At 44.4% G+C, this 288358-nt stretch overlaps 2 protein-coding genes across 3 annotated transcripts; one reads left to right on the top strand and one right to left on the bottom strand.

The window, feature by feature from the left end:
- Window positions 1–99375: 99375 nt before the first annotated feature.
- Window positions 99376–105813, top strand: LOC306764591 (actin, cytoplasmic 3-like; the record flags this gene model as incomplete). Its single annotated transcript, XM_079251765.1, has 8 exons — window positions 99376–99498; window positions 99572–99700; window positions 102000–102110; window positions 102262–102346; window positions 102460–102621; window positions 103607–103798; window positions 104296–104477; window positions 104884–105813. The coding sequence occupies 8 exons, from the start codon at window positions 99376–99378 to the stop codon at window positions 105025–105027; spliced, it is 1128 nt and encodes a 375-aa protein (XP_079107891.1). The 3' UTR covers window positions 105028–105813.
- Window positions 105814–141735: 35922 nt separating this feature from the next.
- On the bottom strand, window positions 141736–242728 carry LOC306764801 (actin, cytoplasmic 1-like). 2 transcript variants are annotated; one of them, XM_079252061.1, is made up of 10 exons: window positions 242600–242690; window positions 155573–155704; window positions 150311–150435; window positions 150109–150237; window positions 147260–147370; window positions 147024–147108; window positions 146749–146910; window positions 145570–145761; window positions 145006–145187; window positions 141736–142066 (listed from the first exon to the last, which is right to left on the bottom strand). In XM_079252061.1, the coding sequence occupies exons 2-10, from the start codon at window positions 155676–155678 to the stop codon at window positions 141923–141925; spliced, it is 1236 nt and encodes a 411-aa protein (XP_079108187.1). In that variant the 5' UTR covers window positions 155679–155704; window positions 242600–242690; the 3' UTR covers window positions 141736–141922. The 2 variants fall into 2 exon arrangements, with proteins under 2 accessions (XP_079108187.1, XP_079108188.1); XM_079252062.1 differs by lacking the exon at window positions 155573–155704 and having other exon boundaries at window positions 242600–242728.
- Window positions 242729–288358: the final 45630 nt, after the last annotated feature.

Below are 288358 nucleotides of genomic sequence, written 5' to 3'. Positions count from 1 at the left end.
TAACAGACATGTACTACAGTAATACTACTAACAGTCATGTACTACAGTAGTACTACTAACAGTCATGTACTACAGCAGTACTACTAGCATTCATGTACTACAGTAATACTACTAACAGACATGTACTACAGTAATACTACTAACAGTCATTTACTACAGCAGGACTACTAACAGTCATTTACTACAGTAATACTACTAACAGTCATGTACTACAGTAGTACTACTAACAGTCATTTACTACAGTAGTACAACTAACAGTCATGTACTACAGAAGTACTACTAACAGTCATGTACTACAGTAATACTACTAACAGAAAAGTACTACAGTAATACTACTAACAGTCATTTACTACAGCATTACTACTAACAGTCATGTACTACAGTAGTACTGCTAACAGTCATGTACTACAGTAGTACTACTATCAGACATGTACTACAGTAATACTACTAACAGACATCTACTACAGTAATACTACTAACAGTCATGTATTGCAGTAGTACTGCTAACAGTCATGTACTACAGTAATACTACTAACAGACATGTACTACAGTAGTACTACTAACAGTCATGTACTACAGTAGTACTACTAACAGTCATGTACTACAGTAATACTTCTAGCAGACATGTACTACAGTAGTACTACTAACAGTCATGTACTACAGTAGTACTACTAACAGGAATGTACTACAGTAGTACTACTAACAGGAATGTACTACAGTAGTACTACTAACAGTCATGTACTACAGTAGTACTACTAACAGTCACGTACTACAGTGGTACCACTAACAGACATGTACTACAGTAGTATTACTAACAGTCATGTACTACAGCAGTACTACTAACAGTCATGTACTACAGTAGTACTACTAACAGTCATGTACTACAGTAGTACTACTAACAGTCATTTACTACAGTAATACTACTAACAGTCATGTACCACAGTAGTACTACTAACAGTCATTTACTACAGTAGTACTACTAACAGTCATGTAATACAGCAGGGCTACTAACAGTCATGTACTACAGTAATACTGCTAACAGTCATGTACTACAGTAATACTACTAACAGGAATGTACTACAGTAGTACTACTAACAGTCATGTACTACAGTAGTACTACTAACAGTCATGTACTACAGTAGTACTACTAACAGGAATGTACTACAGTAGTACTACTAACAGTCATGTACTACAGTAGTACTACTAACAGTCATGTACTACAGTAGTACTACTAACAGACATGTACTACAGTAGTACTACTAACAGTCATGTACTACAGTAGTACTACTAACAGTCATGTACTACAGTAATACTACTAACAGACATGTACTACAGTAATACTACTAACAGGAATGTACTACAGTAATACTACTAACAGTCATGTATTGCAGTAGTACTGCTAACAGTCATGTACTACAGTAATACTACTAACAGACATGTACTACAGTAATACTACTAACAGTCATGTACTACAGTAGTACTACTAACAGTCATGTACTACAGTATTACTACTAACAGTCATGTACTACAGTGATACTACTAACAGTCATGTACTACAGCAGTACTACTAACAGTCATGTACTACAGTAATACTGCTAACAGTCATGTACTACAGTAGTACTACTAACAGTCATGTACTACAGAAATACTACTAACAGTCATGTACTACAGTAGTACTACTAACAGACATGTACTACAGTAGTACTACTAACAGTCATGTACTACAGTAGTACTACTAACAGTCATGTACTACCGTAATACTACTAACAGACATGTACTACAGTAGTACTACTAACAGTAATGTACTACAGTAGTACTACTAACAGTCATGTACTACAGTAATACTACTAACAGTCATGTACTACAGTAGTACTACTAACAGTCATGTACTACAGCAGTACTACTAACAGTCATGTACTACAGTAATACTACTAACAGACATGTACTACAGTAGTACTACTAACAGTCATGTACTACAGCAGTACTACTAACAGTCATGTACTACAGTAATACTACTAACAGTCATGTACTACAGTAGTACTACTAACAGACATGTACTACAGTACTACTACTAACCGTCATTTACTACAGCAGTACTACTAACAGTCATTTACTACAGTAGTACTACTAACAGTCATGTACTACAGCAGTACTACTAACATTCATGTACTACAGTAATACTACTAACAGACATGTACTACAGTAATACTACTAACAGTCATTTACTACAGTAGTACTACTATCAGACATGTACTACAGTAATACTACTAACAGACATGTACTACAGTAATACTACTAACAGTCATGTATTGCAGTAGTACTGCTAACAGTCATGTACTACAGTAATACTACTAACAGACATGTACTACAGTAATACTACTAACAGTCATGTACTACAGTAGTACTACTAACAGTCATGTACTACAGTAGTACTACTAACAGTCATGTACTACAGTAATACTACTAACAGTCATGTACTACAGAAGTACTACTAACAGTCATGTACTACAGTAATACTGCTAACAGTCATGTACTACAGTAGTACTACTAACAGTCATGTACTACAGTAATACTACTAACAGTCATGTACTACAGTAGTACTACTATCAGACATGTACTACAGTAATACTACTAACAGACATGTACTACAGTAATACTACTAACAGTCATGTATTGCAGTAGTACTGCTAACAGTCATGTACTACAGTAATACTACTAACAGACATGTACTACAGTAATACTACTAACAGTCATGTACTACAGTAGTACTACTAACAGTCATGTACTACAGTAATACTACTAACAGTCATGTACTACAGCAGTACTACTAACAGTCATGTACTACAGTAGTACTACTAACAGTCATGTACTACAGTAATACTACTAACAGTCATGTACTTCAGCAGTACTACTAACAGTCATGTACTACAGTAATACTGCTAACAGTCATGTACTACAGTAGTACTACTAACAGTCATGTACTACAGTAATACTACTAACAGTCATGTACTACAGTAGTACTACTATCAGATATGTACTACAGTAATACTACTAACAGACATGTACTACAGTAATACTACTAACAGTCATGTATTGCAGTAGTACTGCTAACAGTCATGTACTACAGTAATACTACTAACAGACATGTACTACAGTAATACTACTAACAGTCATGTACTACAGTAGTACTACTAACAGTCATGTACTACAGTAGTACTACTAACAGTCATGTACTACAGCAGTACTACTAACAGGAATGTACTACAGTAGTACTACTAACAGTCATGTACTACAGTAGTACTACTAACAGACATGTACTACAGTTCTACTACTAACCGTCATTTACTACAGCAGTACTACTAACAGTCATTTACTACAGTAGTACTACTAACAGTCATGTACTACAGCAGTACTACTAACATTCATGTACTACAGTAATACTACTAACAGACATGTACTACAGTAATACTACTAACAGTCATTTACTACAGTAGTACTACTATCAGACATGTACTACAGTAATACTACTAACAGACATGTACTACAGTAATACTACTAACAGTCATGTATTGCAGTAGTACTGCTAACAGTCTTGTACTACAGTAATACTACTAACAGACATGTACTACAGTAATACTACTAACAGTCATGTATTGCAGTAGTACTGCTAACAGTCTTGTACTACAGTAATACTACTAACAGACATGTACTACAGTAATACTACTAACAGTCATGTACTACAGTAGTACTACTAACAGTCATGTACTACAGTAGTACTACTAACAGTCATGTACTACAGTAATACTACTAACAGTCATGTACTACAGCAGTACGACTAACAGTCATGTACTACAGTAATACTGCTAACAGTCATGTACTACAGTAGTACTACTAACAGTCATGTACTACAGTAATACTACTAACAGTCATGTACTACAGTAGTACTACTATCAGACATGTACTACAATAATACTACTAACAGACATGTACTACAGTAGTACTGCTAACAGTCATGTACTACAGTAATACTACTAACAGTCATGTACTACAGCAGTACTACTAACAGTCATGTACTACAGTAATACTGCTAACAGTCATGTACTACAGTAATACTACTAACAGACATGTACTACAGTAATACTACTAACAGTCATGTACTACAGTAGTACTACTAACAGTCATGTACTACAGTAATACTACTAACAGACATGTACTACAGTAATACTACTAACAGTCATGTACTACAGTAGTACTACTAACAGTCATGTACTACAGTAATACTGCTAACAGTCATGTACTACAGTAGTACTACTAACAGTCATGTACTACAGTAATACTACTAACAGTCATGTACTACAGTAGTACTACTAACAGTCATGTACTACAGTAGTACTACTAACAGTCATGTACTACAGTAATACTACTAACAGTCATGTACTACAGCAGTACGACTAACAGTCATGTACTACAGTAATACTGCTAACAGTCATGTACTACAGTAGTACTACTAACAGTCATGTACTACAGTAATACTACTAACAGTCATGTACTACAGTAGTACTACTATCAGACATGTACTACAATAATACTACTAACAGACATGTACTACAGTAGTACTGCTAACAGTCATGTACTACAGTAATACTACTAACAGTCATGTACTACAGCAGTACTACTAACAGTCATGTACTACAGTAATACTGCTAACAGTCATGTACTACAGTAATACTACTAACAGACATGTACTACAGTAATACTACTAACAGTCATGTACTACAGTAGTACTACTAACAGTCATGTACTACAGTAGTACTACTAACAGTCATGTACTACAGTAATACTACTAACAGTCATGTACTACAGAAGTACTACTAACAGTCATGTACTACAGTAATACTGCTAACAGTCATGTACTACAGTAGTACTACTAACAGTCATGTACTACAGTAATACTACTAACAGTCATGTACTACAGTAGTACTACTATCAGACATGTACTACAGTAATACTACTAACAGACATGTACTACAGTAATACTACTAACAGTCATGTATTGCAGTAGTACTGCTAACAGTCATGTACTACAGTAATACTACTAACAGACATGTACTACAGTAATACTACTAACAGTCATGTACTACAGTAGTACTACTAACAGTCATGTACTACAGTAATACTACTAACAGTCATGTACTACAGCAGTACTACTAACAGTCATGTACTACAGTAGTACTACTAACAGTCATGTACTACAGTAATACTACTAACAGTCATGTACTTCAGCAGTACTACTAACAGTCATGTACTACAGTAATACTGCTAACAGTCATGTACTACAGTAGTACTACTAACAGTCATGTACTACAGTAATACTACTAACAGTCATGTACTACAGTAGTACTACTATCAGATATGTACTACAGTAATACTACTAACAGACATGTACTACAGTAATACTACTAACAGTCATGTATTGCAGTAGTACTGCTAACAGTCATGTACTACAGTAATACTACTAACAGACATGTACTACAGTAATACTACTAACAGTCATGTACTACAGTAGTACTACTAACAGTCATGTACTACAGTAGTACTACTAACAGTCATGTACTACAGCAGTACTACTAACAGGAATGTACTACAGTAGTACTACTAACAGTCATGTACTACAGTAGTACTACTAACAGACATGTACTACAGTTCTACTACTAACCGTCATTTACTACAGCAGTACTACTAACAGTCATTTACTACAGTAGTACTACTAACAGTCATGTACTACAGCAGTACTACTAACATTCATGTACTACAGTAATACTACTAACAGACATGTACTACAGTAATACTACTAACAGTCATTTACTACAGTAGTACTACTATCAGACATGTACTACAGTAATACTACTAACAGACATGTACTACAGTAATACTACTAACAGTCATGTATTGCAGTAGTACTGCTAACAGTCTTGTACTACAGTAATACTACTAACAGACATGTACTACAGTAATACTACTAACAGTCATGTATTGCAGTAGTACTGCTAACAGTCTTGTACTACAGTAATACTACTAACAGACATGTACTACAGTAATACTACTAACAGTCATGTACTACAGTAGTACTACTAACAGTCATGTACTACAGTAGTACTACTAACAGTCATGTACTACAGTAATACTACTAACAGTCATGTACTACAGCAGTACGACTAACAGTCATGTACTACAGTAATACTGCTAACAGTCATGTACTACAGTAGTACTACTAACAGTCATGTACTACAGTAATACTACTAACAGTCATGTACTACAGTAGTACTACTATCAGACATGTACTACAATAATACTACTAACAGACATGTACTACAGTAGTACTGCTAACAGTCATGTACTACAGTAATACTACTAACAGTCATGTACTACAGCAGTACTACTAACAGTCATGTACTACAGTAATACTGCTAACAGTCATGTACTACAGTAATACTACTAACAGACATGTACTACAGTAATACTACTAACAGTCATGTACTACAGTAGTACTACTAACAGTCATGTACTACAGTAGTACTACTAACAGTCATGTACTACAGTAATACTACTAACAGACATGTACTACAGTAGTACTACTAACAGTCATGTACTACAGTAATACTACTAACAGACATGTACTACAGTAGTACTACTAACAGTAATGTACTACAGTAGTACTACTAACAGTCATGTACTACAGTAATACTACTAACAGTCATGTACTACAGTAGTACTACTAACAGTAATGTACTACAGTAATACTACTAACAGGAATGTACTACAGTAGTACTACTAACAGTCATGTACTACAGCAGTACTACTAATAGTCATGTACTACAGTAGTACTACTAACAGTCATGTACTACAGTAGTACTACTAACAGTCATTTACAACAGTAATACTACTAACAGTCATTTACTACAGCAGTACTACTAACAGTCATTTACTACGGTAGTACTACTTAACAGTCATTTACTACGGTAGTACTACTAACAGTCATTTACTACAGTAATACTACTAACAGTCATGTACCACAGTAGTACTACTAACAGTCATTTACTACAGTAGTACTACTAACCGTCATTTACTACAGCAGTACTACTAACAGTCATTTACTACAGTAGTACTACTAACAGTCATGTACTACAGCAGTACTACTAACAGTCATTTACTACGGTAGTACTACTTATCAGTCATTTACTACGGTAGTACTACTAACAGTCATTTACTACAGTAATACTACTAACAGTCATGTACCACAGTAGTACTACTAACAGTCATTTACAACAGTAGTACTACTAACCGTCATTTACTACAGCAGTACTACTAAGAGTCATTTACTACAGTAGTACTACTAACAGTCATGTTCTACAGCAGTACTACTAACATTCATGTACTACAGTAATACTACTAACAGACATGTACTATAGTAATACTACTAACAGTCATTTACTACAGCAGGACTACTAACAGACATGTACTACAGTAATACTACTAACAGTCATGTACTACAGTAGTACTACTATCAGACATGTACTACAGTAATACTACTAACAGACATGTACTACAGTAATACTACTAACAGTCATGTATTGCTGTAGTACTGCTAATAGTCATGTACTACAGTAATACTACCAACAGACATGTACTACAGTAATACTACTAACAGACATGTACTACAGTAATACTACTAACAGTCATGTACTACATATGTACTACCAACAGTAATGTACTACAGTAATACTACTAACAGGAATGTACTACAGTAGTACTACTAACAGTCATGTACTACAGTAGTACTACTAACAGGAATGTACTACAGTAGTACTACTAACAGTCATGTACTACAGTAGTACTACTAACAGTCATGTACTACAGTAGTACTACTAACGGTCATGTACTACAGTAGTACTACTAACAGTCATTTACAACAGTAATACTACTTAACAGTCATTTACTAAAGCAGTACTACTAACAGTCATTTACTACGGTAGTACTACTTAACAGTCATTTACTACGGTAGTACTACTAACAGTCATTTACTACAGTAATACTACTAACAGTCATGTACCACAGTAGTACTACTAACAGTCATTTACTACAGTAGTACTACTAACCGTCATTTACTACAGTAATACTACTAACAGTCATTTACTACAGTAGTACTACTAACAGTCATGTACTACAGCAGTACTACTAACAGTCATGTACTACAGTAATACTACTAACAGTCATGTACTACAGCAGTACTACTAACAGTCATGTACTACAGTAATACTGCTAACAGTCATGTACTAATGTAGTACTACTAACAGTCATGTACTACAGTAATACTACTAACAGTCATGTACTACAGTAGTACTACTATCAGACATGTACTACAGTAATACTACTAACAGACATGTACTACAGTAATACTACTAACAGTCATGTATTGCAGTAGTACTGCTAACAGTCATGTACTACAGTAATACTACTAACAGACATGTACTACAGTAATACTACTAACAGACATGTACTACAGTAATACTACTAACAGTCATTTACTACAGTAGTACTACTATCAGACATGTACTACAGTAATACTACTAACAGACATGTACTACAGTAATACTACTAACAGTCATGTATTGCAGTAGTATTGCTAACAGTCTTGTACTACAGTAATACTACTAACAGACATGTACTACAGTAGTACTACTAACAGTCATGTACTACAGTAATACTACTAACAGTCATGTACTACAGCAGTACTACTAACAGTCATGTACTACAGTAATACTGCTAAGAGTCATGTACTACAGTAGTACTACTAACAGTCATGTACTACAGTAATACTACTAACAGTCATGTACTACAGTAGTACTACTAACAGACATGTACTACAGTAGTACTACTAACAGTCATGTACTACAGTAATACTACTAACAGACATGTACTACAGTAGTACTACTAACAGTCATGTACTACAGTAGTACTACTAACAGTAATGTACTACAGTAATACTACTAACAGGAATGTACTACAGTAGTACTACTAACAGTCATGTACTACAGCAGTACTACTAACAGTCATTTACTACAGTAGTACTACTAACAGTCATGTACTACAGAAGTACTACTAACAGTCATTTACAACAGTAATACTACTTACAGTCATTTACTACAGCAGTACTACTAACAGTCATTTACTAAAGTAGTACTACTTAACAGTCATTTACTAAGGTAGTACTACTAACAGTCATTTACTACAGTAATACTACTAACAGTCATGTACCACAGTAGTACTACTAACAGTCATTTACTACAGTAGTACTACTAACCGTCATTTACTACAGCAGTACTACTAACAGTCATTTACTACAGTAGTACTACTAACCGTCATTTACTACAGCAGTACTACTAACAGTCATTTACTACAGTAGTACTACTAACAGTCATGTTCTACAGCAGTACTACTAACATTCATGTACTACAGTAATACTACTAACAGACATGTACTATAGTAATACTACTAACAGTCATTTACTACAGCAGGACTACTAACAGTCATTTAATACAGTAATACTACTAGCAGTCATGTACTACAATAGTACTACTAACAGTCATGTACTACAGTAATACTACTAACAGACATGTACTACAGTAATACTACTAACAGTCATGTACTACAGTAGTACTACTATCAGACATGTACTACAGTAATACTACTAACAGACATGTACTACAGTAATACTACTAACAGTCATGTATTGCAGTAGTACTGCTAACAGTCATGTACTACAGTAATACTACTAACAGACATGTACTACAGTAGTACTACTAACAGTCATGTACTACAGTAGTACTACTAACAGTCATGTACTACAGTAGTACTACCAACAGTAATGTACTACAGTAATACTACTAACAGGAATGTACTACAGTAGTACTACTAACAGTCATGTACTACAGTAGTACTACTAACAGTCATGTACTACAGTAGTACTACTAACAGGAATGTACTACAGTAGTACTACTAACAGTCATGTACTACAGTAGTACTACTAACAGTCATGTACTACAGTAGTACTACTAACAGTCATGTACTACAGCAGTACTACTAACAGTCATTTACTACGGTAGTACTACTTATCAGTCATTTACTACGGTAGTACTACTAACAGTCATTTACTACAGTAATACTACTAACAGTCATGTACCACAGTAGTACTACTAACAGTCATTTACAACAGTAGTACTACTAACCGTCATTTACTACAGCAGTACTACTAACAGTCATTTACTACAGTAGTACTACTAACAGTCATGTTCTACAGCAGTACTACTAACATTCATGTACTACAGTAATACTACTAACAGACATGTACTATAGTAATACTACTAACAGTCATTTACTACAGCAGGACTACTAACAGACATGTACTACAGTAATACTACTAACAGTCATGTACTACAGTAGTACTACTATCAGACATGTAGTACAGTAATACTACTAACAGACATGTACTACAGTAATACTACTAACAGTCATGTATTGCAGTAGTACTGCTAATAGTCATGTACTACAGTAATACTACCAACAGACATGTACTACAGTAGTACTACTAACAGTCATGTACTACAGTAGTACTACTAACAGTCATGTACTACAGTAGTACTACCAACAGTAATGTACTACAGTAATACTACTAACAGGAATGTACTACAGTAGTACTACTAACAGTCATGTACTACAGTAGTACTACTAACAGTCATGTACTACAGTAGTACTACTAACAGGAATGTACTACAGTAGTACTACTAACAGTCATGTACTACAGTAGTACTACTAACAGTCATGTACTACAGTAGTACTACTAACGGTCATGTACTACAGTAGTACTACTAACAGTCATTTACAACAGTAATACTACTTAACAGTCATTTACTAAAGCAGTACTACTAACAGTCATTTACTACGGTAGTACTACTTAACAGTCATTTACTACGGTAGTACTACTAACAGTCATTTACTACAGTAATACTACTAACAGTCATGTACTACAGTAGTACTACTAACAGTCTTTTACTACAGTAGTACTACTAACCGTCATTTACTACAGCAGTACTACTAACAGTCATTTACTACAGTAGTACTACTAACAGTCATGTACTACAGCAGTACTACTAACAGTCATGTACTACAGTAATACTACTAACAGTCATGTACTACAGCAGTACTACTAACAGTCATGTACTACAGTAATACTGCTAACAGTCATGTACTACAGTAGTACTACTAACAGTCATGTACTACAGTAATACTACTAACAGTCATGTACTACAGTAGTACTACTATCAGACATGTACTACAGTAATACTACTAACAGACATGTACTACAGTAATACTACTAACAGTCATGTATTGCAGTAGTACTGCTAACAGTCATGTACTACAGTAATACTACTAACAGACATGTACTACAGTAATACTACTAACAGACATGTACTACAGTAATACTACTAACAGTCATTTACTACAGTAGTACTACTATCAGACATGTACTACAGTAATACTACTAACAGACATGTACTACAGTAATACTACTAACAGTCATGTATTGCAGTAGTATTGCTAACAGTCTTGTACTACAGTAATACTACTAACAGACATGTACTACAGTAATACTACTAACAGTCATGTACTACAGTAGTACTACTAACAGTCATGTACTACAGTAGTACTACTAACAGTCATGTACTACAGTAATACTACTAACAGTCATGTACTACAGCAGTACTACTAACAGTCATGTACTACAGTAATACTGCTAACAGTCATGTACTACAGTAGTACTACTAACAGTCATGTACTACAGTAATACTACTAACAGTCATGTACTACAGTAGTACTACTATCAGACATGTACTACAGTAATACTACTAACAGACATGTACTACAGTAATACTACTAACAGTCATGTATTGCAGTAGTACTGCTAACAGTCAGGTACTAAAGTAATACTACTAACAGACATGTACTACAGTAATACTACTAACAGTCATGTACTACAGTAGTACTACTAACAGTCATGTACTACAGTAGTACTACTAAAGTCATGTACTACAGTAATACTACTAACAGTCATGTACTACAGCAGTACTACTAACAGTCATGTACTACAGTAATACTGCTAACAGTCATGTACTACAGTAGTACTACTAACAGTCATGTACTACAGTAATACTACTAACAGTCATGTACTACAGTAGTACTACTAACAGACATGTACTACAGTAGTACTACTAACAGTCATGTACTACAGTAATACTACTAACAGACATGTACTACAGTAGTACTACTAACAGTAATGTACTACAGTAGTACTACTAACAGTCATGTACTACAGTAATACTACTAACAGTCATGTACTACAGTAGTACTACTAACAGTAATGTACTACAGTAATACTACTAACAGGAATGTACTACAGTAGTACTACTAACAGTCATGTACTACAGCAGTACTACTAACAGTCATTTACTACAGTAGTACTACTAACAGTCATGTACTACAGAAGTACTACTAACAGTCATTTACAACAGTAATACTACTTACAGTCATTTACTACAGCAGTACTACTAACAGTCATTTACTAAAGTAGTACTACTTAACAGTCATTTACTACAGTAGTACTACTAACAGTCATTTACTACAGTAATACTACTAACAGTCATGTACCACAGTAGTACTACTAACAGTCATTTACTACAGTAGTACTACTAACCGTCATTTACTACAGCAGTACTACTAACAGTCATTTACTACAGTAGTACTACTAACAGTCATGTACTACAGCAGTACTACTAACAGTCATTTACTACGGTAGTACTACTTATCAGCCATTTACTACGGCAGTACTACTAACAGTCATTTACTACAGTAATACTACTAACAGTCATGTACCACAGTAGTACTACTAACAGTCATTTACTACAGTAGTACTACTAACCGTCATTTACTACAGCAGTACTACTAACAGTCATTTACTACAGTAGTACTACTAACAGTCATGTTCTACAGCAGTACTACTAACATTCATGTACTACAGTAATACTACTAACAGACATGTACTATAGTAATACTACTAACAGTCATTTACTACAGCAGGACTACTAACAGTCATTTAATACAGTAATACTACTAGCAGTCATGTACTACAATAGTACTACTAACAGTCATGTACTACAGTAGTACTACTAACAGACATGTACTACAGTAATACTACTAACAGTCATGTACTACAGTAGTACTACTATCAGACATGTACTACAGTAATACTACTAACAGACATGTACTACAGTAATACTACTAACAGTCATGTATTGCAGTAGTACTGCTAACAGTCATGTACTACAGTAATACTACTAACAGACATGTACTACAGTAGTACTACTAACAGTCATGTACTACAGTAGTACTACTAACAGTCATGTACTACAGTAGTACTACCAACAGTAATGTACTACAGTAATACTACTAACAGGAATGTACTACAGTAGTACTACTAACAGTCATGTACTACAGTAGTACTACTAACAGTCATGTACTACAGTAGTACTACTAACAGGAATGTACTACAGTAGTACTACTAACTGTCATGTACTACAGTAGTACTACTAACAGTCATGTACTACAGTAGTACTACTAACAGTCATGTACTACAGTAGTACTACTAACAGTCATTTACAACAGTAATACTACTTAACAGTCATTTACTAAAGCAGTACTACTAACAGTCATTTACTACGGTAGTACTACTTAACAGTCATTTACTACGTAGTACTACTAACAGTCATTTACTACAGTAATACTACTAACTGTCATGTACCACAGTAGTACTACTAACAGTCATTTACTACAGTAGTACTACTAACCGTCATTTACTACAGCAGTACTACTAACAGTCATTTACTACAGTAGTACTACTAACAGTCATGTACTACAGCAGTACTACTAACAGTCATTTACTACGGTAGTACTACTTATCAGTCATTTACTACGGTAGTACTACTAACAGTCATTTACTACAGTAATACTACTAACAGTCATGTACCACAGTAGTACTACTAACAGTCATTTGCTACAGTAGTACTACTAACCGTCATTTACTACAGCAGTACTACTAACAGTCATTTACTACAGTAGTACTACTAACAGTCATGTTCTACAGCAGTACTACTAACATTCATGTACTACAGTAATACTACTAACAGACATGTACTATAGTAGTACTACTAACAGTCATGTACTACAGTAATACCACTAACAGTCATGTATTGCAGTAGTACTACTAACAGACATGTACTACAGTAATACTACTAACAGACATGTACTACAGTAGTACTACTAAAAGTCATGTACTACAGTAGTACTACTAACAATCATGTACTACAGCAGTACTACTAACAGTCATGTACTACAGCAGTACTACTAACAGTCATGTACTACAGTAGTACTACTAACAGTCATGTACTACAGTAGTACTACTAACAGACATGTACTACAGTACTACTACTAACAGTCATTGACTACAGCAGTACTACTAACAGTCATTTACTACAATAGTACTACTAACAGTCATGTACTACAGCATTACTACTAACATTCATGTACTACAGTAATACTACTAACAGACATGTACTACAGTAATACTACTAACAGTCATTTACTACAGTAGTACTACTATCAGACATGTACTACAGTAATACTACTAACAGACATGTACTACAGTAATACTACTAACAGTCATGTATTGCAGTTGTACTGCTAACAGTCATGTACTACAGTAATACTACTAACAGACATGTACTACAGTAATACTACTAACAGTCATGTACTACAGTAGTACTACTAACAGTCATGTACTACAGTAGTACTACTAACAGTCATGTACTACAGTAATACTACTAACAGTCATGTACTACAGCAGTACTACTAACAGTCATGTACTACAGTAACACTGCTAACAGTCATGTACTACAGTAGTACTACTAACAGTCATGTACTACAGTAATACTACTAACAGTCATGTACTACAGTAGTACTACCAACAGTAATGTACTACAGTAATACTACTAACAGTCATGTACTACAGTAGTACTACCAACAGTAATGTACTACAGTAATACTACTAACAGGAATGTACTACAGTAGTACTACTAACAGTCATGTACTACAGTAGTACTACTAACAGTCATGTACTACAGTAGTACTACTAACAGGAATGTACTACAGTAGTACTACTAACAGTCATGTACTACAGTAGTACTACTAACAGTCATGTACTACAGTAGTACTACTAACAGACATGTACTACAGTAGTACTACTAACAGTAATGTACTACAGTAGTACTAATAACAGTTATGTACTACAGTAGTACTACTAACAGTCATGTACTACAGTAATACCACTAACAGTCATGTATTGCAGTAGTACTACTAACAGACATGTACTACAGTAATACTACTAACAGACATGTACTACAGTAGTACTACTAAAAGTCATGTACTACAGTAGTACTACTAACAATCATGTACTACAGCAGTACTACTAACAGTCATGTACTACAGTAGTACTACTAACAGTCATGTACTACAGCAGTACTACTAACAGTCATGTACTACAGTAATACTACTAACAGACATGTACTACAGTAGTACTACTAACAGTCATGTACTACAGCAGTACTACTAACAGTCATGTACTACAGTAGTACTACTAACAGTCATGTACTACAGTAGTACTACTAACAGACATGTACTACAGTACTACTACTAACCGTCATTTACTACAGCAGTACTACTAACAGTCATTTACTACAGTAGTACTACTAACAGTCATGTACTACAGCAGTACTACTAACAGTCATTTACTACAGTAGTACTACTTATCAGTCATTTACTACGGTAGTACGACTAACAGTCATTTACTACAGTAATCCTACTAACAGTCATGTACCACAGTAGTACTACTAACAGTCATTTACTACAGTTGTACTACTAACCGTCATTTACTACAGCAGTACTACTAACAGTCATTTACTACAGTAGTACTACTAACAGTCATGTTCTACAGCAGTACTACTAACATTCATGTACTACAGTAATACTACTAACAGACATGTACTATAGTAATACTACTAACAGTCATTTACTACAGCAGGACTACTAACAGTCATTTAATACAGTAATACTACTAGCAGTCATGTACTACAATAGTACTACTAACAGTCATGTACTACAGTAGTACTACTAACAGACATGTACTACAGTAATACTACTAACAGTCATGTACTACAGTAATACTACTATCAGACATGTACTACAGTAATACTACTAACAGACATGTACTACAGTAATACTACTAACAGTCATGTATTGCAGTAGTACTGCTAACAGTCATGTACTACAGTAATACTACTAACAGACATGTACTACAGTAGTACTACTAACAGTCATGTACTACAGTAGTACTACTAACAGTCATGTACTACAGTAGTACTACCAACAGTAATGTACTACAGTAATACTACAAAAAGGAATGTACTACAGTAGTACTACTAACAGTCATGTACTACAGTAGTACTACTAACAGTCATGTACTACAGTAGTACTACTAACAGTCATGTACTACAGTAGTACTACTAACAGTCATTTACAACAGTAATACTACTTAACAGTCATTTACTAAAGCAGTACTACTAACAGTCATTTACTACGGTAGTACTACTTAACAGTCATTTACTACGGTAGTACTACTAACCGTCATTTACTACAGTAATACTACTAACAGTCATGTACTACAGTAGTACTACTAACAGACATGTACTACAGTAGTACTACTAACAGTAATGTACTACAGTAGTACTGCTAACAGTTATGTACTACAGTAGTACTACTAACAGTCATGTACTACAGTAATACCACTAACAGTCATGTATTGCAGTAGTACTACTAACAGACATGTACTACAGTAATACTACTAACAGACATGTACTACAGTAGTACTACTAAAAGTCATGTACTACAGTAGTACTACTAACAATCATGTACTACAGCAGTACTACTAACAGTCATGTACTACAGTAGTACTACTAACAGTCATGTACTACAGCAGTACTACTAACAGTCATGTTCTACAGTAATACTACTAACAGACATGTACTACAGTAGTACTACTAACAGTCATGTACTACAGCAATACTACTAACAGTCATGTACTACAGTAGTACTACTAACAGTCATGTACTACAGTAGTACTACTAACAGACATGTACTACAGTACTACTACTAACCGTCATTTACTACAGCAGTACTACTAACAATCATGTACTACAGCAGTACTACTAACAGTCATGTACTACAGTAGTACTACTAACAGTCATGTACTACAGCAGTACTACTAACAGTCATGTACTACAGTAATACTACTAACAGACATGTACTACAGTAGTACTACTAACAGTCATGTACTACAGCAGTACTACTAACAGTCATGTACTACAGTAGTACTACTAACAGTCATGTACTACAGTAGTACTACTAACAGACATGTACTACAGTAGTACTACTAACAGACATGTACTACAGTACTAATACTAACAGTCATTGACTACAGCAGTACTACTAACAGTCATTTACTACAATAGTACTACTAACAGTCATGTACTACAGCATTACTACTAACATTCATGTACTACAGTAATACTACTAACAGACATGTACTACAGTAGTACTACTAAAAGTCATGTACTACAGTAGTACTACTAACAGTCATGTACTACAGTAGTACTACTAACAGGAATGTACTACAGTAGTACTACTAACAGTCATGTACTACAGTAGTACTACTAACAGTCATGTACTACAGTAGTACTACTAACAGACATGTACTACAGTAGTACTACTAACAGTAATGTACTACAGTAGTACTACTAACAGTTATGTACTACAGTACTACTACTAACAGTCATGTACTACAGTAATACCACTAACAGTCATGTATTGCAGTAGTACTACTAACAGACATGTACTACAGTAATACTACTAACAGACATGTACTACAGTAGTACTACTAAAAGTCATGTACTACAGTAGTACTACTAACAATCATGTACTACAGCAGTACTACTAACAGTCATGTACTACAGTAGTACTACTAACAGTCATGTACTACAGCAGTACTACTAACAGTCATGTACTACAGTAATACTACTAACAGACATGTACTACAGTAGTACTACTAACAGTAATGTACTACAGTAATACTACTAACAGGAATGTACTACAGTAGTACTACTAACAGTCATGTACTACAGCAGTACTACTAACAGTCATTTACTACAGTAGTACTACTAACAGTCATGTACTACAGAAGTACTACTAACAGTCATTTACAACAGTAATACTACTTACAGTCATTTACTACAGCAGTACTACTAACAGTCATTTACTAAAGTAGTACTACTTAACAGTCATTTACTACAGTAGTACTACTAACAGTCATTTACTACAGTAATACTACTAACAGTCATGTACCACAGTAGTACTACTAACAGTCATTTACTACAGTAGTACTACTAACCGTCATTTACTACAGCAGTACTACTAACAGTCATTTACTACAGTAGTACTACTAACAGTCATGTACTACAGCAGTACTACTAACAGTCATTTACTACGGTAGTACTACTTATCAGCCATTTACTACGGCAGTACTACTAACAGTCATTTACTACAGTAATACTACTAACAGTCATGTACCACAGTAGTACTACTAACAGTCATTTACTACAGTAGTACTACTAACCGTCATTTACTACAGCAGTACTACTAACAGTCATTTACTACAGTAGTACTACTAACAGTCATGTTCTACAGCAGTACTACTAACATTCATGTACTACAGTAATACTACTAACAGACATGTACTATAGTAATACTACTAACAGTCATTTACTACAGCAGGACTACTAACAGTCATTTAATACAGTAATACTACTAGCAGTCATGTACTACAATAGTACTACTAACAGTCATGTACTACAGTAGTACTACTAACAGACATGTACTACAGTAATACTACTAACAGTCATGTACTACAGTAGTACTACTATCAGACATGTACTACAGTAATACTACTAACAGACATGTACTACAGTAATACTACTAACAGTCATGTATTGCAGTAGTACTGCTAACAGTCATGTACTACAGTAATACTACTAACAGACATGTACTACAGTAGTACTACTAACAGTCATGTACTACAGTAGTACTACTAACAGTCATGTACTACAGTAGTACTACCAACAGTAATGTACTACAGTAATACTACTAACAGGAATGTACTACAGTAGTACTACTAACAGTCATGTACTACAGTAGTACTACTAACAGTCATGTACTACAGTAGTACTACTAACAGGAATGTACTACAGTAGTACTACTAACTGTCATGTACTACAGTAGTACTACTAACAGTCATGTACTACAGTAGTACTACTAACAGTCATGTACTACAGTAGTACTACTAACAGTCATTTACAACAGTAATACTACTTAACAGTCATTTACTAAAGCAGTACTACTAACAGTCATTTACTACGGTAGTACTACTTAACAGTCATTTACTACGTAGTACTACTAACAGTCATTTACTACAGTAATACTACTAACTGTCATGTACCACAGTAGTACTACTAACAGTCATTTACTACAGTAGTACTACTAACCGTCATTTACTACAGCAGTACTATTAACAGTCATTTACTACAGTAGTACTACTAACAGTCATGTACTACAGCAGTACTACTAACAGTCATTTACTACGGTAGTACTACTTATCAGTCATTTACTACGGTAGTACTACTAACAGTCATTTACTACAGTAATACTACTAACAGTCATGTACCACAGTAGTACTACTAACAGTCATTTGCTACAGTAGTACTACTAACCGTCATTTACTACAGCAGTACTACTAACAGTCATTTACTACAGTAGTACTACTAACAGTCATGTTCTACAGCAGTACTACTAACATTCATGTACTACAGTAATACTACTAACAGACATGTACTATAGTAGTACTACTAACAGTCATGTACTACAGTAATACCACTAACAGTCATGTATTGCAGTAGTACTACTAACAGACATGTACTACAGTAATACTACTAACAGACATGTACTACAGTAGTACTACTAAAAGTCATGTACTACAGTAGTACTACTAACAATCATGTACTACAGCAGTACTACTAACAGTCATGTACTACAGCAGTACTACTAACAGTCATGTACTACAGTAGTACTACTAACAGTCATGTACTACAGTAGTACTACTAACAGACATGTACTACAGTACTACTACTAACAGTCATTGACTACAGCAGTACTACTAACAGTCATTTACTACAATAGTACTACTAACAGTCATGTACTACAGCATTACTACTAACATTCATGTACTACAGTAATACTACTAACAGACATGTACTACAGTAATACTACTAACAGTCATTTACTACAGTAGTACTACTATCAGACATGTACTACAGTAATACTACTAACAGACATGTACTACAGTAATACTACTAACAGTCATGTATTGCAGTTGTACTGCTAACAGTCATGTACTACAGTAATACTACTAACAGACATGTACTACAGTAATACTACTAACAGTCATGTACTACAGTAGTACTACTAACAGTCATGTACTACAGTAGTACTACTAACAGTCATGTACTACAGTAATACTACTAACAGTCATGTACTACAGCAGTACTACTAACAGTCATGTACTACAGTAACACTGCTAACAGTCATGTACTACAGTAGTACTACTAACAGTCATGTACTACAGTAATACTACTAACAGTCATGTACTACAGTAGTACTACCAACAGTAATGTACTACAGTAATACTACTAACAGGAATGTACTACAGTAGTACTACTAACAGTCATGTACTACAGTAGTACTACTAACAGTCATGTACTACAGTAGTACTACTAACAGGAATGTACTACAGTAGTACTACTAACAGTCATGTACTACAGTAGTACTACTAACAGTCATGTACTACAGTAGTACTACTAACAGACATGTACTACAGTAGTACTACTAACAGTAATGTACTACAGTAGTACTAATAACAGTTATGTACTACAGTAGTACTACTAACAGTCATGTACTACAGTAATACCACTAACAGTCATGTATTGCAGTAGTACTACTAACAGACATGTACTACAGTAATACTACTAACAGACATGTACTACAGTAGTACTACTAAAAGTCATGTACTACAGTAGTACTACTAACAATCATGTACTACAGCAGTACTACTAACAGTCATGTACTACAGTAGTACTACTAACAGTCATGTACTACAGCAGTACTACTAACAGTCATGTACTACAGTAATACTACTAACAGACATGTACTACAGTAGTACTACTAACAGTCATGTACTACAGCAGTACTACTAACAGTCATGTACTACAGTAGTACTACTAACAGTCATGTACTACAGTAGTACTACTAACAGACATGTACTACAGTACTACTACTAACCGTCATTTACTACAGCAGTACTACTAACAGTCATTTACTACAGTAGTACTACTAACAGTCATGTACTACAGCAGTACTACTAACAGTCATTTACTACAGTAGTACTACTTATCAGTCATTTACTACGGTAGTACGACTAACAGTCATTTACTACAGTAATCCTACTAACAGTCATGTACCACAGTAGTACTACTAACAGTCATTTACTACAGTTGTACTACTAACCGTCATTTACTACAGCAGTACTACTAACAGTCATTTACTACAGTAGTACTACTAACAGTCATGTTCTACAGCAGTACTACTAACATTCATGTACTACAGTAATACTACTAACAGACATGTACTATAGTAATACTACTAACAGTCATTTACTACAGCAGGACTACTAACAGTCATTTAATACAGTAATACTACTAGCAGTCATGTACTACAATAGTACTACTAACAGTCATGTACTACAGTAGTACTACTAACAGACATGTACTACAGTAATACTACTAACAGTCATGTACTACAGTAATACTACTATCAGACATGTACTACAGTAATACTACTAACAGACATGTACTACAGTAATACTACTAACAGTCATGTATTGCAGTAGTACTGCTAACAGTCATGTACTACAGTAATACTACTAACAGACATGTACTACAGTAGTACTACTAACAGTCATGTACTACAGTAGTACTACTAACAGTCATGTACTACAGTAGTACTACCAACAGTAATGTACTACAGTAATACTACTAACAGGAATGTACTACAGTAGTACTACTAACAGTCATGTACTACAGTAGTACTACTAACAGTCATGTACTACAGTAGTACTACTAACAGTCATGTACTACAGTAGTACTACTAACAGTCATTTACAACAGTAATACTACTTAACAGTCATTTACTAAAGCAGTACTACTAACAGTCATTTACTACGGTAGTACTACTTAACAGTCATTTACTACGGTAGTACTACTAACCGTCATTTACTACAGTAATACTACTAACAGTCATGTACTACAGTAGTACTACTAACAGACATGTACTACAGTAGTACTACTAACAGTAATGTACTACAGTAGTACTGCTAACAGTTATGTACTACAGTAGTACTACTAACAGTCATGTACTACAGTAATACCACTAACAGTCATGTATTGCAGTAGTACTACTAACAGACATGTACTACAGTAATACTACTAACAGACATGTACTACAGTAGTACTACTAAAAGTCATGTACTACAGTAGTACTACTAACAATCATGTACTACAGCAGTACTACTAACAGTCATGTACTACAGTAGTACTACTAACAGTCATGTACTACAGCAGTACTACTAACAGTCATGTACTACAGTAATACTACTAACAGACATGTACTACAGTAGTACTACTAACAGTCATGTACTACAGCAATACTACTAACAGTCATGTACTACAGTAGTACTACTAACAGTCATGTACTACAGTAGTACTACTAACAGACATGTACTACAGTACTACTACTAACCGTCATTTACTACAGCAGTACTACTAACAATCATGTACTACAGCAGTACTACTAACAGTCATGTACTACAGTAGTACTACTAACAGTCATGTACTACAGCAGTACTACTAACAGTCATGTACTACAGTAATACTACTAACAGACATGTACTACAGTAGTACTACTAACAGTCATGTACTACAGCAGTACTACTAACAGTCATGTACTACAGTAGTACTACTAACAGTCATGTACTACAGTAGTACTACTAACAGACATGTACTACAGTAGTACTACTAACAGACATGTACTACAGTACTAATACTAACAGTCATTGACTACAGCAGTACTACTAACAGTCATTTACTACAATAGTACTACTAACAGTCATGTACTACAGCATTACTACTAACATTCATGTACTACAGTAATACTACTAACAGACATGTACTACAGTAGTACTACTAAAAGTCATGTACTACAGTAGTACTACTAACAGTCATGTACTACAGTAGTACTACTAACAGGAATGTACTACAGTAGTACTACTAACAGTCATGTACTACAGTAGTACTACTAACAGTCATGTACTACAGTAGTACTACTAACAGACATGTACTACAGTAGTACTACTAACAGTAATGTACTACAGTAGTACTACTAACAGTTATGTACTACAGTACTACTACTAACAGTCATGTACTACAGTAATACCACTAACAGTCATGTATTGCAGTAGTACTACTAACAGACATGTACTACAGTAATACTACTAACAGACATGTACTACAGTAGTACTACTAAAAGTCATGTACTACAGTAGTACTACTAACAATCATGTACTACAGCAGTACTACTAACAGTCATGTACTACAGTAGTACTACTAACAGTCATGTACTACAGCAGTACTACTAACAGTCATGTACTACAGTAATACTACTAACAGACATGTACTACAGTAGTACTACTAACAGTCATGTACTACAGCAGTACTACTAACAGTCATGTACTACAGTAGTACTACTAACAGTCATGTACTACAGTAGTACTACTAACAGACATGTACTACAGTACTACTACTAACCGTCATTTACTACAGCAGTACTACTAACAGTCATTTACTACAGTAGTACTACTAACAGTCATGTACTACAGCAGTACTACTAACATTCATGTACTACAGTAATACTACTAACAGACATGTACTACAGTAATACTACTAACAGTCATTTACTACAGTAGTACTACTATCAGACATGTACTACAGTAATACTACTAACAGACATGTACTACAGTAATACTACTAACAGTCATGTATTGCAGTAGTACTACTAACAGTCATGTACTACAGTAATACTACTAACAGACATGTACTACAGTAATACTACTAACAGTCATGTACTACAGTAGTACTACTAACAGTCATGTACTACAGTAGTACTACTAACAGTCATGTACTACAGTAATACTACTAACAGTCATGTACTACAGCAGTACTACTAACAGTCATGTACTACAGTAATACTACTAACATTCATGTACTACAGTAATACTACTAACAGACATGTACTATAGTAATACTACTAACAGTCATTTACTACAGCAGGACTACTAACAGTCATTTAATACAGTAATACTACTAGCAGTCATGTACTACAATAGTACTACTAACAGTCATGTACTACAGTAGTACTACTAACAGACATGTACTACAGTAATACTACTAACAGTCATGTACTACAGTAATACTACTATCAGACATGTACTACAGTAATACTACTAACAGACATGTACTACAGTAATACTACTAACAGTCATGTATTGCAGTAGTACTGCTAACAGTCATGTACTACAGTAATACTACTAACAGACATGTACTACAGTAGTACTACTAACAGTCATGTACTACAGTAGTACTACTAACAGTCATGTACTACAGTAGTACTACCAACAGTAATGTACTACAGTAATACTACTAACAGGAATGTACTACAGTAGTACTACTAACAGTCATTTACTACAGTAGTACTACTAACAGTCATGTTCTACAGCAGTACTACTAACATTCATGTACTACAGTAATACTACTAACAGACATGTACTATAGTAATACTACTAACAGTCATTTACTACAGCAGGACTACTAACAGACATGTACTACAGTAATACTACTAACAGTCATGTACTACAGTAGTACTACTATCAGACATGTACTACAGTAATACTACTAACAGACATGTACTACAGTAATACTACTAACAGTCATGTATTGCAGTAGTACTGCTAATAGTCATGTACTACAGTAATACTACCAACAGACATGTACTACAGTAGTACTACTAACAGTCATGTACTACAGTAGTACTACTAACAGTCATGTACTACAGTAGTACTACCAACAGTAATGTACTACAGTAATACTACTAACAGGAATGTACTACAGTAGTACTACTAACAGTCATGTACTACAGTAGTACTACTAACAGTCATGTACTACAGTAGTACTACTAACAGGAATGTACTACAGTAGTACTACTAACAGTCATGTACTACAGTAGTACTACTAACAGTCATGTACTACAGTAGTACTACTAACGGTCATGTACTACAGTAGTACTACTAACAGTCATTTACAACAGTAATACTACTTAACAGTCATTTACTAAAGCAGTACTACTAACAGTCATTTACTACGGTAGTACTACTTAACAGTCATTTACTACGGTAGTACTACTAACAGTCATTTACTACAGTAATACTACTAACAGTCATGTACCACAGTAGTACTACTAACAGTCATTTACTACAGTAGTACTACTAACCGTCATTTACTACAGCAGTACTACTAACAGTCATTTACTACAGTAGTACTACTAACAGTCATGTACTACAGCAGTACTACTAACAGTCATGTACTACAGTAATACTACTAACAGTCATGTACTACAGCAGTACTACTAACAGTCATGTACTACAGTAATACTGCTAACAGTCATGTACTACAGTAGTACTACTAACAGTCATGTACTACAGTAATACTACTAACAGTCATGTACTACAGTAGTACTACTATCAGACATGTACTACAGTAATACTACTAACAGACATGTACTACAGTAATACTACTAACAGTCATGTATTGCAGTAGTACTGCTAACAGTCATGTACTACAGTAATACTACTAACAGACATGTACTACAGTAATACTACTAACAGACATGTACTACAGTAATACTACTAACAGTCATTTACTACAGTAGTACTACTATCAGACATGTACTACAGTAATACTACTAACAGACATGTACTACAGTAATACTACTAACAGTCATGTATTGCAGTAGTATTGCTAACAGTCTTGTACTACAGTAATACTACTAACAGACATGTACTACAGTAATACTACTAACAGTCATGTACTACAGTAGTACTACTAACAGTCATGTACTACAGTAGTACTACTAACAGTCATGTACTACAGTAGTACTACTAACAGTCATGTACTACAGTAGTACTACTAACAGACATGTACTACAGCAGTACTACTAACAGTCATGTACTACAGTAATACTGCTAACAGTCATGTACTACAGTAGTACTACTAACAGTCATGTACTACAGTAATACTACTAACAGTCATGTACTACAGTAGTACTACTATCAGACATGTACTACAGTAATACTACTAACAGACATGTACTACAGTAATACTACTAACAGTCATGTATTGCAGTAGTACTGCTAACAGTCATGTACTAAAGTAATACTACTAACAGACATGTACTACAGTAATACTACTAACAGTCATGTACTACAGTAGTACTACTAACAGTCATGTACTACAGTAGTACTACTAACAGTCATGTACTACAGTAATACTACTAACAGTCATGTACTACAGCAGTACTACTAACAGTCATGTACTACAGTAATACTGCTAACAGTCATGTACTACAGTAGTACTACTAACAGTCATGTACTACAGTAATACTACTAACAGTCATGTACTACAGTAGTACTACTAACAGACATGTACTACAGTAGTACTACTAACAGTCATGTACTACAGTAATACTACTAACAGACATGTACTACAGTAGTACTACTAACAGTAATGTACTACAGTAGTACTACTAACAGTCATGTACTACAGTAATACTACTAACAGTCATGTACTACAGTAGTACTACTAACAGTAATGTACTACAGTAATACTACTAACAGGAATGTACTACAGTAGTACTACTAACAGTCATGTACTACAGCAGTACTACTAACAGTCATTTACTACAGTAGTACTACTAACAGTCATGTACTACAGTAGTACTACTAACAGTCATTTACAACAGTAATACTACTTACAGTCATTTACTACAGCAGTACTACTAACAGTCATTTACTACAGTAATACTACTAACTGTCATGTACCACAGTAGTACTACTAACAGTCATTTACTACAGTAGTACTACTAACCGTCATTTACTACAGCAGTACTACTAACAGTCATTTACTACAGTAGTACTACTAACAGTCATGTACTAAAGCAGTACTACTAACAGTCATTTACTACGGTAGTACTACTTATCAGTCATTTACTACGGTAGTACTACTAACAGTCATTTACTACAGTAATACTACTAACAGTCATGTACCACAGTAGTACTACTAACAGTCATTTACTACAGTAGTACTACTAACCGTCATTTACTACAGCAGTACTACTAACAGTCATTTACTACAGTAGTACTACTAACAGTCATGTTCTACAGCAGTACTACTAACATTCATGTACTACAGTAATACTACTAACAGACATGTACTATAGTAATACTACTAACAGTCATTTACTACAGCAGGACTACTAACAGTCATTTAATACAGTAATACTACTAGCAGTCATGTACTACAATAGTACTACTAACAGTCATGTACTACAGTAGTACTACTAACAGACATGTACTACAGTAGTACTACTATCAGGCATGTACTACAGTAATACTACTAACAGACATGTACTACAGTAATACTACTAACAGTCATGTATTGCAGTAGTACTGCTAACAGTCATGTACTACAGTAATAATACTAACAGACATGTACTACAGTAGTACTACTAACAGTCATGTACTACAGTAGTACTACTAACAATCATGTACTACAGTAGTACTACCAACAGTAATGTACTACAGTAATACTACTAACAGGAATGTACTACAGTAGTACTACTAACAGTCATGTACTACAGTAGTACTACTAACAGTCATGTACTACAGTAGTACTACTAACAGGAATGTACTACAGTAGTACTACTAACAGTCATGTACTACAGTAGTACTACTAACAGTCATTTACAACAGTAATACTACTTAACAGTCATTTACTAAAGCAGTACTACTAACAGTCATTTACTACGGTAGTACTACTTAACAGTCATTTACTACGGTAGTACTACTAACAGTCATTTACTACAGTAATACTACTAACAGTCATGTACTACAGTAGTACTACTAACAGACATGTACTACAGTAGTACTACTAACATTAATGTACTACAGTAGTACTGCTAACAGTTATGTACTACAGTAGTACTACTAACAGTCATGTACTACAGTAATACCACTAACAGTCATGTATTGCAGTAGTACTACTAACAGACATGTACTACAGTAATACTACTAACAGACATGTACTACAGTAGTACTACTAAAAGTCATGTACTACAGTAGTACTACTAACAATCATGTACTACAGCAGTACTACTAACAGTCATGTACTACAGCAGTACTACTAACAGTCATGTACTACAGTAGTACTACTAACAGTCATGTACTACAGTAGTACTACTAACAGACATGTACTACAGTACTACTACTAACAGTCATTGACTACAGTAGTACTACTAACAGTCATTTACTACAATAGTACTACTAACAGTCATGTACTACAGCATTACTACTAACATTCATGTACTACAGTAATACTACTAACAGACATGTACTACAGTAATACTACTAAAAGTCATTTACTACAGTAGTACTACTATCAGACATGTACTACAGTAATACTACTAACAGACATGTACTACAGTAATACTACTAACAGTCATGTATTGCAGTTGTACTGCTAACAGTCATGTACTACAGTAATACTACTAACAGACATGTACTACAGTAATACTACTAACAGTCATGTACTACAGTAGTACTACTAACAGTCATGTACTACAGTAGTACTACTAACAGTCATGTACTACAGTAATACTACTAACAGTCATGTACTACAGCAGTACTACTAACAGTCATGTACTACAGTAACACTGCTAACAGTCATGTACTACAGTAGTACTACTAACAGTCATGTACTACAGTAATACTACTAACAGTCATGTACTACAGTAGTACTACCAACAGTAATGTACTACAGTAATACTACTAACAGGAATGTACTACAGTAGTACTACTAACAGTCATGTACTACAGTAGTACTACTAACAGTCATGTACTACAGTAGTACTACTAACAGGAATGTACTACAGTAGTACTACTAACAGTCATGTACTACAGTAATACCACTAACAGTCATGTATTGCAGTAGTACTACTAACAGACATGTACTACAGTAATACTACTAACAGACATGTACTACAGTAGTACTACTAAAAGTCATGTACTACAGTAGTACTACTAACAATCATGTACTACAGCAGTACTACTAACAGTCATGTACTACAGTAGTACTACTAACAGTCATGTACTACAGCAGTACTACTAACAGTCATGTACTACAGTAATACTACTAACAGACATGTACTACAGTAGTACTACTAACAGTCATGTACTACAGCAGTACTACTAACAGTCATGTACTACAGTAGTACTACTAACAGTCATGTACTACAGTAGTACTACTAACAGACATGTACTACAGTACTACTACTAACCGTCATTTACTACAGCAGTACTACTAACAGTCATTTACTACAGTAGTACTACTAACAGTCATGTACTACAGCAGTACTACTAACAGTCATTTACTACAGTAGTACTACTTATCAGTCATTTACTACGGTAGTACTACTAACAGTCATTTACTACAGTAATCCTACTAACAGTCATTTACTACAGTAGTACTACTAACAGTCATGTACTAAAGCAGTACTACTAACAGTCATTTACTACGGTAGTACTACTTATCAGTCATTTACTACGGTAGTACTACTAACAGTCATTTACTACAGTAATACTACTAACAGTCATGTACCACAGTAGTACTACTAACAGTCATTTACTACAGTAGTACTACTAACCGTCATTTACTACAGCAGTACTACTAACAGTCATTTACTACAGTAGTACTACTAACAGTCATGTTCTACAGCAGTACTACTAACATTCATGTACTACAGTAATACTACTAACAGACATGTACTATAGTAATACTACTAACAGTCATTTACTACAGCAGGACTACTAACAGTCATTTAATACAGTAATACTACTAGCAGTCATGTACTACAATAGTACTACTAACAGTCATGTACTACAGTAGTACTACTAACAGACATGTACTACAGTAATACTACTAACAGTCATGTACTACAGTAGTACTACTATCAGGCATGTACTACAGTAATACTACTAACAGACATGTACTACAGTAATACTACTAACAGTCATGTATTGCAGTAGTACTGCTAACAGTCATGTACTACAGTAATAATACTAACAGACATGTACTACAGTAGTACTACTAACAGTCATGTACTACAGTAGTACTACTAACAATCATGTACTACAGTAGTACTACCAACAGTAATGTACTACAGTAATACTACTAACAGGAATGTACTACAGTAGTACTACTAACAGTCATGTACTACAGTAGTACTACTAACAGTCATGTACTACAGTAGTACTACTAACAGGAATGTACTACAGTAGTACTACTAACAGTCATGTACTACAGTAGTACTACTAACAGTCATTTACAACAGTAATACTACTTAACAGTCATTTACTAAAGCAGTACTACTAACAGTCATTTACTACGGTAGTACTACTTAACAGTCATTTACTACGGTAGTACTACTAACAGTCATTTACTACAGTAATACTACTAACAGTCATGTACTACAGTAGTACTACTAACAGACATGTACTACAGTAGTACTACTAACAGTAATGTACTACAGTAGTACTGCTAACAGTTATGTACTACAGTAGTACTACTAACAGTCATGTACTACAGTAATACCACTAACAGTCATGTATTGCAGTAGTACTACTAACAGACATGTACTACAGTAATACTACTAACAGACATGTACTACAGTAGTACTACTAAAAGTCATGTACTACAGTAGTACTACTAACAATCATGTACTACAGCAGTACTACTAACAGTCATGTACTACAGCAGTACTACTAACAGTCATGTACTACAGTAGTACTACTAACAGTCATGTACTACAGTAGTACTACTAACAGACATGTACTACAGTACTACTACTAACAGTCATTGACTACAGCAGTACTACTAACAGTCATTTACTACAATAGTACTACTAACAGTCATGTACTACAGCATTACTACTAACATTCATGTACTACAGTAATACTACTAACAGACATGTACTACAGTAATACTACTAAAAGTCATTTACTACAGTAGTACTACTATCAGACATGTACTACAGTAATACTACTAACAGACATGTACTACAGTAATACTACTAACAGTCATGTATTGCAGTTGTACTGCTAACAGTCATGTACTACAGTAATACTACTAACAGACATGTACTACAGTAATACTACTAACAGTCATGTACTACAGTAGTACTACTAACAGTCATGTACTACAGTAGTACTACTAACAGTCATGTACTACAGTAATACTACTAACAGTCATGTACTACAGCAGTACTACTAACAGTCATGTACTACAGTAACACTGCTAACAGTCATGTACTACAGTAGTACTACTAACAGTCATGTACTACAGTAATACTACTAACAGTCATGTACTACAGTAGTACTACCAACAGTAATGTACTACAGTAATACTACTAACAGGAATGTACTACAGTAGTACTACTAACAGTCATGTACTACAGTAGTACTACTAACAGTCATGTACTACAGTAGTACTACTAACAGTCATGTACTACAGTAATACCACTAACAGTCATGTATTGCAGTAGTACTACTAACAGACATGTACTACAGTAATACTACTAACAGACATGTACTACAGTAGTACTACTAAAAGTCATGTACTACAGTAGTACTACTAACAATCATGTACTACAGCAGTACTACTAACAGTCATGTACTACAGTAGTACTACTAACAGTCATGTACTACAGCAGTACTACTAACAGTCATGTACTACAGTAATACTACTAACAGACATGTACTACAGTAGTACTACTAACAGTCATGTACTACAGCAGTACTACTAACAGTCATGTACTACAGTAGTACTACTAACAGTCATGTACTACAGTAGTACTACTAACAGACATGTACTACAGTACTACTACTAACCGTCATTTACTACAGCAGTACTACTAACAGTCATTTACTACAGTAGTACTACTAACAGTCATGTACTACAGCAGTACTACTAACAGTCATTTACTACAGTAGTACTACTTATCAGTCATTTACTACGGTAGTACTACTAACAGTCATTTACTACAGTAATCCTACTAACAGTCATGTACCACAGTAGTACTACTAACAGTCATTTACTACAGTAGTACTACTAACCGTCATTTACTACAGCAGTACTACTAACAGTCATTTACTACAGTAGTACTACTAACAGTCATGTTCTACAGCAGTACTACTAACATTCATGTACTACAGTAATACTACTAACAGACATGTACTATAGTAATACTACTAACAGTCATTTACTACAGCAGGACTACTAACAGTCATTTAATACAGTAATACTACTAGCAGTCATGTACTACAATAGTACTACTAACAGTCATGTACTACAGTAGTACTACTAACAGACATGTACTACAGTAATACTACTAACAGTCATGTACTACAGTAATACTACTATCAGACATGTACTACAGTAATACTACTAACAGTCATGTATTGCAGTAGTACTGCTAACAGTCATGTACTACAGTAATACTACTAACAGACATGTACTACAGTAGTACTACTAACAGTCATGTACTACAGTAGTACTACTAACAGTCATGTACTACAGTAGTACTACCAACAGTAATGTACTACAGTAATACTACTAACAGGAATGTACTACAGTAGTACTACTAACAGTCATGTACTACAGTAGTACTACTAACAGTCATGTACTACAGTAGTACTACTAACAGTCATGTACTACAGTAGTACTACTAACAGTCATTTACAACAGTAATACTACTTAACAGTCATTTACTAAAGCAGTACTACTAACAGTCATTTACTACGGTAGTACTACTTAACAGTCATTTACTACGGTAGTACTACTAACAGTCATTTACTACAGTAATACTACTAACAGTCATGTACTACAGTAGTACTACTAACAGACATGTACTACAGTAGTACTACTAACAGTCATGTACTACAGTAGTACTGCTAACAGTTATGTACTACAGTAGTACTACTAACAGTCATGTACTACAGTAATACCACTAACAGTCATGTATTGCAGTAGTACTACTAACAGACATGTACTACAGTAATACTACTAACAGACATGTACTACAGTAGTACTACTAAAAGTCATGTACTACAGTAGTACTACTAACAATCATGTACTACAGCAGTACTACTAACAGTCATGTACTACAGTAGTACTACTAACAGTCATGTACTACAGCAGTACTACTAACAGTCATGTACTACAGTAATACTACTAACAGACATGTACTACAGTAGTACTACTAACAGTCATGTACTACAGCAGTACTACTAACAGTCATGTACTACAGTAGTACTACTAACAGTCATGTACTACAGTAGTACTACAAACAGACATGTACTACAGTACTACTACTAACCGTCATTTACTACAGCAGTACTACTAACAATAATGTACTACAGCAGTACTACTAACAGTCATGTACTACAGTAGTACTACTAACAGTCATGTACTACAGCAGTACTACTAACAGTCATGTACTACAGTAATACTACTAACAGACATGTACTACAGTAGTACTACTAACAGTCATGTACTACAGCAGTACTACTAACAGTCATGTACTACAGTAGTACTACTAACAGTCATGTACTACAGTAGTACTACTAACAGACATGTACTACAGTACTACTACTAACAGTCATTGACTACAGCAGTACTACTAACAGTCATTTACTACAATAGTACTACTAACAGTCATGTACTATAGCATTACTACTAACATTCATGTACTACAGTAATACTACTAACAGACATGTACTACAGTAGTACTACTAAAAGTCATGTACTACAGTAGTACTACTAACAGTCATGTACTACAGTAGTACTACTAACAGTCATGTACTACAGTAGTACTACTAACAGTCATGTACTACAGTAGTACTACTAACAGTCATGTACTACAGTAGTACTACTAACAGTAATGTACTACAGTAGTACTACTAACAGTTATGTACTACAGTAGTACTACTAACAGTCATGTACTACAGTAATACCACTAACAGTCATGTATTGCAGTAGTACTACTAACAGACATGTACTACAGTAATACTACTAACAGACATGTACTACAGTAGTACTACTAAAAGTCATGTACTACAGCAGTACTACTAACAATCATGTACTACAGCAGTACTACTAACAGTCATGTACTACAGCAGTACTACTAACAGTCATGTACTACAGCAGTACTACTAACAGTCATGTACTACAGTAATACTACTAACAGACATGTACTACAGTAGTACTACTAACAGTCATGTACTACAGCAGTTCTACTAACAGTCATGTACTACAGTAGTACTACTAACAGTCATGTACTACAGTAGTACTACTAACAGACATGTACTACAGTACTACTACTAACCGTCATTTACTACAGCAGTACTACTAACAGTCATTTACTACAGTAGTACTACTAACAGTCATGTACTACAGCAGTACTACTAACATTCATGTACTACAGTAATACTACTAACAGACATGTACTACAGTAATACTACTAACAGTCATTTACTACAGTAGTACTACTATCAGACATGTACTACAGTAATACTACTAACAGACATGTACTACAGTAATACTACTAACAGTCATGTATTGCAGTAGTACTACTAACAGTCATGTACTACAGTAATACTACTAACAGACATGTACTACAGTAATACTACTAACAGTCATGTACTACAGTAGTACTACTAACAGTCATGTACTACAGTAGTACTACTAACAGTCATGTACTACAGTAATACTACTAACAGTCATGTACTACAGCAGTACTACTAACAGTCATGTACTACAGTAATACTACTAACATTCATGTACTACAGTAATACTACTAACAGACATGTACTATAGTAATACTACTAACAGTCATTTACTACAGCAGGACTACTAACAGTCATTTAATACAGTAATACTACTAGCAGTCATGTACTACAATAGTACTACTAACAGTCATGTACTACAGTAGTACTACTAACAGACATGTACTACAGTAATACTACTAACAGTCATGTACTACAGTAATACTACTATCAGACATGTACTACAGTAATACTACTAACAGACATGTACTACAGTAATACTACTAACAGTCATGTATTGCAGTAGTACTGCTAACAGTCATGTACTACAGTAATACTACTAACAGACATGTACTACAGTAGTACTACTAACAGTCATGTACTACAGTAGTACTACTAACAGTCATGTACTACAGTAGTACTACCAACAGTAATGTACTACAGTAATACTACTAACAGGAATGTACTACAGTAGTACTACTAACAGTCATGTACTACAGTAGTACTACTAACAGTCATGTACTACAGTAGTACTACTAACAGTCATGTACTACAGTAGTACTACTAACAGTCATTTACAACAGTAATACTACTTAACAGTCATTTACTAAAGCAGTACTACTAACAGTCATTTACTACGGTAGTACTACTTAACAGTCATTTACTACGGTAGTACTACTAACAGTCATTTACTACAGTAATACTACTAACAGTCATGTACTACAGTAGTACTACTAACAGACATGTACTACAGTAGTACTACTAACAGTAATGTACTACAGTAATACTACTAACAGACATGTACTACAGTAGTACTACTAAAAGTCATGTACTACAGTAGTACTACTAACAATCATGTACTACAGCAGTACTACTAACAGTCATGTACTACAGTAGTACTACTAACAGTCATGTACTACAGCAGTACTACTAACAGTCATGTACTACAGTAATACTACTAACAGACATGTACTACAGTAGTACTACTAACAGTCATGTACTACAGCAGTACTACTAACAGTCATGTACTACAGTAGTACTACTAACAGTCATGTACTACAGTAGTACTACTAACAGACATGTACTACAGTACTACTACTAACCGTCATTTACTACAGCAGTACTACTAACAATCATGTACTACAGCAGTACTACTAACAGTCATGTACTACAGTAGTACTACTAACAGTCATGTACTACAGCAGTACTACTTACAGTCATGTACTACAGTAATACTACTAACAGACATGTACTACAGTAGTACTACTAACAGTCATGTACTACAGCAGTACTACTAACAGTCATGTACTACAGTAGTACTACTAACAGACATGTACTACAGTACTACTACTAACAGTCATTGACTACAGCAGTACTACTAACAGTCATTTACTACAATAGTACTACTAACAGTCATGTACTACAGCATTACTACTAACATTCATGTACTACAGTAATACCACTAACAGACATGTACTACAGTAGTACTACTAAAAGTCATGTACTACAGTAGTACTACTAACAGTCATGTACTACAGTAGTACTACTAACAGTCATGTACTACAGTAGTACTACTAACAGGTATGTACTACAGTAGTACTACTAACAGTCATGTACTACAGTAGTACTACTAACAGTCATGTACTACAGTAGTACTACTAACAGTCATGTACTACAGTAGTACTACTGACAGACATGTACTACAGTAGTACTACTAACAGTAATGTACTACAGTAGTACTACTAACAGTTATGTACTACAGTAGTACTACTAACAGTCATGTACTACAGTAATACCACTAACAGTCATGTATTGCAGTAGTACTACTAACAGACATGTACTACAGTAATACTACTAACAGACATGTACTACAGTAGTACTACTAAAAGTCATGTACTACAGTAGTACTACTAACAATCATGTACTACAGCAGTACTACTAACAGTCATGTACTACAGTAATACTACTAACAGACATGTACTACAGTAGTACTACTAACAGTCATGTACTACAGCAGTACTACTAACAGTCATGTACTACAGTAGTACTACTAACAGTCATGTACTACAGTAGTACTACTAACAGACATGTACTACAGTACTACTACTAACCGTCATTTACTACAGCAGTACTACTAACAGTCATTTACTACAGTAGTACTACTAACAGTCATGTACTACAGCAGTACTACTAACATTCATGTACTACAGTAATACTACTAACAGACATGTACTACAGTAATACTACTAACAGTCATTTACTACAGTAGTACTACTATCAGACATGTACTACAGTAATACTACTAACAGACATGTACTACAGTAATACTACTAACAGTCATGTATTGCAGTAGTACTACTAACAGTCATGTACTACAGTAATACTACTAACAGACATGTACTACAGTAATACTACTAACAGTCATGTACTACAGTAGTACTACTAACAGTCATGTACTACAGTAGTACTACTAACAGTCATGTACTACAGTAATACTACTAACAGTCATGTACTACAGCAGTACTACTAACAGTCATGTACTACAGTAATACTGCTAACAGTCATGTACTACAGTAGTACTACTAACAGTCATGTACTACAGTAATACTACTAACAGTCATGTACTACAGTAGTACTACTAACAGACATGTACTACAGTAGTACTACTAACAGTCATGTACTACAGTAGTACTACTAACAGTCATGTACTACAGTAATACTACTAACAGACATGTACTACAGTAGTACTACTAACAGTCATGTACTACAGCAGTACTACTAACAGTCATGTACTACAGTAGTACTACTAACAGTCATGTACTACAGTAGTACTACTAACAGACATGTACTACAGTACTACTACTAACCGTCATTTACTACAGCAGTACTACTAACAGTCATTTACTACAGTAGTACTACTAACAGTCATGTACTACAGCAGTACTACTAACATTCATGTACTACAGTAATACTACTAACAGACATGTACTACAGTAATACTACTAACAGTCATTTACTACAGTAGTACTACTATCAGACATGTACTACAGTAATACTACTAACAGACATGTACTACAGTAATACTACTAACAGTCATGTATTGCAGTAGTACTACTAACAGTCATGTACTACAGTAATACTACTAACAGACATGTACTACAGTAATACTACTAACAGTCATGTACTACAGTAGTACTACTAACAGTCATGTACTACAGTAGTACTACTAACAGTCATGTACTACAGTAATACTACTAACAGTCATGTACTACAGCAGTACTACTAACAGTCATGTACTACAGTAATACTGCTAACAGTCATGTACTACAGTAGTACTACTAACAGTCATGTACTACAGTAATACTACTAACAGTCATGTACTACAGTAGTACTACTAACAGACATGTACTACAGTAGTACTACTAACAGTCATGTACTACAGTAGTACTACTAACAGTCATGTACTACAGTAGTACTACTAACAGTCATTTACAACAGTAATACTAATTAACAGTCATTTACTACAGCAGTACTACTAACAGTCATTTACTACGGTAGTACTACTTAACAGTCATTTACTATGGTAGTACTACTAACAGTCATGTACTAAAGTAGTACTACTAACAGTCATGTACTACAGTAGTACTACTAACAGTCATGTACTACAGTAGTACTACTAACAGTCATTTACAACAGTAATACTAATTAACAGTCATTTACTACAGCAGTACTACTAACAGTCATTTACTACGGTAGTACTACTAACAGTCATTTACTACGGTAGTACTACTAACAGTCATTTACTACAGTAGTACTACTAACAGTCATGTACTAAAGCAGTACTACTAACAGTCATTTACTACGGTAGTACTACTTAACAGTCATTTACTACGGTAGTACTACTAACAGTCATTTACTACAGTAATACTACTAACAGTCATGTACCACAGTAGTACTACTAACAGTCATTTACTACAGTAGTACTACTAACCGTCATTTACTACAGCAGTACTACTAACAGTCATTTACTACAGTAGTACTACTAACAGTCATGTACTACAGCAGTACTACTAACATTCATGTACTACAGTAATACTACTAACAGACATGTACTATAGTAATACTACTAACAGTCATTTACTACAGCAGGACTACTAACAGTCATTTAATACAGTAATACTACTAGCAGTCATGTACTACAATAGTACTACTAACAGTCATGTACTACAGTAGTACTACTAACAGTCATTTACAACAGTAATACTACTTAACAGTCATTTACTAAAGCAGTACTACTAACAGTCATTTACTACGGTAGTACTACTTAACAGTCATTTACTACGGTAGTACTACTAACAGTCATTTACTACAGTAATACTACTAACAGTCATGTACTACAGTAGTACTACTAACAGACATGTACTACAGTAGTACTACTAACAGTAATGTACTACAGTAGTACTACTAACAGTTATGTACTACAGTAGTACTACTAACAGTCATGTACTACAGTAATACCACTAACAGTCATGTATTGCAGTAGTACTACTAACAGACATGTACTACAGTAATACTACTAACAGACATGTACTACAGTAGTACTACTAAAAGTCATGTACTACAGTAGTACTACTAACAATCATGTACTACAGCAGTACTACTAACAGTCATGTACTACAGTAGTACTACTAACAGTCATGTACTACAGCAGTACTACTAACAGTCATGTACTACAGTAATACTACTAACAGACATGTACTACAGTAGTACTACTAACAGTCATGTACTACAGCAGTACTACTAACAGTCATGTACTACAGTAGTACTACTAACAGTCATGTACTACAGTAGTACTACTAAAAGACATGTACTACAGTACTACTACTAACCGTCATTTACTACAGCAGTACTACTAACAGTCATTTACTACAGTAGTACTACTAACAGTCATGTACTACAGCAGTACTACTAACATTCATGTACTACAGTAATACTACTAACAGACATGTACTACAGTAATACTACTAACAGTCATTTACTACAGTAGTACTACTATCAGACATGTACTACAGTAATACTACTAACAGACATGTACTACAGTAATACTACTAACAGTCATGTATTGCAGTAGTACTGCTAACAGTCATGTACTACAGTAATACTACTAACAGTCATGTACTACAGTAATACTACTAACAGTCATGTACTACAGCAGTACTACTAACAGTCATGTACTACAGTAATACTGCTAACAGTCATGTACTACAGTAGTACTACTACCAGTCATGTACTACAGTAATACTACTAACAGTCATGTACTACAGTAGTACTACTAACAGACATGTACTACAGTAGTACTACTAACAGTCATGTACTACAGTAGTACTACTAACAGTCATGTACTACAGTAATACTACTAACAGACATGTTCTACAGTAGTACTACTAACAGTAATGTACTACAGTAGTACTACTAACAGTCATGTACTACAGTAATACTACTAACAGTCATGTACTACAGTAGTACTACTAACAGTAATGTACTACAGTAATACTACTAACAGGAATGTACTACAGTAGTACTACTAACAGTCATGTACTACAGTAGTACTACTAACAGTCATGTACTACAGTAGTACTACTAACAGTCATTTACAACAGTAATACTAATTAACAGTCATTTACTACAGCAGTACTACTTAACAGTCATTTACTATGGTAGTACTACTAACAGTCATGTACTAAAGTAGTACTACTAACAGTCATGTACTACAGTAGTACTACTAACAGTCATGTACTACAGTAGTACTACTAACAGTCATGTACGACAGTAGTACTACTAACAGACATGTACTACAGTAGTACTACTAACAGTTATGTACTACAGTAGTACTACTAACAGTCATGTACTACAGTAATACCACTAACAGTCATGTATTGCAGTAGTACTACTAACAGACATGTACTACAGTAATACTACTAACAGACATGTACTACAGTAGTACTACTAAAAGTCATGTACTACAGTAGTACTACTAACAATCATGTACTACAGTAGTACTACTAACAGTCATGTACTACAGTAGTACTACTAACAGTCATGTACTACAGCAGTACTACTAACAGTCATGTACTACAGTAATACTACTAACAGACATGTACTACAGTAGTACTACTAACAGTCATGTACTACAGCAGTACTACTAACAGTCATGTACTACAGTAGTACTACTAACAGTCATGTACTACAGTAGTACTACTAACAGACATGTACTACAGTACTACTACTAACCGTCATTTACTACAGCAGTACTACTAACAGTCATTTACTACAATAGTACTACTAACAGTCATGTACTACAGCATTACTACTAACATTCATGTACTACAGTAATACTACTAACAGACATGTACTACAGTAATACTACTAACAGTCATTTACTACAGTAGTACTACTATCAGACATGTACTACAGTAATACTACTAACAGACATGTACTACAGTAATACTACTAACAGTCATGTATTGCAGTTGTACTGCTAACAGTCATGTACTACAGTAATACTACTAACAGACATGTACTACAGTAATACTACTAACAGTCATGTACAACAGTAGTACTACTAACAGTCATGTACTACAGTAGTACTACTAACAGTCATGTACTACAGTAATACTACTAACAGTCATGTACTACAGCAGTACTACTAACAGTCATGTACTACAGTAATACTGCTAACAGTCATGTACTACAGTAGTACTACTAACAGTCATGTACTACAGTAATACTACTAACAGTCATGTACTACAGTAGTACTACCAACAGTAATGTACTACAGTAATACTACTAACAGGAATGTACTACAGTAGTACTACTAACAGTCATGTACTACAGTAGTACTACTAACAGTCATGTACTACAGTAGTACTACTAACAGTCATGTACTACAGTAGTACTACTAACAGACATGTACTACAGTAGTACTACTAACAGTAATGTACTACAGTAGTACTACTAACAGTTATGTACTACAGTAGTACTACTAACAGTCATTTACTACAGTAATACCACTAACAGTCATGTATTGCAGTAGTACTACTAACAGACATGTACTACAGTAATACTACTAACAGACATGTACTACAGTAGTACTACTAAAAGTCATGTATTACAGTAGTACTACTAACAATCATGTACTACAGCAGTACTACTAACAGTCATGTACTACAGTAGTACTACTAACAGTCATGTACTACAGCAGTACTACTAACAGTCATGTACTACAGTAATACTACTAACAGACATGTACTACAGTAGTACTACTAACAGTCATGTACTACAGCAGTACTACTAACAGTCATGTACTACAGTAGTACTACTAACAGTCATGTACTACAGTAGTACTACTAACAGACATGTACTACAGTACTACTACTAACCGTCATTTACTACAGCAGTACTACTAACAGTCATTTACTACAGTAGTACTACTAACAGTCATGTACTACAGCAGTACTACTAACATTCATGTACTACAGTAATACTACTAACAGACATGTACTACAGTAATACTACTAACAGTCATTTACTACAGTAGTACTACTATCAGACATGTACTACAGTAATACTACTAACAGACATGTACTACAGTAATACTACTAACAGTCATGTATTGCAGTAGTACTACTAACAGTCATGTACTACAGTAATACTACTAACAGACATGTACTACAGTAATACTACTAACAGTCATGTACTACAGTAGTACTACTAACAGTCATGTACTACAGTAGTACTACTAACAGTCATGTACTACAGTAATACTACTAACAGTCATGTACTACAGCAGTACTACTAACAGTCATGTACTACAGTAATACTGCTAACAGTCATGTACTACAGTAGTACTACTAACAGTCATGTACTACAGTAATACTACTAACAGTCATGTACTACAGTAGTACTACTAACAGACATGTACTACAGTAGTACTACTAACAGTCATGTACTACAGTAGTACTACTAACAGTCATGTACTACAGTAATACTACTAACAGACATGTACTACAGTAGTACTACTAACAGTCATGTACTACAGCAGTACTACTAACAGTCATGTACCACAGTAGTACTACTAACAGTCATGTACTACAGTAGTACTACTAACAGACATGTACTACAGTACTACTACTAACCGTCATTTACTACAGCAGTACTACTAACAGTCATTTACTACAGTAGTACTACTAACAGTCATGTACTACAGCAGTACTACTAACATTCATGTACTACAGTAATACTACTAACAGACATGTACTACAGTAATACTACTAACAGTCATTTACTACAGTAGTACTACTATCAGACATGTACTACAGTAATACTACTAACAGACATGTACTACAGTAATACTACTAACAGTCATGTATTGCAGTAGTACTACTAACAGTCATGTACTACAGTAATACTACTAACAGACATGTACTACAGTAATACTACTAACAGTCATGTACTACAGTAGTACTACTAACAGTCATGTACTACAGTAGTACTACTAACAGTCATGTACTACAGTAATACTACTAACAGTCATGTACTACAGCAGTACTACTAACAGTCATGTACTACAGTAATACTGCTAACAGTCATGTACTACAGTAATACTACTAACAGTCATGTACTACAGTAGTACTACTAACAGACATGTACTACAGTAGTACTACTAACAGTCATGTACTACAGTAGTACTACTAACAGTCATGTACTACAGTAATACTACTAACAGACATGTACTACAGTAGTACTACTAACAGTAATGTACTACAGTAGTACTACTAACAGTCATGTACTACAGTAATACTACTAACAGTCATGTACTACAGTAGTACTACTAACAGTAATGTACTACAGTAATACTACTAACAGTCATGTACTACAGTAGTACTACTAACAGTCATGTACTACAGTAGTACTACTAACAGTCATTTACAACAGTAATACTAATTAACAGTCATTTACTACAGCAGTACTACTAACAGTCATTTACTACGGTAGTACTACTTAACAGTCATTTACTACGGTAGTACTACTAACAGTCATTTACTACAGTAAGACTACTAACAGTCATGTACCACAGTAGTACTACTAACAGTCATGTACTACAGTAGTACTACTAACAGTCATGTACTACAGTAGTACTACTAACAGTCATGTACTACAGCAGTACTACTAACAGTCATTTACTACGGTAGTACTACTTAACAGTCATTTACTACGGTAGTACTACTAACAGTCATTTACTACAGTAATACTACTAACAGTCATGTACCACAGTAGTACTACTAACAGTCATTTACTACAGTAGTACTACTAACCGTCATTTACTACAGCAGTACTACTAACAGTCATTTACTACAGTAGTACTACTAACAGTCATGTACTACAGCAGTACTACTAACATTCATGTACTACAGTAATACTACTAACAGACATGTACTATAGTAATACTACTAACAGTCATTTACTACAGCAGGACTACTAACAGTCATTTAATACAGTAATACTACTAGCAGTCATGTACTACAATAGTACTACTAACAGTCATGTACTACAGTAGTACTACTAACAGTCATTTACAACAGTAATACTACATAACAGTCATTTACTAAAGCAGTACTACTAACAGTCATTTACTACGGTAGTACTACTTAACAGTCATTTACTACGGTAGTACTACTAACAGTCATTTACTACAGTAATACTACTAACAGTCATGTACTACAGTAGTACTACTAACAGACATGTACTACAGTAGTACTACTAACAGTAATGTACTACAGTAGTACTACTAACAGTTATGTACTACAGTAGTACTACTAACAGTCATGTACTACAGTAATACCACTAACAGTCATGTATTGCAGTAGTACTACTAACAGACATGTACTACAGTAATACTACTAACAGACATGTACTACAGTAGTACTACTAAAAGTCATGTACTACAGTAGTACTACTAACAATCATGTACTACAGCAGTACTACTAACAGTCATGTACTACAGTAGTACTACTAACAGTCATGTACTACAGCAGTACTACTAACAGTCATGTACTACAGTAGTACTACTAACAGTTATGTACTACAGTAGTACTACTAACAGTCATGTACTACAGCAGTACTACTAACAGTCATGTACTACAGTAGTACTACTAACAGTCATGTACTACAGTAGTACTACTAACAGTCATGTACTACAGTAATACTACTAAAAGACATGTACTACAGTAGTACTACTAACAGTCATGTACTACAGCAGTACTACTAACAGTCATGTACTACAGTAGTACTACTAACAGTCATGTACTACAGTAGTACTACTAACAGACATGTACTACAGTACTACTACTAACCGTCATTTACTACAGCAGTACTACTAACAGTCATTTACTACAGTAGTACTACTAACAGTCATGTACTACAGCAGTACTACTAACATTCATGTACTACAGTAATACTACTAACAGACATGTACTACAGTAATACTACTAACAGTCATTTACTACAGTAGTACTACTATCAGACATGTACTACAGTAATACTACTAACAGACATGTACTACAGTAATACTACTAACAGTCATGTATTGCAGTAGTACTACTAACAGTCATGTACTACAGTAATACTACTAACAGACATGTACTACAGTAATACTACTAACAGTCATGTACTACAGTAGTACTACTAACAGTCATGTACTACAGTAGTACTACTAACAGTCATGTACTACAGTAATACTACTAACAGACATGTACTACAGTAGTACTACTAACAGTCATGTACTACAGTAGTACTACTAACAGTCATGTACTACAGTAATACTACTAACAGACATGTACTACAGTAGTACTACTAACAGTAATGTACTACAGTAGTACTACTAACAGTCATGTACTACAGTAATACTACTAACAGTCATGTACTACAGTAGTACTACTAACAGTAATGTACTACAGTAAAACTACTAACAGGAATGTACTACAGTAGTACTACTAACAGTCATGTACTACAGTAGTACTACTAACAGTCATTTACAACAGTAATACTAATTAACAGTCATTTACTACAGCAGTACTACTAACAGTCATTTATTACGGTAGTACTACTTAACAGTCATTTACTACGGTAGTACTACTAACAGTCATTTACTACAGTAAGACTACTAACAGTCATGTACTACAGTAGTACTACTAACAGTCATGTACTACAGTAGTACTACTAACAGTCATGTACTACAGCAGTACTACTAACAGTCATTTACTACGGTAGTACTACTTAACAGTCATTTACTACGGTAGTACTACTAACAGTCATTTACTACAGTAATACTACTAACAGTCATGTACCACAGTAGTACTACTAACAGTCATTTACTACAGTAGTACTACTAACCATCATTTACTACAGCAGTACTACTAACAGTCATTTACTACAGTAGTACTACTAACAGTCATGTACTACAGCAGTACTACTAACATTCATGTACTACAGTAATACTACTAACAGACATGTACTATAGTAATACTACTAACAGTCATTTACTACAGCAGGACTACTAACAGTCATTTAATACAGTAATACTACTAGCAGTCATGTACTACAATAGTACTACTAACAGTCATGTACTACAGTAGTACTACTAACAGTCATTTACAACAGTAATACTACTTAACAGTCATTTACTAAAGCAGTACTACTAACAGTCATTTACTACGGTAGTACTACTTAACAGTCATTTACTACGGTAGTACTACTAACAGTCATTTACTACAGTAATACTACTAACAGTCATGTACTACAGTAGTACTACTAACAGACATGTACTACAGTAGTACTACTAACAGTAATGTACTACAGTAGTACTACTAACAGTTATGTACTACAGTAGTACTACTAACAGTCATGTACTACAGTAATACCACTAACAGTCATGTATTGCAGTAGTACTACTAACAGACATGTACTACAGTAATACTACTAACAGACATGTACTACAGTAGTACTACTAAAAGTCATGTACTACAGTAGTACTACTAACAATCATGTACTACAGCAGTACTACTAACAGTCATGTACTACAGTAGTACTACTAACAGTCATGTACTACAGCAGTACTACTAACAGTCATGTACTACAGTAATACTACTAACAGACATGTACTACAGTAGTACTACTAACAGTCATGTACTACAGCAGTACTACTAACAGTCATGTACTACAGTAGTACTACTAACAGTCATGTACTACAGTAGTACTACTAAAAGACATGTGCTACAGTACTACTACTAACCGTCATTTACTACAGCAGTACTACTAACAGTCATTTACTACAGTAGTACTACTAACAGTCATGTACTACAGCAGTACTACTAACATTCATGTACTACAGTAATACTACTAACAGACATGTACTACAGTAATACTACTAACAGTCATTTACTACAGTAGTACTACTATCAGACATGTACTACAGTAATACTACTAACAGACATGTACTACAGTAATACTACTAACAGTCATGTATTGCAGTAGTACTGCTAACAGTCATGTACTACAGTAATACTACTAACAGTCATGTACTACAGTAATACTACTAACAGTCATGTACTACAGCAGTACTACTAACAGTCATGTACTACAGTAATACTGCTAACAGGAATGTACTACAGTAGTACTACTAACAGTCATGTACTACAGTAATACTACTAACAGTCATGTACTACAGTAGTACTACTAACAGACATGTACTACAGTAGTACTACTAACAGTCATGTACTACAGTAGTACTACTAACAGTCATGTACTACAGTAATACTACTAACAGACATGTACTACAGTAGTACTACTAACAGTAATGTACTACCGTAGTACTACTAACAGTCATGTCCTACAGTAATACTACTAACAGTCATGTACTACAGTAGTACTACTAACAGTAATGTACTACAGTAGTACTACTAACAGGAATGTACTACAGTAGTACTACTAACAGTCATGTACTACAGTAGTACTACTAACAGTCATGTACTACAGTAGTACTACTAACAGTCATTTACAACAGTAATACTAATTAACAGTCATTTACTACAGCAGTACTACTAACAGTCATTTACTACGGTAGTACTACTTAACAGTCATTTACTATGGTAACACTACTAACAGTCATGTATTGCAGTAGTACTGCTAACAGTCATGTACTACAGTAATACTACTAACAGACATGTACTACAGTAATACTACTAAAAGACATGTACTACAGTAATACTACTAACAGTCATTTACTACAGTAGTACTACTATCAGACATGTACTACAGTAATACTACTAACAGACATGTACTACAGTAATACTACTAACAGTCATGTACTACAGTAGTACTACTAACAGTCATGTACTACAGTAATACTACTAACAGTCATGTACTACAGCAGTACTACTCACAGACATGTACTACAGTAATACTACTAACAGACATGTACTACAGTAATACTACTAACAGTCATGTATTGCAGTAGTACTGCTAACAGTCATGTACTACAGTAATACTACTAACAGACATGTACTACAGTAATACTACTAACAGTCATGTACTACAGTAGTACTACTAACAGTCATGTACTACAGTAGTACTACTAACAGACATGTACTACAGTAATACTACTAACAGTCATGTACTACAGTAGTACTACTAACAGTCATGTACTACAGTAATACTACTAACAGTCATGTACTACAGCAGTACTACTCACAGACATGTACTACAGTAATACTACTAACAGACATGTACTACAGTAATACTACTAACAGTCATGTATTGCAGTAGTACTGCTAACAGTCATGTACTACAGTAATACTACTAACAGTCATGTACTACAGCAGTACTACTAACAGTCATGTACTACAGTAGTACTACTAACAGTCATGTACTACAGTAGTACTACTAAAAGACATGTACTACAGTACTACTACTAACCGTCATTTACTACAGCAGTACTACTAACAGTCATTTACTACAGTAGTACTACTAACAGTCATGTACTACAGCAGTACTACTAACAGTAATGTACTACAGTAATACTACTAACAGACATGTACTACAGTAATACTACTAACAGTCATTTACTACAGTAGTACTACTATCAGACATGTACTACAGTAATACTACTAACAGACATGTACTACAGTAATACTACTAACAGTCATGTATTGCAGTAGTACTGCTAACAGTCATGTACTACAGTAATACTACTAACAGTCATGTACTACAGTAATACTACTAACAGTCATGTACTACAGCAGTACTACTAACAGTCATGTACTACAGTAATACTGCTAACAGTCATGTACTACAGTAGTACTACTAACAGTCATGTACTACAGTAATACTACTAACAGTCATGTACTACAGTAGTACTGCTAACAGACATGTACTACAGTAGTACTACTAACAGTCATGTACTACAGTAATACTACTAACAGACATGTACTACAGTAGTACTACTAACAGTAATGTACTACCGTAGTACTACTAACAGTCATGTACTACAGTAATACTACTAACAGTCATGTACTACAGTAGTACTACTAACAGTAATGTACTACAGTAATACTACTAACAGGAATGTACTACAGTAGTACTACTAACAGTCATGTACTACAGTAGTACTACTAACAGTCATGTACTACAGTAGTACTACTAACAGTCATTTACAACAGTAATACTAATTAACAGTCATTTACTACAGCAGTACTACTAACAGTCATTTACTACGGTAGTACTACTTAACAGTCATTTACTATGGTAATACTACTAACAGTCATGTATTGCAGTAGTACTGCTAACAGTCATGTACTACAGTAATACTACTAACAGACATGTACTACAGTAATACTACTAAAAGACATGTACTACAGTAATACTACTAACAGTCATTTACTACAGTAGTACTACTATCAGACATGTACTACAGTAATACTACTAACAGACATGTACTACAGTAATACTACTAACAGTCATGTACTACAGTAGTACTACTAACAGTCATGTACTACAGTAATACTACTAACAGTCATGTACTACAGCAGTACTACTCACAGACATGTACTACAGTAATACTACTAACAGACATGTACTACAGTAATACTACTAACAGTCATGTATTGCAGTAGTACTGCTAACAGTCATGTACTACAGTAATACTACTAACAGACATGTACTACAGTAATACTACTAACAGTCATGTACTACAGTAGTACTACTAACAGTCATGTACTACAGTAGTACTACTAACAGTCATGTACTACAGTAATACTACTAACAGTCATGTACTACAGCAGTACTACTAACAGTCATGTACTACAGTAATACTGCTAACAGTCATGTACTACAGTAGTACTACTAACAGACATGTACTACAGTAATACTACTAACAGTCATGTAATACAGCAGTACTACTAACAGTCATGTACTACAGTAGTACTACTAACAGTCATGTACTACAGTAGTACTACTAAAAGACATGTACTACAGTACTACTACTAACCGTCATTTACTACAGCAGTACTACTAACAGTCATTTACTACAGTAGTACTACTAACAGTCATGTACTACAGCAGTACTACTAACATTCATGTACTACAGTAATACTACTAACAGACATGTACTACAGTAATACTACTAACAGTCATTTACTACAGTAGTACTACTATCAGACATGTACTACAGTAATACTACTAACAGACATGTACTACAGTAATACTACTAACAGTCATGTATTGCAGTAGTACTGCTAACAGTCATGTACTACAGTAATACTACTAACAGTCATGTACTACAGTAATACTACTAACAGTCATGTACTACAGCAGTACTACTAACAGTCATGTACTACAGTAATACTGCTAACAGTCATGTACTACAGTAGTACTACTAACAGTCATGTACTACAGTAATACTACTAACAGTCATGTACTACAGTAGTACTACTAACAGACATGTACTACAGTAGTACTACTAACAGTCATGTACTACAGTAGTACTACTAACAGTCATGTACTACAGTAATACTACTAACAGACATGTACTACAGTAGTACTACTAACAGTAATGTACTACCGTAGTACTACTAACAGTCATGTACTACAGTAATACTACTAACAGTCATGTACTACAGTAGTACTACTAACAGTAATGTACTACAGTAATACTACTAACAGGAATGTACTACAGTAGTACTACTAACAGTCATGTACTACAGTAGTACTACTAACAGTCATGTACTACAGTAGTACTACTAACAGTCATTTACAACAGTAATACTAATTAACAGTCATTTACTACAGCAGTACTACTAACAGTCATTTACTACGGTAGTACTACTTAACAGTCATTTACTATGGTAATACTACTAACAGTCATGTATTGCAGTAGTACTGCTAACAGTCATGTACTACAGTAATACTACTAACAGACATGTACTACAGTAATACTACTAAAAGACATGTACTACAGTAATACTACTAACAGTCATTTACTACAGTAGTACTACTATCAGACATGTACTACAGTAATACTACTAACAGACATGTACTACAGTAATACTACTAACAGTCATGTACTACAGTAGTACTACTAACAGTCATGTACTACAGTAATACTACTAACAGTCATGTACTACAGCAGTACTACTCACAGACATGTACTACAGTAATACTACTAACAGACATGTACTACAGTAATACTACTAACAGTCATGTATTGCAGTAGTACTGCTAACAGTCATGTACTACAGTAATACTACTAACAGACATGTACTACAGTAATACTACTAACAGTCATGTACTACAGTAGTACTACTAACAGTCATGTACTACAGTAGTACTACTAACAGTCATGTACTACAGTAATACTACTAACAGTCATGTACTACAGTAGTACTACTAACAGTCATGTACTACAGTAATACTACTAACAGTCATGTACTACAGTAGTACTACTAACAGTCATGTACTACAGTAATACTACTAACAGTCATGTACTACAGCAGTACTACTAACAGTCATGTACTACAGTAATACTGCTAACAGTTATGTACTACAGTAGTACTACTAACAGTCATGTACTACAGTAATACTACTAACAGTCATGTACTACAGTAGTACTACTAACAGACATGTACTACAGTAGTACTACTAACAGTCATGTACTACAGTAGTACTACTAACAGTCATGTACTACAGTAATACTACTAACAGACATGTACTACAGTAGTACTACTAACAGTAATGTACTACAGTAGTACTACTAACAGTCATGTACTACAGTAATACTACTAACAGTCATGTACTACAGTAGTACTACTAACAGTAATGTACTACAGTAATACTACTAACAGGAATGTACTACAGTAGTACTACTAACAGTCATGTACTACAGCAGTACTACTAACAGTCATGTACTACAGTAGTACTACTAACAGTCATGTACTACAGTAGTACTACTAACAGTCATTTACAACAGTAATACTACTTACAGTCATTTACTACAGCGGTACTACTAACAGTCATTTACTACGGTAGTACTACTTAACAGTCATTTACTACGGTAGTACTACTAACAGTCATTTACTACAGTAATACTACTAACAGTCATGTACCACAGTAGTACTATTAACAGTCATTTACTACAGTAGTACTACTAACCGTCATGTACTACAGCAGTACCACTAACAGTCATTTACTACAGTAGTACTACTAAGTCATGTACTACAGCAGTACTACTAACATTCATGTACTACAGTAATACTACTAACAGACATGTACTATAGTAATACTACTAACAGTCATTTACTACAGCAGGACTACTAACAGTCATTTAATACAGTAATACTACTAACAGTCATGTACTACAATAGTACTACTAACAGTCATGTACTACAGTAGTACTACTAACAGACATGTACTACAGTAATACTACTAACAGTCATGTATTGCAGTAGTACTGCTAACAGTCTTGTACTACAGTAATACTACTAACAGACATGTACTACAGTAATACTACTAACAGTAATGTACTACAGTAGTACTACTAACAGTCATGTACTACAGTAATACTACTAACAGTCATGTACTACAGCAGTACTACTAACAGACATGTACTACAGTAATACTACTAACAGACATGTACTACAGTAATACTACTAACAGTCATGTATTGCAGTAGTACTGCTAACAGTCATGTACTACAGTAATACTACTAACAGACATGTACTACAGTAATACTACTAACAGTCATGTACTACAGTAGTACTACTAACAGTCATGTACTACAGTAGTACTACTAACAGTCATGTACTACAGTAATACTACTAACAGTCATGTACTACAGCAGTACTACTAACAGTCATGTACTACAGTAATACTGCTAACAGTCATGTACTACAGTAGTACTACTAACAGTCATGTACTACAGTAATACTGCTAACAGTCATGTACTACAGTAGTACTACTAACAGTCATGTACTACAGTAATACTACTAACAGTCATGTACTACAGTAGTACTACTAACAGTCATGTACTACAGTAGTACTACTAACAGTCATTTACAACAGTAATACTACTTACAGTCATTTACTACAGCGGTACTACTAACAGTCATTTACTACGGTAGTACTACTTAACAGTCATTTACTACGGTAGTACTACTAACAGTCATTTACTACAGTAATACTACTAACAGTCATGTACCACAGTAGTACTACTAACAGTCATTTACTACAGTAGTACTACTAACCGTCATTTACTACAGCAGTACTACTAACAGTCATTTACTACAGTAGTACTACTAACAGTAATGTACTACAGTAGTACTACTAACAGTTATGTACTACAGTAGTACTACTAACAGTCATGTACTACAGTAATACTACTAACAGACATGTACTACAGTAGTACTACTAACAGTAATGTACTACAGTAGTAATACTAACAGTCATGTACTACAGTAATACTACTAACAGTCATGTAATACAGTAGTACTACTAACAGTAATGTACTACAGTAATACTACTAACAGGAATGTACTACAGTAGTACTACTAACAGTCATGTACTACAGTAGTACTACTAACAGTCATGTACTACAGTAGTACTACTAACAGTCATTTACAACAGTAATATTACTTAACAGTCATTTACTACAGCAGTACTACTAACAGTCATTTACTACGGTAGTACTACTTAACAGTTATGTACCACAGTAGTACTACTAACAGTCATGTACTACAGTAGTACTACTAACCGTCATTTACTACAGCAGTACTACTAACAGTCATTTACTACAGTAGTACTACTAACAGTCATGTACTACAGCAGTACTACTAACAGTCATGTACTACAGTAATACTGCTAACAGACATGTACTACAGTAGTACTACTAACAGACATGTACTACAGTAATACTACTAACAGTCATGTACTACAGTAGTACTACTATCAGACATGTACTACAGTAATACTACTAACAGACATGTACTACAGTAATACTACTAACAGTCATGTATTGCAGTAGTACTGCTAACAGTCATGTACTACAGTAATACTACTAACAGACATGTACTACAGTAGTACTACTAACAGTCATGTACTACAGTAGTACTACTAACAGTCATGTACTACAGTAATACTACTAACAGTCATGTACTACAGTAGTACTACCAACAGTAATGTACTACAGTAATACTACTAACAGGAATGTACTACAGTAGTACTACTAACAGTCATGTACTACAGTAGTACTACTAACAGGAATGTACTACAGTAGTACTACTAACAGTCATGTACTACAGTAGTACTACTAACAGTCATTTACAACAGTAATACTACTTAACAGTCATTTACTACAGCAGTACTACTAACAGTCATTTACTACGGTAGTACTACTTAACAGTCATTTACTACGGTAGTACTACTAACAGTCATTTACTACAGTAATACTACTAACAGTCATGTACCACAGTAGTACTACTAACAGTCATGTACTACAGTAGTACTACTAACCGTCATTTACTACAGCAGTACTACTAACAGTCATTTACTACAGTAGTACTAATAACAGTCATGTACTACAGCAGTACTACTAACAGTCATGTACTACAGTAATACTGCTAACAGACATGTACTACAGTAATACTACTAACAGTCATTTACTACAGCAGGACTACTAACAGTCATTTACTACAGTAATACTACTAACAGTCATGTACTACAGTAGTACTACTAACAGTCATGTACTACAGTAGTACTACTAACAGTCATGTACTACAGCAGTACTACTAACAGTCATGTACTACAGTAGTACTGCTAACAGTCATGTACTACAGTACTACTTCTAACGGTCATGTACTACAGTAGTACTGCTAACAGTACTACTGTTTACTACATTTACTACAGTAATACTACTAACAGTCATGTACTACAGTAGTACTACTAACAGTCATTTACTACAGTAATACTACTAACAGTCATGTACCACAGTAGTACTATTAACAGTCATTTACTACAGTAGTACTACTAACCGTCATGTACTACAGCAGTACCACTAACAGTCATTTACTACAGTAGTACTACTAAGTCATGTACTACAGCAGTACTACTAACATTCATGTACTACAGTAATACTACTAACAGACATGTACTATAGTAATACTACTAACAGTCATTTACTACAGCAGGACTACTAACAGTCATTTAATACAGTAATACTACTAACAGTCATGTACTACAATAGTACTACTAACAGTCATGTACTACAGTAGTACTACTAACAGACATGTACTACAGTAATACTACTAACAGTCATGTATTGCAGTAGTACTGCTAACAGTCTTGTACTACAGTAATACTACTAACAGACATGTACTACAGTAATACTACTAACAGTCATGTACTACAGTAGTACTACTAACAGTCATGTACTACAGTAATACTACTAACAGTCATGTACTACAGCAGTACTACTAACAGACATGTACTACAGTAATACTACTAACAGACATGTACTACAGTAATACTACTAACAGTCATGTATTGCAGTAGTACTGCTAACAGTCATGTACTACAGTAATACTACTAACAGACATGTACTACAGTAATACTACTAACAGTCATGTACTACAGTAGTACTACTAACAGTCATGTACTACAGTAGTACTACTAACAGTCATGTACTACAGTAATACTACTAACAGTCATGTACTACAGCAGTACTACTAACAGTCATGTACTACAGTAATACTGCTAACAGTCATGTACTACAGTAGTACTACTAACAGTCATGTACTACAGTAATACTGCTAACAGTCATGTACTACAGTAGTACTACTAACAGTCATGTACTACAGTAATACTACTAACAGTCATGTACTACAGTAGTACTACTAACAGTCATGTACTACAGTAGTACTACTAACAGTCATTTACAACAGTAATACTACTTACAGTCATTTACTACAGCGGTACTACTAACAGTCATTTACTACGGTAGTACTACTTAACAGTCATTTACTACGGTAGTACTACTAACAGTCATTTACTACAGTAATACTACTAACAGTCATGTACCACAGTAGTACTACTAACAGTCATTTACTACAGTAGTACTACTAACCGTCATTTACTACAGCAGTACTACTAACAGTCATTTACTACAGTAGTACTACTAACAGTAATGTACTACAGTAGTACTACTAACAGTTATGTACTACAGTAGTACTACTAACAGTCATGTACTACAGTAATACTACTAACAGACATGTACTACAGTAGTACTACTAACAGTAATGTACTACAGTAGTAATACTAACAGTCATGTACTACAGTAATACTACTAACAGTCATGTAATACAGTAGTACTACTAACAGTAATGTACTACAGTAATACTACTAACAGGAATGTACTACAGTAGTACTACTAACAGTCATGTACTACAGTAGTACTACTAACAGTCATGTACTACAGTAGTACTACTAACAGTCATTTACAACAGTAATATTACTTAACAGTCATTTACTACAGCAGTACTACTAACAGTCATTTACTACGGTAGTACTACTTAACAGTTATGTACCACAGTAGTACTACTAACAGTCATGTACTACAGTAGTACTACTAACCGTCATTTACTACAGCAGTACTACTAACAGTCATTTACTACAGTAGTACTACTAACAGTCATGTACTACAGCAGTACTACTAACAGTCATGTACTACAGTAATACTGCTAACAGACATGTACTACAGTAGTACTACTAACAGACATGTACTACAGTAATACTACTAACAGTCATGTACTACAGTAGTACTACTATCAGACATGTACTAAGGTAATACTACTAACAGACATGTACTACAGTAATACTACTAACAGTCATGTATTGCAGTAGTACTGCTAACAGTCATGTACTACAGTAATACTACTAACAGACATGTACTACAGTAGTACTACTAACAGTCATGTACTACAGTAGTACTACTAACAGTCATGTACTACAGTAATACTACTAACAGTCATGTACTACAGTAGTACTACCAACAGTAATGTACTACAGTAATACTACTAACAGGAATGTACTACAGTAGTACTACTAACAGTCATGTACTACAGTAGTACTACTAACAGGAATGTACTACAGTAGTACTACTAACAGTCATGTACTACAGTAGTACTACTAACAGTCATGTACTACAGTAGTACTACTAACAGTCATTTACAACAGTAATACTACTTAACAGTCATTTACTACAGCAGTACTACTAACAGTCATTTACTACGGTAGTACTACTTAACAGTCATTTACTACGGTAGTACTACTAACAGTCATTTACTACAGTAATACTACTAACAGTCATGTACCACAGTAGTACTACTAACAGTCATGTACTACAGTAGTACTACTAACCGTCATTTACTACAGCAGTACTACTAACAGTCATTTACTACAGTAGTACTAATAACAGTCATGTACTACAGCAGTACTACTAACAGTCATGTACTACAGTAATACTGCTAACAGACATGTACTACAGTAATACTACTAACAGTCATTTACTACAGCAGGACTACTAACAGTCATTTACTACAGTAATACTACTAACAGTCATGTACTACAGTAGTACTACTAACAGTCATGTACTACAGTAGTACTACTAACAGTCATGTACTACAGCAGTACTACTAACAGTCATGTACTACAGTAGTACTGCTAACAGTCATGTACTACAGTACTACTTCTAACGGTCATGTACTACAGTAGTACTGCTAACAGTACTACTGTTTACTACATTTACTACAGTAATACTACTAACAGTCATGTACTACAGTAGTACTACTAACAGTCATGTACTACAGTAGTACTACTAACAGTCATGTACTACAGCAGTACTACTAACAGTCATGTACTACAGTAGTACTGCTAACAGTCATGTACTACAGTAGTACTTCTAACGGTCATGTACTACAGTAGTACTGCTAACAGTCATGTACTACAGTAGTACTACTAACAGTCATGTACTACAGCAGTACTACTAACAGACATGTACTACAGTAGTACTACTAACAGTCATGTACTACAGTAGTACAACTAACAGTCATGTACTACAGTAGTACTACTAACAGTAATGTACTACAGTAATACTACTAATAGGAATGTACTACAGTAGCACTACTAACAGTCATGTACTACAGTAGTACTACTAACAGTCATTTACTACAGTAGTACTACTAACAGTCATGTACTACAGTAGTACAACAAACAGTCATGTACTACAGTAGTACTACTAACAGTAATGTACTACAGTAATACTACTAACAGGAATGTACTACAGTAGTACTACTAACAGTCATGTACTACAGTAGTACTACTAACAGTCATGTACGACAGTAGTACTACTAACAGTCATGTACTACAGTAGTACTACTAACCGTCATTTACTACAGCAGTACTACTAACAGTCATTTACTACAGTAGTACTACTAACAGTCATGTACTACAGCAGTACTACTAACAGTCATGTACTACAGTAATACTGCTAACAGACATGTACTACAGTAATACTACTAACAGTCATTTACTACAGCAGGACTACTAACAGTCATTTACTACAGTAATAATACTAACAGTCATGTACTACAGTAGTACTACTAACAGTCATGTACTACAGTAGTACTACTAACAGTCATGTACTACAGCAGTACTACTAACAGTCATGTACTACAGTAGTACTACTAACAGACATGTACTACAGTAATACTACTAACAGTCATTTACTACAGTAGTACTACTAACAGTCATGTACTACAGTAGTAATACTAACAGACATGTACTACAGTAGTACTACTAACAGTAATGTACTACAGTAGTACTACTAACAGTCATGTACTACAGTAGTACTACTAACAGTCATGTACTACAGTAGTACTACTAACAGTCATGTACGACAGTAGTACTACTAACAGACATGTACTACAGTAATTCTACTAACAGACATGTACTACAGTAGTACTACTAACAGTTATGTACTACAGTAGTACTACTAACAGTCATGTACTACAGTAATACTACTAACAGTCATGTATTGCAGTAGTACTACTAACAGACATGTACTACAGTAATACTACTAACAGACATGTACTACAGTAGTACTACTAAAAGTCATGTACTACAGTAGTACTACTAACAATCATGTACTACAGCAGTACTACTAACAGTCATGTACTACAGTAGTACTACTAACAGTCATGTACTACAGCAGTACTACTAACAGTCATGTACTACAGTAATACTACTAAAAGACATGTACTACAGTAGTACTACTAACAGTCATGTACTACAGCAGTACTACTAACAGTCATGTACTACAGTAGTACTACTAACAGTCATGTACTACAGTACTACTACTAACCGTCATTTACTACAGCAGGACTACTAACAGTCATTTACTACAGTAGTACTACTAACAGTCATGTACTACAGCAGTACTACTAACATTCATGTACTACAGTAATACTACTAACAGACATGTACTACAGTAATACTACTAACAGTCATTTACTACAGTAGTACTACTATCAGACATGTACTACAGTAATACTACTAACAGACATGTACTACAGTAATACTACTAACAGTCATGTATTGCAGTAGTACTGCTAACAGTCATGTACTACAGTAATACTACTAACAGACATGTACTACAGTAATACTACTAACAGTCATGTACTACAGCAGTACTACTAACAGTCATGTACTACAGTAATACTGCTAACAGTCATGTACTACAGTAGTACTACTAACAGTCATGTACTACAGTAATACTACTAACAGTCATGTACTACAGTAGTACTACTAACAGTCATGTACTACAGTAGTACTACTAACAGTCATTTACAACAGTAATACTACTTAACAGTCATTTACTACAGCAGTACTACTAACAGTCATTTACTACGGTAGTACTACTTAACAGTCATTTACTACGGTAGTACTACTAACAGTCATTTACTACAGTAATACTACTAACAGTCATGTACCACAGTAGTACTACTAACAGTCATGTACTACAGTAGTACTACTAACCGTCATTTACTACAGCAGTACTACTAACAGTCATTTACTACAGTAGTACTAATAACAGTCATGTACTACAGCAGTACTACTAACAGTCATGTACTACAGCAGTACTACTAACAGTCATGTACTACAGTAATACTGCTAACAGACATGTACTACAGTAATACTACTAACAGTCATTTACTACAGCAGGACTACTAACAGTCATTTACTACAGTAATACTACTAACAGTCATGTACTACAGTAGTACTACTAACAGTCATGTACTACAGTAGTACTACTAACAGTCATGTACTACAGCAGTACTACTAACAGTCATGTACTACAGTAGTACTGCTAACAGTCATGTCCTACAGTAGTACTTCTAACGGTCATGTACTACAGTAGTACTGCTAACAGTCATGTACTACAGTAGTACTACTAACAGTCATGTACTACAGTAGTACTACTAACAGACATGTACTACAGTAGTACTACTAACAGTCATGTACTACAGTAGCACAACTAACAGTCATGTACTACAGTAGTACTACTAACAGTAATGTACTACAGTAATACTATTAATAGGAATGTACTACAGTAGTACTACTAACAGTCATGTACTACAGTAGTACTACTAACAGTCATGTACGACAGTAGTACTACTAACAGACATGTACTACAGTAGTACTACTAACAGTCATGTACTACAGTAGTAATACTAACAGACATGTACTACAGTAGTACTACTAACAGTAATGTACTACAGTAGTACTACTAACAGTCATGTACTACAGTAGTACTACTAACAGTCATGTACTACAGTAGTACAACTAACAGTCATGTACGACAGTAGTACTACTAACAGACATGTACTACAGTAATACTACTAACAGACATGTACTACAGTAGTACTACTAACAGTTATGTACTACAGTAGTACTACTAACAGTCATGTACTACAGTAATACTACTAACAGTCATGTATTGCAGTAGTACTACTAACAGACATGTACTACAGTAGTACTACTAACAGACATGTACTACAGTAGTACTACTAAAAGTCATGTACTACAGTAGTACTACTAACAATCATGTACTACAGCAGTACTACTAACAGTCATGTACTACAGTAGTACTACTAACAGTCATGTACTACAGCAGTACTACTAACAGTCAAGGACTACAGTAATACTACTAACAGACATGTACTACAGCAGTACAACTAACAGTCATGTACTACAGCAGTACTACTAACAGTCATGTACTACAGTAGTACTACTAACAGTCATGTACTACAGTACTACTACTAACCGTCATTTATTACAGCAGGACTACTAACAGTCATTTACTACAGTAGTACTACTAACAGTCATGTACTACAGCAGTACTACTAACATTCATGTACTACAGTAATACTACTAACAGTCATGTACTACAGTAGTACTACTAACAGACATGTACTACAGTAATACTACTAACAGACATGTAGTACAGTAGTACTACTAACAGACATGTACTACAGTAGTACTACTAACAGTAATGTACTACAGTAGTACTACTAACAGTCATGTACTACAGTAGTACTACTAAATGACATGTACTACAGTAATACTACTAACAGACATGTACTACAGTAGTACTACTAACAGACATGTACTACAGTAGTACTACTAACAGTAATGTACTACAGTAGTACTACTAACAGTCATGTACTACAGTAGTACTACTAACAGTCATGTACTACAGTAATACTACTAACAGACATGTACTACAGTAGTACTACTAACAGACATGTACTACAGTAGTACTACTAACAGTAATGTACTACAGTAGTACTACTAACAGTCATGTACTACAGTAGTACTGCTAACACACATGTACTACAGCAGTACAACTAACAGTCATGTACTACAGCAGTACTACTAACAGTCATGTACTACAGCAGTACTACTAACAGTCATGTACTACAGCAGTACTACTAACAGTCATGTGCTACAGTAATACTGCTAACAGACATGTACTACAGTAATACTACTAACAGTCATTTACTACAGCAGGACTACTAACAGTCATTTACTACAGTAATACTACTAACAGTCATGTACTACAGTAGTACTACTAACAGTCATGTACTACAGTAGTACTACTAACAGTCATGTACTACAGCAGTACTACTAACAGTCATGTACTACAGTAGTACTGCTAACAGTCATGTACTACAGTAGTACTTCTAACGGTCATGTACTACAGTAGTACTGCTAACAGTCATGTACTACAGTAGTACTACTAACAGTCATGTACTACAGTAGTACTACTAACAGACATGTACTACAGTAGTACTACTAACAGTCATGTACTACAGTAGCACAACTAACAGTCATGTACTACAGTAGTACTACTAACAGTAATGTACTACAGTAATACTATTAATAGGAATGTACTACAGTAGTACTACTAACAGTCATGTACTACAGTAGTACTACTAACAGTCATGTACGACAGTAGTACTACTAACAGACATGTACTACAGTAGTACTACTAACAGTCATGTACTACAGTAGTAATACTAACAGACATGTACTACAGTAGTACTACTAACAGTAATGTACTACAGTAGTACTACTAACAGTCATGTACTACAGTAGTACTACTAACAGTCATGTACTACAGTAGTACAACTAACAGTCATGTACGACAGTAGTACTACTAACAGACATGTACTACAGTAATACTACTAACAGACATGTACTACAGTAGAACTACTAACAGTTATGTACTACAGTAGTACTACTAACAGTCATGTACTACAGTAATACTACTAACAGTCATGTATTGCAGTAGTACTACTAACAGACATGTACTACAGTAGTACTACTAACAGACATGTACTACAGTAGTACTACTAAAAGTCATGTACTACAGTAGTACTACTAACAATCATGTACTACAGCAGTACTACTAACAGTCATGTACTACAGTAGTACTACTAACAGTCATGTACTACAGCAGTACTACTAACAGTCATGGACTACAGTAATACTACTAACAGACATGTACTACAGCAGTACAACTAACAGTCATGTACTACAGCAGTACTACTAACAGTCATGTACTACAGTAGTACTACTAACAGTCATGTACTACAGTACTACTACTAACCGTCATTTATTACAGCAGGACTACTAACAGTCATTTACTACAGCAGTACTACTAACAGTCATGTACTACAGCAGTACTACTAACATTCATGTACTACAGTAATACTACTAACAGTCATGTACTACAGTAGTACTACTAACAGACATGTACTACAGTAATACGACTAACAGACATGTAGTACAGTAGTACTACTAACAGACATGTACTACAGTAGTACTACTAACAGTAATGTACTACAGTAGTACTACTAACAGTCATGTACTACAGTAGTACTACTAAATGACATGTACTACAGTAATACTACTAACAGACATGTACTACAGTAGTACTACTAACAGACATGTACTACAGTAGTACTACTAACAGTAATGTACTACAGTAGTACTACTAACAGTCATGTACTACAGTAGTACTACTAACAGTCATGTACTACAGTAATACTACTAACAGACATGTACTACAGTAGTACTACTAACAGACATGTACTACAGTAGTACTACTAACAGTAATGTACTACAGTAGTACTACTAACAGTCATGTACTACAGTAGTACTACTAACACACATGTACTACAGTAATACTACTAACAGACATGTACTACAGTAGTACTACTAACAGACATGTACTACAGTAGTACTACTAACAGTCATGTACTACAGTAGTACTACTAACAGTCATGTACTACAATAGTACTACTAACAGACATGTACTACAGTAGTACTACTAACAGTCATTTACTACAGTAGTACTACTAACAGTCATTTACTACGGTAGTACTACTTAACAGTCATTTACTACGGTAGTACTACTAACAGGCATTTACTACAGTAATACTACTAACAGACATGTACTACAGTAGTACTACTAACAGTCATGTCCTACAGTACGACTACTAACAGACATGTACTACAGTAGTACTACTAACAGTCATGTACTACAGTAGTACTACTAACAGACATGTACTACAGTAGTACTATTAATAGTAATGTACTACAGTAGTACTACTAACAGTCATGTACTACAGTAGTACTACTAACAGTCATGTACTACAGTAATACTACTAACAGGAATGTACTACAGTAGTACTACTAACAGTCATGTACTACAGTAGTACTACTAACAGACATGTACTACAGTAGTACTACTAACAGTCATGTACTACAGTAGTACTACTAACAGTCATGTACTACAGTAGTACTACTAACAGTCATTTACAACAGTAATACTACTTAACAGTCATGTACTACAGCAGTACTACTAACAGTCATTTATTACAGTAGTACTACTAACCGTCATTTACTACAGCAGTACTACTAACAGTCATTTACTACGGTAGTACTACTAACAGTCATTTATTACAGTAATACTACTAACAGTCATGTACCACAGTAGTACTACTAACAGTCATTTACTACAGTAGTACTACTAACCGTCATTTACTACAGCAGTACTACTAACAGTCATTTACTACAGTAGTACTACTAACAGTCATGTACTACAGCAGTGCTACTAACAGTCATGTACTACAGTAGTACTACTAACAGTCATGTACTACAGCAGTACTACTAACAGTTATGTACTACAGTAGTACTACTAACAGTCATGTACTACAGTAATACTACTAACAGTCATGTATTGCAGTAGTACTACTAACAGACATGTACTACAGTAGTACTACTAACAGACATGTACTACAGTAGTACTACTAAAAGTCATGTACTACAGTAGTACTACTAACAATCATGTACTACAGCAGTACTACTAACAGTCATGTACTACAGTAGTACTACTAACAGTCATGTACTACAGCAGTACTACTAACAGTCATGGACTACAGTAATACTACTAACAGACATGTACTACAGCAGTACAACTAACAGTCATGTACTACAGCAGTACTACTAACAGTCATGTACTACAGTAGTACTACTAACAGTCATGTACTACAGTACTACTACTAACCGTCATTTATTACAGCAGGACTACTAACAGTCATTTACTACAGTAGTACTACTAACAGTCATGTACTACAGCAGTACTACTAACATTCATGTACTACAGTAATACTACTAACAGTCATATACTACAGTAGTACTACTAACAGACATGTACTACAGTAATACTACTAACAGACATGTACTACAGTAGTACTACTAACAGACATGTACTACAGTAGTACTACTAACAGTAATGTACTACAGTAGTACTACTAACAGTCATGTACTACAGTAGTACTACTAAATGACATGTACTACAGTAATACTACTAACAGACATGTACTACAGTAGTACTACTAACAGACATGTACTACAGTAGTACTACTAACAGTAATGTACTACAGTAGTACTACTAACAGTCATGTACTACAGTAGTACTACTAACAGTCATGTACTACAGTAGTACTACTAACAGACATGTACTACAGTAGTACTACTAACAGTCATTTACTACAGTAGTACTACTAACAGTCATTTACTACGGTAGTACTACTTAACAGTCATTTACTACGGTAGTACTACTAACAGTCATTTACTACAGTAATACTACTAACAGACATGTACTACAGTAGTACTACTAACAGTCATGTCCTACAGTACGACTACTAACAGACATGTACTACAGTAGTACTACTAACAGTCATGTACTATAGTAGTACTACTAACAGTCATGTACTACAGTAGTACTACTAACAGTCATGTACTACAGTAGTACTACTAATAGTAATGTACTACAGTAGTACTACTAACAGTCATGTACTACAGTAGTACTACTAACAGTCATGTACTACAGTAATACTACTAACAGGAATGTACTACAGTAGTACTACTAACAGTCATGTACTACAGTAGTACTACTAACAGACATGTACTACAGTAGTACTACTAACAGTCATGTACTACAGCAGTACTACTAACAGTCATGTACTACAGTAGTACTACTAACAGTCATGTACTACAGTAGTACTACTAACAGTCATTTACAACAGTAATACTACTTAACAGTCATGTACTACAGCAGTACTACTAACAGTCATTTACTACGGTAGTACTACTAACAGTCATTTATTACAGTAATACTACTAACAGTCATGTACCACAGTAGTACTACTAACAGTCATTTACTACAGTAGTACTACTAACCGTCATTTACTACAGCAGTCCTACTAACATTCATTTACTACGGTAGTACTACTAACAGTCATTTATTACAGTAATACTACTAACAGTCATGTACCACAGTAGTACTACTAACAGTCATTTACTACAGTAGTACTACTAACCGTCATTTACTACAGCAGTACTACTAACAGTCATTTACTACAGTAGTACTACTAACAGTCATGTACTACAGCAGTGCTACTAATAGTCATGTACTACAGTAATACTGCTAACAGTCATGTACTACAGTAATACTACTAACAGACATGTACTACAGTAATACTACTAACAGTCATGTACTACAGTAGTACTACTAACAGTCATGTACTACAGTAATACTACTAACAGTCATGTACTACAGTGATACTACTAAGAGTCATGTACTACAGCATTACTACTAACAGTCATGTACTACAGTAATACTGCTAACAGTCATGTACTACAGTAGTACTACTAACAGCCATGTACTACAGTAATACTACTAACAGTCATGTACTACAGTAGTACCACTATCAGACATGTACTACAGTAATACTACTAACAGACATGTACTACAGTAATACTACTAACAGTCATGTATTGCAGTAGTACTGCTAACAGTCATGTACTACAGTAATACTACTAACAGTCATGTACTACAGCAGTACTACTAACAGTCATGTACTACAGTAATACTACTAACAGTCATGTACTACAGTAGTACTACTAACAGACATGTACTACAGTAGTACTACTAACAGTAATGTACTACAGTAGTACTACTAACAGTCATGTACTACAGTAGTACTACTAAATGACATGTACTACAGTAATACTACTAACAGACATGTACTACAGTAGTACTACTAACAGACATGTACTACAGTAGTACTACTAACAGTAATGTACTACAGTAGTACTACTAACAGTCATGTACTACAGTAGTACTACTAACAGTCATGTACTACAGTAATACTACTAACAGACATGTACTACAGTAGTACTACTAACAGACATGTACTACAGTAGTACTACTAACAGTAATGTACTACAGTAGTACTACTAAAAGTCATGTACTACAGTAGTACTACTAACACACATGTACTACAGTAGTACTACTAACAGACATGTACTACAGTAGTACTACTAACAGTCATTTACTACAGTAGTACTACTAACAGTCATTTACTACGGTAGTACTACTTAACAGTAATTTACTACGGTAGTACTACTAACAGTCATTTACTACAGTAATACTACTAACAGACATGTACTACAGTAATACTACTAACAGTCATGTACTACAGTAGTACTACTAACAGACATGTACTACAGTAATACTACTAACAGACATGTACTACAGTAGTACTACTAACAGACATTTACTACAGTAGTACTACTAACAGTAATGTACTACAGTAGTACTACTAACAGACATGTACTACAGTAGTACTACTAACAGACATGTACTACAGTAGTACTACTAACAGACATGTACTACAGTAGTACTACTAACAGTAATGTACTACAGTAGTACTACTAACAGTCATGTACTACAGTAGTACTACTAAATGACATGTACTACAGTAATACTACTAACAGACATGTACTACAGTAATACTACTAACAGTCATGTATTGCAGTAGTACTGCTAACAGTCATGTACTACAGTAATACTACTAACAGACATGTACTACAGTAATACTACTAACAGTCATGTACTACAGTAGTACTACTAAAAGTCATGTACTACAGTAGTACTACTAACAGTCATGTACTACAGTAATACTACTAACAGTCATGTACTACAGCAGTACTACTAACAGTCATGTACTACAGTAATACTACTAACAGTCATGTACTACAGTAGTACTACTAACAGACATGTACTACAGTAGTACTACTAACAGTAATGTACTACAGTAGTACTACTAACAGTCATGTACTACAGTAGTACTACTAAATGACATGTACTACAGTAATACTACTAACAGACATGTACTACAGTAGTACTACTAACAGACATGTACTACAGTAGTACTACTAACAGTAATGTACTACAGTAGTACTACTAACAGTCATGTACTACAGTAGTACTACTAACAGTCATGTACTACAGTAATACTACTAACAGACATGTACTACAGTAGTACTACTAACAGACATGTACTACAGTAGTACTACTAACAGTAATGTACTACAGTAGTACTACTAACAGTCATGTACTACAGTAGTACTACTAACACACATGTACTACAGTAATACTACTAACAGACATGTACTACAGTAGTACTTCTAACAGACATGTACTACAGTAGTACTACTAACAGTCATGTACTACAGTAGTACTACTAACAGTCATGTACTACAGTAGTACTACTAACAGACATGTACTACAGTAGTACTACTAACAGTCATTTACTACAGTAGTACTACTAACAGTCATTTACTACGGTAGTACTACTTAACAGTAATTTACTACGGTAGTACTACTAACAGTCATTTACTACAGTAATACTACTAACAGACATGTACTACAGTAATACTACTAACAGTCATGTACTACAGTAGTACTACTAACAGACATGTACTACAGTAATACTACTAACAGACATGTACTACAGTAGTACTACTAACAGACATGTACTACAGTAGTACTACTAACAGTAATGTACTACAGTAGTACTACTAACAGTCATGTACTACAGTAGTACTACTAAATGACATGTACTACAGTAATACTACTAACAGACATGTACTACAGTAGTACTACTAACAGACATGTACTACAGTAGTACTACTAACAGTCATGTACTACAGTAGTACTACTAACAGTCATGTACTACAGTAGTACTACTAACAGTCATGTACTACAGTAGTACTACTAACAGACATGTACTACAGTAGTACTACTAACAGTCATGTACTACAGTAGTACTACTAACAGTCATGTACTACAGTAGTACTACTAACAGACATGTACTACAGCAGTACTACTAACAGTCATGTACTACGGTAGTACTACTAACAGTCATTTACTACAGTAATACTACTAACAGACATGTACTACAGTAGTACTACTAACAGTCATGTCCTACAGTACGACTACTAACAGACATGTACTACAGTAGTACTACTAACAGTCATGTACTATAGTAGTACTACTAACAGTCATGTACTACAGTAGTACTACTAACAGTCATGTACTACAGTAGTACTACTAATAGTAATGTACTACAGTAGTACTACTAACAGTCATGTACTACAGTAGTACTACTAACAGTCATGTACTACAGTAATACTACTAACAGGAATGTACTACAGTAGTACTACTAACAGTCATGTACTACAGTAGTACTACTAACAGACATGTACTACAGTAGTACTACTAACAGTCATGTACTACAGCAGTACTACTAACAGTCATGTACTACAGTAGTACTACTAACAGTCATGTACTACAGTAGTACTACTAACAGTCATTTACAACAGTAATACTACTTAACAGTCATGTACTACAGCAGTACTACTAACAGTCATTTACTACGGTAGTACTACTAACAGTCATTTATTACAGTAATACTACTAACAGTCATGTACCACAGTAGTACTACTAATAGTCATTTACTACAGTAGTACTACTAACCGTCATTTACTACAGCAGTACTACTAACAGTCATTTACTACGGTAGTACTACTAACAGTCATTTATTACAGTAATACTACTAACAGTCATGTACCACAGTAGTACTACTAACAGTCATTTACTAAAGTAGTACTACTAACCGTCATTTACTACAGCAGTACTACTAACAGTCATTTACTACAGTAGTACTACTAACAGTCATGTACTACAGCAGTGCTACTAACAGTCATGTACTACAGTAATACTGCTAACAGTCATGTACTACAGTAATACTACTAACAGACATGTACTACAGTAATACTACTAACAGTCATGTACTACAGTAGTACTACTAACAGTCATGTACTACAGTAATACTACTAACAGTCATGTACTACAGTGATACTACTAAGAGTCATGTACTACAGCATTACTACTAACAGTCATGTACTACAGTAATACTGTTAACAGTCATGTACTACAGTAGTACTACTAACAGCCATGTACTACATTAATACTACTAACAGTCATGTACTACAGTAGTACTACTATCAGACATGTACTACAGTAATACTACTAACAGACATGTACTACAGTAATACTACTAACAGTCATGTATTGCAGTAGTACTGCTAACAGTCATGTACTACAGTAATACTACTAACAGACATGTACTACAGTAATACTACTAACAGTCATGTACTACAGTAGTACTACTAACAGTCATGTACTACAGTAATACTACTAACAGTCATGTACTACAGCAGTACTACTAACAGTCATGTACTACAGTAATACTACTAACAGTCATGTACTACAGTAGTACTACTAACAGACATGTACTACAGTAGTACTACTAACAGTAATGTACTACAGTAGTACTACTAACAGTCATGTACTACAGTAGTACTACTAAATGACATGTACTACAGTAATACTACTAACAGACATGTACTACAGTAGTACTACTAACAGACATGTGCTACAGTAATACTACTAACAGTCATGTACTACAGTAGTACTACTAACAGTCATGTACTACAGTAGTACTACTAACAGTCATGTACTACAGTAATACTACTAACAGACATGTACTACAGTAGTACTACTAACAGACATGTACTACAGTAGTACTACTAACAGTAATGTACTACAGTAGTACTACTAACAGTCATGTTCTACAGTAGTACTACTAACACACATGTACTACAGTAATACTACTAACAGACATGTACTACAGTAGTACTACTAACAGACATGTACTACAGTAGTACTACTAACAGTCATGTACTACAGTAGTACTACTAACAGTCATGTACTACAGTAGTACTACTAACAGACATGTACTACAGTAGTACTACTAACAGTCATTTACTACAGTAGTACTACTAACAGTCATTTACTACGGTAGTACTACTTAACAGTCATTTACTACGGTAGTACTACTAACAGTCATTTACTACAGTAATACTACTAACAGACATGTACTACAGTAATACTACTAACAGTCATGTACTACAGTAGTACTACTAACAGACATGTACTACAGTAATACTACTAACAGACATGTACTACAGTAGTACTACTAACAGACATGTACTACAGTAGTACTACTAACAGTAATGTACTACAGTAGTACTACTAACAGTCATGTACTACAGTAGTACTACTAAATGACATGTACTACAGTAATACTACTAACAGACATGTACTACAGTAGTACTACTAACAGACATGTACTACAGTAGTACTACTAACAGTCATGTACTACAGTAGTACTACTAACAGTCATGTACTACAGTAATACTACTAACAGACATGTACTACAGTAGTACTACTAACAGACATGTACTACAGTAGTACTACTAACAGTAATGTACTACAGTAGTACTACTAACAGTCATGTACTACAGTAGTACTACTAACACACATGTACTACAGTAATACTACTAACAGACATGTACTACAGTAGTACTACTAACAGACATGTACTACAGTAGTACTACTAACAGTCATGTACTACAGTAGTACTACTAACAGTCATGTACTACAGTAGTACTACTAACAGACATGTACTACAGTAGTACTACTAACAGTCATTTAGTACAGTAGTACTACTAACAGTCATTTACTACGGTAGTACTACTTAACAGTCATTTACTACGGTAGTACTACTAACAGTCATTTACTACAGTAATACTACTAACAGTCATGTACTACAGTAATACTATTAACAGTCATGTACTACAGTAGTACTACTAACAGTCATGTACTACAGTAGTACTACTAACAGACATGTACTACAGAAATACTACTAACAGACATGTACTACAGTAGTACTACTAACAGACATGTACTACAGTAGTACTACTAACAGTAATGTACTACAGTAGTACTACTAACAGTCATGTACTACAGTAGTACTACTAAATGACATGTACTACAGTAATACTACTAACAGACATGTACTACAGTAGTACTACTAACAGACATGTACTACAGTAGTACTACTAACAGTAATGTACTACAGTAGTACTACTAACAGTCATGTACTACAGTAGTACTACTAACAGTCATGTACTACAGTAATACTACTAACAGACATGTACTACAGTAGTACTACTAACAGACATGTACTACAGTAGTACTACTAACAGTAATGTACTACAGTAGTACTACTAACAGTCATGTACTACAGTAGTACTACTAACACACATGTACTACAGTAATACTACTAACAGACATGTACTACAGTAGTACTACTAACAGACATGTACTACAGTAGTACTACTAACAGTCATGTACTACAGTAGTACTACTAACAGTCATGTACTACAGTAGTACTACTAACAGACATGTACTACAGTAGTACTACTAACAGTCATTTACTACAGTAGTACTACTAACAGTCATTTACTACGGTAGTACTACTTAACAGTCATTTACTACGGTAGTACTACTAACAGTCATTTACTACAGTAATACTACTAACAGACATGTACTACAGTAGTACTACTAACAGTCATGTCCTACAGTACGACTACTAACAGACATGTACTACAGTAGTACTACTAACAGTCATGTACTATAGTAGTACTACTAACAGTCATGTACTACAGTAGTACTACTAACAGACATGTACTACAGTAGTACTACTAATAGTAATGTACTACAGTAGTACTACTAACAGTCATGTACTACAGTAGTACTACTAACAGTCATGTACTACAGTAATACTACTAACAGGAATGTACTACAGTAGTACTACTAACAGTCATGTACTACAGTAGTACTACTAACAGACATGTACTACAGTAGTACTACTAACAGTCATGTACTACAGCAGTACTACTAACAGTCATGTACTACAGTAGTACTACTAACAGTCATGTACTACAGTAGTACTAATAACAGTCATTTACAACAGTAATACTACTTAACAGTCATGTACTACAGCAGTACTACTAACAGTCATTTACTACGGTAGTACTACTAACAGTCATTTATTACAGTAATACTACTAACAGTCATGTACCACAGTAGTACTACTAACAGTCATTTACTACAGTAGTACTACTAACCGTCATTTACTACAGCAGTACTACTAACAGTCATTTACTACGGTAGTACTACTAACAGTCATTTATTACAGTAATACTACTAACAGTCATGTACCACAGTAGTACTACTAACAGTCATTTACTACGGTAGTACTACTAACCGTCATTTACTACAGCAGTACTGCTAGCAGTCATTTACTACAGTAGTACTACTAACAGTCATGTACTACAGCAGTGCTACTAACAGTCATGTACTACAGTAATACTGCTAACAGTCATGTACTACAGTAATACTACTAACAGACATGTACTACAGTAATACTACTAACAGTCATGTACTACAGTAGTACTACTAACAGTCATGTACTACAGTAGTACTACTAACAGTCATGTACTACAGTGATACTACTAAGAGTCATGTACTACAGCATTACTACTAACAGTCATGTACTACAGTAATACTGCTAACAGTCATGTACTACAGTAGTACTACTAACAGTCATGTACTACAGTAATACTACTAACAGTCATGTACTACAGTAGTACTACTATCAGACATGTACTACAGTAATACTACTAACAGACATGTACTACAGTAATACTACTAACAGTCATGTATTGCAGTAGTACTGCTAACAGTCATGTACTACAGTAATACTACTAACAGACATGTACTACAGTAATACTACTAACAGTCATGTATTGCAGTAGTACTGCTAACAGTCATGTACTACAGTAATACTACTAACAGACATGTACTACAGTAATACTACTAACAATCATGTACTACAGTAGTACTACTAACAGTCATGTACTACAGTAGTACTACTAACAGTCATGTACTACAGTAATACTACTAACAGTCATGTACTACAGCAGTACTACTAACAGTCATGTACTACAGTAATACTACTAACAGTCATGTACTACAGTAGTACTACTAACAGACATGTACTACAGTAGTACTACTAACAGTAATGTACTACAGTAGTACTACTAACAGTCATGTACTACAGTAGTACTACTAAATGACATGTACTACAGTAATACTACTAACAGACATGTACTACAGTAGTACTACTAACAGACATGTACTACAGTAGTACTACTAACAGTAATGTACTACAGTAGTACTACTAACAGTCATGTACTACAGTAGTACTACTAACAGTCATGTACTACAGTAATACTACTAACAGACATGTACTACAGTAGTACTACTAACAGACATGTACTACAGTAGTACTACTAACAGTAATGTACTACAGTAGTACTACTAACAGTCATGTACTACAGTAGTACTACTAACACACATGTACTACAGTAATACTACTAACAGACATGTACTACAGTAGTACTACTAACAGACATGTACTACAGTAGTACTACTAACAGTCATGTACTACAGTAGTACTACTAACAGTCATGTACTACAGTAGTACTACTAACAGACATGTACTACAGTAGTACTACTAACAGTCATTTACTACAGTAATACTACTAACAGACATGTACTACAGTAATACTACTAACAGTCATTTACTACGGTAGTACTACTTAACAGTCATTTACTACGGTAGTACTACTAACAGTCATTTACTACAGTAATACTACTAACAGACATGTACTACAGTAGTACTACTAACAGTCATGTCCTACAGTACGACTACTAACAGACATGTACTACAGTAGTACTACTAACAGTCATGTACTATAGTAGTACTACTAACAGTCATGTACTACAGTAGTACTACTAACAGACATGTACTACAGTAGTACTACTAATAGTAATGTACTACAGTAGTACTACTAACAGTCATGTACTACAGTAGTACTACTAACAGTCATGTACTACAGTAATACTACTAACAGGAATGTACTACAATAGTACTACTAACAGTCATGTACTACAGTAGTACTACTAACAGACATGTACTACAGTAGTACTACTAACAGTCATGTACTACAGCAGTACTACTAACAGTCATGTACTACAGTAGTACTACTAACAGTCATGTACTACAGTAGTACTAATAACAGTCATTTACAACAGTAATACTACTTAACAGTCATGTACTACAGCAGTACTACTAACAGTCATTTACTACGGTAGTACTACTAACAGTCATTTATTACAGTAATACTACTAACAGTCATGTACCACAGTAGTACTACTAACAGTCATTTACTACAGTAGTACTACTAACCGTCATTTACTACAGCAGTACTACTAACAGTCATTTACTACGGTAGTACTACTAACAGTCATTTATTACAGTAATACTACTAACAGTCATGTACCACAGTAGTACTACTAACAGTCATTTACTACAGTAGTACTACTAACCGTCATTTACTACAGCAGTACTACTAACAGTCATTTACTACGGTAGTACTACTTAACAGTCATTTACTACGGTAGTACTACTAACAGTCATTTACTACAGTAATACTACTAACAGACATGTACTACAGTAGTACTACTAACAGTCATGTACTACAGTAGTACTACTAACAGACATGTACTACAGTAGTACTACTAACAGTCATGTACTATAGTAGTACTACTAACAGTCATGTACTACAGTAGTACTACTAACAGACATGTACTACAGTAGTACTACTAATAGTAATGTACTACAGTAGTACTACTAACAGTCATGTACTACAGTAGTACTACTAACAGTCATGTACTACAGTAATACTACTAACAGGAATGTACTACAGGAGTACTACTAACAGTCATGTACTACAGTAGTACTACTAACAGTAATGTACTACAGTAGTACTACTAACAGTAATGTACTACACCAGACAGTGAAGGTCAGATAATGCAGAGTAAGTGCACGGCTGGTCAGTATTTTGAGTTTTTGAAGAATACTTTTCCGGTAAAGATAAGATCATATTGCTAAGTGGAACTTTTTTTGTTTTTAACCCTTTCCTGTGACCCCTAATGGACACCTATTTGTAAGCTTTTTTTCTTGCATATTCATGAATGAGGAAGGTATTTAAAGTTTTTCTTATTTAAATTTTTCTTATTTAAAATCCATGTTCCCAGCATCGACATGAGCGCCACCATCCCGCTGAACCACACTACATTCACCAGAACCAGAAACAGTGGATGCAGTGGATACTGGCCTAGTTAGTATATTTTTACATTTGACTAAGGATTTGTGTTTTAAAAAGTTATGTAGCAGATTTTGAGGATTCACACTGGAAACTGATTTCAAAGTCTAGTGTTTTTAGTCCCCTAAAACTCCGGTTCTGCAGGCCTGCTGTGGTCTTTGGGGGATCCCAGATGGCAAACTGGAGTTAATTTAAATAATAAATACATTATATTTTTTCTTCTCGTGACTCTTATCTTTACACACACTGCAGTAATTATTTCAGTGTTTTATTGGAGACACTCTGTCTTGTCCTGTGCATGTAATGTGATGTACAGGTAAAACAGCAGTCAGCTCTTATCTGGATTCAGAAGTTTTGAAGCACAGATTCAGACACACCCAGACCTTTTGTTGGATGTGCAAACAGAGATGATAGGACCAACTTGCTTAGAGAAAAACTGGTCATCAGTCATGACAGAGTTATTGATCATACTTTTTGGTTGATGGGACCAGTTTCAGGACCACCAGTTACACTCACCTGTAACTTGGTTCGGAAAGGATGTTGAATCCATAAACCGTTCACAGCTTACATGTTGTCCTTTGTTCAACTTCACAATTTCCTCCAAAGAGTCCACCAGCTCCGACAGTTCAGTGTTCTTTCTCCAGGAAATCTGACTTCTGCAGTTGCTGACCATTTCTTGTAATGGTTCCCAGTTTATGTAGTTTTCACTGAAACCTGAGCTCTCCTCTCTTGCTGGTTTTGTAACAACCAGTGAATGATCCAGGCATTGATTATTAAAATACTCCAGCACTCCACAGAGCCTGACTCTGTGCTCTTCAGTGAAGTTTTCAGGCTGTAGGACCAGAAGGAACACATGAGGTCCTGGAGCAGAGAGTCTTGCACTGTCTTCTATATGTTGGGTGAGTTTGTAGTGGGAGATGTTGGGGAGGAAAAGATCTGGAGTGTTAATGAGGGTTATTTCTTTATCTTTGATCTGTCCTCTGGCAATCGTACAACTGTCTGGTTCTTTATCCTTGAATTTCGCCTCTCCCAGTATAAAGTTTCCAATAAAACTCCTCGCAGACCAGTTGTTCCCAATGAGAACAACCCTCAGCTCAGACACTGTAAGGAAATTATGAAATAAATTTTGAATGGTTGATCCAGCTGTAACCTTAAACACAAGTTCATTCCTTAGATCTACCATCCTGAAACTTTTAGATGCAACCATTGTCCGACACAGTGATTCAAACTCCTGAATGCTCTCCTCCAAATGTCATCAAGCTCTGCAGTGGTAACAAGACATTCAAGTATTTTGGACAAGGGTTGCATCTAAACGTTTCAGAATGGTAGATCTTGAGGACCGACCTTGGGCACCCCTGCCTGAAAGTCTGCAGCAGAGAGGCAGAACCAGGTCACATTCTGATCTTTTGAAATATTCCAACAAGACTCACTTTTAGGTCGGATTAGATCATTGCTGTTCCGGCGGATCCAAGGCTGCACATCATCTTTCGCTGTGTACATAGAAAGACATGATCAATGTAATCACCAAATATTTCCTGATAGGACCCTGATTGCACTTCCAGGAATTATTAAAACCAACACAACTTGAAAATTTAGTTTTAGATGGATGGAAATTAATTTTTATCAAAGTAACTCCTCATTTGTTGACACACTGTGGCTGAAGCAGCCCTAATCCCCCATCCCCCACCCGCTTATGTTGCTGTATGTTGTCATTGCACTGCAACATTTTGGCCGACATGTTGTCAGCAATCCCATGGGTCACAGGATTCCTGCGGGATTCCCACAGGATGGAAGTACATTTTACTATTTATCACAAGATCGGGATAGTTCAGGATAAAAAGTTAACGGAAACCAAAAAACAGGTGCTGTCATTTCAGCTCTCATGAAAACAAAATTACATTTTGAAAACTAATTCACAATTTAAAAAACTAATTTTAATTCAGAAAAAACAAGTTTAAATTTAAGAAAAATTTAAATAAAAAAACAAACAAATTTTCACTTTAGGAAACAAATGTACATTTTAAAAACAAATTCATATTTCAAGAAACATTTTTACATTTTTAGGAAACAAATATACATTTTAGAAAAAATAAAATTAAGGGAACAAATTCCTGTTTGAGGACACAAATTTATATTTCAGGAAACACTTGTAAGGGAACCAAGACAATCTGCAATGGCAGAACACTTTTACAAATCCAGAAAAAAACAACAAAAGGCAGCTTTACTCAGAAAGGGATGGGCTTTAAAACCGGAAGTGGCACAATGTAATGTCATCTTGTAGTACAAACTAACTTTGGTAGTCCAACTACACGCGGGAAGTCAGCAGCGATTGTTTAAAGAAAAAACATGGTACATGTTTTTTTTTATTACCTATTTCCTTTATTAATGAGCAGTAACTCGTGACCAGTGGTAGTGTGGTGGTTAAAGGAAAGGCTGCGGTGCAGACAGACTGTATATAACAGATGGGCGGATTCTCTGTGACGTCACCCGTAGGTTTCTGAAGAGCTGAATCGAAGCTCGGTGGGCGGTTCCTACCATCACCATCTTGGCAGAGACATCCGTGTCGTCTCGCCCAGAAAATACAAATATGGGCAAAGAGGTGGAACGGAAAGGGGCGCTGTGAGCATCATGGCAGATGATTGACATCTAGCGAACTCCTCGCTGCCTGTAGCTAAGAGCTAACTGAGCTAACCTGGAGATAACAGGAGCTAACCAGCTAACGGACAAGTTATCCGGCTAAAAACCACGGTTCTACGTTCTTACTTGAAGCGGGAGATCAGGTACCTGTCAATCAAAAGGACATGCCCCTGAATATGCCAAGTTTTTAAATTAAATTACTTTTAAACTGGGGAGTTAGAAAATTCCACTCCCCCCACAGTTGTCATGAAGGTAAACCTGACCTATTAAACAGGTTTTTGTACCAGGCTGTAAACATGTTTATTTCTGCTGTAAACATGTTTATTTCTGCTGTAAACATGTTTATTTCTGCTGTGAAGTTGGTCTTTTTAACATGGAGTCCATGAGGATTTGCTCCGTTTTGGAGCTCCTGGTGGATGAAGGGGGAACTGCAGTTTTATGCACTTCACTTTTAACCGCTGGAGGTTGGCACTTGTGTGCAGATGTTTATGGGTTTAACTCCTGATGGTGTGTTTTTCCAAATCATGTAGATTTTTTCTAACTCGCCCGTTTAAAAGTAATTTAATCTCGAAATACTGTATATTTAGGGGCGTGTCCTTTTGATTGACAGGTACCCGATCTCCCGCTTCCAGTAAGAAGAACGTAGAACAACCGCGGTTTTTAGCCGGTTAACAACGTGACTTAGCTTTAGCCCGCTTACCTCTGTTAGCTGGTTAGCTCCTGTTATCCGGGTTAGCTCGGTTAGCTCTTAGCTACAGAAAGCTCGGAGTTCGCTAGATGTCAATCATCCACCATGACGCTCACAGCCCCCTTCTCTCTAATTGTTCGAATTTACAATATTAGTCTCCTTTTCTATAATTTGATTTGATCATCTCCCTGCTTTCTGGGACAAATTTCATTATGTGATTAAAATGCAATTAATCAAGATTAATTTGTTACAAAGCCTGTAATAAATTAGATTAATTTTTTTCATAGATGCCCACCCTTAATGATACTTTTTTTTTTTTTTTTGCAACACCGCTGGCTACATGTTGGTTACATATAATGCATACCAAGGACAAAGTCTCCACTTGCTTTCAGCTGCAGATTATCTGAAGTTGATATGAACTCTGAGTGAGTTCAGAAGTGGTGCTGGGGCTGTGTGGTGAAATTTGGCCAGTATGGGACCAGTTTATACATTTTGCTCATTTAAAGTCTGACTGGACTCACCAGATGCTTCAGCCATCATGTTAGGCACATAGGAGACACTCAGGTCAACAGGTTGCAAGCTGTTAAACACACACAACAAGGTTTGCATCAGAGCAGAGCAGAAAGGAACAATAGAGAAACAAACTAATTTCAGCTGACAATCCCTGGTAATTAAAACTGAATTAAAAAGACATTTAAAAGTAAAAGTAGTGTGTCTCCATAATAATTAGTATCTTCCTTGTGTTCCAGTTGTCTGAGGTTCTCAGAAAAAAGAAAACTTTTTTGACACTGGGATTTCTGGACTTTTCAAAGTCTGTTAAGATACCTGATGTAAATAAAACCTGTTTTTCTGTCCTCACCATCTCACCCATCTCACAGGCAATAACGCCATGCTAATAATAATTCATTAACACAGATGTTGTTCACCACCTGCAGATAATAAATCCCTTCTAAACATTGACTTCTCACCTACAATACATTTTCAGTCTGGTTTTGTGACCTTTAGAGCCTGAATATTGAGCAATAGCTGAAATGAAATGTTATTGTCTGGTTTTATTTGTTTATTTGTTTATTTTTATACTAGCTGATAATGTCTGTCATTTCTCAGCCATGATAAAAACAACTCAGGCTCATAAACTTGTCAAGTTTGAGGCCACCTGTTTAGAGAACATGAAGTTTAATAAGCTTTTCAAATATACAGAGAAATGTGACATTTCAGAACTAACTGAACTTGGCTTCTTTATCTTCGAAGTCACGCTGCAACCGCTTTCTTCCTTAAATGTTGGAGTTCAAAACAATGTTTTCGTTTCTTATTAAAGCAGCTCTATGATCCTATTTCTACTTTTATGAGCTTTCTACAGTGTTTTAGTATTGAGTACTCAGCAGACATATGAACAGTATTGTTTTTTTTTTATCACCTAAACTCATGCTGGAGTTTCCCAGCACTCTCTATGTTCAGTTTCCATGGCGACGGAAACGCTTGGTTTTAGAGTTTTTTCTACTTTGAAATTTTAGTGACATCCCAGGGAGGGACTCAGGGATTGGTCATCTTCTCCAGGTTGTGCACATTCACAAGAAGAAAGCCCCGCCCACCTTCACTGCTCAGTATAAGTACTCCTAGCAGATGACCAATCAGACGCAGCCTGCAGGACGGAGGGCGGAGCTTTCTCTGTTGGCGCGTTTCTGGCCGATCTGAGAGGATCAATACAAGATGAATGAAGGGGTTTGTGGAAAATGCTGGATTATTTCTGCCCTTCTGAGCTTCCAAATGAAAATAAATTAGACTGAAATGTGCATCAGGGAGACACTTTAACAACTATTTCTCTGTAGTTGGTATAAATATTTTATCAGCACCGGTTTAACTTCTGTTTACACAAATATCTAATCAGCCGAACACAGGTTCATATAAGAATTAAGTATTATTCTGTATTTTTAAATTGGTCTGTTGCTGAATTTACATATTTATGTTGGACCTGACCGGGAGGGGTGGGGTTATTTGGTCAGTTTGTATCTGGAAGTCCCACAGTCCCACTTAGCCCTTTCATTTTCCACCATTTGGGAGGTGTCTCCCATTGGGATTCAGGGGTCTCCATTCCATTCTATAATCTGCAGAGATGTTTCTGTACACTATGTGGCAACTTGGTTATGGTGTTCCTGCTGTGAGGTGCTGGATATATATATATATATATATATATATATATATATATATATATATATATATATATATATATATATATATATATATATATATATATATATATGTGTGTGTGTGTGTGTGTGTGTGTGTGTGTGTGTGTGTGTGTGTGTGTAAAATGTATGTGTGTGTCCGATTTTTACTGGATAAAGCTGTCAGTTAAAGGGATTTATCTTCTAATGTTCCTGTGTTATTTTATGTCTGTATCAGACTGTCAGTTTTATCATCAGATCATAAACACTCAGATTTTTTTCTTATCACTACAGTTATTCTTTTTTGGACCCTTGATACTGTTAGAGACATTTATAGACATATTGACTGAGTTTTAAGTCAGAAAAAGCCCTAACATTACATTTGATTTTTTTCTAAATTAAAGTCTGATCCTTTTTTTTTTCAACTAAAAACAACCTTCTGTGTTTAATGCGTCAAGCATTTTTTCACATGTATGAAGATGTTGCGTGTACCTGAGGCCGGCGCTGTCATGTCAAACTTTCATCCACACCGTGAAGCCATGGTGGCAGGTCCATCTTGTTTCCAGGCCCAGAAGGTCAAAGCACAAACAAGGACTGTTTACACAAGCATCACAGAGTTCATGTGTAAAATCAGAGCTAATGTTCTTCATCTCAATAAAAACTGCATGTCGGAGAGGGAAGGCTTACACAGACTTTTTACCATCTTCTCTGCAAACATCACTGTCTATACATAATTCTAAGGTCTGGCTAAGCTAACCTGGAAAAACTGCAGCTTCATTTTGTCCTCCAAGTTCCTCTGCAGAGTTCCTGACAGGTGAGTGAACACTCACAAGGAGCAGGGGGTGTGTCAAAGCAGGAATCTGAGTGGAAACATTAACGTCATGCCAGTAAAGATATCTGTCCCACACGCTGACAAAGGTTGCGGGAAGTGGTCCATAAAAAGAAATCATCTGTGACTGTCAGAGTCCAGCTACAATAAAAAAAATCAGCCTTTATGGATGTTTCATAGCTGCAGTCAGTTCTGCACCTTATGCCCATCCATAATGGGTGGTTAGCTTCGCAGCCTCGCACCACAACACACATACAAGATGGCACAAACATCTCAGTTTAAGACTTCTGGACATCAGGAGTTAAAGTTGAAAGGTTCCTGGGAAAAGAAAGACCGACGGTATCCCTGCATGGCCCAGACTTTATATGAAGGAGAAAGATGACTTAACCTCTTCTCAGTCAGGCCAGTTTTTTTTCTTTTACTGTATTTTACTAGATAATATATATTCTCAACTACAACGGCTGTGAAATGAACACACAGGGTGTCGCTGGCCTCCGGGCAGGTCTTCTATAAATGAGGAAGTGGCAGTCCGCCAGGATGTACCAGTTTCCTGCTGGGTAACCACCATGGCACCAGACGTTCAGACGGTCACTCAAGGTTGTGACTAGGGGAGCAGAGGCAGCTACAGACCATCACCTCCTGACTGGCTCAAGTTGAAGACGAAGAGAGCTGAAACACAGCCAACAGGCAGGGTGAAATACAACCTGAGTAATTTAGTCTCCTTTTTTGACCTAGTTGTTTTGTTTTAGGTTATTCCGCTCCAGTTGTTTCTGTGATAAATGTTCAATTTTTGGGTTTTTTTTTCCTTTTTTTGTTTTCTCTTTGTTGGTCTCTTCCTCTTAAAAAGAATTTGTTCTACGTGGTTCTCAGCAGTGGTTTGTCCAATCCCGACTGTGTCCATGCTGTCGTAGACTCGTGGTGTGTAGTGGGTTGCAATGCAACTCAAGATATCCTAAGTGTGTAATTTATGCCGTGTACTTGAAGGGATGGTCCGTCTCCTGGTGTGCAGGTTTTCCGAGGGTTGAACTAATGCTGCGCCACACGGTTTATGGAGTAAAATGGAGCGATTGATGGTATATAATGATTAAACGTCATCCATACTCTTAATCCTTTATTTGCTATTTCCCATATAATTTACTCCAGTTACAAGGGTCAGAATAGAAATGGGTTCTTTTTTCCTCAGTAAAATAACCTGGAACACAGCAGGCATGTAAATATTATCTCCTCCTAAAGAAACCACATGACTTTCAGAAAACTGCAGCCCAGTTCCTCCAGGACTAAGTAAAGTCATGTCTCACAGTACACAACAAGCGTACAATGCTGCTGAAAGAAAAGAAATGGATCACCAGCTTCTTTTAAAAATAATAAAAATCAATAAAACAAAATAAATCAATGAGTGCAGTGGAATCTTGTCTCCAGTTGGCCTGACCAGTAAAATGACCCCATATCTCTCTCTCTCTCTCTCTCTCTCTCTCTATACATGTGTGTATATATATATATATATATATATATATATATATATATATATATATATATATATATATATATATATATATATATATATATATATATATATATATATACATATATATATATATATATATACATATATATATATATATATATATATATATATATATATATATATATATATATATACATATATATATATATATATATATATATATATATATATATATATATATATATATATATATATATATATATATGTCATCTATGTTGTGACTTATTTGAAGAATGATAGAAGTGTTAATGACCATTCTTAATTCATGGGTTAATTAATAGAGGTTTAGATTAAATGTTTGACTGAAATAATTTGATGATTTAATAGTTAGGAAAAATGAATCTGTTCCAGAGCTTGGACATAGGTTAGTGCGCCCAGATTTGCTTTTGAGAACTTCATTACCCACAAGGCATATGGGTCAGGAACGCTTTTGTTTTTATGGTTTCTTTTTGGCGCGAACAGGAAGTAGTGATGAATATAACAAGGTAAAGTGGAGTCGAAGATTTTTCTCTGTAACTGTGCTCTAAGAGTTCACTAAACAAACATTCAACCACAAGCCAGAGTCTCGTCTCATCCTTTTTTTTTTTTTTTTTGATGCCGTTCGCTTGCAGTTTGCTAAGTCAGGAACTAACTAACTCAGGCTAACTAATTACAGGACTAAGTCAGGAACTCAGGCTAACTAACTCAGGCTAACTAACTCAGGCTAACTAATTGCAGGACTAAGTCAGGAACTCAGGCTAACTAACTCAGGCTAACTAATTACAGGACTAAGTCAGGAACTCAGGCTAACTAACTCAGGCTAACTAACTCAGGCTAACTAATTACAGGACTAAGTCAGGAACTCAGGCTAACTAACTCAGGCTAACTAATTACAGGACTAAGTCAGGAACTCAGGCTAACTAACTCAGGCTAACTAATTACAGGACTAAGTCAGGAACTCAGGCTAACTAACTCAGGCTAACTAATTACAGGACTAAGTCAGGAACTCAGGCTAACTAACTCAGGCTAACTAATTGCAGGACTAAGTCAGGAACTCAGGCTAACTAATTGCTGGACTAAGTCAGGAACTCAGGCTAACTAATTGCTGGACTAACACCAAAGAAATGCAAGGAAACAGACAACTCTCCAGTTATTTTTTATGTGGTCATAAGTGGTAAAAGTACAAAACTATCAGTCGTTAGTTTTTTGTTGTAGTTGCTTTTTTTATGAAAGGGCAAAATAAAGCTTTAAGATTCAAAGAATTGAGCTTTTCATCCCATTTTTCAGACTGGAATTTAAAGGGTTTAAGATTGTCTTTTGATCATCACAAATTGACATTATTGGAGATGTTATAAAAAAAAAAAACTGGAAAATGTTTGTTTTAATTTAAAGCAATGTCAAGTTAAAAGGAAATTAATAACGTAAAAAATAAACGTAATAGGAAGCGGCAGAAGATGGATGGATAGATGGATAGATGGATGGATGGATGGATGAACTTCATATGTAGCTTCTCTGAACATTTCAAACTGCAATCCAGCATCAAGTTTTCCTTTAGGTTTAATCCTACCGTGTGTTTGGTTGAGCACAAACACAGAATATCCAGAAACATGCAGAGTTTTTATTCATAATGTCGTCAATTCTGATTAAGGGATCTATTTGTTTTTCTGAATCTTCTGCAGGACACGTGTAGGTGCAGGAGGAAACACAGACACAGATATGCGTTCAAAAGGCTCGTTAAAGTCCTTCACTGGACATGAGAAACCATTTTTGGTTGCATTTGGTTGTGGTCTAGAGCGCTGTAGGCAACAGGTTTTCACCGTTTTGAGACTGACCTCCTAATTTACAATCTGCACGACCAGTGTGGGTCGCTGTGTGAGAAGAAAACAGAGGGAGCTATGTTTGACATCTAAAGAGCTGGATATTAAGTTTACAGCAACGATATAGCATTTCATCACAAACTGGAACACGTTTGGAGAGTAACTAGCAAGGAAATGATTGGTCGTGAGCAAACCTGCACCTGTTTGTTTTTGTAAACAGCCCACTGAGGAGCAGCGTGCTCATGAGGTCTGGCTTTGGCCGTTTCAGCCATAGACATCATATATACATAGTATTACGCTGCCTTTACGGGCTGACGTCTCATCGCACCGCCATCTTGGATGGGTCTTCCATGCTTCTCCAGTGCATTAATCTGTAAAGTGCAGGCCCAACCACAACGATAACTTCACCAGTTTTTACCTGATTTTTCTCACAGTTTAGTTTGTTACAAAGAACAGAGATATTGTTATCATACAGATCACTGTAAAACATTAAAAACAACAAGCTTTTATGCTAAAATATTTTTATAATGCTATTTAATAAAGACATAGGGTAGCTACAGTATAAATAAATGTATAAATGAATTTGATACTAACATGTTTGATTGTTTATTGATGCATTTGGATTCATCTATTTTTATCTGGTCAAATAAATTATTATTCAACCTTGTGAAATGTAATTCCACACGATTTGCTTTTAATATTTCGCTGGTTATTCCAACCATATGCTGAACAAAATACGGGAATAATTGCTGCTTTCTCTTTACTGCAGCTGACTTTTTCTTTTTTACATTTATTAATTTATCAATATAGAGATACAGTTGTACAAAGTCTGAACATAAAGTATTGTATCAAAACTGTGAAATTCAGAAGTTACCCAGAAAAACACTCGGAGAGCATAAACCTCAGCTAAGGCCTCTTAAAAGTTCCTGGATCCAAACGGTGATCCGGATCACCACCAAAATTAAACCAGTTCTTCCTTTTTATGTTTCCAACAAGTCCTGATCATTTCATGAAAATCTGTCCATAACTTTTTAAGTTATCTTGAACACAAACAGATAAGCTGGTAAAAACATGACCTCCTTGGTGGAGGTAATTATGCTACCATGTAAAACTCTCTGTGTGAAACATCAATATCATGTTTTTCCATAAACACCTCATAGGAGTAAAATTTATCATTTAGTAGATTATTCACTGTGTTAACATTATTTATAAACCAGTTATGTAGAAAAGTGTTTAGTATGTGTGTAATATATACGCGTTGTTCCACAGAAAACAGTTATGTGGGGAAACTACGTTGATCTGCAGCAAGACTCGAAAGCAGAGACCCATCCAATATGGCGGCGACCCCATCCAATATGGAGGAGACCCCATCCAATATGGCGGCGACCCATCCAATATGGAGGAGACCCCATCCAATATGGCGGCGACCCCATCCAATATGGAGGAGACCCCATCCAATATGGCGGCGACCCCATCCAATATGGCGGCGACCCATCCAATATGGAGGAGACCCCAACCAATATGGCGGAGACCCCAGCCAATATGGCGGCGACCCCATCCAATATGGCGGCGACGCTGGTTCAGTGTGGGGGCTATGGGATGTCTATGGTTTTAGCAGCAACAGACCAGGACGTAGCAGCGGTTTCTGCAGGATGAGCAGATGCTGTTGTGTCGATGTCCAGCTGTTTCCCATTTGTCCATCTCTACGTCTTTGTTTTCCTGATTCTTGTCATGGCATTCTTTGCTGCAATCAAAGCAAATTGTTGTCAAGTACAAATAGTTAGTTCTGGTGAGTCTGTGTGAATTGTAGCCTCAGTTTCCTGTTCTTACTGACAGGAGGGAACCCGCTGTGGTCTTCTGCTGCTGGAGACCATCTGCTTCCAGGCTGGATGTTCTGCAGGTCTGTGTTGTTAGAGGTGGTCCAGGCTAGTGTTGTGCCCTGGGTGGACCACCCATCGACAAACCCAAACACAACACAAGGATATTATAGTATTTATGTTATTTTATTAAATATATTTTTAAATATAAAAGTTAACAAGAACAAATAACACAGATAAATGAAAGAATGTAAATGCCAATATAAATTGCTTAAATCCTTTATCACACAAATATGTATGAATAAAAATAGTTAATAATGAACATAATCTGAATTTAGTACTTAGACTGGAGCAGATTTTTCTGCCAGGGTCTCACATTGTTCATACCTGGCATTAAAATGGGTTTAAAGTGATTGGATTTCTGAAAGAAATCCTGATTTTATCATGAAATCATCATACAAAATCTGTTGTGCAGTGTTATGGTTGATGGTGATGATGGAAAGTCCAGAGAGACACTCTGCCCCTGAATTTACTATTAAGAAACAATATGTGTAAATTACACCACTATTAACATGTATCGGTTACACAATTAAAATAAACCGTAATAATGCACAAATTATCCTTTGTTTGTTAACATCCTTTTAACTAAACATAACACACTACAAATGATTTAAAAAGCATCACATAAAGCTTAACGTGTTCTGACATCACATGTATGTTGTATGTTATGTAGGTTAGCATGGACCAACGTACAGCATTAAAGCAGTCCAGGTACGGCTGTTTACCAAGTTTCCAGACTAACATGTGAACTTGTTGTGTTGCAAACACAAACCAGCCTGTTGGTGAAATGAGCTGCAGGACTTCATGCCTCAAACTTTAAGAGTTGCTTCATCAAAGCTAAAAACCAAATCCAGGCGTCTTCTGAGGCGAAGCAGCAACATGTCAGCAGGAGGATAAGAAATAATGTGCAGACTGCTGTTTCAGAGACCTGCAGACCTTCCTCCTCTTCTTCTTTCCTTCTCTATCTGAACTGGACTCCTGCTGGTTTCACTGGTCTTTTGTCCTCGGTCCACACCTGACTCGACTTCACGTCATCACCTTTCTGTTTGTCAGACACCCAGAGGGAAGACTGATGTCAGGCGATGAGAACAAATTCACCATGATGCACATTTCTGCTTTATTGGTCTCTCTTTAAAAAAAAAAAACCTTTTCACACCTTTTATACATATGTGTTAATTTTATGAATGAAATATATCATTTATTTGGAAACAGCAGTGTGTGTTGTGTGTGTCGGATGATTAGAAGTCAGTCTATCCCTCCTTCAGACAAACCTGCTCACAAGCTCTGCAGTAGCAATTTCATCCCCTCCTGTCTCCCCTCTCCTTCCTCCCCTCTCCTGTCTCCCCTCTCCTTCCTCCCCTCTCCTGTCTCCCCTCTCCTTCCTCCCCTCTCCTGTCTCCCCTCTCCTTCCTCCCCTCTCCTGTCTCCCCTCTCCTTTCTCCCCCCTGTCTCCCCCTGCCTTTTCTACTGACACACACAACCTGTATGCATGACTGCCAGCAGCAGCTTCCAGTAACTTGACATGGAAATGAGCGGTATTAGTCTGCAGAGCTGCAGATTTATCTATTTTTCTAAAGGGGGGCTCGTGCGCCCTGGGCGGTCCCCCATAGCAAAGATCGTCCCTGTTGGTTGGAAACAGTGCTTTTCAGACTAATCATCTCCAACCAGTCTGTCCATTCTCCTCTGACATCAACCAGACATTCTGATCCAGACAACTTCTGCTGATTCGACATTTTCTCTTCTTCAGACCTGCTCTGAAAACACTGAAGATGGTGATGTGGAAAATCATGGTAAATACACAAACCAACAAACCTGCCATGTTCAATGAGAGCCCAAAAATGAAATGTATATCCGACAATGTCTGGACAAGTCTGAGGGTGTATATTTGTTGTTGTAGTTACAACCTGTGACCACACAGAGGCAGCATCCTGGTTCTAACTGTGGAAACGACCCCAACCTGAGTTTGATATGAGCAGAAAACGACTTCACAAGAAATGATCAGCTTGTTGGCACACATGCTAAGTCCGGTAACTTCTTTTCTGAGGCATTTTTGTGACATCAAGAAAAGGAAAAGAAAAGATCTTTCTGCTGAATCCTTGTATTGCCCATTAGCTTCTTAGCTAACCTGGGAAATATTGTTCTTGTAATTTCATCATTTGTCCACAAGAGGGCGACCAGAACAGTCTGCCTGCTGGAAACCCCCTGAGATGCGACAGTATGTCTTCCTGGTGGTAAATGATGTGACTCTTTTCACTCAGTAGAGTTTACACGAGTCACTCATCAGTTCAGTTGCTCAGAGTGTGCACAAATATCTAAATACACGCACACACACAAGCTTCACCTGCTCTCTTTTCTAAATGATTCATGCAGCTGAAATGGATGCAGGAAGATAATCAACGGTCAACGAAAAAGACTTCAGATCAACAGATCTCAAAGGGGTAAACCTAAAAAAAAAAAAAACCACAAGATTTTATTTTTGATCATTAAGATTTATTCCCCAATATGTCAAAAAATATATTTTAACCCAGTTATTAAATTAATTCCAACTGGTTTGCACTGATCTCCAGCCCGTCATTATATTATTAACATCAGCCCAGAAAGTAACCAAAGTTATTGTTTATCTTCAGAATAAACAGCGGAGAAACAGATTAGATATACCTTTTCTTTATTCTCCTTATTATCTTTGCTAGGCAAACACCCTGCAGACTGTTTTATTTCCAGTGGCGTCACTCAGACTGCCGAAGCAAAGCAACAGAACTTCAGCTGTAACTATTAAATAAAACAAAACCACCTGGTCAGGTGAGGAAGCGGCTCTTCCAGTGGTAAGACAGCTGGAGTCACTGCAGCGAAGAGCTGTGATGAGTCCAGCCAAGCTCCAAACGGTCAGCTAACACAGCGGTTTGTACTGCGAGCTGCCGCCATTCTCAGTCGAGCTTGGCCTTTAATGCCTGTGTGGCTGTTTGATGCACAGCTGCTTAAAGACATTTTTTAAGGAGATTGAGTTGACTTTAGCTGAACATTTTGCTGACGCAGTCTGCAAACACCACCTCACTGCCTCCCTTTCAGATCAGGGATGATCACCTTTCCCATGTTGACAAGTCTCTCTCCTTCACATAAACCGAACTTTGGTCACAACTCAAAGTGCTGAAGCGTTCCCTGTTAACTTCAGATGCATCAGAACCACGCCAAATAAAACCTGTGTTTGTCATGCTGTTGTTATTTAATCATTAACATAGGTAAATATCACATGACATTTAGACCATTTTCTGAAAACCAATGTCAGTGTTTGTTACCTTATATGGTCATATTTGAGCTTCAGGTGGGTTGTAACGTTTTAGATGATATCCTTGTGATTTTATTAGAGGTTGTGTTCCAGAGCTGATATTCTAGTTTATCACACCTCACACACCTTCTCCAGAGGTGTGGGGGACTTCTGGTCAGAGGTCGGGTTTATTGCAGTGTTACTGTGAGCTGTTGCCAAGTACGGGTTAATCATCCTCATAGACAGTGATCTCTGCAGGACATGGAGGCATGTGTAGAGCAGGTTGGATGGTGCACGACATGCTCCATTTTCAGCCATTTACATGGAACAAGATCTGTTAGTTGGGTTAGAAAAGAACCATGTTTGGGCTAAAACGGCACCTCCTGATAAGCAGCGGTACGAGACTGTCCTCCCTAAACATCACAGACAAAAGCAAGTTTGAGAAAACTGCACAGGTCTCATATAAAACATAAACCAGGAAACAAGGTTCTGTTCATTATTCTAATTAACACGGATGGAAGAGCTTTCAGGGTGTCCATGAGTCTACTAACTTGGAGTGAGGAAGATGAGATCCTGGTCCCTGTCTGATTAAATGGGTTGAAAATGGATCCAACCCAGACTGGTAAATTCTGTGATGAGAGTTTGCTTTATTTGCCAGTCGGGGTGGAGGCTGCAGAGAGCTTCCTCTGGTCTGGTTGTGAGTGAGATTCTTCAGCTTAATGAAAACAGTTTGTCAGATTACAAAGACCGTTCTTCTCCTTCTAACCCCAGACAGACTGAGGTTGTTGTCAATGGACCTGAGGACCTCTGGAAGACTAGCTATGTACTCCAGGTGGTTCCACTTTGGTCTCCAGGTGGTTCCACCTTGGTCTCCAGGTGTTCCACCTTGGTCTCCAGGTGGTTCCACTTTGGTCTCCAGGTGGTTCCACTTTGGTCTCCAGTTCTACAGTGAGGAACATTGGAGTTATTCTGGACCAGGATCTGCCTTTTGACCTTCAAATAAAACAGGTTTTAAAAAGCTCTCAGTGACCAAGCTCTAGATTCTGCCAACAGAATCTCTCCTGCATCTCAGACTGCAGGTTTACTGCTGGTTCCTAGAGGTTCTACAAGTAGAACAGGAGTTCAGTTATCAGACCTCTCTGTGGAACCAGATCCCAGTCTGGCTTCAGGGAGCAGAACCAGATCCCAGTCTGGTTTCAGGGAGCAGAACCAGATCCCAGTCTGGCTTCAGGGAGCAGAACCAGATCCCAGTCTGGTTTCAGGGAGCAGAACCAGATCCCAGTCTGGCTTCAGGGAGCAGAACCAGATCCCAGTCTGGTTTCAGGGAGCAGAACCAGATCCCAGTCTGGTTTCAGGGAGCAGAACCAGATCCCAGTCTGGCTTCAGGGAGCAGAACCAGATCCCAGTCTGGCTTCAGGGAGCAGAACCAGATCCCAGTCTGGTTTCAGGGAGCAGAACCAGATCCCAGTCTGGTTTCAGGGAGCAGAACCAGATCCCAGTCTGGTTTCAGGGAGCAGAACCAGATCCCAGTCTGGTTTCAGGGAGCAGACCTCCCTACCTTCCAGATGAGTCTTTATCAGGTCTGGTGTAGTGACCTTGTTTCATCCCTTTAGTCCTGCTGCTAAAAGTCTGTTGGGAGATGTCCCATGTTGCACTGGGCTTCTCTGTCCTTCCTCTATCTCCTGGTTCTGTTTCTGGTGGAGTTTTCTGTTTTTTATCTTCGTAGTTCTGGTGAAGGATTTCCTTCTTGGTTCTGGTTCTGATGGAGGTTTTCCTTTCATGTTCTGGTCTGATGGAGGTTTTCCTTCCTGGGTCTGGTTCTGATGGAGGTTTTCCTTCCTGGTTTTGGTTCTGATGGAGGTTTTCCTTCCTGGTTTTGGTTCTGATGGAGGTTATCCTTCCTGGTTCTGGTTCTGATGGAGGATTTCCTTCCTGGTTCTGGTTCTGATGGAGGTTTTCCTTCCTGGTTCTGGTTCTGATGGAGGTTTTCCTTCCTGGTTCTAGTTCTGATGGAGGTTTTCCTTCCTGGTTCTGGTTCTGATGGAGGTTTTCCTTTCATGTTCTGGTCTGATGGAGGTTTTCCTTCCTGGTTTTGGTTCTGATGGAGGTTTTCCTTCCTGGTTTTGGTTCTGATGGAGGTTTTCCTTCCTGGTTTTGGTGCTGATGGAGGTTTTCGACGTACAGATTGAGGATAGTGTTAGAAAGTGAACGCTCTGAGAATGTTGTGAGAAATAAAGCATCTTAACTGTGTAAAGCTGGTAGATTTTTTAATGAAACACTGTAATTTGCCCATCTGCAGCTGTAGGAAAAGTATTGATTGGATTCTGTCTCAGAGGATAAAATCTGTGCTCTGGATCAATATAAAAGGGTTTCATGACACATCTTTGATGAGCTACAACACCGCAAAGCTGCTTGAGAGGACAGGCAAGACAAGCAATAAATCTTTAACTGTTCCAAAGTCAAACGTCTTTATGATTAAGAAGAGATGAGTCATACGTGAAACCAAAGTTCCTCCTGCTGACACGAGCAGCTCTTAAAGACATCTGTATTCCTCTTTTCTACTTTTCATTTTTCAGTCTCCTGTTTTCATGTTGTAATGCTGCTTCTCTTCCAAATATACTGTCCTGCTGTCAGCAAAGCACAGTATCGTTACATCCACTCACCCATCCATTCATCCATCCATTCATCCATCCATCCATCCATCCATCCATCCATCCATCCATTCATCCATCCATTCATCCATCCATCCATCCACTCACCCATCCATCCATCCATCCATTCATCCACTCACCCATCCATCCATCCATCCATTCATCCATCCATCCATCCATTCATCCATCCATCCATCCATTCATCCATCCATCCATTCATCCATCCATTCATCCATCCATCCATCCATCCATTCATCCATCCATCCATCCATCCATCCATCCATCCATCCACTCACCCATCCATCCATTCATCCACCCATCCATCCATTCATCCATCAATTCTGTCCATCTTCTGGTCTGGACCCTTGTCTATATTCTGGACTCCACTCTGATCTGGTCTCAAGTCTAGACTCTGGTCTGGACTGCGCTCTGGTCTCTAGTCTAAACTGTGGTCTGGACTCAGGTCTAGACTCTGGTCTGAACTATGGTCAGGACTCTTGCCTAGACTCTAGCCTGGTCTATGGCCTGGTCTCTTTTCTGGACTATTACCTCAACTCTGATGGTCTGTTCTTTGGTTTAAACTTTAGTCTGCTCTCTGGACTGGTCTCTGGTGTGGGCTCTAGTTTAGACTCTAGCCTGGATTCTGGTCTAGACTCTGGTCTGGTCTCTGGTCTGGACTATTGTCTGGACTCTAGTCTAGGCTATGATCTGGTCTCTGGTCTGGACTCTACTCGAGACTCTGATCTGGTCACAGGATTGAGCTCTAGTGTAGACTCTGGCCTGAAATGTGGTCTGGACTCCGGTCTGGTCTGTAGTTTAGACTCTGGTCTGGACTTTTGTCAGGACTGCGTCTGAACTCTGGTCTGGTCTCTGGCATAGATTATAGTCTAATCTTGGTTTGAAATTTAGTCTATACTCTGATCTGGTCTCTGGTCTTGACTCTAATTTAGACTCTGGCGTGGATTTGGCTCTGGATTTTGGTCTGGTTTCTAGTTTTGTGTCTGGTCAAGACTCTGGCTTGGTCTTGGGTCTGGACTCTCGTCTAGATTCTGGACTGCACTCTGGTCTGGACTCTAGTCTAGACTTTGGTCTGGAATGCAATCTGGTCTGTGGTCTGCTCTCTAGTCTAAACTGTGATCTGGACTCAAGCATAGACTCTAGTCTGGTCTCTGGTTTGGTCTCTGTTCTGGTCTCTTTTCTGGACTATTACCTTGACTCTAGCTAGACTATGGTCTGGTATTTGGTTTAAACTTTAGTCAGAACTCTGGACTGGTCTCTGGTCTGGGCTCTTATGTTGAGTTTGGCCTGGATTCTGGTTTGGACTCTGGTCTTGTCTCTGGTCTTGACTATTGTCTGGACTTTAGTCTAGACTGTGGTTTGGTCACTGGTCTGGACTCTGGCCTGATCTTTGGATAGGACTCTAGTCTAGACTCTGGCCTGGAATCTGGTCTGGACTCTGGTCTGTTGTCTGGTCTGGTCTGCGGTCTGGACTTTTGTCTGGACTCTTTTCTGGTCTCTGGTGTAGTCTGGTTTGGTTTCTGGTCTGATCTCTTGTCTGGATGTTATACTCTACTCTGGCCTGGACTCTGTTTTGGATTCTGGTGTAGACTCTTATCTGGACTCTGTTTTGATCTCATATCTGGACTCTAGCCTGGACAGTGGTTTGGTGTGTGTGGTCTACACTCTAGTCTAGACTCTGGTCTGGGCTCTGGTCTCGTCTTTGATTTGAACTTGAGTCTAGACCAGGGGTTTCCCCGGTACAACACACCTGATTCAAATCAGTGGCTAATTAGCAGAGTTGTCCAGAGCTTGACATCAAACTCAATATCAAACACACAATTCTGCTAAGTAGCCATTAGCAGCACTCAAGGACCAGAGTTGCAAACCCCTGGTCTAGACTCTGGTCTGTGCTCTGGTCTGGACACTGGTCTAGTCTCTGACCTGGACTCGAGTCTGGACTCAGGCCTGGATTCTGTTCTGGACTCTACTCTAAACTCTGTTCTGGATTCTGGTGTGGATTCTTATCTGGACTCTGTTCTGATCTCATATCTGGACCATCTAGTCTAGACTGTGGTTTGGTGTCTGGTCTAGACTCTTGTCTAGACTTTGGTCTGGACTCTGGTCTTGTCTTTGGTATGACTCTAGTCGAGACTCTGGTGTGGTCTTTGATTTGAACTTTAGTCTAGACTTTGGTCTGGGCTCTGGTCTGGACACTGGTCTAGTCTGGGATTTGGACTCTGGTCTGGTCTCTTGTCTGAACTTTATACTCGACTCCAGTATCGACTGTGGCCTGGACTAAAGTCTAGTCGCTGATCTAGAATTTGGTCTGGTCTCTGGTCTGGACTTTAGTCAAGACTCTTTTCTGGACTCTGGTCTGGAATTTCATCTAGACTGTAGTTTAGACTCTGGTCTGGAATCTGGTATGGTCTGGTGTTTGGGTTGAACTTTAGTCTGGTCATGTCTCTAATCTGGACTTTGTTCTGATCTCATAACCAGTTCCTAGTCTAGACATTTGTCAGGTCGCTGATCTGGACCCGAGTGTAGACTCTGGCCTGAACTCTAGTCTGGTCTTTGGTTTGACCTTTAGTCTGGACTTGGGTCTCAACTCTAGTTTAGACTCTTCTTTGGACTCTAGTCTAGATTCTGTGGCGTAGCGTTGCATTGTGGGTAAATCCATAGCGATGGCGTTAAGGGTCCTCTGCCTCGTCTGGTGTTCATACTGCGTCCATTGTTGCAGTGGATTTCTGCAGGATACTTGCATAAGACACAATAAAAACCTGAAACAGCCATAGTTTGGTCTCCATGTTTAACTGGCAGGTGGAGGAAACAGTTTTCTTCTTCACGCTGGTCTTGTCCTCTCTTCTGCAAAATACTAGGTTGACCAATCACCTTCAAAACACGATTCAAGTAACTTGTTTTGTGATAAACTTATTTGCTATGTAAAATAAGAAGATAAAATAAAATAAAATATTGGTACACCAATAAATTTGATCATTTGATTAAACTAAAATCACCCTGACAGACATACTCTTCAGCCAATCAGGACATGTACTGATACCCTGGCATACCCTGCACGCCTGAACCAATCAGAGCGCTGGATGTGAGAACTTTGCCTTTTATGGGCAAGACAGGATGTTCCAGAGCTCGTATAAAACCGGTGATCTTTGGCTCCTGATGCTGCGGTGACTGAGTACAGCTGGATACCAACACACACACACACACACACCAGCAGACACACCTGTTACTCACCTGGAACAGGTAAGTGTACACTGGTACTTGTCCATACCCAGTACCAGTATCTCTGATGCTCTTCAATAATTAAGATGGAAAAATCATCAAACTGTTAAATCCGAATGAACTTTCACAACCTTTTAGTGTTTTTTTTTTGTGATTTTTTGTAAAAAAATGATAAATTAGTTAAAACTCTGCAACGATTTTAGATGAACTTTGAAGGTTAATGGTAAATCTTTACTTTTTCATGATTATTCAGAACAAAAGAACACTTTGTTTAATTACAGTGTCACGTCCCGAGTTATTGCTTAAATGAAGTGCACGATTATTAAGTTATTTAAATTAATTTTATAGCGCGGCTCCTTGTATATTAAATCCAGTAATCATACATTATTCTTTTCCCAGTTACCATAAAGCAGTAATTATATTCAGTTACTTGTTTATATATGTGTTCAGTTCCGGTAAATATTTTCACGTAAATAACACTTTCCATATGAGAAATAGTCTTATTCTTATTTCATTTGACTCGAATAACAAATAAGCAGCTACACTTTCAAAATAATCTGAACTATTGCCAAAGATGACTAAGATATCACTGTCCCTCATGGATATTCTTCCTCTGGACTAGTTTCAGTTTTCTCCAAACTTTATTATCTTATGAAACCAGAAATGTAGCATGAAACAAAATATAATGTTCCTCAATGTTTCCCCATGTTAAAGCACATTTAAAAAGAAAGTCTTTGAGATGGGAAATGTTGGAGATGTTGCATGAACATGCTGGTCTCCTTCCAGACATGGAGGACGACATCGCTGCCCTGGTTGTGGACAATGGCTCCGGTATGTGCAAGGCTGGTTTTGCTGGAGATGATGCTCCACGTGCCGTCTTCCCCTCCATTGTTGGGCGCCCCAGACACCAGGTACACACTTCACCATGAGCATCAGCTGCAGGTCAGGAGGCGTAACAAGGCGACTGAGGGTGTTTTTGTGCAGGGTGTGATGGTGGGGATGGGACAGAAGGACAGCTACGTGGGAGACGAGGCTCAGAGTAAGAGAGGCATCCTGACTCTGAAGTATCCCATCGAGCACGGCATCGTCAGCAACTGGGACGACATGGAGAAGGTGAGACTGTGAAGTATCACAGTGACTGATGTCAGTGATCATTTGGTCTGTAATCATTATGATAATAAAAGATGAGTCATAATGGAAAACCTTGTAATGGATAGATAACAAAAGGCCTTGTCAGGCATTAAAGAGAGACCTGGAACAATAAAGCTGGAGTAAAGTTTATGTAAACAATGCTAACATAGTCTATATTTTCTCTCTTTTTTTCATTTTCAACCTTTTACTTTGCACATGCAGAGGAACTTGTGCATTCCAAATTTACAAAACACATCTTTTATGAGCAGTCACAAGTGGCCACAGCACGGGGCTGCAAGAGTAGTATAAATGCAAGTCCGTCAGGTGTTTAATGGCACATTGTGCAACAGGGAGAGGGGATGCAAACCTTAGGTACAAGGAACCCATGTCCACAAAGACACTTTGCAAAAGCATTCATGCCAAGTTGGAGATGAGGTAATTAATTAATCTTTATTATTATTTAATAATAATGCATTAAATATTCCTTTATGAGGTTATCGATGAGAATAGAATTCAGAGCAAATCATCCAACTTCAACGGCACCAATGGAATTAAAATATTTATTGCAATAAATAAGAAAAATTGGGGGGGGGGGCTGAGGAAGACAATGAACGGAGATGTTAATGTGGCTAGGTCAACAGTGTTGGTGGCGAGATGAGACAGACGTCCACCATCCACAGCAGGTGGGAACGGTTCGACTCTCCAGAGTGGCAGAGGACACCCGCCCAGAGAGCCAGAACAAAAACTGCTGAAGGGCAGATAATGCTGCTAATATAGAGATTTACAAAAAATGAATAAATTAAAAAAAAGACCTGAAGGGGAAGGTTAAAGTATAGCTAAACATATAGTGATCAACAATGTTGGTGGCAGAATGGGGTGGACATCAGCCAACTGAACTGGCTGGAGTGGTTCAATCCCCTGGCCTGGTGCAAGATGCCTGCCCTGGAGAGCTGGGATGAGGTGGAGAAAGTAGTGGTCATTCAGCAGGAAAAAAAAATGGAAAAGACCTACAGGGGAAAGTTAAGGTATCAGCAAACATGCAATGATCAACAATGGTGGCAGAATGGGGTGGACATCCACCAGCCAAGCTGGTGGGACTGGTTCAATCCCTTGGCATAGTGGAGGATGCCTGCCCCAGGAGGCTGGGACAAAATCTATTAAGGGGACAGAAGAAGTTCCGGTATACATGAAGGAGGGTGACATGTTAGGGGGCGAGGTTAGGGCCATATGGGGTAAGTGTTCCTCATGTATGGATCCAGAGTTTTTCTGCTCTTTTCTGCTGCCTAGTGGTCCATCTACCATTAAATTCCAGTCTGTAGATGGTAAGATATTGTACAGAGGGGGATTGGAAGTAATTAACCAAGGGGTGGACAGTCTGCCTTCCCTAATGTTATACAAATATTGTTTAAGACGGGTGAGGATTGAATGCTGAGTTTCACAATATATAGTTTATTGCAAGCTGTGCAGAGGATGGTTTAAACCATGTTCCTAGAAGAGAATGAGCAGGCAGCGGATATAGGGAGGATATATGGGGGTTGGTGATGAATTTGTGGGAGATATATAGGTGGTCATGCTCATGAGAGATATGTTTATGTTCTGTGAAGGCTGAGTGAACTAAGATGTCCTGGAGATTTTGGTTTCCTTTATCGGCCACGATGAATCAATGGTTCTGGAAAGGGAGATATTGAAATTTTAAATTCTGAAAGTTAGTTTTGATTGTCCTGTGAAGAGGGGTGAATCTGTGGGAGAGGGTGCTAATGAAGGGGAGTCTGGGCGGTCAATTGGGTTGTGTAAGGGAAGGGTGGGTGGGCGTGTTGTTCAAGCGGTGGGTTGAAAGAAGTAGATGATATGGGAACGTGGGATGGCTCAGAAGTATAGGAGTAGGGGAGAGGTGGATAGACAGGGAGGGCAGAGGAGTGGTTGAGGTCAGGGAAGGATGGCAGGTTGGGGGAATGGTTAGGATTGGAAAAGAGTGAGCGCAGAGAATGATTAGGGTTAGGAAGGAAGGGATGGGAAAGGGGGTTAGGGTTAGAATTAAGGGAAGGGGACTGGGATAGGAGATGATTATAGTTAGGAAGGGGGAGTAGGGAAGGGTAAAGGTTAGAGTTAGATGATACTACATGAAACAAGATGGTACACTAAGGATGCACTTTTCTGGAGTGTCTTTGTTTTTGGGGGTGGGCTACAGCTGGGGTTAGTGTTAGTGTTGGGGTTAGGGCTAAGTGCTGCTGGTGAAATCTTTGACTTTGTGGTCAAACTAAGCTGTTGTCCTGTTGTGCAGATCTGGCATCACACCTTCTACAATGAGCTCCGTGTGGCTCCTGAGGAGCATCCAGTCCTGCTGACCGAGGCTCCGCTCAACCCTAAAGCCAACAGGGAGAAGATGACACAGGTGAGATCAGACTGACCCACACCCGTCCAGAAACTCCTGAACATGAATGACTTTCCAGCTGCCGTGTCTTCCTGGGTCGCTATCTGGAAAGAAGCCGTCTGAATAACTTTACAGACATTACAAAGTGACACTTCATGTCTTCCTGGTCCAGATCATGTTTGAGACCTTCAACTGTCCTGCCATGTATGTGGCCATCCAGGCCGTCCTGTCGCTGTACGCGTCTGGTCGTACCACAGGTGAGTGAACTGGGACCGGTCCGACTTTTCTGAAGCTCAGTTTGAGCTGCAGTAAAACACAACAGCATGCTTTTTATGCTGAGCTGCATCACTAACTAGAATTTATCCTGCAGGGATTGTGATGGACTCCGGTGACGGTGTCAGCCACACTGTGCCGATCTACGAGGGCTACGCTCTGCCTCACGCCATCCTCCGTCTGGATCTGGCCGGCAGAGATCTGACCGACTACTTGATGAAGATCCTCACTGAGAGAGGCCACAGCTTAACCACCACTGGTATGATCCACACCAGGCCTGCACCATGTCAGGAAAACCTGCAATAACACTGTGGAAAGTTGATGATATGACCTGCGATAACAGAATTTTTAAAAGTTTTTTACCTGGAGCTACAATCACACAACGGCTGTGTTGGACTTTGTAGCTTTTGCCATAACAAGGCTGGGATTGTTGTTTTAGCTAACACTAGACTTTAGAAACTTTTCTGTACTTCTTAAAAGGACTTTGTGTAAGAATTACTCACAACTAACATTACCCAACTACCCAATAAATAGACATTTAACACATGCAGTAAAATCCTGTCCAAACTCTGCTGGTGGACCTGCATGTGTACAAGGTTTCAGTAACTTTCAGGTTGCAGCAAAGCTGGACTAAAAGTTGGTGGGAAGGTTTTATGAGCTGCATTTACTGTGACAAAAGCCAGCATTTATGGCAACTTTGAAAGCAACTAAACATCTACTTCTGTAGCAGTGAGGTTGGCGTAGTTTAGCAGGGTCTACTGTTGTCCTTCCTATGCTAGCAAGCAGCACTAAATAACAAACCCAATGAAACCAGTTGGCTTCAGGCTCATTTAGGCAGTATAGTTGACTTACTTTTCGAGGACAAAGCTACAACTTCAGCATCCCTTTTAAAGTCCGTCTCCTTCTTGATCTCCTTCCACCTGGGGGAGGCTGGTCCTGATTCTCCTTTCGGAAGCTCCAGTCATGCCACCTGTTAAGTGCCCTCTCCCTCTTTATTGGCGATGGTGAAAATGGTTCTTGAGCTGTTGCTGCATATGCATGGTCTTACATGATTGCAAATGAACACTGAACAGACTTTACAATCTTTTAAATCTGATGAAATATGTACATCATGCAGGCTAATATGAAGATGAAAGAAAATGTCTCTGCATGATGTGCAACCCTAATCCCCCCCCTCCTACAAACAAAGGTTTGGATATTGATGGAGCTTCTGTACATTTAACCTGTAATCCTCTGAACTCCAGCTGAGCGTGAGATCGTCCGTGACATCAAGGAGAAGCTGTGCTACGTTGCTCTGGACTTTGACCAGGAGTTGCAGACGGCATCGTCATCATCATCACTGGAGAAGAGCTACGAGCTTCCTGATGGACAAATCATCACCATCGGCAACGAGAGGTTCCGCTGCCCCGAAGTGCTCTTCCAGCCTTCGTTCATCGGTCTGTAACAGTTAACGTTGCCTTTTAGCCGCTCAGCTGCTGTTCAGCTGTTTAGAAACAGGAATTCACCATGGCTGAGCTGGATCAGAGTTTCTGATGGAAGCAGAATTTTAACAGCAAACTCTCCATCTTTCCATTGGCTCTTCCTCTTTGCAGCAGTGACTTATAAGTCCTTGTTGTGAGAAAGGTGTCGGGGTTAAGGACAGAAACCAAATCAGTGTTTGAGATGTTTCTAATACGTCGTGCTGCAGAGGTGATGCAGTAATAAACTTAACTCACTGTGCTTTATACCTGAAGGGGAAAGTGTTGCGTGCTGTTAAATCATGGATTCCTTCATGAGTCTCTCAGAGGAAGCTGATTTATCTCTGGCTCCCGTTTCCAGGATATGAGTCACTTGGCATTCATGAGACGACCTACCAAAGCATCAAGCGGTGTGATGTGTTATATATAAATATTATGTCAGAGGAAGCTGATTTATCTCTGGCTCCCGTTTCCAGGAATGGAGTCGGCCGGAATCCATGAGACGACCTACAACAGCATCATGAAGTGTGACATGGACATCCGGAAGGATCTGTACTCCAACACTGTGCTGTCAGGAGGTACCACCATGTACCCCGGCATCGCCGACCGCATGCAGAAGGAGATCACTGGCCTGGCCCCGTCCACCATGAAAATCAAGGTGCAGTATCTCCCCCTGCAGACGACCAGTAATGGCCTCCAGGCTCTTTATGAATCTTCCTAATCTGGTATGTAGAGGTTCTAATGACCTGGTGGACATTACGATGATGAGGGGCTTTCCTGTAGTTTAAAGCCTCATAAGCTCAACAGAATGTATGTTTTAGTGTTTCTTCTGAAGAAATGAAAGAATTTCTAGAGAAGTGATTCTGTCCCACTACATTAACATACAAATTTCTCCTCCCTTCAGTGGCAGCAACACACCTGCATGTTAAAGCAGAAAGGGTGTTCTGGATGTGCAGATTTTTATTCTTTAATCAGATTTCGCGCCATGAAAAACTAAAACTGTCTTTTTCCATCCTCACTCAGACTTGAATGAATGACTTGACTTTGAGCTTTATCACCTCCAGATCATCGCTCCTCCAGAGAGGAAGTACTCTGTGTGGATCGGCGGCTCCATCCTGGCCTCCCTCTCCACCTTCCAGCAGATGTGGATCAGCAAGCAGGAGTACGACGAGTCCGGTCCGGCCATCGTCCATCGGAAGTGCTTCTGAAGCTGCTGGCGGCGACCGAGCTCCTCACATGATGAACTAAAACATGCCACTTCATCTAACGTGGAGGGCTTCGCTGAGCCCATCTCTCAGTATCCCATGTGACTGCACAGGAAGGCAGCTCCATCTGTAAAGTCTCAGTTTCTCAGTCTTTGTAGAAGATTATTTAACTTCTGTTAAACCTCAATAAAACACCTTTGTTTACATGTTTTCTGCTGCGGCCATTTCTGCTGGACCTGCATGTTTAAACGTAATCACACATGCATACAAACTCTACAACAAGGTGCTGAGATGTGAAAGCTGCTGGTGGATTTAAGGGGACCTGAAGCTCTGGTGTAAAATTCCTCTTTTTTTTTTTTTTTTCTCCAACTATGGTCTCTGAGTCTATGAAATGCGTGGTATTAAAGAATCTAAATATAATGAAGCACTAAGTTGAGCTATCATCTCAGCTCTTCCCTCTGATCAACATATATGAATAAAGTTGGAGGTAAATGTGAGACTTATACAGCTTCAGAAAATATTCTCCCCATTTAATTTAGATGTAGCTGGTAGGTTTTACATGCAGGTCCTGGTGGGTTTTCCATAAACAGTTTGAGATAAAGGAATTATCATGACATGCTTCGACTTAAATGTCTTAAAACCAATGATAGAATATCAGGATTTTACAAAATCTTTACCCATAAGTTGAATATCACCAAGTTTGGTGAGTCGTGTGAAACAGCACTTCAGTGGCCTTTAACTTGCCAACATTCCTCTACAAAAGATTCAGAAGGAAATATCAGCCACAATCCTGACAAGATAAGCAATACTTTCAAAGAATTTTACAAAACACTATATAAATCACAAATAAACCCAACAGATAAGAATATTGATCAGTTCTTTTGTGATATTAATCTCCCAAAATTAAAACATGAAAATAAAATGGCTCTAGATTCACCCATTTCAGTTCATGAGCTCCATGAAGCTCTCCACCGTATGCCAAACAATAAAGCAGCAGGTCCAGATGGTTATCCAGCTGAATTCTACAAAAAATTCTGGACCACACTGGCTCCAACCTTTTACAACATGGTTTCAGAAATAAAAGAAAAACAAAGAATACCCCGAATAAAAACTTAGCAAATACTACAGCACTATTAAAAGCTGGAAAAGACCCTGCACTCCCATCCAGTTATCGTCCAATTTCATTAATAAACGTAGATCTCCAAATAATCAGCAAAGCTCTAGCCAGAAGGATAGAGAAAATAACCCCTTCCATTATTCACGCTGATCAAACAGGCTTTATAAAAGGTAGACATTCCTACACTAACATGCGCAGATTAATTAACATAATAGATTATTCAACTCTACTCTACTATTCAACTCTCATAGGTTTGAATGGGTAGAGTGGAAGTGGGGTGGGGAAGTGTGCAATGGGTGTGTGCCAATAAAGGGGGAGTATGTTAGTGGGGTGTAGAGGTGGAGGGACGGGGTGGGAGGTGTGGGCATGTATAGGGGGGAAGGGTGTGAATGAAGATGGAAAGGTGAGTTGGGGTGTGTGTGGGTAGGGAGGAGGAGGTCATTTGAGGTGTGGTGGGGATGTGTGTGGGATGGGGTGTGTGCTGATAAATAAGGGAGTGTGCGAACTGGGGGTGTGTGTTGAGGTGTGTAGAGAGGGGGCTTGTGAGGGGAGTTGTGTTATAGGGTGTGTATGTGTGCATTGGGGAGTATGTGAGCGGGAGAAGGGGGGTAGGGGAGTGTGAGATGGAGGATGTGTAATGTATGGGGAGGGTAGGGTGCATGTAGGGAGGGAGTATCTGCGTGTGAGTGAGTTGGTACGTGTGTGTGTTGCAGGATGAAGACGTCTAGCTGCGGGACATGCAGGATGAAGACGTCTAGCTGCGGGACATGCAGGATGAAGACGTGGAGCTGCGGGACATGCAGGATGAAGACGTGGAGCTGCGGGACATGCAGGATGAAGACGTGGAGCTGCGGGACATGCAGGATGAAGACGTCTAGCTGCGGGACATGCAGGATGAAGACGTGGAGCTGCGGGACATGCAGGATGAAGACGTGGAGCTGCAGGACATGCAGGATGAAGACGTGGAGCTGCGGGACATGCAGGATGAAGACGTGGAGCTGCGGGACATGCAGGATGAAGACGTGGAGCTGCAGGACATGCAGGATGAAGACGTCTAGCTGCGGGACATGCAGGATGAAGACGTGGAGCTGCAGGACATGCAGGATGAAGACGTGGAGCTGCAGGACATGCAGGATGAAGACGTCTAGCTGCGGGACATGCAGGATGAAGGCGTGGAGCTGCGGGACATGCAGGATGAAGACGTGGAGCTGCGGGACATGCAGGATGAAGACGTGGAGCTGCAGGACATGCAGGATGAAGACGTGGCGCTGCGGGACATGCAGGATGAAGACGTGGAGCTGCGGGACATGCAGGATGAAGACGTGGAGCTGCGGGACATGCAGGATGAAGACGTGGAGCTGCAGGACATGCAGGATGAAGACGTGGAGCTGCGGGACATGCAGGATGAAGACGTCTAGCTGCGGGACATGCAGGATGAAGACGTCTAGCTGCGGGACATGCAGGATGAAGACGTGGAGCTGCGGGACATGCAGGATGAAGACGTGGAGCTGCGGGACATGCAGGATGAAGACGTGGAGCTGCGGGACATGCAGGATGAAGACGTGGAGCTGCGGGACATGCAGGATGAAGACGTGGAGCTGCGGGACATGCAGGATGAAGACGTGGAGCTGCGGGACATGCAGGATGAAGACGTGGAGCTGCGGGACATGCAGGATGAAGACGTGGAGCTGCGGGACATGCAGGATGAAGACGTGGAGCTGCGGGACATGCAGGATGAAGACGTGGAGCTGCGGGACATGCAGGATGAAGACGTGGAGCTGCGGGACATGCAGGATGAAGACGTCTAGCTGCGGGACATGCAGGATGAAGACGTGGATCTGCGGGACATGCAGGATGAAGACGTGGATCTGCGGGACATGCAGGATGAAGACGTGGAGCTGCGGGACATGCAGGATGAAGACGTGGAGCTGCGGTTAGGGAATGGGCCTACTTTTGGACAATTTTTGAATGGGCAAGTCTTGCCATTGTACAAAAACTCATGACGCTGTCAATGTCACGAACGATTTCGTCCGTTGTCAATCCCTTTGCGCGTCCACGAAGTAGCCCCGTGGACGGGGCCGTGCCGGCGCTACTGCGCCTACGGATGGCGCTCTCGCTACACCTCGTCCACGGGGAGGCCTTTCCGTCCACTTCAGGTCCTTCCAATGGTGGCTGGCCCCGTTTTCCTTACCCCGTCCACTCGGAGGCCTTTTCGTCCATTCGGAGGCCCGACCCCGGAAACGCCCCAAACGGCGCCCGGAGGCCCGCGGGGGCCCCCGAAGGGCCGAGCGGGGCCCGGGCGCCTCAGAAACCGCTTTTTGGTCCGCGTGCCCGAAAAGGCCCCCCGACGCGACCGAAGGACCCCCGGCCCGGGGGACGCCGCCGACGGCGCCCGCGGACCCGTTGGAAGAACTTTTGCCAAAACGTGCCCCGGGGGCCCCGGGGACCCCGCAGGCGCGCAGAGGGGGCCGGAGAGGTGCGCCCGTTCGCTCGGGGACCCTCCGGTGCCCCCGGGGGCCCCGCGGGAGACGGGTAAGGGAAATCCCATTCGGGGGATTGCCGGTGGACGAAACGTCCACCGTCAGACCCTCCCCATTCTGAGGCGCACGTATGCCTGTCCGTTTGCAATCCCTTTGCATGGGCGACGTCGCTTCCCTTCCGCGGGTCCCGCGGGGTCCCCTCGCCGGCGATGCGAGAGACGCCGCGCGGGGCCCGTAGCTCGCCGTCGGGGCCTCGCGGGGGCCCCCGAGGGCCGGGGCGCGGGGGCCTCGAAAACGACTTTTTTTCTCCGCGTGCTCGAAAAGGCGCCCCCGACGCCTCCCGCGCACCTCCCGCCCCGGACGCGCCCGCCACGGCGACGCCGGACCCGTTGGAAGAACTTTTGCCAAAAGGCGGTCCTAGGGCCCCGGGGACCCCGCAGGCGCGCAGAGGGGGCCGGAGAGGCGCGCCCTTTCGCTCGCCGGCCCTCAGGCCGTGGCGGGGCCCCCGCGGGAGACCGGTAAGGGAAGCACCATTCAAAGGGATTGCAAGCGGACGGTCGTCCACCGTCAGGGCCTTCCCATTGGGAGCCCAAACGGACGAGTGTCCGTTTGCAATCCCTTTGCATGGGAACCCTTACCTCCCTCCCGCGGGGTCCCGAGGGGTCCCCGAGCGCCCACGTCCGGAGGAGGGCGCCCGAGCGGCCCGTGGAACGATCCCCTCCGACGCCGGGCCGTTTCGACAAACTTTAATTTTCGGCCCGTGGGGGAAAAAGGCCGTTTCAGGCCTTAGGGTTGGCAGGGCGCCAAAAATTCGACTTTGTCCGATCCGGGCCAAACTCGGCACGGCGGCGGAGGGCACCCGGGCGAGGCGGGGGTTCGATCCCGGGCCCTCCTCGGCCACGGGGGACCGATCCGCGGCCCGTCCAAACCGCCGCCCCGGGCCCATGTAAAGGGATTGCCAACGGACGCTCGGTCCCACTTCCAATCCCTTTTAACTAGGGTTGACCCCTTTGACCCCGACAGCCAATTAAGCCCCGCCAGGCCCGCGTCCTTTGCCCGAACGGGCCCGAAATCGCACGGGGCGCTCGGGGGCGCCCGGGGAACGACCTCCCGTCGCCCGATGTCGGCCGCGAGGCCCCTGGAGGGAAGCGGCTCCCCCGGGGCTCCCGCGCGCCCAGCTTTCGGGAGGCGGGCCCCGGGGCGCGGCAACGGCGGGAACCGGGCTTTGGCCGGGATTCGGGCGTTTTTGGGGAAACCGCGGGCGTGTCCACTTCCAATCCCTTAACATGGGATTTTGCCTTACCCGAACGCCCCATGTATTGGGCATGGCAAGTGGACGGCTTCCCGCGGGGCCCCCGTCGGAGCTGCTGGTCCCAGCTTCCGGCAGCGGTCGCCGGGCGGCCCCCGGGGCGACATATCGCCCCGGCGGCGCGCGGTTCCGCTCAGAAAAAAATTCCTCTGAAAATGCCCAACTTTTGCACGAGGCTCTTTCGCGAGTACCTCCGAACCCCCTCCCGATCGCTAGATTAGGGTTTGAGGACAAAAATTTTCCGGGGCCCTCTGGGCCCCAGGGTGCCCGCAGAGGGGTTCTTTGGTCCAAAAGGCGCGCGCGCAAAAATCTGCCCCCTCAGCGACGCTTCCGGGGCCCGCGGGAGCCCGGTTAGGGTACGGAGCCCTATAATGGAAAAGGATTGGAAGCGGACATTCGTCCCGCTTCCCATTCACTTCCATTCGTCCGGTCTTGTTCCTCCCGCGGGGTCCCGAGACGCGCCAGAAGAGCCACGATCGGCCTCGTGGACGTCCCGGCGGGGCCCTGCGGGCCGGTCTTTGCGCCGCGCGCTTACACTGTTTTTGGGCAGATCCGCAGCCAAAAAGACACTCCTCCAATGCAAAGGGATTGCCAGTGGACACAGTCCCGTTTTTGCTGTGTCTTTTTGGACACTGGGGGACAGGGGAAGGTCCCAGAGGGCCCGAAACGCTTCCGCCCGGTGCCGAAAAGGCGCCCTACGAGGCCGAGGCGAAGCCGCCTTTCTGGGGGCTTTTTTGGGCCAAATGCCAGCCAAAAAGACACTCCACCAGTGCAAAGGGATTGCCAGTGGACAGTCCCGTTTTTGCTGTGTCTTTCTGGACACTGGGGGACAGAGGAAGGTCCCAGAGGGCCCAAAATGCTTCCGCCCGGTGCCGAATAGGCGCCCTACGAGGCCGAGGCGGAGCTGCGACCGTGACGCGTTCCGGGCGGATGCGAGAGGGAAAAACACACTCCACCAGTGCAAAGGGATTGGGAATGTCCAAAGTGTCCACTTCCAATCCCTTTCACCGGGAACGGGCCCCCGGCCTCCAGGGGCTCACCTTTGGGCCTGGGATGCTGAAATTTGGACACGGGGGTCCTGGTAGCGTGCCCTGTCGGCCTGCAAAGTCTCGTCCCAATCGAAAAAGTTGACCATTTCGGACCGTCTCGGGGCAACGGTCAGGGGCCCTGGAAAGGGTCAAAATTTCGACGTTGTCCAAACTGGACCAAAGTCGGGCAGGAGGAAGAGGGCCTGTTGGAAGGCAGGAATGCCAGTTTTGAGGCAGGTCGGACCACCAGGGACCAGATGGGAGCGTGGTAAGGGAAAACGTTCGATTCCCGTCCACTTCCAATCCCTTATCATTGGGGGCCAGGGTGGCCATGTGGACAGCGGCTGTTTCTAAGTCATACATGGTGCTAGGAGGCTGGGACTCACAGGATAGACTCCTTTAAGGCGTCTGAGCTCGTCCTGAAAGTCCCAGCTTCCTAGGACACACTGTGACTGAGAAATGACCTCTGTCCACATGGCCACCCTGGCCACCAATACTAAGGGATTGGAAGTGGACGGATTTGGACAGTTACCCTTACCAAAGTCCCATTCTGTCCCTCTTTGTCCAAGGAGGCTGAAAATTGGACAAGACACTCAAGACGGGGTGCAGATGTTGTGGTTAAAGTTACAAGGAAATCTGAAAACCTTTAAAAATTAGTAAAAATTTTACTAAGTGCTCAGGTCATCCGAAGGGTCAAATTTTCAGTGTTGCCCAGACTCCATGAAAGTCATACAGGAGGACACTGGCCCATAGCAGAGTCCCAGTGTCAATTTTGGGCCCTCTAGGACAACCAGGGACCAGATGGGAGCAAGGTTAGAGAAAAGCTCCGTTTCTGTCCACTTCCAATCCCTTATCATTGGGGGCCAGGGTGGCCATTTGGACAGCGGCTGTTTCTCAGTCACACATTGTCCTAGGAAGCTGAAACTCACAGGACAAGCTCATTTAAGGTGTCTGAGCTTGCCCTTAAAGTCACAGCTTCCTAGGACACTGTGTGGCTAAGAAAAAGCCTCTGTCCATTTGGCACCCCTGGGTTCCAATACTAAGGGATTGGAAATGGACGGATTTGGACAGTTACCCTTACCAAAGTCCCATTCTGTCCCTCTTTGTCCAAGGAGGCTGAAAATTGGACAAGACACTCAAAATAGGGTGCAGATATTGTGGTTAAAGTTACAAGGAAATCTGAAAACCTTTAAAAATTAGTAAAAATTTTACTAAGTGCTCAGGTCATCAGAAGGGTCAAATTTTCAGTGTTGCCCAAACTCCATGAAAGTTATACAGGGGGACACTGGCCCATAGCAGAGTCCCAGTGTCAATTTTGGGCCCTCTAGGACAACCAGGGACCAGATGGGAGCAAGGTTAGAGAAAAGCTCCGTTTCTGTCCACTTCCAATCCCTTAGTATTGGGGGCCAGGGTGGCCATGTGGACAGCGGCTGTATCTCGGGTATGTGATGTTGTAGGAAGCTGGGACTCACAGGATAGACTCCTTTAAGGCGTCTGAGCTTGTCCTGAAAGTCCCAGCTTCCTAGGACACACTGTGACTGAGAAATGACCTCTGTCCATTTGGCACCCCTGGGTTCCAATACTAAGGGATTGGAAGTGGACAGAAACGGAGCTTTTCTCTAACCTTGCTCCCATCTGGTCCCTGGTTGTCCAAGGAGGCTGAAAATTGGACAATACACTCAAGACGGGGTGCAGATGTTGTGGTTAAAGTTACAAGGAAATCTGAAAACCTTTAAAAATTAGTAAAAATTTTACTAAGTGAGTCATCCGAAGGGTCAAATTTTCAGTGTTGCCCAGACTCCATGAAAGTCATACAGGAGGACACTGGCCCATAGCAGAGTCCCAGTGTCAATTTTGGGCCCTCTAGGACAACCAGGGACCAGATGGGAGCAAGGTAAGAGAAAAGCTCCGTTTCTGTCCACTTCCAATCCCTTATCATTGGGGGCCAGGGTGGCCATTTGGACAGCGGCTGTTTCTCAGTCACACATTGTCCTAGGAAGCTGAAACTCACAGGACAAGCTCATTTAAGGTGTCTGAGCTTGCCCTTAAAGTCACAGCTTCCTAGGACACTGTGTGGCTAAGAAAAAGCCTCTGTCCATTTGGCACCCCTGGGTTCCAATACTAAGGGATTGGAAGTGGACACTCTGTACAATGGCAATCCCTCTCCATTAAGTTTACGTATGATTTCCACTCTCAGAAGGGATTACAGGTGGACAGAGTGTCCATATCCAATCCCTTTCCATTACAATGAAAAGGGATTGGAAGTGGACACTCTGTACAATGGCAATCCCTCTCCATTAAGTTGAAGCATGATTTCTACTATCAGAAGGGATTACAGGTGGACAAAGTGTCCATATCCAATCCCTTTCCATTACAATGAAGAGGGATTGGAAGTGGACACTCTGTCCACTTTCAATCCCTTTCTATGACCATTAAAAGGGATTGCCATTGGACAATCTGTACAATGGCAATCCCTCTCCATTCATATTCAATGGCAATCCCTTTCCATTAAAAGGGATTGCCATTGGACACTCTACAATGGCAATCCCTTTCTATTGCCATTATAAGGGATTGCCAATGGACACTTTGTACAATGGCAATCCCTCTCCATTCATAGTCGGATGGATTTCTACCATTGAAAGGGATTGGAAGTGGACACGTTGTCCAATTTCAATCCCTTTCTATTATGTTTGAAGTTATTTCCACCAACAGAAGGGATTGGAAGTGGACAAAGTGTTCACGTTCAATCCCTTATCATGGTGGAAAGCCGTCCGTCTATGAATAGAGAGGGATTGCCATTGGACAATCTGTACAATGGTAATCCCTTTCTATTGCCATTATAAGGGATTGCCATTGGACAATCTGTACAATGGCAATCCCTCTCCATTCATAGTCGGAGGGATTTCCACCATTGAAAGGGATTGGAAGTGGACACTCTGTCCACTTCCAATCCCTTTCTATTAAGTTTGAGGTTATGTCCACCAACAGAAGGGATTGGAAGTGGACACGTTGTCCAATTTCAATCCCTTTCTATTATGTTTGAAGTTATTTCCATACACAGAAGGGATTGGAAGTGGACACTCTGTCCACTTCCAATCCCTTTCTATTATGTTTGAAGTTATTTCCATACACAGAAGGGATTGGAAGTGGACAAAGTGTCCACTTTCAATCCCTTATCATGGTGGAAAGCCGTCCGTCTATGAATAGAGAGGGATTGCCATTGGACAATCTGTACAATGGCAATCCCTTTCTATTGCCATTATAAGGGATTGCCATTGGACAATCTGTACAATGGCAATCCCTCTCCATTCATAGTCGGATGGATTTCCACCATTGAAAGGGATTGGAAGTGGACACTCTGTCCACTTTCAATCCCTTTCTATTAAGTTTGAGCTTATTTCACACACAGAAGGGATTGGAGGTGGACAAAGTGTCCACCTTCAATCCCTTTCTATTAAGTTTGAGGTTATTTCCACCAACAGAAGGGATTGGAAGTGGACAAAGTGTCCACTTCCAATCCCTTTCAATGGTGGAAATCCATCCGACTATGAATGGAGAGGGATTGCCATTGTACAGATTGTCCAATGGCAATCCCTTATAATGGCAATAGAAAGGGATTGCCATTGGACAATCTGTACAATGGCAATCCCTTTCTATTCATACTCGGAGGGATTTCCACCATTAAAAGGGATTAGAAGTGGACACTCTGTCCACTTCCAATCCCTTTCTATTAAGTTTGAGGTTATTTCACACAGAGAAGGGATTGGAAGTGGACAAAGTGTCCACTTTCAATCCCTTATCATGGTGGAAAGCCGTCCGTCTATGAATAGAGAGGGATTGCCATTGGACAATCTGTACAATGGCAATCCCTTTCTATTGCCATTATAAGGGATTGCCATTGGACAATCTGTACAATGGCAATCCCTCTCCATTCATAGTCGGAGGGATTTCCACCATTGAAAGGGATTGGAAGTGGACACTCTGTCCACTTCCAATCCCTTTCTATTAAGTTTGAGGTTATGTCCACCAACAGAAGGGATTGGAAGTGGACACGTTGTCCAATTTCAATCCCTTTCTATTATGTTTGAAGTTATTTCCATACACAGAAGGGATTGGAAGTGGACACTCTGTCCACTTCCAATCCCTTTCTATTATGTTTGAAGTTATTTCCATACACAGAAGGGATTGGAAGTGGACAAAGTGTCCACTTTCAATCCCTTATCATGGTGGAAAGCCGTCCGTCTATGAATAGAGAGGGATTGCCATTGGACAATCTGTACAATGGCAATCCCTTTCTATTGCCATTATAAGGGATTGCCATTGGACAATCTGTACAATGGCAATCCCTCTCCATTCATAGTCGGAGGGATTTCCACCATTGAAAGGGATTGGAAGTGGACACTCTGTCCACTTTCAATCCCTATCCATTATAAGGGATTGCCAATGGACACTTTGTACAATGGCAATCCTTCTCTATTCATACTCGGAGGGATTTCCACCATTAATAGGGATTAGAAGTGGACACTCTGTCCACTTCCAATCCCTTTCTATTAAGTTTGAGCTTATTTCACACACAGAAGGGATTTGAGGTGGACAAAGTGTCCACTTTCAATCGCTTTCTATTAAGTTTGAGGTTATTTCCACCAACAGAAGGGATTGGAAGTGGACCAAGTGTCCACTTTCAATCCCTTATCATGGTGGAAAGCCGTCTGTCTATGAATAGAGAGGGATTGGAAGTGGACAAAGTGTCCACTTCCAATCCCTTTCTATGACCATTAAAAGGGATTGCCATTGGACACTCTGTCCAATGGCAATCCCTTTCTATTGCCATTATAAGGGATTGCCATTGGACAATCTGTACAATGGCAATCCCTCTCCATTCATAGTCGGATGGATTTCCACCATTGAAAGGGATTGGGAGTGGACACTCTGGACTAAAGTGGACACTTTAGTCACATGTTGTATATATTGTAAATTTCTAAATTTCCATATTCTATATTGCCAATTTTACTTGATAGTTTTATTTATCTTTGTAAAAGTGTACATATTCCAGATTGCTTTATGGATAGTACCTATTCTACTTTATTATTATTATTTACTTTTTTTTCTCTTACCTACTATTGCTGTTTCTATTTCTTCCTCTATTGCTGTTCTGAGCTACTGTGACAACAGAATTTCCCTTGTGGATGAATAAAGTCTGTCTAAGTCTAAGTCTAAGTCTAAGTCACTTCCAATCCCTTTCTATTAAGTTTGAGGTTATGTCCACCAACAGAAGGGATTGGAAGTGGACACGTTGTCCAATTTCAATCCCTTTCTATTATGTTTGAAGTTATTTCCATACACAGAAGGGATTGGAAGTGGACAAAGTGTCCACTTTCAATCCCTTATCATGGTGGAAAGCCGTCCGTCTATGAATAGAGAGGGATTGGAAGTGGACAAAGTGTCCACTTCCAATCCCTTTCTATTGCCATTATAAGGGATTGCCATTGGACAATCTGTACAATGGCAATCCCTCTCCATTCATAGTCGGATGGATTTCCACCATTGAAAGGGATTGGAAGTGGACACTCTGTCCACTTCCAATCCCTTTCTATTAAGTTTGAGGTTATGTCCACCAACAGAAGGGATTGGAAGTGGACACGTTGTCCAATTTCAATCCCTTTCTATTATGTTTGAAGTTATTTCCATACACAGAAGGGATTGGAAGTGGACAAAGTGTCCACTTTCAATCCCTTATCATGGTGGAAAGCCGTCCGTCTATGAATAGAGAGGGATTGGAAGTGGACAAAGTGTCCACTTCCAATCCCTTTCTATTGCCATTATAAGGGATTGCCATTGGACAATCTGTACAATGGCAATCCCTCTCCATTCATAGTCGGATGGATTTCCACCATTGAAAGGGATTGGAAGTGGACACTCTGTCCACTTTCAATCCCTTTCTATTAAGTTTGAGCTTATTTCACACACAGAAGGGATTGGAGGTGGACAAAGTGTCCACCTTCAATCCCTTTCTATTAAGTTTGAGGTTATTTCCACCAACAGAAGGGATTGGAAGTGGACAAAGTGTCCACTTCCAATCCCTTTCAATGGTGGAAATCCATCCGACTATGAATGGAGAGGGATTGCCATTGTACAGATTGTCCAATGGCAATCCCTTATAATGGCAATAGAAAGGGATTGCCATTGGACAATCTGTACAATGGCAATCCCTCTCCATTCATAGTCGGAGGGATTTCCACCATTGAAAGGGATTGGAAGTGGACACTCTGTCCACTTCCAATCCCTTTCTATTAAGTTTGAGGTTATGTCCACCAACAGAAGGGATTGGAAGTGGACACGTTGTCCAATTTCAATCCCTTTCTATTATGTTTGAAGTTATTTCCATACACAGAAGGGATTGGAAGTGGACACTCTGTCCACTTCCAATCCCTTTCTATTATGTTTGAAGTTATTTCCATACACAGAAGGGATTGGAAGTGGACAAAGTGTCCACTTTCAATCCCTTATCATGGTGGAAAGCCGTCCGTCTATGAATAGAGAGGGATTGCCATTGGACAATCTGTACAATGGCAATCCCTTTCTATTGCCATTATAAGGGATTGCCATTGGACAATCTGTACAATGGCAATCCCTCTCCATTCATAGTCGGAGGGATTTCCACCATTGAAAGGGATTGGAAGTGGACACTCTGTCCACTTTCAATCCCTATCCATTATAAGGGATTGCCAATGGACACTTTGTACAATGGCAATCCTTCTCTATTCATACTCGGAGGGATTTCCACCATTAATAGGGATTAGAAGTGGACACTCTGTCCACTTCCAATCCCTTTCTATTAAGTTTGAGCTTATTTCACACACAGAAGGGATTTGAGGTGGACAAAGTGTCCACTTTCAATCCCTTTCTATTAAGTTTGAGGTTATTTCCACCAACAGAAGGGATTGGAAGTGGACCAAGTGTCCACTTTCAATCCCTTATCATGGTGGAAAGCCGTCTGTCTATGAATAGAGAGGGATTGGAAGTGGACAAAGTGTCCACTTCCAATCCCTTTCTATGACCATTAAAAGGGATTGCCATTGGACACTCTGTCCAATGGCAATCCCTTTCTATTGCCATTATAAGGGATTGCCATTGGACAATCTGTACAATGGCAATCCCTCTCCATTCATAGTCGGATGGATTTCCACCATTGAAAGGGATTGGGAGTGGACACTCTGTCCACTTCCAATCCCTTTCTATTAAGTTTGAGGTTATGTCCACCAACAGAAGGGATTGGAAGTGGACACGTTGTCCAATTTCAATCCCTTTCTATTATGTTTGAAGTTATTTCCATACACAGAAGGGATTGGAAGTGGACAAAGTGTCCACTTTCAATCCCTTATCATGGTGGAAAGCCGTCCGTCTATGAATAGAGAGGGATTGGAAGTGGACAAAGTGTCCACTTCCAATCCCTTTCTATTGCCATTATAAGGGATTGCCATTGGACAATCTGTACAATGGCAATCCCTCTCCATTCATAGTCGGATGGATTTCCACCATTGAAAGGGATTGGAAGTGGACACTCTGTCCACTTCCAATCCCTTTCTATTAAGTTTGAGGTTATGTCCACCAACAGAAGGGATTGGAAGTGGACACGTTGTCCAATTTCAATCCCTTTCTATTATGTTTGAAGTTATTTCCATACACAGAAGGGATTGGAAGTGGACAAAGTGTCCACTTTCAATCCCTTATCATGGTGGAAAGCCGTCCGTCTATGAATAGAGAGGGATTGGAAGTGGACAAAGTGTCCACTTCCAATCCCTTTCTATTGCCATTATAAGGGATTGCCATTGGACAATCTGTACAATGGCAATCCCTCTCCATTCATAGTCGGATGGATTTCCACCATTGAAAGGGATTGGAAGTGGACACTCTGTCCACTTCCAATCCCTTTCTATTAAGTTTGAGGTTATGTCCACCAACACAAGGGATTGGAAGTGGACACGTTGTCCAATTTCAATCCCTTTCTATTATGTTTGAAGTCATTTCCATACACAGAAGGGATTGGAAGTGGACAAAGCGTCCACTTTCAATCCCTTATCATGGTGGAAAGCCGTCCGTCTATGAATAGAGAGGGATTGCCATTGGACAATCTGTACAATGGCAGTCCCTTTCTATTGCCATTATAAGGGATTGCCATTGGACAATCTGTACAATGGCAATCCCTCTCCATTCATAGTCGGATGGATTTCCACCATTGAAAGGGATTGGAAGTGGACACTCTGTCCACTTCCAATCCCTTTCTATTAAGTTTGAGGTTATGTCCACCAAAAGAAGGAATTGGAAGTGGACACGTTGTCCAATTTCAATCCCTTTCTATTATCTTTGAAGTTATTTCTATACACAGAAGGGTTTGGAAGTGGACACCCTGTCCACTTCCAATCCCTTTCTATTATGTTTGAAGTTATTTCCATACACAGAAGGGATTGGAAGTGGACAAAGTGTCCACTTTCAATCCCTTATCATGGTGGAAAGCCGTCCGTCTATGAATAGAGAGGGATTGCCATTGGACAATCTGTACAATGGCAATCCCTTTCTATTGCCATTATAAGGGATTGCCATTGGACAATCTGTACAATGGCAATCCCTCTCCATTCATAGTCGGATGGATTTCCACCATTGAAAGGGATTGGAAGTGGACACTCTGTCCACTTCCAATCCCTTATCATGGTGGAAAGCCGTCCGTCTATGAATAGAGAGGGATTGCCATTGGACAATCTGTACAATGGCAATCCCTTTCTATTGCCATTATAAGGGATTGCCATTGGACAATCTGTACAATGGCAATCCCTCTCCATTCATAGTCGGAGGGATTTCCACCATTGAAAGGGATTGGAAGTGGACACTCTGTCCACTTCCAATCCCTGTCTATTAAGTTTGAGGTTATGTCCACCAACACAAGGGATTGGAAGTGGAGACGTTGTCCAATTTCAATCCCTTTCTATTATGTTTGAAGTTATTTCCATACACAGAAGGGATTGGAAGTGGACAAAGTGTCCACTTTCAATCCCTTATCATGGTGGAAAGCCGTCCGTCTATGAATAGAGAGGGATTGGAAGTGGACAAAGTGTCCACTTCCAATCCCTTTCTATTGCCATTATAAGGGATTGCCATTGGACAATCTGTACAATGGCAATCCCTCTCCATTCATAGTCGGATGGATTTCCACCATTGAAAGGGATTGGAAGTGGACACTCTGTCCACTTCCAATCCCTTTCTATTAAGTTTGAGGTTATGTCCACCAACACAAGGGATTGGAAGTGGACACGTTGTCCAATTTCAATCCCTTTCTATTATGTTTGAAGTCATTTCCATACACAGAAGGGATTGGAAGTGGACAAAGTGTCCACTTTCAATCCCTTATCATGGTGGAAAGCCGTCCGTCTATGAATAGAGAGGGATTGCCATTGGACAATCTGTACAATGGCAGTCCCTTTCTATTGCCATTATAAGGGATTGCCATTGGACAATCTGTACAATGGCAATCCCTCTCCATTCATAGTCGGATGGATTTCCACCATTGAAAGGGATTGGAAGTGGACACTCTGTCCACTTCCAATCCCTTTCTATTAAGTTTGAGGTTATGTCCACCAAAAGAAGGAATTGGAAGTGGACACGTTGTCCAATTTCAATCCCTTTCTATTATGTTTGAAGTTATTTCCATACACAGAAGGGATTGGAAGTGGACAAAGTGTCCACTTTCAATCCCTTATCATGGTGGAAAGCCGTCCGTCTATGAATAGAGAGGGATTGCCATTGGACAATCTGTACAATGGCAATCCCTTTCTATTGCCATTATAAGGGATTGCCATTGGACAATCTGTACAATGGCAATCCCTCTCCATTCATAGTCGGATGGATTTCCACCATTGAAAGGGATTGGAAGTGGACACTCTGTCCACTTCCAATCCCTTATCATGGTGGAAAGCCGTCCGTCTATGAATAGAGAGGGATTGCCATTGGACAATCTGTACAATGGCAATCCCTTTCTATTGCCATTATAAGGGATTGCCATTGGACAATCTGTACAATGGCAATCCCTCTCCATTCATAGTCGGATGGATTTCCACCATTGAAAGGGATTGGAAGTGGACACTCTGTCCACTTCCAATCCCTTTCTATTAAGTTTGAGGTTATGTCCACCAACAGAAGGGATTGGAAGTGGACACGTTGTCCAATTTCAATCCCTTTCTATTATGTTTGAAGTTATTTCCATACACAGAAGGGATTGGAAGTGGACAAAGTGTCCACTTTCAATCCCTTATCATGGTGGAAAGCCGTCCGTCTATGAATAGAGAGGGATTGGAAGTGGACAAAGTGTCCACTTCCAATCCCTTTCTATTGCCATTATAAGGGATTGCCATTGGACAATCTGTACAATGGCAATCCCTCTCCATTCATAGTCGGATGGATTTCCACCATTGAAAGGGATTGGAAGTGGACACTCTGTCCACTTCCAATCCCTTTCTATTAAGTTTGAGGTTATGTCCACCAACACAAGGGATTGGAAGTGGACACGTTGTCCAATTTCAATCCCTTTCTATTATGTTTGAAGTCATTTCCATACACAGAAGGGATTGGAAGTGGACAAAGTGTCCACTTTCAATCCCTTATCATGGTGGAAAGCCGTCCGTCTATGAATAGAGAGGGATTGCCATTGGACAATCTGTACAATGGCAATCCCTTTCTATTGCCATTATAAGGGATTGCCATTGGACAATCTGTACAATGGCAATCCCTCTCCATTCATAGTCGGATGGATTTCCACCATTGAAAGGGATTGGAAGTGGACACTCTGTCCACTTCCAATCCCTTTCTATTAAGTTTGAGGTTATGTCCACCAACACAAGGGATTGGAAGTGGACACGTTGTCCAATTTCAATCCCTTTCTATTATGTTTGAAGTCATTTCCATACACAGAAGGGATTGGAAGTGGACAAAGTGTCCACTTTCAATCCCTTATCATGGTGGAAAGCCGTCCGTCTATGAATAGAGAGGGATTGCCATTGGACAATCTGTACAATGGCAGTCCCTTTCTATTGCCATTATAAGGGATTGCCATTGGACAATCTGTACAATGGCAATCCCTCTCCATTCATAGTCGGATGGATTTCCACCATTGAAAGGGATTGGAAGTGGACACTCTGTCCACTTCCAATCCCTTTCTATTAAGTTTGAGGTTATGTCCACCAAAAGAAGGAATTGGAAGTGGACACGTTGTCCAATTTCAATCCCTTTCTATTATGTTTGAAGTTATTTCCATACACAGAAGGGATTGGAAGTGGACAAAGTGTCCACTTTCAATCCCTTATCATGGTGGAAAGCCGTCCGTCTATGAATAGAGAGGGATTGCCATTGGACAATCTGTACAATGGCAATCCCTTTCTATTGCCATTATAAGGGATTGCCATTGGACAATCTGTACAATGGCAATCCCTCTCCATTCATAGTCGGATGGATTTCCACCATTGAAAGGGATTGGAAGTGGACACTCTGTCCACTTCCAATCCCTTATCATGGTGGAAAGCCGTCCGTCTATGAATAGAGAGGGATTGCCATTGGACAATCTGTACAATGGCAATCCCTTTCTATTGCCATTATAAGGGATTGCCATTGGACAATCTGTACAATGGCAATCCCTCTCCATTCATAGTCGGATGGATTTCCACCATTGAAAGGGATTGGAAGTGGACACTCTGTCCACTTCCAATCCCTTTCTATTAAGTTTGAGGTTATGTCCACCAACAGAAGGGATTGGAAGTGGACACGTTGTCCAATTTCAATCCCTTTCTATTATGTTTGAAGTTATTTCCATACACAGAAGGGATTGGAAGTGGACAAAGTGTCCACTTTCAATCCCTTATCATGGTGGAAAGCCGTCCGTCTATGAATAGAGAGGGATTGGAAGTGGACAAAGTGTCCACTTCCAATCCCTTTCTATTGCCATTATAAGGGATTGCCATTGGACAATCTGTACAATGGCAATCCCTCTCCATTCATAGTCGGATGGATTTCCACCATTGAAAGGGATTGGAAGTGGACACTCTGTCCACTTCCAATCCCTTTCTATTAAGTTTGAGGTTATGTCCACCAACACAAGGGATTGGAAGTGGACACGTTGTCCAATTTCAATCCCTTTCTATTATGTTTGAAGTCATTTCCATACACAGAAGGGATTGGAAGTGGACAAAGTGTCCACTTTCAATCCCTTATCATGGTGGAAAGCCGTCCGTCTATGAATAGAGAGGGATTGCCATTGGACAATCTGTACAATGGCAGTCCCTTTCTATTGCCATTATAAGGGATTGCCATTGGACAATCTGTACAATGGCAATCCCTCTCCATTCATAGTCGGATGGATTTCCACCATTGAAAGGGATTGGAAGTGGACACTCTGTCCACTTCCAATCCCTTTCTATTAAGTTTGAGGTTATGTCCACCAAAAGAAGGAATTGGAAGTGGACACGTTGTCCAATTTCAATCCCTTTCTATTATGTTTGAAGTTATTTCTATACACAGAAGGGTTTGGAAGTGGACACCCTGTCCACTTCCAATCCCTTTCTATTATGTTTGAAGTTATTTCCATACACAGAAGGGATTGGAAGTGGACAAAGTGTCCACTTTCAATCCCTTATCATGGTGGAAAGCCGTCCGTCTATGAATAGAGAGGGATTGCCATTGGACAATCTGTACAATGGCAATCCCTTTCTATTGCCATTATAAGGGATTGCCATTGGACAATCTGTACAATGGCAATCCCTCTCCATTCATAGTCGGATGGATTTCCACCATTGAAAGGGATTGGAAGTGGACACTCTGTCCACTTCCAATCCCTTATCATGGTGGAAAGCCGTCCGTCTATGAATAGAGAGGGATTGCCATTGGACAATCTGTACAATGGCAATCCCTTTCTATTGCCATTATAAGGGATTGCCATTGGACAATCTGTACAATGGCAATCCCTCTCCATTCATAGTCGGATGGATTTCCACCATTGAAAGGGATTGGAAGTGGACACTCTGTCCACTTCCAATCCCTTTCTATTAAGTTTGAGGTTATGTCCACCAACAGAAGGGATTGGAAGTGGACACGTTGTCCAATTTCAATCCCTTTCTATTATGTTTGAAGTTATTTCCATACACAGAAGGGATTGGAAGTGGACAAAGTGTCCACTTTCAATCCCTTATCATGGTGGAAAGCCGTCCGTCTATGAATAGAGAGGGATTGGAAGTGGACAAAGTGTCCACTTCCAATCCCTTTCTATTGCCATTATAAGGGATTGCCATTGGACAATCTGTACAATGGCAATCCCTCTCCATTCATAGTCGGATGGATTTCCACCATTGAAAGGGATTGGAAGTGGACACTCTGTCCACTTCCAATCCCTTTCTATTAAGTTTGAGGTTATGTCCACCAACACAAGGGATTGGAAGTGGACACGTTGTCCAATTTCAATCCCTTTCTATTATGTTTGAAGTCATTTCCATACACAGAAGGGATTGGAAGTGGACAAAGCGTCCACTTTCAATCCCTTATCATGGTGGAAAGCCGTCCGTATATGAATAGAGAGGGATTGCCATTGGACAATCTGTACAATGGCAGTCCCTTTCTATTGCCATTATAAGGGATTGCCATTGGACAATCTGTACAATGGCAATCCCTCTCCATTCATAGTCGGATGGATTTCCACCATTGAAAGGGATTGGAAGTGGACACTCTGTCCACTTCCAATCCCTTTCTATTAAGTTTGAGGTTATGTCCACCAAAAGAAGGAATTGGAAGTGGACACGTTGTCCAATTTCAATCCCTTTCTATTATCTTTGAAGTTATTTCTATACACAGAAGGGTTTGGAAGTGGACACCCTGTCCACTTCCAATCCCTTTCTATTATGTTTGAAGTTATTTCCATACAGAGAAGGGATTGGAAGTGGACAAAGTGTCCACTTTCAATCCCTTATCATGGTGGAAAGCCGTCCGTCTATGAATAGAGAGGGATTGCCATTGGACAATCTGTACAATGGCAATCCCTTTCTATTGCCATTATAAGGGATTGCCATTGGACAATCTGTACAATGGCAATCCCTCTCCATTCATAGTCGGATGGATTTCCACCATTGAAAGGGATTGGAAGTGGACACTCTGTCCACTTCCAATCCCTTATCATGGTGGAAAGCCGTCCGTCTATGAATAGAGAGGGATTGCCATTGGACAATCTGTACAATGGCAATCCCTTTCTATTGCCATTATAAGGGATTGCCATTGGACAATCTGTACAATGGCAATCCCTCTCCATTCATAGTCGGAGGGATTTCCACCATTGAAAGGGATTGGAAGTGGACACTCTGTTCTATTAAGTTTGAGGTTATGTCCACCAACAGAAGGGATTGGAAGTGGACACGTTGTCCAATTTCAATCCCTTTCTATTATGTTTGAAGTTATTTCCATACACAGAAGGGATTGGAGGTGGACAAAGTGTCCACTTCCAATCCCTTTCCATTGCCATTATAAGGGATTGCGATTGGACAACCTGTACAATGGCAATCCCTCTCCATTCATAGTCGGAGGGATTTCCACCATTGAAAGGGATTGGAAGTGGACACTCTGTCCACTTCCAATCCCTTTCTATTAAGTTTGAGGTTATGTCCACCAACAGAAGGGATTGGAAGTGGACACGTTTTCCAATTTCAATCCCTTTCTATTATGTTTGAAGTTATTTCCACCAACAGAAGGGATTGGAAGTGGACAAAGTGTCCACTTTCAATCCCTTATCATGGTGGAAAGCCGTCCGTCTATGAATAGAGAGGGATTGCCAATGGACAATCTGTACAATGGCAATCCCTCTCCATTCATAGTCGGAGGGATTTCCACCATTGAAAGGGATTGGAAGTGGACACTCTGTCCACTTTCAATCCCTATCCATTATAAGGGATTGCCAATGGACACTTTGTACAATGGCAATCCTTCTCTATTCATACTCGGAGGGATTTCCACCATTAAAAGGGATTAGAAGTGGACACTCTGTCCACTTCCAATCCCTTTCTATTAAGTTTGAGGTTATTTCACACACAGAAGGGATTGGAAGTGGACAAAGTGTCCACTTTCAATCCCTTATCGTGGTCGAAAGCCGTCCGACTATGAATAGAGAGGGATTGGAAGTGGACAAAGTGTCCACTTTCAATCCCTTTCCATGATAAGGGGTTGCCAATGGCCACTTTGTACAATGGCAATCCCTCTCTATTCATAGTCGGATGGATTTCCACCATTAAAAGGGATTGCAAGTGGACACTTTGTACAATGGCAATCCCTCTGCATTCATAGTCGGACTGGTTTCCACCATTAAAAAAGGATTGCAGGTGGACACACTGTACACCAGGGGCCCCGTTCTCTTGATTTGAGGTAGATTTCCACCATTAAAAGGGATTGCCGGTGTACGAAATGTCCACCGGCAATCCCTTTGTAATGCCCTTAAAAGGGATTGCCAGTGTACGAAATGTCCCCCGGCAATCCCTTTGTAATGCCCTTAAAAGGGATTGCCAGTGTACGAAATGTCCACCGGCAATCCCTTTGTATTGCCATTAAAAGGGATTGGAAGTGGACAAACTGTCCACTTCCAATCCCTTTGACCTGGCAATACTGGGGGATTGCAAGTGGGCTCCGGCGTCCACCCCGAAAATTGAATGGGAAGTAATGGGGGGTGTCAAAGCGTCCACCTCTGAGCCCTTTGGAAGTATGCCCCCTGGGGTATTTCGCGTGCTACTGAAGACGGTCGGTGATCAGTTATTTATTTTTAACTCCCTGACCGTTCGACCCTCGGGCGAGGTCGAGTGACCAACGCGTGCGCGGGAGCGAGACGCACGCGTAGACCCCCTCGTTCGATTTTTAGGACCTACGGGGGCCGCGGCAAGCAAAGGTTTGTGGTGTCCAAAAACCCTCCCTTTTCCCCATTCAAAGGGATTGCAAGTGTACGGCCGACCGTGCGCAAGTGCTAAGGGGGGGACATGCAGGATGAAGACGTGGAGCTGCGGGACATGCAATATGAAGACGTCTAGCTGCGGGACATGCAGGATGAAGACGTCTAGCTGCGGGACATGCAGGATGAAGACGTGGAGCTGCGGGACATGCAGGATGAAGACGTGGAGCTGCGGGACATGCAGGATGAAGACGTGGAGCTGCGGGACCTGCAGGATGAAGACGTGGAGCTGCGGGACCTGCAGGATGAAGACGTCTAGCTGCGGGACATGCAGGATGAAGACGTGGAGCTGCGGGACATGCAGGATGAAGACGTGGAGCTGCGGGACATGCAGGATGAAGACGTGGAGCTGCGGGACATGCAGGATGAAGACGTGGAGCTGCGGGACATGCAGGATGAAGACGTGGAGCTGCGGGACATGCAGGATGAAGACGCGGAGCTGCGGGACATGCAGGATGAAGACGTCTAGCTGTGGGACATGCAGGATGAAGACGTGGAGCTGCGGGACATGCAGGATGAAGACGTCTAGCTGCGGGACATGCAGGATGAAGACGTCTAGCTGCGGGACATGCAGGATGAAGACGTGGAGCTGCGGGACATGCTGGATGAAGACGTCTAGCTGCGGGACATGCAGGATGAAGACGTCTAGCTGCGGGACATGCAGGATGAATACGTGGAGCTGCGGGACATGCAGGATGAAGACGTGGAGCTGCGGGACATGCAGGATGAAGACGTCTAGCTGCGGGACATGCAGGATGAAGACGTCTAGCTGCGGGACATGCAGGATGAAGACGTGGAGCTGCGGGACATGCAGGATGAAGACGTCTAGCTGCGGGACATGCAGGATGAAGACGTGGAGCTGCGGGACATGCAGGATGAATACGTGGAGCTGCGGGACATGCAGGATGAAGACGTGGAGCTGCGGGACATGCAGGATGAAGACGTGGAGCTGCGGGACATGCAGGATGAAGACGTGGAGCTGAGGGACATGCAGGATGAAGACGTGGAGCTGCGGGACATGCAGGATGAAGACGTGGAGCTGCGGGACATGCAGGATGAAGACGTCTAGCTGCGGGACATGCAGGATGAAGACGTGGAGCTGCGGGACATGCAGGATGAAGACGTCTAGCTGCGGGACATGCAGGATGAAGACGTGGAGCTGCGGGACATGCAGGATGAAGACGTCTAGCTGCGGGACATGCAGGATGAAGACGTGGAGCTGCGGGACATGCAGGATGAAGACGTCTAGCTGCGGGACATGCAGGATGAAGACGTGGAGCTGCGGGACATGCAGGATGAAGACGTCTAGCTGCGGGACATGCAGGATGAAGACGTCTAGCTGCGGGACATGCAGGATGAAGACGTCTAGCTGCGGGACATGCAGGATGAAGACGTGGAGCTGCGGGACATGCAGGATGAAGACGTCTAGCTGCGGGACATGCAGGATGAAGACGTCTAGCTGCGGGACATGCAGGATGAAGACGTGGAGCTGCGGGACATGCAGGATGAAGACGTGGAGCTGCGGGACATGCAGGATGAAGACGTCTAGCTGCGGGACATGCAGGATGAAGACGTGGAGCTGCGGGACATGCAGGATGAAGACGTCTAGCTGCGGGACTTGCAGGATGAAGACGTGGAGCTGCGGGACATGCAGGATGAAGACGTGGAGCTGCGGGACATGCAGGATGAAGACGTGGAGTTGCGGGACATGCAGGATGAAGACGTCTAGCTGCGGGACATGCAGGATGAAGACGTCTAGCTGCGGGACATGCAGGATGAAGACGTGGAGTTGCGGGACATGCAGGATGAAGACGTCTAGCTGCGGGACATGCAGGATGAAGACGTGGAGTTGCGGGACATGCAGGATGTAGACGTGGAGCTGCGGGACATGCAGGATGAAGACGTCTAGCTGCGGGACATGCAGGATGAAGACGTCTAGCTGCGGGACATGCAGGATGAAGACGTGGAGTTGCGGGACATGCAGGATGAAGACGTGGAGCTGCGGGACATGCAGGATGAAGACGTCTAGCTGCGGGACATGCAGGATGAAGACGTGGAGCTGCGGGACATGCAGGATGAAGACGTCTAGCTGCGGGACATGCAGGATGAAGACGTGGAGCTGCGGGACATGCAGGATGAAGACGTCTAGCTGCGGGACATGCAGGATGAAGACGTGGAGCTGCGGGACATGCAGGATGAAGACGTGGAGCTGCGGGACATGCAGGATGAAGACGTCTAGCTGCGGGACATGCAGGATGAAGACGTCTAGCTGTGGGACATGCAGGATGAAGACGTGGAGCTGCGGGACATGCAGGATGAAGACGTCTAGCTGCGGGACATGCAGGATGAAGACGTGGAGCTGCGGGACATGCAGGATGAAGACGTGGAGCTGCGGGACATGCAGGATGAAGACGTGGAGCTGCGGGACATGCAGGATGAAGACGTCTAGCTGCGGGACATGCAGGATGAAGACGTGGAGCTGCGGGACATGCAGGATGAAGACGTGGAGCTGCGGGACATGCAGGATGAAGACGTGGAGCTGCGGGACATGCAGGATGAAGACGTCTAGCTGCGGGACATGCAGGATGAAGACGTGGAGCTGCGGGACATGCAGGATGAAGACGTCTAGCTGCGGGACATGCAGGATGAAGACGTGGAGCTGCGGGACATGCAGGATGAAGACGTGGAGCTGCGGGACATGCAGGATGAAGACGTCTAGCTGCGGGACATGCAGGATGAAGACGTGGAGCTGCGGGACATGCAGGATGAAGACGTCTAGCTGCGGGACATGCAGGATGAAGACGTGGAGCTGCGGGACATGCAGGATGAAGACGTGGAGCTGCGGGACATGCAGGATGAAGACGTGGAGCTGCGGGACATGCAGGATGAAGACGTCTAGCTGCGGGACATGCAGGATGAAGACGTCTAGCTGCGGGACATGCAGGATGAAGACGTGGAGCTGCGGGACATGCAGGATGAAGACGTCTAGCTGCGGGACATGCAGGATGAAGACGTGGAGCTGCGGGACATGCAGGATGAAGACGTCTAGCTGCAGGACATGCAGGATGAAGACGTCTAGCTGCGGGACATGCAGGATGAAGACGTCTAGCTGCGGGACATGCAGGATGAAGACGTGGAGCTGCGGGACATGCAGGATGAAGACGTCTAGCTGCAGGACATGCAGGATGAAGACGTCTAGCTGCGGGACATGCAGGATGAAGACGTGGAGCTGCGGGACATGCAGGATGAAGACGTCTAGCTGCGGGACATGCAGGATGAAGACGTCTAGCTGCGGGACATGCAGGATGAAGACGTGGAGCTGCGGGACATGCAGGATGAAGACGTGGAGCTGCGGGACATGCAGGATGAAGACGTCTAGCTGCGGAACATGCAGGATGAAGACGTCTAGCTGCGGGACATGCAGGATGAAGACGTGGAGTTGCGGGACATGCAGGATGAAGACGTGGAGCTGCGGGACATGCAGGATGAAGACGTGGAGTTGAGGGACATGCAGGATGAAGACGTGGAGCTGCGGGACATGCAGGATGAAGACGTCTAGCTGCGGGACATGCAGGATGAAGACGTGGAGCTGCGGGACATGCAGGATGAAGACGTGGAGCTGCGGGACATGCAGGATGAAGACGTGGAGCTGCGGGACATGCAGGATGAAGACGTGGAGCTGCGGGACCTGCAGGATGAAGACGTCTAGCTGCGGGACATGCAGGATGAAGACGTGGAGCTGCGGGACATGCAGGATGAAGACGTGGAGCTGCGGGACATGCAGGATGAAGACGTGGAGCTGCAGGACATGCAGGATGAAGACGTGGAGCTGCGGGACATGCAGGATGAAGACGTGGAGTTGCGGGACATGCAGGATGAAGACGTGGAGCTGCGGGACATGCAGGATGAAGACGTCTAGCTGCGGGACATGCAGGATGAAGACGTGGAGCTGCGGGACCTGCAGGATGAAGACGTCTAGCTGCGGGACATGCAGGATGAAGACGTGGAGCTGCGGGACATGCAGGATGAAGACGTGGAGCTGCGGGACATGCAGGATGAAGACGTGGAGCTGCGGGACATGCAGGATGAAGACGTGGAGCTGCGGGACATGCAGGATGAAGACGTGGAGCTGCGGGACATGCAGGATGAAGACGTGGAGTTGCGGGACATGCAGGATGAAGACGTGGAGCTGCGGGACATGCAGGATGAAGACGTGGAGCTGCGGGACATGCAGGATGAAGACGTGGAGCTGCGGGACATGCAGGATGAAGACGTCTAGCTGCGGGACATGCAGGATGAAGACGTGGAGCTGCGGGACATGCAGGATGAAGACGTGGAGCTGCGGGACATGCAGGATGAAGACGTCTAGCTGCGGGACATGCAGGATGAAGACGTGGAGCTGCGGGACATGCAGGATGAAGACGTCTAGCTGCGGGACATGCAGGATGAAGACGTGGAGCTGCGGGACATGCAGGATGAAGACGTGGAGCTGCGGGACATGCAGGATGAAGACGTGGAGCTGCGGGACATGCAGGATGAAGACGTGGAGCTGCGGGACATGCAGGATGAAGACGTCTAGCTGCGGGACATGCAGGATGAAGACGTGGAGCTGCGGGACATGCAGGATGAAGACGTGGAGCTGCGGGACATGCAGGATGAAGACGTCTAGCTGCGGGACATGCAGGATGAAGACGTCTAGCTGCGGGACATGCAGGATGAAGACGTCTAGCTGCGGGACATGCAGGATGAAGACGTGGAGCTGCGGGACATGCAGGATGAAGACGTGGAGCTGCGGGACATGCAGGATGAAGACGTCTAGCTGCGGGACATGCAGGATGAAGACGTGGAGCTGCGGGACATGCAGGATGAAGACGTGGAGCTGCGGGACATGCAGGATGAAGACGTGGAGCTGCGGGACATGCAGGATGAAGACGTCTAGCTGCGGGACATGCAGGATGAAGACGTCTAGCTGCAGGACATGCAGGATGAAGACGTCTAGCTGCGGGACATGCAGGATGAAGACGTGGAGCTGCGGGACATGCAGGATGAAGACGTCTAGCTGCGGGACATGCAGGATGAAGACGTGGAGCTGCGGGACATGCTGGATGAAGACGTCTAGCTGCGGGACATGCAGGATGAAGACGTCTAGCTGCGGGACATGCAGGATGAAGACGTCTAGCTGCGGGACATGCAGGATGAAGACGTGGAGCTGCGGGACATGCAGGATGAAGACGTGGAGCTGCGGGACATGCAGGATGAAGACGTGGAGCTGCGGGACATGCAGGATGAAGACGTGGAGCTGCGGGACATGCAGGATGAAGACGTGGAGCTGCGGGACATGCAGGATGAAGACGTGGAGCTGCGGGACATGCAGGATGAAGACGTGGAGCTGCGGGACATGCAGGATGAAGACGTGGAGCTGCGGGACATGCAGGATGAAGACGTCTAGCTGCGGGACATGCAGGATGAAGACGTGGAGCTGCGGGACATGCAGGATGAAGACGTGGAGCTGTGGGACATGCAGGATGAAGACGTGGAGCTGCGGGACATGCAGGATGAAGACGTCTAGCTGCGGGACATGCAGGATGAAGACGTCTAGCTGCGGGACATGCAGGATGAAGACGTGGAGCTGCGGGACATGCAGGATGAAGACGTCTAGCTGCGGGACATGCAGGATGAAGACGTGGAGCTGCGGGACATGCAGGATGAAGACGTGGAGCTGCGGGACATGCAGGATGAAGACGTGGAGCTGCGGGACATGCAGGATGAAGACGTGGAGCTGCGGGACATGCAGGATGAAGACGTGGAGCTGCGGGACATGCAGGATGAAGACGTGGAGCTGCGGGACATGCAGGATGAAGACGTGGAGCTGCGGGACATGCAGGATGAAGACGTCTAGCTGCGGGACATGCAGGATGAAGACGTCTAGCTGCGGGACATGCAGGATGAAGACGTGGAGCTGCGGGACATGCAGGATGAAGACGTGGAGCTGCGGGACATGCAGGATGAAGACGTGGAGCTGCGGGACATGCAGGATGAAGACGTGGAGTTGCGGGACATGCAGGATGAAGACGTCTAGCTGCGGGACATGCAGGATGAAGACGTCTAGCTGCGGGACATGAAGGATGAAGACGTGGAGCTGCAGGACATGCAGGATGAAGACGTGGAGCTGCGGGACATGCAGGATGAAGACGTGGAGCTGCGGGACATGCAGGATGAAGACGTCTAGCTGCGGGACATGCAGGATGAAGACGTCTAGCTGCGGGACATGCAGGATGAAGACGTCTAGCTGCGGGACATGCAGGATGAAGACGTCTACCTGCGGGACATGCAGGATGAAGACGTGGAGCTGCGGGACATGCAGGATGAAGACGTCTAGCTGCGGGACATGCAGGATGAAGACGTGGAGCTGCGGGACATGCAGGATGAAGACGTGGAGCTGCGGGACATGCAGGATGAATACGTGGAGCTGCGGGACATGCAGGATGAAGACGTGGAGCTGCGGGACATGCAGGATGAAGACGTGGAGCTGCGGGACATGCAGGATGAAGACGTGGAGCTGCGGGACATGCAGGATGAAGACGTGGAGTTGCGGGACATGCAGGATGAAGACGTGGAGCTGCGGGACATGCAGGATGAAGACGTGGAGCTGCGGGACATGCAGGATGAAGACGTCTAGCTGCGGGACATGCAGGATGAAGACGTGGAGCTGCGGGACATGCAGGATGAAGACGTGGAGCTGCGGGACATGCAGGATGAAGACGTCTAGCTGCGGAACATTCAGGATGAAGACGTGGAGCTGCGGGACATGCAGGATGAAGACGTGGAGCTGCGGGACATGCAGGATGAAGACGTCTAGCTGCGGGACATGCAGGATGAAGACGTGGAGCTGCGGGACATGCAGGATGAAGATGTCTAGCTGCGGGACATGCAGGATGAAGACGTCTAGCTGCGGGACATGCAGGATGAAGACGTCTAGCTGCGGGACATGCAGGATGAAGACGTCTAGCTGCGGGACATGCAGGATGAAGACGTGGAGCTGCGGGACATGCAGGATGAAGACGTCTAGCTGCGGGACATGCAGGATGAAGACGTGGAGCTGCGGGACATGCAGGATGAAGACGTGGAGCTGCGGGACATGCAGGATGAAGACGTGGAGCTGCGGGACATGCAGGATGAAGACGTGGAGCTGCGGGACATGCAGGATGAAGACGTGGAGTTGCGGGACATGCAGGATGAAGACGTCTAGCTGCGGGACATGCAGGATGAAGACGTGGAGCTGCGGGACATGCAGGATGAAGACGTGGAGCTGCGGGACATGCAGGATGAAGACGTCTAGCTGCGGGACATGCAGGATGAAGACGTCTAGCTGCGGGACATGCAGGATGAAGACGTCTAGCTGCGGGACATGCAGGATGAAGACGTGGAGCTGCGGGACATGCAGGATGAAGACGTGGAGCTGCGGGACATGCAGGATGAAGACGTGGAGCTGCGGGACATGCAGGATGAAGACGTGGAGCTGCGGGACATGCAGGATGAAGACGTCTAGCTGCAGGACATGCAGGATGAAGACGTCTAGCTGCGGGACATGCAGGATGAAGACGTCTAGCTGCGGGACATGCAGGATGAAGACGTCTAGCTGCGGGACATGCAGGATGAAGACGTGGAGCTGCGGGACATGCAGGATGAAGACGTCTAGCTGCGGGACATGCAGGATGAAGACGTGGAGCTGCGGGACATGCAGGATGAAGACGTGGAGCTGCGGGACATGCAGGATGAAGACGTCTAGCTGCGGGACATGCAGGATGAAGACGTCTAGCTGCGGGACATGCAGGATGAAGACGTCTAGCTGCGGGACATGCAGGATGAAGACGTCTAGCTGCGGGACATGCAGGATGAAGACGTGGAGCTGCGGGACATGCAGGATGAAGACGTCTAGCTGCGGGACATGCAGGATGAAGACGTGGAGCTGCGGGACATGCAGGATGAAGACGTGGAGCTGCGGGACATGCAGGATGAAGACGTCTAGCTGCGGGACATGCAGGATGAAGACGTCTAGCTGCGGGACATGCAGGATGAAGACGTCTAGCTGCGGGACATGCAGGATGAAGACGTCTAGCTGCGGGACATGCAGGATGAAGACGTGGAGCTGCGGGACATGCAGGATGAAGACGTGGAGCTGCGGAACATGCAGGATGAAGACGTGGAGCTGCGGGACATGCAGGATGAAGACGTGGAGCTGCGGGACATGCAGGATGAAGACGTGGAGCTGCGGGACATGCAGGATGAAGACGTCTAGCTGCGGGACATGCAGGATGAAGACGTGGAGCTGCGGGACATGCAGGATGAAGACGTCTAGCTGCGGGACATGCAGGATGAAGACGTGGAGCTGCGGGACATGCAGGATGAAGACGTGGAGCTGCGGGACATGCAGGATGAAGACGTGGAGCTGCGGGACATGCAGGATGAAGACGTGGCGCTGCGGGACATGCAGGATGAAGACGTGGAGCTGCGGGACATGCAGGATGAAGACGTGGAGCTGCGGGACATGCAGGATGAAGACGTGGAGCTGCGGGACATGCAGGATGAAGACGTGGAGCTGCGGGACATGCAGGATGAAGACGTGGAGCTGCGGGACATGCAGGATGAAGACGTCTAGCTGCGGGACATGCAGGATGAAGACGTCTAGCTGCGGGACATGCAGGATGAAGACGTCTAGCTGCGGGACATGCAGGATGAAGACGTGGAGCTGCGGGACATGCAGGATGAAGACGTCTAGCTGCGGGACATGCAGGATGAAGACGTGGAGCTGCGGGACATGCAGGATGAAGACGTGGAGCTGCGGGACATGCAGGATGAAGACGTGGAGCTGCGGGACATGCAGGATGAAGACGTCTAGCTGCGGGACATGCAGGATGAAGACGTGGAGCTGCGGGACATGCAGGATGAAGACGTGGAGCTGCGGGACATGCAGGATGAAGACGTGGAGCTGCGGGACATGCAGGATGAAGACGCGGAGCTGCGGGACATGCAGGATGAAGACGTCTAGCTGCGGGACATGCAGGATGAAGACGTCTAGCTGCGGGACATGCAGGATGAAGACGTCTAGCTGCGGGACATGCAGGATGAAGACGTGGAGCTGCGGGACATGCAGGATGAAGACGTCTAGCTGCGGGACATGCAGGATGAAGACGTGGAGCTGCGGGACATGCAGGATGAAGACGTCTAGCTGCGGGACATGCAGGATGAAGACGTGGAGCTGCGGGACATGCAGGATGAAGACGTGGAGCTGCGGGACATGCAGGATGAAGACGTCTAGCTGCGGGACATGCAGGATGAAGACGTGGAGCTGCGGGACATGCAGGATGAAGACGTGGAGCTGCGGGACATGCAGGATGAAGACGTCTAGCTGCGGGACATGCAGGATGAAGACGTCTAGCTGCGGGACATGCAGGATGAAGACGTCTAGCTGCGGGACATGCAGGATGAAGACGTGGAGCTGCGGGACATGCAGGATGAAGACGTGGAGCTGCGGGACATGCAGGATGAAGACGTCTAGCTGCGGGACATGCAGGATGAAGGCGTCTAGCTGCGGGACATGCAGGATGAAGACGTGGAGCTGCGGGACATGCAGGATGAAGACGTCTAGCTGCGGGACATGCAGGATGAAGACGTGGAGCTGCGGGACATGCAGGATGAAGACGTCTAGCTGCAGGACATGCAGGATGAAGACGTCTAGCTGCGGGACATGCAGGATGAAGACGTGGAGCTGCGGGACATGCAGGATGAAGACGTCTAGCTGTAGGACATGCAGGATGAAGACGTCTAGCTGCAGGACATGCAGGATGAAGACGTGGAGCTGCGGGACATGCAGGATGAAGACGTCTAGCTGCAGGACATGCAGGATGAAGACGTCTAGCTGCGGGACATGCAGGATGAAGACGTGGAGCTGCAGGACATGCAGGATGAAGACGTCTAGCTGCAGGACATGCAGGATGAAGACGTCTAGCTGCGGGACATGCAGGATGAAGACGTGGAGCTGCGGGACATGCAGGATGAAGACGTCTAGCTGTAGGACATGCAGGATGAAGACGTGGAGCTGCGGGACATGCAGGATGAAGACGTCTAGCTGCAGGACATGCAGGATGAAGACGTGGAGCTGCGGGACATGCAGGATGAAGACGTCTAGCTGCAGGACATGCAGGATGAAGACGTCTAGCTGCGGGACATGCAGGATGAAGACGTGGAGCTGCAGGACATGCAGGATGAAGACGTCTAGCTGCAGGACATGCAGGATGAAGACGTGGAGCTGCGGGACATGCAGGATGAAGACGTCTAGCTGCGGGACATGCAGGATGAAGACGTCTAGCTGCAGGACATGCAGGATGAAGACGTGGAGCTGCGGGACATGCAGGATGAAGACGTCTAGCTGCGGGACATGCAGGATGAAGACGTGGAGCTGCAGGACATGCAGGATGAAGACGTGGAGCTGCAGGACATGCAGGATGAAGACGTCTAGCTGCGGGACATGCAGGATGAAGACGTGGAGCTGCGGGACATGCAGGATGAAGACGTCTAGCTGCAGGACATGCAGGATGAAGACGTCTAGCTGCGGGACATGCAGGATGAAGACGTGGAGCTGCGGGACATGCAGGATGAAGACGTGGAGCTGCAGGACATGCAGGATGAAGACGTGGAGCTGCAGGACATGCAGGATGAAGACGTGGAGCTGCGGGACATGCAGGATGAAGACGTGGAGCTGCGGGACATGCAGGATGAAGACGTGGAGCTGCAGGACATGCAGGATGAAGACGTGGAGCTGCGGGACATGCAGGATGAAGACGTGGAGCTGCGGGACATGCAGGATGAAGACGTGGAGCTGCGGGACATGCAGGATGAAGACGTGGAGCTGCGGGACATGCAGGATGAAGACGTGGAGCTGCGGGACATGCAGGATGAAGACGTGGAGCTGCGGGACATGTAGGATGAAGACGTGGAGCTGCGGGACATGCAGGCTCTCACACCGTTGTCTGGTTCTTCATCAGCGTTAAACTAGTTGTCTTCTAGTATGAAGTTCCCCACCGAGCTCCTGGTCGGTCAGCTGCTGCCCAGCAGGCCGACCCGCAGCTCGGACACTGCAACGAAACATTTACAGCGTTAGGATGAATATTATCTTCATCTTACAGCAGTTGCAAAGATGAACTTTCTTTATGAAATATACTAGTAAGGTATAGGTGTTTGATGAGGAAACAGGAAGGACTCGGACAGAGGTGAGTCTGACTTCTGGTGAAGCGGCAGAACACCGAAGCTGCTGCGACAGCGAGGATCCACGTCACTTTTTATCACACACATGATTTTCTTCTCATTGTCAGAAAGTATCAGCATGTCAGCAGATTCATCATAATTTTCATATTTTCATGTCTGCAGAATCTTTTAAAAAGAAAAAGGTTTTTGTTGTACGTTTCAATTAATTTAAAACAAGGAACTTATATGCAAAGCCAGCAGCCAATCAATGAGCAGCTCCTCTCAAACACTACGCTGTTGGAGAGATTTCTCCTGGAACGCTGGACCCGTTTCCATCAACAGGAATCCTTCACACACACGGGACCGAACCCGTTCACACACACACACGGGACCGAACCCGTTCACACACACACACGGGACCGAACCCGTTCACACACACACACGGGACCGAACCCGTTCACACACACACACGGGACCGAACCCGTTCACACACACACACGGGACCGAACCCGTTCACACACACACACACGGGACCGAACCCGTTCACACACATGGGACCGAACCCGGGTAATGCATTGACTGCATGACGAAGGGGGGCTGCATGGCGGCGTAGTGGTCATGTGACCACTCAGGTTAGCAAAGTAAGGAGAGTACAGTAAGGTGGACATCAGAAACTGGTTTGGGGGCAAAAGACGATGGGAGGACAGGATCCCAGTAAGTATTACCAGATTATACAATAAATTCCCTTCATAGCATTAGGCTGGAACTAAAATCTTCTGTTTTATAAAACAAAGGAATAATTGTAGCTTGTTTTCCACAGAAACTAACCAAATGTAAACTTATGAATAAACCTGAAGCTACGAGAACACACAGGTGACATCAACACGAAGAGCTAGTTTGGCGGCATGAAGAGAAGAAAAGGCCATTTATATCACCATGACGACAAGGTTCAGCTACCTTTTCATGTCCCTGCTTCTGCAGCACCTGCACAACCTCATCCTTTTAGAAGTCTGCTGCAGATTTAGACTGGGCTGAGTCCGTGTTTTCTACCTGCCCTGGTGGATGTTTTCCTGCAGAAACTCCTTCCAGCTGTTTGGCTTTCAGTGCACCTCTGGACGTCGTGGACATTTATCCCCACAAGGTATGTTGGGAATCCGATAAGAGAGCAGGGCGTGAATATGTGGCTGAAATATTCATCATCTCCATGATGAATTAAGAACCACGCCTGACATCTTGGTGAGACACATTTGGTTTTGGGTCATTGTAGCCACTTCAGGAAAAAAAACTCCAGTATATGATTAGTAGAGCCAGGAGTTGATCAGACATATGATGTTCAGACCAGACCAGATCCTCCACGACCCAGTGCATCCTCTCTTCTTAACATTCATGAGAAGTTAACGGCAGAATTCTGCAGCGCACCAGTTGTTGATGAGAACCCTGTTTGCCCTCAGGACCCCCTACCCTGCAGGTTTTAGAGGCAACCCTCCTTTAAGACGCCTGATTTGGATTAATGGCCTTCCTCATCTCGTTCTTTGCAGTTTATTAACAACATATTTATTTCATTCAGGTGTGTTAAAGTGAAAGAGAAAATCTGGTTTAGGGCACTGGGAACACACACACCAAATCCGATTCGGATCAAAGAGGCAAAATCCTCCACCTACATATGGGAGTCTCTTGGTCTGCTGCAAATGGACCAAATACAGAAATAATACTAATAATAATAACAACTAGAAACAGCTATTATTGAAATAATAGCAACTGTGAATGCCCATTTTTTTAACTATGCTGAATGATTGGAATGAAATTGCGTAAGTATAAGACATTGAGAAAAAAAAAAAAAAAAGCAGAACTGGCATTTTTTCTAATTGCCCCACATCAGGATTGAACCCATGAACTTCTGCATTGAAGCTCACTGACTTACTCACTATGCCACGAGTACTCTCAGTTACACCTTGGAAAAAGTGTTGAACTAAACTCCAGTGAAGATGTGAAAAACTTTTTTTAATGTGTTTAAGATTTATCCAAGTGTTGAAACGTTGCAGGAAGCATTGTTGGAACAAATCCTTCATATTTAACAGACATTTGCAAATAAATTCCTTCGCTCCTTGAAGTGTGCAGCTGAGACCAAAAGTTCACATTGACAAAAGTTCACCAACCGACACGCAGCGAAACACACCCCGCCGACGAAACACCACGCCCCCCACAGCCTCCGCCACGAAACGCTACGGTCACAGAGTCCTGGTTCCAGACCCCAAGGAACAGGACACCAGACCAGTGTCAGGGGCAGAACACTTTTATTAGAAGTCCCTGGGTAAAAAATAAAAAAAGACTTTTTTCCTTAACTCAATCCTTTAAAACATTGTTCTGCTTGAAGTGAAGGAGGTGGGGTCAGCCTTGGGTGTTCCAGTCTCCTGCAGGGGGGCGTGTCCTCCTGTATGCTCTCCACCGTATGCGCCACTTTGTTTCTGCCACGCAGCTGCTGGAGAACACACACACACACACACACACACACACACATGAAGAATGTTGACCTTCCTTTAACTTAGCTCTTTGTTAGCATTGGGTTGTTCCTCCTCGCTCCAATCCGACGCAGCGTCCCGGTGTTCCTTTCGGGCTTCCGTAAGCCACCATAGTCAAGCTCGTCGTCCTGTGCAGTAGTGCTGTCCTGCCTTGTTGCCGGTGTCAGTCTCTCTCTGTCCCACACCTGCTACCTTTTACCCAGTCCTCTGCCAGTCTCCTGGCAGGGAGGAGGAGTGCCAGCTGTGGCTAATCGTTTATCAGTAACCTTACCCACAACGTCAAATCCACAGCAATTAAAATCATCCATAAAAGACGAAATAAAACCTGATAAATACAGTAGTTCAGTCCACTTTGACAGTACCAGCAGGAAACCCCCACTACATCAGTACTCCACAAGGCCATTCACAAACCAAAGAGCCACGACGGCCCACCAGACGGACGAGCCCCCAATTCGTCACGACCCGCTCAACAGTCATAAAGAAGCAGCAAAGTTGCAACCAAAAGGAAAACATAAGTCATTAAACAATGCAACATGGTCAACACAACCACAACAAGAGGGGAAGCAGGAAGGCAGAAAGGGAGGGGGAAAAGGAAGGGGGATCATCAGGATCAAGGAGGACTGGCAAGGTGCTCCGCGTTGGCCTGATGAGCTCCACTTCCCACTCTGAAAAGGAAAACACAACAAGTAAACAGGGAAAGACAAACCAAACTAACCCCCTAGGGCGTCACATGGGTCCGCATGTGATCTGATCCGACCTATAAGCCTGAATCCGGACCTAAATGGGTCTTTGGGTTTATTTGTATTGATTGTATTTGATTGTTTTGTTTTCCACTCTCTGTAATGAAAAGAGATTTTCAGAAGGATGAGTTTGCTCATTAAGATCTAAGATGTGGTCTTTTACTGCTTTGAGCAGTTAGTGTCCCTACTCAGCATGTGTGATTACGTTTAAACATGCAGGTCCAGCAGAAATGGCCGCAGCAGAAAACATGTAAACAAAGGTGTTTTATTGAGGTTTAACAGAAGTTAAATAATCTTCTACAAAGACTGAGAAACTGAGACTTTACAGATGGAGCTGCCTTCCTGTGCAGTCACATGGGATACTGAGAGATGGGCTCAGCGAAGCCCTCCACGTTAGATGAAGTGGCATGTTTTAGTTCATCATGTGAGGAGCTCGGTCGCCGCCAGCAGCTTCAGAAGCACTTCCGATGGACGATGGCCGGACCGGACTCGTCGTACTCCTGCTTGCTGATCCACATCTGCTGGAAGGTGGAGAGGGAGGCCAGGATGGAGCCGCCGATCCACACAGAGTACTTCCTCTCTGGAGGAGCGATGATCTGGAGGTGATAAAGCTCAAAGTCCAGTGCAACAGCAGTGTTTCTCTCCACTGACTCACCTGCGATGAGCCGCCACAATACACCCGCCGTGTTTTATTTCACATGGTCAACATCAAAACCTGCATTGTGCCTCAGAAACGCAGCGTGTGGAGGTCAGAGAGAGGAGAGGAAAATGCTGATGAGCAGACATTCCAGTGCAGATACTGATGGTGAACAGCGCATGTGAAGCTTTGTACTGGTTGGTCCTAATACTACCGTAGGCAAAGAAGTTCCCACTGGTTAGCCTAAACAATGTAGGCTATCACGTACACACCATTGTGTTAAACGCTCGCTGCAGTTTTACATGAGCCTGTTACAATATTTATAGAAAAAGCTAAAGGACGCCAAGGAAGAGAGCTCTGGTCAGGCAACAGCGTCAATGCCTCAAGGCTCATGCAGGGTTTCTGGAAGCCAATCCACAGATGTGAAATTAATGCAGTTTGAATGAGACTGTTTGACAGGCAGAAGTAGCTCGAGGGTTAGGGGTGACAGGTGAGGCTCTATTTCACTTCATAGATTTACTTTTTGGTGAATCATAATTGGTTGTTGTGTATGGTGCCTGAATTTAATTGGTCTGTGTTAAAAATAATAATAAAAAAAAAGCATCTCTGGTTCCTGGAAGTGATATTTAGATTTGTATAAACCGTATATGAAAGATCGACGGAGCCTCCAGCGGTTAAAAGTAAAGTCAATGCTTAAGTGCATAAAACTGCAGTTCCCCCTTCATCCACTAGGGGCTGCAAAACAGAGCAAATCCCCATAGACTCCCATGTTAAAAAGACCAACTTCACAGCAGAAATAAACATGTTTACAGCAGAAATAAACATGTTTACAGCAGAAATAAATATGTTTACAGCAGAAATAAACATGTTTACAGCAGGAATAAACATGTTTACAGCAGGAATAAACATGTTTACAGCAGGAATAAACATGTTTACAGCAGGAATAAACATCTTTACAGCAGAAATAAACATGTTTACAACAGAAATAAACATGTTTACAGCAGAAATAAACATGTTTACAGCAGAAATAAACATGTTTACAGCAGAAATAAACATGTTTACAGCAGGAATAAACATGTTTACAGCAGGAATAAACATGTTTACAGCAGGAATAAACATGTTTACAGCAGAAATAAACATGTTTACAGCAGGAATAAACATGTTTACAGCAGAAATAAACATGTTTACAGCAGAAATAAACATGTTTACAGCAGGAATAAACATGTTTACAGCAGAAATAAACATGTTTACAACAGAAATAAACATGTTTACAGCAGGAATAAACATGTTTACAGCAGGAATAAACATCTTTACAGCAGAAATAAACATGTTTACAACAGAAATAAACATGTTTACAGCAGAAATAAACATGTTTACAGCAGGAATAAACATGTTTACAGCAGGAATAAACATGTTTACAGCAGAAATAAACATGTTTACAGCAGGAATAAACATGTTTACAGCAGGAATAAACATGTTTACAGCAGAAATAAACATGTTTACAGCAGGAATAAACATGTTTACAGCAGGAATAAACATGTTTACAGCAGAAATAAACATGTTTACAGCAGGAATAAACATGTTTACAGCAGAAATAAACATGTTTACAGCAGAAATAAACATGTTTACAGCAGGAATAAACATGTTTACAGCAGGAATAAACATGTTTACAGCAGAAATAAACATGTTTACAGCAGGAATAAACATGTTTACAGCAGGAATAAACATGTTTACAGCAGAAATAAACATGTTTACAGCAGAAATAAACATGTTTACAGCAGAAATAAACATGTTTACAGCAGGAATAAACATGTTTACAGCAGAAATAAACATGTTTACAACAGAAATAAACATGTTTACAGCAGGAATAAACATGTTTACAGCAGGAATAAACATCTTTACAGCAGAAATAAACATGTTTACAACAGAAATAAACATGTTTACAGCAGGAATAAGCATGTTTACAACAGAAATAAACATGTTTACAGCAGGAATAAACATGTTTACAGCAGAAATAAACATGTTTACAACAGAAATAAACATGTTTACAACAGAAATAAACATGTTTACAACAGAAATAAACATGTTTACAGCAGGAATAAACATGTTTACAACAGAAATAAACATGTTTACAACAGAAATAAACATGTTTACAGCAGAAATAAACATGTTTACAACAGAAATAAACATGTTTACAGCAGGAATAAACATGTTTACAGCGGAAATAAACATGTTTACAACAGAAATAAACATGTTTACAGCCTGGTACAAAAATCCATTTTAGGTTTAATAGGTCAGGTTTACCTTCATGACAACTGTGGGGGGAGTGAATTTTTTTCTAACTCGCCCGTTTTAAAGTAATTTAATCTCGAAGTTCGGCATATTTAGGGGCGTGTCCTTTTGATTGACAGATACACGATCTCCCGCTTCAGAAGAACGTAGAACAACCGCGGTTTTTAGCCGGTTAACAACGTGACTTAGCTTTAGCCCGCTTACCTCCGTTAGCTGGTTAGATCCTGTTATCTCCAGGTTAGCTCGGTTAGCTCTTAGCTACAGAAAGCTCTGACTTCACTCGATGTCAATCATCCACCACTCACAGCCCCCCTCTCAGCTCCACCTCTTTGCCCATATTTGTATTTTCCGAGTGAGACGACACGCATGATGCTGCCAAGATGGTGATGGTAGGAACCGCCCACCGAGCTTCAATTCAGCTCTTCAGAAACCTACGGGTGATGTCATGGAGGCTCCGCCCATCTTTTATATACAGTATATGATTTGTTCTAACCAATGTGTGCATAATAAAACATCAACTACATTGTTTGTATAACAAATAATAGATCAGGAAGATTCCTAAAGAGCCTGGAGGCCATTACTGGTCGTCAGGAGAAAATATTGCACCTTGATTTTCATGGTGGACGGGGCCAGGCCTGTGATCTCCTTCTGCATGCGGTCGGCGAAGCCAGGGTACATGGTGGTACCTCCTGACAGTACTATGCTGTTGTACAGATCCTTCCATATGTCCACATCACACCGCTTGATGCTTTGGTAGGTCGTCTCATGAATGCCAAGTGACTCATATCCTGGAAACGGGAGCCAGAGATAAATCAGCTTCCTCTGAGAGACTCATGAAGGAATCCATGATTTAACAGCACGCAACACTTTCCCCTTCAGGTATAAAGCACAGTGAGTTAAGTTTATTACTGCATCACCTCTGCAGCACGACGTATTAGAAACATCTCAAACACTGATTTGGTTTCTGTCCTTAACCCCGACACCTTTCTCACAACAAGGACTTATAAGTCACTGCTGCAAAGAGGAAGAGCCAATGGAAAGATGGAGAGTTTGCTGTTAAAATTCTGCTTCCATCAGAAACTCTGATCCAGCTCAGCCATGGTGAATTCCTGTTTCTAAACAGCTGAACAGCAGCTGAGCGGCTAAAAGGCAACGTTAACTGTTACAGACCGATGAACGAAGGCTGGAAGAGCACTTCGGGGCAGTGGAACCTCTCGTTGCCGATGGTGATGATTTGTCCATCAGGAAGCTCGTAGCTCTTCTCCAGTGATGATGATGACGATGCCGTCTGCAACTCCTGGACAAAGTCCAGAGCAACGTAGCACAGCTTCTCCTTGATGTCACGGACGATCTCACGCTCAGCTGGAGTTCAGAGGATTACAGGTTAAATGTACAGAAGCTCCATCAATATCCAAACCTTTGTTTGTAGGAGGGGGGGGGGATTAGGGTTGCACATCATGCAGAGACATTTTCTTTCATCTTCATATTAGCCTGCATGATGTACATATTTCATCAGATTTAAAAGATTGTAAAGTCTGTTCAGTGTTCATTTGCAATCATGTAAGACCATGCATATGCAGCAACAGCTCAAGAACCATTTTCACCATCGCCAATAAAGAGGGAGAGGGCACTTAACAGGTGGCATGACTGGAGCTTCCGAAAGGAGAATCAGGACCAGCCTCCCCCAGGTGGAAGGAGATCAAGAAGGAGACGGACTTTAAAAGGGACGCTGAAGTTGTAGCTTTGTCCTCGAAAAGTAAGTCAACTATACTGCCTAAATGAGCCTGAAGCCAACTGGTTTCATTGGGTTTGTTATTTAGTGCTGCTTGCTAGCATAGGAAGGACAACAGTAGACCCTGCTAAACTACGCCAACCTCACTGCTACAGAAGTAGATGTTTAGTTGCTTTCAAAGTTGCCATAAATGCTGGCTTTTGTCACAGTAAATGCAGCTCATAAAACCTTCCCACCAACTTTTAGTCCAGCTTTGCTGCAACCTGAAAGTTACTGAAACCTTGTACACATGCAGGTCCACCAGCAGAGTTTGGACAGGATTTTACTGCATGTGTTAAATGTCTATTTATTGGGTAGTTGGGTAATGTTAGTTGTGAGTAATTCTTACACAAAGTCCTTTTAAGAAGTACAGAAAAGTTTCTAAAGTCTAGTGTTAGCTAAAACAACAATCCCAGCCTTGTTATGGCAAAAGCTACAAAGTCCAACACAGCCGTTGTGTGATTGTAGCTCCAGGTAAAAAACTTTTAAAAATTCTGTTATCGCAGGTCATATCATCAACTTTCCACAGTGTTATTGCAGGTTTTCCTGACATGGTGCAGGCCTGGTGTGGATCATACCAGTGGTGGTAAAGCTGTGGCCTCTCTCAGTGAGGATCTTCATCAAGTAGTCGGTCAGATCTCTGCCGGCCAGATCCAGACGGAGGATGGCGTGAGGCAGAGCGTAGCCCTCGTAGATCGGCACAGTGTGGCTGACACCGTCACCGGAGTCCATCACAATCCCTGCAGGATAAATTCTAGTTAGTGATGCAGCTCAGCATAGAAAGCATGCTGTTGTGTTTTACTGCAGCTCAAACTGAGCTTCAGAAAAGTCGGACCGGTCCCAGTTCACTCACCTGTGGTACGACCAGACGCGTACAGCGACAGGACGGCCTGGATGGCCACATACATGGCAGGACAGTTGAAGGTCTCAAACATGATCTGGACCAGGAAGACATGAAGTGTCACTTTGTAACGTCTGTAAAGTTATTCAGACGGCTTCTTTCCAGATAGCGACCCAGGAAGACACGGCAGCTGGAAAGTCATTCATGTTCAGGAGTTTCTGGACGGGTGTGGGTCAGTCTGATCTCACCTGTGTCATCTTCTCCCTGTTGGCTTTAGGGTTGAGCGGAGCCTCGGTCAGCAGGACTGGATGCTCCTCAGGAGCCACACGGAGCTCATTGTAGAAGGTGTGATGCCAGATCTGCACAACAGGACAACAGCTTAGTTTGACCACAAAGTCAAAGATTTCACCAGCAGCACAGTAAACTCTCATGTTACATCTTATCCAGTTTATTTATGTAATTCTTTACAGAACAGTCAATTAATAAATTAAATTAAACAATTATGAATTAAATTTATTTAACTTAAAATCAGTAATTGTTTTAAAGCACATTTGCCGACTCTGATAAAATGTAGAGAATGAGGTTAACTTGTTTTATTCTTTGGTACTGTATACATAATCATTCATCCATTCATTCATTCATTCATTCATTCATTCATTATCCTAACTGCTTAATCCAATGAAGGGTGGCGGGGAAGCTGGAACCTATCCCAGCAGTCTTTGGGCGAAAGGCAGGGTACACCCTGGACAGCTCGCCAGTGCATCGCAGGGACACACAGAGACACACAACCACTCGCACTCCTACGGGCAATTAAGAGTAACCAGTTAACCTATCATGCATGTCTCTGGATGGTGGGAGGAAGCCGGAGTACCCAGATAGAACCCACTCATACACAGGAAGAATATGCAAACTCCACACAGAAAGGTCACTGTAGTGTGTGGCTTCCTCGTGCCTGTATGACCTCCCTACAACACCTGGGCATGCTCCTGATGAGGCGACAGATGTTGTCCTGAGGGATCTCCTCCAAGACCTGGACTAAAGCATCTGCCAACTCCTGAACAGTCTGTGGCGACCAACTGGACCAACTTGGCGTTGGTGGATGGAGTGATACATGATGTCCCAGTTGTGCTCAACTGGATTCAGGTCTGGGGAACGGGCGGGCCGGTCCATAACATCAATGCCTTCGTGTTGCAGGAACTGCTGTCAGCAGTCTTGCTGACACACTCCAGCAGTCTTGCTGACACACTCCAGTGTGCATTGTCTTGCATTAGGAGGAACCCAGGGCCAACCGCACCAGCATATGGTCACACAAGGGGTCTGAGGATCTCATCTCGGTACCTAATGGCAGTCAGGCTACCTCTGGTGAGCTCATGGAGCACATGTGCCAAGCCATGCACTGAGGTGAGTCCACATCCCCAAAGCTAGCTTCTGTAGCCAGTGATCCAGCTGCCAGGGTTGTTCCATAGGCGGTCTCCCAATTACAACAGCACCCAACTCCTAAAGCCCCTCCCATGGACACAAGAGGAAAGATGTTACCCTTTCAGACTGAGCCTGACCCGGCCGATGGGTAAAGGCCCAGCCACCAGGCATTTGCCTCCGTGCCTCACCCCCAGGCCTGGCTCCAGAGGGGGGCCCCAGTGACCCATGTCCAGGCAAAGGATGCCTTTTCCCAATGTTTTTGTTCTTAAGCCTGTTCCATCCTCCACGAGAAGCGAGAACTTTTTTCTTGTTCTCGAGGCTCCGAGAAGAAAATTATGTCATTTTGTTCTCGTGGACGTGTTTGAAGACACTTCTTGACACATCAGGCTGGCAGAACTTTTTTCTTGCGGGGCTGCGAGACGTATCGTGTGATTGGTCGGACATGTGAGGTGGGCATCGTTAACACAGAGAAAGCATGAACGGGGGTTGCTGCTTCCATGTGTTTGCTGTTGCCGGCAAAACGGATTGTTTTGATAGAACAGCTGATAGAGGTGGTGAGAAAGTACTAACAGTTTTACATGTTGCATGAAAACACTCGGACCCAGCCGCATGCACGACCCGCCCTGCCGTGAACAAAGTTGCTTGTCACATATGAAACTAGAAAAGCACTTGCAGAGCGGAAACCTCAGCCAAGCACGATGTTGAAGAATCCTTTTAAACAATTCCTGAATCCAAACGGTGATCCGGATCACCATCAAAATTTAATTAGTTTTTCATTTTTACATTTCCAACAACTCTTGAAATATTTATAAAAAATCCCTCCGTAACCTTTTAAGTTATCTTGAGCAAAAAGAAGCCGGGGAAAACAACCTCCTCGGCGGAGGTAACAACCGGGTTCATTGCATATAAAAGCAGTGATCCCTCCCCGTTGCAGACGTGCTTCTCGTGGAGTATGTATGGACGTGACGAACAAGACGTTTTTTCTTGTTCTTGCAGCCTCGAGAACAAGAACTCAGTTCTTGCTTCTTGTGGAGTATATAACAAGCTTTAGTCTGATCCCTTTCTTTAGTGACCTGTTTGCCATTGGTAACCCTACCAGTCATAAAGCCACCAACAACTTAGTGCCTAGGATTTTCAGGACTTGCAAATCCCAGTATGTATAACATACTTACAAATACGAGTGTGTATAAGTATGGATAACATACACATGTTCTACAAAATGGTTGTATTGTTGTGTGTCTGCACAGGGTCCCCACGACAAATAATTGGCTTCCAACTACCATGCCAGTGCAAACAGTTGCATTTTGGCACATGTTTTATGTCAGATGCCCTTCCCAACCCCTTATCAGGGCTTGGGACTGGCTCTCAGAGAACACTTGAAGCTGTAATACAGGACTCGAATCACCAATCTTCACAAAGCAACCAGATCTACCACCTGAGCCACTGACACTTTAGCTGTAACTCTTATAAAAAAACATCATGAAGGAATTATAGGCTATGTTAGCATCATCATACTTCACTCCAGCTTTATTATTCCAGATCTCTCTTTAATGCCTCACAAGGCCATTTGTTTTCTATCCATTAGGTTTTCTGTTATGACTCATCTTTTATTAAAGTCATAATGATTACAGAGCAAATGATCACTGACTTCAGTCCCTGTGATACTTCAGAGTCTCACTTTCTCCATGTCGTCCCAGTTGGTGATGATGCCATACTGGATGGGATACTTCACAGTCAGGATGCCTCTCTTACTCTGAGCCTCGTCTCCCACGTAGCTGTCCTTCTGTCCCATCCCCACCATCACACCCTGCACAAAAACACCCTCAGTCGCCTTGTTACGCCTCCTGACCTGCAGCTGATCCTCATGGTGAAGTGTGTACCTGGTGTCTGGGGCGCCCAACAATGGAGGGGAAGGAAATCCGTGGGGCATCATCTCCAGCAAAACCAGTCTTACACATACCGGAGCCATTGTCCACAACCAGGGCAGCGATGTCGTCCTCCATGTCTGGAAGGAGAGTTAAACTTTAGTCTATTTAAAATACAAACTTATTGTCAATACTCTGGCTTCTGGCACAAACCTTCTATGTCCAAAAATGATCATAGGGATAAACAAAGCACACTGATTCCAAAGCAAGTTCTACAGGCAAAATATAATCAAAACTGTTACTTCAATGAATTTGGCATGCAGCCTTTCTGAGAAAACAAATTAGTGCACAGGTGAGTCAGTAAGCAGGTGAAAACATTCAGTTATCGTGGAAACACCGGTCTAACTTAGTGCTGCACCATTATGATCGAAACAATCACGATTATTTTGATCAATCTTGTAATCTCCATCTTTAATCACGATCGTTCGTGTTGTTTGGAAAACATATATTTTCATTGCACCATTTGTAAACAACCTACCTGGCAACTCTACATATAGTGGTTCCGTCTATATCTATATCTATATACTTTCAATATATAAATATATTGAAAAAAAAAATTATATATATATATATATATATATATATATATATATATATATATATATATATATATATATATATATATATATATATATATATATATATGGGAAGTGCATTGAAGCGCCAACCGCTCCCATGCACTTCTTCACACACACCTTCAGTCACATCACTCCACACCGACAGCCTGAAGATCAAGGAAATTAGGAACTCCTCCAAGAACTCAAGGAGGTCATATCAATAACTAAAGCTAAGACTGCCACTGATAACCTGGCCCACTGGGATGCACATACAAACACACACTTTATCTATTAATTTATATAATAAATTATTTATTTCATTGCAGTGGTCAGTCAGTTAAGCCTCTGCACTCATAAGGCTGCCATTCACATTGGGCAGCTGCTGCGTGACCAAAGTCTTCTGCTGCTGGCCTTTGAGCATCTTTACCTTGTATAATGTGTTGTGGTTACATTATTATTCATTGTTCACATAAATATACAATAAAAATAATATTGTTTACAGACACACTACAGACCTTTTGCCATTTACCCCGTCATGCTATCAACAGCTAATCGGGGAGCCATACAACAATGACTCTTGTTTTGTCTCTTTCTCATTCCATTCACATTCCATTCTTGATTGCACCGTCTGATGGCAGCAAATTGTAGTAGCTCTCACTTGCTGTCTTGATTTTTTTTTTTAAACACTTCTTTTTTAGATATTAGCTCAAATTAGATTTTTTTCTGAGGATTTCATGACGGTTTGGAGGGTCTGCTGCAAGGGAGATTTTCCTGCATATTTTGGCTCTCTCAAGACCTGTTATGATGAGTCTCCATGGCAACAAAAGACTTGTTTGCAATCAGGATCAACTAATTAAACTCCCCCAAATCAGGATTATCAGTGAAACAACAAATCCTGATGAAGTTGAAAAGAAAGCGACGAGGATGCAGAGCAGGAGTGAGGCAAAGGAGAACGCGATGGAGATTTAAACCATTTCTCCCAACTGTTTTGATGGGTAATGTGAGATCGCTAGCTAACAAAATGGATGAGCTTGAGATGCTAACAAAGTCTCAGAAAGAAAACAGAGAGAGCAGTATTATGTGCTTCACCGAGACATGGCTGCATGAACACATCCCTGACAGTAATGTGTCTGTACCGGGCTTCAAAACGGTCCGTGCAGACCGCAGTAGACAACACAGTGAAAAGCTAAAGGGTGGTGGAATTGCAGTGTTGGTTAACCAGCGTTGGTGTCATCCTGGACTAGGGCCGAGCGATATGGCCAAAAAATAAAATCTCTGATTTTTTTAAACGAAATCTGATTTCCGATTTTAATCGATTTTTTCCCTTTACTGTAAAGAAAAAGAAATAAACAACAGCGAATTTCAGAGTTTTAGAAAAGAAAATGAGGGAGAAAAGCTCAGAAAATCCAAAGCAAATTCTCCACAGCAAGTAGAAAAGCATAAAATAACGCTACGTGCCCACTTTGCATTAACCGCAATTACGAAACGTGATGCTAATGTGCTAAACATTGTTCAATGGAAACACCCGCAAACAACTGTTGTTTGTCAAAATGTACAAATATCATTTTTATTTTGCAACAAAATGTAATGGAAACGCAGAGGGGGCACTTATTGTACATTACTAGCTGCCATGTTGATATGTTTATGCGTTTCTGTGGGAAACCCGCGGGAGCGTGCTGACGTCATTATAAGGTACGGAAGCCCAAAAGGGGCTGGCGGGGCAAAAAAAAAAAAAATCCCGATTTTCATAAAAATAAATCGTCATAAACGGCAAATTCGAATTAATCGATTAAATTGATTAATCGCCCAGCCCTATCCTGGACATATTACTGTCAAGGAGAAGATATGCACAAGGGACATCAAACTGTTAGCTGTGAGCTTCCGTCCATATTATTTACCCAGAGAGTTTACCTGTGTTATTCTGGTAGCGGTTTATATAATACCTGGTACCACACCAGACACAGCCTGTGACGTCATCAGCTCCGTCGTTGCTCGGCTACAAACACAGCATCCAAACTCATTCATGGCGATCTCCGGAGACTTCAACAACGTCTCCCTCTCTGCAACTCTACCAACATTCCAGCAGTTTGTCAGCTGCTCCACCAGAGAAAATAAGATGTTGGACTTATTTTATGCAAATATGAATAATGGATGCAGTTGTTCTGCCCTGCCTCCTTTAGGAAGATCTGACCATAATCTGGTTCTTCTCACCTCCACCTACAAGCCCATCGTTCAGCAGCAACCAGTCATCACAAAGACTATCAAAATCTGGTCTGCTGAAGCTGAAGATGCTCTTAGAGGAGGCTTTGAGGCTACAGACTGGAACGTCCTCTGTGAACCTCATGGAGACGACATCAACGCCATGACTGAGTGTGTGACAGATTACATAAACTTCTGTGTGGACAGCATCGTCCCAACAAGAACAGTGAGGTGCTTCCCTAATAACAAACCCTGGATCACCAGTGACCTGAAAAAGCTGCTGAACATCAAAAAGAAAGCCTTCAGGGATGGAGACAGGGAGTTATTGAGGGCAACACAAAAACAACTCAAAACAACTATGTCTGATTCTCCAGCACCTTTTCAACACCAATCTGAGACTAAATAGAGTCCCAGTGCTGTGGAAAACCTCCTGCCTTGTTCCAGTGCCTAAAAAAACACAACCAGCTGAACCAAGTGACTACAGACCAGTTGCCCTGACATCTCACATCATGAAAGTCCTGGAGAGACTCTTACTGGCTCACCTCAACAAGCAAGTAAACACCTTTCAGGACCCATTCCAGTTTGCATATCGTAATGGACTTGGGGTTGAAGATGCCATCATATACCTGCTCCAGAGAGCACACTCTCATCTGGACCATTCAGGCAGCACTCTGAGGGTCATGTTCTTTCATTTCTCAAGTGCTTTTAATACCATTCAGCCTGCTTTGTTATGTGAGAAGCTCCATAAATTCCAGGTGGATACCTCCACAACCACCTGGATCTATGACTACCTCACAAACAGACCCCAGTTTGTGAGACTGAAAGGTTGTGTGTCTGAGATGGAGGTCAGCAGCACTGGTGCACCACAAGGAACTGTACTCTGGCCATTCCTCTTCCCTCTGTACACCTCAGACTTCCAGTACAACTCTGAGTCCTGTCATCTGCAGAAATACTCTGATGACTCTGCAGTTGTGGGGTGTATCAGGGATGGACAAGAAGCAGAGTACACAGAACTGGTCAGTCAGTTTGTTAAATGGTGCGGTGACAATCATCTCATATTAAATAGCAGCAAAACAAAAGAGATGATTGTTGACTTCAGGAGAAACAAGAATGAACAAACCACTGTTTCCATCCTGGGAGAGGAGGTGGAGGATCTTCTATAAGTCTTTTGCGAAAGATACAGAAGATCATTCCTGCCAGCAGCCATCTAGCCACATTAGCAGCAAAGCTACCTTGTAAGCTACAGCTAGCCTCATACATCAAAGCTCTTTTCTTTCCTCTACACACACACACACACACACACACACCACACCAGCCTTCACTTAATGTCTCATTGTCTTAACCATTTTATTTTGCATTATTGTGGTTAGATTGACAATAGTTTAGCATAGGAAATTTGGATAGGTGATGCATAGGAGTGCATCACATTGATTGAACCGATTGACATTAACCTGTTGGTGAAAATCGTTTAATGAATTCTGCTGTATCTTAAACGAAAGTTGTCTATTTCACTTTGCATTCATTTGTGTCAGATTGCCTGTGACAAAGCCAGTGCTTGATCTCCGCCTTCACTGCTGACTCTTGAGACTGAGGCATTGTTCAGTATCTTTGTTCCTGACTTGTCAGGTGGTGCCACGGACCTTGGTTTACTTGGTAAATCTAACATACATGCTCAACACTTGTCTATGGACATCTGTTGACGATAGAGTCAAATACTGAACAATCCCTCCAGCCCCAACAGACCACTGGTGGGGAAATATATGGGGGAGATACCCTACCGCAACAATTACTGAAACCAATGAACTGATATACAGTACACCGACAGTGATCTTGGACAAGCTTGGACAATATAACATCAAGGGCAAGATGGAGGCACCATGGAAGAGGAGGTTAGAAACCAAGATCAAGGCAACTCAGATAAACAAGATCAAGGCAACTCAGATCAACAAGATCAAGGGAAGTTTGTCAACTGTCAGAACTCCAGAAGGGCACAACCATGAAGAGGGTGTCGGAGAGGTATAGCCAGGTGTCCATACTTGAGGCCCTATAAACTGCCAAACAAAGACTCCAAGCACTGTCTGCGTGACTGAAGGGATACACAAGAGAAGTTGAGGCCAGAAGAATAAACTGGCAGTTCTCAACTAATCCAGCTAATGTGTACTCCCAGTGGCAGGGTAATACCACACAAGTTGACCCACCAAGGCTGGAGACTGAACGATACTGGAAATGCATATGGAAGAAGGAGGCATCACAAAACAGTGAAGCACAGTGGTTAAAAGACCTCAGAGCAGACCACAGCTCCCTCCCTGAACAAGACCCAGTTACCATCCTGGTGGCAGATATCCAGCATAGACTCTCGTGTATGAAGAACTGGTCAGTGCCTGGCCCTGATATGATCCATGCCTACAGGCTAAAGAGGCTGACTTCTCAAATGAATTAACTCCTGAGGGATGGGACTCACCCTTAATGGTTGACCAAGTGACGAACAGTCCTGATACTGAAAGACCCCCACAAGGGATCAGTCCCATCCAACTCCAGCTGCTGACGAAGTCACATCTCCAGATCATCCTCGCCTCGACCGACCATTCTCGCCCTGTGATTATCTACACATCAACTCCTGCTCTGACCATAAATCTGATGTTGTAAGATGCTGCAGTTTGCAATGTCTGACTAAATGTACAACTTTCTAAATGCATACAATGTTTAATTTAAACAGGATCCTTTACTTTCAGGACTGAGATGCAGAAGTGGAAAACTGCAAGTTTAAAACAGCTGTTTGACAGTACATGGACAGTACATGAATAGTGCATGAACAGTACCTGATAGTACATGGACAACACCTGAGAGTACCTCACGGTACATGGACAGTACCTGATAGTACATGAAATGTACCTGACAATACATGGACACTACATGGACAGTACCTGACAATACATGGACAGTACATGGACAGTACCAGAAAGTACATGAACAGTACCTGACAGTACATGGACAGTACCTGACAGTACCATACAGTACATGGACAGTACCTGACAGTAACTGACAGTACATGGACAGTACCTAACAGTACATGGACAGTACCTAACAGTACATGGACAGTACCTGACAGTACATGGACAGTACATGGACGCGGGGGACATGTCCCCGCACTCCCCGCATCTCTGTCGTCTGTGCGCCGCGGTTTTTACAGCTAATATAACCACTTAATTACCTTATTTACATGCTGAAACGTGTTTTTCCGAGTCACACCTAAACGCACCACGAGCAGACGAAGCTCCGTGTAACAAACAACAAACAAACAAACACCATGTGGTGGTAACTACATACAGTCTATGGTGGCAACAGAGAAGCCTGTCAATGGTGTGACTATCATCGTCTAACATGTTCAGCAAACCAGCCAAGAGACAAAACTGAGACAGTTTCTTCCAAACAAACCTCATCAGATGATTCCTGCTGCTGAATATAGATACCAGCTGAAACAGAGAAGTTCTGTAGTGTTTATGTCGCAATGTGGACTTTAAAAGATCACACATAGATGTAAACTAATTTAGCTAAGCTAGCTAGTTAAGGCAGAGGTAGAAGTAGCTACATTTACTTTAATAAGGTTTTGGATAAATTGTACTCTTGGGAGTTTTTTGTTGGAAAAATATTTTTACTGGAGTATTATTATTCTAAAGTAATAATAAACTGCTATTACTGAAGTAAAGCCAGGCTACTAGTTAGGCTACTCTAAGATTACTAACTTCTGGGTAGAAAATATGAATATAAATGTATTTGTTTTCCTTTAGACTGTTATATTTTTTACAGATTTAATTAAGTTTTGTGGTTAAAGTTTAAAGTGAATGAGTTTTATGATTGCTGGTTATTATTTTGATTGAATGATTACATTAATGTTATTTGATGAATAAAATCAGATTGTCAGATTTTTTGTTCGAGATCATTTTTATTCTTACTCAAGTAATTATTAGGATGGAAACTTTTTACTTCTATGGAAGCAACATTGTTCTAAAGAGAGAAATATCCTTGTTGAATTTTTCAAAATTTAAACCCCAAGGAATGAATCCATTTCTTCTTCATTTCTGGTCTCTAGTCTAGACTCTGGTCTGGTCTCGGGTCTAGACTCTGGTCTGGTCTCTGGTCTGGACTTTGGTCGGGTCTCTGGTGTAGACTCTGGTCTGGCCTCTGGTCTGGACTCTGGTCTGGACTCCCGCCTGGACTCTGGTCTGGACTTTGGTCTGGACTGTGGTCTGGATTCTGGTCTGGACTCTGGTCTGGTCTCTAATCTGAACTCTGATCTGGACTCTGGTCTGGTCTCTGGTCTGGACTCTGGTCTGGACTTTGGTCTGGTCTCTGGCCGGACTCTGGTCTAGTCTCTGGTCTGGCGTCTGGTCTGGCCTCTGGTCTGGACTCTGATCTGGAGTCTGGTCTGGACTCTGGTCTGGTCTCTGGTCTGAACTCTGGTCTGGTTTCTGGTCTGGACTCTGGTCAGATCTTTGGTCTGGCCTCTGGTCTGGTCTCTGGTCTGAAATCTGGTCTGGTCTCTGGTCTGGTCTCTGGTATGAACTCTGGTCTTGTCTCTGGTCTGGACTCTGATCTGGACTCTGGTCTGGACTCTGGTCTGGACATTGGTCTGGTCTCTGGTCTGGCCTCTGGTCTGGTCTCTGGTCTGAAATCTGGTCTGGTCTCTGGTCTAGTCTCTGGTCTGGTCTCTGGTATGAACTCTGGTCTGGTCTCTGGTCTGGACTCTGATCTGGCCTCTGGTCCGGACTCTGGTCTAGACATTGGTCTGGTCTCTGGTCTGGCCTCTGGTCTGGACTCTGGTCTGGTCTCTGGTCTGGACTCTGGTCTGGTCTCTGGTATGAACTCTGGTCTGGTCTCTGGTCTGGACTTTGGTCTTGTCTCTGGTCTGGACTCTGATCTGGCCTCTGGTCCGGACTCTGGTCTAGACATTGGTCTGGTCTCTGGTCTGGCCTCTGGTCTGGACTCTGGTCTGGTCTCTGGTCTGGACTCTGGTCTGGTCTCTGGTATGAACTCTGGTCTGGTCTCTGGTCTGGACTTTGGTCTTGTCTCTGGTCTGGACTCTGGTCAGATCTCTGGTCTGGCCTTTGGTATGGACTCTGGTCTGGACATTGGTCTGGTCTCTGGTCTGGCCTCTGGTCTGGTCCCTGGTCTGGTCTCTGGTCTGGACTCTGGTCTGGTCTCTGGTCTGAACTCTGGTCTGGATTATGGTCTGGACTTTGTTCTAGTCTCTGGTCTGGCCTCTGGTTTGGACTCTGGACAGTACCTGACAGTACATGCACAGTACATGGACAGTACATATACAGTACCAGACACTACATGGACAGTACATGGACAGTACCAGAAAGTACATGGACAGTACATATACAGTACCAGACACTACATGGACAGTACATGGACAGTACCAGAAAGTACATGGACAGTACATGTACAGTACCTAACAGTACATGGACAGTACCAGACAGTACATGGACAGTACCTAACAGTAACTGACAGTACATGGACAGTACCTGACAGTACACGGACAGTACCTGACAGTACATGGACAGTACCTGACAGTACATGGACAGTACCTAACAGTACATGGACAGTACCTGACAGTACATGGACAGTACATGACAGTACATGGACAGTACCTGACAGTAACTGACAGTACATGGACAGTACCTAACAGTACACGGACAGTACCTGACAGTACATGGACAGTACCTAACAGTACACGGACAGTACCTGACTGTACATGGACAGTACATGGACAGTACCTGACAGTACATGGTCAGTACATGGACAGTACCTGACAATACATGGACAGTACATGACAGTACATGGACAGCACCTAACAGTACATGGACAGTACCTGACAGTACATGGACAGCACCTAACAGTACATGGACAGTACCTGACAGTACATATACAGTACCAGACAGTACATGGACAGTACATGGACAGTACCTGACAGTACCTGACAGTACATATACAGTACCTGACAGTACCTGACAGTACATGGACAGTACCTGACAGTACACGGACAATACCTGACAGTACATGGACAGTACCTGACAGTACATGGACAGTACCTAACAGTACACGGACAGTACCTGGCAGTACCTGACAGTACATGGACAATACCTAACAGTACACGGACAGTACCTGGCAGTACCTGACAGTACATGGACAATACCTAACAGTACACGGACAGTACCTGACAGTACCTGACAGTATATGGACAGTACATGACAGTACCTGACAGTACATGGACAGTACCTAACAGTACACGGACAGTACCTGAAAGTACCTGACAGTACATGGACAGTACCTGACAGTACACGGACAGTACCTGACAGTAGATCAACAGTACCTGACAGTACATGGACAGTACCTGACAGTACAAGGACAGTACATGACAGTACATGGACAGTACCTAACAGTACATGGACAGTACCTGACAGTACATTGACAGCACCTAACAGTACATGGACAGTACCTGACAGTACATATACAGTACCAGACAGTACATGGACAGTACATGGACAGTACCTGACAGTACATGGACAGTACCTGAATGTATATGCACAATACATGGACAGTACCAGACAGTACATGCACAGTACATGACAGTACATGGACAGTACCTGACAGTACATGGACAGTACCAGACAGTACATGGACAGTACCTAACAGTACATGGACAGTACCTGACAGTACATGGACAGTACATGGACAGTACCAGACAGTACATGGACAGTACCTAACAGTACATGGACAGTACCTGACAGTACATGGACAGCACCTAACAGTACATGGACAGTACCTGACAGTACATATACAGTACCAGACAGTACATGGACAGTACATGACAGTACATGGACAGTACCTGACAGTACATGGTCAGTACATGGACAGTACCTAACAGTACATGGACAGTACCTGACAGTACATGGACAGCACCTAACAGTACATGGACAGTACCTGACAGTACATATACAGTACCAGACAGTACATGGACAGTACATGGACAGTAACTGACAGTACCTGACAGTACATATACAGTACTAGACAGTACCTGACAGTACATGGACAGTACCAGACAGTACATGCACAGTACATGACAGTACATGGACAGTACCTGACAGTACATGGACAGTACATGGACAGTACCAGACAGTACATGGACAGTACCAGACAGTACATGGACTGTACCTAACAGTACATGGACAGTACCTGACATTACATGGACAGTACATGGACAGTACCTGACAGTACCTGACAGTACATGGACAGTACCTGACAGTACATGCACAGTACATAGACAGTACATGGACAGTACCTGACAGTACATGGACAGTACATGACAGTACCTAACAGTACATGACAGTACCTAAAAGTATAGGGAAAGTACCTGACAGTACATGGAAAGTACACGACAGTACATGGACAGTACCTGACAGTACCTGACAGTACATGGACAGTACCTGACAGTACACGGACAGTACATGGACAGTACCTAACAGTACACGGACAGTACCTGACAGTACATGGACAGTACCTAACAGTACACGGACTGTACATGACAGTACATGGACAGTACATGGACAGTACATGACAGTACATGGACAGTACATGACAGTACATGGACAGTACCTGACAGTACAAGGACAGTACATGACAGTACATGGACAGTACCTAACAGTACATGGACAGTACCTGACAGTACATGGACAGCACCTAACAGTACATGGACAGTACCTGACAGTACATATACAGTACCAGACAGTACATGGACAGTACATGGACAGTACCTGACAGTACATATACAGTACCAGACAGTACCTGACAGTACATGGACAGTACCTGACAGTATATGCACAATACATGGACAGTACCAGACAGTACATGCACAGTACATGACAGTACATGGACAGTACCTGACAGTACATGGACAGTACCAGACAGTACATGGACAGTACCTAACAGTACATGGACAGTACCTGACAGTACATGGACAGTACCTGACAGTACATGGACAGTACATGGACAGTACCAGACAGTACATGGACAGTACCTAACAGTACATGGACAGTACCTGACAGTACATGGACAGCACCTAACAGTACATGGACAGTACCTGACAGTACATATACAGTACCAGACAGTACATGGACAGTACATGGACAGTACCTGACAGTACCTGACAGTACATATACAGTACCTGACAGTACCTGACAGTACATGGACAGTACCTGACAGTACACGGACAATACCTGACAGTACATGGACAGTACCTAACAGTACACGGACAGTACCTGGCAGTACCTGACAGTACATGGACAATACCTAACAGTACACGGACAGTACCTGGCAGTACCTGACAGTACATGGACAATACCTAACAGTACACGGACAGTACCTGACAGTACCTGACAGTATATGGACAGTACATGACAGTACCTGACAGTACATGGACAGTACCTAACAGTACACGGACAGTACCTGAAAGTACCTGACAGTACATGGACAGTACCTGACAGTACACGGACAGTACCTGACAGTAGATCAACAGTACCTGACAGTACATGGACAGTACCTGACAGTACAAGGACAGTACATGACAGTACATGGACAGTACCTAACAGTACATGGACAGTACCTGACAGTACATTGACAGCAACTAACAGTACATGGACAGTACCTGACAGTACATATACAGTACCAGACAGTACATGGACGGTACATGGACAGTACCTGACAGTACATATACAGTACCAGACAGTACCTGACAGTACATGGACAGTACCTGACAGTACATGGACAGTACCTGAATGTATATGCACAATACATGGACAGTACCAGACAGTACATGCACAGTACATGACAGTACATGGACAGTACCTGACAGTACATGGACAGTACCAGACAGTACATGGACAGTACCTAACAGTACATGGACAGTACCTGACAGTACATGGACAGTACCTGACAGTACATGGACAGTACATGGACAGTACCAGACAGTACATGGACAGTACCTAACAGTACATGGACAGTACCTGACAGTACATGGACAGCACCTAACAGTACATGGACAGTACCTGACAGTACATATACAGTACCAGACAGTACATGGACAGTACATGGACAGTACCTGACAGTACCTGACAGTACATATACAGTACCTGACAGTACCTGACAGTACATGGACAGTACCTGACAGTACACGGACAATACCTGACAGTACATGGACAGTACCTGACAGTACATGGACAGTACCTAACAGTACACGGACAGTACCTGGCAGTACCTGACAGTACATGGACAATACCTAACAGTACACGGACAGTACCTGACAGTACCTGACAGTATATGGACAGTACATGACAGTACCTGACAGTACATGGACAGTACCTAACAGTACACGGACAGTACCTGAAAGTACCTGACAGTACATGGACAGTACCTGACAGTACACGGACAGTACCTGACAGTAGATCAACAGTACCTGACAGTACATGGACAGTACCTAAAAGTACACGGACAGTACCTGACAGTAGATGCACAGTACATGACAGTACATGGACAGTACCTGACAGTACATGGACAGTACATGGACAGTACCAGACAGTACCTGACAATACATGGACAGTACCTGACAGTACCTAACAGTACACGGACAGTACCTGACAGTACCTGACAGTACATGGACAGTACCTAACAGTACACGGACAGTACCTAACAGTACATGGACAGTACCTAAGAGTACACGGACAGTACCTGACAGTACCTGACAGTACATGGACAGTACCTAACAGTACACGGACAGTACCAAACAGTACACGGACAGTACCAGACAGTACACGGACAGTACCTGACAGTACCTGACAGTACATGGACAGTACCTAACAGTAGAGGGACAGTACCTGACAGTACACGGACAGTACCTGACAGTACATGGACAGTACCTAACAGTACACGGACAGTACCTGACAGTACCTGACAGTACATGGACAGTACCTGACAGTACACGGACAGTACCTGACAGTAGATGGACAGTACCTGACAGTACATGGACAGAACCTAACAGTACAAGGACAGTACCTGACAGTACCTGACAGTACATGGACAATACCTCACAGTAAACGGAAAGTACCTGACAGTACCTGACAGTATATGGACAGTACATGGACAGTACCTGACAGTACATGGACAGTACCTAACAGTACATGGACAGTACCTGACAGTACATGGACGGTACCAGACAGTACATGGACAGTACCTGACATTACATGGACAGTACATGGACAGTACCTGACAGTACATGGACGGTACCAGACAGTACATGGACAGTACCTGACATTACATGGACAGTACATGGACAGTACCAGACAGTACATGGACAGTACCTAACAGTACATGGACAGTACCTGACAGTACATGGACAGCACCTAAGTGTACATGGACAGTACCTGACAGTACATATACAGTACCAGACAGTACATGGACAGTACATGGACAGTACCTGACAGTACCTGACAGTACATATACAGTACCTGACAGTACCTGACAGTACATGGACAGTACCTGACAGTACACGGACAATACCTGACAGTACATGGACAGTACCTGACAGTACATGGACAGTACCTAACAGTACACGGACAGTACCTGGCAGTACCTGACAGTACATGGACAATACCTAACAGTACACGGACAGTACCTGACAGTACCTGACAGTATATGGACAGTACATGACAGTACCTGACAGTACATGGACAGTACCTAACAGTACACGGACAGTACCTGAAAGTACCTGACAGTACATGGACAGTACCTGACAGTACACGGACAGTACCTGACAGTAGATCAACAGTACCTGACAGTACATGGACAGTACCTAAAAGTACACGGACAGTACCTGACAGTAGATGCACAGTACATGACAGTACATGGACAGTACCTGACAGTACATGGACAGTACATGGACAGTACCAGACAGTACCTGACAATACATGGACAGTACCTGACAGTACCTAACAGTACACGGACAGTACCTGACAGTACCTGACAGTACATGGACAGTACCTAACAGTACACGGACAGTACCTAACAGTACATGGACAGTACCTAAGAGTACACGGACAGTACCTGACAGTACCTGACAGTACATGGACAGTACCTAACAGTACACGGACAGTACCAAACAGTACACGGACAGTACCAGACAGTACACGGACAGTACCTGACAGTACCTGACAGTACATGGACAGTACCTAACAGTAGAGGGACAGTACCTGACAGTACACGGACAGTACCTGACAGTACATGGACAGTACCTAACAGTACACGGACAGTACCTGACAGTACCTGACAGTACATGGACAGTACCTGACAGTACACGGACAGTACCTGACAGTAGATGGACAGTACCTGACAGTACATGGACAGAACCTAACAGTACAAGGACAGTACCTGACAGTACCTGACAGTACATGGACAATACCTCACAGTAAACGGAAAGTACCTGACAGTACCTGACAGTATATGGACAGTACATGGACAGTACCTGACAGTACATGGACAGTACCTAACAGTACATGGACAGTACCTGACAGTACATGGACGGTACCAGACAGTACATGGACAGTACCTGACATTACATGGACAGTACATGGACAGTACCTGACAGTACATGGACGGTACCAGACAGTACATGGACAGTACCTGACATTACATGGACAGTACATGGACAGTACCTGACAGTACATGGACAGTACCTGACAGTACACGGACAGTACCTGACAGTACATGGACAGTACCTGACAGTACACGCACAGTACCTGACAGTACCTGACAGTACATGGACAGTACCTAACAGTACACGGACAATACCTAACAGTACACGGACAGTACCAGACAGTACACGGACAGTACCTGACAGTACCTGACAGTACATTGACAGTACCTAACAGTAGACGGACAGTACCTGACAGTACACGGACAGTACCTGACAGTACCTGAAAGTACATGGACAGTACCTAACGGTACACAGACAGTACCTGACAGTACATGGACAGTACCTGACAGTACACGGACAGTACCTGACAGTAGATGGACAGTACCTGACAGTACATGGACAGTACCTAACAGTACACGGACAGTACCTGACAGTAGATGCACAGTACATGACATTACATGGACAGTACATGGACAGTACATGGACAGTACCAGACAGTACCTGACAATACATGGACAGTACCTGACAGTACACGGACAGTACCTGACAGTACCTGACAGTACATGGACAATACCTAACAGTACATGGATAGTACCTGACAGTACCTGACAGTATATGGACAGTACCTGACAGTACATGGACAGAACCTGACAGTACACGGACAGTACCTAACAGTACATGGACAGTACCTGACAGTACCTAACAGTACACGGACAGTAACTGACAGTACATGGACAGTACCTAACAGTACACGGACAGTACCTGACAGTACATGGACAGTACATGGACATTACCTGACAGTACATGCACAGTACCTAACAGCACACGGACAGTACCTGACAGTACCTGACAGTACATGGACAGTACCTAACAGTACACGGACAGTACCTAACAGTACATGGACAGTACATGACAGTACCTGACAGTACATGACAGTACCTGACAGTACATGGACAGTACCTGACAGTACATGGACAGTACCTGACAGTACATGCACAGTACATGGACAGTACATGGACAGTACCTAAAAGTACACGGACAGTACCTGACAGTACCTAACAGTACACGGACAGTACCTGACAGTACATGGACAGTACCTAACAGTACACGGACAGTACCTGACAGTACCTGGACATTACCTGACAGTACATGCACAGTAACCAACAGCACACGGACAGTGCCTGACAGTACCTGACAGTACATTGACAGTACCTAACAGTACACGGACAGTACCTAACAGTACATGGACAGTCCATGACAGTACCTGACAGTACATGGATAGTACCTGACAGTACATGGACAGTACATGCACAGTACATAGACAGTACATGGACAGTACCTGACAGTACATGGACAGTACATGACAGTACTTAACAGTACATGGACAGTACCTGACAGTACATGGACAGTACCAGACAGTACATGGACAGTACCTGACATTACATGGACAGTACATGGACAGTACCTGACAATACCTGACAGTACATGGACAGTACCTGACAGTACCTGACAGTACACGGACAGTACCTGACAGTACATGGACAGTACCTAACAGTACACGGGCAGTACCTGACAGTAACTGAAAGTACATGGACAGTACCTAACAGTACATGGACAGTACCTGACAGTACATGGACAGTACCTGACAGTACATGCACAGTACATGGACAGTACCTGACAGTACATGCACAGTACATGACAGTACATGGACAGTACCTGACAGTACATGGACAGTACCAGACAGTACATGGACAGTACCTAACAGTACATGGACAGTACCTGACAGTACATGGACAGTACCTGACAGTACATGGACAGTACATGGACAGTACCAGACAGTACATGGACAGTACCTAACAGTACATGGACAGTACCTGACAGTACATGGACAGCACCTAACAGTACATGGACAGTACCTGACAGTACATATACAGTACCAGACAGTACATGGACAGTACATGGACAGTACCTGACAGTACCTGACAGTACATATACAGTACCTGACAGTACCTGACAGTACATGGACAGTACCTGACAGTACACGGACAATACCTGACAGTACATGGACAGTACCTGACAGTACATGGACAGTACCTAACAGTACACGGACAGTACCTGGCAGTACCTGACAGTACATGGACAATACCTAACAGTACACGGACAGTACCTGGCAGTACCTGACAGTACATGGACAATACCTAACAGTACACGGACAGTACCTGACAGTACCTGACAGTATATGGACAGTACATGACAGTACCTGACAGTACATGGACAGTACCTAACAGTACACGGACAGTACCTGAAAGTACCTGACAGTACATGGACAGTACCTGACAGTACACGGACAGTACCTGACAGTAGATCAACAGTACCTGACAGTACATGGACAGTACCTGACAGTACAAGGACAGTACATGACAGTACATGGACAGTACCTAACAGTACATGGACAGTACCTGACAGTACATTGACAGCACCTAACAGTACATGGACAGTACCTGACAGTACATATACAGTACCAGACAGTACATGGACAGTACATGGACAGTACCTGACAGTACATATACAGTACCAGACAGTACCTGACAGTACATGGACAGTACCTGACAGTACATGGACAGTACCTGAATGTATATGCACAATACATGGACAGTACCAGACAGTACATGCACAGTACATGAGAGTACATGGACAGTACCTGACAGTACATGGACAGTACCAGACAGTACATGGACAGTACCTAACAGTACATGGACAGTACCTGACAGTACATGGACAGTACCTGACAGTACATGGACAGTACATGGACAGTACCAGACAGTACATGGACAGTACCTAACAGTACATGGACAGTACCTGACAGTACATGGACAGCACCTAACAGTACATGGACAGTACCTGACAGTACATATACAGTACCAGACAGTACATGGACAGTACATGGACAGTACCTGACAGTACCTGACAGTACATATACAGTACCTGACAGTACCTGACAGTACATGGACAGTACCTGACAGTACACGGACAATACCTGACAGTACATGGACAGTACCTGACAGTACATGGACAGTACCTAACAGTACACGGACAGTACCTGGCAGTACCTGACAGTACATGGACAATACCTAACAGTACACGGACAGTACCTGACAGTACCTGACAGTATATGGACAGTACATGACAGTACCTGACAGTACATGGACAGTACCTAACAGTACACGGACAGTACCTGAAAGTACCTGACAGTACATGGACAGTACCTGACAGTACACGGACAGTACCTGACAGTAGATCAACAGTACCTGACAGTACATGGACAGTACCTAAAAGTACACGGACAGTACCTGACAGTAGATGCACAGTACATGACAGTACATGGACAGTACCTGACAGTACATGGACAGTACATGGACAGTACCAGACAGTACCTGACAATACATGGACAGTACCTGACAGTACCTAACAGTACACGGACAGTACCTGACAGTACCTGACAGTACATGGACAGTACCTAACAGTACACGGACAGTACCTAACAGTACATGGACAGTACCTAAGAGTACACGGACAGTACCTGACAGTACCTGACAGTACATGGACAGTACCTAACAGTACACGGACAGTACCAAACAGTACACGGACAGTACCAGACAGTACACGGACAGTACCTGACAGTACCTGACAGTACATGGACAGTACCTAACAGTAGACGGACAGTACCTGACAGTACACGGACAGTACCTGACAGTACATGGACAGTACCTAACAGTACACGGACAGTACCTGACAGTACCTGACAGTACATGGACAGTACCTGACAGTACACGGACAGTACCTGACAGTAGATGGACAGTACCTGACAGTACATGGACAGAACCTAACAGTACAAGGACAGTACCTGACAGTACCTGACAGTATATGGACAGTACATGGACAGTACCTGACAGTACATGGACAGTACCTAACAGTACATGGACAGTACCTGACAGTACATGGACGGTACCAGACAGTACATGGACAGTACCTGACATTACATGGACAGTACATGGACAGTACCTGACAGTACATGGACGGTACCAGACAGTACATGGACAGTACCTGACATTACATGGACAGTACATGGACAGTACCTAACCGTACACGGACAGTACCTGGCAGTACATGACAGTACATGGACAATACCTAACAGTACACGGACAGTACCTGACAGTACCTGACAGTACGTGGACAGTACCTGGCAGTACATGGACAGTACATGCACAGTACATAGACAGTACATGGACAGTACCTAACAGTACACGGACAGTACCTGACAGTACCTGACAGTACAAGACAGTACCTGACAGTACACGGAAATTACCTGACAGTAGATGGAAAGTACCTGACAGTACACGGACAGTACCTGACAGTAGATTCACAGCACATGACAGTACATGGACAGTACATGGACAGTACCTGACAGTACATGGACAATACATGGAATGTATCAGACAGTACCTGACAATACATGGAGAGTACCTGACAGTACACGGACAGTACCTAACAGTACACGGACAGTACCTGACAGTACCTGACAGTACATGGACAGTACCTAACAGTACACGGACAGTACCTGACAGTACATGGACAGTACCTAACAGTACACAGACAGTACCTGACAGTACCTGACAGTACATGGACAGTACCTGACAGTACATGCACAGTACATGACAGTACATGGACAGTACATGGACAGTACCTGACAGTACATGGACAGTACATGGACAGTACCAGACAGTACCTGACAATACATGGACAGTACCTGTCAGTACACGGACAGTACCTAACAGTACACGGACAGTACCTGACAGTACCTGACAGTACATGGACAGTACCTGACAGTTCACGGACAGTACCTGACAGTACACGGACAGTACCTGACAGTACCTGACAGTACATGGACACTACCTAACAGTACACGGACAGTACCTAACAATACACGGACAGTACCTGACAATACATGCACAGTACCTGACAGTACATGGACAGTACCTAACAGTAGACAGACAGTACCTAACAGTACACGGACAGTACCTGACAGTACACGGACAGTACCTGACAGTACCTGACAGTACATGGACAGTACCTAACAGTACACGGACAGTACCTGACAATACCTGACAGTACATGGACAGTACCTGACAGTACACGGACAATACCTGACAGTACATGGACAGTACCTGACAGTACATGGACAGTACCTAACAGTACATGGACAGTACCTGACAGTACATATATAGTACCAGACAGTACATGGACAGTACATGGACAGTAACTGACAGTACCTGACAGTACATATACAGTACCAGACAGTACCTGACAGTACATGGACAGTACCAGACAGTACATGCACAGTATATGACAGTACATGGACAGTACATGGACAGTACCTGACAGTACATGGACAGTACATGGACAGTACCAGACAGTACATGGACAGTACATGGACAGTACCAGACAGTACATGGACTGTACCTAACAGTACATGGACAGTACCTGACATTACATGGACAGTACATGGACAGTACCTGACAGTACCTGACAGTACATGGACAGTACCTGACAGTACATGGACAGTACCTAACAGTACACGGACGGTACCTGACAGTACATGGACAGTACATGGACAGTACCTGACAGTACATGCACAGTACATAGACAGTACATGGACAGTACCTGAAAGTACATGGACAGTACATGACAGTACCTAACAGTACATGACAGTACCTAAAAGTATATGGAAAGTACCTGACAGTACATGGAAAGTACACGACAGTACATGGACAGTACCTGACAGTACCTGACAATACATGGACAGTACCTGACAGTACACGGACAGTACATGGACAGTACCTAACAGTACACGGACAGTACCTGACAGTACATGGACAGTACCTGACAGTACACGGACAGTACATGGACAGTACCTAACAGTACACGGACAGTACCTGACAGTACATGGACAGTACCTGACAGTACATGGACAGTACATGGACAGTATTTGACAGTAAATGGACAGTATATGACAGTACACGGACTGTACCTAACAGTACACGGACAGTACCTGACAGTACATGGACAGTACATGGACAGTATTTGACAGTACATGGACAGTACATGACAGTACATGGACAGTACCTGACAGTACATGGACAGTACCTGACAGTACAAGGACAGTACATGACAGTACATGGACAGTACCTAACAGTACATGGACAGTACATGGACAGCACCTAACAGTACATGGACAGTACCTGACAGTACATATACAGTACCAGACAGTACATGGACAGTACATGGACAGTACCTGACAGTACTTGACAGTACATATACAGTACACGGACAGTACCTGACAGTACATGGACAGTACCTGAAAGTACATGGACAGTACCTGACAGTATATGCACAATACATGACAGTACATGGACAGTACCTGACAGTACATGGACAGTACCAGACAGTACATGGACAGTACCTAACAGTACATGGACAGTACATGACAGTACCTGACAGTACATGACAGTACCTGACAGTACATGGACAGTACCTGACAGTACATGGACAGTACCTGACAGTACATGCACAGTACATGGAAAGTACATGGACAGTACCTAAAAGTACACGGACAGTACCTGACAGTACCTAACAGTACACGGACAGTACCTGACAGTACATGGACAGTACCTAACAGTACACGGACAGTACCTGACAGTACCTGGACATTACCTGACAGTACATGCACAGTAACCAACAGCACACGGACAGTGCCTGACAGTACCTGACAGTACATTGACAGTACCTAACAGTACACGGACAGTACCTAACAGTACATGGACAGTCCATGACAGTACCTGACAGTACATGGACAGTACCTGACAGTACATGGACAGTACATGCACAGTACATAGACAGTACATGGACAGTACCTGACAGTACATGGACAGTACATGACAGTACTTAACAGTACATGGACAGTACCTGACAGTACATGGACAGTACCTGACATTACATGGACAGTACATGGACAGTACCTGACAATACCTGACAGTACATGGACAGTACCTGACAGTACACGGACAGTACCTGACAGTACATGGACAGTACCTAACAGTACACGGGCAGTACCTGACAGTAACTGAAAGTACATGGACAGTACCTAACAGTACATGGACAGTACCTGACAGTACATGGACAGTACCTGACAGTACATGCACAGTACATGGACAGTACCTGACAGTACATGCACAGTACATGACAGTACATGGACAGTACATGGACAGTACCAGACAGTACACGGACAGTACCTAACAGTACACGGACAGTACCTGACAGTACCTGACAGTACATGGACAGTACCTGACAGTAGACGGACAGTACCTAACAGTACACGGTCAGTACCTGACAGTACACGGACAGTACCTGACAGTACCTGACAGTACATGGACAGTACCTAACAGTACACGGACAGTACCTGACAGTACATGGACAGTACATGGACAGTACCAGACAGTACCTGACAATACATGGACAGTACCTGACAGTACACGGACAGTACATGGACAGTACCTAACAGTAGACGGACAGTACCTAACAGTACACGGTCAGTACCTGACAGTACACGGACAGTACCTGACAGTACCTGATAGTACATGGACAGTACCTAACAGTACACGGACATTACCTGATAGTACCTGACAGTACATGGACAGTACCTAACCGTACACGGACAGTACCTGGCAGTACCTGACAGTACATGGACAATACCTAACAGTACACGGACAGTACCTGACAGTACCTGACAGTACGTGGACAGTACCTGGCAGTACATGGACAGTACATGCACAGTACATAGACAGTACATGGACAGTACCTAACAGTACACGGACAGTACCTGACAGTACCTGACAGTACAAGACAGTACCTGACAGTACACGAAAATTACCTGACAGTAGATGGAAAGTACCTGACAGTACACGGACAGTACCTGACAGTAGATTCACAGCACATGACAGTACATGGACAGTACATGGACAGTACCTGACAGTACATGGACAATACATGGAATGTATCAGACAGTACCTGACAATACATGGAGAGTACCTGACAGTACACGGACAGTACCTAACAGTACACGGACAGTACCTGACAGTACCTGACAGTACATGGACAGTACCTAACAGTACACGGACAGTACCTGACAGTACATGGACAGTACCTAACAGTACACAGACAGTACCTGACAGTACCTGACAGTACATGGACAGTACCTGACAGTACATGCACAGTACATGACAGTACATGGACAGTACATGGACAGTACCTGACAGTACATGGACAGTACATGGACAGTACCAGACAGTACCTGACAATACATGGACAGTACCTGTCAGTACACGGACAGTACCTAACAGTACACGGACAGTACCTGACAGTACCTGACAGTACATGGACAGTACCTGACAGTTCACGGACAGTACCTGACAGTACACGGACAGTACCTGACAGTACCTGACAGTACATGGACACTACCTAACAGTACACGGACAGTACCTAACAATACACGGACAGTACCTGACAATACATGCACAGTACCTGACAGTACATGGACAGTACCTAACAGTAGACGGACAGTACCTAACAGTACACGGACAGTACCTGACAGTACACGGACAGTACCTGACAGTACCTGACAGTACATGGACAGTACCTAACAGTACACGGACAGTACCTGACAATACCTGACAGTACATGGACAGTACCTGACAGTACACGGACAATACCTGACAGTACATGGACAGTACCTGACAGTACATGGACAGTACCTAACAGTACATGGACAGTACCTGACAGTACATATATAGTACCAGACAGTACATGGACAGTACATGGACAGTAACTGACAGTACCTGACAGTACATATACAGTACCAGACAGTACCTGACAGTACATGGACAGTACCAGACAGTACATGCACAGTATATGACAGTACATGGACAGTACATGGACAGTACCTGACAGTACATGGACAGTACATGGACAGTACCAGACAGTACATGGACAGTACATGGACAGTACCAGACAGTACATGGACTGTACCTAACAGTACATGGACAGTACCTGACATTACATTGACAGTACATGGACAGTACCTGACAGTACCTGACAGTACATGGACAGTACCTGACAGTACATGGACAGTACCTAACAGTACACGGACGGTACCTGACAGTACATGGACAGTACATGGACAGTACCTGACAGTACATGCACAGTACATAGACAGTACATGGACAGTACCTGAAAGTACATGGACAGTACATGACAGTACCTAACAGTACATGACAGTACCTAAAAGTATATGGAAAGTACCTGACAGTACATGGAAAGTACACGACAGTACATGGACAGTACCTGACAGTACCTGACAATACATGGACAGTACCTGACAGTACACGGACAGTACATGGACAGTACCTAACAGTACACGGACAGTACCTGACAGTACATGGACAGTACCTGACAGTACATGGACAGTACATGGACAGTATTTGACAGTAAATGGACAGTATATGACAGTACACGGACAGTACCTAACAGTACACGGACAGTACCTGACAGTACATGGACAGTACATGGACAGTATTTGACAGTACATGGACAGTACATGACAGTACATGGACAGTACCTGACAGTACATGGACAGTACCTGACAGTACAAGGACAGTACATGACAGTACATGGACAGTACCTAACAGTACATGGACAGTACATGGACAGCACCTAACAGTACATGGACAGTACCTGACAGTACATATACAGTACCAGACAGTACATGGACAGTACATGGACAGTACCTGACAGTACTTGACAGTACATATACAGTACACGGACAGTACCTGACAGTACATGGACAGTACCTGAAAGTACATGGACAGTACCTGACAGTATATGCACAATACATGACAGTACATGGACAGTACCTGACAGTACATGGACAGTACCAGACAGTACATGGACAGTACCTAACAGTACATGGACAGTACCTGACAGTACATGGACAGTACCTGACAGTTCACGGACAGTACCTGACAGTACACGGACAGTACCTGACAGTACCTGACAGTACATGGACAGTACCTAACAGTACACGGACAGTACCTAACAATACACGGACAGTACCTGACAATACATGCACAGTACCTGACAGTACATGGACAGTACCTAACAGTAGACGGACAGTACCTAACAGTACACGGACAGTACCTGACAGTACACGGACAGTACCTGACAGTACCTGACAGTACATGGACAGTACCTAACAGTACACGGACAGTACCTGACAGTACCTGACAGTACATGGACAGTACCTGACAGTACACGGACAATACCTGACAGTACATGGACAGTACCTGACAGTACATGGACAGTACCTAACAGTACATGGACAGTACCTGACAGTACATATATAGTACCAGACAGTACATGGACAGTACATGGACAGTAACTGACAATACCTGACAGTACATATACAGTACCAGACAGTACCTTACAGTACATGGACAGTACCAGACAGTACATGCACAGTACATGACAGTACATGGACAGTACATGGACAGTACCTGACAGTACATGGACAGTACCAGACAGTACATGGACAGTACATGGACAGTACCAGACAGTACATGGACTGTACCTAACAGTACATGGACAGTACCTGACATTACATGGACAGTACATGGACAGTACCTGACAGTACCTGACAGTACATGGACAGTACATGACAGTACATGGACAGTACCTAACAGTACACGGACGGTACCTGACAGTACATGGACAGTACATGGACAGTACCTGACAGTACATGCACAGTACATAGACAGTACATGGACAGTACCTGAAAGTACATGGACAGTACATGACAGTACCTAACAGTACATGACAGTACCTAAAAGTATATGGAAAGTACCTGACAGTACATGGAAAGTACACGACAGCACATGGACAGTACCTGACAGTACCTGACAGTACATGGACAGTACCTGACAGTACACGGACAGTACATGGACAGTACCTAACAGTACACGGACAGTACCTGACAGTACATGGACAGTACCTGACAGTACATGGACAGTACATGGACAGTATTTGACAGTACATGGACAGTATATGACAGTACACGGACAGTACCTAACAGTACACGGACAGTACCTGACAGTACATGGACAGTACATGGACAGTATTTGACAGTACATGGACAGTACATGACAGTACATGGACAGTACCTGACAGTACATGGACAGTACCTGACAGTACAAGGACAGTACATGACAGTACATGGACAGTACCTAACAGTACATGGACAGTACATGGACAGCACCTAACAGTACATGGACAGTACCTGACAGTACATATACAGTACCAGACAGTACATGGACAGTACATGGACAGTACCTGAAAGTACTTGACAGTACATATACAGTACACGGACAGTACCTGACAGTACATGGACAGTACCTGAAAGTACATGGACAGTACCTGACAGTATATGCACAATACATGACAGTAAATGGACAGTACCTGACAGTACATGGACAGTACCAGACAGTACATGGACAGTACCTAACAGTACATGGACAGTACCTGACAGTACATGGACAGTACCTGACAGTACTTGACAGTACATATACAGTACACGGACAGTACCAGACAGTACATGCACAGTACATGACAGTACATGGACAGTACCTGACAGTACATGGACAGTACCAGACAGTACATGGACAGTACCTAACAGTACATGGACAGTACCTGACAGTACATGGACAGTACATGGACAGTACCTGACAGTACATGGACAGTACATGGACAGCACCTAACAGTACATGGACAGTACCTGACAGTACCTGAAAGTACATGGACAGTACCTGACAGTACATGGACAGTACCAGACAGTACATGGACAGTACCTAACAGTACATGGACAGTACCTGACAGTACATGGACAGTACCTGACAGTACTTGACAGTACATATACAGTACACGGACAGTACCAGACAGTACATGCACAGTACATGACAGTACATGGACAGTACCTGACAGTACATGGACAGTACCAGACAGTACATGGACAGTACCTAACAGTACATGGACAGTACCTGACAGTACATGGACAGTACATGGACAGTACCTGACAGTACATGGACAGTACATGGACAGCACCTAACAGTACATGGACAGTACCTGACAGTACATGGACAGTACATGGACAGCACCTAACAGTACATGGACAGTACCTGACAGTACATATACAGTACCAGACAGTACATGGACAGTACATGGACAGTACCTGAAGGTACCTGACAGTACATATACAGTACCTGACAGTACCTGACAGTACATGGACAGTACCTGACAGTACACGGACAATACCTGACAGTACATGGACAGTACCTGACAGTACATGGACAGTACCTAACAGTACACGGACAGTACCTGGCAGTACCTGACAGTACATGGACAATACCTAACAGTACACGGACAGTACCTGACAGTACCTGACAGTATATGGACAGTACATGACAGTACCTGACAGTACATGGACAGTACCTAACAGTACACGGACAGTACCTGAAAGTACCTGACAGTACATGGACAGTACCTGACAGTACACGGACAGTACCTGACAGTAGATCAACAGTACCTGACAGTACATGGACAGTACCTAAAAGTACACGGACAGTACCTGACAGTAGATGCACAGTACATGACAGTACATGGACAGTACATGGTAAGTACCTGACAGTACATGGACAGTACATGGACAGTACCAGACAGTACCTGACAATACATGGACAGTACCTGACAGTACACGGACAGTACCTAACAGTACACGGACAGTACCTGACAGTACATGGACAGTACCTAACAGTACACGGACAATACCTAACAGTACATGGACAGTACCTAACAGTACACGGACAGTACCTGACAGTACCTGACAGTACATGGACAGTACCTAACAGTACACGGACAGTACCAAACAGTACACGGACAGTACCAGACAGTACACGGACAGTACCTGACAGTACCTGACAGTACATGGACAGTACATGCACAGTAGACGGACAGTACCTGACAGTACACGGACAGTACCTGACAGTACCTAACAGTACACGGACAGTACCTGACAGTACATGGACAGTACCTGACAGTACACGGACAGTACCTGACAGTACATGGACAGTACCTGACAGTACATGGACAGTACCTAACAGTACAAGGACAGTACCTGACAGTACCTGACAGTACATGGACAATACCTCACAGTACACGGACAGTACCTGACAGTATATGGACAGTACATGGAAAGTACCTGACAGTACACGGACAGTACCTGACAGTACATGGACAGTACCTAACAGTACATGGACAGTACATGGACAGTACCAGACAGTACCTGACAATACATGGACAGTACCTGACAGTACACGGACAGTACCTAACAGTACACGGACAGTACCTGACAGTACATGGACAGTACCTAACAGTACACGGACAGTACCTAACAGTACATGGACAGTACCTAACAGTACACGGACAGTACCTGACAGTACATGGACAGTACCTAACAGTACACGGACAGTACCAAACAGTACACGGACAGTACCAGACAGTACACGGACAGTACCTGACAGTACCTGACAGTACATGGACAGTACCTAACAGTAGACGGACAGTACCTGACAGTACACGGACAGTACCTGACAGTACATGGACAGTACCTAACAGTACACGGACAGTACCTGACAGTACCTGACAGTACATGGACAGTACCTGACAGTACACGGACAGTACCTGACAGTAGATGGACAGTACCTGACAGTACATGGACAGTACCTAACAGTACAAGGACAGTACCTGACAGTACCTGACAGTACATGGACAATACCTCACAGTACACGGACAGTACCTGACAGTATATGGACATTACATGGACAGTACCAGACAGTACACGGAAAGTACCTGACAGTACATGGACAGTACCTAACAGTACATGGACAGTACCTGACAGTACATGGACGGTACCAGACAGTACATGGACAGTACCTGACATTACATGGACAGTACATGGACAGTACCTGACAGTACATGGACAGTACCAGACAGTACATGGACAGTACATGGACAGTACCTGACAGTACACGCACAGTACCTGACAGTACCTGACAGTACATGGACAGAACCTAACAGTACACGGATAGTACCTAACAGTACATTGACAGTACCTAACAGTAGACGGACAGTACCTGACAGTACACGGACAGTACCTGACAGTACCTGAAAGTACATGGACAGTACCTAACGGTACACGGACAGTACCTGACAGTACATGGACAGTACCTGACAGTACATGGACAGTACCTGTCAGTAGATGGACAGTACCTGACAGTACATGGACAGTACCTAACAGTACACGGACAGTACCTGACAGTAGATGCACAGTACATGACATTAAATGGACAGTACATGGACAGTACCTGACAGTACATGGACAGTACATGGACAGTACCAGACAGTACCTGACAATACATGGACAGTACCTGACAGTACACGGACAGTACCTGACAGTACCTGACAGTACATGGACAATACCTAACAGTACACGGACAGTACCTGACAGTACCTGACAGTATATGGACAGTACCTGACAGTACATGGACAGTACCTGACAGTACACGGACAGTACCTGACAGTACCTGACAGTACATGGACAATACCTAACAGTACAACGACAGTACCTGACAGTACCTGACAGTATATGGACAGTACATGGACAGTACCTGACAGTACACGGACAGTACCTGACAGTACATGGACAGTACCTAACAGTACATGGACAGTACCTGACAGTACCTAACAGTACACGGACAGTAACTGACAGTACATGGACAGTACCTAACAGTACATGGACGGTACCAGACATTACATGGACAGTACCTGACATTACATGGACAGTACATGGACAGTACCTGACAGTACATGGACAGTACCAGACAGTACATGGACAGTACATGGACAGTACATGGACAGTACCTGACAGTACACGCACAGTACCTGACAGTACCTGACAGTACATGGACAGTACCTAACAGTACACGGATAGTACCTAACAGTGCACGGACAGTACCAGACAGTACACGGACAGTACCTGACAGTACCTGACAGTACATTGACAGTACCTAACAGTAGACGGACAGTACCTGACAGTACACGGACAGTACCTGACAGTACCTGAAAGTACATGGACAGTACCTAACGGTACACGGACAGTACCTGACAGTACCTGACAGTACATGGACAGTACCTAACAGTACACGGACAGTACCAAACAGTACACGGACAGTACCAGACAGTACACGGACAGTACCTGACAGTACCTGACAGTACATGGACAGTACATGCACAGTAGACGGACAGTACCTGACAGTACACGGACAGTACCTGACAGTACCTAACAGTACACGGACAGTACCTGACAGTACATGGACAGTACCTGACAGTACACGGACAGTACCTGACAGTACCTGACAGTACATGGACAGTACCTGACAGTACACGGACAGTACATGGACAGTACCTAACAGTACACGGACAGTACCTGACAGTACATGGACAGTACCTGACAGTACATGGACAGTACATGGACAGTATTTGACAGTACATGGACAGTATATGACAGTACACGGACAGTACCTAACAGTACACGGACAGTACCTGACAGTACATGGACAGTACATGGACAGTATTTGACAGTACATGGACAGTACATGACAGTACATGGACAGTACCTGACAGTACATGGACAGTACCTGACAGTACAAGGACAGTACATGACAGTACATGGACAGTACCTAACAGTACATGGACAGTACATGGACAGCACCTAACAGTACATGGACAGTACCTGACAGTACATATACAGTACCAGACAGTACATGGACAGTACATGGACAGTACCTGACAGTACTTGACAGTACATATACAGTACACGGACAGTACCTGACAGTACATGGACAGTACCTGAAAGTACATGGACAGTACCTGACAGTATATGCACAATACATGACAGTACATGGAAAGTACCTGACAGTACATGGACAGTACCAGACAGTACATGGACAGTACCTAACAGTACATGGACAGTACCTGACAGTACATGGACAGTACCTGACAGTACTTGACAGTACATATACAGTACACGGACAGTACCAGACAGTACATGCACAGTACATGACAGTACATGGACAGTACCTGACAGTACATGGACAGTACCAGACAGTACATGGACAGTACCTGACAGTACATGGACAGTACATGGACAGTACCTGACAGTACATGGACAGTACATGGACAGCACCTAACAGTACATGGACAGTACCTGACAGTACATGGACAGTACATGGACAGCACCTAACAGTACATGGACAGTACCTGACAGTACATATACAGTACCAGACAGTACATGGACAGTACATGGACAGTACCTGAAGGTACCTGACAGTACATATACAGTACCTGACAGTACCTGACAGTACATGGACAGTACCTGACAGTACACGGACAATACCTGACAGTACATGGACAGTACCTGACAGTACATGGACAGTACCTAACAGTACACGGACAGTACCTGGCAGTACCTGACAGTACATGGACAATACCTAACAGTACACGGACAGTACCTGACAGTACCTGACAGTATATGGACAGTACATGACAGTACCTGACAGTACATGGACAGTACCTAACAGTACACGGACAGTACCTGAAAGTACCTGACAGTACATGGACAGTACCTGACAGTACACGGACAGTACCTGACAGTAGATCAACAGTACCTGACAGTACATGGACAGTACCTAAAAGTACACGGACAGTACCTGACAGTAGATGCACAGTACATGACAGTACATGGACAGTACATGGTAAGTACCTGACAGTACATGGACAGTACATGGACAGTACCAGACAGTACCTGACAATACATGGACAGTACCTGACAGTACACGGACAGTACCTAACAGTACACGGACAGTACCTGACAGTACATGGACAGTACCTAACAGTACACGGACAATACCTAACAGTACATGGACAGTACCTAACAGTACACGGACAGTACCTGACAGTACCTGACAGTACATGGACAGTACCTAACAGTACACGGACAGTACCAAACAGTACACGGACAGTACCAGACAGTACACGGACAGTACCTGACAGTACCTGACAGTACATGGACAGTACATGCACAGTAGACGGACAGTACCTGACAGTACACGGACAGTACCTGACAGTACCTAACAGTACACGGACAGTACCTGACAGTACATGGACAGTACCTGACAGTACACGGACAGTACTTGACAGTACATGGACAGTACCTGACAGTACATGGACAGTACCTAACAGTACAAGGACAGTACCTGACAGTACCTGACAGTACATGGACAATACCTCACAGTACACGGACAGTACCTGACAGTATATGGACAGTACATGGAAAGTACCTGACAGTACACGGACAGTACCTGACAGTACATGGACAGTACCTAACAGTACATGGAAAGTACCTGACAGTACATGGACAGTACCAGACAGTACATGGACAGTACCTAACAGTACATGGACAGTACCTGACAGTACATGGACAGTACCTGACAGTACTTGACAGTACATATACAGTACACGGACAGTACCAGACAGTACATGCACAGTACATGACAGTACATGGACAGTACCTGACAGTACATGGACAGTACCAGACAGTACATGGACAGTACCTGACAGTACATGGACAGTACATGGACAGTACCTGACAGTACATGGACAGTACATGGACAGCACCTAACAGTACATGGACAGTACCTGACAGTACATGGACAGTACATGGACAGCACCTAACAGTACATGGACAGTACCTGACAGTACATATACAGTACCAGACAGTACATGGACAGTACATGGACAGTACCTGAAGGTACCTGACAGTACATATACAGTACCTGACAGTACCTGACAGTACATGGACAGTACCTGACAGTACACGGACAATACCTGACAGTACATGGACAGTACCTGACAGTACATGGACAGTACCTAACAGTACACGGACAGTACCTGGCAGTACCTGACAGTACATGGACAATACCTAACAGTACACGGACAGTACCTGACAGTACCTGACAGTATATGGACAGTACATGACAGTACCTGACAGTACATGGACAGTACCTAACAGTACACGGACAGTACCTGAAAGTACCTGACAGTACATGGACAGTACCTGACAGTACACGGACAGTACCTGACAGTAGATGCACAGTACATGACATTAAATGGACAGTACATGGACAGTACCTGACAGTACATGGACAGTACATGGACAGTACCAGACAGTACCTGACAATACATGGACAGTACCTGACAGTACACGGACAGTACCTGACAGTACCTGACAGTACATGGACAATACCTAACAGTACACGGACAGTACCTGACAGTACCTGACAGTATATGGACAGTACCTGACAGTACATGGACAGTACCTGACAGTACACGGACAGTACCTGACAGTACCTGACAGTACATGGACAATACCTAACAGTACAACGACAGTACCTGACAGTACCTGACAGTATATGGACAGTACATGGACAGTACCTGACAGTACACGGACAGTACCTGACAGTACATGGACAGTACCTAACAGTACATGGACAGTACCTGACAGTACCTAACAGTACACGGACAGTAACTGACAGTACATGGACAGTACCTAACAGTACATGGACGGTACCAGACATTACATGGACAGTACCTGACATTACATGGACAGTACATGGACAGTACCTGACAGTACATGGACAGTACCAGACAGTACATGGACAGTACATGGACAGTACATGGACAGTACCTGACAGTACACGCACAGTACCTGACAGTACCTGACAGTACATGGACAGTACCTAACAGTACACGGATAGTACCTAACAGTGCACGGACAGTACCAGACAGTACACGGACAGTACCTGACAGTACCTGACAGTACATTGACAGTACCTAACAGTAGACGGACAGTACCTGACAGTACACGGACAGTACCTGACAGTACCTGAAAGTACATGGACAGTACCTAACGGTACACGGACAGTACCTGACAGTACCTGACAGTACATGGACAGTACCTAACAGTACACGGACAGTACCAAACAGTACACGGACAGTACCAGACAGTACACGGACAGTACCTGACAGTACCTGACAGTACATGGACAGTACATGCACAGTAGACGGACAGTACCTGACAGTACACGGACAGTACCTGACAGTACCTAACAGTACACGGACAGTACCTGACAGTACATGGACAGTACCTGACAGTACACGGACAGTACCTGACAGTACCTGACAGTACATGGACAGTACCTGACAGTACACGGACAGTACATGGACAGTACCTAACAGTACACGGACAGTACCTGACAGTACATGGACAGTACCTGACAGTACATGGACAGTACATGGACAGTATTTGACAGTACATGGACAGTATATGACAGTACACGGACAGTACCTAACAGTACACGGACAGTACCTGACAGTACATGGACAGTACATGGACAGTATTTGACAGTACATGGACAGTACATGACAGTACATGGACAGTACCTGACAGTACATGGACAGTACCTGACAGTACAAGGACAGTACATGACAGTACATGGACAGTACCTAACAGTACATGGACAGTACATGGACAGCACCTAACAGTACATGGACAGTACCTGACAGTACATATACAGTACCAGACAGTACATGGACAGTACATGGACAGTACCTGACAGTACTTGACAGTACATATACAGTACACGGACAGTACCTGACAGTACATGGACAGTACCTGAAAGTACATGGACAGTACCTGACAGTATATGCACAATACATGACAGTACATGGAAAGTACCTGACAGTACATGGACAGTACCAGACAGTACATGGACAGTACCTAACAGTACATGGACAGTACCTGACAGTACATGGACAGTACCTGACAGTACTTGACAGTACATATACAGTACACGGACAGTACCAGACAGTACATGCACAGTACATGACAGTACATGGACAGTACCTGACAGTACATGGACAGTACCAGACAGTACATGGACAGTACCTGACAGTACATGGACAGTACATGGACAGTACCTGACAGTACATGGACAGTACATGGACAGCACCTAACAGTACATGGACAGTACCTGACAGTACATGGACAGTACATGGACAGCACCTAACAGTACATGGACAGTACCTGACAGTACATATACAGTACCAGACAGTACATGGACAGTACATGGACAGTACCTGAAGGTACCTGACAGTACATATACAGTACCTGACAGTACCTGACAGTACATGGACAGTACCTGACAGTACACGGACAATACCTGACAGTACATGGACAGTACCTGACAGTACATGGACAGTACCTAACAGTACACGGACAGTACCTGGCAGTACCTGACAGTACATGGACAATACCTAACAGTACACGGACAGTACCTGACAGTACCTGACAGTATATGGACAGTACATGACAGTACCTGACAGTACATGGACAGTACCTAACAGTACACGGACAGTACCTGAAAGTACCTGACAGTACATGGACAGTACCTGACAGTACACGGACAGTACCTGACAGTAGATCAACAGTACCTGACAGTACATGGACAGTACCTAAAAGTACACGGACAGTACCTGACAGTAGATGCACAGTACATGACAGTACATGGACAGTACATGGTAAGTACCTGACAGTACATGGACAGTACATGGACAGTACCAGACAGTACCTGACAATACATGGACAGTACCTGACAGTACACGGACAGTACCTAACAGTACACGGACAGTACCTGACAGTACATGGACAGTACCTAACAGTACACGGACAATACCTAACAGTACATGGACAGTACCTAACAGTACACGGACAGTACCTGACAGTACCTGACAGTACATGGACAGTACCTAACAGTACACGGACAGTACCAAACAGTACACGGACAGTACCAGACAGTACACGGACAGTACCTGACAGTACCTGACAGTACATGGACAGTACATGCACAGTAGACGGACAGTACCTGACAGTACACGGACAGTACCTGACAGTACCTAACAGTACACGGACAGTACCTGACAGTACATGGACAGTACCTGACAGTACACGGACAGTACTTGACAGTACATGGACAGTACCTGACAGTACATGGACAGTACCTAACAGTACAAGGACAGTACCTGACAGTACCTGACAGTACATGGACAATACCTCACAGTACACGGACAGTACCTGACAGTATATGGACAGTACATGGAAAGTACCTGACAGTACACGGACAGTACCTGACAGTACATGGACAGTACCTAACAGTACATGGAAAGTACCTGACAGTACATGGACAGTACCAGACAGTACATGGACAGTACCTAACAGTACATGGACAGTACCTGACAGTACATGGACAGTACCTGACAGTACTTGACAGTACATATACAGTACACGGACAGTACCAGACAGTACATGCACAGTACATGACAGTACATGGACAGTACCTGACAGTACATGGACAGTACCAGACAGTACATGGACAGTACCTGACAGTACATGGACAGTACATGGACAGTACCTGACAGTACATGGACAGTACATGGACAGCACCTAACAGTACATGGACAGTACCTGACAGTACATGGACAGTACATGGACAGCACCTAACAGTACATGGACAGTACCTGACAGTACATATACAGTACCAGACAGTACATGGACAGTACATGGACAGTACCTGAAGGTACCTGACAGTACATATACAGTACCTGACAGTACCTGACAGTACATGGACAGTACCTGACAGTACACGGACAATACCTGACAGTACATGGACAGTACCTGACAGTACATGGACAGTACCTAACAGTACACGGACAGTACCTGGCAGTACCTGACAGTACATGGACAATACCTAACAGTACACGGACAGTACCTGACAGTACCTGACAGTATATGGACAGTACATGACAGTACCTGACAGTACATGGACAGTACCTAACAGTACACGGACAGTACCTGAAAGTACCTGACAGTACATGGACAGTACCTGACAGTACACGGACAGTACCTGACAGTAGATCAACAGTACCTGACAGTACATGGACAGTACCTAAAAGTACACGGACAGTACCTGACAGTAGATGCACAGTACATGACAGTACATGGACAGTACATGGTAAGTACCTGACAGTACATGGACAGTACATGGACAGTACCAGACAGTACCTGACAATACATGGACAGTACCTGACAGTACACGGACAGTACCTAACAGTACACGGACAGTACCTGACAGTACATGGACAGTACCTAACAGTACACGGACAATACCTAACAGTACATGGACAGTACCTAACAGTACACGGACAGTACCTGACAGTACCTGACAGTACATGGACAGTACCTAACAGTACACGGACAGTACCAAACAGTACACGGACAGTACCAGACAGTACACGGACAGTACCTGACAGTACCTGACAGTACATGGACAGTACATGCACAGTAGACGGACAGTACCTGACAGTACACGGACAGTACCTGACAGTACCTAACAGTACACGGACAGTACCTGACAGTACATGGACAGTACCTGACAGTACACGGACAGTACCTGACAGTACATGGACAGTACCTGACAGTACATGGACAGTACCTAACAGTACAAGGACAGTACCTGACAGTACCTGACAGTACATGGACAATACCTCACAGTACACGGACAGTACCTGACAGTATATGGACAGTACATGGAAAGTACCTGACAGTACACGGACAGTACCTGACAGTACATGGACAGTACCTAACAGTACATGGACAGTACATGGACAGTACCAGACAGTACCTGACAATACATGGACAGTACCTGACAGTACACGGACAGTACCTAACAGTACACGGACAGTACCTGACAGTACATGGACAGTACCTAACAGTACACGGACAGTACCTAACAGTACATGGACAGTACCTAACAGTACACGGACAGTACCTGACAGTACATGGACAGTACCTAACAGTACACGGACAGTACCAAACAGTACACGGACAGTACCAGACAGTACACGGACAGTACCTGACAGTACCTGACAGTACATGGACAGTACCTAACAGTAGACGGACAGTACCTGACAGTACACGGACAGTACCTGACAGTACATGGACAGTACCTAACAGTACACGGACAGTACCTGACAGTACCTGACAGTACATGGACAGTACCTGACAGTACACGGACAGTACCTGACAGTAGATGGACAGTACCTGACAGTACATGGACAGTACCTAACAGTACAAGGACAGTACCTGACAGTACCTGACAGTACATGGACAATACCTCACAGTACACGGACAGTACCTGACAGTATATGGACATTACATGGACAGTACCAGACAGTACACGGAAAGTACCTGACAGTACATGGACAGTACCTAACAGTACATGGACAGTACCTGACAGTACATGGACGGTACCAGACAGTACATGGACAGTACCTGACATTACATGGACAGTACATGGACAGTACCTGACAGTACATGGACAGTACCAGACAGTACATGGACAGTACATGGACAGTACCTGACAGTACACGCACAGTACCTGACAGTACCTGACAGTACATGGACAGAACCTAACAGTACACGGATAGTACCTAACAGTACATTGACAGTACCTAACAGTAGACGGACAGTACCTGACAGTACACGGACAGTACCTGACAGTACCTGAAAGTACATGGACAGTACCTAACGGTACACGGACAGTACCTGACAGTACATGGACAGTACCTGACAGTACATGGACAGTACCTGTCAGTAGATGGACAGTACCTGACAGTACATGGACAGTACCTAACAGTACACGGACAGTACCTGACAGTAGATGCACAGTACATGACATTAAATGGACAGTACATGGACAGTACCTGACAGTACATGGACAGTACATGGACAGTACCAGACAGTACCTGACAATACATGGACAGTACCTGACAGTACACGGACAGTACCTGACAGTACCTGACAGTACATGGACAATACCTAACAGTACACGGACAGTACCTGACAGTACCTGACAGTATATGGACAGTACCTGACAGTACATGGACAGTACCTGACAGTACACGGACAGTACCTGACAGTACCTGACAGTACATGGACAATACCTAACAGTACAACGACAGTACCTGACAGTACCTGACAGTATATGGACAGTACATGGACAGTACCTGACAGTACACGGACAGTACCTGACAGTACATGGACAGTACCTAACAGTACATGGACAGTACCTGACAGTACCTAACAGTACACGGACAGTAACTGACAGTACATGGACAGTACCTAACAGTACATGGACGGTACCAGACATTACATGGACAGTACCTGACATTACATGGACAGTACATGGACAGTACCTGACAGTACATGGACAGTACCAGACAGTACATGGACAGTACATGGACAGTACATGGACAGTACCTGACAGTACACGCACAGTACCTGACAGTACCTGACAGTACATGGACAGTACCTAACAGTACACGGATAGTACCTAACAGTGCACGGACAGTACCAGACAGTACACGGACAGTACCTGACAGTACCTGACAGTACATTGACAGTACCTAACAGTAGACGGACAGTACCTGACAGTACACGGACAGTACCTGACAGTACCTGAAAGTACATGGACAGTACCTAACGGTACACGGACAGTACCTGACAGTACCTGACAGTACATGGACAGTACCTAACAGTACACGGACAGTACCAAACAGTACACGGACAGTACCAGACAGTACACGGACAGTACCTGACAGTACCTGACAGTACATGGACAGTACATGCACAGTAGACGGACAGTACCTGACAGTACACGGACAGTACCTGACAGTACCTAACAGTACACGGACAGTACCTGACAGTACATGGACAGTACCTGACAGTACACGGACAGTACCTGACAGTACCTGACAGTACATGGACAGTACCTGACAGTACACGGACAGTACATGGACAGTACCTAACAGTACACGGACAGTACCTGACAGTACATGGACAGTACCTGACAGTACATGGACAGTACATGGACAGTATTTGACAGTACATGGACAGTATATGACAGTACACGGACAGTACCTAACAGTACACGGACAGTACCTGACAGTACATGGACAGTACATGGACAGTATTTGACAGTACATGGACAGTACATGACAGTACATGGACAGTACCTGACAGTACATGGACAGTACCTGACAGTACAAGGACAGTACATGACAGTACATGGACAGTACCTAACAGTACATGGACAGTACATGGACAGCACCTAACAGTACATGGACAGTACCTGACAGTACATATACAGTACCAGACAGTACATGGACAGTACATGGACAGTACCTGACAGTACTTGACAGTACATATACAGTACACGGACAGTACCTGACAGTACATGGACAGTACCTGAAAGTACATGGACAGTACCTGACAGTATATGCACAATACATGACAGTACATGGAAAGTACCTGACAGTACATGGACAGTACCAGACAGTACATGGACAGTACCTAACAGTACATGGACAGTACCTGACAGTACATGGACAGTACCTGACAGTACTTGACAGTACATATACAGTACACGGACAGTACCAGACAGTACATGCACAGTACATGACAGTACATGGACAGTACCTGACAGTACATGGACAGTACCAGACAGAACATGGACAGTACCTGACAGTACATGGACAGTACATGGACAGTACCTGACAGTACATGGACAGTACATGGACAGCACCTAACAGTACATGGACAGTACCTGACAGTACATGGACAGTACATGGACAGCACCTAACAGTACATGGACAGTACCTGACAGTACATATACAGTACCAGACAGTACATGGACAGTACATGGACAGTACCTGAAGGTACCTGACAGTACATATACAGTACCTGACAGTACCTGACAGTACATGGACAGTACCTGACAGTACACGGACAATACCTGACAGTACATGGACAGTACCTGACAGTACATGGACAGTACCTAACAGTACACGGACAGTACCTGGCAGTACCTGACAGTACATGGACAATACCTAACAGTACACGGACAGTACCTGACAGTACCTGACAGTATATGGACAGTACATGACAGTACCTGACAGTACATGGACAGTACCTAACAGTACACGGACAGTACCTGAAAGTACCTGACAGTACATGGACAGTACCTGACAGTACACGGACAGTACCTGACAGTAGATCAACAGTACCTGACAGTACATGGACAGTACCTAAAAGTACACGGACAGTACCTGACAGTAGATGCACAGTACATGACAGTACATGGACAGTACATGGTAAGTACCTGACAGTACATGGACAGTACATGGACAGTACCAGACAGTACCTGACAATACATGGACAGTACCTGACAGTACACGGACAGTACCTAACAGTACACGGACAGTACCTGACAGTACATGGACAGTACCTAACAGTACACGGACAATACCTAACAGTACATGGACAGTACCTAACAGTACACGGACAGTACCTGACAGTACCTGACAGTACATGGACAGTACCTAACAGTACACGGACAGTACCAAACAGTACACGGACAGTACCAGACAGTACACGGACAGTACCTGACAGTACCTGACAGTACATGGACAGTACATGCACAGTAGACGGACAGTACCTGACAGTACACGGACAGTACCTGACAGTACCTAACAGTACACGGACAGTACCTGACAGTACATGGACAGTACCTGACAGTACACGGACAGTACTTGACAGTACATGGACAGTACCTGACAGTACATGGACAGTACCTAACAGTACAAGGACAGTACCTGACAGTACCTGACAGTACATGGACAATACCTCACAGTACACGGACAGTACCTGACAGTATATGGACAGTACATGGAAAGTACCTGACAGTACACGGACAGTACCTGACAGTACATGGACAGTACCTAACAGTACATGGAAAGTACCTGACAGTACATGGACAGTACCAGACAGTACATGGACAGTACCTAACAGTACATGGACAGTACCTGACAGTACATGGACAGTACCTGACAGTACTTGACAGTACATATACAGTACACGGACAGTACCAGACAGTACATGCACAGTACATGACAGTACATGGACAGTACCTGACAGTACATGGACAGTACCAGACAGTACATGGACAGTACCTGACAGTACATGGACAGTACATGGACAGTACCTGACAGTACATGGACAGTACATGGACAGCACCTAACAGTACATGGACAGTACCTGACAGTACATGGACAGTACATGGACAGCACCTAACAGTACATGGACAGTACCTGACAGTACATATACAGTACCAGACAGTACATGGACAGTACATGGACAGTACCTGAAGGTACCTGACAGTACATATACAGTACCTGACAGTACCTGACAGTACATGGACAGTACCTGACAGTACACGGACAATACCTGACAGTACATGGACAGTACCTGACAGTACATGGACAGTACCTAACAGTACACGGACAGTACCTGGCAGTACCTGACAGTACATGGACAATACCTAACAGTACACGGACAGTACCTGACAGTACCTGACAGTATATGGACAGTACATGACAGTACCTGACAGTACATGGACAGTACCTAACAGTACACGGACAGTACCTGAAAGTACCTGACAGTACATGGACAGTACCTGACAGTACACGGACAGTACCTGACAGTAGATCAACAGTACCTGACAGTACATGGACAGTACCTAAAAGTACACGGACAGTACCTGACAGTAGATGCACAGTACATGACAGTACATGGACAGTACATGGTAAGTACCTGACAGTACATGGACAGTACATGGACAGTACCAGACAGTACCTGACAATACATGGACAGTACCTGACAGTACACGGACAGTACCTAACAGTACACGGACAGTACCTGACAGTACATGGACAGTACCTAACAGTACACGGACAATACCTAACAGTACATGGACAGTACCTAACAGTACACGGACAGTACCTGACAGTACCTGACAGTACATGGACAGTACCTAACAGTACACGGACAGTACCAAACAGTACACGGACAGTACCAGACAGTACACGGACAGTACCTGACAGTACCTGACAGTACATGGACAGTACATGCACAGTAGACGGACAGTACCTGACAGTACACGGACAGTACCTGACAGTACCTAACAGTACACGGACAGTACCTGACAGTACATGGACAGTACCTGACAGTACACGGACAGTACTTGACAGTACATGGACAGTACCTGACAGTACATGGACAGTACCTAACAGTACAAGGACAGTACCTGACAGTACCTGACAGTACATGGACAATACCTCACAGTACACGGACAGTACCTGACAGTATATGGACAGTACATGGAAAGTACCTGACAGTACACGGACAGTACCTGACAGTACATGGACAGTACCTAACAGTACATGGAAAGTACCTGACAGTACATGGACAGTACCAGACAGTACATGGACAGTACCTAACAGTACATGGACAGTACCTGACAGTACATGGACAGTACCTGACAGTACTTGACAGTACATATACAGTACACGGACAGTACCAGACAGTACATGCACAGTACATGACAGTACATGGACAGTACCTGACAGTACATGGACAGTACCAGACAGTACATGGACAGTACCTGACAGTACATGGACAGTACATGGACAGTACCTGACAGTACATGGACAGTACATGGACAGCACCTAACAGTACATGGACAGTACCTGACAGTACATGGACAGTACATGGACAGCACCTAACAGTACATGGACAGTACCTGACAGTACATATACAGTACCAGACAGTACATGGACAGTACATGGACAGTACCTGAAGGTACCTGACAGTACATATACAGTACCTGACAGTACCTGACAGTACATGGACAGTACCTGACAGTACACGGACAATACCTGACAGTACATGGACAGTACCTGACAGTACATGGACAGTACCTAACAGTACACGGACAGTACCTGGCAGTACCTGACAGTACATGGACAATACCTAACAGTACACGGACAGTACCTGACAGTACCTGACAGTATATGGACAGTACATGACAGTACCTGACAGTACATGGACAGTACCTAACAGTACACGGACAGTACCTGAAAGTACCTGACAGTACATGGACAGTACCTGACAGTACACGGACAGTACCTGACAGTAGATCAACAGTACCTGACAGTACATGGACAGTACCTAAAAGTACACGGACAGTACCTGACAGTAGATGCACAGTACATGACAGTACATGGACAGTACATGGTAAGTACCTGACAGTACATGGACAGTACATGGACAGTACCAGACAGTACCTGACAATACATGGACAGTACCTGACAGTACACGGACAGTACCTAACAGTACACGGACAGTACCTGACAGTACATGGACAGTACCTAACAGTACACGGACAATACCTAACAGTACATGGACAGTACCTAACAGTACACGGACAGTACCTGACAGTACCTGACAGTACATGGACAGTACCTAACAGTACACGGACAGTACCAAACAGTACACGGACAGTACCAGACAGTACACGGACAGTACCTGACAGTACCTGACAGTACATGGACAGTACATGCACAGTAGACGGACAGTACCTGACAGTACACGGACAGTACCTGACAGTACCTAACAGTACACGGACAGTACCTGACAGTACATGGACAGTACCTGACAGTACACGGACAGTACTTGACAGTACATGGACAGTACCTGACAGTACATGGACAGTACCTAACAGTACAAGGACAGTACCTGACAGTACCTGACAGTACATGGACAATACCTCACAGTACACGGACAGTACCTGACAGTATATGGACAGTACATGGAAAGTACCTGACAGTACACGGACAGTACCTGACAGTACATGGACAGTACCTAACAGTACATGGACAGTACATGGACAGTACCAGACAGTACCTGACAATACATGGACAGTACCTGACAGTACACGGACAGTACCTAACAGTACACGGACAGTACCTGACAGTACATGGACAGTACCTAACAGTACACGGACAGTACCTAACAGTACATGGACAGTACCTAACAGTACACGGACAGTACCTGACAGTACATGGACAGTACCTAACAGTACACGGACAGTACCAAACAGTACACGGACAGTACCAGACAGTACACGGACAGTACCTGACAGTACCTGACAGTACATGGACAGTACCTAACAGTAGACGGACAGTACCTGACAGTACACGGACAGTACCTGACAGTACATGGACAGTACCTAACAGTACACGGACAGTACCTGACAGTACATGGACAGTACCTGACAGTACACGGACAGTACCTGACAGTAGATGGACAGTACCTGACAGTACATGGACAGTACCTAACAGTACAAGGACAGTACCTGACAGTATATGGACATTACATGGACAGTACCAGACAGTACACGGACAGTACCTGACAGTACATGGACAGTACCTAACAGTACATGGACAGTACCTGACAGTACATGGACGGTACCAGACAGTACATGGACAGTACCTGACATTACATGGACAGTACATGGACAGTACCTGACAGTACATGGACAGTACCAGACAGTACATGGACAGTACATGGACAGTACATGGACAGTACCTGACAGTACACGCACAGTACCTGACAGTACCTGACAGTACATGGACAGAACCTAACAGTACACGGATAGTACCTAACAGTACACGGACAGTACCAGACAGTACACGGACAGTACCTGACAGTACCTGACAGTACATTGACAGTACCTAACAGTAGACGGACAGTACCTGACAGTACACGGACAGTACCTGACAGTACCTGAAAGTACATGGACAGTACCTAACGGTACACGGACAGTACCTGACAGTACATGGACAGTACCTGACAGTACATGGACAGTACCTGACAGTAGATGGACAGTACCTGACAGTACATGGACAGTACCTAACAGTACACGGACAGTACCTGACAGTAGATGCACAGTACATGACATTAAATGGACAGTACATGGACAGTACCTGACAGTACATGGACAGTACATGGACAGTACCAGACAGTACCTGACAATACATGGACAGTACCTGACAGTACACGGACAGTACCTGACAGTACCTGACAGTACATGGACAATACCTAACAGTACACGGACAGTACCTGACAGTACCTGACAGTATATGGACAGTACCTGACAGTACATGGACAGTACCTGACAGTACACGGACAGTACCTGACAGTACATGGACAATACCTAACAGTACAACGACAGTACCTGACAGTACCTGACAGTATATGGACAGTACATGGACAGTACCTGACAGTACACGGACAGTACCTGACAGTACATGGACAGTACCTAACAGTACATGGACAGTACGTGACAGTACCTAACAGTACACGGACAGTAACTGACAGTACATGGACAGTACCTAACAGTACATGGACGGTACCAGACATTACATGGACAGTACCTGACATTACATGGACAGTACATGGACAGTACCTGACAGTACATGGACAGTACCAGACAGTACATGGACAGTACATGGACAGTACATGGACAGTACCTGACAGTACACGCACAGTACCTGACAGTACCTGACAGTACATGGACAGTACCTAACAGTACACGGATAGTACCTAACAGTACACGGACAGTACCAGACAGTACACGGACAGTACCTGACAGTACCTGACAGTACATTGACAGTACCTAACAGTAGACGGACAGTACCTGACAGTACACGGACAGTAACTGACAGTACCTGAAAGTACATGGACAGTACCTAACGGTACACGGACAGTACCTGACAGTACATGGACAGTACCTGACAGTACACGGACAGTACCTGACAGTAGATGGACAGTACCTGACAGTACATGGACAGTACCTAACAGTACACGGACAGTACCTGACAGTAGATGCACAGTACATGACATTAAATGGACAGTACCTGACAGAACATGGACAGTACATGGACAGTACCAGACAGTACCTGACAATACATGGACAGTACCTGACAGTACACGGACAGTACCTGACAGTACCTGACAGTACATGGACAATACCTAACAGTACACGGACAGTACCTGACAGTACCTGACAGTATATGGACAGTACCTGACAGTACATGGACAGTACCTGACAGTACACGGACAGTACCTGACAGTACCTGACAGTACATGGACAATACCTAACAGTACAACGACAGTACCTGACAGTACCTGACAGTATATGGACAGTACATGGACAGTACCTGACAGTATGGACAGTACCTGACAGTACATGGACAGTACCTAACAGTACATGGACAGTACCTGACAGTACCTAACAGTACACGGACAGTAACTGACAGTACATGGACAGTACCTAACAGTACACGGACAGTACCTGACAGTACATGGACAGTACATGGACATTACCTGACAGTACATGCACAGTACCTAACAGCACACGGACAGTACCTGACAGTACATGGACAGTACCTAACAGTACACGGACAGTACCTAACAGTAAATGGACAGTACATGACAGTACCTGACAGTACATGGACAGTACCTGACAGTACACGGACAGTACATGGACAGTACCTAACAGTACACGGACAGTACCTGACAGTACATGGACAGTACCTAACAGTACACGGACAGTACCTGACAGTACATGGACAGTACCTAACAGTACACGGACAGTACCTGACAGTACATGGACATTACCTGACAGTACATGCACAGTAACTAACAGCACACGGACAGTGCCTGACAGTACCTGACAGTACATTGACAGTACCTAACAGTACACGGACAGTACCTAACAGTACATGGACAGTCCATGACAGTACCTGACAGTACATGGACAGTACCTGACAGTACATGGACAGTACATGCACAGTACATAGACAGTACATGGACAGTACCTGACAGTACATGGACAGTACATGACAGTACTTAACAGTACATGGACAGTACCTGACAGTACATGGACAGTACCAGACAGTACATGGACAGTACCTGACATTACATGGACAGTACATGGACAGTACCTGACAATACCTGACAGTACATGGACAGTACCTGACAGTACACGGACAGTACCTGACAGTACATGGACAGTACCTAACAGTACACGGACAGTACCTGACAGTAACTGAAAGTACATGGACAGTACCTAACAGTACACGGACAGTACCTGACAGTACCTGACAGTACATGGACAGTACCTGACAGTACATGCACAGTACATGGACAGTACCTGACAGTACATGCACAGTACATGACAGTACATGGACAGTACATGGACAGTACCAGACAGTACCTGACAATACATGGACAGTACCTGACAGTACACGGACAGTACCTAACAGTACACGGACAGTACCTGACAGTACCTGACAGTACATGGACAGTACCTGACAGTACACGGACAGTACCTGACAGTACATGGACAGTACCTAACAGTACACGGACAGTAGCTGACAGTACACGGACAGTACCTGACAGTACACGGACAGTACCTGACAGTACCTGACAGTACATGGACAGTACCTAACAGTAGACGGACAGTACCTAACAGTACACGGTCAGTACCTGACAGTACACGGACAGTACCTGACAGTACACGGACAGTACCTGACAGTACATGCACAGTACATGACAGTACATGGACAGTACATGGACAGTACCAGACAGTACCTGACAATACATGGACAGTACCTGACAGTACACGGACAGTACCTAACAGTACACGGACAGTACCTGACAGTACCTGACAGTACATGGACAGTACCTGACAGTACACGGACAGTACCTGACAGTACATGGACAGTACCTAACAGTACACGGACAGTAGCTGACAGTACACGGACAGTACCTGACAGTACACGGACAGTACCTGACAGTACCTGACAGTACATGGACAGTACCTAACAGTAGACGGACAGTACCTAACAGTACACGGACAGTACCTAACAGTACACGGTCAGTACCTGACAGTACACAGACAGTACATGACAGTACATGGACAGTACCTAACAGTACACGGACAGTACCTGACAGTACATTGACAGTACATGGACAGTACCAGACAGTACCTGACAATACATGGACAGTACCTGACAGTACACGGACAGTACATGGACAGTACCTAACAGTAGACGGACAGTACCTAACAGTACACGGTCAGTACCTGACAGTACACGGACAGTACCTGACAGTACCTGATAGTACATGGACAGTACCTAAAAGTACACGGACAGTACCTGACAGTACCTGATAGTACATGGACAGTACCTGACAGTACACGGACAGTACGTGACAGTACATGGACAGTACCTAACCGTACACGGACAGTACCTGGCAGTACCTGACAGTACATGGACAATACCTAACAGTACACGGACAGTACCTGACAGTACCTGACAGTACATGGACAGTACCTGGCAGTACATGGACAGTACATGCACAGTACATAGACAGTACATGGACAGTACCTAACAGTACACGGACAGTACCTGACAGTACCTGACAGCACAAGGACAGTACCTGACAGTACACGGACATTACCTGACAGTAGATGGACAGTACCTGACAGTACATGGACAGTACACGGACAGTACCTGACAGTAGATTCACAGCACATGACAGTACATGGACAGTACATGGACAGTACCTGACAGTACATGGACAGTACATGGACAGTATCAGACAGTACCTGACAATACATGGACAGTACCTGACAGTACACGGACAGTACCTAACAGTACACGGACAGTACCTGACAGTACCTGACAGTACATGGACAGTACCTAACAGTACACGGACAGTACCTGACAGTACATGGACAGTACCTAACAGTACACAGACAGTACCTGACAGTACCTGACAGTACATGGACAGTACCTGGCAGTACATGCACAGTACATGACAGTACATGGACAGTACATGGACAGTACCTGACAGTACATGGACAGTACATGGACAGTACCAGACAGTACCTGACAATACATGGACAGTACCTGTCAGTACACGGACAGTACCTAACAGTACCTAACAGTACCTGACAGTACCTGACAGTACATGGACAGTACCTGACAGTTCACGGACAGTACCTGACAGTACATGGACAGTACCTAACAGTACCTGACAGTACCTGACAGTACATGGACAGTACCTAACAGTACACGGACAGTACCTAACAATACACGGACAGTACCTGACAGTAGATGGACAGTACCTGAAAGTACATGGACAGTACCTAACAGTAGACGGACAGTACCTAACAGTACACGGATAGTACCTGACAGTACACGGACAGTACCTGACAGTACCTGACAGTACATGGACAGTACCTAACAGTACACGGACAGTACCTGACAGTACATGGACAGTACCTGACAGTACACGGACAATACCTGACAGTACATGGATAGTACCTGACAGTACATGGACAGTACCTAACAGTACACGGACAGTACCTGGCAGTACCTGACAGTACATGGACAATACCTAACAGTACACGGACAGTACCTGACAGTATATGGACAGTACATGACAGTACCTGACAGTACATGGACAGTACCTGACAGTACATGGACAGTACATGCACAGTACATAGACAGTACATGGACAGTACCTAACAGTACACGGACAGTACCTGACAGTACCTGACAGTACATGGACAGTACCTGACAGTACACGGACAGTACCTGACAGTAGATGGACATTACCTGACAGTACATGGACAGTACCTAACAGTACACGGACAGTACCTGACAGTAGATGCACAGTACATGACAGTACATGGACAGTACATGGACAGTACATGGACAGTACCAGACAGTACCTGACAATACATGGACAGTACCTGACAGAACACGGACAGTACCTGACAGTACACGGACAGTACCTGACAGTACATGGACAGTACCTAACAGTACACGGAGAGTACCTGACAGTACATGGACAGTACCTAACAGTACACGCACAGTACCTGACAGTACATGGACAGTACCTAACAGTACACGGACAGTACCAAACAGTACACGGACAGTACCAGACAGTACACGGACAGTACCTGACAGTACCTGACAGTACATGGACAGTACATGCACAGTACCTGACAGTACACGGACAGTACCTGACAGTAGATGGACAGTACCTGACAGTACATGCACAGTACATGACAGTACATGGACAGTACCTGAAAGTACATGGACAGTGCATGCACAGTACCAGACAGTACCTGACAATACATGGACAGTACCTGACAGTACACGGACAGTACCTGACAGTACACGGACAGTACCTGAGAGTACCTGACAGTACATGGACAGTACCTAACAGTACACGGACAGTACCTGACAGTACATGGACAGTACCTAACAGTACACGGACAGTACCTGACAGTACCTGAAAGTACATGGACAGTACCTAACAGTACACGGACAGTACCTGACAGTACATGGACAGTACATGGACAGTACCTAACAATACACGGACAGTACCTAACAGTACACGGACAGTACCTGACAGTACATGGACAGTACACGGACAGTACCTGACAGTACCTGACAGTACATGGACAGTACCTGACAGTACACGGACAGTACCTGACAGTAGATGGACAGTACCTGACAGTACATGGACAGTACCTAACAGTACACGGACAGTACCTGACAGTAGATGCACAGTACATGACAGTACATGGACAGTACATGGACAGTACCTGACAGTACATGGACAGTACATGGACAGTACCAGACAGTACCTGACAATACATGGACAGTACCTGACAGTACACGGACAGTACCTAACAGTACACGGACAGTACCTGACAGTACATGGACAGTACCTAACAGTACACGGACAGTACCTGACAGTACATGGACAGTACCTAACAGTACACGCACAGTACCTGACAGTACATGGACAGTACCTAACAGTACACGGACAGTACCAAACAGTACACGGACAGTACCAGACAGTACACGGACAGTACCTGACAGTACCTGACAGTACATGGACAGTACATGCACAGTAAATAGACAGTACATGAACAGTACCTAACAGTACACGGACAGTACCTGACAGTACCTGACAGTATATGGACAGTACCTGACAGTACACGGACAGTACCTGACAGTAGATGGACAGTACCTGACAGTACATGGACAGTACCTAACAGTACACGGACAGTACCTGACAGTACATGCACAGTACATGACAGTACATGGACAGTACATGGACAGTACCTGACAGTACATGGACAGTGCATGGACAGTACCAGACAGTACCTGACAATACATGGACAGTACCTGACAGTACACGGACAGTACCTGACAGTACACGGACAGTACCTGACAGTATCAGACAGTACATGGACAGTACCTAACAGTACACGGACAGTACCTGACAGTACATGGACAGTACCTAACAGTACACGGACAGTACCTGACAGTACCTGAAAGTACATGGACAGTACCTAACAGTACACGGACAGTACCTGACAGTACATGGACAGTACCTAACAATACACGGACAGTACCTAACAGTACACGGACAGTACCTGACAGTACATGGACAGTACATGGACAGTACCTGACAGTACATGCACAGTACATGGACAGTACCTGACAGTACATGCACAGTACATGACAGTACATGGACAGTACATGGACAGTACCTGATAGTACATGGACAGTACATGGACAGTACCAGACAGTACCTGACAGTACACGGACAGTACCTGACAGTACATGGACAGTACCTAACAGTACACGGACAGTACCTGACAGTACATGGACAGTACCTAACAGTACACGGACAGTACCTAACAGTACACGGACAGTACATGGACAGTACCGAACAGTACACGGACAGTACCTGACAGTACCTGACAGTACATGGACAGTACCTAACAGTACACGGACAGTACCTGACAGTACATGGACAGTACCTAACAATACACGGACAGTACCTAACAGTACATGGACAGTACCTGACAGTACATGGACAGTACATGGACAGTACCAGACAGTACCTGATATTACATGGACAGTACCTGACAGTACACGGACAGTACCTGACAGTACACGGACAGTACCTGACAGTACCTGACAGTACATGGAAAGTACCTAACAGTAGACGGACAGTACCTAACAGTACACGGAAAGTACCTGACAGTACACGGACAGTACCTGACAGTACCTGACAGTACATGGACAGTACCTAACAGTACACGGACAGTACCTGACAGTACCTGACAGTACATGGACAGTACCTGACAGTACACGGACAGTACCTGACAGTACACGGACAGTACCTGACAGTACATGGACAGTCCCTAACAGTACACGGACAGTACCTGGCAGTACCTGACAGTACATGGACAATACCTAACAGTACACGGACAGTACCTGACAGTACCTGACAGTACATGGACAGTACATGACAGTACCTGACAGTACATGGACAGTACCTGACAGTACATGGACAGTAAATGCACAGTACATAGACAGTACATGGACAGTACATGACAGTACCTAACAGTACATGGACAGTACCTAACAGTACATGGACAGTACCAGACAGTACATGGACAGTACCTGACATTACATGGACAGTACATGGACAGTACCTGAGAGTACCTGGCAGTACATGGACAGTACCTGACAGTACATGGACAGTACATGACAGTACCTGACAGTACATGGACAGTACCTGACAGTACATGGACAGTACATGCACAGTACATAGACAGTACATGGACAGTACCTGACAGAAGATGGACAGTACATGACAGTACCTGACAGTACATGGACAGTACATGACAGTACCTAACAGTACATGGACAGTACCTGACAGTACATGGACAGTACCAGACAGTACATGGACAGTACCTGACAGTACCTGACAGTACATGGACAGTACCTGACAGTACACGGACAGTACCTGACAGTACATGGACAGTACCTAACAGTACACGGACAGTACCTGACAGTACCTGACAGTACAGGGACAGTACCTAACAGTACACGGACAGTACCTTGCAGTACATGGACAGTACATGGACAGTACCTGACAGTACATGCACAGTACATGGACAGTACCTGACAGTACATGCACAGTACATGACAGTACATGGACAGTACATGGACAGTACCTGACAGTACATGGACAGTACCAGACAGTACCTGACAATACATGGACATTACCTGACAGTACACGGACAGTACCTAACAGTACACGGAAAGTACCTGACAGTACATGGACAGTACCTAACAGTACACGGACAGTACCTGACAATACCTGACAGTACATGGACAGTACCTAACAGTACACGGACAGTTCCTAACAGTACACGGACAGTACCAGACAGTACACGGACAGTACCTGACAGTACATGGACTGTACCTAACAGCAGACGGACAGTACCTAACAGTAGACGGACAGTACCTGACAGTACACGGACAGTACCTGACAGTACAGGGACAGTACCTAACAGTACACGGACAGTACCTGACAGTACCTGACAGTACATGGACAGTACCTGACAGTACACGGACAGTACCTAACAGTACACGGACAGTACCTGACAGTACCTGACAGTACATGGACAGTACCTGACAGTACACGGACAGTACCTGACAGTACATGGACAGTACATGGACAGTACCTGACAGTACATGCACAGTACATGGACAGTGCATGACAGTACATGGACAGTCCATGGACAGTACCTGACAGTACATGGACAATACATGGACAGTACCAGACAGTACATGGACAGTACATGGACAGTACCTGACAGTACACGGACAGTACCTGACAGTACACGGACAGTACCTGACAGCACCTGACAGTACAAGGACAGTACCTGACAGTAGACGGACAGTACCTAACAGTACACGGAAAGTACCTGACAGTACACGGACAGTACCTGACAGTACATGGACAGTACCTAACAGTACACGGACAGTACCTGACAGTACCTGACAGTACATGGACAGTACATGCACAGTACATAGACAGTACATGGACAGTACCTGACAGAAGATGGACAGTACATGACAGTACCTGACAGTACATGGACAGTACATGACAGTACCTAACAGTACATGGACAGTACCTGACAGTACATGGACAGTACCAGACAGTACATGGACAGTACCTGACAGTACATGGACAGTACCTGACAGTACACGGACAGTACCTGACAGTACATGGACAGTACCTAACAGTACACGGACAGTACCTGACAGTACCTGACAGTACAGGGACAGTACCTAACAGTACACGGACAGTACCTTACAGTACATGGACAGTACATGGACAGTACATGGACAGTACATGGACAGTACCTGACAGTACATGGACAGTACCAGACAGTACCTGACAATACATGGACATTACCTGACAGTACACGGACAGTACCTAACAGTACACGGACAGTACCTGACAGTACATGGACAGTACCTAACAGTACACGGACAGTACCTAACAGTACATGGACAGTACCTGACAGTACATGGACAGTACATGGACAGTACCAGACAGTACCTGATATTACATGGACAGTACCTGACAGTACACGGACAGTACCTGACAGTACACGGACAGTACCTGACAGTACCTGACAGTACATGGAAAGTACCTAACAGTAGACGGACAGTACCTAACAGTACACGGAAAGTACCTGACAGTACACGGACAGTACCTGACAGTACCTGACAGTACAGGGACAGTACCTAACAGTACACGGACAGTACCTTACAGTACATGGACAGTACATGGACAGTACCTGACAGTACATGCACAGTACATGGACAGTACCTGACAGTACATGCACAGTACATGACAGTACATGGACAGTACATGGACAGTACCTGACAGTACATGGACAGTACCAGACAGTACCTGACAATACATGGACATTACCTGACAGTACACGGACAGTACCTAACAGTACACGGACAGTACCTGACAGTACATGGACAGTACCTAACAGTACACGGACAGTACCTGACAATACCTGACAGTACATGGACAGTACCTAACAGTACACGGACAGTTCCTAACAGTACACGGACAGTACCAGACAGTACACGGACAGTACCTGACAGTACATGGACTGTACCTAACAGCAGACGGACAGTACCTAACAGTAGACGGACAGTACCTGACAGTACACGGACAGTACCTGACAGTACAGGGACAGTACCTAACAGTACACGGACAGTACCTGACAGTACCTGACAGTACATGGACAGTACCTGACAGTACACGGACAGTACCTAACAGTACACGGACAGTACCTGACAGTACCTGACAGTACATGGACAGTACCTGACAGTACACGGACAGTACCTGACAGTACATGGACAGTACATGGACAGTACCTGACAGTACATGCACAGTACATGGACAGTGCATGACAGTACATGGACAGTCCATGGACAGTACCTGACAGTACATGGACAATACATGGACAGTACCAGACAGTACATGGACAGTACATGGACAGTACCTGACAGTACACGGACAGTACCTGACAGTACACGGACAGTACCTGACAGCACCTGACAGTACAAGGACAGTACCTGACAGTAGACGGACAGTACCTAACAGTACACGGAAAGTACCTGACAGTACACGGACAGTACCTGACAGTACATGGACAGTACCTAACAGTACACGGACAGTACCTGACAGTACCTGACAGTACATGGACAGTACCTGACAGGACACGGACAGTACCTGACAGTACATGGACAGTACCTGACAGTACATGGACAGTACCTAACAGTACACGGACAGTACCTGGCAGTACCTGACAGTACATGGACAATACCTAACAGTACACGGACAGTACCTGACAGTACCTGATAGTACATGGACAGTACATGACAGTACCTGACAGTACATGGACAGTACCTGACAGTACATGGACAGTACATGACAGTACCTAACAGTACACGGACAGTACCTAACAGTACACGGACAGTACCTGACAGTACATGGACAGTACCTGACAGTACATGCACAGTACATGGACAGTACCTGACAGTACATGCACAGTACATGACAGTACATGGACAGTACATGGACAGTACCTGACAGTACATGGACAGTACATGGACAGTACCAGACAGTACCTGACAATACATGGACAGTACCTGACAGTACACGGACAGTACATGGACAGTACCTAACAGTACACGGACAGTACCTGACAGTACATGGACAGTACCTAACAGTACACGGACAGTACCTGACAGTACTTGACCGTACATGGACAGTACCTAACAGTACACGGAAAGTACCTAACAGTACACGGACAGTACCTGACAATACATGGATAGTACCTAACAGTACACGGACAGTACCTGACAGTACCTGACAGTACATGGACAGTACCTAACAGTACACGGACAGTACCTGACAGTACATGGACAGTACCTAACAGTACACGGACAGTACCTAACAGTACATGGACAGTACCTGACAGTACATGGACAGTGCATGGACAGTACCAGACAGTACCTGACAATACATGGACAGTACCTGACAGTACACGGACAGTACCTGACAGTACACGGACGGTACCTGACAGTACCTGACAGTACATGGAAAGTACCTAACAGTAGACGGACAGTACCTAACAGTACACGGAAAGTACCTGACAGTACACGGACAGTACCTGACAGTACCTGACAGTACATGGACAGTACCTAACAGTACACGGACAGTACCTGACAGTACCTGACAGTACATGGACAGTACCTGACAGTACACGGACAGTACCTGACAGTACATGGACAGTACCTGACAGTACATGGACAGTACCTAACAGTACACGGGCAGTACCTGGCAGTACCTGACAGTACATGGACAATACCTAACAGTACACGGACAGTACCTGACAGTACATGGACAGTACATGACAGTACCTGACAGTACATGGACAGTACCTGACAGTACATGGACAGTACATGCACAGTACATAGACAGTACATGGACAGTACATGACAGTACCTAACAGTACATGGACAGTACCTAACAGTACATGGACAGTACCAGACAGTACATGGACAGTACCTGACATTACATGGACAGTACATGGACAGTACCTGACAGTACCTGACAGTACATGGACAGTACCTGACAGTACATGACAGTACCTGACAGTACATGGACAGTACATGCACAGTACATAGACAGTACATGGACAGTACCTGACAGAAGATGGACAGTACATGACAGTACCTGACAGTACATGGACAGTACATGACAGTACCTAACAGTACATGGACAGTACCTGACAGTACATGGACAGTACCAGACAGTACATGGACAGTACCTGACAGTACCTGACAGTACATGGACAGTACCTGACAGTACCTGACAGTACATGGACAGTACCTAACAGTACACGGACAGTACCTGACAGTACCTGACAGTACATGGACAGTACCTAACAGTACACGGACAGTACCTTACAGTACATGGACAGTACATGGACAGTACCTGACAGTACATGCACAGTACATGGACAGTACCTGACAGTACATGCACAGTACATGACAGTACATGGACAGTACCAGACAGTACATGGACAGTACCAGACAGTACCTGACAATACATGGACATTACCTGACAGTACACTGACAGTACCTAACAGTACACGGACAGTACCTGACAGTACCTGAAAGTACATGGACAGTACCTAACAGTACACGGACTGTACCTGACAGTACATGGACAGTACCTAACAATACACGGACAGTACCTAACAGTACACGGACAGTACCTGACAGTACATGGACAGTACACGGACAGTACCTGACAGTACCTGACAGTACATGGACAGTACCTGAAAGTACACGGACAGTACCTGACAGTAGATGGACAGTACCTGACAGTACATGGACAGTACCTAACAGTACACGGACAGTACCTGACAGTAGATGCACAGTACATGACAGTACATGGACAGTACATGGACAGTACCTGACAGTACATGGACAGTACATGGACAGTACCAGACAGTACCTGACAATACATGGACAGTACCTGACAGTACACGGACTGTACCTAACAGTACACGGACAGTACCTGACAGTACATGGACAGTACCTAACAGTACACGGACAGTACCTGACAGTACATGGACAGTACCTAACAGTACACGGACAGTACCAAACAGTACACGGACAGTACCAGACAGTACACGGACAGTACCTGACAGTACATGGACAGTACATGCACAGTACATAGACAGTACATGAACAGTACCTAACAGTACACGGACAGTACCTGAAAGTACCTGACAGTACATGGACAGTACCTGACAGTACACGGACAGTACCTGACAGTAGATGGACAGTACCTGACAGTACATGGACAGTACCTGACAGTACATGCACAGTACATGACAGTACATGGACAGTACATGGACAGTACCTGACAGTACATGGACAGTGCATGGACAGTACCAGACAGTACCTGACAATACATGGACAGTACCTGACAGTACACGGACAGTACCTGACAGTACACGGACAGTACCTGACAGTACCTGACAGTACATGGACAGTTCCTAACAGTACACGGACAGTACCTGACAGTACATGGACAGTACCTAACAGTACACGGACAGTACCTGACAGTACCTGAAAGTACATGGACAGTACCTAACAGTACACTGACAGTACCTGACAGTACATGGACAGTACCTAACAATACACGGACAGTACCTAACAGTACACGGACAGTACCTGACAGTACCTGACAGTACATGGACAGTACCTAACAGTACACGGACAGTACCTGACAGTACATGGACAGTACCTAACAGTACATGGACAGTACATGGACAGTACCTGACAGTACATGCACAGTACATGGACAGTACCTGACAGTACATGCACAGTACATGACAGTACATGGACAGTACATGGACAGTACCTGACAGTACATGGACAGTACATGGACAGTACCAGACAGTACCTGACAATACATGGACAGTACCTGACAGTACACGGACAGTACCTGACAGTACCTGACAGTACATGGACAGTACCTAACAGTACACGGACAGTACCTGACAGTACATGGACAGTACCTAACAGTACACGGACAGTACCTGACAGTACCTGACAGTACATGCACAGTACATGGACAGTACCTGACAGTACATGCACAGTACATGACAGTACATGGACAGTACATGGACAGTACCTGACAGTACATGGACAGTACATGGACAGTACCAGACAGTACCTGACAATACATGGACAGTACCTGACAGTACACGGACAGTACCTGACAGTACACGGACAGTACATGGACAGTACCTAACAGTACACGGACAGTACCTGACAGTACATGGACAGTACCTAACAGTACACGGACAGTACCTGACAGTACCTGACCGTACATGGACAGTACCTAACAGTACACGGACAGTACCTGACAGTAGATGGACAGTACCTGACAGTACATGGACAGTACCTAACAGTACACGGACAGTACCTGACAGTAGATGCACAGTACATGACAGTACATGGACAGTACATGGACAGTACCTGACAGTACATGGACAGTACATGGACAGTACCAGACAGTACCTGACAATACATGGACAGTACCTGACAGTACACGGACAGTACCTAACAGTACACGGACAGTACCTGACAGTACATGGACAGTACCTAACAGTACACGGACAGTACCTGACAGTACATGGACAGTACCTAACAGTACACGCACAGTACCTGACAGTACATGGACAGTACCTAACAGTACACGGACAGTACCAAACAGTACACGGACAGTACCAGACAGTACACGGACAGTACCTGACAGTACCTGACAGTACATGGACAGTACATGCACAGTAAATAGACAGTACATGAACAGTACCTAACAGTACACGGACAGTACCTGACAGTACCTGACAGTATATGGACAGTACCTGACAGTACACGGACAGTACCTGACAGTAGATGGACAGTACCTGACAGTACATGGACAGTACCTAACAGTACACGGACAGTACCTGACAGTACATGGACAGTGCATGGACAGTACCAGACAGTACCTGACAATACATGGACAGTACCTGACAGTACACGGACAGTACCTGACAGTACACGGACAGTACCTGACAGTACCTGACAGTACATGGACAGTTCCTAACAGTACACGGACAGTACCTGACAGTACATGGACAGTACCTAACAGTACACGGACAGTACCTGACAGTACCTGAAAGTACATGGACAGTACCTAACAGTACACTGACAGTACCTGACAGTACATGGACAGTACCTAACAATACACGGACAGTACCTAACAGTACACGGACAGTACCTGACAGTACCTGACAGTACATGGACAGTACCTAACAGTACACGGACAGTACCTGACAGTACATGGACAGTACCTAACAGTACATGGACAGTACATGGACAGTACCTGACAGTACATGCACAGTACATGGACAGTACCTGACAGTACATGCACAGTACATGACAGTACATGGACAGTACATGGACAGTACCTGACAGTACATGGACAGTACATGGACAGTACCAGACAGTACCTGACAATACATGGACAGTACCTGACAGTACACGGACAGTACCTGACAGTACCTGACAGTACATGGACAGTACCTAACAGTACACGGACAGTACCTGACAGTACATGGACAGTACCTAACAGTACACGGACAGTACCTGACAGTACCTGACAGTACATGCACAGTACATGGACAGTACCTGACAGTACATGCACAGTACATGACAGTACATGGACAGTACATGGACAGTACCTGACAGTACATGGACAGTACATGGACAGTACCAGACAGTACCTGACAATACATGGACAGTACCTGACAGTACACGGACAGTACCTGACAGTACACGGACAGTACATGGACAGTACCTAACAGTACACGGACAGTACCTGACAGTACATGGACAGTACCTAACAGTACACGGACAGTACCTGACAGTACCTGACCGTACATGGACAGTACCTAACAGTACACGGACAGTACCTGACAGTAGATGGACAGTACCTGACAGTACATGGACAGTACCTAACAGTACACGGACAGTACCTGACAGTAGATGCACAGTACATGACAGTACATGGACAGTACATGGACAGTACCTGACAGTACATGGACAGTACATGGACAGTACCAGACAGTACCTGACAATACATGGACAGTACCTGACAGTACACGGACAGTACCTAACAGTACACGGACAGTACCTGACAGTACATGGACAGTACCTAACAGTACACGGACAGTACCTGACAGTACATGGACAGTACCTAACAGTACACGCACAGTACCTGACAGTACATGGACAGTACCTAACAGTACACGGACAGTACCAAACAGTACACGGACAGTACCAGACAGTACACGGACAGTACCTGACAGTACCTGACAGTACATGGACAGTACATGCACAGTAAATAGACAGTACATGAACAGTACCTAACAGTACACGGACAGTACCTGACAGTACCTGACAGTATATGGACAGTACCTGACAGTACACGGACAGTACCTGACAGTAGATGGACAGTACCTGACAGTACATGGACAGTACCTAACAGTACACGGACAGTACCTGACAGTACATGCACAGTACATGACAGTACATGGACAGTACATGGACAGTACCTGACAGTACATGGACAGTGCATGGAAAGTACCAGACAGTACCTGACAATACATGGACAGTACCTGACAGTACACGGACAGTACCTGACAGTACACGGACAGTACCTGACAGTATCAGACAGTACATGGACAGTACCTAACAGTACACGGACAGTACCTGACAGTACATGGACAGTACCTAACAGTACACGGACAGTACCTGACAGTACCTGAAAGTACATGGACAGTACCTAACAGTACACGGACAGTACCTGAGAGTACATGGACAGTACCTAAGAATACACGGACAGTACCTAACAGTACACGGACAGTACCTGACAGTACATGGACAGTACATGGACAGTACCTGACAGTACATGCACAGTACATGGACAGTACCTGACAGTACATGCACAGTACATGACAGTACATGGACAGTACACGGACAGTACCTGACAGTACCTGACAGTACATGGACAGTACATGCACAGTAAATAGACAGTACATGAACAGTACCTAACAGTACACGGACAGTACCTGACAGTACCTGACAGTATATGGACAGTACCTGACAGTACACGGACAGTACCTGACAGTAGATGGACAGTACCTGACAGTACATGGACAGTACCTAACAGTACACGGACAGTACCTGACAGTACATGCACAGTACATGACAGTACATGGACAGTACCTGACAGTACATGGACAGTGCATGGAAAGTACCAGACAGTACCTGACAATACATGGACAGTACCTGACAGTACACGGACAGTACCTGACAGTACACGGACAGTACCTGACAGTATCAGACAGTACATGGACAGTACCTAACAGTACACGGACAGTACCTGACAGTACATGGACAGTACCTAACAGTACACGGACAGTACCTGACAGTACCTGAAAGTACATGAACAGTACCTAACAGTACACGGACAGTACCTGACAGTACATGGACAGTACCTAACAATACACGGACAGTACCTAACAGTACACGGACAGTACCTGACAGTACATGGACAGTACATGGACAGTACCTGACAGTACATGCACAGTACATGGACAGTACCTGACAGTACATGCACAGTACATGACAGTACATGGACAGTACATGGACAGTACCTGATAGTACATGGACAGTACATGGACAGTACCAGACAGTACCTGACAATACATGGACAGTACCTGACAGTACACGGACAGTACCTGACAGTACATGGACAGTACATGGACAGAACCTAACAGTACACGGACAGTACCTGACAGTACATGGACAGTACCTAACAGTACACGGACAGTACCTGACAGTACATGGACAGTACCTAACAGTACACGGACAGTACCTAACAGTACACGGACAGTACCGAACAGTACACGGACAGTACCTGACAGTACCTGACAGTACATGGACAGTACCTAACAGTACACGGACAGTACCTGACAGTACATGGACAGTACCTAACAATACACGGACAGTACCTAACAGTACATGGACAGTACCTGACAGTACATGGACAGTACATGGACAGTACCAGACAGTACCTGACAATACATGGACAGTACCTGACAGTACACGGACAGTACCTGACAGTACACGGACAGTACCTGACAGTACCTGACAGTACATGGAAAGTACCTAACAGTAGACGGACAGTACCTAACAGTACACGGAAAGTACCTGACAGTACACGGACAGTACCTGACAGTACCTGACAGTACATGGACAGTACCTAACAGTACACGGACAGTACCTGACAGTACCTGACAGTACATGGACAGTACCTGACAGTACATGGACAGTACATGCACAGTACATAGACAGTACATGAACAGTACCTAACAGTACACGGACAGTACCTGACAGTACCTGACAGTACACGGACAGTACCTGACAGTACATGGACAGTACATGCACAGTACATAGACAGTACATGAACAGTACCTAACAGTACACGGACAGTACCTGACAGTACCTGACAGTACATGGACAGTACCTGACAGTACACGGACAGTACCTGACAGTAGATGGACAGTACCTGACAGTACATGGACAGTACCTAACAGTACACGGACAGTACCTGACAGTACATGCACAGTACATGACAGTACATGGACAGTACATGGACAGTACCTGACAGTACATGGACAGTGCATGGACAGTACCAGACAGTACCTGACAATACATGGACAGTACCTGACAGTACACGGACAGTACCTGACAGTACACGGACAGTACCTGACAGTACCTGACAGTACATGGACAGTTCCTAACAGTACACGGACAGTACCTGACAGTACATGGACAGTACCTAACAGTACACGGACAGTACCTGACAGTACCTGAAAGTACATGGACAGTACCTAACAGTACACTGACAGTACCTGACAGTACATGGACAGTACCTAACAATACACGGACAGTACCTAACAGTACACGGACAGTACCTGACAGTACATGGACAGTACATGGACAGTACCTGACAGTACATGCACAGTACATGGACAGTACCTGACAGTACATGCACAGTACATGACAGTACATGGACAGTACATGGACAGTACCTGACAGTACATGGACAGTACATGGACAGTACCAGACAGTACCTGACAATACATGGACAGTACCTGACAGTACACGGACAGTACCTGACAGTACCTGACAGTACATGGACAGTACCTAACAGTACACGGACAGTACCTGACAGTACATGGACAGTACCTAACAGTACACGGACAGTACCTGACAGTACCTGACAGTACATGCACAGTACATGGACAGTACCTGACAGTACATGCACAGTACATGACAGTACATGGACAGTACATGGACAGTACCTGACAGTACATGGACAGTACATGGACAGTACCAGACAGTACCTGACAATACATGGACAGTACCTGACAGTACACGGACAGTACCTGACAGTACACGGACAGTACATGGACAGTACCTAACAGTACACGGACAGTACCTGACAGTACATGGACAGTACCTAACAGTACACGGACAGTACCTGACAGTACCTGACCGTACATGGACAGTACCTAACAGTACACGGACAGTACCTGACAGTAGATGGACAGTACCTGACAGTACATGGACAGTACCTAACAGTACACGGACAGTACCTGACAGTAGATGCACAGTACATGACAGTACATGGACAGTACATGGACAGTACCTGACAGTACATGGACAGTACATGGACAGTACCAGACAGTACCTGACAATACATGGACAGTACCTGACAGTACACGGACAGTACCTAACAGTACACGGACAGTACCTGACAGTACATGGACAGTACCTAACAGTACACGGACAGTACCTGACAGTACATGGACAGTACCTAACAGTACACGCACAATACCTGACAGTACATGGACAGTACCTAACAGTACACGGACAGTACCAAACAGTACACGGACAGTACCAGACAGTACACGGACAGTACCTGACAGTACCTGACAGTACATGGACAGTACATGCACAGTAAATAGACAGTACATGAACAGTACCTAACAGTACACGGACAGTACCTGACAGTACCTGACAGTATATGGACAGTACCTGACAGTACACGGACAGTACCTGACAGTAGATGGACAGTACCTGACAGTACATGGACAGTACCTAACAGTACACGGACAGTACCTGACAGTACATGCACAGTACATGACAGTACATGGACAGTACATGGACAGTACCTGACAGTACATGGACAGTGCATGGACAGTACCAGACAGTACCTGACAATACATGGACAGTACCTGACAGTACACGGACAGTACCTGACAGTACACGGACAGTACCTGACAGTATCAGACAGTACATGGACAGTACCTAACAGTACACGGACAGTACCTGACAGTACATGGACAGTACCTAACAGTACACGGACAGTACCTGACAGTACCTGAAAGTACATGGACAGTACCTAACAGTACACGGACAGTACCTGACAGTACATGGACAGTACCTAACAATACACGGACAGTACCTAACAGTACACGGACAGTACCTGACAGTACATGGACAGTACATGGACAGTACCTGACAGTACATGGACAGTACCTAACAATACACGGACAGTACCTAACAGTACACGGACAGTACCTGACAGTACATGGACAGTACATGGACAGTACCTGACAGTACATGCACAGTACATGGACAGTACCTGACAGTACATGCACAGTACATGACAGTACATGGACAGTACATGGACAGTACTTGATAGTACATGGACAGTACCAGACAGTACCTGACAATACATGGACAGTACCTGACAGTACACGGACAGTACCTGACAGTACATGGACAGTACATGGACAGTACCTAACAGTACACGGACAGTACCTGACAGTACATGGACAGTACCTAACAGTACACGGACAGTACCTGACAGTACATGGACAGTACCTAACAGTACACGGACAGTACCTAACAGTACACGGACAGTACCTGACAGTACATGGACAGTACCGAACAGTACACGGACAGTACCTGACAGTACCTGACAGTACATGGACAGTACCTAACAGTACACGGACAGTACCTGACAGTACATGGACAGTACCTAACAATACACGGACAGTACCTAACAGTACATGGACAGTACCTGACAGTACATGGACAGTACATGGACAGTACCAGACAGTACCTGACAATACATGGACAGTACCTGACAGTACACGGACAGTACCTGACAGTACACGGACAGTACCTGACAGTACCTGACAGTACATGGAAAGTACCTAACAGTAGACGGACAGTACCTAACAGTACACGGAAAGTACCTGACAGTACACGGACAGTACCTGACAGTACCTGACAGTACATGGACAGTACCTAACAGTACACGGACAGTACCTGACAGTACCTGACAGTACATGGACAGTACCTGACAGTACACGGACAGTACCTGACAGTACATGGACAGTCCCTAACAGTACACGGACAGTACCTGGCAGTACCTGACAGTACATGGACAATACCTAACAGTACACGGACAGTACCTGACAGTACCTGACAGTACATGGACAGTACATGACAGTACCTGACAGTACATGGACAGTACCTGACAGTACATGGACAGTAAATGCACAGTACATAGACAGTACATGGACAGTACATGACAGTACCAGACAGTACATGGACAGTACCTGACATTACATGGACAGTACATGGACAGTACCTGACAGTACCTGGCAGTACATGGACAGTACCTGAAAGTACATGGACAGTACATGACAGTACCTGACAGTACATGGACAGTACCTGACAGTACATGGACAGTACATGCACAGTACATAGACAGTACATGGACAGTACCTGACAGAAGATGGACAGTACATGACAGTACCTGACAGTACATGGACAGTACATGACAGTACCTAACAGTACATGGACAGTACCTGACAGTACATGGACAGTACCAGACAGTACATGGACAGTACCTGACAGTACCTGACAGTACATGGACAGTACCTGACAGTACACGGACAGTACCTGACAGTACATGGACAGTACCTAACAGTACACGGACAGTACCTGACAGTACCTGACAGTACAGGGACAGTACCTAACAGTACACGGACAGTACCTTACAGTACATGGACAGTACATGGACAGTACCTGACAGTACATGCACAGTACATGGACAGTACCTGACAGTACATGCACAGTACATGACAGTACATGGACAGTACATGGACAGTACCTGACAGTACATGGACAGTACCAGACAGTACCTGACAATACATGGACATTACCTGACAGTACACGGACAGTACCTAACAGTACACGGACAGTACCTGACAGTACATGGACAGTACCTAACAGTACACGGACAGTACCTGACAATACCTGACAGTACATGGATAGTACCTAACAGTACACGGACAGTTCCTAACAGTACACGGACAGTACCAGACAGTACACGGACAGTACCTGGCAGTACATGGACTGTACCTAACAGCAGACGGACAGTACCTAACAGTAGACGGACAGTACCTGACAGTACACGGACAGTACCTGACAGTACAGGGACAGTACCTAACAGTACACGGACAGTACCTGACAGTACCTGACAGTACATGGACAGTACCTGACAGTACACGGACAGTACCTGACAGTACATGGACAGTACATGGACAGTACCTGACAGTACATGCACAGTACATGGACAGTGCATGACAGTACATGGACAGTCCATGGACAGTACCTGACAGTACATGGACAATACATGGACAGTACCAGACAGTACATGGACAGTACATGGACAGTACCTGACAGTACACGGACAGTACCTGACAGTACACGGACAGTACCTGACAGCACCTGACAGTACAAGGACAGTACCTGACAGTAGACGGACAGTACCTAACAGTACACGGAAAGTACCTGACAGTACACGGACAGTACCTGACAGTACATGGACAGTACCTAACAGTACACGGACAGTACCTGACAGTACCTGACAGTACATGGACAGTACCTGACAGTACACGGACAGTACCTGACAGTACATGGACAGTACCTAACAGTACACGGACAGTACCTGGCAGTACCTGACAGTACATGGACAATACCTAACAGTACACGGACAGTACCTGACAGTACCTGATAGTACATGGACAGTACATGACAGTACCTGACAGTACATGGACAGTACCTGACAGTACATGGACAGTACATGACAGTACCTAACAGTACACGGACAGTACCTAACAGTACACGGACAGTACCTGACAGTACATGGACAGTACATGGACAGTACCTGACAGTACATGCACAGTACATGGACAGTACCTGACAGTACATGCACAGTACATGACAGTACATGGACAGTACATGGACAGTACCTGACAGTACATGGACAGTACATGGACAGTACCAGACAGTACCTGACAATACATGGACAGTACCTGACAGTACACGGACAGTACCTGACAGTACACGGACAGTACATGGACAGTACCTAACAGTACACGGACAGTACCTGACAGTACATGGACAGTACCTAACAGTACACGGACAGTACCTGACAGTACCTGACCGTACATGGACAGTACCTAACAGTACACGGACAGTACCTAACAGTACACGGACAGTACCTGACAGTACATGGATAGTACCTAACAGTACACGGACAGTACCTGACAGTACCTGACAGTACATGGACAGTACCTAACAGTACACGGACAGTACCTGACAGTACATGGACAGTACCTAACAGTACACGGACAGTACCTAACAGTACATGGACAGTACCTGACAGTACATGGACAGTGCATGGACAGTACCAGACAGTACCTGACAATACATGGACAGTACCTGACAGTACACGGACAGTACCTGACAGTACACGGACGGTACCTGACAGTACCTGACAGTACATGGAAAGTACCTAACAGTAGACGGACAGTACCTAACAGTACACGGAAAGTACCTGACAGTACACGGACAGTACCTGACAGTACCTGACAGTACATGGACAGTACCTAACAGTACACGGACAGTACCTGACAGTACCTGACAGTACATGGACAGTACCTGACAGTACACGGACAGTACCTGACAGTACATGGACAGTACCTGACAGTACATGGACAGTACCTAACAGTACACGGGCAGTACCTGGCAGTACCTGACAGTACATGGACAATACCTAACAGTACACGGACAGTACCTGACAGTACATGGACAGTACATGACAGTACCTGACAGTACATGGACAGTACCTGACAGTACATGGACAGTAAATGCACAGTACATAGACAGTACATGGACAGTACATGACAGTACCTAACAGTACATGGACAGTACCTAACAGTACATGGACAGTACCAGACAGTACATGGACAGTACCTGACATTACATGGACAGTACATGGACAGTACCTGACAGTACCTGACAGTACATGGACAGTACCTGACAGTACATGACAGTACCTGACAGTACATGGACAGTACATGCACAGTACATAGACAGTACATGGACAGTACCTGACAGAAGATGGACAGTACATGACAGTACCTGACAGTACATGGACAGTACATGACAGTACCTAACAGTACATGGACAGTACCTGACAGTACATGGACAGTACCAGACAGTACATGGACAGTACCTGACAGTACCTGACAGTACATGGACAGTACCTGACAGTACCTGACAGTACATGGACAGTACCTAACAGTACACGGACAGTACCTGACAGTACCTGACAGTACATGGACAGTTCCTAACAGTACACGGACAGTACCTTACAGTACATGGACAGTACATGGACAGTACCTGACAGTACATGCACAGTACATGGACAGTACCTGACAGTACATGCACAGTACATGACAGTACATGGACAGTACCAGACAGTACATGGACAGTACCAGACAGTACCTGACAATACATGGACATTACCTGACAGTACACTGACAGTACCTAACAGTACACGGACAGTACCTGACAGTACCTGAAAGTACATGGACAGTACCTAACAGTACACGGACAGTACCTGACAGTACATGGACAGTACATGGACAGTACCTAACAATACACGGACAGTACCTAACAGTACACGGACAGTACCTGACAGTACATGGACAGTACACGGACAGTACCTGACAGTACATGGACAGTACCTGAAAGTACACGGACAGTACCTGACAGTAGATGGACAGTACCTGAATGTACATGGACAGTACCTAACAGTACACGGACAGTACCTGACAGTAGATGCACAGTACATGACAGTACATGGACAGTACATGGACAGTACCTGACAGTACATGGACAGTACATGGACAGTACCAGACAGTACCTGACAATACATGGACAGTACCTGACAGTACACGGACAGTACCTAACAGTACACGGACAGTACCTGACAGTACATGGACAGTACCTAACAGTACACGGACAGTACCTGACAGTACATGGACAGTACCTAACAGTACACGGACAGTACCAAACAGTACACGGACAGTACCAGACAGTACACGGACAGTACCTGACAGTACATGGACAGTACATGCACAGTACATAGACAGTACATGAACAGTACCTAACAGTACACGGACAGTACCTGACAGTACCTGACAGTACATGGACAGTACCTGACAGTACACGGACAGTACCTGACAGTAGATGGACAGTACCTGACAGTACATGGACAGTACCTAACAGTACACGGACAGTACCTGACAGTACATGCACAGTACATGACAGTACATGGACAGTACATGGACAGTACCTGACAGTACATGGACAGTGCATGGACAGTACCAGACAGTACCTGACAATACATGGACAGTACCTGACAGTACACGGACAGTACCTGACAGTACACGGACAGTACCTGACAGTACCTGACAGTACATGGACAGTTCCTAACAGTACACGGACAGTACCTGACAGTACATGGACAGTACCTAACAGTACACGGACAGTACCTGACAGTACCTGAAAGTACATGGACAGTACCTAACAGTACACTGACAGTACCTGACAGTACATGGACAGTACCTAACAATACACGGACAGTACCTAACAGTACACGGACAGTACCTGACAGTACATGGACAGTACATGGACAGTACCTGACAGTACATGCACAGTACATGGACAGTACCTGACAGTACATGCACAGTACATGACAGTACATGGACAGTACATGGACAGTACCTGACAGTACATGGACAGTACATGGACAGTACCAGACAGTACCTGACAATACATGGACAGTACCTGACAGTACACGGACAGTACCTGACAGTACCTGACAGTACATGGACAGTACCTAACAGTACACGGACAGTACCTGACAGTACATGGACAGTACCTAACAGTACACGGACAGTACCTGACAGTACCTGACAGTACATGCACAGTACATGGACAGTACCTGACAGTACATGCACAGTACATGACAGTACATGGACAGTACATGGACAGTACCTGACAGTACATGGACAGTACATGGACAGTACCAGACAGTACCTGACAATACATGGACAGTACCTGACAGTACACGGACAGTACCTGACAGTACACGGACAGTACATGGACAGTACATAACAGTACACGGACAGTACCTGACAGTACATGGACAGTACCTAACAGTACACGGACAGTACCTGACAGTACCTGACCGTACATGGACAGTACCTAACAGTACACGGACAGTACCTAACAGTACACGGACAGTACCTGACAGTACATGGACAGTACCTAACAGTACACGGACAGTACCTGACAGTACCTGACAGTACATGGACAGTACCTAACAGTACACGGACAGTACCTGACAGTACATGGACAGTACCTAACAGTACACGGACAGTACCTAACAGTACATGGACAGTACCTGACAGTACATGGACAGTACATGGACAGTACCTGACAATACATGGACAGTACCTGACTGTACACGGACAGTACCTGACAGTACACGGACGGTACCTGACAGTACCTGACAGTACATGGAAAGTACCTAACAGTAGACGGACAGTACCTAACAGTACACGGAAAGTACCTGACAGTACACGGACAGTACCTGACAGTACCTGACAGTACATGGACAGTACTTAACAGTACACGGACAGTACCTGACAGTACCTGACAGTACATGGACAGTACCTGACAGTACACGGACAGTACCTGACAGTACATGGACAGTACCTGACAGTACATGGACAGTACCTAACAGTACACGGGCAGTACCTGGCAGTACCTGACAGTACATGGACAATACCTAACAGTACACGGACAGTACCTGACAGTACATGGACAGTACATGACAGTACCTGACAGTACATGGACAGTACCTGACAGTACATGGACAGTACATGCACAGTACATAGACAGTACATGGAAAGTACATGACAGTACCTAACAGTACATGGACAGTACCTAACAGTACATGGACAGTACCAGACAGTACATGGACAGTACCTGACATTACATGGACAGTACATGGACAGTACCTGACAGTACATGGACAGTACCTGACAGTACATGACAGTACCTGACAGTACATGGACAGTACATGCACAGTACATAGACAGTACATGGACAGTACCTGACAGTAGATGGACAGTACATGACAGTACCTGACAGTACATGGACAGTACATGACAGTACCTAACAGTACATGGACAGTACCTGACAGTACATGGACAGTACCAGACAGTACATGGACAGTACCTGACAGTACCTGACAGTACATGGACAGTACCTGACAGTACATGGACAGTACCTAACAGTACACGGACAGTACCTGACAGTACCTGACAGTACATGGACAGTACCTAACAGTACACGGACAGTACCTTACAGTACATGGACAGTACATGGACAGTACCTGACAGTACATGCACAGTACATGGACAGTACCTGACAGTACATGCACAGTACATGACAGTACATGGACAGTACATGGACAGTACCTGACAGTACATGGACAGTACCAGACAGTACCTGACAATACATGGACATTACCTGACAGTACACTGACAGTACCTAACAGTACACGGACAGTACCTGACAGTACCTGAAAGTACATGGACAGTACCTAACAGTACACGGACAGTACCTGACAGTACATGGACAGTACATGGACAGTACATGGACAGTACCTAACAATACACGGACAGTACCTAACAGTACACGGACAGTACCTGACAGTACATGGACAGTACACGGACAGTACCTGACAGTACCTGACAGTACATGGACAGTACCTGAAAGAACACGGACAGTACCTGACAGTAGATGGACAGTACCTGACAGTACATGGACAGTACCTAACAGTACAAGGACAGTACCTGACAGTAGATGCACAGTACATGACAGTACATGGACAGTACATGGACAGTACCTGACAGTACATGGACAGTACATGGACAGTACCAGACAGTACCTGACAATACATGGACAGTACCTGACAGTACACGGACAGTACCTAACAGTACACGGACAGTACCTGACAGTACATGGACAGTACCTAACAGTACACGGACAGTACCTGACAGTACATGGACAGTACCTAACAGTACACGCACAGTACCTGACAGTACATGGACAGTACCTAACAGTACACGGACAGTACCAAACAGTACACGGACAGTACCAGACAGTACACGGACAGTACCTGACAGTACATGGACAGTACATGCACAGTACATAGACAGTACATGAACAGTACCTAACAGTACACGGACAGTACCTGACAGTACCTGACAGTACATGGACAGTACCTGACAGTACACGGACAGTACCTGACAGTAGATGGACAGTACCTGACAGTACATGGACAGTACCTAACAGTACACGGACAGTACCTGACAGTACATGCACAGTACATGACAGTACATGGACAGTACCTGACAGTACATGGACAGTGCATGGACAGTACCAGACAGTACCTGACAATACATGGACAGTACCTGACAGTACACGGACAGTACCTGACAGTACCTGACAGTACATGGACAGTTCCTAACAGTACACGGACAGTACCTGACAGTACATGGACAGTACCTAACAGTACACGGACAGTACCTGACAGTACCTGAAAGTACATGGACAGTACCTAACAGTACACTGACAGTACCTGACAGTACATGGACAGTACCTAACAATACACGGACAGTACCTAACAGTACACGGACAGTACCTGACAGTACCTAACAGTACATGGACAGTACCTGACAGTACATGGACAGTACATGGACAGTACCTGACAATACATGGACAGTACCTGACTGTACACGGACAGTACCTGACAGTACACGGACGGTACCTGACAGTACCTGACAGTACATGGAAAGTACCTAACAGTAGACGGACAGTACCTAACAGTACACAGAAAGTACCTGACAGTACACGGACAGTACCTGACAGTACCTGACAGTACATGGACAGTACTTAACAGTACACGGACAGTACCTGACAGTACCTGACAGTACATGGACAGTACCTGACAGTACACGGACAGTACCTGACAGTACATGGACAGTACCTGACAGTACATGGACAGTACCTAACAGTACACGGGCAGTACCTGGCAGTACCTGACAGTACATGGACAATACCTAACAGTACACGGACAGTACCTGACAGTACATGGACAGTACCTGACAGTACATGGACAGTACATGCACAGTACATAGACAGTACATGGAAAGTACATGACAGTACCTAACAGTACATGGACAGTACCTAACAGTACATGGACAGTACCAGACAGTACATGGACAGTACCTGACATTACATGGACAGTACATGGACAGTACCTGACAGTACATGGACAGTACCTGACAGTACATGACAGTACCTGACAGTACATGGACAGTACATGCACAGTACATAGACAGTACATGGACAGTACCTGACAGTAGATGGACAGTACATGACAGTACCTGACAGTACATGGACAGTACATGACAGTACCTAACAGTACATGGACAGTACCTGACAGTACATGGACAGTACCAGACAGTACATGGACAGTACCTGACAGTACCTGACAGTACATGGACAGTACCTGACAGTACCTGACAGTACATGGACAGTACCTAACAGTACACGGACAGTACCTGACAGTACCTGACAGTACATGGACAGTACCTAACAGTACACGGACAGTACCTTACAGTACATGGACAGTACATGGACAGTACCTGACAGTACATGCACAGTACATGGACAGTACCTGACAGTACATGCACAGTACATGACAGTACATGGACAGTACATGGACAGTACCTGACAGTACATGGACAGTACCAGACAGTACCTGACAGTACATGGACATTACCTGACAGTACACTGACAGTACCTAACAGTACACGGACAGTACCTGACAGTACCTGAAAGTACATGGACAGTACCTAACAGTACACGGACAGTACCTGACAGTACATGGACAGTACATGGACAGTACCTAACAATACACGGACAGTACCTAACAGTACACGGACAGTACCTGACAGTACATGGACAGTACACGGACAGTACCTGACAGTACCTGACAGTACATGGACAGTACCTGAAAGAACACGGACAGTACCTGACAGTAGATGGACAGTACCTGACAGTACATGGACAGTACCTAACAGTACAAGGACAGTACCTGACAGTAGATGCACAGTACATGACAGTACATGGACAGTACATGGACAGTACCTGACAGTACATGGACAGTACATGGACAGTACCAGACAGTACCTGACAATACATGGACAGTACCTGACAGTACACGGACAGTACCTAACAGTACACGGACAGTACCTGACAGTACATGGACAGTACCTAACAGTACACGGACAGTACCTGACAGTACATGGACAGTACCTAACAGTACACGCACAGTACCTGACAGTACATGGACAGTACCTAACAGTACACGGACAGTACCAAACAGTACACGGACAGTACCAGACAGTACACGGACAGTACCTGACAGTACATGGACAGTACATGCACAGTACATAGACAGTACATGAACAGTACCTAACAGTACACGGACAGTACCTGACAGTACCTGACAGTACATGGACAGTACCTGACAGTACACGGACAGTACCTGACAGTAGATGGACAGTACCTGACAGTACATGGACAGTACCTAACAGTACACGGACAGTACCTGACAGTACATGCACAGTACATGACAGTACATGGACAGTACCTGACAGTACATGGACAGTGCATGGACAGTACCAGACAGTACCTGACAATACATGGACAGTATCTGACAGTACACGGACAGTACCTGACAGTACCTGACAGTACATGGACAGTTCCTAACAGTACACGGACAGTACCTGACAGTACATGGACAGTACCTAACAGTACACGGACAGTACCTGACAGTACCTGAAAGTACATGGACAGTACCTAACAGTACACTGACAGTACCTGACAGTACATGGACAGTACCTAACAATACACGGACAGTACCTAACAGTACACGGACAGTACCTGACAGTACATGGACAGTACATGGACAGTACCTGACAGTACATGCACAGTACATGGACAGTACCTGACAGTACATGCACAGTACATGACAGTACATGGACAGTACATGGACAGTACCTGACAGTACATGGACAGTACATGGACAGTACCAGACAGTACCTGACAATACATGGACAGTACCTGACAGTACACGGACAGTACCTGACAGTACCTGACAGTACATGGACAGTACCTAACAGTACACGGACAGTACCTGACAGTACATGGACAGTACCTAACAGTACACGGACAGTACCTGACAGTACCTGACAGTACATGGACAGTACCTAACAGTACACGGACAGTACCTAACAGTACACGGACAGTACCTGACAGTACATGGACAGTACCTAACAGTACACGGACAGTACCTGACAGTACCTGACTGTACATGGACAGTACCTAACAGTACACGGACAGTACCTGACAGTACATGGACAGTACCTAACAGTACACGGACAGTACCTAACAGTACATGGACAGTACCTGACAGTACATGGACAGTACATGGACAGTACCAGACAGTACCTGACAATACATGGACAGTACCTGACAGTACACGGACAGTACCTGACAGTACACGGACAGTACCTGACAGTACCTGACAGTACATGGAAAGTACCTAACAGTAGACGGACAGTACCTAACAGTACACGGAAAGTACCTGACAGTACTCGGAGAGTACCTGACAGTACCTGACAGTACATGGACAGTACCTAACAGTACACGGACAGTACCTGAAATTACCTGACAGTACATGGACAGTACACGGACAGTACCTGACAGTACATGGACAGTACCTGACAGTACATGGACAGTACCTAATCGTACACGGACAGTACCTGACAGTACCTGACAGTACATGGACAGTACATGACAGTACCTGACAGTACATGGACAGTACATGACAGTACCTGACAGTACATGGAAAGTACCTAACAGTAGACGGACAGTACCTAACTGTACACGGAAAGTACCTGACAGTACCTGACAGTACATGGACAGTACATGACAGTACCTGACAGTACATGGAAAGTACCTAACAGTAGACGGACAGTACCTAACAGTACACGGAAAGTACCTGACAGTACACGGACAGTACCTGACAGTACCTGACAGTACATGGACAGTACCTAACAGTACACGGACAGTACCTGACAGTACCTGACAGTACATGGACAGTACCTGACAGTACACGGACAGTACCTGACAGTACATGGACAGTACCTGACAGTACATGGACAGTACCTAACAGTACACGGACAGTACCTGGCAGTACCTGACAGTACATGGACAGTACCTAACAGTACACGGACAGTACCTGACAGTACATGGACAGTACCTAACAGTACACGGACAGTACCTAACAGTACATGGACAGTACCTGACAGTACATGGACAGTACATGGACAGTACCAGACAGTACCTGACAATACATGGACAGTACCTGACAGTACACGGACAGTACCTGACAGTACACGGACAGTACCTGACAGTACCTGACAGTACATGGAAAGTACCTAACAGTAGACGGACAGTACCTAACAGTACACGGAAAGTACCTGACAGTACACGGACAGTACTTGACAGTACCTGACAGTACATGGACAGTACCTAACAGTACACGGACAGTACCTGAAAGTACCTGACAGTACATGGACAGTACCTGACAGTACACGGACAGTACCTGACAGTACATGGACAGTACCTGACAGTACATGGACAGTACCTAACAGTACACGGACAGTACCTGACAGTACCTGACAGTACATGGACAGTACATGACAGTACCTGACAGTACATGGACAGTACATGACAGTACCTGACAGTACATGGAAAGTACCTAACAGTAGACGGACAGTACCTAACTGTACACGGAAAGTACCTGACAGTACCTGACAGTACATGGACAGTACATGACAGTACCTGACAGTACATGGAAAGTACCTAACAGTAGACGGACAGTACCTAACAGTACACGGAAAGTACCTGACAGTACACGGACAGTACCTGACAGTACCTGACAGTACATGGACAGTACCTAACAGTACACGGAAAGTACCTGACAGTACCTGACAGTACATGGACAGTACCTGACAGTACACGGACAGTACCTGACAGTACATGGACAGTACCTGAAAGTACATGGACAGTACCTAACAGTACACGGACAGTACCTGGCAGTACCTGACAGTACATGGACAATACCTAACAGTACACGGACAGTACCTGACAGTACCTGACATTACATGGACAGTACATGACAGTACCTGACAGTTCATGGACAGTACCTGACAGTACATGGACAGTACATGCACAGTACATAGACAGTACATGGACAGTACATGACAGTACCTGACAGTACATGGACAGTACCTAACAGTACATGGACAGTACCAGACAGTACATGGACAGTACCTGACATTACATGGAGAGTACATGGACAGTACCTGACAGTACCTGACAGTACATGGACAGGACCTGACAGTACATGGACAGTACATGACAGTACCTGACAGTACATGGACAGTACCTGACAGTACATGGACAGTACATGCACAGTACATAGACCGTACATGGACAGTACCTGACAGAAGATGGACAGTACATGACAAGACCTGACAGTACATGGACAGTACATGACAGTACCTAACAGTACATGGACAGTACCTGACAGTACATGGACAGTACCAGACAGTACATGGACAGTACCTGACAGTACCTGACAGTACATGGACAGTACCTGACAGTACACGGACAGTACCTAACAGTACACGTACAGTACCTGACAGTACCTGACAGTACATGGACAGTACCTAACAGTACACGGACAGTACCTTACAGTACATGGACAGTACATGGACAGTACCTGACAGTACATGCACAGTACATGGACAGTACCTGACAGTACATGCACAGTACATGACAGTACATGGACAGTACATGGACAGTACCTGACAGTACATGGACAGTACCAGACAGTACCTGACAATACATGGACATTACCTGACAGTACACGGACAGTACCTAACAGTACACGGACAGTACCTGACAGTACCTGACAGTACATGGACAGTACCTAACAGTACACGGACAGTACCTGACAGTACATGGACAGTACCTAACAGTACACGGACAGTACCTGACAATACCTGACAGTACATGGACAGTACCTAACAGTACACGGACAGTTCCTAACAGTACACGGACAGTAACAGACAGTACACGGACAGTACCTGACAGTACATGGACTGTACCTAACAGTAGACGGACAGTACCTAACAGTAGACGGACAGTACCTGACAGTACACGGACAGTACCTGACAGTACATGGACAGTACCTAACAGTACACGGACAGTACCTGACAGTACATGGACAGTACCTGACAGTACATGGACAGTACCTAACAGTACACGGACAGTACCTGACAGTACATGGACAGTACATGGACAGTACCTGACAGTACATGCACAGTACATGGACAGTGCATGACAGTACATGGACAGTCCATGGAAAGTACCTGACAGTACATGGACAGTACATGGACAGTACCTAACAGTACACGGACAGTACCTGATAGTACCTGACAGTACATGGACAGTACCTGACAGTACATGGACAGTACCTGACAGTACATGGACAGTACCTAACAGTACACGGACAGTACCTGGCAGTACCTGACAGTACATGGACAGTACCTGACAGTACATGGACAGTACCTGACAGTACATGGACAGTACCTAACAGTACACGGACAGTACCTGACAGTACCTGACATTACATGGACAGTACATGACAGTACCTGACAGTACATGGACAGTACCTGACAGTACATGGACAGTACATGCACAGTACATAGACAGTACATGGACAGTACATGACAGTACCTGACAGTACATGGACAGTACCTAACAGTACATGGACAGTACCAGACAGTACATGGACAGTACCTGACATTACATGGACAGTACATGGACAGTACCTGACAGTACCTGACAGTACATGGACAGGACCTGACAGTACATGGACAGTACATGACAGTACCTGACAGTACATGGACAGTACCTGACAGTACATGGACAGTACATGCACAGTACATAGACCGTACATGGACAGTACCTGACAGAAGATGGACAGTAAATGACAGTACCTGACAGTACATGGACAGTACATGACAGTACCTAACAGTACATGGACAGTACCTGACAGTACATGGACAGTACCAGACAGTACATGGACAGTACCTGACAGTACACGGACAGTACCTGACAGTACATGGACAGTACCTAACAGTACACGGACAGTACCTGACAGTACCTGACAGTACATGGACAGTACCTAACAGTACACGGACAGTACCTTACAGTACATGGACAGTACATGGACAGTACCTGACAGTACATGCACAGTACATGGACAGTACCTGACAGTACATGCACAGTACATGACAGTACATGGACAGTACATGGACAGTACCTGACAGTACATGGACAGTACCAGACAGTACCTGACAATACATGGACATTACCTGACAGTACACGGACAGTACCTAACAGTACACGGACAGTACCTGACAGTACCTGACAGTACATGGACAGTACCTAACAGTACACGGACAGTACCTGACAGTACATGGACAGTACCTAACAGTACACGGACAGTACCTGACAATACCTGACAGTACATGGACAGTACCTAACAGTACACGGACAGTTCCTAACAGTACACGGACAGTAACAGACAGTACACGGACAGTACCTGACAGTACATGGACTGTACCTAACAGTAGACGGACAGTACCTAACAGTAGACGGACAGTACCTGACAGTACACGGACAGTACCTGACAGTACATGGACAGTACCTAACAGTACACGGACAGTACCTGACAGTACATGGACAGTACCTGACAGTACATGGACAGTACCTAACAGTACACGGACAGTACCTGACAGTACATGGACAGTACATGGACAGTACCTGACAGTACATGCACAGTACATGGACAGTGCATGACAGTACATGGACAGTCCATGGAAAGTACCTGACAGTACATGGACAATACATGGACAGTACCAGACAGTACATGGACAGTACATGGACAGTACATGGACAGTACCTGACAGTACACGGACAGTACCTGACAGTACACGGACAGTACCTGACAGTACCTGACAGTACAAGGACAGTACCTGACAGTAGACGGACAGTACCTAACAGTACACGGAAAGTACCTGACAGTACACGGACAGTACCTGACAGTACATGGACAGTACCTAACAGTACACGGACAGTACCTGACAGTACCTGACAGTACATGGACAGTACCTGACAGTACACGGACAGTACCTGACAGTACATGGACAGTACCTGACAGTACATGGACAGTACCTAACAGTACACGGACAGTACCTCGCAGTACCTGACAGTACATGGACAATACCTAACAGTACACGGACAGTACCTGATAGTACCTGACAGTACATGGACAGTACATGACAGTACCTGACAGTACATGGACAGTACCTGACAGTACATGGACAGTACATGCACAGTACATAGACAGTACATGGACAGTACCTGACAGAACATGACAGTACCTGACAGTACATGGACAGTACATGGACAGTACCTGACAGTACATGGACAGTACCTGACAGTACATGGACAGTACCAGACAGTACATGGACAGTACCTGACATTACATGGACAGTACATGGACAGTACCTGACAGTACCTGACAGTACATGGACAGTACCCGACAGTACATGGACAGTACATGACAGTACCTGACAGTACATGGTCAGTACATGCACAGTACATAGACAGTACATGGACAGTACCTGACAGAACATGGACAGTACATGACAGTACCTGACAGTACATGGACAGTACCAGACAGTACATGGACAGTACCTGACATTACATGGACAGTACACGGACAGTACCTGACAGTACCTGACAGTACATGGACAGTACCTGACAGTACACGGACAGTACCTGACAGTACATGGACAGTACCTAACAGTACACGGACAGTACCTGACAGTACATGGACAGTACATGGACAGTACCTGACAGTACATGCACAGTACATGGACAGTACCTGACAGTACATGCACAGTACATGACAGTACATGGACAGTACATGGACAGTACCTGACAGTACATGGACAGTACATGGACAGTACCAGACAGTACTTGACACTACCTGACAGTACATGGACAGTACCTAACAGTACATGGACAGTACCTGACAGTACATGGACAGTACCAGACAGTACATGGACAGTACCTGACATTACATGGACAGTACATGGACAGTAGCTGACAGTACCTGACAGTACCTAACAGTACCTGACAGTACATGGACAGTACATGACAGTACCTGACAGTACATGGACAGTACCTGACAGTACATGGACAGTACATGCACAGTACATAGACAGTACATGGACAGTACCTGACAGAAGATGGACAGTACATGACAGTACCTGACAGTACATGGACAGTACATGACAGTACCTAAAAGTACATGGACAGTACCTGACAGTACATGGACAGTACCAGACAGTACATGGACAGTACCTGACAGTACCTGACAGTACATGGACAGTACCTGACAGTACACGGACAGTACCTGACAGTACATGGACAGTACCTAACAGTACACGGACAGTACCTGACAGTACCTGACAGTACATGGACAGTACCTAACAGTACACGGACAGTACCTTACAGTACATGGACAGTACATGGACAGTACCTGACAGTACATGCACAGTACATGGACAGTACCTGACAGTACATGCACAGTACATGACCGTACATGGACAGTACATGGACAGTACCTGACAGTACATGGACAGTACCAGACAGTACCTGACAATACATGGACATTACCTGACAGTACACGGACAGTACCTAACAGTACACGGACAGTACCTGACAGTACCTGAAAGTACATGGACAGTACCTAACAGTACACAGACAGTACCTGACAGTACATGGAAAGTACCTAACAGTACACGGACAGTACCTGACAATACCTGACAGTACATGGACAGTACCTAACAGTACACGGACAGTTCCTAACAGTACACGGACAGTACCAGACAGTACACGGACAGTACCTGACAGTACATGGACTGTACCTAACAGTAGACGGACAGTACCTAACAGTAGACGGACAGTACCTGACAGTACACGGACAGTACCTGACAGTACATGGACAGTACCTAACAGTACACGGACAGTACCTGACAGTACCTGACAGTACATGGACAGTACCTGACAGTACACGGACAGTACCTGACAGTACATGGACAGTACCTAACAGTACACGGACAGTACCGGACAGTACATGGACAGTACATGGACAGTACCTGACAGTACATGCACAGTACATGGACAGTACATGACAGTACATGGACAGTCCATGGACAGTACCTGACAGTAAATGGACAATACATGGACAGTACCAGACAGTACATGGACAGTACATGGACAGTACATGGACAGTACCTGACAGTACACGGACAGTACCTGACAGTACACGGACAGTACCTGACAGTACCTGACAGTACAAAGACAGTACCTGACAGTAGACGGACAGTACCTAACAGTACACGGAAAGTACCTGACAGTACACGGACAGTACCTGACAGTACATGGACAGTACCTAACAGTACACGGACAGTACCTGACAGTACCTGACAGTACATGGACAGTACCTGACAGTACACGGACAGTACCTGACAGTACATGGACAGTACCTGACAGTACATGGACAGTACCTAACAGTACACGGACAGTACCTGGCAGTACCTGACAGTACATGGACAATACCTAACAGTACACGGACAGTACCTGACAGTACCTGACAGTACATGGACAGTACATGACAGTACCTGACAGTACATGGACAGTACCTGACAGTACATGGACAGTACATAGACAGTACATGGACAGTACCTGACAGAACATGACAGTACCTGACAGTACATGGAGAGTACATGACAGTACCTAACAGTACATGGACAGTACCTGACAGTACCTGACAGTACCAGACAGTACATGGACAGTATCTGACATTACATGGACAGTACATGGACAGTACCTGACAGTACATGGACAGTACCTGACAGTACATGGACAGTACATGACAGTACCTGACAGTACATGGACAGTACATGCACAGTACATAGACAGTACATGGACAGTACCTGACAGAACATGGACAATACATGACAGTACCTGACAGTACATGGACAGTACATGACAGTACCTAACAGTACATGGACAGTACCTGACAGTACATGGACAGTACCAGACAGTACATGGACAGTACCTGACATTACATGGACAGTACACGGACAGTACCTGACAGTACCTGACAGTACATGGACAGTACCTGACAGTACACGGACAGTACCTGACAGTACATGGACAGTACCTAACAGTACACGGACAGTACCTGACAGTACATGGACAGTACATGGACAGTACCTGACAGTACATGCACAGTACATGGACAGTACCTGACAGTACATGCACAGTACATGACAGTACATGGACAGTACATGGACAGTACCTGACAGTACATGGACAGTACATGGACAGTACCAGACAGTGCCTGACAGTACCTGACAGTACATGGACAGTACCTAACAGTACACGGAAAGTACCTGACAGTACATGGACAGTACCTAACAGTACACGGACAGTACCTGACAGTACATGGACAGTACCTAACAGTACACGGACAGTACCTGACAATACCTGACAGTACATGGACAGTACCTAACAGTACACGGACAGTTCCTAACAGTACACGGACAGTACCAGACAGTACACGGACAGTACCTGACAGTACATGGACAGTACCTAACAGTAGATGGACAGTACCTAACAGTAGATGGACAGTACCTGACAGTACACGGACAGTACCTGACAGTACATGGACAGTACCTAACAGTAGACGGACCGTACATGACAGTACACGGACAGTACCTGACAGTACATGGACAGTACCTAACAGTACACGGACAGTACCTGACAGTACCTGACAGTACATGGACAGTACCTGACAGTACACGGACAGTACCTGACAGTACATGGACAGTACCAAACAGTACACGGACAGTACCTGACAATACATGGACAGTACATGGACAGTACCTGACAGTACATGCACAGTACATGGAAAGTACATGACAGTACATGGACAGTCCATGGACAGTACCTGACAGTACATGGACAGTACCTGACAGTACATGGACAGTACCTAACAGTACACGGACAGTACCTTACAGTACATGGACAGTACATGGACAGTACCTGACAGTACATGCACAGTACATGGACAGTACCTGACAGTACATGCACAGTACATGACAGTACATGGACAGTACATGGACAGTACCTGACAGTACATGGACAGTACCAGACAGTACCTGACAATACATGGACATTACCTGACAGTACACGGACAGTACCTAACAGTACACGGACAGTACCTGACAGTACCTGACAGTACATGGACAGTACCTAACAGTACACAGACAGTACCTGACAGTACATGGACAGTACCTAACAGTACACGGACAGTACCTGACAATACCTGACAGTACATGGACAGTACCTAACAGTACACGGACAGTTCCTAACAGTACACGGACAGTACCTGACAGTACATGGACTGTACCTAACAGTAGACGGACAGTACCTAACAGTAGACGGACAGTACCTGACAGTAAACGGACAGTACCTGACAGTACATGGACAGTACCTAACAGTACACGGACAGTACCTGACAGTACCTGACAGTACATGGACAGTACCTGACAGTACACGGACAGTACCTGACAGTACATGGACAGTACCTAACAGTACACGGACAGTACCGGACAGTACATGGACAGTACATGGACAGTACCTGACAGTACATGCACAGTACATGGACAGTACATGACAGTACATGGACAGTCCATGGACAGTACCTGACAGTAAATGGACAATACATGGACAGTACCAGACAGTACATGGACAGTACATGGACAGTACATGGACAGTACCTGACAGTACACGGACAGTACCTGACAGTACACGGACAGTACCTGACAGTACCTGACAGTACAAAGACAGTACCTGACAGTAGACGGACAGTACCTAACAGTACACGGAAAGTACCTGACAGTACACGGACAGTACCTGACAGTACATGGACAGTACCTAACAGTACACGGACAGTACCTGACAGTACCTGACAGTACATGGACAGTACCTGACAGTACACGGACAGTACCTGACAGTACATGGACAGTACCTGACAGTACATGGACAGTACCTAACAGTACACGGACAGTACCTGGCAGTACCTGACAGTACATGGACAATACCTAACAGTACACGGACAGTACCTGACAGTACCTGACAGTACATGGACAGTACATGACAGTACCTGACAGTACATGGACAGTACCTGACAGTACATGGACAGTACATAGACAGTACATGGACAGTACCTGACAGAACATGACAGTACCTGACAGTACATGGAGAGTACATGACAGTACCTAACAGTACATGGACAGTACCTGACAGTACCTGACAGTACCAGACAGTACATGGACAGTATCTGACATTACATGGACAGTACATGGACAGTACCTGACAGTACATGGACAGTACCTGACAGTACATGGACAGTACATGACAGTACCTGACAGTACATGGACAGTACATGCACAGTACATAGACAGTACATGGACAGTACCTGACAGAACATGGACAATACATGACAGTACCTGACAGTACATGGACAGTACATGACAGTACCTAACAGTACATGGACAGTACCTGACAGTACATGGACAGTACCAGACAGTACATGGACAGTACCTGACATTACATGGACAGTACACGGACAGTACCTGACAGTACCTGACAGTACATGGACAGAACCTGACAGTACACGGACAGTACCTGACAGTACATGGACAGTACCTAACAGTACACGGACAGTACCTGACAGTACATGGACAGTACATGGACAGTACCTGACAGTACATGCACAGTACATGGACAGTACCTGACAGTACATGCACAGTACATGACAGTACATGGACAGTACATGGACAGTACCTGACAGTACATGGACAGTACATGGACAGTACCAGACAGTGCCTGACAGTACCTGACAGTACATGGACAGTACCTAACAGTACACGGAAAGTACCTGACAGTACATGGACAGTACCTAACAGTACACGGACAGTACCTGACAGTACATGGACAGTACCTAACAGTACACGGACAGTACCTGACAATACCTGACAGTACATGGACAGTACCTAACAGTAGATGGACAGTACCTAACAGTAGACGGACAGTACCTGACAGTACACGGACAGTACCTGACAGTACATGGACAGTACCTAACAGTAGACGGACCGTACCTGACAGTACACGGACAGTACCTGACAGTACATGGACAGTACCTAACAGTACACGGACAGTACCTGACAGTACCTGACAGTACATGGACAGTACCTGACAGTACACGGACAGTACCTGACAGTACATGGACAGTACCAAACAGTACACGGACAGTACCTGACAATACATGGACAGTACATGGACAGTACCTGACAGTACATGCACAGTACATGACAGTACATGGACAGTACATGGACAGTACCTGACAGTACATGGACAGTACCAGACAGTACCTGACAATACATGGACAGTACCTGACAGTACACGGACAGTACCTAACAGTACACGGACAGTACCTGACAGTACCTGACAGTACATGGACAGTACCTAACAGTACACGGACAGTACCTGACAGTACATGGACAGTACCTAACAGTACACGGACAGTACCTGACAATACCTGACAGTACATGGACAGTACCTAACAGTACACGGACAGTTCCTAACAGTACACGGACAGTACCTCACAGTACATGGACTGTACCTAACAGTAGACGGACAGTACCTAACAGTAGACGGACAGTACCTGACAGTACACGGACAGTACCTGACAGTACATGGACAGTACCTGACAGTACACGGACAGTACCTGACAGTACCTGACAGTACATGGACAGTACCTGACAGTACATGCACAGTACATGGAATGTACATGACAGTACATGGACAGTCCATGGACAGTACCTGAAAGTACATGGACAATACATGGACAGTACCAGACAGTACATGGATAGTACATGGACAGTACATGGACAGTACCTGACAGTACACGGACAGTACCTGACAGTACATGGACAGTACCTGACAGTACATGGACAGTACATGGACAGTACCAGACAGTACCTGACAATACATGGACAGTACCTGACAGTACACGGACAGTACCTAACAGTACACGGACAGTACCTGACAGTACCTGACAGTACATGGACAGTACCTAACAGTACACGGACAGTACCTGACAGTACATGGACAGTACCTAACAGTACACGGACAGTACCTGACAATACCTGACAGTACATGGACAGTACCTAACAGTACACGGACAGTTCCTAACAGTACACGGACAGTACCTCACAGTACATGGACTGTACCTAACAGTAGACGGACAGTACCTAACAGTAGACGGACAGTACCTGACAGTACACGGACAGTACCTGACAGTACATGGACAGTACCTGACAGTACACGGACAGTACCTGACAGTACCTGACAGTACATGGACAGTACCTGACAGTACATGCACAGTACATGGAATGTACATGACAGTACATGGACAGTCCATGGACAGTACCTGAAAGTACATGGACAATACATGGACAGTACCAGACAGTACATGGACAGTACATGGACAGTACATGGAAAGTACCTGACAGTACACGGACAGTACCTGACAGTACCTGACAGTACAAGGACAGTACCTGACAGTAGACGGACAGTACCTAACAGTACACGGAAAGTACCTGACAGTACACGGACAGTACCTGACAGTACATGGACAGTACCTAACAGTACACGGACAGTACCTGACAGTACCTGACAGTACATGGACAGTACCTGACAGTACACGGACAGTACCTGACAGTACATGGACAGTACCTGACAGTACATGGACAGTACCTAACAGTACACGGACAGTACCTGGCAGTACATGGACACTACATGACAGTACCTAACAGTACATGGACAGTACCTGACAGTACATGGACAGTACCAGACAGTTCATGGACAGTACCTGACATTAAATGGACAGTACATGGACAGTACCTGACAGTACATGGACATTACCTGACAGTACATGGACAGTACATGACAGTACCTGACAGTACATGGACAGTACATGCACAGTACATAGACAGTACATGGACAGTACCTGACAGAACATGGACAGTACATGACAGTACCTGACAGTACATGGACAGTACATGACAGTACCTAACAGTACATGGACAGTACCTGAACGTACATGGACAGTACCAGACAGTACATGGACAGTACCTGACATTACATGGACAGTACACGGACAGTACCTGACAGTACCTGACAGTACATGGACAGTACCTGACAGTACACGGACAGTACCTGACAGTACATGGACAGTACCTAACAGTACACGGACAGTACCTGACAGTACATGGACAGTACATGGACAGTACCTGACAGTACATGCACAGTACATGGACAGTACCTGACAGTACATGCACAGTACATGACAGTACATGGACAGTACATGGACAGTACCTGACAGTACATGGACAGTACATGGACAGTACCAGACAGTACCTGACAGTACCTGACAGTACATGGACCGTACCTAACAGTACACGGACAGTACCTGACAGTACCTGACAGTACATGGACAGTACCTAACAGTACACGGACAGTACCTGACAGTACATGGACAGTACCTAACAGTACACGGACAGTACCTGACAATACCTGACAGTACATGGACAGTACCTAACAGTACACGGACAGTTCCTAACAGTACACGGACAGTACCAGACAGTACACGGACAGTACCTGACAGTACATGGACAGTACCTAACAGTAGATGGACAGTACCTAACAGTAGACGGACAGTACCTGACAGTACACGGACAGTACCTGACAGTACCTGACAGTACATGCACAGTACATGGACAGTACATGACAGTACATAGACAGTCCATGGACAGTACCTGACAGTACATGGATAGTACATGGACAGTACCAGACAGTACATGGACAGTACATGGACAGTACATGGACAGTACCAGACAGTACACGGACAGTACCTAACAGTACCAGACAGTACATGGACAGTACCTGACAGTACATGGACTGTACCTGACAGTACACGGACAGTACATGGACAGTACCTGACAGTACATGGACAGTACCTAACAGTACACGGACAGTACATGGACAGTACCTGACAGTACATGGACAGTACCTAACAGTAGACGGACAGTACCTGACATTACATGGACAGTACCTAACAGTACACGGACAGTACCTGACAGTACATGGACAGTACATGGACAGTACCTAACAGTACCTGACAGTACATGGACAGTACCTAACAGTACACGGACAGTACCTGACAGTACATGGACAGTACCTAACAGTACACGGACAGTACCTGACAGTACATGGACAGTACCTAACAGTACACGGACAGTACCTAACAGTACACGGACAGTACATGGACAGTACCAGACACGTCCTAACCTCTGCCTCTGTCTTCTGGTTTCTTCTCCGCTCTTTCTGGAGCTGAAATGTCTGCAGACACAACTTACTGACTGCCGTATTCCACCCGACTGTTGCAGCGGAAGTAGTTTCTACATATCCTTTGCCAAGAGTTTCCGTACTTCCCACTACGAGAAGGAGATGTATCATGGACGCGGGGGACATGTCCCCGCACTCCCCGCATCTCTGTCGTCTGTGCGCCGCGGTTTTTACAGCTAATATAACCACTTAATTACCTTATTTACATGCTGAAACGTGTTTTTCCGAGTCACACCTAAACGCACCACGAGCAGACGAAGCTCCGTGTAACAAACAACAAACAAACAAACACCATGTGGTGGTAACTACATACAGTCTATGGTGGCAACAGAGAAGCCTGTCAATGGTGTGACTATCATCGTTCAGCAAACCAGCCAAGAGACAAAACTGAGACAGTTTCTTCCAAACAAACCTCATCAGATGATTCCTGCTGCTGAATATAGATACCAGCTGAAACAGAGAAGTTCTGTAGTGTTTATGTCGCAATGTGGACTTTAAAAGATCACACATAGATGTAAACTAATTTAGCTAAGCTAGCTAGTTAAGGCAGAGGTAGTAGTAGCTACATTTACTTTAATAAGGTTTTGGATAAATTGTACTCTTGGGAGTTTTTTGTTGGAAAAATATTTTTACTGGAGTATTATTATTCTAAAGTAATAATAAACTGCTATTTCTGAAGTAAAGCCAGGCTACTAGTTAGGCTACTCTAAGATTACTAACTTCTGGGTAGAAAATATGAATATAAATGTATTTGTTTTCCTTTAGACTGTTATATTTTTACAGATTTAATTAAGTTTTGTGGTTAAAGTTTAAAGTGAATGAGTTTTATGATTGCTGGTTATTATTTTGATTGAATGATTACATTAATGTTATTTGATGAATAAAATCAGATTGTCAGATTTTTTGTTCGAGATCATTTTTATTCTTACTCAAGTAATTATTAGGATGGAAACTTTTTACTTCGATGGAAGCAACATTGTTCTAAAGAGAGAAATATCTTTGTTGAATTTTTCCAAATTTAAACCCCCAGGGATTAATCCATTTCTTCTTCATTTCTGGTCTCTAGTCTAGACTCTGGTCTGGTCTCTGGTCTAGACTCTGGTCTGGTCTCTGGTCTGGACTTTGGTCGGGTCTCTGGTGTAGACTCTGGTCTGGCCTCTGGTCTGGACTCTGGTCTGGACTCCCGCCTGGACTCTGGTCTGGACTTTGGTTTGAACTCTGGTCTGGTCTCTGGTCTGGACTTTGGTCTAGTCTCTGGTCTGGATTCTGGTCTGGACTCATTTCTACTCTGGACTGGACTCTGTTAAGGTCTCTGGTCTGGACTCTGGTCTCTGGTCTGGTCTCTGGTCTTGACTATGATCTGGACTCTGGTCTGGTCTCTGGTCTGCACTCTGGTCTGGTCTCTGGTCTTGACTCTGATCTGGAATCTGGTCTGGTCTCTGGTCTGGACTTTGGTCTAGTCTCTGGTCTGGACTCTGGTCTGGTCTTTGGTCTGGACTCTGGTCAGGTCTCCGGTCTGGACTCTGGTCTGGACTCTGGTCAGGTCTCTGGTCTGGCCTCTGGTCTGGACTCTGGTTTGGTCTCTGGTCTGGACTTTGATCTGGCCTCAGGTCTGGACTCTGGTCTGGTCTCTGGTATGAGCTCTGGTCTGGTCTCTGGTCTGAACTCTGGTCTGGTCTCTGGTCTGGACTCTGGTCTGGACTTTGGTCATGTCTCTGGTCTGGACTCTGGTCTGGACTCTTGTCTGGTCTCTGGTCAGGACTCTGATCTGCACTCTGGTCCGGTCTCTGGTCTGGTCTCTGGTCTGGACTCTGGTCTGGACTTTGATCTGGCCTCTGGTCTGGTCTCTGGTCTGGACTCTGGTCTGGACTTCGATCTAGCCTCTGGTCTGGACTCTGGTCAGGCCTCTGTGCTGGCCTCTGGTCTGGACTTTGGTCTGGTCTGGACTCTGTTCTGGTCTCTGGTCTGGACTCTGGTTTGAACTCTTGTATGGTCTCTGGTCTGGACTCTGGTCTGGATTCTGGTCTGGACTTTGGTCTGGACTCTGTTTTAGTCTCTGGTCTGGACTCCTGTCTGGTCTCTGGTATGAACACTGGTCTGGTCTCTGGTCTGGACTCTGATCTGTACTCTGGTCTGGTCTCTGGTCTGGTCTATGGTCTGGACTTTGGTCTAGTCTCTGGTCTGGACTCTGTTCTAGTCTCTGTTCTGGACTCTGGTCTGGTCTGTGGTCTGGAATCTGGTCTGGTCTCTGGTCTGGACTCTGGTATGGATTCTGGTCTGGACTTTGATCTAGCCTCTGGTCTGGACTCTGGTCAGGTCTCTGTGCTGGCCTCTGGTCTGGACTCTGGTCTAGTCTGGACTCTGTTCTTGTCTCTGGTCTGGACTCTAGTCTGGACTTTGGTCTGGACTCTGGACTCGTCTCTGGTCTGGACTCTGGTCAGGTCTCTGGTCCGGACTCTGGTCTGGTCTCTGGTCCGGTCTCTGGTCTGGACTCTGGTCTGGTCTCTGGTCTTGATTCTGATCTGGACTCTGGTCTGGTCTCTGGTCTGGACTTTGGTCTAGTCTCTGGTCTGGACTCTGGTCAGGTCTCTGGTCTGGACTCTGGTCTGGTCTCTGGTATGAGCTCTGGTCTGGTCTCTGGTCTGGACTCTGGTCTTGTCTCTGGCCTGGACTCTGGTCTGGTCTCTGGTCCGGACTCTGGTCTGGACTCTTGTCTGGTCTCTGGTCTTGTCTCTGGTCTGGACTCTGGTCAGGTCTCTGGTCTGGACTCTGGTCTGGACTCTTGTCTGGACTCTGGTCTGGAATCAGTTCTGGTCTCTGGTCTGGACTCTGGTCTGGACTCTGGTGTGGTCTGGACTCTGGTCTGGACTTTGGTCTGGTTTCTGGTCTGGACCCTGGCCTGGTCTTTGGACTGGACTCTCCTCTGGCCTCTGGTCTGGACTCTGATCTGGACTTTGGTCTGGACTCTGGTCTGGACTTTGATCTGAACTCTGGTCTGGACTCTGGTCTGGACTCTGGTTTGAACTCTGGTCTAGTCTGTGGTCTGGATCCTGGTCTTGCCTCTGGTCTGGACTTTGGTCTGGTCTCTGGTCTGGCCTCTGGTCTGGACTCTGGTCTGGTCTCTGGTCTGGTCTGGACTTTGGTCTAGTCTCTGGTCTGGACTCTGGTCTGGATTCTGGTCTGGACTTTGGTCTGGACTCTGTTCTAGTCTCTGGTCTGGACTCTGGTCTGGAATCTGTTCTGGTCTCTGGTCTGGACTCTGGTCTGGAATCTGGTCTGGTCTCTGGACTGGACTCTCCTCTGGCCTCTGGTCTGGACTCTGATCTGGACTTTGGTCTGGAATCTGGTCTGGACTTTTGTCTGGACTCTGGTCTGGTCTATGGTCTGGACTTTGGTCTAGTCTCTGGTCTGGACTCTGTTCTAGTCTCTGTTCTGGACTCTGGTCTGGTCTGTGGTCTGGAATCTCGTCTGGTCTCTGGTCTGGCCTCTGGTCTGGACTCTGGTCTGGTCTCTGGTCTGGATTCTGGTCTGGACTCTGGTCTGGACTCTGGTCTAGTCTCTGGTCTGGTCTTTGGTCAGGTCTCTGGTCTGGATCCTGGTCTGGACTCTGGTCTGGACTCTGGTCTGGACTCTGGTCTTGCCTATGGTCTAGTCTCTGGTCTGGACTCTGGTCTGGATTCTGGTCTGGACTTTGGTCTGGACTCTGTTCTAGTCTCTGGTCTGGACTCTGGTCTGGAATCAGTTCTGGTCTCTGTTCTGGCCTCTGGTCTGGACTCTGGTCTGGACTCTGCTCTGGAATCTGGTCTGGTCTTTGGTCTGGACTCTGGTCTGGTCTTTGGACTGGACTCTCCTCTGGCCTCTAGTCTGGACTCTGTTCTAGTCTCTGGTCTGGAATCTGATCTGGACTCTGATCTGGTCTCTGGTCTGGTCTCTGGTCTGGACTCTGGTCTGTTCTCTGTTCTGGCCTCTCATCTGGACTCTGGTCTTGCCTCTGGTCTGAACTCTGGTCAGGTCTAAGGTCTGGTCTCTGGTCTGGCATCTGGTCTGGACTCTGGTCTGTTCTGGACTCTGGTCAGGGCTCTGGTCTGGCGTCTGGTCTGGTCTGGACTCTGTTCTGGTGTCTGGTCTGGACTCTTATCTGGACTCTGGCCTGGTTTGAACTCTGGTATGGACTCTGGTCTGGACTCTTGTTTGAACCCTGGTATAGTCTCTGGTCTGGACTCTGGTCAGGTTTCTGGTCTTGTCTGGGCTTTGGTCTAGTCTCTGGTTTGGACTCTGGTCTGGATTCTAGTCTTGACTTTGGTCTGGACCCTGTTCTAGTCTCTGGTCTGGATTCTGGTCTGGAATCTGGTCTGGTCTCTGGTCTGGACTCTGGTCTGGCCTCTGGTCTGGTCTCTGGTCTGGACTCTGGTCTGGACTCTGGTCTGGACTCTGGTCTAGTCTCTTGTCTGGACTCTGTTCTGGAATCAGTTCTGGTCTCTGGTCTGGACTCTGGTCTGGACTCTGGTCTAGTCTCCATTCTGGCCTCTGGTCTAGTTTCTGGTCTGGACTCTGGTCTGGAATCTGGTCTGGTCTCTGGTCCGGACTCTCGTCTGGTCTCTGGTCTGGCCTCTAGTCTGGACTCTGGTCTGGTCTCTGGTCTTGTCTGGACTTTGGTCTAGTCTCTGGTCTGGACTCTGGTCTGGAATCAGTTCTTGTCTCTGATCTGGCCTCTGGTCTGGACTCTGGTCTGGACTCTGGTCTGGTCTGGACTCTGGTCTCTTGTCTGGTCTCTGGTCTTGACTCTGATCTGGACTCTGGTCTGGTCTCTGGTCTGGACTCTGGTCTGGTCTCTGGTCTTGATTCTGATCTGGACTCTGGTCTGGTCTCTGGTCTGGACTTTGGTCTAGTCTCTGGTCTGGACTCTGGTCTGGTCTCTGGTCTGGACTCTGGTCAGGTCTCTGGTCTGGACTCTGGTCTGGTCTCTGGTATGAGCTCTGGTCTGGTCTCTGGTCTGAACTCTGGTCTGGTCTCTGGTCTGGACTCTGGTCTGGACTTTGGTCTTGTCTCTGGTCTGGACTCTGGTCAGGTATCTGGTCCGGACTCTGGTCTGGACTCTTGTCTGGTCTCTGGTCTTGTCTCTGGTCTGGACTCTGGTCAGGTCTCTGGTCCGGACTCTGGTCTGGACTCTCGTCTGGTCTCTGGTCTGGCCTCTAATCTGGACTCTGGTCTGGTCTCTGGTATTGTCTGGACTTTGGTCTAGTCTCTGGTCTGGACTCTGGTCTGGAATCAGTTCTTGTCTCTGATCTGGCCTCTGGTCTGGACTCTGGTCTGGTCTGGACTCTGGTCTCTTGTCTGGTCTCTGGTCTTGACTCTGATCTGGACTCTGGTCTGGTCTCTGGTCTGGACTCTGGTCTGGTCTCTTGTCTTGATTCTGATCTGGACTCTGGTCTGGTCTCTGGTCTGGACTTTGGTCTAGTCTCTGGTCTGGACTCTGGTCAGGTCTCTGGTCTGGACTCTGGTCTGGTCTCTGGTATGAGCTCTGGTCTGGTCTCTGGTCTGAACTCTGGTCTGGTCTCTGGTCTGGACTCTGGTCTGGACTTTGGTCTTGTCTCTGGTCTGGACTCTGGTCAGGTATCTGGTCCGGACTCTGGTCTGGACTCTTGTCTGGTCTCTGGTCTTGTCTCTGGTCTGGACTCTGGTCAGGTCTCTGGTCCGGACTCTGGTCTGGACTCTCGTCTGGTCTCTGGTCTGGCCTCTAGTCTGGACTCTGGTCTGGTCTCTGGTATTGTCTGGACTTTGGTCTAGTCTCTGGTCTGGACTCTGGTCTGGAATCAGTTCTTGTCTCTGATCTGGCCTCTGGTCTGGACTCTGGTCTGGACTCTGGTCTGGTCTGGACTCTGGTCTCTTGTCTGGTCTCTGGTCTTGACTCTGATCTGGACTCTGGTCTGGTCTCTGGTCTGGACTCTGGTCTGGTCTCTTGTCTTGATTCTGATCTGGACTCTGGTCTGGTCTCTGGTCTGGACTTTGGTCTAGTCTCTGGTCTGGACTCTGGTCTGGTCTCTGGTCTGGACTCTGGTCAGGTCTCTGGTCTGGACTCTGGTCTGGTCTCTGGTATGAGCTCTGGTCTGGTCTCTGGTCTGAACTCTGGTCTGGTCTCTGGTCTGGACTCTGGTCTGGACTTTGGTCTTGTCTCTGGTCTGGACTCTGGTCAGGTCTCTGGTCCGGACTCTGGTCTGGACTCTTGTCTGGTCTCTGGTCTTGTCTCTGGTCTGGACTCTGGTCAGGTCTCTGGTCCGGACTCTGGTCTGGACTCTTGTCTGGACTCTGGTCTGGTCTTATTGTCTGGACTTTAGTCTTGTCTTTTGTCTGGACTCTTGCCTGGACTCTTCCCTGGTCTTTGGACTGGACTCTTTTCTGGCCTCTGGTCTGGACTCTGGTCTGGACTTTGTTCTGGCCTCTGGTCCGGTCTCTGGTCTGGACTCTGGTCTGGCCTCTGGTCTGGTTTCTGGTCTGGACTCTGGTCTGGACTTTGATCTAGCCTCTGCTCTGGACTCTGGTCAGGTCTCTGGTCTGGTCTGGACTCTTCCGGTCTCTGGTCTGGACTCTGATTTGAACTCTGGTCTGGACTCTGGTCTGGACTCTGGTCTGGTGTCTGGTCTGGTCTCTGATCTGGTCTCTGGTCTGCACTCCTGTCTGGTCTCTGGTATGAACACTGGTCTGGTCTCTGGTCTGGACTCTGATCTGGACTCTGGACTGGACTCTGTTAAGGTCTCTGGTCTCGACTCTGGTCTGGTCTCTGGTCTGGACTGTGGTCTGGTCTCTGGTCTTGACTCTGATCTGGACTATGTTCTGGTCTCTGGTCTGGACCTTGGTCTGGACTCTGTTTTAGTCCCTGGTCTGGACTTTGATCTAGCCTCTGGTCTGGACTCTGGTCAGGCCTCTGTGCTGGCCTCTGGTCTGGACTCTGTTTTGAACTCTTGTATGGTCTCTGGTCTGGTCTCTGGTATGAACACTGGTCTGGTCTCTGGTCTGGACTTTGGTCTATTCTTTGGTCTGGTCTTTGGACTGGACTCTCCTATGGCCTGTGGTCTGGACTCTGGTCTGGACTGTGGTATGGTTTCTGGTCTGGTCTCTGGTCTGGACTGTGGTCTGGACTTTGGTCAGATCTCTGGTTTGAACTCTGGTCTAGTTTCTGGTCTGGTCTCTGGTCAGGTCTCTGGTCTGGATCCTGGTCTGGACTCTGGTCTTGCCTCTGGTCTGGACTCTGGTCTGGTCTCTGGTCTGGATTCTGGTCCAGTCTCTGGTCTGGACTCTGGTCTGGATTCTGTTCTAGACTCTGGTCTGGACTCTGGTCTGGAATCAGTTCTGGTCTCTGGTCTGGACTCTGGTCTGGACTTTGGTCTGGTTTCTGGTCTGGATCCTGGCCTGGTCTTTGGACTGGACTCTCCTCTGGCCTCTGGTCTGGACTCTGATCTGGACTTTGGTCTGGACTCTGGTCTGGACTTTGATCTTAACTCTGGTCTGGACTCTGGTTTGAACTCTGGTCTAGTCTGTGGTCTGGATCCTGGTCTTGCCTCTGGTCTGGACTTTGGTCTGGTCTCTGGTCTTGCCTCTGGTCTGGACTTTGGTCTGGACTCTGGTCTGGATTCTGGTCTGGACTTTGGTCTGGACTCTGTTCTAGTCTCTGGTCTGGACTCTGGTCTGGAATCTGTTCTGGTCTCTGGTCTGGCCTCTTGTCTGGACTCTGGTCTGGAATCTGGTCTGGTCTCTGGACTGGACTCTCCTCTGGCCTCTGGTCTGGACTCTGATCTGGACTTTGGTCTGGAATCTGGTCTGGACTTTTGTCTGGACTCTGGTCTGGTCTATGGTCTGGACTTTGGTCTAGTCTCTGGTCTGGACTCTGTTCTAGTCTCTGTTCTGGACTCTGGTCTGGTCTGTGGTCTGGAATCTGGTCTGGTCTCTGGTCTGGCCTCTGGTCTGGACTCTGGTCTGTTCTCTGTTCTGGCCTCTCATCTGGACTCTGGTCTGGCCTCTGGTCTGAACTCTGGTCAGGTCTAAGGTCTGGTCTCTGGTCTGGCATCTGGTCTGGCATCTGTTCTGGACTCTGGTAAGGGCTCTGGTCTTGCGTCTGGTCTGGTCTGGACTCTGTTCTGGTGTCTGGTCTGGACTCTTATTTGGACTCTGGCCTGGTTTGAACTCTGGTATGGACTCTGGTCTGGACTCTTGTTTGAACCCTGGTATAGTCTCTGGTCTGGACTCTGGTCAGGTCTCTGGTCTTGTCTGGGCTTTGGTCTAGTCTCTGGTTTGGACTCTGGTCTGGATTCTAGTCTGGACTTTGGTCTGGACCCTGTTCTAGTCTCTGGTCTGGATTCTGGTCTGGAATCTGGTCTGGTCTCTGGTCTGGACTCTGGTCTGGCCTCTGGTCTGGTCTCTGGTCTGGACTCTGGTCTGGACTCTGGTCTGGACTCTGGTCTAGTCTCTTGTCTGGACTCTGTTCTGGAATCAGTTCTGGTCTCTGGTCTGGACTCTGGTCTGGACTCTGGTCTAGTCTCCATTCTGGCCTCTGGTCTAGTTTCTGGTCTGGACTCTGGTCTGGAATCTGGTCTGGTCTCTGGTCCGGACTCTCGTCTGGTCTCTGGTCTGGCCTCTAGTCTGGACTCTGGTCTGGTCTCTGGTCTTGTCTGGACTTTGGTCTAGTCTCTGGTCTGGACTCTGGTCTGGAATCAGTTCTTGTCTCTGATCTGGCCTCTGGTCTGGACTCTGGTCTGGACTCTGGTCTGGTCTGGACTCTTGTCTCTTGTCTGGTCTCTGGTCTTGACTCTGATCTGGACTCCGGTCTGGTCTCTGGTCTGGACTCTGGTCTGATCTCTGGTCTTGATTCTGATCTGGACTCTGGTCTGGTCTCTGGTCTGGACTTTGGTCTAGTCTCTGGTCTGGACTCTGGTCTGGTCTCTGGTCTGGACTCTGGTCAGGTCTCTGGTCTGGACTCTGGTCTGGTCTCTGGTATGAGCTCTGGTCTGGTCTCTGGTCTGAACTCTGGTCTGGTCTCTGGTCTGGACTCTGGTCTGGACTTTGGTCTTGTCTCTGGTCTGGACTCTGGTCAGGTCTCTGGTCCGGACTCTGGTCTGGACTCTTGTCTGGTCTCTGGTCTTGTCTCTGGTCTGGACTCTGGTCAGGTCTCTGGTCCGGACTCTGGTCTGGACTCTCGTCTGGTCTCTGGTCTGGCCTCTAGTCTGGACTCTGGTCTGGTCTCTGGTCTTGTCTGGACTTTGGTCTAGTCTCTGGTCTGGACTCTGGTCTGGAATCAGTTCTTGTCTCTGATCTGGCCTCTGGTCTGGACTCTGGTCTGGACTCTGGTCTGGTCTGGACTCTGGTCTCTTGTCTGGTCTCTGGTCTTGACTCTGATCTGGACTCTGGTCTGGTCTCTGGTCTGGACTCTGGTCTGGACTCTGTTCTAGTCTCTGGTCTGGACTCTGGTCTGGAATCAGTTCTTGTCTCTGTTCTGGCCTCTGGTCTGGACTCTGGTCTGGACTCTGGTCTTGAATCTGGTCTGGTCTCTGGTCTGGACTCTGGTCTGGTCTCTGGACTGGACTCTCCTCTGGCGTCTGGTCTGGACTCTGTACTGAAATTTGGTCTGGAATCAGGTCTGGTCTGTTGTCTGGATTCTGGTCTGGACTTTGGTCTGGACCCTGTTCTAGTCTCTGGTCTGGAATCTGGTCTGGACTCTGATCTGGTCTCTGGTCTGGTCTCTGGTCTGTTCTCTGTTCTGGCCTCTCATCTGGACTCTGGTCTGGCCTCTGGTCTGAACTCTGGTCAGGTCTAAGGTCTGGTCTCTGGTCTGGTCTCTGGTCTGGCATTTGGTCTGGACTCTGGTCTGGTCTGGACTCTGGTCAGGGCTCTGGTCTGGCGTCTGGTCTGGTCTGGACTCTGTTCTGGTGTCTGGTCTGGACTCTTATCTGGACTCTGGCCTGGTTTGAACTCTGGTATGGACTCTTGTCTGGACTCTGGTCAGGTCTCTGGTCTTGTCTGGACTTTGGTCTAGTCTCTGGTTTGGACTCTGGTCTGGATTCTGGTCTGGACTTTGGTCTGGACCCTGTTCTAGTCTCTGGTCTGGATTCTGGTCTGGAATCTGGTCTGGTCTCTGGTCTGGACTCTGGTCTGGACTCTGGTCTGGTCTCTGGTCTGGACTCTGGTCTGGACTCTGGTCTGGTCTCTGGTCTGGACTGTGATCTGCACTCTGGTCTGGACTCTGGTCTGTAATCTGGTCTGGTCTCTTGTCCGGTCTCTGGTCTAGTCTCTGGTCTGGACTCTGGTCTGGACTTTGATCTGGCCTCTGGTCTGGACTCTGGTCTGGTCTCTGGTCTGGACTCTGGTCTGGACTTTGATCTAGCCTCTGCTCTGGACTCTGGTCTGGACTCTGGTCAGGCCTCTGTGCTGGCCTCTGGTCTGGTCTGGACTCTGTTCTGGTCTCTGGTCTGGACTCTAGTTTGAACTCTTGTATGGTCTCTGGTCTGGACTCTGATCTGGACTCTGGTCTGGACTTTGGTCTAGTCTCTGGTCTGGACTCTGGTCTGGAATCTGTTCTGGTCTCTGGTCTGGCCTCTGGTCTGGACTCTGGTCTGGACTCTGGTCTTGAATCTGGTCTGGACTCTTATCTGGACTCTGGCCTGGTTTGAACTCTGGTATGGACTCTGGTCTGGACTCTGGTTTGAACCCTGGTATAGTCTCTGGTCTGGACTCTGGTCAGGTCTCTGGTCTTGTCTGGACTTTGGTCTAGTCTCTGGTTTGGACTCTGGTCTGGATTCTGGTCTGGACTTTGGTCTGGACCCTGTTCTAGTCTCTGGTCTGGATTCTGGTCTGGAATCTGGTCTGGTCTCTGGTCTGGACTCTGGTCTGGCCTCTGGTCTGGTCTCTGGTCTGGACTCTGGTCTGGACTCTGGTCTGGTCTCTGGTCTGGACTCTGATCTGCACTCTCGTCTGGACTCTGGTCTGGAATCTGGTCTGGTCTCTGGTCCGGTCTCTGGTCTAGTCTCTGGCCTGGACTCTGATCTGGACTTTGATCTGGCCTCTGGTCTGGACTCTGGTCTGGTCTCTGGTCTGGACTCTGGTCTGGACTTTGATCTAGCCTCTGCTCTGGACTCTGGTCTGGACTCTGGTCAGGCCTCTGTGCTGGCCTCTGGTCTGGACTCTGGTCTGGTCTGGACTCTGTTCTGGTCTCTGGTCTGGACTCTAGTTTGAACTCTTGTATGGTCTCTGGTCTGGACTCTGTTCTGGATTCTGGTCTCGACCTTGATCTGGACTCTTTTCTGGTCTCTGGTCTGGACTCTGATCTGGTCTCTGGTCTGGACTCTGGTCTGGTCTCTGATCTGGACTCTGGTCTGGACTCTGGTCTGGCCTCTGGTATGAACTCTGGTCTGGTCTCTGGTCTGGACTCTGATCTGGACTCTGGTCTGGACTTTGGTCTAGTCTCTGGTCTGGACTCTGGTCTGGATTCTGGTCTGGACTTTGGTCTGGACTCTGGTCTGGACTTTGATCTGAACTCTGGTCTGGACTCTGGTCTGGACTCTGGTTTGAACTCTGGTCTAGTATCTAGTCTGGTCTTTGGTCAGGTCTCTGGTCTCGATCCTGGTCTGGACTCTGGTCTGGACTCAGGTCTGGCCTCTCGTCTGGACTCTGGTCTGGACTCTGGTCTTGCCTCTGGTCTAGTTTCTGGTCTGGACTCTGGTCTGGATTCTGGTCTGGACCTTGGTCTGGACTCTGTTCTAGTCTCTGGTCTGGACTCTGGTCTGGAATCAGTTCTTGTCTCTGTTCTGGCCTCTGGTCTGGACTCTGGTCTGGAATCTGGTCTGGTCTCTGGTCTGGACTCTGGTCTGGACTCTGGTCTGGTCTCTGGACTGGACTCTCCTCTGGCGTCTGGTCTGGACTCTGTACTGAAATTTGGTCTGGAATCAGTTCTGGTCTGTTGTCTGGACTCTGGTCTGGACTTTGGTCTGGACCCTGTTCTAGTCTCTGGTCTGGATTCTGGTCTGGAATCTGGTCTGGTCTCTGGTCTGGACTCTGGTCTGGCCTCTGGTCTGGTCTCTGGTCTGGACTCTGGTCTTGCCTCTGGTCTAGTCTCTGGTCTGGACTCTGGTCTGGATTCTGGTCTGGACTCTGGTCTGGACTCTGTTCTAGTCTCTGGTCTGGACTCTGGTCTGGAATCAGTTCTTGTCTCTGTTCTGGCCTCTGGTCTGGACTCTGGTCTGGACTCTGGTCTGGAATCTGGTCTGGTCTCTGGTCTGGACTCTGGTCTGGACTCTGGTCTGGTCTCTGGACTGGACTCTCCTCTGGCGTCTGGTCTGGACTCTGTACTGAAATTTGGTCTGGAATCAGTTCTGGTCTGTTGTCTGGATTCTGGTCTGGACTTTGGTCTGGACCCTGTTCTAGTCTCTGGTCTGGAATCTGGTCTGGACTCTGATCTGGTCTCTGGTCTGGTCTCTGGTCTGTTCTCTGTTCTGGCCTCTCATCTGGACTCTGGTCTGGCCTCTGGTCTGAACTCTGGTCAGGTCTAAGGTCTGGTCTCTGGTCTGGTCTCTGGTCTGGCATTTGGTCTGGACTCTGGTCTGGTCTGGACTCTGGTCAGGGCTCTGGTCTGGCGTCTGGTCTGGTCTGGACTCTTATCTGGACTCTGGCCTGGTTTGAACTCTGGTATGGACTCTGGTCTGGACTCTGGTTTGAACCCTGGTATAGTCTCTGGTCTGGATTCTGGTCAGGTCTCTGGTCTTGTCTGGACTTTGGTCTAGTCTCTGGTTTGGACTCTGGTCTGGATTCTGGTCTGGACTTTGGTCTGGACCCTGTTCTAGTCTCTGGTCTGGATTCTGGTCTGGAATCTGGTCTGGTCTCTGGTCTGGACTCTGGTCTGGAATCAGGTCTGGTCTGTTGTCTGGATTCTGGTCTGGACTTTGGTCTGGACCCTGTTCTAGTCTCTGGTCTGGAATCTGGTCTGGACTCTGATCTGGTCTCTGGTCTGGTCTCTGGTCTGTTCTCTGTTCTGGCCTCTCATCTGGACTCTGGTCTGGCCTCTGGTCTGAACTCTGGTCAGGTCTAAGGTCTGGTCTCTGGTCTGGTCTCTGGTCTGGCATTTGGTCTGGACTCTGGTCTGGTCTGGACTCTGGTCAGGGCTCTGGTCTGGCGTCTGGTCTGGTCTGGACTCTGTTCTGGTGTCTGGTCTGGACTCTTATCTGGACTCTGGCCTGGTTTGAACTCTGGTATGGACTCTGGTCTGGACTCTGGTTTGAACCCTGGTATAGTCTCTGGTCTGGACTCTGGTCAGGTCTCTGGTCTTGTCTGGACTTTGGTCTAGTCTCTGGTTTGGACTCTGGTCTGGATTCTGGTCTGGACTTTGGTCTGGACCCTGTTCTAGTCTCTGTTCTGGATTCTGGTCTGGAATCTGGTCTGGTCTCTGGTCTGGACTCTGGTCTGGACTCTGGTCTGGTCTCTGGTCTGGACTCTGGTCTGGTCTCTGGTCTGGACTCTGGTCTGGACTCTGGTCTGGTCTCTGGTCTGGACTGTGATCTGCACTCTGGTCTGGACTCTGGTCTGTAATCTGGTCTGGTCTCTGGTCCGGTCTCTGGTCTAGTCTCTGGTCTGGACTCTGGTCTGGACTTTGATCTGGCCTCTGGTCTGGACTCTGGTCTGGTCTCTGGTCTGGACTCTGGTCTGGACTTTGATCTAGCCTCTGCTCTGGACTCTGGTCTGGACTCTGGTCAGGCCTCTGTGCTGGCCTCTGGTCTGGACTCTGGTCTGGTCTGGACTCTGTTCTGGTCTCTGGTCTGGACTCTAGTTTGAACTCTTGTATGGTCTCTGGTCTGGACTCTGATCTGGACTCTGGTCTGGACTTTGGTCTAGTCTCTGGTCTGGAATCTGGTCTGGACTCTTATCTGGACTCTGGCCTGGTTTGAACTCTGGTATGGACTCTGGTCTGGACTCTGGTTTGAACCCTGGTATAGTCTCTGGTTTGGACTCTGGTCTGGATTCTGGTCTGGACTTTGGTCTGGACCCTGTTCTAGTCTCTGGTCTGGATTCTGGTCTGGAATCTGGTCTGGTCTCTGGTCTGGACTCTGGTCTGGCCTCTGGTCTGGTCTCTGGTCTGGACTCTGGTCTTGCCTCTGGTCTAGTCTCTGGTCTGGACTCTGGTCTGGATTCTGGTCTGGACTCTGGTCTGGACTCTGTTCTAGTCTCTGGTCTGGACTCTGGTCTGGAATCAGTTCTTGTCTCTGTTCTGGCCTCTGGTCTGGACTCTGGTCTGGAATATGGTCTGGTCTCTGGTCTGGACTCTGGTCTGGACTCTGGTCTGGTCTCTGGACTGGACTCTCCTCTGGCGTCTGGTCTGGACTCTGTACTGAAATTTGGTCTGGAATCAGTTATGGTCTGTTGTCTGGATTCTGGTCTGGACTTTGGTCTGGACCCTGTTCTAGTCTCTGGTCTGGAATCTGGTCTGGACTCTGATCTGGTCTCTGGTCTGGTCTCTGGTCTGTTCTCTGTTCTGGCCTCTCATCTGGACTCTGGTCTGGCCTCTGGTCTGAACTCTGGTCAGGTCTAAGGTCTGGTCTCTGGTCTGGTCTCTGGTCTGGCATTTGGTCTGGACTCTGGTCTGGTCTGGACTCTGGTCAGGGCTCTGGTCTGGCGTCTGGTCTGGTCTGGACTCTTATCTGGACTCTGGCCTGGTTTGAACTCTGGTATGGACTCTGGTCTGGACTCTGGTTTGAACCCTGGTATAGTCTCTGGTCTGGACTCTGGTCAGGTCTCTGGTCTTGTCTGGACTTTGGTCTAGTCTCTGGTTTGGACTCTGGTCTGGATTCTGGTCTGGACTTTGGTCTGGACCCTGTTCTAGTCTCTGGTCTGGATTCTGGTCTGGAATCTGGTCTGGTCTCTGGTCTGGACTCTGGTCTGGAATCAGGTCTGGTCTGTTGTCTGGATTCTGGTCTGGACTTTGGTCTGGACCCTGTTCTAGTCTCTGGTCTGGAATCTGGTCTGGACTCTGATCTGGTCTCTGGTCTGGTCTCTGGTCTGTTCTCTGTTCTGGCCTCTCATCTGGACTCTGGTCTGGCCTCTGGTCTGAACTCTGGTCAGGTCTAAGGTCTGGTCTCTGGTCTGGTCTCTGGTCTGGCATTTGGTCTGGACTCTGGTCTGGTCTGGACTCTGGTCAGGGCTCTGGTCTGGCGTCTGGTCTGGTCTGGACTCTGTTCTGGTGTCTGGTCTGGACTCTTATCTGGACTCTGGCCTGGTTTGAACTCTGGTATGGACTCTGGTCTGGACTCTGGTTTGAACCCTGGTATAGTCTCTGGTCTGGACTCTGGTCAGGTCTCTGGTCTTGTCTGGACTTTGGTCTAGTCTCTGGTTTGGACTCTGGTCTGGATTCTGGTCTGGACTTTGGTCTGGACCCTGTTCTAGTCTCTGGTCTGGATTCTGGTCTGGAATCTGGTCTGGTCTCTGGTCTGGACTCTGGTCTGGACTCTGGTCTGGACTCTGGTCTGGTCTCTGGTCTGGACTCTGGTCTGGTCTCTGGTCTGGACTGTGATCTGCACTCTGGTCTGGACTCTGGTCTGTAATCTGGTCTGGTCTCTGGTCCGGTCTCTGGTCTAGTCTCTGGTCTGGACTCTGGTCTGGACTTTGATCTGGCCTCTGGTCTAGACTCTGGTCTGGTCTCTGGTCTGGACTCTGGTCTGGACTTTGATCTAGCCTCTGCTCTGGACTCTGGTCTGGACTCTGGTCAGGCCTCTGTGCTGGCCTCTGGTCTAGACTCTGGTCTGGTCTGGACTCTGTTCTGGTCTCTGGTCTAGACTCTAGTTTGAACTCTTGTATGGTCTCTGGTCTGGACTCTGATCTGGACTCTGGTCTGGACTTTGGTCTAGTCTCTGGTCTGGAATCTGGTCTGGACTCTTATCTGGACTCTGGGCCGGTTTGAACTCTGGTATGGACTCTGGTCTGGACTCTGGTTTGAACCCTGGTATAGTCTCTGGTCTGGACTCTGGTCAGGTCTCTGGTCTTGTCTGGACTTTGGTCTAGTCTCTGGTTTGGACTCTGGTCTGGACCCTGTTCTAGTCTCTGGTCTGGATTCTGGTCTGGAATCTGGTCTGGTCTCTGGTCTGGACTCTGGTCTGGCCTCTGGTCTGGTCTCTGGTCTGGACTCTGGTCTGGACTCTGGTCAAGTCTCTGGTCTGGACTCTGATCTGCACTCTGGTCTGGACTCTGGTCTGGAATCTGGTCTGGTCTCTGGTCCGGTCTCTGGTCTAGTCTCTGGTCTGGACTCTGATCTGGACTTTGATCTGGCCTCTGGTCTGGACTCTGGTCTGGTCTCTGGTCTGGACTCTGGTCTGGACTTTGATCTAGCCTCTGCTCTGGACTCTGGTCTGGACTCTGGTCAGGGCCTCTGTGCTGGCCTCTGGTCTGGACTCTGGTCTGGTCTGGACTCTGTTCTGGTCTCTGGTCTGGACTCTAGTTTGAACTCTTGTATGGTCTCTGGTCTGGACTCTGGTCTGGATTCTGGTCTCGACCTTGATCTGGACTCTTTTCTGGTCTCTGGTCTGGACTCTGATCTGGTCTCTGGTCTGGACTCTGGTCTGGACTCTGGTCAGGTCTCTGGTCTGGACTCTGGTCTGGACTCTGGTCTTGCCTCTGGTATGAACTCTGGTCTGGACTCTGGTCTGGACTTTGATCTGAACTCTGGTCTGGACTCTGGTCTGGACTCTGGTTTGAACTCTGGTCTAGTCTCTAGTCTGGTCTTTGGTCAGGTCTCTGGTCTGGATCCTGGTCTGGACTCTGGTCTGGACTCTGGTCTGGACTCTGGTTTGAATTCTGGTCTAGTCTCTAGTCTGGTCTTTGTTCAGGTCTCTGGTCTGGATCCTGGTCTGGACTCTGGTCTGGACTCTGGTCTGGCCTCTGGTCTGGACTCTGGTCTGGACTCTGGTCTTGCCTCTGGTCTAGTCTCTGGTCTGGACTCTGGTCTGGATTCTGGTCTGGACCTTGGTCTGGACTCTGTTCTATTCTCTGGTCTGGACTCTGGTCTGGAATCAGTTCTTGTCTCTTTTCTGGCTTCTGGTCTGGACTCTGGTCTGGACTCTGGTCTGGAATCTGGTCTGGTCTCTGGTCTGGACTCTGGTCTGGACTCTGGTCTGGTCTCTGGACTGGACTCTCCTCTGGCGTCTGGTCTGGACTCTGTACTGAAATTTGGTCTGGAATCAGGTCTGGTCTGTTGTCTGGATTCTGGTCTGGACTTTGGTCTGGACCCTGTTCTAGTCTCTGGTCTGGAATCTGGTCTGGACTCTGATCTGGTCTCTGGTCTGGTCTCTGGTCTGTTCTCTGTTCTGGCCTCTCATCTGGACTCTGGTCTGGCCTCTGGTCTGAACTCTGGTCAGGTCTAAGGTCTGGTCTCTGGTCTGGTCTCTGGTCTGGCATTTGGTCTGGACTCTGGTCTGGTCTGGTCTGGACTCTGGTCAGGGCTCTGGTCTGGCGTCTGGTCTGGTCTGGACTCTGTTCTGGTGTCTGGTCTGGACTCTTATCTGGACTCTGGCCTGGTTTGAACTCTGGTATGGACTCTGGTCTGGACTCTGGTTTGAACCCTGGTATAGTCTCTGGTCTGGACTCTGGTCAGGTCTCTGGTCTTGTCTGGACTTTGGTCTAGTCTCTGGTTTGGACTCTGGTCTGGATTCTGGTCTGGACTTTGGTCTGGACCCTGTTCTAGTCTCTGGTCAGGATTCTGGTCTGGAATCTGGTCTGGTCTCTGGTCTGGACTCTGGTCTGGTCTCTGGTCTGGACTCTGGTCTGGATTCTGGTCTGGACTCTGGTCTGGACTTTGGTCTAGTCTCTGGTCTGGATTCTGGTCTGGACTTTGGTCTGGACTCTGTTCTAGTCTCTGGTCTAGACTCTGGTCTGGAATCTGTTCTGGTCTCTGGTCTGGCCTCTGGTCTGGTCTCTGGTCTGGAATCTGGTCTGGTCTCTGGACTGGAGTCTCCTCTGGCCTCTGGTCTGGACTCTGATCTGGACTTTGGTCTGGAATCTGGTCTGGACTTTGGTCTGGACTCTGGTCTTGCCTCTGGTCTGGACTTTGGTCTGGCCTCTGGTCTGGACTCTGGTCTGGTATCTGGTCTGGATTCTGGTCTAGTCTCTGGTCTGGTCTCTGGTCAGGTCTCTGGTCTGGATCCTGGTCTGGACTCTGGTCTGGACTCTGGTCTTGCCTCTGGTCTGGACTTTGGTCTGGTCTCTGGTCTGGACTCTGGTCTGGTCTCTGGTCTGGATTCTGGTCTAGTCTCTGGTCTGGACACTGGTCTGGATTCTGTTCTAGACTCTGGTCTGGACTCTGGTCTGGAATCAGTTCTGGTCTCTGGTCTGGACTCTGGTCTGGTCTCTGGTCTGGTCTGGACTCTGGTCTGGACTTTGGTCTGGTTTCTGGTCTGGACCCTGGCCTTGTCTTTGGACTGGAATCTCCTCTGGCCTCTGGTCTTGACTCTGATCTGGACTTTGGTCTGGACTCTGGTCTGGACTTTGATCTGAACTCTGGTCTGGACTCTGGTCTGGACTCTGGTTTGAACTCTGGTCTAGTCTCTGGTCTGGTCTTTGGTCAGGTCTCTGGTCTGGATCCTGGTCTGGACTCTGGTCTGGACTCTGGTCTGGCCTCTGGTCTGGACTCTGGTCTGGACTCTGGTCTTGCCTCTGGTCTGGACACTGGTCTAGTCTCTGGTCTGGATTCTGGTCTGGACTTTGGTCTGGACCCTGTTCTAGTCTCTGTTCTGGATTCTGGTCTGGAATCTGGTCTGGTCTCTGGTCTGGACTCTGGTCTGGACTCTGGTCTGGTCTCTGGTCTGGACTCTGGTCTGGTCTCTGGTCTGGACTCTGGTCTGGACTCTGGTCTGGTCTCTGGTCTGGACTGTGATCTGCACTCTGGTCTGGACTCTGGTCTGTAATCTGGTCTGGTCTCTGGTCCGGTCTCTGGTCTAGTCTCTGGTCTGGACTCTGGTCTGGACTTTGATCTGGCCTCTGGTCTGGACTCTGGTCTGGTCTCTGGTCTGGACTCTGGTCTGGACTTTGATCTAGCCTCTGCTCTGGACTCTGGTCTGGACTCTGGTCAGGCCTCTGTGCTGGCCTCTGGTCTGGACTCTGGTCTGGTCTGGACTCTGTTCTGGTCTCTGGTCTGGACTCTAGTTTGAACTCTTGTATGGTCTCTGGTCTGGACTCTGATCTGGACTCTGGTCTGGACTTTGGTCTAGTCTCTGGTCTGGAATCTGGTCTGGACTCTTATCTGGACTCTGGCCTGGTTTGAACTCTGGTATGGACTCTGGTCTGGACTCTGGTTTGAACCCTGGTATAGTCTCTGGTTTGGACTCTGGTCTGGATTCTGGTCTGGACTTTGGTCTGGACCCTGTTCTAGTCTCTGGTCTGGATTCTGGTCTGGAATCTGGTCTGGTCTCTGGTCTGGACTCTGGTCTGGCCTCTGGTCTGGTCTCTGGTCTGGACTCTGGTCTTGCCTCTGGTCTAGTCTCTGGTCTGGACTCTGGTCTGGATTCTGGTCTGGACTCTGGTCTGGACTCTGTTCTAGTCTCTGGTCTGGACTCTGGTCTGGAATCAGTTCTTGTCTCTGTTCTGGCCTCTGGTCTGGACTCTGGTCTGGAATATGGTCTGGTCTCTGGTCTGGACTCTGGTCTGGACTCTGGTCTGGTCTCTGGACTGGACTCTCCTCTGGCGTCTGGTCTGGACTCTGTACTGAAATTTGGTCTGGAATCAGTTATGGTCTGTTGTCTGGATTCTGGTCTGGACTTTGGTCTGGACCCTGTTCTAGTCTCTGGTCTGGAATCTGGTCTGGACTCTGATCTGGTCTCTGGTCTGGTCTCTGGTCTGTTCTCTGTTCTGGCCTCTCATCTGGACTCTGGTCTGGCCTCTGGTCTGAACTCTGGTCAGGTCTAAGGTCTGGTCTCTGGTCTGGTCTCTGGTCTGGCATTTGGTCTGGACTCTGGTCTGGTCTGGACTCTGGTCAGGGCTCTGGTCTGGCGTCTGGTCTGGTCTGGACTCTTATCTGGACTCTGGCCTGGTTTGAACTCTGGTATGGACTCTGGTCTGGACTCTGGTTTGAACCCTGGTATAGTCTCTGGTCTGGACTCTGGTCAGGTCTCTGGTCTTGTCTGGACTTTGGTCTAGTCTCTGGTTTGGACTCTGGTCTGGATTCTGGTCTGGACTTTGGTCTGGACCCTGTTCTAGTCTCTGGTCTGGATTCTGGTCTGGAATCTGGTCTGGTCTCTGGTCTGGACTCTGGTCTGGAATCAGGTCTGGTCTGTTGTCTGGATTCTGGTCTGGACTTTGGTCTGGACCCTGTTCTAGTCTCTGGTCTGGAATCTGGTCTGGACTCTGATCTGGTCTCTGGTCTGGTCTCTGGTCTGTTCTCTGTTCTGGCCTCTCATCTGGACTCTGGTCTGGCCTCTGGTCTGAACTCTGGTCAGGTCTAAGGTCTGGTCTCTGGTCTGGTCTCTGGTCTGGCATTTGGTCTGGACTCTGGTCTGGTCTGGACTCTGGTCAGGGCTCTGGTCTGGCGTCTGGTCTGGTCTGGACTCTGTTCTGGTGTCTGGTCTGGACTCTTATCTGGACTCTGGCCTGGTTTGAACTCTGGTATGGACTCTGGTCTGGACTCTGGTTTGAACCCTGGTATAGTCTCTGGTCTGGACTCTGGTCAGGTCTCTGGTCTTGTCTGGACTTTGGTCTAGTCTCTGGTTTGGACTCTGGTCTGGATTCTGGTCTGGACTTTGGTCTGGACCCTGTTCTAGTCTCTGGTCTGGATTCTGGTCTGGAATCTGGTCTGGTCTCTGGTCTGGACTCTGGTCTGGACTCTGGTCTGGACTCTGGTCTGGTCTCTGGTCTGGACTCTGGTCTGGTCTCTGGTCTGGACTGTGATCTGCACTCTGGTCTGGACTCTGGTCTGTAATCTGGTCTGGTCTCTGGTCCGGTCTCTGGTCTAGTCTCTGGTCTGGACTCTGGTCTGGACTTTGATCTGGCCTCTGGTCTAGACTCTGGTCTGGTCTCTGGTCTGGACTCTGGTCTGGACTTTGATCTAGCCTCTGCTCTGGACTCTGGTCTGGACTCTGGTCAGGCCTCTGTGCTGGCCTCTGGTCTAGACTCTGGTCTGGTCTGGACTCTGTTCTGGTCTCTGGTCTAGACTCTAGTTTGAACTCTTGTATGGTCTCTGGTCTGGACTCTGATCTGGACTCTGGTCTGGACTTTGGTCTAGTCTCTGGTCTGGAATCTGGTCTGGACTCTTATCTGGACTCTGGGCCGGTTTGAACTCCGGTATGGACTCTGGTCTGGACTCTGGTTTGAACCCTGGTATAGTCTCTGGTCTGGACTCTGGTCAGGTCTCTGGTCTTGTCTGGACTTTGGTCTAGTCTCTGGTTTGGACTCTGGTCTGGACCCTGTTCTAGTCTCTGGTCTGGATTCTGGTCTGGAATCTGGTCTGGTCTCTGGTCTGGACTCTGGTCTGGCCTCTGGTCTGGTCTCTGGTCTGGACTCTGGTCTGGACTCTGGTCTGGTCTCTGGTCTGGACTCTGGTCTGGTCTCTGGTCTGGACTCTGGTCTGGACTCTGGTCTGGTCTCTGGTCTGGACTGTGATCTGCACTCTGGTCTGGACTCTGGTCTGTAATCTGGTCTGGTCTCTGGTCCGGTCTCTGGTCTAGTCTCTGGTCTGGACTCTGGTCTGGACTTTGATCTGGCCTCTGGTCTGGACTCTGGTCTGGTCTCTGGTCTGGACTCTGGTCTGGACTTTGATCTAGCCTCTGCTCTGGACTCTGGTCTGGACTCTGGTCAGGCCTCTGTGCTGGCCTCTGGTCTGGACTCTGGTCTGGTCTGGACTCTGTTCTGGTCTCTGGTCTGGACTCTAGTTTGAACTCTTGTATGGTCTCTGGTCTGGACTCTGATCTGGACTCTGGTCTGGACTTTGGTCTAGTCTCTGGTCTGGAATCTGGTCTGGACTCTTATCTGGACTCTGGCCTGGTTTGAACTCTGGTATGGACTCTGGTCTGGACTCTGGTTTGAACCCTGGTATAGTCTCTGGTTTGGACTCTGGTCTGGATTCTGGTCTGGACTTTGGTCTGGACCCTGTTCTAGTCTCTGGTCTGGATTCTGGTCTGGAATCTGGTCTGGTCTCTGGTCTGGACTCTGGTCTGGCCTCTGGTCTGGTCTCTGGTCTGGACTCTGGTCTGGCCTCTGGTCTAGTCTCTGGTCTGGACTCTGGTCTGGATTCTGGTCTGGACTCTGGTCTGGACTCTGTTCTAGTCTCTGGTCTGGACTCTGGTCTGGAATCAGTTCTTGTCTCTGTTCTGGCCTCTGGTCTGGACTCTGGTCTGGAATATGGTCTGGTCTCTGGTCTGGACTCTGGTCTGGACTCTGGTCTGGTCTCTGGACTGGACTCTCCTCTGGCGTCTGGTCTGGACCCTGTACTGAAATTTGGTCTGGAATCAGTTATGGTCTGTTGTCTGGATTCTGGTCTGGACTTTGGTCTGGACCCTGTTCTAGTCTCTGGTCTGGAATCTGGTCTGGACTCTGATCTGGTCTCTGGTCTGGTCTCTGGTCTGTTCTCTGTTCTGGCCTCTCATCTGGACTCTGGTCTGGCCTCTGGTCTGAACTCTGGTCAGGTCTAAGGTCTGGTCTCTGGTCTGGTCTCTGGTCTGGCATTTGGTCTGGACTCTGGTCTGGTCTGGACTCTGGTCAGGGCTCTGGTCTGGCGTCTGGTCTGGTCTGGACTCTTATCTGGACTCTGGCCTGGTTTGAACTCTGGTATGGACTCTGGTCTGGACTCTGGTTTGAACCCTGGTATAGTCTCTGGTCTGGACTCTGGTCAGGTCTCTGGTCTTGTCTGGACTTTGGTCTAGTCTCTGGTTTGGACTCTGGTCTGGATTCTGGTCTGGACTTTGGTCTGGACCCTGTTCTAGTCTCTGGTCTGGATTCTGGTCTGGAATCTGGTCTGGTCTCTGGTCTGGACTCTGGTCTGGAATCAGGTCTGGTCTGTTGTCTGGATTCTGGTCTGGACTTTGGTCTGGACCCTGTTCTAGTCTCTGGTCTGGAATCTGGTCTGGACTCTGATCTGGTCTCTGGTCTGGTCTCTGGTCTGTTCTCTGTTCTGGCCTCTCATCTGGACTCTGGTCTGGCCTCTGGTCTGAACTCTGGTCAGGTCTAAGGTCTGGTCTCTGGTCTGGTCTCTGGTCTGGCATTTGGTCTGGACTCTGGTCTGGTCTGGACTCTGGTCAGGGCTCTGGTCTGGCGTCTGGTCTGGTCTGGACTCTGTTCTGGTGTCTGGTCTGGACTCTTATCTGGACTCTGGCCTGGTTTGAACTCTGGTATGGACTCTGGTCTGGACTCTGGTTTGAACCCTGGTATAGTCTCTGGTCTGGACTCTGGTCAGGTCTCTGGTCTTGTCTGGACTTTGGTCTAGTCTCTGGTTTGGACTCTGGTCTGGATTCTGGTCTGGACTTTGGTCTGGACCCTGTTCTAGTCTCTGGTCTGGATTCTGGTCTGGAATCTGGTCTGGTCTCTGGTCTGGACTCTGGTCTGGACTCTGGTCTGGACTCTGGTCTGGTCTCTGGTCTGGACTCTGGTCTGGTCTCTGGTCTGGACTGTGATCTGCACTCTGGTCTGGACTCTGGTCTGTAATCTGGTCTGGTCTCTGGTCCGGTCTCTGGTCTAGTCTCTGGTCTGGACTCTGGTCTGGACTTTGATCTGGCCTCTGGTCTAGACTCTGGTCTGGTCTCTGGTCTGGACTCTGGTCTGGACTTTGATCTAGCCTCTGCTCTGGACTCTGGTCTGGACTCTGGTCAGGCCTCTGTGCTGGCCTCTGGTCTAGACTCTGGTCTGGTCTGGACTCTGTTCTGGTCTCTGGTCTAGACTCTAGTTTGAACTCTTGTATGGTCTCTGGTCTGGACTCTGATCTGGACTCTGGTCTGGACTTTGGTCTAGTCTCTGGTCTGGAATCTGGTCTGGACTCTTATCTGGACTCTGGGCCGGTTTGAACTCTGGTATGGACTCTGGTCTGGACTCTGGTTTGAACCCTGGTATAGTCTCTGGTCTGGACTCTGGTCAGGTCTCTGGTCTTGTCTGGACTTTGGTCTAGTCTCTGGTTTGGACTCTGGTCTGGATTCTGGTCTGGACTTTGGTCTGGACCCTGTTCTAGTCTCTGGTCTGGATTCTGGTCTGGAATCTGGTCTGGTCTCTGGTCTGGACTCTGGTCTGGCCTCTGGTCTGGTCTCTGGTCTGGACTCTGGTCTGGACTCTGGTCAAGTCTCTGGTCTGGACTCTGATCTGCACTCTGGTCTGGACTCTGGTCTGGAATCTGGTCTGGTCTCTGGTCCGGTCTCTGGTCTAGTCTCTGGTCTGGACTCTGATCTGGACTTTGATCTGGCCTCTGGTCTGGACTCTGGTCTGGTCTCTGGTCTGGACTCTGGTCTGGACTTTGATCTAGCCTCTGCTCTGGACTCTGGTCTGGACTCTGGTCAGGCCTCTGTGCTGGCCTCTGGTCTGGACTCTGGTCTGGTCTGGACTCTGTTCTGGTCTCTGGTCTGGACTCTAGTTTGAACTCTTGTATGGTCTCTGGTCTGGACTCTGGTCTGGATTCTGGTCTCGACCTTGATCTGGACTCTTTTCTGGTCTCTGGTCTGGACTCTGATCTGGTCTCTGGTCTGGACTCTGGTCTGGACTCTGGTCAGGTCTCTGGTCTGGACTCTGGTCTGGACTCTGGTCTTGCCTCTGGTATGAACTCTGGTCTGGACTCTGGTCTGGACTTTGATCTGAACTCTGGTCTGGACTCTGGTCTGGACTCTGGTTTGAACTCTGGTCTAGTCTCTAGTCTGGTCTTTGGTCAGGTCTCTGGTCTGGATCCTGGTCTGGACTCTGGTCTGGACTCTGGTTTGAATTCTGGTCTAGTCTCTAGTCTGGTCTTTGGTCAGGTCTGTGGTCTGGATCCTGGTCTGGACTCTGGTCTGGACTCTGGTCTGGCCTCTGGTCTGGACTCTGGTCTGGACTCTGGTCTTGCCTCTGGTCTAGTCTCTGGTCTGGACTCTGGTCTGGATTCTGGTCTGGACCTTGGTCTGGACTCTGTTCTATTCTCTGGTCTGGACTCTGGTCTGGAATCAGTTCTTGTCTCTTTTCTGGCTTCTGGTCTGGACTCTGGTCTGGACTCTGGTCTGGAATCTGGTCTGGTCTCTGGTCTGGACTCTGGTCTGGACTCTGGTCTGGTCTCTGGACTGGACTCTCCTCTGGCGTCTGGTCTGGACTCTGTACTGAAATTTGGTCTGGAATCAGGTCTGGTCTGTTGTCTGGATTCTGGTCTGGACTTTGGTCTGGACCCTGTTCTAGTCTCTGGTCTGGAATCTGGTCTGGACTCTGATCTGGTCTCTGGTCTGGTCTCTGGTCTGTTCTCTGTTCTGGCCTCTCATCTGGACTCTGGTCTGGCCTCTGGTCTGAACTCTGGTCAGGTCTAAGGTCTGGTCTCTGGTCTGGTCTCTGGTCTGGCATTTGGTCTGGACTCTGGTCTGGTCTGGACTCTGGTCAGGGCTCTGGTCTGGCGTCTGGTCTGGTCTGGACTCTGTTCTGGTGTCTGGTCTGGACTCTGGTCAGGGCTCTGGTCTGGCGTCTGGTCTGGTCTGGACTCTGTTCTGGTGTCTGGTCTGGACTCTTATCTGGACTCTGGCCTGGTTTGAACTCTGGTATGGACTCTGGTCTGGACTCTGGTTTGAACCCTGGTATAGTCTCTGGTCTGGACTCTGGTCAGGTCTCTGGTCTTGTCTGGACTTTGGTCTAGTCTCTGGTTTGGACTCTGGTCTGGATTCTGGTCTGGACTTTGGTCTGGACCCTGTTCTAGTCTCTGGTCAGGATTCTGGTCTGGAATCTGGTCTGGTCTCTGGTCTGGACTCTGGTCTGGTCTCTGGTCTGGACTCTGGTCTGGACTCTGGTCTGGTCTCTGGTCTGGACTGTGATCTGCACTCTGGTCTGGACTCTGGTCTGTAATCTGGTTTGGTCTCTGGTCCGGTCTCTGGTCTAGTCTCTGGTCTGGACTCTGGTCTGGACTTTGATCTGGCCTCTGGTCTGGACTCTGGTCTGGTCTCTGGTCTGGACTCTGGTCTGGACTTTGATCTAGCCTCTGCTCTGGACTCTGGTCTGGACTCTGGTCAGGCCTCTGTGCTGGCCTCTGGTCTGGACTCTGGTCTGGTCTGGACTCTGTTCTGGTCTCTGGTCTGGACTCTAGTTTGAACTCTTGTATGGTCTCTGGTCTGGACTCTGGTCTGGACTTTGATCTGGCCTCTGGTCTGGACTCTGGTCTGGTCTCTGGTCTGGACTCTGGTCTGGACTTTGGTCTAGTCTCTGGTCTGGATTCTGGTCTGGACTTTGGTCTGGACTCTGTTCTAGTCTCTGGTCTGGACTCTGGTCTGGAATCTGTTCTGGTCTCTGGTCTGGCCTCTGGTCTGGTCTCTGGTCTGGAATCTGGTCTGGTCTCTGGACTGGAGTCTCCTCTGGCCTCTGGTCTGGACTCTGATCTGGACTTTGGTCTGGAATCTGGTCTGGACTTTGGTCTGGACTCTGGTCTTGCCTCTGGTCTGGACTTTGGTCTGGCCTCTGGTCTGGACTCTGGTCTGGTATCTGGTCTGGATTCTGGTCTAGTCTCTGGTCTGGTCTCTGGTCAGGTCTCTGGTCTGGATCCTGGTCTGGACTCTGGTCTGGACTCTGGTCTTGCCTCTGGTCTGGACTTTGGTCTGGTCTCTGGTCTGGACTCTGGTCTGGTCTCTGGTCTGGATTCTGGTCTAGTCTCTGGTCTGGACACTGGTCTGGATTCTGTTCTAGACTCTGGTCTGGACTCTGGTCTGGAATCAGTTCTGGTCTCTGGTCTGGACTCTGGTCTGGTCTCTGGTCTGGTCTGGACTCTGGTCTGGACTTTGGTCTGGTTTCTGGTCTGGACCCTGGCCTTGTCTTTGGACTGGAATCTCCTCTGGCCTCTGGTCTTGACTCTGATCTGGACTTTGGTCTGGACTCTGGTCTGGACTTTGATCTGAACTCTGGTCTGGACTCTGGTCTGGACTCTGGTTTGAACTCTGGTCTAGTCTCTGGTCTGGTCTTTGGTCAGGTCTCTGGTCTGGATCCTGGTCTGGACTCTGGTCTGGCCTCTGGTCTGGACTCTGGTCTGGACTCTGGTCTTGCCTCTGGTCTAGTCTCTGGTCTGGACTCTGGTCTGGATTCTGGTCTGGACTTTGGTCTGGACTCTGTTCTAGTCTCTGCTCTGGACTCTGGTCAGGTCTCTGGTCTTGTCTGGACTTTGGTCTAGTCTCTGGCTTGGACTCTGGTCTGGATTCTGGTCTGGACTTTGGTCTGGACCCTGTTCTAGTCTCTGGTCTGGATTCTGGTCTGGAATCTGGTCTGGTCTCTGGTCTGGACTCTGGTCTGGTCTCTGATCTGGACTCTGGTCTGGACTCTGGTCTGGTCTCTGGTCTGGACTCTGGTCTAGTCTCTGGTCTGGACTCTGGTCTTGTCTGGACTTTGGTCTAGTCTCTGGTCTGGACTCTGGTCTGTGCTCTGGTCTGGACTCTGGTCTGTGCTCTGGTCTGGACTTTGGTCTAGTCTCTGGTCTGGACTCGGTCTGGACTCTGGTCTGGACTCTGTTGTAGTCTCTGTTCTGGACTCTGGTCTCGTCTCTGGTCTGGACTCTGGTCTGGTCTCTTGTCAGGTCTCTGGTCTGGATCCTGGTCTGGACTCTGGTCTGGACTCTGGTCTTGCCTCTGGTCTGGATTCTGGTCTAGTCTCTGGTCTGGACACTGGTCTGGATTCTGTTCTAGACTCTGGTCTGGAATCAGTTCTGGTCTCTGGTCTGGACTCTGGTCTGGACTCTGGTCTGGTCTGGACTCTGGTCTGGACTTTGGTCTGGTTTCTGGTCTGGACCCTGGCCTTGTCTTTGGACTGGAATCGCCTCTGGCCTCTGGTCTTGACTCTGATCTGGACTTTGGTCTGGACTCTGGTCTGGACTTTGATCTGAACTCTTGTCTGGACTCAAGTCTGGACTCTGGTTTGAACTCTGGTCTAGTCTCTGGTCTGGTCTTTGGTCAGGTCTCTGGTCTGGATCCTGGTCTGGACTCTGGTCTGGACTCTGGTCTGGCCTCTGGTCTGGACTCTGGTCTTGCCTCTGGTCTAGTCTCTGGTCTGGACTCTGGTCTGGATTCTGGTCTGGACTTTGGTCTGGACTCTGTTCTAGTCTCTGGTCTGGACTCTGGTCTGGAATCAGTTCTTGTCTCTGTTCTGGCCTCTGGTCTGGACTCTGGTCTAGACTCTGGTCTGGAATCTGGTCTGGTCTCTGGTCTGGACTCTGGTCTGGACTCTGGTCTGGTCTCTGGACTGTACTCTCCTCTGGCCTCTGGTCTGGACTCTGTACTGAAATTTGGTCTGGAATCAGGTCTGGTCTGTTGTCTGGATTCTGGTCTGGACTTTGGTCTGGACCCTGTTCTAGTCTCTGGTCTGGACTCTGGTCAGGGCTCTGGTCTGGCGTCTGGTCTGGTCTGGACTCTGTTCTGGTGTCTGGTCTGGACTCTTATCTGGACTCTGGCCTGGTTTGAACTCTGGTATGGACTCTGGTCTGGACTCTGGTTTGAACCCTGGTATAGTCTCTGGTCTGGACTCTGGTCAGGTCTCTGGTCTTGTCTGGACTTTGGTCTAGTCTCTGGTTTGGACTCTGGTCTGGATTCTGGTCTGGACTTTGGTCTGGACCCTGTTCTAGTCTCTGGTCAGGATTCTGGTCTGGAATCTGGTCTGGTCTCTGGTCTGGACTCTGGTCTGGTCTCTGATCTGGACTCTGGTCTGGTCTCTGGTCTGGACTCTGGTCTAGTCTCTGGTCTGGACTCTGGTCTTGTCTGGACTTTGGTCTAGTCTCTGGTCTGGAATTTGGTCTGGACTCTGGTCTGGAATCTGGTTTGGTCTCTGGTCTGGACTCTGTTCTGGACTCTGGTCTGGACTCTGGTCTGTGCTCTGGTCTGGACTTTGGTCTAGTCTCTGGTCTGGACTCTGGTCTGGACTCTGGTCTGGACTCTGTTGTAGTCTCTGTTCTGGACTCTGGTCTGGTCTCTGGTCTGGACTCTGGTCAAGCCTCTGGTCCGGACTCTGGTCTGGACTCTGGTCTGGTCTCTGGTCTGGACTCTGATCTGCACTCTGGTCTGGACTCTGGTCTGGAATCTGGTCTGGTCTCTGGTCCGGTCTCTGGTCTAGTCTCTGGTCTGGACTCTGGTCTGGACTTTGATCTGGCCTCTGGTCTGGACTCTGGTCTGGTCTCTGGTCTGAACTTGGTCTGGACTTTGATCTAGCCTCTGGTCTGGACTCTGGTCTGGACTCTGGTCAGGCATCTGTGCAGGCCTCTGGTCTGGACTCTGGTCTGGTCTGGACTCTGTTCTTGTCTATGGTCTGGACTCTAGTTTGAACTCTTGTATGGTCTCTGGTCTGGATTCTGGTCTCGATCTTGATCTGGACTCTGTTCTAGTCTCTGGTCTGGACTCTGGTCTGGAATCAGTTCTTGTCTCTGGTCTGGCCTCTGGTCTGGCCTCTGGTCTGGAATTTGGTCTGGACTCTGGTCTGGAATCTGGTCTGGTCTCTGGTCTGGACTCGGTTCTGGACTCTGGTCTGGACTCTGGTCTGTGCTCTGGTCTGGACTCTGATCTGCACTCTGGTCTGGACTCTGGTCTGGAATCTGGTCTGGTCTCTGGTCCGGTCTCTTGTCTAGTTTCTGGTCTGGACTCTGGTCTGGACTTTGATCTGGCCTCTGGTCTGGACTCTGGTCTGGTCTCTGGTCTGGACTCTGGTCTGGACATTGATCTAGCCTCTGGTCTGGACTCTGGTCTGGACTCTGGTCAGGCCTCTGTGCTGGCCTCTGGTCTGGACTCTGGTCTGGTCTGGACTCTGTTCTGGTCTCTGGTCTGGACTCTAGTTTGAACTCTTGTATGGTCTCTGGTCTGGATTCTGGTCTCGACCTTGATCTGGACTCTGTTCTAGTCTCTGGTCTGGACTCTGATCTGGTCTCTGGTCTGGACTCTGGTCAGGTCTCTGATCTGGACTCTGGTCTGGACTCTGGTTTGAACTCTGGTCTAGTCTCTGGTCTGGTTTTTGGTCAGGTCTCTGGTCTGGATCCTGGTCTGGCCTCTGGTCTGGACTCTGGTCTGGTCTCTGGTCTTGTCTGGACTTTGGTCTAGTCTCTGGTCTGGACTCTGGTCTGGATTCTGGTCTGGACTTTGGTCTGGACTCTGTTCTAGTCTCTGGTCTGGACTCTGGTCTGGAATCAGTTCTTGTCTCTGGTCTGGCCTCTGGTCTGGACTCTGGTCTGGACTCTGGTCTGGAACCTGGTCTGGACTTTGGTCTGGATCTGTTCTAGTCTCTGGTCTTGACTCTGGTCTGGATTCTGGTCTGGACTCTGGTCTGGAATCAGTTCTTGTCTCTGTTCTGGCCTCTGGTCTGGACTCTGGTCTGGACTCTGGTCTGGAATCAGTTCTTGTCTCTGGTCTGGCCTCTGGTCTAGACTCTGGTCTGGAATCTTGTCTGGTCTCTGGTCTGGACTCTGGTCTGGACTCTGGTCTGGTCTCTGGACTGGACTCTCCTCTGGCCTCTGGTCTGGACTCTGTACTGAAATTTGGTCTGGAACCAGGTCTGGTCAGTTGTCTGGATTCTGGTCTGGACTTTGGTCTGGACCCTGTTCTAGTGTCTGGTCTGGATTCTGGTCTGGAATCTGGTCTGGTCTCTGGTCTGGTCTGGACTCTGTTCTGGTGTCTGGTCTGGACTCTTATCTGGACTCTGGCCTGGTTTGATCTCTGGTATGGACTCTGGTCTGGACTCTGGTTTGAACCCTGGTATAGTCTCTGGTCTGGACTCTGGTCAGGTCTCTGGTCTTGTCTGGACTTTGGTCTAGTCTCTGGTTTGGACTCTGGTCTGGATTCTGGTCTGGACTTTGGTATGGACCCTGTTCTAGTCTCTGGTCTGGATTCTGGTCTGGAATCTGGTCTGGTCTCTGGTCTGGACTCTGGTCTGGACTCTGGTCTGGTCACTGATCTGGACTCTGGTCTGGACTCTGGTCTGGTCTCTGGTCTGGACTCTGGTCTAGTCTCTGGTCTGGACTCTGGTCTTGTCTGGACTTTGGTCTAGTCTCTGGTCTGGACTCTGGGCTGGATTCTGGTCTGGACTTTGGTCTGGACTCTGTTCTAGTCTCTGGTCTGGACTCTGGTCTGGAATCAGTTCTTGTCTCTGTTCTGGCCTCTGGTCTGGCCTCTGGTCTGGACTCTGGTCTGGAATCTTGTCTGGTCTCTGGTCTGGACTCTGGTCTGGACTCTGGTCTGGTCTCTGGACTGGACTCTCCTCTGGCCTCTGGTCTGGACTCTGTACTGAAATTTGGTCTGGAATCAGGTCTGGTCTGTTGTCTGGATTCTGGTCTGGACTTTGGTCTGGACCCTGTTCTAGTCTCTGGTCTGGAATCTGGTCTAGACTGTGATCTGGTCTCTGGTCTGGTCTCTGGTCTGGAATCTGGTCTGGACTCTGATCTGGCCTCTCATCTGGACTCTGGTCTGGCCTCTGGTCTGAACTCTGGTCAGGTCTAAGGTCTGGTCTCTGGTCTTGTCTTTGGTCTGGCATCTGGTCTGGACTCTGGTCAGGGCTCTGGTCTGGCGTCTGGTCTGGTCTGGACTCTGTTCTGGTGTCTGGTCTGGACTCTTATCTGGACTCTGGCCTGGTTTGAACTCTGGTATGGACTCTGGTCTGGACTCTGGTTTGAACCCTGGTATAGTCTCTGGTCTGGACTCTGGTCAGGTCTCTGGTCTTGTCTGGACTTTGGTCTAGTCTCTGGTTTGGACTCTGGTCTGGATTCTGGTCTGGACTTTGGTATGGACCCTGTTCTAGTCTCTGGTCTGGATTCTGGTCTGGGATCTGGTCTGGTCTCTGGTCTGGACTCTGGTCTGGACTCTGGTCTGGTCACTGATCTGGACTCTGGTCTGGACTCTGGTCTGGTCTCTGGTCTGGACTCTGGTCTAGTCTCTGGTCTGGACTCTGGTCTTGTCTGGACTTTGGTCTAGTCTCTGGTCTGGACTCTGGTCTGGATTCTGGTCTGGACTTTGGTCTGGACTCTGTTCTTGTCTCTGTTCTGGCCTCTGGTCTGGACTCTGGTCTGGACTCTGGTCTGGCCTCTGGTCTGGACTCTGGTCTGGTCTCTGGTCTGGACTTTGGTCTGGATCTGTTCTAGTCTCTGGTCTTGACTCTGGTCTGGATTCTGGTCTGGACTTTGGTCTGGACTCTGTTCTAGTCTCTGGTCTGGACTCTGGTCTGGAATCAGTTCTTGTCTCTGTTCTGGCCTCTGGTCTGGACTATGGTCTGGACTCTGGTCTGGAATCAGTTCTTGTCTCTGGTCTGGCCTCTGGTCTGGACTCTGGTCTGGAATCTTGTCTGGTCTCTGGTCTGGACTCTGGTCTGGTCTCTGGACTGGACTCTCCTCTGGCCTCTGGTCTGGACTCTGTACTGAAATTTGGTCTGGAATCAGGTCTGGTCTGTTGTCTGGATTCTGGTCTGGACTTTGGTCTGGACCCTGTTCTAGTCTCTGGTCTGGAATCTGGTCTGGACTCTGGTCTGGTCTCTGGTCTGGTCTCTGGTCTGGAATCTGGTCTGGACTCTGATCTGGCCTCTCATCTGGACTCTGGTCTGGCCTCTGGTCTGAACTCTGGTCAGGTCTAAGGTCTGGACTCTGGTCTTGTCTCTGGTCTGGCATCTGGTCTGGACTCTGGTCTGGTCTGGACTCTGGTCAGGGCTCTGGTCTGGCGTCTGGTCTGGTCTGGCCTCTGGTCTGGACTCTGGTCTGGTCTCTGGTCTTGTCTGGACTTTGGTCTAGTCTCTGGTCTGGACTCTGGTCTGGATTCTGGTCTGGACTTTGGTCTGGACTCTGTTCTAGTCTCTGGTCTGGACTCTGGTCTGGATTCTGGTCTGGACTTTGGTCTGGACTCTGTTCTTGTCTCTGTTCTGGCCTCTGGTCTGGACTCTGGTCTGGACTCTTGTCTGGAATCTGGTCTGGTCTCTGGTCTGGCCTCTGGTCTGGACTCTGGTCTGGTCTCTGGTCTGGACTTTGGTCTGGATCTGTTCTAGTCTCTGGTCTTGACTCTGGTCTGGATTCTGGTCTGGACTTTGGTCTGGACTCTGTTCTAGTCTCTGGTCTGGACTCTGGTCTGGAATCAGTTCTTGTCTCTGGTCTGGCCTCTGGTCTGGACTCTGGTCTGGAATCTTGTCTGGTCTCTGGTCTGGACTCTGGTCTGGTCTCTGGACTGGACTCTCCTCTGACCTCTGGTCTGGACTCTGTACTGAAATTTGGTCTGGAATCAGGTCTGGTCTGTTGTCTGGATTCTGGTCTGGACTTTGGTCTGGACCCTGTTCTAGTCTCTGGTCTGGAATCTGGTCTGGACTCTGGTCTGGTCTCTGGTCTGGTCTCTGGTCTGGAATCTTGTCTGGACTCTGATCTGGCCTCTCATCTGGACTCTGGTCTGGCCTCTGGTCTGAACTCTGGTCAGGTCTAAGGTCTGGACTCTGGTCTTGTCTCTGGTCTGGCATCTGGTCTGGACTCTGGTCTGGTCTGGACTCTGGTCAGGGCTCTGGTCTGGCGTCTGGTCTGGTCTGGACTCTGTTCTGGTGTCTGGTCTGGACTCTTATCTGGACTCTGGCCTGGTTTGAACTCTGGTATGGACTCTGGTCTGGACTCTGGTTTGAACCCTGGTATAGTCTCTGGTCTGGACTCTGGTCAGGTCTCTGGTCTTGTCTGGACTTTGGTCTAGTCTCTGGTTTGGACTCTGGTCTGGATTCTGGTCTGGACTCTGGTCTGGATTCTGGTCTGGACTCTGATCTGGTCTCTGGTCTGGTCTCTGGTCTGGACTCTGGTCTGGTCTCTTGTCAGGTCTCTGATCTGGATCCTGGTCTGGACTCTGGTCTGGACTCTGGTCTTGCCTCTGGTCTGGAGTTTGGTCTGGCCTCTTGTCTGGACTCTGGTCTGATCTCTGGTCTGGATTCTGGTCTAGTCTCTGGTCTGGACACTGGTCTGGATTCTGTTCTAGACTCTGGTCTGGAATCAGTTCTGGTCTCTGGTCTGGACTCTGGTCTGGACTCTGGTCTGGTCTGGACTCTGGTCTGGACTTTGGTCTGGTTTCTGGTCTGGACCCTGGCCTTGTCTTTGGACTGGAATCGCCTCTGGCCTCTGGTCTTGACTCTGATCTGGACTTTGGTCTGGACTCTGGTCTGGACTTTGATCTGAACTCTTGTCTGGACTCTGGTCTGGACTCTGGTTTGAACTCTGGTCTAGTCTCTGGTCTGGTCTTTGGTCAGGTCTCTGGTCTGGATCCTGGTCTGGACTCTGGTCTGGACTCTGGTCTGGCCTCTGGTCTGGACTCTGGTCTTGCCTCTGGTCTAGTCTCTGGTCTGGACTCTGGTCTGGATTCTGGTCTGGACTTTGGTCTGGACTCTGTTCTAGTCTCTGGTCTGGACTCTGGTCTGGAATCAGTTCTTGTCTCTGTTCTGGCCTCTGGTCTGGACTCTGGTCTAGACTCTGGTCTGGAATCTGGTCTGGTCTCTGGTCTGGACTCTGGTCTGGACTCTGGTCTGGTCTCTGGACTGTACTCTCCTCTGGCCTCTGGTCTGGACTCTGTACTGAAATTTGGTCTGGAATCAGGTCTGGTCTGTTGTCTGGATTCTGGTCTGGACTTTGGTCTGGACCCTGTTCTAGTCTCTGGTCTGGACTCTGGTCAGGGCTCTGGTCTGGCGTCTGGTCTGGTCTGGACTCTGTTCTGGTGTCTGGTCTGGACTCTTATCTGGACTCTGGCCTGGTTTGAACTCTGGTATGGACTCTGGTCTGGACTCTGGTTTGAACCCTGGTATAGTCTCTGGTCTGGACTCTGGTCAGGTCTCTGGTCTTGTCTGGACTTTGGTCTAGTCTCTGGTTTGGACTCTGGTCTGGATTCTGGTCTGGACTTTGGTCTGGACCCTGTTCTAGTCTCTGGTCAGGATTCTGGTCTGGAATCTGGTCTGGTCTCTGGTCTGGACTCTGGTCTGGTCTCTGATCTGGACTCTGGTCTGGTCTCTGGTCTGGACTCTGGTCTAGTCTCTGGTCTGGACTCTGGTCTTGTCTGGACTTTGGTCTAGTCTCTGGTCTGGAATTTGGTCTGGACTCTGGTCTGGAATCTGGTCTGGTCTCTGGTCTGGACTCTGTTCTGGACTCTGGTCTGGACTCTGGTCTGTGCTCTGGTCTGGACTTTGGTCTAGTCTCTGGTCTGGACTCTGGTCTGGACTCTGGTCTGGACTCTGTTGTAGTCTCTGTTCTGGACTCTGGTCTGGTCTCTGGTCTGGACTCTGGTCAAGCCTCTGGTCCGGACTCTGGTCTGGACTCTGGTCTGGTCTCTGGTCTGGACTCTGATCTGCACTCTGGTCTGGACTCTGGTCTGGAATCTGGTCTGGTCTCTGGTCCGGTCTCTGGTCTAGTCTCTGGTCTGGACTCTGGTCTGGACTTTGATCTGGCCTCTGGTCTGGACTCTGGTCTGGTCTCTGGTCTGAACTTGGTCTGGACTTTGATCTAGCCTCTGGTCTGGACTCTGGTCTGGACTGTGGTCAGGCATCTGTGCAGGCCTCTGGTCTGGACTCTGGTCTGGTCTGGACTCTGTTCTGGTCTATGGTCTGGACTCTAGTTTGAACTCTTGTATGGTCTCTGGTCTGGATTCTGGTCTCGATCTTGATCTGGACTCTGTTCTAGTCTCTGGTCTGGACTCTGGTCTGGAATCAGTTCTTGTCTCTGGTCTGGCCTCTGGTCTGGCCTCTGGTCTGGAATTTGGTCTGGACTCTGGTCTGGAATCTGGTCTGGTCTCTGGTCTGGACTCTGTTCTGGACTCTGGTCTGGACTCTGGTCTGTCCTCTGGTCTGGACTCTGATCTGCACTCTGGTCTGGACTCTGGTCTGGAATCTGGTCTGGTCTCTGGTCCGGTCTCTGGTCTAGTCTCTGGTCTGGACTCTGGTCTGGACTTTGATCTGGCCTCTGGTCTGGACTCTGGTCTGGTCTCTGGTCTGGACTCTGGTCTGGACATTGATCTAGCCTCTGGTCTGGACTCTGGTCTGGACTCTGGTCAGGCCTCTGTGCTGGCCTCTGGTCTGGACTCTGGTCTGGACTTTGATCTGGCCTCTGGTCTGGACTCTGGTCTGGTCTCTGGTCTGGACTCTGGTCTGGACTTTGATCTAGCCTCTGGTCTGGACTCTGGTCTGGACTCTGGTCAGGCCTCTGTGCTGGCCTCTGGTCTGGACTCTGGTCTGGTCTGGACTCTGTTCTGGTCTCTGGTCTGGACTCTAGTTTGAACTCTTGTATGGTCTCTGGTCTGGATTCTGGTCTCGACCTTGATCTGGACTCTGTTCTAGTCTCTGGTCTGGACTCTGATCTGGTCTCTGGTCTGGACTCTGGTCAGGTCTCTGATCTGGACTCTGGTCTGGACTCTGGTTTGAACTCTGGTCTAGTCTCTGGTCTGGTCTTTGGTCAGGTCTCTGGTCTGGATCCTGGTCTGGCCTCTGGTCTGGACTCTGGTCTGGTCTCTGGTCTTGTCTGGACTTTGGTCTAGTCTCTGGTCTGGACTCTGGTCTGGATTCTGGTCTGGACTTTGGTCTGGACTCTGTTCTAGTCTCTGGTCTGGACTCTGGTCTGGAATCAGTTCTTGTCTCTGGTCTGGCCTCTGGTCTGGACTCTGGTCTGGACTCTGGTCTGGAACCTGGTCTGGACTTTGGTCTGGATCTGTTCTAGTCTCTGGTCTTGACTCTGGTCTGGATTCTGGTCTGGACTCTGGTCTGGAATCAGTTCTTGTCTCTGTTCTGGCCTCTGGTCTGGACTCTGGTCTGGACTCTGGTCTGGAATCAGTTCTTGTCTCTGGTCTGGCCTCTGGTCTAGACTCTGGTCTGGAATCTTGTCTGGTCTCTGGTCTGGACTCTGGTCTGGACTCTGGTCTGGTCTCTGGACTGGACTCTCCTCTGGCCTCTGGTCTGGACTCTGTACTGAAATTTGGTCTGGAATCAGGTCTGGTCAGTTGTCTGGATTCTGGTCTGGACTTTGGTCTGGACCGTGTTCTAGTGTCTGGTCTGGATTCTGGTCTGGAATCTGGTCTGGTCTCTGGTCTGGTCTGGACTCTGTTCTGGTGTCTGGTCTGGACTCTTATCTGGACTCTGGCCTGGTTTGATCTCTGGTATGGACTCTGGTCTGGACTCTGGTTTGAACCCTGGTATAGTCTCTGGTCTGGACTCTGGTCAGGTCTCTGGTCTTGTCTGGACTTTGGTCTAGTCTCTGGTTTGGACTCTGGTCTGGATTCTGGTCTGGACTTTGGTATGGACCCTGTTCTAGTCTCTGGTCTGGATTCTGGTCTGGAATCTGGTCTGGTCTCTGGTCTGGACTCTGGTCTGGACTCTGGTCTGGTCACTGATCTGGACTCTGGTCTGGACTCTGGTCTGGTCTCTGGTCTGGACTCTGGTCTAGTCTCTGGTCTGGACTCTGGTCTTGTCTGGACTTTGGTCTAGTCTCTGGTCTGGACTCTGGGCTGGATTCTGGTCTGGACTTTGGTCTGGACTCTGTTCTAGTCTCTGGTCTGGACTCTGGTCTGGAATCAGTTCTTGTCTCTGTTCTGGCCTCTGGTCTGGCCTCTGGTCTGGACTCTGGTCTGGAATCTTGTCTGGTCTCTGGTCTGGACTCTGGTCTGGACTCTGGTCTGGTCTCTGGACTGGACTCTCCTCTGGCCTCTGGTCTGGACTCTGTACTGAAATTTGGTCTGGAATCAGGTCTGGTCTGTTGTCTGGATTCTGGTCTGGACTTTGGTCTGGACCCTGTTCTAGTCTCTGGTCTGGAATCTGGTCTAGACTGTGATCTGGTCTCTGGTCTGGTCTCTGGTCTGGAATCTGGTCTGGACTCTGATCTGGCCTCTCATCTGGACTCTGGTCTGGCCTCTGGTCTGTACTCTGGTCAGGTCTAAGGTCTGGTCTCTGGTCTTGTCTCTGGTCTGGCATCTGGTCTGGACTCTGGTCAGGGCTCTGGTCTGGCGTCTGGTCTGGTCTGGACTCTGTTCTGGTGTCTGGTCTGGACTCTTATCTGGACTCTGGCCTGGTTTGAACTCTGGTATGGACTCTGGTCTGGACTCTGGTTTGAACCCTGGTATAGTCTCTGGTCTGGACTCTGATGTGGTGTCTGGTCTGGTCTGGACTCTGGTCTGTTCTCTGTTCTGGCCTCTCATCTGGACTCTGGTCTGGCCTCTGGTCTGAACTCTGGTCAGGTCTAAGGTCTGGTCTCTGGTCTTGTCTCTGGTCAGGCATCTGGTCTGGACTCTGGTCTGGTCTGGACTCTGGTCAGGGCTTTCGTCTGGTCACTGATCTGGACTCTGGTCTGGACTCTGGTCTGGTCTCTGGTCTGGACTCTGGTCTAGTCTCTGGTCTGGACTCTGGTCTTGTCTGGACTCTGGTCTAGTCTCTGGTCTGGACTCTGGTCTGGATTCTGGTCTGGACTTTGGTCTGGACTCTGTTCTAGTCTCTGGTCTGGACTCTGGTCTGGAATCAATTCTTGTCTCTGTTCTGGCCTCTGGTCTGGACTCTGGTCTGGACTCTGGTCTGGAATGTGGTCTGGTCTCTGGTCTGGACTCTGGTCTGGAATCTGGTCTGGTCTCTGGTCCGGTCTCTGGTCTAGTCTCTGGTCTGGACTCTAGTCAGGCCTCTGTGCTGGCCTCTGGTCCGGACTCTGGTCTGGTCTGGATTCTGGTCTGGCCTCTGGTCTGGACTCTGTTCTAGTCTCTGGTCTGGACTCTGGTCTGGAATCAATTCTTGTCTCTGTTCTGGCCTCTGGTCTGGACTCTGGTCTGGAATCTGGTCTGGTCTCTGGTCTGGACTCTGGTCTGGAATCTGGTCTGGTCTCTGGTCCGGTCTCTGGTCAGGTCTCTGATCTGGACTCTGGTCTGGACTCTGGTCTGGACTCTGGTCTGGTCTCTGGTATGAACTCTGGTCTGGTCTCTGGTCTGGACTCTGATCTGGACTCTGGTCAGGACTTTGGTCTGTGCTCTGGTCTGGACTCTGGTCTGGACTGATCTGGTCTCTGGTCTTGCCTTTGGTCTGGACTCTGGTCTGCTCTCTGGTCTGGACTCTGTTCTCGTCTCTGGTCTGGACTCTGGTCTGGTCTCTGGTCTGGACTCTGGTCTGGATTATGGTCTGGACTTTGTTCTAGTCTCTGGTCTAGTCTCTGGTCTGGCCTCTGGTCTGGCCTCTGGTCTGGTCTTTGGTCTGGACTCTGCTCTGGCCTCCAGGCTGGACTCTGGTCTGGGCTTTGGTCTGGCCTCTAGTCTGGTCTCTCGTCTGGACTCTTGTCTGGACTCTGGTCTGGACTTTGGTCTGGACTCTGGTCTGGTCTCTGGTCTGCACCCTTTTCTAGACTCTGGTCTGGACTCTGGTCTGGAATCAGTTCTGGTCTCTGGTCTGGATTCTGGTCTGGACTCTGGTCTGGTCTGGACTCTGGTCTGGACTTTGGTCTGGTTTCTGGTCTGGACCCTGGCCTGGTCTTTGGACTGGAATCTCCTCTGGCCTCTGGTCTGAACTCTGATCTGGACTCTGGTCTGGACTGTGTTCTAGTCTCTGTTCTGGACTCTGGTCTGGTCTCTGGTCTGGACTCTGATCTGGACTCTGGTCAGGACTTTGGTCTGTGCTCTGGTCTGGACTCTGGTCTGGACTGATCTGGTCTCTGGTCTTGCCTTTGGTCTAGACTCTGGTCTGCTCTCTGGTCTGTACTCTGTTCTCGTCTCTGGTCTGGACTCTGGTCTGGTCTCTGGTCTGGACTCTGGTCTGGATTATGGTCTGGACCTTGGTCTGGACTTTGTTCTAGTCTCTGGTCTGGACTCTGGTCTGGATTCTGGTCTGGACTTTGGTCTGGACACTGTTCTTGTCTCTGTTCTGGCCTCTGGTCTGGACTCTGGTCTGGACTCTGGTCTGGAATCTGGTCTGGTCTCTGGTCTGGCCTCTGGTCTGGACTCTGGTTTGGTCTCTGGTCTGGACTTTGGTCTGGATCTGTTCTAGTCTCTGGTCTTGACTCTGGTCTGGATTCTGGTCTGGACTTTGGTCTGGACTCTGTTCTAGTCTCTGGTCTGGACTCTGGTCTGGAATCAGTTCTTGTCTCTGTTCTGGCCTCTGGTCTGGACTCTGGTCTGGACTCTGGTCTGGAATCAGTTCTTGTCTCTGGTCTGGCCTCTGGTCTGGACTCTGGTCTGGAATCTTGTCTGGTCTCTGGTGTGGTCTCTGGTCTGGACTCTGATCTGGACTCTGGTCAGGACTTTGGTCTGTGCTCTGGTCTGGACTCTGGTCTGGACTGATCTGGTCTCTGGTCTTGCCTTTGGTCTGGACTCTGGTCTGCTCTCTGGTCTGGACTCTGTTCTCGTCTCTGGTCTGGACTCTGGTCTGGTCTCTGGTCTGGACTCTGGTCTGGATTATGGTCTGGACTTTGTTCTAGTCTCTGGTCTAGTCTCTGGTCTGGCCTCTGGTCTGGCCTCTGGTCTGGTCTTTGGTCTGGACTCTGCTCTGGCCTCCAGGCTGGACTCTGGTCTGGGCTTTGGTCTGGCCTCTAGTCTGGTCTCTCGTCTGGACTCTTGTCTGGACTCTGGTCTGGACTTTGGTCTGGACTCTGGTCTGGTCTCTGGTCTGCACCCTGTTCTAGACTCTGGTCTGGACTCTGGTCTGGAATCAGTTCTGGTCTCTGGTCTGGATTCTGGTCTGGACTCTGGTCTGGTCTGGACTCTGGTCTGGACTTTGGTCTGGTTTCTGGTCTGGACCCTGGCCTGGTCTTTGGACTGGAATCTCCTCTGGCCTCTGGTCTGAACTCTGATCTGGACTCTGGTCTGGACTCTGTTCTAGTCTCTGTTCTGGACTCTGGTCTGGTCTCTGGTCTGGACTCTGATCTGGACTCTGGTCAGGACTTTGGTCTGTGCTCTGGTCTGGACTCTGGTCTGGACTGATCTGGTCTCTGGTCTTGCCTTTGGTCTAGACTCTGGTCTGCTCTCTGGTCTGTACTCTGTTCTCGTCTCTGGTCTGGACTCTGGTCTGGTCTCTGGTCTGGACTCTGGTCTGGATTATGGTCTGGACCTTGGTCTGGACTTTGTTCTAGTCTCTGGTCTGGACTCTGGTCTGGATTCTGGTCTGGACTTTGGTCTGGACACTGTTCTTGTCTCTGTTCTGGCCTCTGGTCTGGACTCTGGTCTGGACTCTGGTCTGGAATCTGGTCTGGTCTCTGGTCTGGCCTCTGGTCTGGACTCTGGTCTGGTCTCTGGTCTGGACTTTGGTCTGGATCTGTTCTAGTCTCTGGTCTTGACTCTGGTCTGGAATCAGTTCTTGTCTCTGTTCTGGCCTCTGGTCTGGACTCTGGTCTGGAATCTTGTCTGGTCTCTGGTCTGGACTCTGGTCTGGTCTCTGGACTGGACTCTCCTCTGGCCTCTGGTCTGGACTCTGTACTGAAATTTGGTCTGGAATCAGGTCTGGTCTGTTGTCTGGATTCTGGTCTGGACTTTGGTCTGGACCCTGTTCTAGTCTCTGGTCTGGAATCTGGTCTGGTCTCTGGTCTGGTCTCTGGTCTGGTCTCTGGTCTGGAATCTGGTCTGGACTCTGATCTGGCCTCTCATCTGGACTCTGGTCTGGCCTCTGGTCTGAACTCTGGTCAGATCTAAGGTCTGGACTCTGGTCTTGTCTCTGGTCTGGCATCTGGTCTGGACTCTGGTCTGGTCTGGACTCTGGTCAGGGCTCTGGTCTGGCGTCTGGTCTGGTCTGGACTCTGTTCTGGTGTCTGGTCTGGACTCTTATCTGGACTCTGGCCTGGTTTGAACTCTGGTATGGACTCTGGTCTGGACTCTGGTTTGAACCCTGGTATAGTCTCTGGTCTGGACTCTGGTCAGGTCTCTGGTCTTGTCTGGACTTTGGTCTAGTCTCTGGTTTGGACTCTGGTCTGGATTCTGGTCTGGACTCTGGTCTGGCCTCTGGTCTGGATTCTGGTCTGGACTCTGATCTGGTCTCTGGTCTGGTCTCTGGTCTGGACTCTGGTCTGTTCTCTGTTCTGGCCTCTCATCTGGACTCTGGTCTGGCCTCTGGTCTTGTCTGGACTTTGGTCTAGTCTCTCGTCTGGAATTTGGTCTGGACTCTGGTCTGGAATCTGGTCTGGTCTCTGGTCTGGACTCTGTTCTGGACTCTGGTCTGGACTCTGGTCTGTGCTCTGGTCTGGACTTTGGTCTAGTCTCTGGTCTGGACTCGGTCTGGACTCTGGTCTGGACTCTGTTGTAGTCTCTGTTCTGGACTCTGGTCTCGTCTCTGGTCTGGACTCTGGTCAAGTCTCTGGTCCGGACTCTGGTCTGGACTCTGGTCTGGTCTCTGGTCTGGACTCTGATCTGCACTCTGGTCTGGACTCTGGTCTGGAATCTGGTCTGGTCTCTGGTCCGGTCTCTGGTCTAGTCTCTGGTCTGGACTCTGGTCTGGACTTTGATCTGGCCTCTGGTCTGGACTCTGGTCTGGTCTCTGGTCTGGACTCTGGTCTGGACTTTGATCTAGCCTCTGGTCTGGACTCTGGTCTGGACTCTGGTCAGGCCTCTGTGCTGGCCTCTGGTCTGGACTCTGGTCTGGTCTGGACTCTGTTCTGGTCTCTGGTCTGGACTCTAGTTTGAACTCTTGTATGGTCTCTGGTCTGGATTCTGGTCTCGACCTTGATCTGGACTCTGTTCTAGTCTCTGGTCTGGACTCTGATCTGGTCTCTGGTCTGGACTCTGGTCAGGTGACTGATCTGGACTCTGGTCTGGACTCTGGTTTGAACTCTGGTCTAGTCTCTGGTCTGGTCTTTGGTCAGGTCTCTGGTCTGGACTCTGGTCTGGCCTCTGGTCTGGACTCTGGTCTGGTCTCTGGTCTTGTCTGGACTTTGGTCTAGTCTCTGGTCTGGACTCTGGTCTGGATTCTGGTCTGGACTTTGGTCTGGACTCTGTTCTAGTCTCTGGTCTGGACTCTGGTCTGGAATCAGTTCTTGTCTCTGGTCTGGCCTCTGGTCTGGACTCTGGTCTGGACTCTGGTCTGGAACCTGGTCTGGACTTTGGTCTGGATCTGTTCTAGTCTCTGGTCTGGACTCTGGTCTGGAATCAGTTCTTGTCTCTGGTCTGGCCTCTGGTCTGGACTCTGGTCTGGAATCTTGTCTGGTCTCTGGTCTGGACTCTGGTCTGGACTCTGGTCTGGTCTCTGGACTGGACTCTCCTCTGGCCTCTGGTCTGGACTCTGTACTGAAATTTGGTCTGGAATCAGGTCTGGTCTGTTGTCTGGATTCTGGTCTGGACTTTGGTCTGGACCCTGTTCTAGTCTCTGGTCTGGAATCTGGTCTGGACTCTGATCTGGTCTCTGGTCTGGTCTGGACTCTGGTCTAGTCTCTGTTCTGGCCTCTCATCTGGACTCTGGTCTGGCCTCTGGTCTGAACTCTGGTCAGGTCTAAGGTCTGGTCTCTGGTCTTGTCTCTGGTCTGGCATCTGGTCTGGACTCTGGTCTGGTCCGGACTCTGGTCAGGGCTTTGGTCTGGTCACTGATCTGGACTCTGGTCTGGACTCTGGTCTGGTCTCTGGTCTGGACTCTGGTCTAGTCTCTGGTCTGGACTCTGGTCTTGTCTGGACTCTGGTCTAGTCTCTGGTCTGGACTCTGGTCTGGATTCTGGTCTGGACTTTGGTCTGGACTCTGTTCTAGTCTCTGGTCTGGACTCTGGTCTGGAATCAATTCTTGTCTCTGTTCTGGCCTCTGGTCTGGACTCTGGTCTGGACTCTGGTCTGGAATCTGTTCTGGTCTCTGGTCTGGACTCTGGTCTGGAATCTGGTCTGGTCTCTGGTCCGGTCTCTGGTCTAGTCTCTGGTCTGGACTCTGGTCAGGCCTCTGTGCTGGCCTCTGGTCCGGACTCTGGTCTGGTCTGGACTCTGTTCTGGTCTCTGGTCTGGACTCTAGTTTGAACTCTTGTATGGTCTCTGGTCTGGATTCTGGTCTGGACTTTGGTCTGGACTCTGTTCTAGTCTCTGGTCTGGACTCTGGTCTGGAATCAATTCTTGTCTCTGTTCTGGCCTCTGGTCTGGACTCTGGTCTGGAATCTGGTCTGGTCTCTGGTCTGGACTCTGGTCTGGAATCTGGTCTGGTCTCTGGTCCGGTCTCTGGTCAGGTCTCTGATCTGGACTCTGGTCTGGACTCTGGTCTGGACTCTGGTCTGGTCTCTGGTATGAACTCTGGTCTGGTCTCTGGTCTGGACTCTGATCTGGACTCTGGTCAGGACTTTGGTCTGTGCTCTGGTCTGGACTCTGGTCTGGACTGATCTGGTCTCTGGTCTTGCCTTTGGTCTGGACTCTGGTCTGCTCTCTGGTCTGGACTCTGTTCTCGTCTCTGGTCTGGACTCTGGTCTGGTCTCTGGTCTGGACTCTGGTCTGGATTATGGTCTGGACTTTGTTCTAGTCTCTGGTCTAGTCTCTGGTCTGGCCTCTGGTCTGGCCTCTGGTCTGGTCTTTGGTCTGGACTCTGCTCTGGCCTCCAGGCTGGACTCTGGTCTGGGCTTTGGTCTGGCCTCTAGTCTGGTCTCTCGTCTGGACTCTTGTCTGGACTCTGGTCTGGACTTTGGTCTGGACTCTGGTCTGGTCTCTGGTCTGCACCCTGTTCTAGACTCTGGTCTGGACTCTGGTCTGGAATCAGTTCTGGTCTCTGGTCTGGATTCTGGTCTGGACTCTGGTCTGGTCTGGACTCTGGTCTGGACTTTGGTCTGGTTTCTGGTCTGGACCCTGGCCTGGTCTTTGGACTGGAATCTCCTCTGGCCTCTGGTCTGAACTCTGATCTGGACTCTGGTCTGGACTCTGTTCTAGTCTCTGTTCTGGACTCTGGTCTGGTCTCTGGTCTGGACTCTGATCTGGACTCTGGTCAGGACTTTGGTCTGTGCTCTGGTCTGGACTCTGGTCTGGACTGATCTGGTCTCTGGTCTTGCCTTTGGTCTAGACTCTGGTCTGCTCTCTGGTCTGTACTCTGGTCTGGATTATGGTCTGGACCTTGGTCTGGACTTTGTTCTAGTCTCTGGTCAGGACTTTGGTCTGGACTCTGGTCTGGAATCAATTCTTGTCTCTGTTCTGGCCTCTGGTCTGGACTCTGGTCTGGAATCTGGTCTGGTCTCTGGTCTGGACTCTGGTCTGGAATCTGGTCTGGTCTCTGGTCCGGTCTCTGGTCAGGTCTCTGATCTGGACTCTGGTCTGGACTCTGGTCTGGACTCTGGTCTGGTCTCTGGTATGAACTCTGGTCTGGTCTCTGGTCTGGACTCTGATCTGGACTCTGGTCAGGACTTTGGTCTGGACTCTGGTCTGGTCTCTGGTCTGCACCCTGTTCTAGACTCTGGTCTGGACTCTGGTCTGGAATCAGTTCTGGTCTCTGGTCTGGATTCTGGTCTGGACTCTGGTCTGGTCTGGACTCTGGTCTGGACTTTGGTCTGGTTTCTGGTCTGGACCCTGGCCTGGTCTTTGGACTGGAATCTCCTCTGGCCTCTGGTCTGAACTCTGATCTGGACTCTGGTCTGGACTCTGTTCTAGTCTCTGTTCTGGACTCTGGTCTGGACTCTGATCTGGACTCTGGTCAGGACTTTGGTCTGTGCTCTGGTCTGGACTCTGGTCTGGACTG

The sequence above is a fragment of the Telmatherina bonti genome, assembly GCF_933228915.1.
Source record: "Telmatherina bonti genome assembly, chromosome: 13".
Taxonomy (NCBI): domain Eukaryota; kingdom Metazoa; phylum Chordata; class Actinopteri; order Atheriniformes; family Telmatherinidae; genus Telmatherina; species Telmatherina bonti.
This window is presented reverse-complemented; position numbering and strand designations above follow the sequence as displayed.

Bases quoted from the DNA above. Each gene is read 5' to 3' on its own strand.
- LOC306764801 (XM_079252061.1), bottom strand. From the start codon at position 155,678: ATGATCTGGAGATGTGACTTCGTCAGCAGCTGGAGTTGGATGGGACTG. The intron at 150,436-155,572 runs GTGAGTCCCATC...CTCTCCTTCCAG, and splicing joins CACTTGGTCAACCATTAAGG to ACATGGAGGACGACATCGCT. The intron at 147,371-150,108 runs GTGAGACTCTGA...CCTGTTGTGCAG, and splicing joins ACTGGGACGACATGGAGAAA to ATCTGGCATCACACCTTCTA.